Source organism: Panthera tigris, chromosome C1 (genome assembly GCF_018350195.1).
Source record: "Panthera tigris isolate Pti1 chromosome C1, P.tigris_Pti1_mat1.1, whole genome shotgun sequence".
NCBI lineage: Eukaryota > Metazoa > Chordata > Mammalia > Carnivora > Felidae > Panthera > Panthera tigris.
The window spans coordinates 76,400,378-76,676,711 of record NC_056667.1 but is presented as its reverse complement, the minus strand read 5'-3'; the positions used below and the strand labels follow the sequence as shown (position 1 = coordinate 76,676,711).

The 276,334-nt window shown below is 38.3% G+C and overlaps 1 protein-coding gene and 1 long non-coding RNA gene across 28 annotated transcripts; one reads left to right on the top strand and one right to left on the bottom strand.

The window, feature by feature from the left end:
• Window positions 1–42,910: 42,910 nt before the first annotated feature.
• LOC122241515 lies at window positions 42,911–79,037 on the bottom strand. 4 transcript variants are annotated; one of them, XR_006221692.1, is made up of 7 exons: window positions 78,898–79,037; window positions 78,486–78,611; window positions 73,358–73,498; window positions 72,752–72,894; window positions 55,576–55,691; window positions 45,395–45,858; window positions 42,911–43,049 (listed from the first exon to the last, which is right to left on the bottom strand). It is a non-coding gene; the product is annotated as an uncharacterized LOC122241515 (long non-coding RNA). The 4 variants fall into 4 exon arrangements; XR_006221695.1 differs by having other exon boundaries at window positions 45,690–45,858; XR_006221693.1 differs by lacking the exon at window positions 55,576–55,691.
• Window positions 79,038–135,167: 56,130 nt separating this feature from the next.
• On the top strand, window positions 135,168–263,876 carry ZNF644 (zinc finger protein 644). 24 transcript variants are annotated; one of them, XR_006221691.1, is made up of 11 exons: window positions 135,168–135,466; window positions 136,266–139,575; window positions 157,753–158,360; window positions 165,228–165,288; window positions 215,662–218,699; window positions 218,882–219,487; window positions 221,394–221,516; window positions 237,010–237,112; window positions 238,184–238,275; window positions 262,560–262,608; window positions 262,709–263,876. XR_006221691.1 is itself a non-coding variant. In XM_042997837.1 (10 exons), exons 5-10 carry the CDS (start codon window positions 165,245–165,247, stop codon window positions 238,108–238,110), a joined length of 4,107 nt encoding a protein of 1,368 aa, XP_042853771.1. In that variant the 5' UTR covers window positions 135,169–135,466; window positions 136,266–139,575; window positions 157,753–157,930; window positions 158,176–158,360; window positions 165,228–165,244; the 3' UTR covers window positions 238,111–239,616. The 24 variants fall into 24 exon arrangements, 19 of the variants coding, with proteins under 19 accessions (XP_042853777.1, XP_042853771.1, XP_042853770.1 ...); XR_006221687.1 differs by having other exon boundaries at window positions 135,169–135,466; window positions 237,918–238,275; XR_006221689.1 differs by lacking the exons at window positions 262,560–262,608; window positions 262,709–263,876 and adding exons at window positions 247,745–247,835; window positions 248,266–248,799 and having other exon boundaries at window positions 135,169–135,466; window positions 237,918–238,275.
• The last annotated feature ends 12,458 nt before the right edge of the window (window positions 263,877–276,334 follow it).

Here is a 276,334-nt window from a genome sequence, read left to right as displayed (position 1 = left end):
AGGTAACAATGATCAAAATGCAACAAAAACATAGGCCTTTTAAAGTTATCAAGGTGTTTGTTTTTTTTTTAATGTTTGTTTATTTTGAAAAAGAGCAGGGGAGGAGCAGTGATAGAGAGAGAGGGAGAATCCCAAGCAGGCTCCACACTGTCACTGCAGACGCCCGACACGGGGCTCGATCCTATGAACTGCGAGATCATGACTTAAGATCAAAAGTCAGACGTTTAACCAAGTGAGCCACCCAGGTACTGCTAAAGTTATCAATGTTTTTAAAAAATTAATATCATCACCATCAAATTACATTACCAACATGTTTTTTTCTAGACTCTACAAAAGATTTATAGTGTCTGGACTTCTTATGGAGGTAACATGCAGACATAGTCAAATCTTTGAAAAGGAAGGCTACACATTCTTTTAGATAGTGGATTATAAAAAGTTAGAGAATGGAGTGACTTTGGAAAGGAGCAAGAGATCACAGTACAGATTGACAGATTCTGGAAGGAGAAGGGAATAAAGGGATTGAAGAAATGAGTCATGGGCATCTGACAGGTTGGAGTCAGGATCATTTACATGCATATATGGTATGTAATTAAAATGTACAATTTGGGTGAAAGGAAATTACAGTCGAGAACTTATCAGTGTATAAAGTAACCCATGTTTCTAATGAAAGAAAAATATTTTAGTTGGAAGACTTATTCATTATGGGAAGTTAAAGTATTTAAAATTTAAAATAGTTTTAGATGGGAATGATAAAACATATATCCTTCCCTACTTTAATGTATTTTTGAGATATTAACCAACGTTGTTGTTATTTTGTTTTGTTTTGTTTTTTTCCTGTTGTCTCCTTCATTGAGGCAGCTAAACTATAAACTAGATGTTCCTCAAGGAAGGGTTATCAAATCCTTGAATTTTAAAATTTCAAATCTAAGATCCAGACTTGAGATAAAATAATTTGAAAAATACCTGATGGGCCAAAACCTATTTTTCCTGCCCCCCAAGACTGAAGATTCTCTAGACTTGGAGAAAAGGAGAGAAGTCAGTGGAAAAGAAAAGAGCTCAGATGCTGGGTACCTGAAAGAAGACCCGGGCTCAGCTTTCTCTTGGATTTATTCTAAAGTCACGTGTGGTAAGATTGGGGGAAAAATAGAATACTCCTCTCTGCTCAATTTTAGAAATTTAAGAGCAGAAGGAATGTCACTATTCCTGTGTACTTTGAGAAGGTGGCAAGACCCCAGAGTTCTCCCTCACTCCCGCATGCCGATGGCACAGAGCAATAGGGTAGAGATGGTGGTGTGGTAGGTTAATGTTAAAGGGGAGACTGAGGTAGCCTTGTAGAGTCCCTGTGGGCATGTAGAGCAGCAGAAGCATTTCCCATGAGCCAAAGGCTACTATAGGGATGAGATAGGGCCTGTTGGTGCCACATTCCTTTTCTCACTCTCCCAGAAGTCACAGAAACTAGTGTCCAACACAAGGAGTACACAGCTGTAAACTTTGTGGACTGCCAATCAGGACCAGGATGTGTGCCTCATCAAATAGTAGCACAGAGAGGATGACAACTAACAACAGGAGATGGTCCCCTGGATCATAAACACAATCCCAGCATAAGGGGAGGGGAGACCGCATTGATGGAGATTGATTTCCAACATCTAGTGGAATGGGGGTTTGCAACAGAGACTAAAAGTTGGCATTTCTTGCATACTTGAGTTTATGATCTTAAACTTGGACCCACTATATTATTAACAGTGATAGGTTTGTGAAAGAAGTCTCATTTTGTAATATCATTAGTAACAAGTAACATCTTCAGATTCAATATGATCTACCAAAAGCATTATGACATACTAATGTCAACTGGTGTAGAAACTCAGATCTGAACCTCAGTCATCAGGTAGAGATTTTGCTCAGGTGCTAAACATATCTTCTCTTTTTAAAAAAAGCAAAATAGAACAAAACAGTACTAGCTAACATTACTAAGTATATGTCCTGTACTTTGTCCTAAGCCCTATGGATGGCATATTTAATCCTTTCAATAGTCCTATGAGGTAAATACACTCATTATGCATGTATTTTATGCATGCAAAAGCTAAATGTATTGCCAAATGTTGCAAATCTTGAACTTTATGTGATTTGAGAACGCTTTGCATAATCATTTTGCTGTTCTGTCTAGAATGAAGTACTGAAATACTACATCTTTAAAGTTACATCCAATCATCAAAATCCATGTTTTTCTAATCTTCAGAGTTTTCCTGTTGGAGAATTTAAGGCAAATTCAAGGAGGCTCTTAGTCAAGACACATTCTACAGTCTCTGTCTCTGGTTTCCAGAGAAGCAAGATGACCATGACCTTCTCCATAGATGTACCGATCATTGAACCAAGACTTCCCCTTTACACGTCACCTATCGACACGAGTAGACATCTTTTCTTCCCATTTGGCTCTGAAACTTCAGGTCTCTATTTTGATTTTTAGTTTTTACACTTAAGCTACTGTATTTTAGTTTGTTTCTCTGACCTGCCTCTCCCAAGGCTATTTATCTTCCCTAGATCGATGACTTCATTCCGAAACCCAGTATTTTGAAAAGAGAGGGGAAAAAAGGAGGCCCTGTTTTTAACAAAATACTCTTAAAAAGGGAAACTTGGGTTTTTTGTGTGTGTTTTTGTGTGTGGTGTTTTGTTTTGTTTTGTTTTGTTTTGCCAGTGCTGTGTTATAAAGCTTCCCTGCTGCTAATCCATGAAAACTAGCCTAAATAAGAGAGGAGACACAGCTTTTTGTGACCTCTTCTGGGATTATAGTACTTCAGTCATATCTGCTTGGAATATAATTGCCATCTGGTTATTTTTCTCCATAATATATAGTTACATGTGATTTTTTTCACACCTCTCATTTAGGAATATATTGTTTTGAAGAAAAGTTTGAAAGTTAAACACAAACCTTTACTGAGAGTATTTGATTATCTATCTTATAAAAATATGACTGAATAAAGTTACACCTGAAGTTCTATTTTTATCCTTAAATTAAAGTTTAAAGAAAGGAAAGGGATTAGCAGTTATTATTAGATTTTTATGTTAAAAATTATGAACTTTCAATATATAAATTTCAGGTTTTTCCCAATAGGCTTTATTACTTCTTCTGATTGTCTTTTCATTTTCATGTGCTGTCCATCAACCAACTGTTTCCTATCCTTTTGGGATTTTCCTCAATTTCTGTTTGCATTACAATGTCGTATTTCTTTTATTTTAAATGACTTTAATCTCATTTTTAATATATAGTGAGAACACACTGTAATAAGTTCATTTCACTACTTTTCAGTTTCAAAATAACTTTGTCTTTTGAAATTTCTGCCTCCTAAATTAAGTCAAGCATTTCAGAGACTTCATAGAAAGAAACATTCTCTTTTCTCTTTAAAAGAATTCCATGTGTCTAAGCACTTTTATAAAGTAGAGGTGTTTAGTAACATAGAATCTCCAGTGTAATAAATATTTCTCCATTGGGATATTTCTATTGGCAAAATTATGTAAAGCAATTTATAGCTTCATGCTCTTATAAGAAAGATTGTTTTCTTTCTCTTCTTTCTTCACAATAAAAAGAGCTTTATTAGATTTTTTCTGATTATGAAAGCACATGCTTATTTACAATAACTATACTATAAAAATAATTCAGCAGTTACATGCAGTAGACTTGTACACCTAGCAACATAGATCTGAAACACATAGTACTAGGTGGAAAATGTAAGAAACAGGATGAGAAACCATCTAAGTAAATTTAAAATATCTGTACAAAAAAAATTTTTTTAGGACTATACAAACAAAACAAAAGATTTATATTAAATGCATTAGGATAGTTGTTAGTGGGGGTGGTTTGGGTGATCTAAGTAGGAAATGGGGTTCAAAGATAGTAAAAGAAGAAATTTCAGATAATTTAAAAGTACGAGGAATTTAAAATCACCCTCAATTCCACTCCTTGATAATATCACAGCACATAGTTTGGAATATAGCCATCCAGATAACACACACATACACATGCATACACATACACATGCATGCACACACACATTTTAAAGTGGGATTATAATCTGTTTTTAATCTTATTTTCATTAAACAGTATAATATAAATCTGTTGTTATAAATCATTTTTAATGTAGTACGTGCATGGATCTGTATAACCTATTCAATGACTACCCCATGGATGTATATTTAGGTTTTTTCCAGTTCTTTTTAATGACTAATGTTACAATTAACATTCTTATACATATATCTTTATCTACTTGCCTTTCACTAGAAATGCCCATTTAAATTATTGAAACAGGGGCACCTGAGTGGCTCAGTCGGCTAGTCGTCCGACTTAGCTCAGGTCATGATCTTGCAGTTCATGAGTTCAAGCCCCACATCGGGCTCTGTGCTGACGGCTCGAAACCTGGAACCTGCTTCAGATTCTGCGTCTCCCTCTCTCTCTGTTCCTCTCCCTCTCATCCTCTGTCTCTCTTTCAAAAATAAACATTAAGAAAAATTTTAATTATTGAAACAAGTTGTCAAACTGCCTTCCAGAAATACCATTTTCACATTCATAATATGAAACTTTCTGATTCTCACAAGGTGTTAAAGCTTAAAACACTTGTAAAACAAACAGCAACAAAATTATCTCCATATTCCAGGCCATCCAAATGTCCAGATCTCCTCAATAGACTTAATTTGCTCACTTAGTACCTTCTGTTCAGTGGGAGGTCAAAGACTACAAACCATGTTAATGTCATTACACAGCTGACTATTTAGCACTGCCTTGGTCTGACCTATACATCAGGGACTGAGTGAACTACCAGAGAAAAGCAGAAAGGATGCAGATTCACTTAAGTAGCACATCAACTTTTTTGCACTTGTACATGCATCGGAATCTTGAATGTCAAAAAAATTAAAGTCTTTAATTACTAATAGTGGGATCTATATTCTAAGTAGTTGTGAGTTGTCTGTTTTTCAACTTCATTCCTAAAGTGGCTTTTATTTTGTTTTGAAGGTTCTGACCTCATTGGCAACAGTCAAATTCATTTTCAAACACAGCCTCCCAATCAGACAACAATTCCAGCCTGGTGGGGTGGACAGAGCTGGGCTGTAGAGCTAGGCTGACCCTGGGCTGTGTGCAAAGTCATGTGGCCGCAGGACCTTAGGCTAGTTACTAAACTTGTCTATTTCCTCATGGTATTACACAGAGGTAAGAACCTCCATTGGGTTGTATCTCCAGTATCTAGAACAAATATATCAACAAATATTTGTTCGTTCATTCAAGGTAACAATTAGCAATAATGAATGTGAAACGTCTGGAATCTAGAAAATACTAAGTGGTAGCTATTGTCATATTAAGATAAAGTAAAGGGATGTTGTTGAAGGAGAGAAGCTGAAAGCAAAGAATTTCAGATAGTCTGGATTGCTGGTGAGAACCCAAGATCAGGTTCTAGGACCACTGTGAGTTTGGAAATGTGGAAATTAATATTGACAGCTTGGAAGAAGAAAAGGAGTTGCTCTGAATTAGGCTCAGCATTCAGGGTTACCAACAGCCCGTCAAAATGGAAAATATCTACGTGGCTTTTAACCAGGTGTGAATGTGAATAATCAACTCATCAAGGTAAAGTCTTTAAGCTTTTTCTACCTGGTATCATTGCTATACCTAAAGCCATATTGCAGGAAGAACTGCTAAATGCATGTTTTCTTAATGCCGCTATGTGGCAGGAATTTAAAGTTATAATCTCTTTTCAAGGCACATCTTTATTAACGGGGAATCATTCAAAGCCATCTGAGTGCAATTACTATATAAAGGCTAATTGACCTAATTAATCTAATGTGGGTCAATGGCTCTATACTACCCAAAGAACATTTTCAAATGAAAAGGGGGAAAAAAGCAACTCCAAAAGGGATTTCTTTAAGTGAACATCCTTAAATTTAGTGAGCCTGATTTATTCCTTGCACACAGATATTATATTGCTACATATTATATTGCTGGAGTGGCTGAGCTGGGATAAAAAGAGATAGACTAATTCTCTGAGGATCCTGAGGAATATTCTGTTTGTCACTCAGGGGAAGGCACTATATAAATTACATTATACCAATACTGCCTCTTTCTGATAAGGTAGCACTGAAAGAAGAATTCAACATGACAAGAAGTCAAATTTACTATCATACTGTTTTGATTCTCTTGGTGATGTGATAAAGTGCATGCTGATACCTGCTTTTTATTTGATTAACTTACAGCTCCTTTGAATGTCAGCTTGTTCCATTTGAAGTACTGGCTGCCAAATATAAACTGGGACTGATAATATCTGAGCCCTATGATTGAGGAAAGAATGTATAACACACGCCTGTGGTAGGCAAAATAAAGCCTCCCAACATGTTCACGTTTTAATCCCCCAAATTTGTAACTATGTCACATTACATGGCAAAAGGGACTTTGCACATGTGAAGTTAGGGATCTTGAGATGGAGAGAATATCCTGAATCATCCAGGTGGGTCCAATGTACTCACAAGAGTTCCTATAATGGAAAGAAGGAAGCTGGAGAGTCAGAGAAAGAGATATAAGGATGGAAGCAAAGGCCAGAGAGAAAGAGAGAGAGAAGGAGAAAGGGAGATAGGTTTGAAGATGCTGTGCCTCTAGCTTTGGTGATGGAGAAAAAGTCTGTAAGTCAGGGAAGGCAGGCAGCTTCTGGAAAAGTCAAGGGAATGGATTCTCCCCTAGAGCCTCCAGAAGAAATGAAGCCCTGGACTTTAAAATCAAGCAACCTTGATTTTAGCCCAGTGACATTAATTTTTGGACTTCTGACCTCTAGAATTGTGAGTAATAAATTTGTATTGTTTTAAGCCACAGAGTTGGTGGTAATTTGTTATAGCAGCAAGAGAAACTACGTGCCACTTTTGGGGCTCATGGCATAGAGCTACACTAGTGTCATTTTAGTTGGATTGAAATGACTTTCCCAAACTGGACCTATAATCCAAGACAAAGCTAGGGCAAACCAGGGAAGCACACAGCAGAAGCTCTTGCTTGGCCTTTTATTCATCACAAGCTCACTTTGTTCCCATTTATTCTGAGGCCTTTTAGAGAAATGGAGTATTAGTGAAGGTTCCTAAGTGTGGGAAGAAATCAGTCCTCTTATGAGTTAATTCCCCTTTCCTCAGGTTTTAAACTCCAAAGACATTTTCTAAAATGATTTTCAACTATAAACAATGTCTTGTAATCAACCTGGCCTCTGCCCTGGCCAAAACCTTTAGAAAGTGGTTAAGCATCTTCCCTGGGAGTCACTGGCCCTGGACATGGCCTTGAGCTAATAAGGTAGAAAGGGTAGGAGTTTTGGGCAGCTGATCAAAATCTTACATGGGGTCAAGGAGTTTTAAAAGATAAATGGGGCACATGGGTGGCTCAGTCGGTTAAATGTCCATCTCGAATTAGCTCAGGTCTTGATCTCAGGGTTGTGAGGTTCAAGCCCCATGTTGGGCTCCACTCTGGGTGTGGAGCCTACTTTTAAAAAATGATAATATATACAGCCACTGTGCTAAGGAGCACTTACATCCATTAAGTAACATGTGCACTATCCTATTATCCCATGCTTATTATCCCTACTTTCAACTGAGGAAAGTAAAGCTGAAGAAATGGCACCGTGCCCACTGTCACCTATAGCAGGCTTACTCCAGGGCTGGGCTGTTAACCACTACTCCATGTCCCCTCTCCACATCAGAACTTCCCTGGAAAATTCTTGGAACTCTTGGAAAGTGTTCTATAGACAGAATCATGGCAGATTTGTTGTTTTCTTGATGTTCTGAGTGTGCCACCCCAGCAAATTCTTGAGAACGCAGGCAGAGTTTGCAAGAGGAAATGTATATATCACTACAACACCAAGCAAAGTCCTCTTGTCAAATGCAGTCAAAGAATGGGTAGGTTGTGCAGTGCAAGCTTGGCTTTCTCTGAGGCACACTAGTTCTTATGGGCCTGATGGAAAGGCCTGTTAACTGATGGCATGATCATGACTCCATTAGAAGAAAGACAAACAATGAAAATGAATAAGTGCACAGTTTGATTCTGACCATTGCAATGGACCCAATGAGGAAGAAAAGCTGGAGGAATCCAGTGAGACCATTTAGGTTGGATAGCAAGCTTTCTGATGAACATGGGTGAAAGTGAACAGGATGACACATACCCAAGGTCCTGGAATAACTCAAGTCTTAGAAGAAGGTTAATGGTCAGAAACAGGTAAAAATGCTAAAGAAAATAAAAAATTTAGAGCAGGAGGAATTCTGGGAAGGGAAAAGCCCCAGCTTCAAAATAATGACGCTAAGTTAGTATATAATAACAATGAGGAAAAGAACTTCTCCACTCCTATTTTACCATCTTTTTTTTTTTCTTGGTAAGAAGATTGGAAGATTGACTGGAAAGTGTGGACAAGTGTTAGCAAAAGGAAGTGGCACCCCAACTTGTCCAAGAATCCACATCTGAACCATTGCATCCCAAGGGAAGGTAATATAATAGATTGGGAAAATAGGCTTTGGGGTCTGATACACCTAGCATCTACTTTATTCTCCTGGCAAGTTACTCAGCAGTTCCAAATTTCAGTTTTTTCCCCTGTAAAATTGGGATAATAGGTTGCCTCATAGGGGAGGGAAACAATGCAGCATAGAGCACTTTAGCCAGCACCTGTCACATAATAAATACTTGATGCACAGTGGCTACTCATTGTATCATTATTATTTTTATAGACTAAATAGTTTACATGACATCAGAAATCTTTAATTGTGAAGAATAAATATTGTGAATGAATAGTTAATAAACCTAGAACTAATTATATTAAAGATAGTTTCACCTGTTTCCAAGGTAAACAGTGATCTCCAGGAATAGTGTAGGTTCAGTAAGGTCATGCCAACCTAAATGCATTTTCCTTTCTCTAAAGGGATATATACTGGAAATCAGAGGAATTTTTATAGACCAAGATTATTGGTATTACAGCCTGACCAAGAATCTTGTGATACCCTTATGAAAGAACTGCACTGGTTGTTACAGGTAGGAAAACGTTTAACTTGTTGAATAATCCTAACGTTGCTACTTAAGAAATATAACTCCACTGGAAGATTTCTGGGAGGAATAACTTAGAGATTGGCCCCTCGGTCCTAAATTGTTTGACGTTTTCACTAATGACTTTTATGTTAGCATTTATAGCTTGCTGATTAGTGAAAGAATGCTAAATTGTAAAATTAGGATTCAAAAGATTCTCATATGGCCAAAACAACAGACTAAATATAACAACATGGAATTTGCCCACGAAATTCTAGTCTTTGACTTTAGTGTAACACCAAACCCTATAAGTAGAGTATGGGGTACATGTCTAAGCAACTTGTATTATTTTTTCAAAAGTTTTATTTGAGGGGAACTTGGCTGGCTCAGTTGGTAGAGTGTGTTTTGATTTTGGGGTTGTGTGTTCAAACCCTGCATTTGGTGTAGAGATTAATTAAAAATAAAATCTTTAAAGAAATGAAGTTTTTATTCAAAAACAAGCTGAGTATAAGACAACCATAATGTTTTGTTTCCATCCCTGGTAATGTTGAAACACAGAGAAGACAACTACTTGACAGAACTTTATTGAAGGGATTCCACTAAATTTGATGGGATAGGTTTGGATGCGATATATATATATATATATATATATATATATATATATATATATATATAAAGCTTCTTAGGTATCACTATATGTGTATGAGTTATGTAATTAAGCATACAAATAATTTGGGAGGGGACAAATTTCTATTAAAAATACATAATACAGGTGTCAGAGAAGCTCCTAAATCACTCTCTATTGTAGTTGTAAATATACTTGGCAAATTAGTATTTAATCTCTCGTTAAATAAGTCATTCAAAATGTGAAAAATTTCATGATGATGTCATAAACAATTATTCTTGTACATCATTGTATTAAAAAGTAAATCAATGTGTGCCACCCTACCCCTATGAGGATGATTACTATAGAAAAAAAAACAAAATAAGTGGTGATGAGAATGTGGAGAAATTAGAATCCTTCATACTGTTGGTAGAAATGTTAAATGGTGTAGCTACTATGGAAAACAGTATGAAGATACCTCAAAAAATAAATAAAATTACCATATGATCCAGCAATTCTACTTCTTGGTATACAATCGAAAGAATTTAAAGCAGAATTTCAAAGAGCTATTTGTTTTTTCATGTCACAGCAGTATTACTCACAATAGCCAAGAAATAAAAGCAACCCAGGTATCTATCACTGGATGGATGGATTAAAAGTGTGATATATACATACAATGGAATATTATTCAGCCTGAAAAAGGAAGGAAATTCTGACACATGTTACAACAAGGATGAACCTTGAGGACATTACATCAGTCACAAAAGGACAAGCACTTGTGTGACTCCTCACCTGAGTCATCTAGAGTAGTCAGATTCATAGATACAAAAAGTAGGATGATTATTTCCAGAGTCTGGAGGGGTAGAGGGGAATGAGGAGTTATTATCTAATCAGTGCAAAGTTTCAGACTTGCAAGATTAAGAGTTCTGGAAATGGATGTTGTGATAGTTGCACAGCAATATAAATATACCTAACAATGAAGAGTGCTCTTAAAAATGGTTAAGATGGTAAGTTTTATGTTAAATGTATTTTATCACATTTTTCAAAAGTATACCAACGTAAAATCTTAAATATATCAAGAGCAAGCTATCTCCCCCTTCTGACTCCTCCCCTGCTACATGTCGCTCCTATTGGCAGGATTTTGAGGGTGTGTATATGATTTCAGTTATCTGCATTAATATCATGCTAGGATGTTGTTGCAGTTATAAACCTCTCTGCTAGGCCGATGTGGTAGCGATGTTTGTCTCTTTGCCAAGCTGGTGACAATTTAATGATAGTATTGTCAACCAGTGTCTTTGATGGTTATACACATTTATCAGACCGTATAATCATCTCTACTACACCAGTTGCTCACACACCAGAAATGAAGCTCCAGTAACAGTCTATTACTCTGACAAGGATAATAGGTCATTATTACCAAATCAGCAACACAGTGCTTTAAAATAAATGACCCTGCTTCCCATCATTATTTATTTTTCATAAGTGCCTCAGATTTGTCTTAGCATCTAACAGCAGGAGAAATTATCCCATAATCATCATCTTCTTCTTCTTCTTCTTCTTCTTCTTCTTCTTCTTCTTCTTCATCGTCGTCTTCTTCATCGTCTTCGTCATCTTCTTCTTCTTCATCTTCGTCTTCGTCTTCAGCCTGTCTTAAATGGTTTTAAGTGGTAAATTAAATGTTTCTGTTGACCCTAAAGTAGAAACCTGCGTGGTTTTATAGGAGCATTAATAAAAAAAATGGGTGGAATTCATTCCAAATGCATACAATCCTCCTTTTTCATCCAGTTCTGTTGAACAAGAATGGCCAGCTAGGAAGATGGTAGTGAGAGGAGAAAAGAGAGCTACTGTGTGCTTATCACATGAATGAAGGCATTTTTAATGTGGTCTTAACACTGTTTGGGCCAGCAGAGTGTACACACAGTCCCCAAATGTTGCCCCTGCTCTATGTAGAGTGTTTTCAAAGGGAAACTCGTAACTCCAAAAAGGAAAAATTCCTCTCTGCTGGCCCAGAAGTTCTCCACCGCCACCTCCCCTCAGACAGGACAGCTCGAGGGAGCCTGAGAGGGTCTTCCCCAGCTGGACACCTGCTCTGACCGCCTGGCAAGAGGCTCTGCTGACAGGGCCACCCTTCTTGCACTGAAGTCTGGATTAAATCACAGTCCCTGCTGGAGATTGGACGTTGTCTACAGCTTCAATGGCAGAAGGCCCCAGGAAGGACAAGAGATTTGTATTCTGAGGGAAGGAGGAGAACTGGCTGGGTGAAGATCGTGTTTCTTTGGCAACTGAGAACCATCCTTTTTAGGGGTGGCCACTAGCTTTCAAAACAAAAAGAAGCTGGTAACTGTAAAAGGCTACGATGGGTTTCCTGCTCCCCCACCCTTTTAGAGGAAAAACCTATTTATAAGGCTTTATTAAGTGCAAATAAGTCCCTCGGCTTCAACGGAGAAGCAGCAGCTGCTGAAGATGTGGTCATTTGCATATAAATGACATGATTTCAGCTCAGAGAAGAATATTGAAAAATATACATGTCGACAATGGAATCCTGATAGATTCACACATATTAAGGTCAGATATTGTAATTTTTAAGGCTGCTGCATGCTGGTGACTGCATCATATAACACATTCAATTCTGTTTGGGTTATATGAGTTTTATCTTCTATGAAATGGAGGATTTTTATTGTGAATTAATTAAACTACTTTTTTTTTTCCTAAACATGAGAACGTTTAGGTCAATAAGCTAAATGCTCTACAAATGCAAAGACTGCGTGACAGCCAAAGTTACCAACTGCAAACTTGGGTTTTCTGTACAGCTAACAAAGAAGCATGTGTGCCCAGGAGTCTCCCATGGAAGAGACTGTGTGGTGCTTTCTCTAATTTTAGTCTGTCCGCTGCAGGGACAGCCTGTTTTTTGAAGGGCTAAAGGAGGCTCCAGTTTTTATATTCTAAGAAGTTTTCGAACAGCCTGACTATAAGATGAGTGGGGAAATTACTGTAGCCCAGAAATGACCACAAATTTGCCAAGTGCCCACTGTTGTTTCGTTGCCCCATGACCTGTGGCTTGGAGTTCACAGCTAGCAAGAGACACATCCTGGAATCATCCGCACTGCTCCCAGGCAAGCATCCTCCAGGCTGCCTGGAGGAAGTAGATGGGTTTCTCTCAAATATGCCCCAAATTTTGGCACTGCACCAGTCAGGCTGCTTGTTGACTCCTTTCCCATCTGCAAAACAAATTTGTTTAGAAACTGCTTGTGGTACCTTGGCTGCTGAGAAGGCCATAGGAATACACAATACTACCTTCACCTTGTAATCCAGCCCACGGCTCCCTCAGGGAGAACATTTTCCTCTAAATGATGATCACTTAAGTGTTAACTTTAGATTTGCTCATAAAAAATAGTAACTTTAAGTAACAGACTTGATTCCTATTGACTCAGTATTTGATCACTGAATTACTTATTAAATAAATCAGGTAGCTAATTGTCAACATATTTTTAAGCCCTACATGTGAACATTTACTAGATGAATAAAGTCCTTGGTCTATACACACTTTCTAAAAGAGATGATTAAAGATGACTAATAAATAATGAAATAGCTATCAAGGAACAAGGGAAATTTAGAAACTCACCATAAATGTATGTTTTTCATAGAGAACCTTAGAGACTTTATAGAACTCGATTATGCTAACTTGAAAAACAATCCCAATGTCAATTTGCTGATGTATTCAATATATTCTCTTAAAATAATTTGTGGAGATACATATGATGTTTTAGCTTTAAGGAAGATTTTAAAACTCAAAATTTTTAAAAGTTTAGTTCTGGTCATTGATCAAATTACACACATAGAAGGTGATTATATTATCTAAAGTTAGGCATCTGATTAACAGAGAAGGGTGATTAAACCACCCAGGGGTGGAGCCAGTAATTGTGGGGCCTGAAGCTTATACAATTTGGAGGGCTCTCTTTAAAAGAATACAAAATTACTGATACAAAATTGGGTAAATATGAATATTAATTAGGTTGAGAAAAAAAATCACAACAAAACTACAAACTAAAATCACAACAATTTACAAACCTCACAAAAGCCACAAAACTAACCTGCCGTGATCGATTAGCTGGCTACACACCTCAACACTTTTCCCTATAATTGACTACCTCTAATATGACTGATTAAAAAAGGGTTTTTTATTAATGCTAGTTTTTTAAAGTTTATATCATTTCTGCAACTTGCTACAGGAAATGTCTTGTAAGGTTTTAGGATTGTTGTCAAATTGGGGAAAACTTCTATTTCTTTCACACATGAGCTGTAAAATTCCAGGGAATTGCAAGTCTCCTTGTGGAATGACTGATCCTAAACACTTCCATGTTTTCAGAGTACCTACAGCCATAGGCCACACTGGTTTCCATGGTGATGTGCTCTCAAGCCCTTTGGTGTCCCTAGAAATAGTATTTATGGAAGCTGTCCTTATCAGGACAATTGGTAATATCTTTACAATATATGGAATTGACTGTAACATATATAATTAAATGAATTCCCAACTCAACTTTGGCATGGAAAACGAATCTTATTAGAATGAGCCCTGCTGAAAGATTCCTGGCCCCCTCTCCCCTTGGAGAGTCTCATGGTTCCTATGTACCTGGTCATTGCTGATTTTCATTGCCCAGAGTCTGTGGTGAGAGAGGAGGAACAGAGAAAGCAAGCAGAAGACAGTTGAACAGTTTCTCTTAGCAGTACAAGCCCCTTCGAGGGAAAGAAAAAAGTTGTTTTCCAAATTCATGAAAACACTGCCCTCCAAACTCCCTCCTATCAACATTCTTTGTTCACCAGTTCAGTTTGGCCAGACTAGACTTAAAACCACAAGAAATGTCACAAGAAATAGAAAGATAAGAGCCCCAAGTGGACGTGAGTCTCCCTGGGGTGTGATTGACTGAACACAACCAATTCTCTAGTGGATCCATGGTCCGCATCTTCTGGAAGAGCTTTGCTAAAAGCAGCGCATCCTGGATGAAATGGACACTCTGTTCCATCCTAGGAAGAAGATGAAGCTGGCAGTTTAGATTGCTGAAAAACAGTTTGAGATAAGCTTGTGGTTCCATAGAAATTAATCCATGCCTCTAGATAGCATGTAAGCCTATTGGAAAGCTTCTTCAATTCAAGCAGTTAATAATATATCAAGTCTTGTAGCTTAAGGGATACAATTTTCAAAATTATTGTACTGAGGGAATCATAAATTCCACCAAGAGGAAGGTTGTAGTCCAGATATTTTATTTTAGATTTCCATCTAGGGTGCATTATGACACGCCACATGAAAGTCAAATCGTCCATGTAAAATGGTTTCCAGGTGATAAGTTTACCCCAAGGGGTCCAGTAAAGTAATACATTCAGAGTTATATCTGACTTTCACAATCTATAAAGACTAGTTATCAATTTTTTGAAAGATTTGATAAGCAGGAACAAAAAAATAGCTTATGGATGCTGACATTTGTCTCATTAATGGGAACAGCATAAGAAGTACAAGCTCCTTCTGGATTTGGCTGTAAATACACCACTGACATACATTTTGGAAGGTTGCTATTTTGTGCTGGTGGGAATGTATTTGTCTAACCTTGCACTGACTATAATAGACATAAGGAAGCAGTGATATTACTGTCAGCCACATTCAGCTTTTTAAAACAGGGGTACCCACTCTGCCAATATCTGTCAGATTCCAGGCCACTGCATATTAAAAATTATGTTCCATCAACACTGTCTGGCCTAGTGGAAGTTTTATTAGGAAATAATTCTCCTGTTGTGTTATGGGAAGGAAAGGAAAAAAACCCACTTCACCCAATAGGATTCAAAGGAATAATTAATCTTTCTTCCATCCTCAGAATAGGAATGCTTTAGCTTCTCTAGTGTTTCACATGAATACCTCTACCCCTTCTTGCAAGGACAGAGCCCGTATGCATGTGAGGAACAGGCAGGAGGCCCAAGTACTAATTAATCGCCTGTTTGAGTGTTGTCTGTGTATGGTAAGGCATTATTTTCATAAGTTATTCCCCTGTTACCAGGGAAAGAGAATTACATTCTTTTTTTCAAGAAGATTGGTAAGTTTGCCGAAGATGCTTATTAAAACAATCATGGTAATAACAAAGTGCTTACACCTGCTTGGCTATGGTTACACTTTCAAGGTTCAGGTGCATTCCCAGGAGGTTGGTGCCTACCCAAACCACAGGAGAAGTGCTTTGGCTGCCTGCATTGTTGCTGGGGCTCATCAGTTGAGACACCAGGAATGGCTACGCTCTTCACCTGTCTAGAATTCAGAACTAAACCCATCCTTCAAAAAACCCATCATGCATTTGAACAAAAGTATATTGCAGTAATCATCTATCTAGCTGGCACCATCAGTAAAATGGGTTGTTTTCTGGGAGGGTAAAAATCTTCCAAAATAACTAAATGATATTTTTATTGTAATCCACTCAGTGTAACCACATTGCATTTCAAATTTTATTTTTTTTAAGCTTATTTATTTTTGAGAGAGAGAGAGAGACAGACAGAACGTGAGTGGGGGAGGGGCAGAGACAGAGGGAGACACAGAATCCGAAGCAGGTTCCAGGCTCTGAGCTGTCAGCACAGAGTCCAACATGGTGCTCGAATTCACACACTGTGAGATCATGACCCGAGCCAAAATCGGACGTTTAACCCACTGAGCCACCCAGGTGCCCTGCATTTCAAACTGTCTAACGTAACTGCTTGCCTCCCTAGCTTTTGGATTTGGGTTAGCATATATACCAACCTTTTCTTTGTGTAAACGAATTCTTGCCACTAGGTACCTCCCAGTGGCTGCCTGGGCTGCTGAGCTGCACATGGCTGTTCGGCTGTGGCTTTCAGGCTTCTCCCTGGCCTTAGCATTTCCTTCTCCCATAAGCTTACCTATAAATCCCATTCATCACTTCTGTGTAGAGAAGGCAGAGTTTTGCAGGTGAAGCCAGGTGTTTTAGAGTCCAACATTCTGGAGTAAATTCCAGCTTCACTACTTACTACCTGTGTGAACTTGAACAATTAATTTCCTCTGTTTCCTTGTTTATAAAATGGAAAAGAAATACCCACTGTAGGGTTGTTGTAACATGAAGGGCGCTTAGTACAGAATCCAGCACAGACTTCTGGGAGCTGAGGCACAGTTGTCAGGCTTCCATCGGGTACATGGGAAAGTAAGTCAGTACCAAGAGGACCTGAGGGCTTTGCAACAGCTCAGTGGACTTCAGGGGCCTTCTTTTCTCCCTTGTGTGTCGGCTCCTGGCTACTGGAGGGCTGATCTTGCCAGCATCTCACCCCTGAAGACATGGATAGCCACACCATTGTTGTGCCTCGTGATTTAAAGTGGCACCATCCAGGCTCAGTAGGTTAAGCGTCTGACTTCAGCTCAGATCATGATCTCATGGTTCATGGGTTCGAGCCCAACATCAGGCTCTGTGCTGACAGTGCAGAGCCTAGAGCCTGCTTCAAATTCTGTCTCCCCCTCTCTCTGCCCCTCCCCCACTCATGCTCTGTCTCTCTCTCTCTCTCAAAAATAAATAAAACATTTTAAAAAATTTTAAGTGGCACCATCCAGCCTCCTCTCTGGGCCTTTTTTGTTCATCTATCTGTATAAATAAAATTAAGTTGCTTTTTACTGTTTTCCCATTACATGGAAATGCTTGAGCAGATCTCACCAGATTTGGAGGCCTGACTTTGCATATAAGCTACACAGAATGCCCAGCATTAACTTCAAGAAGACCTGGGGGCAGGGGTCCTCGGGTCAGAGGTTCTCAGACTTGAGCGTCTATCAGTACCGCATGAAGGTCCTGTTAAAACACATTCCTGAGCCCCACACCAGAGTTTCTGATTCAGTGGGTCTGGGGTGGGACTTGAGAATTTACATCTGATGGGTTCCCAGGAAAAGCTGATGCTGATGTTGCTTGTCTGGGGACCACACTCTGAGAATCCAAGGTAAAATAGGTGTTGTTGATTTGCAATCAGCCAGGAGCACTCGGCACTCCTGTGCTCATGATCCTCCAGAGGCCGGCTGAGGGCTCGCATTCTGCTGAAATAAAGCCTGCTCTCAGGGGTAAGTGGTGATTTGCAACTTGATTCCTAAAGAGTATGATGGAAGTGAGGTGTAAGGCAGATTTTCTTGTAGCCTTAATTCCTTCCCACACTCCATTGCCTACAAAATGCACAGAGCCAGAGCACCTCCTCTGGTGCCTGTCTTTCTCTTATTTCCTCCCCTAAATCCACAGTGGCTGATTGACAAGGGGTGTGAGTGGGGCTTGTGGTCTGAATTATTAGTTCTTGGGGAAGGTGGGACCTGTTTAAATTGTTCTTAATTTCCCACCACACACAGGGGTGAGAAAGAAACAGTTTTCTAACTACTTGCAAGCTGGAAATCGTGTTCATAAAACATTTAATTGAGATAACTCCAAACCATGTTCCTAAAATTCAAATCACACGTACTTAACTGAAATGGAAAACGGCTTCCTAAGACCTAGTCTCAATGTCCCTGACATTGCAGATGAAGGTGTTCCAGGGAACTCTGTGCCAGACCCAATGAGGAAAGGTATAGCTATGGGCCAGGTTCACCCCGCCTGCGTCTGTGTGGCCTGAGGAGAAAAGCGGGGCAGTGAGAAATCATGGGATGGAGGGAGCCGAAGAACTTTTAGGTTTTAGGAAGAAGGATAACTAATTTTCAAATTAATTGTTTGATGTGTTATATTGATGCCTAATCTGAGGATGAGCCTACTGTATACACTACTCTGTATTATCGGGGTTTATAGGGTTGTGGACTCCACAGGATGAGGGAGGAGTACAGCCCAAGTCGGATCCTGACACATGTCAGACACAGGTTGGCAGGCCCAGGAGGTCTGTGAGGGAGGTGACTCAGAGTATGTGGGCCACAGGGATTTACTGTGACCCTTGGGGAAGTTACTAGGCTTCCCATAGCATTTGGCCCATAAAACTTGAGGTGTTTGCATTTAATTAGTAAAGGAAAGGTGCCCTAGCAAGAGGACATCCAGGTGAAAGGCTCTGGGTAACCTGGCATCATAGGATTCTGAAATCAACAACTCTGATTGGTTTTGGCTCGATCCTTTTTCAGATTTCTCCAGTCTGAAGAAAAGGTGTCCATTATTAGTTCAGTAATATTTCCAAGTGGCTGCAGGGGGCCTGGCTGCGTGCCAGATGCTGAGGCCATCACGCCGGCTTCAAACAGCTTGTTTTACCGGCTATTCTCCCACGTCTTCCTCCAAAGCCAGGTTCCATGACATCTGCATGCCACTTCCACCTTGCCCTTCTGTGCTCCCCCAAGGAGCCACCCGCAGAGCCTGCGGTATTCACTTACTTATGAAACACCTGTGCACCAGGCACAGGTTTGGGGCAATGGTGACTCAGGAGTGAATAGAAGTAGGAGGAGACAGACAATAAACAGGATAAAATAAAACAGAGATGCAATATATAAAAGATCGGTATGTTAGGCAGTGAGAGAAAAAGATAACACAGGGAAGAAGAGTAGGAGTCTGGCATGGGGCTGAGATGGGCCAGCCAGGGCGGCCCCTTTGACAAGATTTGAACACAGGAAGGAAAGGCAAAGTACAAACGGGAGGTAGCAGCTCACCACCCCAGGCACCCAGAGGAAGATCCTGGCGGGGCTGGGGGGAGCTCTGGACAGGAAGCAGGAGAAGAGGTCTAGTGGGGCAGGCTGGAAAGCAGATCAGGCAGGTCTGGTGGGCTTTTGTAAAGACTTGGTTTTGTTCTGCATGCAGAGGAAGTCACTGGAGGGTTCTGAGGTGAGGGGTGACGTGGCAGGTTGTAGTTTTAGCAAGGTCACCCTGGCAGCTGTGTGGGGAATGGCCTAATAGGAGAGCAAGGGAGAAGTAGGTGGCTATTGCAGAATCCAGGTGAGACACAGTGAGGGCCTGGACCAGCGTGTGATGGTGGCGATGGTGGGAAGTGGTCAAATCCAGGATACATTTTAAGGTTAAGGCAACAGAGTTTATTTACTGATTATGAGATATGAGAAAAAGAGAGGGCCTGAAGAACCTGATACACCTCTTTCCAAAGGTCTGGTGGGCCAGTTGACTGTGGTCTCCCCAGGCCTCTGTCCTGCGTTGGGGCTTTTTAAGAAAAATTCCTTTTTCATCTATTAAGATGGGTGGCCTTCTGTGATAAAAGGATTCCCTTGTCCTCTTACAGCCCTGGGAAGCATTTATTTTCTAACAGAATTTTTCTGGGAACTCTCTCCTCTCTGGGGACGGTGGTCTGCTCACAGCCAGTCTCCAGGCCAGGGTTTCTACCCACTTGTCCACACTATCTGGGCTCCTCTTCTTGAGCTGACTCAGCACTGGCTCTGCAGGACCCCCTCCATCACTGAGCAATATCAATGCAGAGAAGTCACCAGGCAGAAGAGAGGAACGGGAAGATAACATTCGATTTACTACATACACAAGAACGAGCACAAACGGAAAAGGCTCATTACACGGGGCACTGTCAGATCAAAAATACAAGAGCAATTAGGACACAGAGAAGAAACTTCTGTATGAATGTATGAATTTTTAATTGGAGTGTGGTTGATATGCAATATTATATTAGTTCTAGGTGTACAACACAGTGATTCAACATTTATATACATTAGGAAATGCTGGCCGTGGTAAGTGTAGTGGTGATTGCTGTCACCGAACACATTGTGAAAATATTACTGACTGTATTCTCTATGCTGTGCTTTTCATCCCCATGACTTATTTGTCTTATAACTGGATATTTGTACTTCTTCGTCCCCTTACCCACCTGCCCTCTGGCAACCACTAGTTTATTCTCTGTGTTTATGAGTCTGTTTCTGTTTTGTTTTTTCATTTTTTTTTAAATTCCACATATTAGTGAAATCATATGGCATTTGTCTGTCTCAGTCTGACTTCTTTCATGTAGCATAATACCCTCTAGGTCCATCCATATTGTTGCAGATGGCAAGATTTCATTCTTTTTTATGGCTGAGTAGTATTCCTCTGTGTGTGTGTGTGTGTGTGTGTGTGTGTGTGTGTGTGTACCATATCTTCTTTATCCATTTCTCTATCAATGGACACTTGAGCTACTTCTGTATCTTGGTTATTGTAAATGATACCACAGTTGGCATAGGGGCGCAGATATCTTTTCAGATTCACACTTTTTCCTTTGAGTAAATATACCTAGTAGTAGAATTACTAGATCATATGGTATTTGTATTTTTAATTTTTTGAGGAAACTCCATACTGTTTTCCAAAGTGACTGCACCAATTTACATTCCTACCTACAGTACATGAGGGTTTCTTTTTCTCCACATTCTCACCAACATTTGTTACTTCTTATCTTTTTTATTCTAGCCATTCTGACAGGTGTGAGGTGACACTGTGGTTTTGATTTGCATTTCCCTGATGGTTAATGATGTTGAGCATCTTTGCACATGTCTGTGGGCCATCTGAATGCCTTCTTTGGAAAAAATGGCTTATTCAGGTCCTCTGCCCATTTTAAAATCACATTCTTTGGTTTTTTGTTTTTTTTTTTTTTGGTGTTGAGCTGTATGATATATATACACACACACACACACACACACACACACACACATATGTATACATATTAACCCATTATTGGATATATTATTTGCAAACGTCTTCCTCCCTTAAGTAAGTTGTGTTTTTGTCTGCTGATGATTTCCTTCACTGTGCAAAAGCTTTGTAGTTTGAAACAATCCCAATAGTTTATTTTTGCTTTTGTTGCATTTGCCTGAGGACACAGATCAAAAAAAACATTGCTGAGACTGACATCAAAGAGACTACATTTTTTTTATTTGTGTTTTTTAAGGGGTTTTATGGTTTCAGGTCTAATATCTGAATATCAAATATCTAATATTTGATCCATTTTGAGTTTACTTTTGTGTATGGTGCAAGAAACTGGGTCTAGTTTCAACCTTTTACATGTAGTTGTCCAGTTTTCCCAGTACCATTTATTGAAGAAACTGTCTTTTCCCTATTGTATATTCTTGCCTCCTTTGTTGTAGATTAATTGACCATATAAATATGGGTTTATTTCTGGGCTCTCTATTCCATTCTATTGATGTTAGTGTCTATTTTTGTGCCAGTACCATACTATTTTGATTACTACAGCTTTGTAGTATAACTTGAAATCAGGGAGTGTGATGCCTCCAACTTTGTTCTTTTTCAAGATTTCTTTGGCTTTTGAGGGTCTTTTGTGGTCCCATACAAACTTTAGGATTATTTATCCTAATTCTGTGAAGATGCTATTGGTATTTTGATAGGGACTGCGTTGAGTCTGTAGATTGCTTTGGATGATATGAACATTTTAACAATATTAACTCTTCTGGTTAATGAGCATAATATATCTTTGCATTTATTTGTGTCATCTTCAGTTTCTTTCATCAGTCTCAGAATTTTCAGAGTACAAGATTTAACTTCCTTGGTTAAATTTATTCCTAGAGGGGCACCTGGGTGGCTTAGTCAGTTGAGTGTCCAATTCTTGATTTCGGCTCAGGTCATGATTCCAGGGTCGTGGGATCAAGCCCCACATCGGGCTCTGTGCTGAGTGTGGAGCTGACTTAAGATCCTCTCCCTTTCCCTCTCTCTCTGTACCTCTCTCTCCCTCTCTCTGCCCCTCTCCCCCACTTGCACATGCTCGCTCACTCTCTAAAATAAAAGATATTTTTAAAAATTTACTCCTAGAAATCTTTTTGTTGAATGCAAATTGATTGCATGTAATGGAATTGTTTTCTTAATTTCTCTTTCTCCTAGTTTGTTATTAGTGTATAAAAGCACAACCAATTTCCGTATATTCATTTTGTGTCCTACAACTTTTCAGAATTAACTTATTCTAATAATTTTTTGGTGGCATCTTTAGGGTTTTCTCTATATTGTATCATGTCATCTGCAAAGAGTGACTGTTTTACTTGTTCCTAACCAATTTAAATGGCATTTATTTCTTTTTCTTCTCTGGTTGCTGTAGCTTGGAGAGGGGAAAAAAACCTTTCTGTGGCCAAGTATTCTTTTTAAAGATGTGGTCTTTTTTAGTTACTGTTTGTAGCTCTGCCAATAGTACTCCTGTGAGATATTCCAGGGCAGAATGAAACTAATCACCATTATATGTTCATTACCAGCTACCACATATTTGGATCAGAGCAAGTGATTGCTGAGTTTTGGTTTTTACATTTTCTTCCAACACAGGTGCACAGAATTTGGTCATCCTGACCAGCAGGCAGCCCACCCTGCTTCTGCTGGGCTCTTTAGAACATATTTTTTAAAGGTCAGGGAAGAAGACATCTCCTATTATGCATTGTGCATTAACTGCTTGAGTGTGTTTTCTCACACTGGACATGTTTCCTTCTTAATGATGATGACAACTCAAAGCTTGAGGTACTTTAGAAAGTCATCTATCTGCCTCTGCTTCTGTGTGTGCATGTGCTGTCTATGTCTGTGTATGTGTGTATGTGTATGTGTGCTCTGTGTACATATGTATGTGTGTTCTCCCGGGGTGGGGGGGGGGAACCCTATCCTTTTGTTGTTTAAAGTATTTTGTCATGTGGGGCCCCTGAGTGGCTCAGTCAGTTGAGTGTCCAACTTCTGATTTCAGCTCAGGTCTTGATCTCACAGTTGTGAAATGGAGCCCTGCATCAGGCTCCACAAGCATGGAGCCTCCTTAAGATTCTCTCTCCCTCTGCCCCTCCTCCACTCACGTGTGTGTGTATGTGTGTGTGCGTGTGTGCGTTTTCTCTCTCTCTCTCTCTCTCTCTCTCTCTCTCTCTCCCTCTCTTAAAAAAGTATATTGTCATGCTACTCCTTTAAGAAAATAATCTGGGGCAATAGGCATGGAAGCAGTTATATTTAGGAGTTTAAAATTATATGAAATGATAAATGGATATAAAGCAACAGAACAGACTAAACCAAATTTTAAATTGTTTTAACTTTTATTGAGTGTCTGCTAGCTATTACAGGCATTATATATATAAGAACTTGCTTAACATTTGTAATAATCCTGGTTAGGTAGGCATTATTTATTATTTTTGTATTTTAAGTAGGCTTCACACCCAACATGGGACTTAAACTCAGGACCCTGAGATTAAGAGTCACGTGCTCTACTGACTGAGCCAGTCGGGTGCCCCCTAGGTAGACATCATTAACCTTATTTTATATATGAGGCAGAATAACTTGCTGAAGAATATGCAGTTAACAAGAGACAAAACAGGTTTGAATCCAACTTTGTCTTACTTTAAAGTCCATGTTTATTCCCTAGGGGCTCCTGGGTGGCTCAGTCAGTTGAGTGTCTGACTTCGCCTCAGGTCATGATCTCACAGTTCGTGGGTTCGAGCCCCGCATCAGGCTGTGTGCTGACCGCTTGCTCAGAGTCTGGAGCCTGCTTCAGATTCTGTGTCTCCTCTCTCTGCCCCTCCCCCGCTCACACTTTGTCTCACTCTGTTTCTCAAAAATAAATAAATGTAAAAAAAAAAATTTTTTTAAGTCCATGTTTATTCCCCTATGTGATGTTGGCTTGTCTATCTATAAGGTGAAAATGTCCTTTGCCTTGCAAATGACCCACAAGAGTTTGTGTAATACTGACGAGGGGAAGGAAGGGGTAGCACTCCACACATTCAAATAGGACAGACATTAATTCTCTGGAGTTATAGCTGAGTAACGGTCAGTAGGTGGCACATCTCTCACTGTGCCAAACTTACTTCTTAGGAAGCACAAGATGAAACTGCTGGTGTTGTTTGTCTGAAGGAGGCAGAAAGGAACTAGGCATGTCTACACAGGGAAAGAGCAGGCATGGGTCATGGATCAGCTCTGTTTAGGGGGCTCGGCTCCGAGGGCAGCCCTAGTTGAACTGTATTCTTGCTGGAACCACGCACATCTCCTCTTCACACTTTACCTGCCCGTCACAGATGCAAATCAGGAGCTGTCAACAAAGACTTGCAAGGGTCTCCCTGTGGGCACCCTACCCAGTGTCTGAGATTAGACTTATAAGTCACAGCAAGTTGTTCCTGTCTTCTCTCTGACAGTTTAAAAGAGCTACTGCCACATCTGGTTAAAGTAACTTTGTTTTTCCCAGAGGGAATCTTTGTTAGAATATTTTGCTTTCTTGCAGAATCTACTAAATTTAAAATAGCTACAGAATGAAACTATATATCTATATATGGAGATATAGCTGTAGATCAATATATAGATAATGTATGTGATATAATTATTGCTAATAATTCAAAATTATTAACTACTATCTATGATATATTATATGGATATAGTTATCTGTTATATATAGCCATAATGTATAATATATATACATTATATATATATATATATACTCTATGTATCTATATAACTATAGATATATAGAAAAGAATACATGGATATAAGGACAGATATAACTATATCTGTATATTCTTACTCCGTTAGTGTTTTTTTTTATTTAAAAAAAAATTTATGTTTTTATTTATTTTTGAGACAGAGAGAAAGCATGAGCAGGGGAGGGGGCAGAGAGAGGGGGAGGCACAGAATCTGAAGCAGGCTCCAGGCTCTGAGCTGTCAGCACAGAGCCCGACGCGGGGCTTGAACTCATGGAGTGTGAGATCATGACCTGAGCTGAAGTTGGACGCTCAACCGACTGAGCCACCCAGGCACCCTTAGTGGTGTTTTTTTAATGTTTATTTTTAAAAAAAAAAATTTTTTTTAACGTTTATTTATTTTTGAGACAGAGAGAGACAAAGCATGAACGGGGGAGGGTCAGAGAGAGGGAGACACAGAATCTGAAACAGGCTCCAGGCTCTGAGCTGTCAGCACAGAGCCCGACGCGGGGCTCGAGCTCACGGACCGTGAGATCATGACCTGAGCCGAAGTCGGCCGCTTAACCGACTGAGCCACCCAGGCGCCCCTTAATGTTTATTTTTGAGAGAGAGAGAGAGAGAGAAAGAGAGAGACAGAGCATGAGCAGGTGAGGAGCAGAGAGAGAGAGCGACCCAGGATCTGAAGCAGGCTTCAGGCTCTGAGCTGTCAGCACAGAGCCTTATGTGGGGCTCCAACCTACAAACCACAAGATCATGAACTGAGCCAAAGTTGGATGCATAACTGACCAAGCCACCCAGGCGCCCCTAGTGTTTCCAATAATATAATTTAATGTAGAAACATTTCTGACTTATAATACTGTATCTATATATATAACTGTCTCTATATCTATCCATGTATCTATACCTGTCTATATCTATATCTATCTTTTTTTTAATTTTTTATAAAATTTTTTTAATGTTTATTTATTTTTGAGACAGAGAGAGACAGAGCATGAATGGGGGAGGGTCAGAGAGAGAGGGAGACACAGAATCTGAAGCAGGCTCCAGGCTCTGAGCTGTCAGCACAGAGCCTGACGCGGGGTTTGAACTCACGAACGTGAGATCATGACCTGAGCTGAAGTCGGATGTTTGATCGACTGAGCCACCCAGGCGCCCCTGTATCTATATCTATCTACCTTCCTGTTTTAGGAGGCACTAGCCTCCTCTCCTGCTGGGTCTTGCTGACAAACACTCTACCTTCATGTATTAGCTACATAAGGATTCCACCTAGACCCCATTGTTCCCAGCCCAAACAAGACTGTGGGGAACCAGGGCTATTTGGTTATTCTGGGTACTTTGCAAAGGCCACTGCTACTAAACAACTTTGGGCAGTTGCCCAAGACTTTCCGTTATCCACACAGGAAGCCAAAACAAGGAGGTAACTCAGAGGCAGGGAAAACATGCCAAGATCCTGGAATTTGTTCTCTATTGGCCATCTTTCCTTGAAAGAGCCACCAGAGCAATTAAAAATCAAACAAAAGAGAGACCCTGCACACACACTCCTGTACCTCAACGTTCCGGAAGAGACCCCAAGGGGAAAATAAAATTTAGGAGGTTTGTTGAACCCACTGTAGAGCTGATCCAGAATTTAAATTGATTCCATAATTTATTGCATTTTAATTAGCAATCACAAGAGACCAAGTATTGTTTACTCTCTTGTTAGGAGCTCTAGCTGGAAACAAATACCAGGGAGCCTTAATAAGGATGAGTTATATTTACTGTTTTCCATTTTACAGTCTTGTTATAATCATCACAAGAAGAGATTCATTTAGTGTTCATCTGTTCTTGGTATGACATTTGTTGACCACTAGGGTGACATAAAATCAGAACATACCCCATAAGCCAAGAAAGAGCCTCCCTACTCCCACCCCACCCCATGCTTACCCCTTCATTGTTTTCAATAATATAATTTAATGTGGAAATACTTCTGGCTCAGGTTAGATGACATGAGTTCCCATGTGCCATCGTCACCCAAAATGCATCTAAATGACTGCTGTTGGTTATTTATTTAGAGCAGAATAATGTTACAGACAGCAGACAGCTGCATTTGTATGCGCTACTCCAACATGGAAACATTAGCCACATCAGACAGCTGAGAAACTGTTTGCTTGGTGTAAACCCGTTGGCTTATTAGATTACCCATCCAATGGCTTATCAGACTTTTTGTTTGTTTCATTCTATGTTTTTGTCTTTTTAATGACATTTCCTCAGGGCCAGAGCTTTTGGGGTTTCCAAACAGCTCTTGCTAATCTAACTCAAGCAGAAAGAACCCTGAACTTTTCTACCTGTGGGATGGGAGTCTCTGGGACAATGCATTTCTTTGGGAGCACTCTGGGTCCCTGTTCCTCCCTAGGAACATTCTAAAATACTTTTTAAATACCACTGTGTGTTATTGTAGTGATTCCCATCAGTCATCCCAGCTCTGCTTCTTGGATTGGGCTCCCAGCATGTAATCCAGCTCATTATCTCAACCCTAAAGGATGTTTCATTAAGCGAAGGAAAAGGACTTGATTCCAAAAGGCCACCCTCAAAACAGGGATGTTTTGTGTAATCTGAATACAGATACCCTTTTGAGGCTTTTCATTCAAAATGGACTTTCCTTCAAAAGTAGGTAAAGTAGGTGTCATTGTTTATTTATTCTTTTTTTTTTTAACCCAGTTTTTCACCCAGCCACAGAGGCACCAATCTGATGCTTGGGCTTTAATTAAAACTTGCTCCCTGTTAAAAAGCTCCTATTGTTCTTTACATTTAAATAGGATTCTTCTTAGATCTTTAACAAGACCACAGAGGAGTAATAAATCTAAGTAATTGTCCTTATTAAGAAGAGATTATTCTCACAAGACTATAACAGTCACCAAAGTAACTAAAGCCATTTCCAGGTAGCACTTAGAGTGTCCTCCTCCCACCCAAATACAGAAATGCCTCGTTAGTCACTTTCTTTGCAGCTCAAATTAAATTAGATGGCATTCTGTTTATTTTTCACACCTTTTGCTAACAGAAGAGGATTTTCCCTTTGATGATATTAATCAGGAAACCTCGAGTCCAATTGTGCTGAGTTCATGGGATGGAGATGACCTCTTCTTCTTCCTTCTTTCCTTTCTTCCTTCCTTTTCTCCTTCCACAACTGATGCCTGAGTTCTTGCTGTGCCAGACACTCTGCCAGGCATTAGTGAGTGGTTCAAAGATGAAAGACATAGTCCCTTGGATTGTATATTATCCATTCATCTAATATTAACTAAACATCTTCGAGGTACAAGACACTGTAGTAGGGGCTGAGTTTTTAGAGGGGAAAAAAGCCAGACACAGTTCCTGCCTTGTTGGAACTTGAAATGTTACAAAAATGTAGACGTCAACCCAATGATTTCATAATTGGTTAATTGCATCCGTGGCAAAAGTTATGAAAGAGGGGACAGGGTGCTGTGTGATCATGCGCATGTTCCAGGGAGTTACAGAATTAGCCTATCAGAATTAGCCACTTAGTTTTTCTGTGACCTCTGCTCTCCTATCATACAAAACCGCCAGGGAAGATTTCTCATTTCCCAAGTTCTAGGTAAGCAGTGGCTCCTGATGTTTTCAGCTTTTATTTAAAATCCATGTTTTAAACTAGCCTCCCTTGGTTAGAGAAAGCTTACTTAACATGTCTAGAATAGAGTCATCAAAGAAAAAAAGGCAACAGACCAAAACACCCATCACAACTGTATTTCATAGACATGTGCTCAGGTGTGCGTGCCTGTATACAGGTGAACTTGCCAAGAAACAGATCCCCTAAGGAGCTAGGGGAGGGGGCTTTACACCAAAAAAGGCAAAGTATTGTTTGCCAACCTATTGGCCCCAGTCTTTGTTTTCAGATCTGGAAGGCACAGCATACATCAGTTCAGCTCTTATTCACACTTCGTGTTGAGTATACTGTGACTTCTTGTTTGTGAATTGCTAATATGAACTGAGAAGTCTGTTTCCTCCAAAACTGCCAGCAACACACAAATTGTGGGTATTACTTGCAAAATTCATTCTCAGTATACAAAAGAGAAACACCCTAGAGCTGCACAGAGATGAAAGCTGAAAGCTTGCCGTCCAAAATAGAAAATATTCATCGTATGACCAAATCAGGGGCTCTCTTTCATCCACCCATCAAGTCCAAAAGTTTTCTTGAGAAACAAGATCAGTAGTTCCATCTGCCGGGAAGTCTTGCTTTGTGCCCATCACTACCTTTGGGGATTGCCCAGGGGCTGATCTGGACTTCAGTGTTGCAGACTCAGTACTTTAACAACCCACCAAGAACAGATCCTTTTTCTTGGGGGTAGAGATTCATTAGCCAAGTAGAGAGACTGAAGAATAAAGGCAATTTGCTGGGTCACTAGTCAGCAATGAGAAATAACCTCCATCAGGACCCCTGTGCTCAAAAGTCCCCATGACTAATATGTTCTTTTCCTGAAGGTAGACTCAGAGTCATGAGCAGAATTGCCAGGCCAGGGGGGCAGAGGGGTGGGGTGGGTAGAGGAAGGGTAATGGGATCAGAAAAAGAAGGGATAAATGACTTGACTATGAAATCAAATGAATATAGACTGATGCTTCCATCTGGCAAATGGATCTAGAACTAATTGGGGCTTGAAGACTAGAATTCAACTGGTCTCAACTCTCTGTGTTCATCTTCACATCACAGATGCCTTTGTAAATGAGACCCAGTGACTCAGTTTATTCAGTTAGACCCCCTTTGACCTGGATGAATCTTTCCCAAATAGCACTTTGCCATGCACATTAAAGTAACTGAGAGAGTAGCCTCACAAGAGCCTTGTTGAGGCCGTAAATATAAGGCTGTTTCCTCTTTACCAAAGAATAGTGTTTCAGGAAAAAAACCCATCTCGTCTTGTATTTGAACATATATGATATGTATAATAAAGTTAAGAATCAGTAATTGAATAATTCCAGAACCATGACCTCAATGGGGTAAGAATCCTTTCCATGACTTCCTATTGCCTCCGAAAATACTGGTTTTTGGAAGAAATGGGTATAATATTGGCTGTCTGGAGGAAATGAGGGAGAGAGGTTTCTAAAAATAGTTGAATTATGTAAACAAGGGGGGAATAGAAAGGCATTGAAGACAAACATACCTACTTCATCACTTTGGGATCCAGTCTCAATCCCCTGCACTGGCATTCAAGGCCCTTTGCTTATGCCATCAGCACATGCCCTTGATTCTCTCCTTTTTCCAGTCTTCCAGCGCTGACGAGCTGCTCTTCTAATGGATGTAGTCTTCCCTTGTGTATGTTACACTTCCCCTGCATTGCTGGTGGGGTTTTACATTGCTAGTAGGGTCTCTCCTTCATGTGACTTTGCTTCTCTCTGATGTTGATCTTATTGTTTGGTACTCGAAGGGCAGCCTTATTTCCTGGTTCTTGGGGGTGTGGGGTGAGGTTGCAGGGAGTACATACTGAAGCCCCAACTATACAAATAAAGGCTCTATCATCCTAATATATTTCTAACTACTGACATGAACAAGGTTTGGATTTGGGCAGGCACCAGAATGCACATGTATGAAAATACATGTACTGTCATCTCTACTTTGAGATCCTCTAATGGGAAAATCCTTTTGAATGAAGATGTGATGACCTAAAGTGACAAAGGAGGACACTTGCATTTTCTCTAAGCTTAATAGAATTTATGATTGTAACTTTGTGTAGGATGAGTTTGGACAACAGATGTTCAGTGAAGAATATTTGCAGATAATGATCAGAAAACTATCAAGTGCTATATAGATCTAACCATATATTTCCAGTCAGGAAGAGAATAATGCTTTTAAAGCCTAAGACAGACCTGTAATTCAGGATATGCCACATATTCTGGGCTTATTTATGGGTCGCTGAAATAATAGGGTGGATTTGTCTTTCGTACCAGTTCCCTTTACAGAATTCTTGCTGCATATGTCATTACATTGCTTGTATTATTAGATCCATTTCTTGACAAGCAAAGAAGCTGTCCCCACCGTGTGCTCCTTCTTCTAACACATACGGCTGTCACGTGACTCAGAGTAGGAGAGGGGAAATTTAGAACACTTGCCTCAAAGGGTCTCTGGCTTAATGACTGACTAGCGACATATAAGAAAAAAAAAAAAGCCTGCTGGATGAGATAGAAAAATCCTAGAAAGAATGGAAAATGACTTTTTAGTTTTAAAATTGTCTGCAATGGAAATGGCTCCCCTCTCATGTGTGGCAGAAGCTGTCGGTGCTCATTCAGATCCCGGGTGTGTATGCCAGGCATTTGGGGCCTGGCTCCTAAAATGCCCAGCAAGGTCTTCCCTGGTCCCTCACCTTTGCCATCTCTGTGCCTAGAACAAAGGACTCCACTATGTCAGAGCCACACACGATGTTAGGAGCTGGAACCCTGACCTCATGACTTCAAGTCACACAACCAGCAACATGCACGTTGGACTTTGTGTGAATGAAGAATAGCTTTCATTGTTTGTTGTGTTAAACCCCTGAGATTGTGTAGCTGTCAGTTATCACACTCACCTAGCCCAACCTATCAGAAGCAGGCAAACCCAGTGAGTAATATGTTACCAAGGTACTCCATGGATTTCATCATCAGGCACATGTATCCTCCTTGTTCTGATGTATGAATGCAGATGCACCTACAACCCAGGTCACTTTTTCCCTGGGAATCCAGCCAGCTCCCTACTTTGCAGCACATTTGTAAGTGATTTTCTTATGAAATAAATATTCCAGATGGAAAGCCCCATCAGACCTAATATTGCACTCAAACTTAACCTGGGGCCTATTCAAAATAGGCTCTGCTTTAAGGCTGGGTCTGAGTCTGAGCTGATATCCTTGAGGAGTAGCCAGATCAAAGTTTGGACCCAAGTGTAAGCCAGTGCCTGGCACGTATTGGAATCTCCACAAACATTGGTTGAACAGCGAGATCGTGAGGTACAATCAAGAAACAATGTCAAGGGTTAGAGGCTGGTAGAAAGTACAGTGGATGCCTGGGTGGCTCAGTCAGTTAAGCGTCTGACTTTGGCTCAGGTCATGATCTCACATTTCATGAGTTTAGCCCTGCATTGGGCTCCGGCTGTCAGTGCAGAGCCCACTCTGGATCCTCTGTCTCTCTGTCTTTCTGTCTGTCTCTCTCTCTCTGCCCCTCCCCCCTGCCTCTTTCTCTCTCTCTCTCAAAAAAAAAAAAAATTAAAAAGTACAGTGGAGGGGCACCTGGGTGGCTCAGTTGGTTAAACGTCTGACTTTGGCTCAGGTCATGATCTCACAGCTCGTGAGTTCAAGCCCCACATCAGGCTGTGTGCTGACAGCTTGGAGCCTGGAGCCTGCTTCCAATTCTGTGTCCCTCTCTCGCTCTGCCCCTCCCCTGCTCATGCTCTGTGTGTGTGTGTCTCTCTCTCAAGAATAAATAAACATTAAAAAAATTTTTTTAAAGTACAGTGGAGCAGGAGGCAGCAGTCTGAGAATGGAGTGCTACCTTGGCAAGAAGGCTTGCATGGTGTACTGAGCTGCCTAGAGGTACATGTTTTCTTTAAGCCCAAGTTGAGGTTCACAGCAAAATTAGACAGAAAGTACAGATAGTTCTGATATGCCTCCTGCCCCCCACATGCTAGTCTCCCCCACTATCAACATCCCCCAGCAGAGTGGTACATTTGTTATAACTGATGAGACTACATTATACGCCATCATCACTCAAAATCCATAGCTTATATTATAGTTCACCCTTGGTGTTGTACATTCTATAGGTTTTGGCAAATGTATAATAGTTTCACTGCCCTGAAGATCAGAGGTACATCTTTACAGTGGACACAGGTAAGCGGCTTTGTCCACGGCTTTCTCTTCTGAGGCATTTTCCCAGCACACAGCCAAAAGACCCCCACGAATTCTTCAGAGATCCATGTGGGAAAAGAAAGCCCACCTAGGATCCTGGCAGATGTGCATAGAGAATGTGGCTCCATTCCCAGCATTCTCTGGAGTTTAGCTTGAGACAATAATAAGAATCCTATAGGATCAATGATCTCACTCGTTTGGACTACAGTAAATCTCTCCTATATTACTGCTCAGCCTCTGAGAATATTATATTGGGTCTCATTTTATTAAAGAATGTCGTGCATACCCAGAAGTCGCTATTTAATTTTTAGCTGCAAGATACAATTTTGAAAAACCATTATCTAGAAAGTGCAATAATCAAACAATACAATCATGAATGTTAAACCTCCTTGGAATATTATTTTAAATGCTTGCCTGCTGGAAGCAAGAGTTGACAAGGAAGTGTGTGACTTGGTCGGCTTTCTAATTTGTCAAAGCATCTACATTTTCCAACAAGATATACTTGTTAAGATATGTTTTTTTTTTCCCTCTGGATGATTGTTTTGAAACTATCAAAAATGCAAAATCCTTAAATAAGGAAGATAGATTTGCATTTTCTATTCATTCCTGCCTTAGATGTAGGATTAAATCACTTTAAGAGACACAACTGAATCTTTTCTCAGAGGAGCCAGACGGTCCACATACATCACCAATTGCCTCTGAGTTTTCTGGCTGCTCTGTGAGATCAGACTCGTAAATTTTGTGACATATGGAAAATATCAGAAAACCACAGCATGCATTTTAAAAGGGTCCAGAAAGCAGGACTCATGCTATAGTGATACATCCCTGGTAATTCACCATTGTTCCCATCACCCGTCCCTGACTCTCTGTGGAGAGGACCCAGTGGGTATTTGGCCAGGGACTGGGAAACGCAGGGGTAATCCAGTTGTTTGGGGGGGTTGTTCCCCCCTCCCCACCACATACTCCCCCCCCCCACCTCTCTCTCAGCACATGTTTCTTTGTACCATAACCCACATGTCTGTCTTTGCTATTGGTGTTTAACTGACAGAGGCCAAGGCCTAGACCTTATTTTCCTTATATGCCCTGAACTTAGAGGTACTCAAATCAATGAATGTGTCCACCTGCTTGGGGAGCCTGGGGATGGAGCAGGGATTGACCGTAACTCCTACCTTCTTTTATGCACACTAGCTTCACGGCCTTAGGCAAGGTACTTCACCTTTCTACACCTCAGTTTCCTTGTCTGTAAGATGGGAATGATGATGATGTCCACCTCCTCGGAGGCTGTGACTGTTGGAGGATTTATACATGTATTATACTTAAAATGGTATCTTGCAATCAATAAATCTTAGCAAACAAAATGAGCTCTCAAAAAATGTGAGCTGTCCTTATCAGTCATGATAAATGTCATTCCAAATGGCCAGACCCCCCTTGACCTTCCCACATTGGCCCAGGGTTCTCTTCCAAGTGTGCAAGTGAAGGCGATTGGATTCATTTGGAGGAGTGATTCACTGGGGCCGTCAGGGATGTTGCTGAACAGAGATGGGGGTGTTTTCCCTGGAGTGGCCTACCTTGGCTGTTTGAATGACCCAATATTAGGAATTCGTCAACATCTGCTCGAAAAAAGAAGACCCTAAACACAACCTTCACACTTTTCCCAGACCCCGTCCCTAAGGGGTCCTTGGATGACACTGGAAAGGGTGGCAGAGTCCAGACCTGACCTTGGCCGGCACTTCAGGCTCTAATGTGCCTGAAAGTCACAGGCCCAAGAAGGACTCTGAAGGGAAGTGGGGGGTGATGATCCATGAAAGCAATAAGTTCCACCCTGCAGGGAGCATGGGAAAAAGTCCTGGCCACCGGCTGAGGTTAGTTGGTACCTCAGAGGCAGAAACTATGAAACCTCAAACGTGTAGGCAAAAGGAAAAGACGATGTTTGGAGGAGAGGGAGAGGCAGTGGGTGGGGAGTGGATAGAGCTGGAAGGCTGTCCTAGACACGGAGGCGGTTCTCCATCCTCAGACCTGCCTGGCCCTCTAAGCAGGGGGCTGTGAACTGAGGAAGCAACATATCTGGGTGTGATCTGGCGGCTTTAGGGAATGGAGAATAAGAACGAGCCTCCCCAGAGCCATTTTCACTGGAGACTCTCCCACAATGGAGAGGCCCTCATCCATAAGGGAAGAGGTTTTGTGATGTCGGCCCTGGGTCCACAGATGGGTGATTCAGAAGCAGGTCCCAACTCTCTGTCTACCTGTTTGGGGCCTTTGGGTGGTCACTTTGCCAAGCTGAGACTCGCCCCTCCTGTGAAATGGAGTTAATATGCCTCCTTCACAGAGCCATTGTCCATCTCTAACGAAATAAGGCTTGGGGCACCTGGGTGGCTCAGTCAGTTGAGCCACCGACTTTGGCTCAGGTCATAATCTCACGGTTTGTTAGTTCGAGCCCCGTATCAGGCTCAATGCCTTCAGTGCAGAGCCAGCTTCTGATCCTCTGTCTCCCTCTCTCTCTCTCTCTCTCTCTCTCTCTGCCCTTCCCCCACTCATGCTTGTGATGTGTTCTAAGAGCTATAACATGATAGATTAATAACAGGCATTTCACTTATAATAATCAGTATTTATGATGGTTTAAAGAATCCTGGGTGGTAGAACTGAGCCAGGTTTGGTCTTTAGAACCAGCAGCCATGGCAGCAATGAAGGGAGAGTCCCCCTGGCTCTGATGCCCTTTTCCAACCTGCCCTCACTCCCTCCTCTATCCTCCACAGCCTGGCTAAGACTGGCAATATAGGGTGGCAGTTGAAGGTATGGGGGACCAGACTGCCTGCATTTGAACCCTGTCTCTGTTACTGAGTAGCTTCATGTCCTTAGGCAACATATTTAACATTTCTATATCTCAGTTTTCTTGTCTATAAATGGGGACAATAGTGGCATCTACCTCATAGGATGGTTTCTTGTAAACACCAAATGGTTTATTACATGTATTATACTTAAAATGAGAGCTAACAAAATGAGTGTGGAAATAATGTGAGCTGTCCTTATCAGTCATGGTAATGTCATTCCAAATAGTCCAACTCCATTGACCTCCCTCATTCGAAGAACACTGGGACCTCTCCACTCTGGCAGGCCACTGGGAAGCTGGGAAGAAAAACATTAGGAATTTCTGCAAACGTGAAAATATCTAAGGAGAGAGAAGAGGGGCTGTTTGCAGATCATGCGTAGCTTATATGATTCACTCAGAACCAAAACTGGAGCTGTCGCCTAATGATCCAAGCTGACCCGCCACAGAGGGAAGCTATGATCCTCTACCATCTTGGATCAGTGGGACCAGTTCTCCTCTGTTCCTCCCATGCACCTCCGGTGAAGAATCATACACTTTAAGACTGGAAGGGAGGTGCCTGTGTGGCTCAGTCAGAGGGCTCTTGACATCAGCTCAGATCATGATCTTTCTGTTGGGAGATCAAGCCCTACATTGGACTCAGCCATGGTCATGGAGGCAGATGAGGCTGGAGTCAGTGGAGGCAGATGAGGCTGGAGACCAGAGGGTATGGGGCTTCGTGTGCCTTGTTAAGGATTTGAGCTCGGAAGATGGGAGCCACAGCAGTTTTGGGCAGAGGAACTATGCAATCAAATGTGTAATCTGGAGAAGCCATTCAGGGGCTGGTGGGGTGGAAAGTGAGTGGGGGTGGGCAGGCCTGGAGGATGTTGTCCAGTTAGCCACCTGGAGGGTTGGTCCTATGCCTTTTCCTGGTTCCCTGGTGAGCAGTAGGACTTTCCAGAGACCCAGGGCACCAGAGTCACACTGACATTCTACATGTTGCCAGCAAACATCCACCAGCATGCCCCCCCACAGTCCCTGCCACCATGTTAACTGTTCTCAATCATCCAGGTATTTCCCTCACCCAACACAGCCCATGTACTTCAGGTGGAAACTTGACTGCTCTCCTGGGGCATGAAGCTTAGGCTAAAGTGAATGATGCAACTCTATCCCCTGGTCACAGTGTTTGCTTTAAGAATGAGCAAGTGATTCAACTCAGGCCACTGAGACCCAAGGCAGTAATTTTGGGGGGCTCCAGAAGGTGAAATGTGCAGATCTGAGGACTGCAACTGCTATGACTGTTTTCTAACATAAGGGAAGGAAGCCCTAGGATGAAGCTGGCCAGGAATAGCAGAAAATATCAGAGAAACAGACCCAAGGCCTTGATGAGGGGGTGAAGCCAGATCAAACCAGACCTGAAGCACATCTCTCTCACCTCAGAACAAACCTCTGGACTTTTCAATTACATGAGCCAATACATTCCCTTTGTTTTACATACTTTTTTCCCTTACTTACAAAGCCCAGGGGCAATAATCTAGGGCACTGTGGCCAAAAGTGAGCAGCTTAAACATGTAAAAAAAAATCACTAGGAATTTTTCCTGACATCATTTTAGAAAACTTAAAGATTGCTTCAAATTAAAACCAGTTTGCAAAGCTCTCTGCTGCATGGGAGTTTCCTCTTAAATCCACTTTTCTGGGTACCCCCTAAAGCGGTGGTGCACTGCCACCTGCTGGTCACAAAACAGAACCTGCCCCAGGAAGCCTGAGAAGCTTTAATGCTGGAAAAGGTCTTAAAGATCAGGGTGGGAAATAGGGAAATGCTTTCTCTGCTAGTGTATATTTCTGAGCTGTCTGAGTTTTGATTCGTATGTGTTATTTTTATAGTCAGAAAAAATCTAGATATTTAAATTGGGAAATACAGTATTTCATTATCTTGTGATGTTTATCATATCTAGCTGCTTCATCGATCCCTGCTGTTTGCTTTAAAAGCAGCAGTTACAACAACCACACCACATCAAAAACCCTTCTCATTCTCTTTCTCTGCCCACCTGGAAACACACACACACGCACACACGCACTCGCTTTGCCTTTATTACTTCTGCCTGAAGCACCAGCCATTTCTTCACTCCTGCTTCCAGCCAGCCCATTGCTAGCCTGTTAGATCTTCTAGGCAAAAGGCAGACCCCAGTCCAATGTCTCTCTATTCAGGAAATGCTTATCATGCTCTCCAAGTATTCTTCTTAGAGTGTCCCTCTAGGCTTGACGCCAGGAGCAGCCACTAACCCTGGGAAGCACCGGATTTGACAGCAGCTCGCTCTAAATATTCTCTTTGCAAATCCTCCTGGTCTTTTCCTAGTGGTTAAGGAATTTAAGACTTGTTTTGCCCTGTTCTTGATACTACTTTGAGGTTTCTGCACAGTGAATCCTTTGGAATTTAACATCATGGAATTTAGTATTCATGCCTCAGCCAAAACTGAGATAATAAGAATCCCATCATAAATGCTGTTACAATACAAATTCCTCCTGGCCTCCATTTGAGGCGGACCTGACCAGCACCAGGAGACTAGCAGTAGCCTCAGGCTACCAGCAGGTGGCACCCCAATCAGCCTTAATTGGGGGGCTCCGCCTAGGACTACGCCAGGTGCCAGTAGCCTCCACCGTCATCCTTCTGGGCAAACCCTCCCTCCTCTACAGCCCCGCTTCAGCCTGCCAATCTATTCACCTAATTGTTACTCGAGCTTTGGCTTCTCTTCTCCAGTGCTCTGAAACTCCCACAGAGGCCTAGTTCCTTGCTGGCTCCCTCCCCTCCAGGATCTTTTCCTGTGTTGACCCAACCCCAACCCCTCCAGGGCTGGCTGGGTCTGATTTGGCTAAGCACTTTCCTCATGGACTTCCACAGTCATATTCTGCTTTGCATCAGAACATTATATGACCATGCCCTCTTGTATGAAGCTTGAATTTTCACTTTCCTAAGGACATGGCACCCTGGACTATAGCCTCATAGGAGTTTGCCCTATGGCCAAGCTAGTTTTCCCTGGCCCCTCTCCAGCTGGTCCAGGAGCCTCTTCCTCTTTGAACCAGTGGTGAGGCTGTTCCCCTCCCCCCCCTCCCCCCACATATCCCCAATACATGTGTATTTACAGCCCCAGGCCTGCAATGTCCCGTATGATTTGGCCTCACTCCAGTCACATCTCTTCCTTCCTCAGCCTTCCCCACAGACTGCACTGACATTCCTTCTTTCCTTAAAAAGATATGTTCAAAGCTGCAGAAAGCAAGCTCACACCTGCCTCAGGACCTTTGCACTACTGTTCCCTCTGCCTTCTGCACTCCCACTCATGCCCACCTCTATCTTCCCATTCAGGTGTCACCTCAAATAATGTGTCCTCAGAGAAGCCTTCCCTGACCATTCTATCTAGATTGTCAACTGCCATCACACCCTATGCTCCTCCCTTTCTTCTGAAATTGTCTCCTGTACTTTCTGTTTACGTGTGTATTGTCATCTAGTCAGATAACAAACCCTACCTAGAATGTAAGCTCCATGAGGATGAGTACCTTGTCTGTCCTGTTCACTGCTGTATCCCCAACATCTAAAACAGAGCTTGGCATTAGTGGGGACTCCATGTTTCTTAAGGAAGGAATGAAGTGTGTCCCAGAGCCACCCTCCTGTAGTGTCACATCCTCGGAACCTACAGTTGAGTTCATTTGCATGACACAGTGCCACAACATCTGCATCCATCTATGGTTCTTGGTGGCCACCCCCTGCTTGGTAGAACCTGGAGTGGCCCTTCGAAGCCAACTTTCCCACAATTTCAAGTTTTCGCCTTTAGCCCACAGGCTGCCAGGTGGTTTCTGACACTTTCCTCTGGTCCAGTTCCAGGTGGAGTGTCGGCTGCTGAGGTTGCTGGGGTCCACAAGCCCCATGAAGGTTCCCAGGCCCTGCCACAGCTGCCAGCCCCCTCACATGTCCTCCACGTTGTGCGATGTCATCTTTTGCTGTGTCACAGCTCTGGGTATTAAGGGCTCAATGACACGGACAAGCCCCTCTCCTCTGCCCTCGTGTTAGCCTTCTCTGTGTGACCAGAATGTCCTTCCATTTTGTCCGTCTCTCATCCTTTTGGAATCAGTATTAATGATTGCCATGGTCTGAATGTGTCCCCGCCCTTGAATTCCTATGCTGAAATCCATCACCAAGGTGATAGTGTTAGGAGGTGGGGCCTTGGGGAGGTGATTAGGTCATGAGGGTGGAACCCTCTTGAATGGGATTAACACTCTTATAAAATACTAGTGCTCTGTAGGATATAAGTTCTATCCCGCCGACCACGCCCCCTCCAGCCCCATCCACCATGTGAGGATACATGTCTGTGGCCTGGAAAAAGGCCCTCACTGACCATTCTGGCCCCCTGATCTCACACTCCCAGCCTTGAAAAATGTGAGCAGTAACATTCTGCTGTTATAAGCTCACCGGTCTGTGGTATTTTGCGACAGTAGCACTAACGGACCAAAAGAACAACCTGTGTGAAACTGGCCCTGCATCTGGGGCCGGAGAGGCTGGCACACTTCCCTGCCTGGGGCTGCAGCACCTTACCTTGATTCCGACCTCCTCTCTCCCAGCCTTCTCACTGCTCCTGCCTCCCAAGCCCCACGTTGACCTCTGCTGGCCGGTTACACCAGGGCTTGTGGCATCTCTATGCTAGGGGGTCTGGGGTAAAGCGTACCTGGGCTCAGAACATGATTTCTCCACTCGCTGTCGCTGTGGGACCTAGGGCAAGAGACTGAGCCTCTCTGAGCTTCTGTTGCCCCTTCTGTAAAATGAGGTCGATAGAAGCATCTGCCCCATAGGGCAGCGGTGAGGCTCAAAGGAGATAGACGGTGCCCGTGAAGCACTCACTAAAGAGCCTGGCACGGAGCTAGCATTCCATAAATAGCAGCTATTATTAACTGCGTGAACCTAGACTGCTCCCAATGTCACTGTCATTTCTCGGCAGAAGCTACATTTAAAGACAAGAACTAATTTTCCTTAATTTGTATTCCCAGCACTTCGGATGGTGTTTGATACACAGTGGGTGCTCAAGTGTTTGGTGAAGTTATTTGAGAACATTAAATTCTTCTCATGTAGATTTTATCTTTGTTAAGGATAAAAATTACACACACACACATATATATGCATGATTTTTTTATTGTGGTAACATATACATAAAATTTACCATTTTAACCGTTTTAAACTGTACAATCAGTAGCATTAAATACCTTCACATCGTTGTGCAACCATGTGTTTTGTTTTTTTTTTTTCAATCCCTCACAGCCTGCACTTGAACAGTAACAGAAGCTGAGTCTACATAGACTCACTCAGTGCATGTGAATAAAGAAGGCTTTGTTCAAACAGCGACTGTGCCTGCCCCACCCCCACCCCCCCAGCACAATTCCTTGACACAATAGGTGCTCAATAAATGTAAAATGAACCACCAGCCAAAGTTGCACTCTGGCAAGGAAACTGGACAGGGCCTTAAGACATGTTTAGGGCTCACAAAGTTGTTTTTGTTTTGTTTTGTTATATATTTTTTAAGTTTATTTATTTTGAGAGACAGAGAATTCGAGCAGAGGAGGCACAGAGAGAGGGAGACAGAGAATCCCAAGCAGGGATTCTCCTTGCTGACAGAGAGGAGCCCAGTGTGGGGCTCGATCCCACAAACTGCAAGATCATGACCTGAGATGAAATCAAGAGTCAGAGGCTTAACCGACTGAGCCACTCAGGTGCCCCAAGTTTTTTTTTGTGTTAGTTTTTAGCAGGGTGGTTCGAATAGGTTGGAACCTCATGCACAAAAGTCCATAATGTGGGGCAAAAACTAGACAGCTATGGCAAGTGTGGACCTGCGCTCTTGCTTGGCAGGGCCCAGCTTTTGCTGAGTAGCGGCTGCCCCTGTGGGCAGGGTGTGTGCTTCCCAGGTCATGCTGTCCCTTAGATTCCTTTCCTGGTCCCTTAGCCATTTGAGTTTCAGAGCCCTGCATTAGAGTCAGAGGAGCTGGGCTGGAGACCCACCCTCTTCAACTTACTAATGGGTCAGTCAGCCCTTTGAGTCTCCATACCCTCATCTGGAGAATGGAAAAGATGGCAGTGTCTTCACCAGGCTTCCGTGAAGGGCACTATGAGATGATGTATGTGACAGTATGTAAGGAAAGGCTATACACAAATACACTTTAAAAAGGAAAAGAGAGGGGTGCCTGGGTGGCTTGGTCGGTTAAGCGTCCAGCTTTGGCTCAGGCCATGATCTCACCATCCATGAGTTCGAGCCCCGCGTCGGGCTCTGTGCTGACAGCTCAGAGCCTGGAGCCTGTTTCAGATTCTGTGTCTCCCTCTCTCTCTCTCTCTCTCTCTCTCTGCTCCTCCCCTGTTCATGCTCTGTCTCTCTCTGTCTCAAAAATAAATAAACGTTAAAAAAATTAAAAAGAAAAAAAAAAAGAAAAGAGAAAACGTCAAGGCTATCACACAAACATTAGCCCCATATCATGGGCCCCTTGCACCCATCTTTTTTTTTTTTTTTAATGTTTATTTATTTTTGAGAGAGAGAGAAAGAGAGCGCGCCTGCGCATGAGCAGGGGAGGGGCAGGAGGGCGGACAGAGGATCCGAACCCGGTGCGTGGATAGCAGCGAGGGTGACGTGGGGCTCGAAGTCACCAACCATGAGATCCAAGCCAAAGTCAGAAGTTCAACTGACTGAGCCCCCCAGGCCCCCCACTGGCACCCCCACTCCTTTCGTGCTTGCACTGAGGATGTATGGAGGCATACTCACCTGGGAAGACACGGGCATCTGTAAAAGCTAGGGCACTACCTGGTCAGCACGCGGCAGCCGGCAGGTACCCCCAGATATCAGTCCGCCATCGGAGGGCTTGCACAAAGTCCCCGCCCGGGTGTGACACAGCTGAGAGCGAGTCACACAGGCATCTTCCGTCTGAGCGCCCTTCACGCACCACACAGCGGCCCCACAGGCATCTGACCACATTACACATCAGAGCAGAAATTCACTGTGCATTTGCCACATCTGAAAACCGGCTCCTAGGACGGGGGGTTGGCATCAGAGCACCGCTGATTTCCCTTCTCCTCCCTTCCCTTCCCTTCAGAGCTGGGGCTTAGTTTCTGTGGTGACCTTTCCACCCCACAAGCCAGAGGAAATGAGGTCTCTTCCCCTTTAAGCCCCTTTTACAAACTCTCTCACAATTCACCTCAAAACTCAGGTCAACTGTGTTTCATTAGAAGCACCCTGATAGTGAAAAAGAACTCAAGGCAGGCAATAAATAGAAAGGTAAGTCAGGTGATACGGTTTTGAAATAAAACAAGTTTATGTGGTAACCGGTTCCAGATTGCCTTACAGTCTTGCTTGGCAGGTAGAGATTTATTCCTGATAGCGAACCAGATGTCACACTTGCTCTTCTAAGACATTTGCTTTTATCTGCAGCAGTTCCTGATGGAAGAGACACAAAAGACTAGAGCCTTGTTTAAGTACGGAGTAGCGTGTTTGCATCCTGACACCAGAAAGGATCTGATCATCTGAGAGCTTCCAGTCTAGGTCTTAACAGCTTTCAAAAATCAAACACGTTCAAACAAAACAATACAAAGCAAAAGCCCTGAGAGGCAGTTGCACATTTTGCAATCACTTGTGTAAAGAGATAGCATGTCTGTGGTACAAGAACCACCTACAATAAGGGATATGTGGTTTGGCTCTTCTAGAGGAAAACAAGCCTTCCAGAAATTGGCGACCAGTTTTGCAGAAAACATGAAGTCATTTCACAACATGTCATGGTAACGAAGAACCAGAAACTTCTGTGAGACTCATTTTAGCCAGGAGCGGCAGCCTTCTCCACACCAGGGCTCTCGGCCGCATCCTGTCCTGGCCTTTGCTGCGCCTCCCTTCCCGCCTCCTCTCCATGGCACAGTTTTTGGATGAGCGAATGTAAGTGCTCAGGCTCTTTGGCAAGTCAAACCAACCGACTGCCACCCGGTTTAAGTGAAACGTCACAGCCTTCAGAACCTCAGCAACACTAATCCACGGACCTTCCCTCCAGATCCCTGCCATCAACAGGAATCAGATCCCGACTCCTGGCCTTGGGGACTCCTAGCTCAAAATCTAGACAGAGACGGTTCCCGCTTGGCTCACATGCCCGTACGCTCCAGGCAGCTCAGTCCAGGTAGGAGGGTCTCATGTGAGTGTTCAGAGGCTGGGGAATGTGCAGTGGGAGTGGGTCATGAGCTGGCCTGATACTCAGGGAGGAATCCCTCACTTTACAAGACTTGGCTTTTTTTTTTTTTTTAAGTTTAGTTTGGAGTGAGAGAGAGAGAGAGAGCTCCCATGTGCATGTGGGGGGAAGGGGCAGAGAGAGAGAGGAGAGAGAGAATCCCAAGCAGGCTCCGTGCTGTCAGTGCAGAGCCCAACGAGAACCATGAGATCATGACGTAAGCCGAAATGAAAAGTTGGATTCCTAACCGACTGAGCCACCCAGGTGCCCCTACATGACTTGACTTTTATGAGCGGCTGTGGTAGGGGTGGGGGGAGTTCTGTGGACTGAGTCCCAGGGAGAGTCATTATATAAGGGGGATGGGGCTGTGGTTGGGAGGAAATTGTTTTGGTTTTCTGTTGCTGCCATAACAAATCACCACAAACTTAATGGTTTAGAACAACACAAATGTGCTGTCATACGGTTCTGGAGGTAAGAATTCTAACAACTGGTCTCACTGCACTGAGATCAAGGTATTGGCAGGGCCAAATTCCTTTCTGGAGCCTCTAGAGGAGACTACTTCTTTGCCTTTTCTGGCTTTTTTTTTTTTTAATGTGAAATTTATTGTTAAATTGGTTTCCATACAACACCCAGTGCTCATCCCAACAGGTGCCCTCCTCGATGCCCATCACCCTGCCTTTTCTGGTTTCTGAGGCCACAAGCATTTCTTCCCTTGTAGCATCTTCCACTATCCTTAAAAGCCAGCAATGTTGCCTCTCTCTGACCTCTTTTCTGTTACCACAACTCTTTCTCACTGAGGACAGAAGGGAAAGTGTCTTCATGTTTAAGGACTATGTGATTAGATTGAATCCACCTGGATGATTCAGGATGCCCTCCCTCTTCTCAAAGTCCTTAACTTTAATCATATTCACAAAGTCTCTTGTTATGGGTTGAATTGTGTCCAAATTCATATTTTGAAGTTGTAAACCCAAGAATGTGAACTTACTTGAAGATAGGGTCACAGCAAATGTAATCAGTTAAGATTAGATCATTCAGGTGGTTCTTAATTCAACAGGACGGGTGTGTGTATCAGAAGGGGGTGGGGGCACCTGGGTCGCTCAGTCGGTTGAGCCTCTGACTTCAGTTTAGGGCGTGATCTCGAAGTTCATGAGTTCAAGCCCTGCATCGGGCTCTCTGCTATCAGCACAGAGTCCACTTCAGATCCTCTGTTTTCCTCTCTCTCTAAACAAACAAACGTTTAGAAACCAGTGGGGGTGGAATTTGGACACAGACACCCACAGAAGGAGAAACACAGGGAGGAGACAGCCACCTATACAAGCCAAGGAGAAAGGCCTGGAATAGATCTCTCCCTCACAGCCTTTAAAAGAAACCAACCTGCTGATGTCTTGATTTTGATCTTCTAGACTTCAGAACTGCGAAAGAATACATTTCCGTTCAAGCCACCCAGTTTGTAGTACATGGTTATGGTGACCTTACCAAACAAATGTATCTCTTTTGCCATGTAAGGTATCATATTCACTGGTTCTGGGGATTAGGACATGGACATCTTCCGGAGGGCCATTATTCCACTTACCACACGTTTGAACAGTGGATCGTAGCCAAATGGTATTAACTTCACTTTGTCTTGGGACTAAGCTCAGTAGTTCCTGTACCATGAATGAAATAATGGATTGGACCACAGGCTTGTTGCTCACAAACGCTCTGCACGCATGAGAGCAGACTCAAAACAATAGGTCTTTGCATGGAAACATTGTCCAACTTCAGGCACTCTGGTTTTTGTAAACCACAATGCAAGGTGCTGGCATTTATTGCCATTTTTGAAGGGCAGACATTGTGTTAGCAGAATCCAGTGAACTGGACATTGGTACCTTTTTTTCTTAGAACAAATAAAAACATGTGGGAATGACATCAGCAAAATGGTGGAATAAGAGTCGTCTTCTGTGTTCTCCCCGCAAAACAGCAAGTTTGACAATCACCCACAGAGGAGAATGCGTTTGTGGCAGTCCAGGAGTCCAGCAGAGAAGTTCCAGCAAACCACTGGAGCAAAAAACAACCAGATTGGATGCAATGAAGAGGGTGACAGAAACAGTTTCGTTTTACCTATGCCACCCCTCCCCCAAGGCACAGATATAGATCAATGCCAAGGTAGACCTTTTAGATCTGTGGCTTCTTTCAATGGGGAAACTGAGAGTGTGTGAATGAGTACCTGGCTTCCCAGCCGTGTGTAATGCTACCAAAAAGGCCCATTTCTCTCTCACCCCATCCAGAGTACAGAGGCATGCTGCACAAGTCAGGGGCAGAGAGTGGCTGGGAGAACAGCAGACAGGGCTCTCAGAGGGCATCAGAAAGACACGGATCTTACCAACCACTCTGCGGAATTCATCAGGAAGCACGCCCACAAGCTCGGGGGGATGTTTCATTTGAGGATTCCCCCCAGATGGCCCCAGGGGTTCCTGAACACTCCGTTTACCTCCCTCACACACACCGCACCCTGTGGCTGGCTGGCTGTGTGTGTTCCAAGAGCGGGGAGTATGAGCCTTTGTAGACAGCTGGCGAGCAAGGGCAGAAAGGTGGCCCTGACTCTGCAAGCCTGGGAGAACAGAGGGGCGCCTGCAGGGCTCAGGCACTTAAGACTCTAGATTTTGGCTCAGGTCATGATCTCACGGTTTGTGAGTTTGTGCCACGCGTCAGGCTGAGCTGACAGTGCAGCGCCTGCTTTGGATTCTCTCTGTCTCTCTCTCTGCCCCTTCCCCCACTCAAAAAAAAGAAGAAAGAAAGAAAGAAAGAAAGAAAGAAAGAAAGAAAGAAAGAAAGAAAGAAAGAAAGAAGAAACTTAAAAAAAAAAAAAACATTGGGAGAAAACACACTAACGAGCATTTAGCACCATTCTAGGGAAAACAAGAGAAACATACACACGATCTTAAGAAATCCCCCTAAGAGGGAACAAGAAATGAGGAGCATGTATATCCATAGAAAAGGTCTAAGAAAGCCTCAGAATCCTTAGCAGAACTGGCAGCATGTATTTCTTTCCCAAAGCCATTCAATAAAGACTACAGAAGGTAATTGTTTCTTCAGATGTGAAGACAGCAATGCAAGGCTCCAAGGAATATGAAAAATCAAGGAAATGAAGAAAATCATCCCATTTACGATGCTATCAAAACAAAATACGAATGGGTGCCTGCATGGCTCAGTTGGTTAAGCATCTGACTCTTGATTTTGGCTCAGGTCATGATCTCATAGTTCATGAGTTCGAGCCCCACATCAGAGTCTGTGCTGACCGTCCAGAGCCTACTTGGGATTCTCTCTCTCTCTCTCTCTCTCTCTCTCTCTCTCTCTCTCTCCCCCTCCCTCTGCCCCTCCCTGGTTCACACACATTCTTTCTCTCTCTCTCTCTCTCTCTCTCTCTCTCTCAAAATAAATAAATAGGCATTAAAAAAACCAATAAAATACTTAGGAATAAGTTTAATAAGGAGGTGAAAGACCTGCACCCTGAAAACTATGACATTTAATGAAAGAAATAGAGGAAGACAGAGTAAATGGAAAGATATCCCATGCTCATGAATTGGAAGAATTAATATTGTTAAATGTCCACCCACACTCCTGAGAGTAATCTATAGGTTCAATGCAACCTTATCAAAATTCCATTGACATTTTCAAAGGTATAGAAAAAATAATACTAAATTTCATATTCATATCCACAAAAGACCCTGAATAGCCAAAGCAATCCTGAAAAAGAACAAAGCTGGAGGAATCACACTTCCTGATTTCAAACTACATTATGAAGATATAATAATTACAGCAGTATGGTACTGGTATAAAGATAGACACACAGATCAGTGGAGCAGAATAAAGAGCCCAGGCAGAAGTCCATGCATATACAGTCAACAAATCTTTGAGAAGGGCACCAGGAACACATAGTGGGGGAAAGAATAATCTCTTCTATTACTGGTGCTGGGAAAACTGGACAGCCACATGGGAAGGAATAAAACTGGACTCCTATCTTACACCATACACAAAAACCAACTCAAAATGGATTAAAGACTCGAACATAAGACCTGAAACCATAAAACTCCTAGAATATAGGAGAAAAGCTCCTTGATGTTGGTCTTGGCAATGACTTTTTTTTATTTGACACCAAAAGCACAGGCAACAAACCAAAAATAAACAAGTGGGACTACATCAAACTAAAAAGCTTCTGCACAATAAAGGAAACCATCACAATGAAAAGACAACTTACAGTAATGGGAAAAGATATTTGCAAACCATATATCTGATAATGGGCGAGTATCCAAACTAACAACTTGATAGCAAAAAAAAAAAAAAAAAAAAAAAAAGATTAAAAAAAAAAAAGAAAAACAAACAACAACCAAATAATCCAATTTAAAAATGGGCAAAGAATTTGACAATTTTCCCAAATTTGACATAAAAATGGCCAAAAGGTACATGAAACAATGCTCAAGATCACTAATCATCAGGAAAATGTAAGCTAAAACCACACTGAGATACACCTCATACCTGTTAGGATGGTTTTTATCAAAAAGACAACAGATAAAAGTGTTGGTAAGATTGTGGAGAAAAGGGAACCACTGTGTATTGTTGGTAGGAATGTAAATTGGTACACTGATTATGGCAAACCATATGCAGGTTCCTTAAAATTTACTACATGATCTACCGTAGTAGATTATAGTAATTCAAACTACTGCGAACTACTATATGATCCAGCAATGTCACTTCTGAGTATGTATCTGAAGAAAATGAAATCAGGATCTCAAAGAGAAATCTGCACTCCCATGCTCATTGCAACATCATTCACATTAGCTAAGATATGGAAACAATCCGAGTGTCCTTCAACAGATCAATGATTAAAAAGGTGTGGTATATACGTAGAATGGAATAATAGTCAGCCATGAGAAAGAAGGAAATCCTGCTGCTTGCAACAGCAGGGATAAAAATAGAAGACATTATGCTAAGTGAAATTAGCCAGACCAAAATAGACACTCTATGGTCTCACTCACCTGTGGAATCTTAAAAAAAAAAAAAAAAGTTGAACTCCTAAAAGAATAGAATGGTGGTTACCAGGGGCTGCTGGAGGTTGGAGAAGATAAGAGATACTGGTCAAAGGTTCTAAGCCTCCAGTTATAAGATGAATAAGCTCTGGGGATGTAGGGACAGCATGGTGACTATAGTTAATAATACTGTGCTGTGTACTTGAAAGTTGATAAGAGAAGAGACCTTAAGCATTCTCACCACACATACAAAAAAAGTAACTATGTAAGGGATGAAAGTGTTAATTAATTTGATTGTGGGAATCATTTCACAAAGTATATGTGTGTCAAATCATTGTGTTTGGACACTTTAAATATGTGTAATTTTATTTGTCAATTATGCGTCAATAAAGCTGAAAATATGTTGTCAAAACCTTGACTTGCCAAATCTGAGTAACTGGTTATAGGGATTCAGAACTGTCTTCTCTTTTTTTGTGTTTTTAAAACAAGAAGTTTTTAAGAGTAAATTAAAAGAAAAAAATCTTGATGTACTAAGTCACCCTCCAATGTGAGTTCACCATTAAGAGAAGTCACCTCCCCAAACCATGACAGACTCTTAAATACAGGGAACAAACTGATGGTTGGCCCGGGGGGGGGGGGGGGGAGGTTGGGGGGGGGATGGGGGATGGGCATTGAGGAGGGCACTCGATGGGACGAGCACTGGCTGTTGTATGTAAGAGATGAATCAGAGGAATCTACTCCCAAAGCCAAAAGCACACTATATACACTATATGTTAGCTAACTTAACAATAAATTATATTAAAAAAAAAAGAAGTCTCCTCCCCTCCACTATGCTGAGCAAATGTCCCTCACCAGCCCCCCTGCTCACACACGTGGACCAGGCAGAGCTCAGTGAGGACCTGCTCCCCAGCAGGTCACTGCTGCTGCTTGTTGGTTTAGGCTGGCCACCAGAGAGCAAAAAATAAAGTAAAATAATAATTAGACACGAGAAACAACATAGATTAACCAGAAAAGTAAATCGGTGACTAACAATAAACTAACAGGTTCATGCTCATTGCAGAAAGTGTTCACCGTGCCCCATTTCCCCTGCCACTACCTCAACACATTCTTGTCCTTTTGCACCTGGACAATGCCACACTCCTAGTGGTTACCTGTTTGCAGCCTCTTTCTTCCTGCCCTTCATCCTCCAGCTACTGCACTTGTAATCAGAAAAAGAAAAGAAACACATGCGCACACACACACAGAGTTGACGGTGTTATTCACCTGCTTAGGCTTAAAGGCATCCAGAGGCTCCCCATTACCCATAAAGTCCAAGTTTCTAACTGTGGAGTACGAAGCCCACACCAGGTGGGTCCAGTCGGCATTTCCAACCTCATCTTTCACTGCTCTACACATCAATGTTTCTCAAAGTATGGCCGCTGAGCACCAGAATTAGCATTCTGGGGTGCTTGTGAAAAATCCCAGTCCTATTGATTCAGAGTCTTTTGACAAGCATTCAAAGCAATTTTTATGCAAACATAGCTGGAGGCTGCTAATCTCAAGTCACTGTACTCTTTCCCTCTGTCTCATGTGCCCTTCTCCTCCTTGTCCACTTCTTCTTTTAGGGCACTCTTCCTATAGCATCTTCTCTCTCTAGTAAGCCAAATAAATTGCCCCCCTATCTCTATTCCCTTAGCGCTTCACACAGATCTCATAATACAGCTTTGTTTCACAGATGTTTGCTACAGATCTGTCTCTCCTGCTGGATTATAAATTCCTTGCCATTAGGAACCATGTCTTATTCATCTTTTCCCCCCTGAGTGACTATGCAATTTCTTTGTTTTTACAATGGGAAATGTGTAACTCACCACGTTTCCCTTTCCCCCTGGCCACCTAATGTACTTAGAGCCAAATTCACAGCTCAAGTATAACGATTGTACTTGGCCGTGTATCTGTGTCCTCTTTTCCCCCTAGACTTGACCTATTTTAATTTATATTTCCCTTGCTCTGAGTTTTAAAACCTGTATTTGGCCATTTTATTTTATATGTTTCTGCTACAAGCCACCTCAGATCCTTTCTGGAACAAGGTGAGAGAGAGATAAATTATTCATCTCACTATTCCTACCACCCAGGCCAGTGTCTGGCAGATAGAAAATACTCAATAACTGTTTGTTAAATTTAATCAAAGGAATAAAGTTATGTGGATTCTGTGACAGCTATTTTACTCATCACTTAGAACACTTTTTGCTTACTTCTGATTTTGATCACAGTGCTCAAGAGCTAAAGCTACTGGAAGAATGCCTGATGGACAAGTGCCTGTAACTGTTACAAAAGTCACTTGATTTCAGCAATCTGATTATCTTAATTTTCTACCTTGATCCACGGGCAACCCTTTTAGGAGCTCACGCTGCTCATCAACTCTATAATCTATGACTAATGTTAAAATATAGTGAACAGGGGCACCTGGGTGGCTCAGTTAGTTAGGTGTCCGACTTCAGCTCAGGTCATGATCTTGCGGTTCATGGGTTTGAGCCCCACATCAGGCTCCGTGCTGGTGGGGCAGAGCCTGCTTGAGATTCTCCCTCTCTCCCTCTCCCTCTCTGCCCCTTCCCCATTTACACTTTCTCTCTCTCAAAATAAGTAAATAAACTTTAAAGAAAAGAATAAAAGATAGTGAACCGGTAGAAATCCACCAGGAACTGAGAAGGGAAAGGACAGTGTGTCTCTGAGTGGGGAGAGTTGTCATAGGAGATGGCACAAGGATGGAGCCAAGAACAGGACACAGGACACTGAGGAGGGTGTCTTGGAGACAGGGAGGCACACAAGGAAATGGCGGTAGACCATGTGTGGAAAGCCCAAGGGGATATGCAAGACTTCTGCTTGCTGAAGACATGCAGTTGTCCTGTCCCTAGGAGCTGCTGCTGGAAAATGAGTGTCCTGAAGCACATTAAGACGATGTCAACATCAAAACACTGCATAATAAAACCAAGAAAGAAGCTAAAAAATTGGAGAAAGGAAAAAAAGTCACTTTTTCTACTTATGTTTCTTCCATTTACATCTCATGTTTCCTTCAGAAAAGTCATCTTTCCCATCTGTATGTGTCTTATCTGAAGAAATAATAGCAGCACCCAAGTCTCTCTAAATTGGAGATCTTATTTTCCCTGGGAAACACATGAACATGTGTAGTCTTGACTTTCAGTTGTCACCTCAACTTTCTACACAAGTCCCTCACGCTGCCAGTTAACTATTTGCAAACCCCATTCTACCGGATCTTGTTTTTCTCTTGAAGAAAAATAAAGGGATGCTAACCTATTGGTGGTTACACATAACCAACCACATGTAAAACCACGTCTGATTTAAATTTGCTCCCAACATCTTTGTTTCAGTTAGAAACATCAGTTTAGTGTGTTTTCTCCATGAAAACCTGGAGGCACTGAGATAATTCTTTGAATAACATAAAGAAAGGTATTATTATTAAACAGATTAAAACGGAAAGTTTGAAGGAATGGATTTGGTGACATTGTAACCATGTGACATGGGATGTGACAAAAATCCTCGTCCATTATAATAAAATATGGCTCTTTCCTCAAAAAAAGTGAAACTAACAGAGAAACTTGGCCCATGCTCTAGCTGAGCTGATGGGCTCGGAAACCTTGGGTAAGTCATTCGTCTTGGTAACCTCTGATTCTTCATATGTGAGAAAATAACCAAACCTACACGACAGAACTTTTACAAGAAATATAAATCAGGTCATGTTGCGGTTTCTCAAGCTTTTGAAAATGTGTCTTCCCCCAAAGATTTGGATTTAAAAGTAAAACCAAAACAAAACAAAAAAAGTGGGACCCAGGATTCTGTACTAAAAAGATCTTCAGGTAATTCTGATATACACTTGAAATAATCTACACACTAATAAAATGTAGGTTAAATTCTTTTAAATTGTTAAACTGCTATAGAAATATAAAATATCATTACTAATAAGTAATGAGGAAATCTAAAAATCTCATTCAATTCATATTCAAAGACTAGTCTTCCAGTAGCACACCCTCTTGGGCCCTGGCCACTAGGATGTATCAGACACCTGAAGGGCCAGTTTGAGCACAGCAGCCCCATGTGATCTGTCTAAGGGCCATGTCAGGGTCAAGCAACAGAAACAGGAAGAAAACCATAGCAAAACACATCATAATCACATTACGGAATACCAACGATAAAAAGAAAATGTGAAAAGCAGCCAGGGATGTAGAGTGGGAGGAGGAGTAGAGAAACAAACTAGATACAGAGGAACAAAAATAAGAATTATGGCAGACTTCTCATCAGAAGCGGTATATGCCCAAAGACAACAGAGCAACAACTTAAAAGTGCTGAAACGAAGGGGCAGCTGGCTGACTCAGCAGGTGGAGCACGTCACTCTTAATCTCAGGCTGTGAGTTCAAGCCCCACGTGGGGCCTAGAGCTTCCTTAAAAAAATAAAAATAGAAAACTAATAATAATTCAAGAAATAAATTACTGAAACAAGAAACCATCAGCCTAGTATTGTATCCCAGTAGGAATTTTTTTCAAAACTGAGAGAAAAAAAAAAAAGACTTTATTCAGAAAAATAAAGCCTGGGAGAATACATTACCAGCAGATTAGCATCACAAACTTAAGCCAGTTCATACCACTTCACACAAACTGATTGCTAAATATTTAGGAATTTTGCACATTGATTGTTAAAATGTTAGTAGCTTAAAATTGGTAATGATGGGAGAATTTACACCATGGAAATCAGCAAACACTACAAATCAGGGCTCTTTTTTATCTTGCAGAGAGCAACTTTACCAGCCCATCACTGGGGACAAGAGTATAAAGGTAATCCTTCAAACAAAAGAAACATGGTACCAGATAGAAATTTGGATCTGTACAAAGGAATTAAGGGCAACAACTATGTGAGTAAACATAAAACATTTTTCTTAATTTTAAAATCTCTTTAAAAGATAGTCAACTATTTAAGTAGTGAAAATGACTAATATTTGTAGAGGTAAAATCGATGACAAAAGTGGTATAAAGGATGGGAAGAATAAAAGGAAAATTTGCTTTTGTAAGAATCTTGAGCCACATGTAAATGGTATGGTAGTTGAAGGCAGACAGTATTTAGTTGAAAATGAATATGTATTATAAACTGTACATAAGTTGAAAGTGTGATATTGTGTAAGTTGAAAATGGATATTGTAAATTGTATAGTTATCACACATAGACACACGAACTCAAAGAGGTGTAGCTAACTAAGTCAATGGTGCAAATGGAGATAAAATTATTAAAAATGCTTGATTAGTTCTAATGAAGACAGAAAAGAAGACAACGGGAAGATAGAAGGAATGGGGTGATGAAAATTTTCTATCTCATGACTGTAGTCATTACATGACTATATATGTTTGTGAGAAGTTACAAATCACACTACCTGGTGAGTTTTGTTATATATAAACTATACATCAATAAATCTGATAGAAGAGGGAGGCAGAGGAGGAGAAGGAGGCAGAGGAGGAGGACTACCACCACCAAGTAGGAGAGTTACACTACCTGAGGGCAAGACACACTATAAAGCTATGGTAACCAAGATGGTGTATTGAGGTACTTGGGTTGCTCAGTTAGCTAAGTGTCTGACTTCAGCTCAGGTCATGATCTTATGGCTCTGAATTCAAGTCTCCCAACGGACTCTGCACATGTGCAAAAGACAGGGTGGTATTGGTGAAAAGGTAGGCCTAGAGATTGTCTGGCTATAAGGAACTCATCCCCACTAGGCCTACGCAGCGTGGTGGTACATGCTATGGACCATGGATTAATATATGTTCACGACTTCTGTTTTTTAAAGGAAGAATGGGAGGTCTAACTATCACACCATTCTTTGTCCAACAGAAATAAAGGTCAACAGTTTTGACTAGAAAGATCCACAGATGACAGTGATTATCTAGTCTACCCTGCAGGGGTGCTGGACATCTAGAGCTACAAGGGTATATAGGTTTATAATGTAGAGAGCCTTCCTGAGAATGAGGTGAATTTACAGGGATGCAGAGCTAGAAACAGAGGGAGGGACAGAGCCTTTTGTGTCATATTGGACTCCTAGATCTAGCTATACCTGAAGCCGGAATCTCTTTGGACTACCTGATTATTTAAACTAATAAATTACCTCTTCTGTCTAAGCAAATTTGAGTTGTAACAAAAGGAGTCCCGAATAATGTATGTGTGTGCTCTGCGGTGATAGTAAAGAAACATTAGCTTATGCACATACTAACTGGGAGCCCTCTTTTAAAAGCTCTGGGCCCAGATTTCTCATTTCATAGTAGAAATAGTTAGATTAGGGCAGTAGTTTCTCAGAAGAGTTATACAGAGGTGAGACACCACAGTGACCTCATTGGGAAATGAGGGAGAGGCACAGAAGGGACCCTAGCATCTCTTTCAACTAAACCAGGAATAAAGGAATTATACATAGAGTTAGATTTGAAAAAATTTTCCTTTGCTTAAAAAAAAGCTATGTGATCTCTAGTTCCCCAAATTCCAAAGTTCTTCGTGGCTTTCTGAGAGGCCATGCAACCTAAGGCATTGCGTTACAGCACATCAGACTGCCTGGAGTCTGAATCCAGCTCTACCCCTTACTAATGGTGGGGCCTTGAACAAGTTTCTCTGTTGCTTGGTTTCTTCCTCAGTAAAGCAGGAGTAATAGTAGTACCTACTTCCAAGAGTTGTTATGAGGGGGAATTGACAATATTTGTTAAACCCTTCCAACAATGCCTGGTACCTCGTACGTGCTCAATAACTGTTCGCATTGATGATGATAATGGTGATGATGATGGTGGTGATGGTGATAAGCCTGGAAGATCTCAGTGAATCTTGGGAATTCCCCCAAGGAGTGAGCTGAAAAAAGAGCAGAGACCCAAATCAGGTCACCTGCTTATTCCCTGTAATGATGTCAATAGGTTAAGGGACTGAAAGCTCTGGTGTCTATTCTTTGTTTTCTAACTATAATCATGCTGTCTGGTCACAGCTAGCCCAAATGATAATTTTGTATGTGCGTAAGTAAAATCTTTCCTGATTATATTAATAATGTATATGCAGTCATGAAAATTTGAAAAATTAATAGAAAGAGAAAATATTAAAGCATTTGTAATTCTACTACTGAAAGGTAAACTCTATTAACATTTTAATCATTGCATATTTCAATTTGGAGTATTTTCTTCCAGGTTATCTTTTAGAGCATTTACAAAGAACATATAAATACATACAAGAAACTTTATATACGTGTGTGTGTACATGTGTGTATAGTTTTATGTCCTTCTTTTCTCAGATAAGGTTATGAGTAATTTTCCATGTCATTAAATATTCTTTGAAAACAACATATGACTTCTTAATAATTTACCATATGGCTTCACCATAATTTACTTAATAACTTACTTATAATTGGACCTTTCAAAAGTTTTTAGTTTGGGTCTAGTATAAATAATGCTGTGATAAACATCCTTGGGTATTTGTCTTGAGACATATTTGATTAAGATGTTATTCCTAAAGGTGGAATTTCTGAGTCTAAGCCTATATTTATAAGGCTTCTGACACATACTGTCAAATAGTCTTCCAGGAAGCTCACATCAATTTATTATTGTTTTGATTACAATATATTACATGGGTCTTTCATGCCATGTTTTGTGAAGGACCAACATCCCATCACTTAAATAGTGTGGTCAAAGGGATTCTCATTATCACACTAATTCTGACTTCACTCTAGTCCTTGAACAATTAATGCTTTCTTTTTGAGATCAGTAGCCTGTGGTTCATTAAACATGAACATTTGAATTTAAGTGTGAAGGACAATATGAAAATATTTCTTACGCGTCTTTCATTCAAGCCGTGGAAACTTCAAGTAGGAGAATGTTCCAAGGGGACAATTCTGTGGCTGGAATATTGAGTTGTGAAAAAGCAAAATGGCATCATCTAGAATTCAAAATAATCTTTTTAAAGGCCTCAATTTCCCTAGAGCTATGCCTGTCCTGACTGACATTCCACTTCTCCATGAAACCAGAAAGTGTAGCTGATGTGATGGTTTCTTGGCCTCCTTTTTCTCAGTGTCTCTTCACCAGTATTGACTGCATTTGTAACCTCAAGGAAACAAACAGAGGAGTGAATCTGATCATGTCCCCATTCTCCACCCTGCTTAAGGATCTTGTGTAAACCTCAGCATAACAAGCAGACTGCTGACAATCTGGACCCTACTGTTCCAACCCCAAAGACTGCCATCCTCTCCCATCCTTCTCTCAAATCATATCCATCTTCCCACCTTTTTTCAGCACCCACCTTGACCTTCCATGCCTCTATACCTGGGTGAGCTGTGTCCCCCTAGAAAAGTCTCCCCCCACAGAGCCTAGTAAATTTTAGTCATCCAATCAGATCCTTCCCCTGACTCCACAGCTCCAGTTCACAAGTACTAAGACCAAGATTCATACTTTGTTAGGTTCTTTTGGTTGTAAAGAATATAAATCTAAGGTACCTCCAGTAATGGGGGGGGGGGGTGGAGGGGGGTTGTTCTTGGCATATCTATTACATGGAGGTACTAGGTAAAGAAGCTCATGGAAACCAAGGAGTAGCACCTGCTCAAGATGCAAGACAGGCCTGAGATCCAAGTGTTTTTGTCTTTTCTTCAGTTATAAGAGCCAAGTGTCTCCATTCTTCTCTATTGTTATGGTGACTCCTAATCTTGCTGGCCCTGTACATCTTGCAGCCATGTGTCTGCTCCTTTCTCCTTTCTCCTCCCTGCCTCTCTGCATTAAAACTGGTTCTCTCTCTGCCTCCCCATTCAGAGTTACCTGAAATGGTTTCCTGAGGCATAGCAGAGCTTCTCAGACAAGACCATTTCACAGATATGTATCCATCCCCTGGATTGGCTGCCTTTGGTGGCCGCCCTGCCTTGGTCCAGTCCAGGGGCCATGCCATGTTTCAACCCCAGCCTAAGGCCCTGATTCCTGCAACCCCAGCCTAAGGCCCGGATTCCTGCAGCAGGGGAGTATGGGAGGGCAGTTACCCTTATAAAGGGATAAAGGGAAAGAAGGGCATGTCGCAGTACCGCGTTGCTAATTTTGGCCCTAAGAGTATTACTTTTGTGGATAGAAGATAGGGCCATAGTTCTAAATTGCTTCATATGTTCTAAAGGAGATGATTTTATAATCATCCTCCAAACAATGTCTGATCATCCATACAATACAATGTCCTGGAACAATGTCAGAGACTTTTGGAACTTTGTTTTATCTGTTCCTAGAACAATAAGCTGCTGCCCAGTGTACACTCAATCCCCAGCCTTTAAATGAGGCTTATCCATTTACACAGGAAATGCTGTACCTAGAAAACAGCCTTGACCACAGCTCCAATAGCAGCTCTCCGCCCACCCCTACCTTTCATGTGCCTTCTGGAATGCCTTGGGTTAATTCTCCAGATCCCACCACTGTCCCCAAGCCATCCTCCTCCTTCCCATGACCCACGCTGCTGTGGCTCACACTTGCTGCTTGGCATAAGAGGTACCTCTCTCCTAGCCATGATACGCCAGCACCCCATCTCTACCCACCCTCTACCCCAGCCCTTCCCCTCGACCCTGAAGGGAGGAGATTCAAAATTTAGGGCAAAGCAGAGCAGTGATTTTAGTGAGCTTTTGGGTTGGACTGTGGCTGAGAAACCAACATATTCTGCTGACCTCAGAGATTTGTTTTGAGGACTAAATAAGATAACGTATGTAAACTGCTTTGAGTTGCACCTGCACTTAATTATTACATCTTAGCATCTGGAATCCTCTTGGCAGGCTCCTGAGTTATTCTTCCTTTCAGAATGGGATCTGCTCTGTGGTGTAGTCCAGTTTATGCAGAGCAATTATATTACCAAGTGAGGAGGGTAAAGCATTTAATTTAGAAAAAATCACCGACTATTGCTACTAATATTTAGTATTTGTTGAAAGCTTATTAATATCAGACTCTACATTTAGTGCTTTGCAATTTTTATGTAATTTATTCCTCATGAGGTAATTACTATCCTCACCCCACTTTACTAATGAGGAAATTAAGGCACAGAAAGATTAAAGAATTTACCCAGGCCCTCAGTCAGTATCAGAGTCAGTAGTCAAGCCAGACAGTCTCTTCTAGAGTCTGAATCTTCTGCTACTAAACCACGTTGTCTCCAATTAGAATAGCAAACATTTAAGCAGGAAATGGTCTTAGAAATCACCTTGCTTCTATCCCCTCATTCTACAGAAGGGAAACAGAGCCTGAGGCAAATGAAAGAGATTTTCCTAAAACAGCAAATCTTGTTAGAGGCACAAGATGAACTAAAACCCAGGACCCTGCTTTCATTTCATTGTGTTTCTCTCACTACTCCACTTTATAAGTTAATATTTTTTAGGCTAATTTTATTAGCATCTGCAGAAATGCTATCTTCAGATTCACTTTGCTTTGAGGGAGTTGTTTCTGTATCCTACTTATCAAAGTAAGCTTCCATATTTGGATATATTCTTGGGGCACCTGAATGTCTCAGGTCATGATCCCAGGGTCATGAGATAGAGCCCTGCATGTCGGACTCTGCACTGAGTGTGGAGCCTGCTTAAGATTCTCTCTCTCTCTCTCTCTCTCTCTCTCTCTCTCTCTCTCCCCCTCCCTCCCTCCCTCCCTCCCTCCCCCCTCTCCCCTGCTTGTGAATGCTCTCTCTCTCTCTCTCTCTCTCTCAAAAAAATGGATGTATTCTCAAAACTTGGGAGAATTACATAACTGCTTTTTAGGAGCCAGTTTCTTAATATATTATGAATGATGGTTAAGTTTGATGACTGGTTTCTAGACTGAGTTTCAGGAAACAAAATTTTTAAAAACAGGGACCAACACAGAATTGCCATTTCATTTTTGCAGGTAAGGTTTTTCTAAAACCCACAGACAAAAGAGGAAAAACAAAGACACACTGCCATCTAAAATACTATCATTGTTCTGAAAGAGAAAGACTATTACAACCAAAAAACTAGGAAGACTATATAATCTTAAAATAAAGGATAAGTCATTTAAAATAAATAGCCTTTCTTGTATGGAAAGACAATAAATTGTCCTGATTGTTTTCATTTCATCACAGACTAGCAACAATTTCATCATGGATCAGCATTTAACAATCTAAGTTGGATGACACTTTGAAGTTCTCTCTAGCTTTTAAACTCTGTGATTTTGAGCATCCTTTTTTCCATTTACAATTATTTTAGAGGTTTCTAGCTGTTGAGTCTTTGTAAATTAATCCTTCTTAAGCCTGTCCTTAAAGGCTTTGTTACATTGTGTGTGGAATGACTATTGGAGATTTTACATTCAGAACAGTAATGCACAAACATATAATTATCTGTTCCCCATCTTAACACTGCACAGCTTCTGGCTTCCCTCACCCTGTTCCAGAGCAACAAAGTAATGATTCTGAACTCTGACCTCTCCCTTCTTCCCAGCCTCCTTCAGGGCAAAGGAGTCAGGCTTAAGCTGCTGTTAAAGATCTGGTTTTTCTACTGACCACAAGCCCTCTGAGATTTGACTCCTTCTGCCCAGGGTCCCACCAGGGAGTTTTGCCACAGAGGGAAAAATTCCTTAAGGAAAGAACACCTGACTCCATGTAACAACCTGGGGGCGAACCAAAGTCTGGCCCAGGTACCTCCTTGAATTTATCCCCTGGAAAATGTATTTGTTTTCTACTTCATATTGTCATGTCCTACCTATGTGCATGTTAGTGGTGAGGAGGAGGGGAGGGGGAGGCTAGAGGGTGCAGGACTAGACCATAAATGCACTGAGGGCAGAGATTTGTCCTTCCTTTTGCCTTTGCATCCTTAGCGATTTGCCTGGCCATAGCAAGTACTCTGCAAAGGGGTGCGGAATGCATCACGTTTAAGGATGCTAATTCATTAGCAATAACTTTTTATTGTGTGACTACTAGTGCCAGACACTGTGACCCATGCTTTCTAAAAAATGATTTCTTTTTTTTTCCTTTTTAAAGATTTTTTTTATTTGTAAGTAATCTCTACACCCATCGTGGGGCTCAAAGCCACCACCCCGAGATCAAGAGTATCACACTCCACTGACTGAGCCAGCCAGGCACCCCTAAAAATGATTTCTAATTCTCAGCAGAACTCTCTTTTGTAGGTGAATCATTATTCCCATTATATGGATGAGGAAACTGAGGCACAAAGTGGCTAAGGGACTTGGCCAAAGGCATTGAAGTAATTTAAGTGAATGCACCAGATAATCTTTGCAGTGTGAGGAGCCGCAGAGCTTGCACATGGGACAGGCTACGGGAAAAGGAGAGGAAAGGCAGCTGGCATCTTCTTCCAAGCACAGCTGCTTTCCCAGCCAAGTCTCTGCAGAGGCAGAGAGGCAGCCGTGTCATCATCACACAGGAAGCACTTGTTGACCTTCTTAGACTCTCAGATCTCTGAGACCATTTAGGTCCATCAGGAAGTGAGGGATAGAGCCCAGACCAGGACCAGCTCTCCTGACTGCCTATCTGGTGCTTTACCCACCCTGCAGACATGAGCAAAAAAATAGAAAAGCTCATTGTACTCATCAGGATAGGCCACCTGCTATAAACACTGCCACAAGTATCAGTAGCTTGATACAATGCGAATTTGTTTCTTGTTTCTGTCACAATCCAATGTAAGTAGCGGGTGGGCCTTCCCCCTTCCCTCTGGGTGAGCCCTCTCTTAGGCTCTTGGTGTTCTTGGTGTCCTGTTCATTCAGCCAGCAAATGAAAATGAAAAAAACAGAGCAAGGATGGTACCTGGGAAGGTTTAGCAGGCCAGGCCTGGAAGTGGCCCATCTCACTTCCATTGTCTGGAATTCAGTCAGGGGGCCACATGTAACTGCAAGGGACTCTGGGAAATGTAGTCTGTGCTCTGGAAGAAGAGCACTCTCATGGACACTCATGAGTTCTAGAAGTACCTCTTGAGAGGAGCAGGATCAAAGGGCCTGTCTTCACTTTGTAATTTTGTCCTGAATTTACTATGGGCACTTGAACTTTAGGTCCCTATAATATATTTATTTAAATATGGTTTCCTTTGAGGTCACTATAGTTAACACACTTGTAAACAGGGGTGAAAGGAGGAGGCAGTGGCAGTTTTAAGCAGCTAAAAATTTCATATAGCTTTTCAGGGTTGCTTGTCCTATTTTTTTTTTTTTTTTTTTTTTTTTTTAAGAAAGAGATTGAAAGTGAGCAGGGGAGAGGGGCAGAGTGAGAGAGAGAGAGAGAGAGAGAGAGCAAGTGAGAGAGAGAATCCCAAGCAGGTTCCATATTCAATGCAGAGCCCAACATGGGGCTCAATCCCATGACCCTGGGATTGTGACCTGAGCCAAAATCAAGAGTCCGATGCTCAACTGACTGAGCTACCCAGGTGCCCCATATTGTCCTATTTTTGTTGTTATTTGGTTGACTGAATTTCGTTTTGTTATGCTTTGTTTTTTGTTTTGTGAACATTCATTATATAGTTACTATATGCTAAGGGCTACAACTAAGCACTTAACATGTGTTATCTCTGTTAATCCTCGTAACAATGCTGGGAGGTGAGTGGTATCATCATCCTCACTTTACAGATATGAACATGGAAGCTTAAAGAGGCTATAAACAGACTAAAGTCACAAAGCCTGTAGGTATGAAAGCTGAGATTTTAACCTGGGCCTCCCCGCATTCCAGACCCTATGCCATATACTCCGTCGGCCTGTGGCTGGCAAGCTTCTGGCCAGAGCTAGAGCCCAGTCCAGTTGAGACAGGCCTCTGAAGTCCAAGCATCTCTGCCATGTGAATTCCATTTGTTGACACTGGGGTCACCATGTACCTCTCTCCTGTGGAAGCTGCCAGGGCATCCAGGCTCCTATAAACATTCTCACCACGTGAAGGGATGTCAGAGTTGCAGCAACTCTTCCTTGAATATAAAACAAGTTATTTCATATTTACACATTTTTTGGTCTACATTTTGGAGACGAATTTCGCCCAAAATGAATTAATTTATGCTCAGCCCTGTATCTCTCCTCAGTAATGTTGAATTCAATGAGATATTTCAAAAGGAATCTGCAGCAGTTCTCTTAAACCTCTATGGTTCCAGGCTAGTCAGATCTTTCATTACATGCTTTTAAATACTTAGAACACCCTGGGAGTGAAGCACTGGATCAATTAGGGCAAACTGACTAAAGGTTAATTTAACAGAGCCCCCAGCAGATGCTCTGCCTGTCCTTGTGGCTCAAGGGTCTAACAAGCTGAGCTACTTTGTGTAAACACCATTAAAAGCATAACTGGACCCGGGCTGTGTATCTACCCCACCAATAGAGAGTAGCTTAAAGAACCTTATTAGAAGAAAACCATTGGGTGTAAGGGTGGGGAGCAGAAGGGAGAGAAGGGGGTTGTTGAGCTATTGAACTCTAATTGAACAATAAACAAGGGCTTATTATAAGCTCTGCTCCCAGTACTCAGCCTGTGACTCCCTTTGGGAGTTTCATTGCAAGCAGAATTTAATCACACATCTGTCTTTCCAGGGCATCATACCACTCCACTTGCCTCTAGTTCAAGTACCTGAAAAGTGTGAACAATGGATTTTGAGATCATGATGCCTTAGAGGTTGACTATGCAGGGAGAACTCAAGCAGCACAAGGCTGAAACTACTCAAAGGTGGTCCTATGGCTCAGGAATCAGGCGTGGAAATGGCTCCAATCCTGTGCACTCTTCTCTAGCAGTGACAACCATCATGGCAACTGGAAGCCATGATAACTTCTCAGGGACTTATTATCTGGTTTTCAGGTTATTCCCATGGAGGTAGGGGGAGCACCTGAGTCCCCTTCTCCTCAACTAGCCCAGTGGTTCTGTATCCTGGCTGAGTATCAGAATTACCTGGGGAGCTCTTTAAAATACTGATGCCTAGGGGTCTTATCAAAAGGATGGCATTTTTTACAAGCTCCCTGGGAGGACCTAATGAGCAGCCCGAGCTGAGAAGCATGGGAGTGGCCTCGACCCTTCTCCAGCTTGGTTGAGTACTTTGGTCCTGGACATCTTGGATATAAAAAAATAGAAATGAGGTGGGCCTCAGAGCTGCTACTCATGGCTGACAGCAGCCACTGGGTGGGCCAGCTGTACCTAAGCCTCTATTGCACAAGGAAGATGGTAGGACTGTATGATCCTCGTGGGCAGCCCCCAACTCAAGTTTCTTGCCTTTCTTCCCATCACATGGTCTTATTGCCACATGACAATTTAATGAACATTTATGGAATATTTTCATATGCCAGGTGCTGGGCTGGGCAATTTAGAGAAGAAAAAGACATGGTCCTTATCCTCAAAGAGTTTAACAACAACCTTCACCAGGGAAGCAAATACAATAGTATGGAAATCAGTTTCCTACATATTAACAGCTCTTATTAAAGGTTGAGATGAGACATAAAAGTAGGATTACATAACATTTTCAGAGATTATTGGTGCTTTTCCCCATTATAGAGTTAATTAACGACTTTAAAGTCTCTTCTCCCAGATCCATTCTCTCTCTCTCTCTCTCTCTCTCTCTCTCTCTCTCTCTCTCTCCAGTGCATGTACATGTGCACACAGACACACACCTTCTTCAGAAACAGGAAAGGGCTAAACATAGATATTTTAGATACCAGCCACAGGCCTGCTATCTTTTTTTGTGGGGAACCTGTTTGTAGGAAAGCCTGAGTGAACTAAAGTTTAATCAAGGCTGCAGAGTCCTTCTAAGGAACAGGAGCCCCCATCTAAGCTCAATGTGCCTTTGCACATGGCTGCTTCAGACCCCCGCGTTCATTCAGTCAACTAAGATTTGAGCCCTGTTATGCAGATACCATGCTAGACACTAAAAAATGTTATAGTGAACCCCTGACACCATCCCCCCTACCCTACTGGTGCTTAAAATCTAGTGAGGAAGGCAAATGTGAGTGTAAAATTACTACTGTTGTAAGTGAAGGTACATTGAGGGATGTAATATTGTTAAAATGGGAACAGACCCAGGACATCGAGGAAGGACCTCCCCCCAGAACTTGGTCATGAACCTGAGCATCACATCTACAATGTGATGGGCTGGTGACGAGGTGGTGGTGGCATTTCATTCCAGTCAGAAGGAAAAGTATAAATGAATTAGTGAGGATGGGCTAGAATTAGCGAGGATGGGCTAGTGGTTCTCAGAGTGTGGTCTTCAGACTGCTGTGGGTACCAGAGGTCCTTTCAGAGGTTCTATGAGGTCAAAATTATTCTCAAAATTATACCAGGATGTCATTGCTCCTTTTCACTGGGTTGACATCTGCACCAATGACATAAAAGCACTGGTGGCAAAACTTTGGGGTGTCAGCAAGGCAGTGGCACTAAACTGTACTTGTAACCACTGTATTCCTTTTCCACGTACTTGTAGCTGGGAGAAAAGCCAGTTTCACTTAGAAATGCCTTTGATTAAGCAATAAAAGTTATTCTTTAATTAAATCACCACCCTTGAGTACACATCTTTTTAATATTCTGGGTGACAAATGGGAAGTACGCATAAAGCACTTCTGCATACAAAGTGCAATGGCTGCCTTGAGAAAAAGCACTTGTTTGATTTTTTGAGCTGTAAATGGAACTAGCTGCTTTTATCATGAAATACAGTTTTCGCTGGGGGAAAAAAAAAAAGAAACCAAAACCAAAAACTACTGACCATAAACCATAAACCATAGTTTGTGGTTATTCAAACTTAGGTTCTTGGCAGACCTTTGTTGTTGTTGTTGTTCTTGTTCTTGTTTTATAATGAATAAAGCCCATCTGTCACTTCAAGGAAAATAACTGAAAGTGTTTGTTACCAAAGATAAAACTCAAGCTTTCAAACAAAAATTAGAACTTTAAAACTTGTACGTACTACCATGAGCTTAATAGCTTCCTAATACTTAAAGACTGCAATGAGGTTGATGGTGATACCAATTAATGTGATTTTGTATATATTATATAATGAAATATGTAAACATTTGGAAGATGTGTTTAACTCAATGAACCTGTCTTTTCCAAATAACCAATGCAAGAGGTTACAAAATCATGCCATGAGTAAAGGATCCATTCAAAGTGCAAGATAGCCCTAATGGGCTTAATGTAACAGAGTATGAAAATTTCATCGGTATAGTTTCAGACTCCATACTGTAACTAACTTTTAAATTAAAATTTTTTTTTTATAATTTGAGAGAGAGAGAAAGAGTGAGAGTGGAGAGAGGGATTCAGAGAGGGAGAGAGAGACAGAATCTTAAGCAGGCTGCACGCTCAGCATGGAGTCCGATGAGGGTCTCGATGTGGGGCTCCATCCCATGACCGCAAGATCATGACATATCTGAAACCAAGAATCAGATGCTTAATTCACTGAGCCACCCAGGTGCCTCCATATTTTAACTAACTTTTAAGAAACTACCACTTGCCAAGTTTTGATGTATTATTCAAAAAGAATATCCACCATCATCAGAAAAGGCTATTAAAATACACCCCTTTTAACTACATGATCTGTTTGAGGCCAGATTTTCTTCGCATACCTCAACAACAGTAACAAAACAGATTGCAACTGATTAAATGCAGGAGCAGAGATGAGAATCCAGCTGTCTTCAATTAATCCAGAAACTTGCAAAAATGTGAAATACTGTCATTCTCACTAGTTTGTTTTGGAAGCTAGCTGGTTTTCATAAAAATGTTATTTATATTAACATGCAATGGTTATATTGTTATTTTAAAATGAATTAATATATGCACATTTTTTAAATGTCTCAGTTTTAATGTCTAATCTGGAAATATTGCCAGATATAATCCACATAAACAAAAGCTCTTTGGGATCATCAATAATTTTTAAGAGTTTAAAGGGGTCCTGAGACCCAAATAGTTGAGAACTGCTGGACTAGATTATTTTGCAGTAACAAAATTGTCTTGAATCTCTGGCCACACAGAACAAATGTTTATGTCTGTCTCATGCACAATCGGGCAACTCTCCAAAGACAGCTGTCTTCCATGTGCTGACTCAGCACCCAGGTTACTCCATCTTGTGGTTCTGCTGTCTCAACATATGGCCTCCACCATTGCTGTTCTGGAAAAGAAAGCTGGAAAATGGCACATCAGCTCCTAACTCTTCTGTTCTGTGTCACGTCCACTCACAGAACTGGTCGCAGGGCCCCACCCAACTGCAAGAGGGCTGGAAGATGTGCGAAAGTTTGTGAATATTTGGTGAGCAGCAAATGGCTCCAGGTACCACAGACAAAGAATGTGTGGTGAGAAACTGAAGCTCCTTTGGGAGAAATGATAGGGCGCAAGTAGAGAGATGAAGTACAATGCAAGAAAGGGCAGGGGAGACCTGTAGGGCCCAGACAGTGTAGGCTGGCTTCATAAGCCATGGTGAAGGCTGTGGTCTTTCTTAGAGCAATGGAAGACATTGGATGGTGACAACAATCTCAGCTGTAGCTGTTGAAGGCCCACTGTAGCTATGGAAGGAGGTCAATGAAGGGGCACAGGAATGGAAGCCACTAGGCTGTGCTGACAGATGGCATCTTTGGGGAAAAACAAAAGCCTGGATTTGTGGCACTTGTTGATTTATGGTGTGTAAATACTCCTGCCATGGCCAACTTCAAACTCACCAATTTGATGCTACTGAATGCAGACTCAGGCAGAGACATGCATGATCAACTCCAGAAAAAAAGATGATGGTAGTCTAAACTTTCGTGTCCTTTGAACACACAGCTGGAGCTAACCCAGTGTTCTGTGTATGCCAGTGGCTGAAACTCCCTGCCCCACCACAAACATCACCACCACCACCAAATATCACCAAGATTTTCCAAACATTGCTATGACATATGAGGGTGAGGCTATCTCCCTATCTTCCTAGCATTCATGCACAGTCTTACCTCCAGGACAAAAGTATGGGCCTACATCCTTTAAGAGTGAGCAAAGAGGGGCACCTGTGTTACTTAGTCAGTTAAGCATGTGACGCTTGATTTCAGCTCAGGTCATGATTTCACCGCTTTAAGATTGGGCCCCAGGTCAGGCTTGGTGCTGAGTGGGGAGCCTGCCTGGGATTTTCTCTCTGTCTAAATAAATAAATAAACATTAAAAAAAAAAAAACCTAAAAACAAAAAGAGAATCAACAAAGAAATATCTCCTCCCCCTTTAGCTCATCTTCCCAGACCCATGTTTGCAAACACCCTCAGATATTCTGGTAACACGTCTCCCCAACTGTTCCAAGGAGGAGGCAGCCAGAAAGCTTCCAGAAAGGCCATACTTGGGTTTTCAACCTCTCCTGATTTACATGAAAAGATCCACAAGAGTGAAAATAATTACAGTCTACAGCTATAGGTTGCAAATAAAAGTATAAAAAAAAAACTTGCAAGTTTGTGAATGAGATGAAAATCTTGGTTTTTGCTGGCTGGTTTAGAATGGAGCCAGGTAACTATCTAACAAGGACAAGGGGTAGAGTGAGGGTCCCTACCCCAGGGTTCTCTTACTGAGTTACAGTTACCTGAGGCTTAAAGTAGCAGCCAGATATGCCCTTCATCTAACCCAACCTTGGGTTTAGTTAGTTCACCCAGGCTCTTTTTCCTTCTCCCTTCCCCATGCCTGTTTTCAGAGCGAAATAACAGCTTGTGTGAACTTGAAGTGGTGCCTGGGGTGCTGCTATTTAAATAGCTCTGTCTCTAAACACAACAGGTGTCCCTCACAATCTAGATCCCATAGTTTAACTGTTTGTTTTGTTTTGTTTTCTCCAGAGGGCCATATGGATTTTTTATTTGAAGAGCTTGCCTGGCTCAAATAATAATCTCCACCTCTCACCCTCTTCTGGCCTTCCTTTCTCCCTCCCTTCCTTCCTTCCTCCCTCCCTCCCTCTCTCCCTCCTTCTCACTCTTTTTCCTCTTTTCTTTTCTCTTCATATAAAGCCACAGACTGAAGTCTTCCTCAGCAGCCTCATCCACCCCTTCTGATGGTGCTAGAAGTTACTGGCCCTTAAGCAGAGTGACACTACTGTCCTGGCTCTGAGCTCCCCTCTTCCTATTTCTACCTGCTGGACAAACCTCCCAACCTGAGCTAGAAACTTCAACAGATTCAGTCATAATATCTGCACCCTCATTAAAGGTCTTATATAATCTAAGTCACTAGACACTGGAGGATTCAAAGGAGGGCTACGAAGTACGAAGGTTGATGTGGTAGGCAGATGGGGAAGAAAATGTCACCAAAACCTGGATACCACCAAATGCTAACATTCTCTCTTGAGACAAATGACAGGTATGAAAGAATGAAGCATGGACATACAATTTTGTTTTAGAAATTTCCATTTTTATTCCTAAATTAACTGAAACCACTAACTAAATAGAAGACCTGAATGCAAAAGAGGGCACACCTTTTTATTTCACTGGAGTTGTTTAATCAAAATACTTCTGCCTATGTAGGTACAAGTCCCAAGTAACTAGATTAAGAGACTGACTTCTTAGATAGCTAAGTAAAAACATTTTTTAAGTTTATTTATTTTGAGATAGAGAGAGAGAGAGAGAGAGAGAGAGAGAATATGAGTGGGGGAGGGGCAGAGACAGGAGAAAGAGAATCACAAGCAGGCTCCACACTGTCAGTGCAGAGCCCAACGGCAGGACTCGAACCCATGTACTCATCACGTGAGCCGAAACCAAGAGTTGGACAGTTAACTGACTGAACCACCCAGGCACCCCAGTAAAAACATTTTTTAAAAAATGATCTCTCATCACCATCATTTGACGAAATAAAGGACATTTTAACATTCCATATTTCAATGAATTGAACATGATGGAAACCCTCTACATTGTCCTTTTTCACCCAACAAAGGACTGGTGAAAAATGACAGCCCACGTAATAACATTTGAGAAGCCAAATCTCAGTGCATCCCACACCATCCAAGAGAAAGAGACTATATTTGGTAGTGATTCCCTTCAGACTTACAGAGAAGTGAAATCTCAGAGGGGTTAAACAACTTGTCCAAAGTCACACAGCTAACAATGTCAGAACTAAAATTCAATCCCAAGATGCAACTCTTTGTATTAAGCCAAGGATAACATTTTCCAGCCCCAATATTGAATAAAGTTTACTAGATATATTCTTCCTGCTATATCATTCTCTGGCTATCCTATTATGTTTTTGATTTCACAAGCAAGCCTACTACCAGGTAAAGAGATTCTGGAATAGAATAAGTCCCCCTTGTAAATTATTAGCTTCCTTGATTACAAATCAACCTCAGCAGAGTTTAGTTATCATAAGTCTATTTCCTGAGGCCTCTGAGGCACTATTGGGGAAATGAAGAATAGGTTGTGGGGTTTTTAGACTTGAAAAACCTGATTTTCCAGCCCTAGAACTCAGAGACAATGAACATGCAGACAAGCACTAACAGGGCTGTGGGGAACTGCTCTGGCCAGGCTGGGACCAAGTGGGATGGATCCTCCACCTGCCAGCCAGATGGGTCTCCAGCCAGGTGACACGTGTACTGACCGTGTGACCTTGGGCATGTCACTGGGCCACAGCTTTTCCTCTATGAGTGGCAGAGATCTAGATAAAATCATCTTGAGGGCTTCTTCCAGGCTGACTAAAACAGCAGTAACCAATGTCATTCACAGGACATTTTCTGCTGCCAACCATAGAGGTCAGGCATTTCTCCCCTTTAAGCTACATACAATCTGGGCATTGAGCAAGACTTCTTTCTTCATTGTTTTTCCAGTATCCTCTACTTTCACCAGCCTCCAGGGAGACGAATACTGGGCCAGCCCAAGCTGTTTCCCTCTGAGGAGTTCTCATGCAGGGCTGAGCTGTAACTCATGTAGCCCAGTAGCACATTTAGGTTTAGGTTTAGGTTTATGTGTATTGCTTGATTGCCTCCATTCATTTAAAAGTGTGACCTCAGTCCACACCCCCAAAATGTCCCCAGAGGGGACATGTCTCACACCCAAGTGGTCAGCTACTATTACCAGGCTGCCTCAGCCTTCTTCCTCCTCTTGTGTCCCACAGAGGTGACTCCCAGCCAATCAGAAAAGTGCCAATGGGAGTGGACTCTGGATGTTCCCAAAGCTCCCAGTGCCAGTGACAGATTGGGTGGACTTTACTGCAGTGAGGAGGAGGAAGGGACCCCCGCCCCCACCCCCGACGCAGTGGGGCTGGGCTCCAGGGTCTCACTCAGTGTCTCTCCCCTCTCCCGTAGTTACATCACCTTGGTCTCTAACTTCCTGTCTCCAGAGGGAGCCAGGAGGGGCAGATGCCATTCATTCCATGGCCTCCATCCTCTTCTTCCTCTCTGTCCCTTCCCCTGTGGAGACTCCCCCACCTCGTGTGTGTGTGTGTGTGTGTGTGTGTGTGTGTGTGTGTGTGTTGGGGGGTGGGACAGGCCGAGGTTATCCCTCACACATATACCCCTAGTGTTGGAGAGTGAGTAGTTCTTGGGAAGGGAACTGTCCCAAGCAAGTGAAATGGTTTGGAAATAGCAAATGGCCATCTGAATGCAGGGCATTATTGTCACTATGGCAGCTGCTGCTGACGGTGGGAAGGAGCCCAGAGTTTCTTGAGGCTTTAGTGTGGGTTTGTATGACTGGAACTAAATGAAGTTACATCCCATCCATCACTCAATAGTGACAGAGTAGCCCCTAACTGCCAGGTGCTGGGACGCAGCCCTGAACAAGACAGACAAGGCTCTCCAGCCAGAAAGAAGTGGAGCTTTAAGTAATTGCTCAGGGCATGCTGACAGAGCAGAAGGCCTGGGCCAGTGCTGCCCAAACTTGCTCAGAGTGGGCTTGGATATGGTCTTCCTGTGTCTATGACTGTGCTCCCCTATTTGTTCACAAAGTTGGTCAGAAAGGCAGCATGATGGCAATAGGGACACGGGGAGTCAGGAAATATGGAGTCCAGTCACAGTATTTGAGGACACATTGCACTTCTTTCTATGCCAGACTTCTCAGTCGTTAAAGAAAGGATTTTGAAAAAAGCAGAAAGGATGGCTAAGGACAATCTGGTTCCAACAAAAGCTGCGATTCAGGAGTCAGGGAACAGACAGTGGCACCACTCTGAGAGTGCTTACCCAGCTCTTGCACACACATGCATGCACACACACACACACACACACACACACCATTGCCCCCAAAGTGAGGACGTTGAGATCACTTGCTTCCAGTCATAGCTTCCCTCCCAGGACTGGATGCCAGCTAGGGCTCTCCTTTGCCCTCAAAATCCAGGTGAAATTGTACAGTGTCTCCCTTATACACGTCCCCAATTCCCATGACCTGTGGAAGTCAAAAGCCCTCTTGAATATTTCTGAGAACTCAGGGGAGCAGTGGGGTGATGTTCCATTTGCCAGCGCTCTGGCTCCTGAACTCCAAGGTACTGAGTAGGGGACTTTCCCCATTTTCCACATTTGTCTTTATCAGTGCAGACACCACATCCTAACACACGTGCCTCTGAGTGACTCCCTCACCTGCACCCCAGCGTAAGGGATTGTTCATATTCATTTTCCTGCTCTTAGCACCAGCCTACACCTGGAATCTAGTAAGTGTTCAACATTATTTGATGAATAAATAAAAGGGAGGAAGGAATGGTGTGAGAGGTGTCACTGATGTTACTTTGAATGGCAGGTCAAGGCCAACCCTGGAGAAAACTGTGTTAAAGTCAATAAAAGTTGCTTCTCATCCAGAGTCATTCCTGTCCTGCCTGCTTCTGATGCCCTTCTGGGTCCTGGTCCAATTCCAGTCTAACCACAAGCTGCTGAGATGCTAACTGACAATGAAAGTTCATAAAAGTTCAACACATTTGCTCCCTGACCCAGCCTGTTTGCATTGAGTGGCTTCCTCTGTCTCTGCCCTACCCTCCAACTGGGTCAAATAATACCACTGTAGAGTCATCCCCGCTCGGACTAACCCATACCTAGCCAGACGCAGAACAGAACTGACTTCACAGTTCTGTACCCTTACCCTTTATGCAGAACTTGCTTCCAGAAATGATCAGTCTGCAGCACTTTTGTTTGTTTCTCCAGCTCAGCCTCTAGATCGTGAGCATTTTTGTGATTCCTTCCCCAATTCCACAGCCTCGCTCAATGCTGGAAACATAGGAAGACCTAGTAAATGTTTGCAAAACGAACAAAGAAAGAAAAATAAAAAGAGTAAGGGGGCAGCCATTTTGAGAGTCAATGAAGAAAAATAGCAGAACTGCTTATAGCAAACAAAAGGTGGGGGGAGTAAAAAATTTGACAGAGAGAAAGATGGAAAGTTCATTCAGCATTATTGGACAGATAAGTCATTTGGCAGAGCATGCTGAGGGAGGCCTGGGTTTTCTAAACCCCAGCTCAATGTTGTTTTCATACTGGCTTTGTCATCTCTGTCACATTATTTTTGTTTGTGTTTTGCAGCCTTTTGGGGATTACAACATCAATTCGCTGTCTGCTGGGTTTCACAATTCCCCCTTCCCATCAAGCACATACCATGAGGCACATACAATAATTGCTTTTTATATATCCAAGAATTTAAATTATATTTTGCTTTGCAAACTTCATGATACCCCTTTGAGATAACTGGAAATACCTGGTGATGTTGTGAAACCAGGCCTAAGAATGGCCATTTCCCAATGTGCTCAGCAGGGCTCCCATGGTTAAGAAAGAGCACACAGTTTCAAGCTCACAGCCTTCTTCTTTACTTAGAATTCATGTTCAGCTCAGTTTAAACCTAGGGACAAGTGGCAGGATAATCCAGATTATTGATGAGTCAAAAATGTATGCAGAAGTGAGTACTTTCCTTCAAAATAGTCTATTAATTTAGTCAAAGAGTTTTGACTTGAATTAGCAAACTAACTGTTTCTATTCTACACTTGGCTGTGTGGCACCACAAACTGTAACTACTATAACCACTAGTCAATTCTGGCTACTGAGCCTTTGAAGTATGTCTAGGCTGAATTTTGAAGGCTTAGTTACAAAACAAAAAAAACAAAAAAACCCTCAATAATTTTAACATTGATCACATATTAAAATAGTAACATTTTAGGAGTGCTTGGGTGGCTCAGTTGGTTAAGTGTCCGACTTCGGCTCAGGATCTCACTGTTTGTGAGCTTAAGCTCTGCATCAGGCTTTGTGCTGACAGCTCAGAGCCTGCTTCAGATTCTGTGTCTCCCTCTCTCTCTGCCCTTCCCCTGCTTACACTCTGTCTCTCTCTCAAAAATAAACATTCAAAAATTTTTAAATAATAACATTTTAATATGTTGGTTTAATATATTACTAAAATTAATGTTAACTGTTCCTTTTTACTTTTTTTAAACATGGTTAATGGAAAATTTTATATTACATACGTGATCTGTATTATATTTCTATTGGACAGCACTGGTAGAGACAATGTCTAGATGCACTCAGTAAATATTGTAGCAAAAAAAACCCATGAAGATTGGATCACCAACAGAGTGAAGGGAGAATTCCTTACAGGGGAAAATAGTTCATTTTAGACAAAACCAAAACTTTGCTTGAATTATTTGTTCCATCATAATTTCCATTTCACAGTGCAATCCATTAATGAGCTAATGCCCAGAGGTTATAATGAATGGAAATTCTTTCTTTTATTTTTTTAAAAGATTTTATTTTTAAGTAATCTCTTCACCCAACATGGGACTTGAACTCACAACCCTGAGATTAAGAGTTGCCCACTCCACGGAGCCAGCCAGGCGCCCCAAAACTATTTCTGTATTACAGAATTAATGGGCCCAGTAAATACATCAAGTTGCCATTTCCTCCTTAATGAAACCCTGCGCCTAAATCTTTACATTGTCATGATTACTTTATGTGTTTTCCTACATCATCTCTGGACAGTGAGCTCTTTGAGGACAGAGACCCTATGTAGGTCATCTGTTAGAACGACCAACCATCCTGGTTTGCCCAGGACTGAAGGTTTTTCTGGGGCTTAGGACTTTCAGTTATAAAACCAAGACAGTCCCAAAAAACTTGGATTGGGTTGGCCACTCTACATGGAAAATACCCCCAAGCCCTTCAATATTCCTTGTGCTTGATATAAAATAAGTGCTCAATAAATGCTTTTAGTTGAACTTGTACTAAAAACTGTGAACTTGTACTAATGTTTTCTCAGTTGTGTATAGACACCCCTGATAGAACTGAAGTACCTTCTAAACCAAAGAAAGACTAGTATGAGATGTTTTTTTTAAACATGGTTGACCAGAGGTTTCATAATCAGGGTGTCTTCCCAGGCATTAGCACTGCAAGAACAATCTTTTGTCCCTGTCAGGGGAACTTAGGGGGCCATCACCATTGCCAAAGACCCTACTCAGGTAGGGGAGACAGCTAGTTTCTTGAGCTCAACGAGTTCCAATGTACATTGTCTGTTAAACAAATGCAGCACAGTTGTGTGTTTGGGACAGGGAGGAACAAGGAGGATACAGGAAAGGCTGAGGACTTAAGGGAAGAAAGAACAATTCCCTGATCTGTTACTGGCTTCATCCAGGAAAAGTATTAGTATATGGTACCAGGATTCTGGGACCCCAGCTCAGAAACTTTTCCACAACAGACACAATCTCACAGTATGATTAAGAGCCTGGGTTACAGAATCAGAGTCCTAGGTTAAAACCTGGCTCTGTATTTGCTAATTTTCTCTGGGCTTCAGTTCCTTATCTGTAAGTGGTAACAAGAATACTTAACTCATAGGCTTATTGTAAAGAGTAAATGAGCTGATGGATATAAAGTGCTTTGTGCAGTTCCTGGCACATAGGAAGTACTGGATGTGACTGCCAGCCATAATTATCCTGTCACTCAAGGTCAACGGAGAAAGTTGGTACAAAGAAAGAGCATGGACTTTGGAGCCAGACGTAGAAATATTTCAGTTCAGATCCATACAAATGTGGTCTCTTTGTGCTTCACTTTATATATTTGTAAAGTAGAATTCCACCTTGTAGGATTGTTATGAAATGGGACGTAATAAGTAAGGTACCCAGCTCATGGTGATCAATGAAGATAATTGGTAAGATTCTTTCTCTCTCTCTTTTTTAATGTTTTATTTATTTTTGAGAGAGAGAGAGAGAGAATGTGAGTAGGGGAGGGGCAGAGAGAGAGGGGGACAGAAGATCTGAAGCAGGCTCTGCATGACAGCAGAGAGCCTGATGCAGGGTTCAAACTCCTGAACTGTGAGATCATGACCTGAGCTGAAGTCAGATGCTTAACCAACTGAGCCACCCAGGTGCCCCTTTGGTAAGATCCTTTCTGTATTCAACTCATCTTCTCCAATCTGAGTCTGAGAGACCCATTGGATTTTCTGTCTTCCATTGTACCCCACACGCCCAACTCCCATGTCTAGGCTTTTCTATCTTGGTTCTAGAAACTGATCCTAAAATGCTAAAAGCCTGCCTAGCACTCAAGATCCAGCTAGAACCCACCTTCTCAAATGTCTTTTCCTCTCACCAAGCAGAGAAGGTAGCCTCAGCCAACTGTCCCCACATTTAATCTATTCCAATGAGTCAAGCTGTATTGCCCTTAAAGTCAGCATTCCACAGTTCTTAGAAAGTGGCAACGTCGAGAAAAGTAATGGCAATACAGTGAGTTTATACATTTTACAATGTACAAACGAAAGAAGGGAGGTAAAGGAGATGAAGAAGGAGAGATGTTAAGAGGGACTGGTCAGAATCTACAGTCTCCATGTGGCCACTTTCTGCTGAATAGGGGCCCCAATGGTCCTGGCTAGCTGCTATCTAGGCACCCACATGAAACAAGCTACAGTTAAGTATATGTTCATTTGTTAGAATCAATGAGTGATCATCTGTATCTACCTCTAAGTTGTGACAGGTAAGATTGGCTCCAGTTTTTTTTTTTTATTTCTTTTGTTTCTATAATAATAATAAAAAAAAAAACTTGGTGGGGGGGCACCTGGGTGGCTTAGTCAGTTAAGCATCTGACTTAGGCTCAGGTCTTGATCTCACAGTTCATGAGTTCGAACCCCACACCTGGCTCCTCACTGACAGTGAGGAGCCTGCTTGGGATTCTCTCTCTCCCTCTCTTTCTGCCCCTCCCCTGCATGCTCCTCTCACTCTCTCTCTCTCTCAAAAATAAATAAACTTTAAAAAAAATTTTAAGTAATCTCTACACCCAACATGGGTCTCAAACTCACCACCCTGAGAGCCAGTCAGGCACTCCTCCAATGGTTTTTAAAGCAATGATTTTCAAACTGCAGTATGCATCAGAAAGGCCCGAAAAGCTAGGGAAACTCTGGAGTGCTGGGCCCACCCCCAAGGACTCTGGGTCAGTCCATCTGGGGCATGTGCATTTTAAACCAGCCTTCTGGGAATCACTGGTGCTGATGGTCCTTTGGCTGGTGGCCAGCCAGATACTGACCATTCTGTTCTCTCTTATCCAAAGGCTCACATACCCCAAGCCTCTTTCCCAGCCTCTCTCCTGATATTGCATTTGCTTTCACATATAAGCAACTCTCAGGCGTCCATAACACCTTTTCTCTTGGAACCTTAGAATAATGAAAAGTCTCTCTCTAATGGTCCTAGATGGGTAAGTTCCCCCGAATCAAAGTGAGGTCAGGTCGGGCAACCTGTTTAAAATTCACAAGTCTTGTGAGTGTCTCTAGGTCCTGACAAAACAGCAGTCCCTCTACCCCCTCCCCAATCACTGCCTCTAATCCACCTGCAGTGAAAGCAAAAGCTTTTCCTCTGTCCCACGGATGCTGTGCGAGAAGCATGTTCTGTTTCTTACAGCAGGTGCTTACTGGTTTGTTCATGATCTGCTGTCTGAATTCAGTACCCCAGGTCTCCAGATGTCACAGGAAAGAAAATGTGACTAGGAGAAGCAACCTCTGGTCGATTTAGAAAAAGCAGAGAGAAAAGCAACTGTGGAGACTGGCTCTTTGGTTTTATCAAAATCACTAATTTCACGGACTTCACCTTCAGCCTCTGCATGTAACATTTATCCATTTTCTTGTTTTAGTCACCACTTAGTGTTGCTGTCAGTGTTATGGTCATCTTTTTGCAAAACTTCTTACCAATATTCATGGAAAAGAAAGGTAAAATGAAGTTTCCTGAGCCCCCCTCAGGCAGCCTGCATCCAGATGTTTATCCAGAATCATAGACTTTTGAAAGGACTTTACAAGTGTAAAAAGCTCTCAAACAGACTGATTGACAAAATACCAACTTCCGTCTAACCTCACTCCTCAAAAACTTGTGTTTCTGGAGGAGTGATTTTAGAGGCCTAGGAACAAAGCCTAGATTTGGTAAGTTTAGGAAGGATAAGTGAAGCAAAGAATTTCTTTGCTTTACACACAGAATAACTGAAAAAGGAGGCAAGTGAGTGAGTGAGGAGTGTGGGGGAAGGGTGTTCATTCCTGTGTTGAAAGAACAGAAAGGGAGCATATTTTGCTTTTTAATTTTTTTTTTTTTTTTTTTTTTTTTTTTTTGGTGCAAGGCAGATGGGCTGTGGATTGACACTAAATAAATCCTTGAATAAATGAATCTCTCAGCTCTGGGGAGGGAGTGGTGTGGAGGGAGTGGGGGATGGTAGGAAGTGGCATGTACATATGGAGCAGATAACTTTTTTAAGGAAAGAAGGATTAAAGCAAGAACCTCAGGGCATTTCAAAACTGTGGCATTTTATTCTTGCTTTATGTGGATTATTGGAGATTATCTGCTAAAAGCAAGAGCCCAGTCTAGTGTTACTGTTTGACTCACCCTTCGTTTCCTCTCATTTAAAATCTTCTGTCTCCTCTGTGATTTTCATTTGGTCAGAGACAGACGACTCTGGAGTGTAAAAGAAGTTTTCCTGATACACGAAAGGCTCCACACAACCAATCTTTTCTAAAGAACAGAAATCAGTTTTCCTGTCAAATGCAACCTTATAAAATCAAAAAGCCCAATTAGAAGCATTAAAAAGCAGATCCATACAAGACTTGGGCAGCCAACTGCAGGGGCCTATAAAGCTCAGAGCCACTGAAGCTGGGTAGAGCCGGCTGGTGGCAGAAGCCGCGCCTCTATGGGCATGCGCCAGCTTTTCACTGCACCACGTGATCTCTGCAGGTTCTCGGGGACTTGTGCTTATGAACCAGGCAAACGCTCGTGCTTTGCCTCGAATGTTTCAAATCACCTGAGAGAGAAGCTGTACTTCAAAGGGAAAAGTCTTTCCTTGGGCTTTGTGGAGCCAGAAAGCAAGGATGTTCTAAAGTGAAGCCCAGCGGAGGCGGGGTTCAGCCTCCTTAAAGTTCAGCTGGGGGATTCTAGACACAAGGGATCATCTGGGAAGGCTAAAAAGTAGTCATCTAGTAGTCTCAGGAATTATGACCTCATAGAGCAATGGGCTTTGGGGCCAATTCCAAAGTGTGGATTCTAGTCCTGGTTCTGTTTCCTATTGATAGTCTGACCTGAGACAAAATAGTTAAATTCTTTAAGTCCCAGTATCTTTATTTGTGTGACAAGAATAACAACATTGTCCTCACAGGCTTGTTGTGAGTACTTATGACTTAGTACGCCGAGATCTCCTTCCTTCGATATTTAAATGCTCCAAACAAATGTTCAGTAAATATTACTTTCATTTTCCTGCTGCGGCTGCCCTCCTCCCACCTGCCCCCAAACTCCTTCCTTCAATCAAAACTGCTGCCGTGCCTACCTGCCTCGGAGATTTATTTCATAATGTCAGAAGGGGATGATTGGATGAAACCTGAAAACATTGATGAATTCCCGTAACAGACGCATGCATGGGTAAGGCCTATTGAGGGCAGCTATTCAGGGGTGACCATAATTTGCACCTGATATGAAGTATTTCACCACCAGAGAAACTGCCTCACAATTCTGGTCCAGGTCCAGCTGGAAACAAGAGAAGGTGGGTCCCCAGCAAGTCTGCAGGCAAAGGGTAGAGAACCAGCCCATCAAGAGAGAGCAGCAGATGAGGCAATGGGGAGGGAGTGGGCCCAGAGGAGACAGGGAAGTTGAATCAGGGAGAAATCGAGGCCGAGGGGTGAGCCAAGGGGGAGGACACGTTGACTTTACAAGCAGAGTGAAGTCAGGGGAGGGGAGAGACTCTAAAGGCCTCTCCAGGAATTCTGGTGCAGGGACTCGAGGGCAGTAATCCTGACAGAATGGTGATTTGAAGCTATGTCTACATAGCACTCTGTAGTGACAAAGCCAATTCATGTATTGAAACCCACAAAATGGAGGCCACCCCACAGTGCCCTGTCCCAGGTCGCAGATCTAAAACCTAAGTCAGCCTGCATTTACAGGAAACACCTCACTGCCAAGGAAACCTAACATACACCAATCAGAGCACCAACTCTGATTTGGCTAGCTCACCTTACCCTACAAAACAAGACCTGCTAGCCTTATAAGGAAATTCTCATCTTCTAGCCAATCATGCTGTTTCTTGTTGCCTCTTCCACTGGCTCTTGCCCAAATATCCCTCTGCAAGAGGGCTCCACTGCTCGTGTGAGTGCTGTACTCCCCCAACCCATGGATTGTTTTCCCTTAAATGAAGGACGTCCTATTCATTACTAAATTGTTTTTGTTTTGCCATTTGACAGAATAAAAATAGGGGGTGGTGGATTAGACCTAACAGACCAGTAGGAGGGAGGTAGGGCTGGGGATGGGGCCTTGAGCACACAGAGAAACTTGGCCTAAGAATCTGTATTTTTTTTTAAGCTTCCGCCAAGGATTCAATTTGGGAGCTCCTCCATTAGTGGTGTCATGTTTTGCATGACAGTGAGCCAGCACAACCATCTGCTAGATCGCAGTTCCTTCTCTCATTGTTATGTAAAGCTCATGTCTCAGCTCACAGAGGTTTCTTCCCGCAGGGACGTGAACAAGGCATTATAGGCACAATTCCTAAGGACCTATAAAAAAGGTTTCAGACTTAGGAAAAAAAACTGGCGGTAAACTGTACAGCATCAAAATTAATAAATGTTTACATGCCTGCAAAATGTAACTTTTTCAAGTACCCAAATATAACGCCGTTTCTATTTTGTTATACATAAACGATAGTCAAGTATTCAAACTCTGTTCCTCAGTTTCTTCTATGTAATGGGTATATAATAATAGTACCTTTCTCAGAGGTATTTTTTAAGTCCTCAGTTGACATTGGGGGAATAAATGTGATGTGGAACATGAAGCCCTACGGGCGGGGCCCTGGTGCATGGTGTGCCAGCATGACTTCAGCAATGGTGTTGTTAATGGTAAGGAAGATGATGGTGAGACGGTGAGAGCACACTTTTTCCACACAATACGTTTAAGAAATCTTGGTATACTAAGCATTGGTGGCGTCGATATTCCTCTCAAATACAGTGGTGCAGCAGGCCAAAGCCAAACCGTAGTTCTCTATAAATAGCCCCCCACCTGCGTCTTCTGGTCCGGCTGATGAGGATTCGAGGATGTGGCGTGGTGCTTTCAAGTCACAAAGTGTGCCAAGCGCTTTCACATCCTTAATCTTCTTTCCTCCACGTAGTGCCCTGGAGGAATCAGGGGTGATCTCTGTGACTTTGAACAAGCCCTTTAACCTTTTCAGGCTCAGTGTGCTCACGGTGAATTGGGAGAGAGAATTCCTGCTTTGAGCAACCCACAGTCTTGCAGGAATCAAAAGGGAGACTGTATGTTAAAGTGCTAAACCCCATGCCCACATATAAATCTCCGATCTGCCCTTATTTTGGGAGATAGGAGACTAACGTTGACAGAAATGACCTGACGGGTGCACAATCTCTCAGCTTACAAGAGGGAAAGGCGGGACGGGAAATTGGGTCAGTGTGCCTTCCTTCACACAGCACAGCTTCCTGAACGGCTAATATTCCCTGCAGGCCCGTCACGCAGAGGCCAAGTAAGGAAAGGCTCAGGTCACACAGACCCCTGCGGGCAGGGTTTTGTAAAGCAGACTTGGCCAATAGATCACCGCACCCCGGCCCCATAGGTCAGGCCACCACCTCTCTGTGGGAAGCGTGGTTTCCCGTGTCAGCCTCGGCGCCAGGCCAAAGCCCTTTGGGGGATATTTAACTCTTTGCTACATCCCAATGTATATAGGGTTGTGAGGTGCAGTGGGGCCTAAGGTTCCTGCTGATGTGGTTATGAGTTGGCTAATGAATGTATTTCTGCCTGAATTCAAGATAACAATAGCTCCCATTTCTTGAGTGTTTCATATCGGTACTTTACCCACATTATTTCCTTTGGTTCTTACTATAGCCCTCTGAGGACATAAGCACTCTTATGATCTCCATCCATCAGGTGAGAAGACTGAGGCCCTTACAGGTTAAGTTACACTTCCAGCGTAATGCAATCACGTCTGTCAAAAGATAGGCAAGAAAGGGGACAGTCTGATCTTCAGTACCAAATGCATCTTTGGCAACATTGTGGACAACAAAAGCCAAGTCCCTTTTCCCTTGTAATTTGTTGAATAACCTGCACAGCTTCTCTTTAGTAGATCTGAGTGGGACAAGGTTGTTCCTGTTGATTGACGGGGATTTTAGTATGAATATTTAATGCGCAGGGCAGCCGGTACACTTGGCTAATGTAATATTTCAAGCTCTGTTTTCATACTGAAGGGATTTGCCCTCCCTTAATGCATGTCTACATCCTGTCCCAATCCTTCCAACAGCATTTTCCACACAGATAATGCCAGTTCAGGGAGCCTCTTTTTCCCAGCTCTCAGTTTAAGATAGCACTTACTCTTATCTTGAGATAAGGATTTTTGTGATGACAGAATGCCACTGGGCATTGTCTTGATTTTTATCATTTCCTGTCCAGGCCCTCCTTGCCTTCTTGGTTACAACCCATTGACAGAATCAACTTGGCTGATGTCATTCACATGAATCGTTCATGCCTTTACCATTCTATCTCTATATCCATCTCTATCCCTGTCTCTGTCCCATTCTCTTTCTCTTCTTTCAGCCAAGCCAATTAGATTAGCAAGGACTATCATCAGGATGTACACTCTTGTTTTCTGTGTTTCTGAAAACTCTTGAGGAGCAATTGCATACAACTAACATTATATTTATAGTGAAAGATGAAATACTTTCTCTCTAAGATCAGGAGCAAGGCAAGGATGTTTCCTCCTACCCTTTCTGTGAGGCAAATAAATGTATGCATTTAGATTGGAAAGAAATAGGTAAAACTGTCTTCATTCATGCATGACACAACATTGTATGTACAGGGGGTTCCTGGGGAGCTCAGTAGGTTAAGCATCCGACTCTGTTTCAGCTCAGGTCATGTTCTCACAGTTTGTGAGTTCGAGCCCAGCATCGCGCTCTGCGCTGGCAGCCTGCTTGGGATTCTCTCTCTCTGCCCCTCCCCTGCTCATGTTCTCCCTCTTTCAAAACAAATAAATAAACTTAAAAAAAATATTTAAAAAAGCATTGTACGTAGAGAATCCCAAAGAATCTAGGACAAAATACTAGAACAAACGAACAGGTTGAGTTAGGTCCCAAGACACAAGAGCTAGACACAAAAACCAGTTATACTCCTGTATATGCACACCCAACAATCCAAAAATAAGATTAAGAAAACAATTGCATTCGCAATAACATCAAAAAATATATGTAGCAATAAATTTAATTTAACGGTGGAAGACATACACTAAAAAGGACAATACGTGGATGGGACACATTAGAGAAGATCTAAATAGAGGAAAAGACATCCCAGGTCCATGAATTAGAAGAATCAATCAATATTTTTAGGGTGACATTTCTCCCCAAATTGATTCATAAATTCAACACATCCCTATCAAAATCCCAGCCTTTTCGTATATGTTGACAACATGATCTTAAAGTTTACATGGAAATACAAAGGAACTGGAATAGCCCAAAACAATTGTTAAAAAGAAAAAAGAGGACTTCTACTACTCACTCACAGAGTTTACTATAGAGACACAGGAATCACAGTAGTGAAGACAGTGTAGCATTGGTACAAGGACAGGCATGTAGGTCAATAGAACAGAATTGAGAGTCCAGAAATAAATCTCACAGTTGTGGTGAGTTGATTTTCAACAGAGGTACAAACACAATTCAATGGGCCAACTGTAACCTTTCCAATAAAATGCTGGGACTGGATGTCCATATGCAGGAATCCCTACAATCCGATATGCATATACAAAAAAGTGCACTTACCTCACGAAATACACAAAGATGATCTTAAAGACCTCAGTGTCAGATCATGGACCTAAGTGTAATAGTTAAATATAAAACTTCTACAAGAAAACATGGAAGGCAACCTTTGTGACTTTGGATGAGGCAAAGTTTTCTTAGATACAATGCCCAAAGCAAACTCACGAAAATGAAAATCTTTGCCACTTCAAAAAACACCATTAATCTGATAAGGCACTCATAGCTAGAATATGAGAGAGCTTTTATAACCCAACAATAAAAAAATAATGAAATTAGAAAATGAGCAAGGCTTTTGAGTGGATATTTCTTCAGACATACACAAATGGTAAATACACACATGAAGAGCTGCTCAGCATCCGTAGTCACTAGGAAAATGCAGATTAACACCTGCAATAAGATACCAATTTACATCTGCTGGAATGACTATGATAAAAAAAAAAAAAGATTGGGGTGCCTGGGTGGCTCAGTCGGTAAGCGTCCGACTTCAGCTCAGGTCATGATCTCACCGTTTCTGAGTTCAAGCCCCACATCAGGCTCTGTGCTGACAGCTCAGAGCCTGGAGCCTGCTTTGGATTCTGTGTCTCCCTCTCTCTCTGCTCCTCCCCCACTCACACTCTGTCTCTCTCAAAAATAAACATTAAAAAAATTTTTAAAAAAAGATAATAGCAAGTATTGGTGAGGAAGTGGGAAAATTAGAACTGTCATACACTGCTGGGGGGAATGTGAAAAGACGCAGCCACTTTGGAAAACAGTTTGGCAGGTCATCAAAATGTCAAACACAGAGGTGTCATCTGACCCAGCAAGTCCAGTCTTAGATATCTACCCACAATAACTGAAAACATATGTCTACGCTAAAACTTGCACATGAATGAGCATTATTCATAACAGCCAAAAAGTAGAAACAACCCAAATGTCCATCAACTAGGTTAGTGGCTAAACAAAATGTGGTATATCCATGCAATGCCACATTATCATTGATTTAAAGGAAAAAAAAGGAAGTATTAATATATGTGACAGTATGGATGAACAAAAACATCATGCTAAGTAAATGCAGCCAGTCACAAAAGACTACATATTGTATAATCCCTTTTATATGAAATGTCCAGAATAGGCAAGTTTTCAGACACAGAAAGATTCATTATTGTCAGAGGCTACATGGGAGGGGAGAATGGAGAATGACTGCTAATGGGTTCAAAGTTTCTTTTGAAGATGATGAAAATATTCTAAAATAAGAATATGGTGATACTGCACAACTCTGTAAGTATACTAAAAGCCATAGAGTTGTATGTACATTTTGAACAGGTGGGCTTTATGGTATGTAAATTATATCTCAATAAAACTTAAAAAAACCAATAACAACAACAAAAGACACCATTAAGAAAATGAAAGAACAAGACACAGACTGGGAAAAAATATTTGCAGATCACATATGTGGAAGAGAACTTGTATCCAGAAGGGAGGAAGAACACTTATAACTCAATAATAAGACAAATGATCTAATTATGAAATGAGAAAAAGGTTTAAGTAGACCTTTCACTAAGAAAACTACACAAATGGCTAATAAGCATGTGAAAAGATGCTCAACAGCATTAGTCATTAGGGAAATGCAAATTAGAACTACAAATTAGAACACTTCATATCCTGTAGAATGGCTACTCTCAAAAAGATAGCTAATGCTCAGTGTTGGAAAAGATGTTTAGATACCGGAACCGTCATACTTTGCTAATGGGAATGTACAATGATACAGCCAATTTGGAAAACAGTTTGGCAGTTTCTTTTTTCTTAATGTTTTTAAAATGTTTTTATTTATTTTTGAGACAGAGCATGAACAGGGGAGGGGCAGAGAATGGGGGAGACACAGAATCTGAAGCAGGCCTCAGGCTCCAAGCTGTAAGCACTGAGTCCGACACGGGGCTTGAACCCACAGTGTGAGAGCATGACCTGAGCTGAAGTCGGACGCTCAACCAACTGAGCCACCCAGGTGCCCCACGGTTTGGCAGTTTCTTTAAAAATTTAACATTAAGTTACCATATGATCCAGCAATCCCACTCCTAAGAATCTAGAGAAATGAAATTTCTCGTTCAGACAAAGGCATGCTTGTGAATCATAGCCCCAAACTGGAAATAATCCAAATATCTAACAACCGAGGAAGACATCAACAAAATGTGGCATACTCTACCAAAAAAAAAACTTTCTTTCTTTCTACATATAAGATTTTTTTTCTATGGAATATTATTTTGCAAAGAAAGAAAGAAAGAAAGAAACTACTGAAATATTGTTTGGAGAAAATTCTCCATGGTCTAGGGCACTGATTGTCTTCATTCCAGACCATTTTTTCCCAACGATGGTTGTTTAGCAAACAGATGGGGAAGATTGAGATAGTGCCTCCCTGTGGAGCAGAGGGAAGATTTGTTTAATGTCCAGTATAATAAAGATAATGTCTCTCTCCGGGGCAAACGTCAAATGGGTTTGCTTGCAGCTCATTACAAAAAAATTGGGATTTCCTAAGCTTAGAATTCCTCAGCTTTGACATAAGCCCACTGGATGTGCATTCATGTGGCCCCACTTGCAGCATACCTGTGGGACTTGAGGGGCAGAGGGATCAGCACAAAAGTGAGCTCATGCTGCCTGCTGGGCCATGAGTAATGAAGTCCTTTCTCCCTGACCCGGGAGCCTCCTGTCTTCAGTCATGAAATTGTGGCAGGCTAAGTTGCTAGTTTGCAATCAGGGTAAAATTTCAGACCTTCCATGGTTCTTGACATACAAACTACAATATGGATGAATCTCAAAAATATTATAAGCAAAAGAAGCCAGATGCAAAACACTACCCATTGTAGGATCCCATTTACCTAAAATAGCCAGAACAGGTGAATTTACAGAGACAGAAAGTAGATGGGTGGATTCCCTTGGGCTGGGAATGGAAGCAGAGACCAATTGCAAGTGAATGTGAGGAAACTTTTTTGGGGAAAATAGAAATATTCTAAAACTGGCTTGTGGTCATATTTACACAAGTCTCTAAATGTACTAAAAATCATTGAACTGTGTAGGGGGCACCTGGGTGGCTCAGTCGGGTAAGCATCTGACTTTGGCTCAGGTCATGATCTTGCAGTCTATGAGTTCGAGCCTGTGTCAGGCTCTGAGCTGGCTCTGTGCTGGCAGCTCAGAGCCTGGAGCCTGCTTTGGATTCTGTCTCTCTCTCTCTCTCTCTCTCTCTGCCCTTTCCTCACTCACTCTGTCTCTCTCTCTCAAAAATAAACATTAGGGAAAATTTTTTTAAAAAAGTCATTGAACAGTGTGTGTACTTATAAGGGGTGAATTCTTATGATGTGGTATATTGGTAATACCAATAGGTATTTAATACACACAGTTAGATGCTATTTCACACTCACAGATTCACAAAACCAAAAAGACTGGCTACCGTGTGGATTGACAAAGTTGGGAAGCAGCACTCCTGCATTGCTGGTCGGAGCATAAAATGGGGCGACCACTTCCAAAAACCATTTAGGAGTTCAACACACATCAACCCTATGAGCCAGTAATTCTGCTTCCTAGGTATTTACCCACAAGAAATGAAAACATCTGTCAATAAAAGGGGACAAGAGCAGGCCTCCCCTGCTCACTTTGGCATGAAGATTATTTTGAGTTAAAAAGCCATCAAAACCCAACAGATTTGGGAAAAGCCCTTTACCTCCCCTACGGTTGCCTAAAAAGAATTTAGATAGAGGACCTGCTCCACGAAGAGAGCTATCACCATAGAAAACAACATTATACTGTGAAGTAGGTAATTGTAGATAGGGAGGAACAGCAAGGCCTGTTTGATCAAATGCTCCAGATCCCATTATTTCTGAGTGGCCCCATAAACCTTTGTTTACCAAACACTTACTCTTTTTCATCTTCCTGTGAATTGCATTCCTTCCCTTTGAAGTCGCCTCGACCCCTACCCCTTTCTCTCGACCCCTACCCCCTTTCTCCTTAGTTCAGGATATATGTGTATATATATATATATATATATATATATATATATATATATACTCACTTTGCCTACCTTTGGAATTTCCATGTCTATGCACATTCCCCATAGGTACGCTATTAAATTTGATTTTCTCCTGTTAATCTGTCTCATGTCAGTTTGATTCCTAGTCCAGCTAGAAGGACCTTGAAGGAAACAAGAAATTCTTGCCCCCCGACAACATATACTGGATGTTTATGGCAGCTTCATTTACAATTACTCTAAATTGGAAACCTAACTACATGTTCATAAACTGATAAAGGAATAAACAAATTATGGTTTGTTCATACAATGAGATACCGTTTACACCATCCCTCACCTCCGCAAATTACTGATATATGCAACACCACGGATGAGACGCATAGCCATTATACTAAGCAAAAGAAACTAGATACAGACAATATAAGGAGGGGTATAATTCTGTTTAAATGAAGTTCTGGAACAGGTAAAATCAATCTTTAGAAATAGAAATCAAATTAGTGGCTGTGAGGCATGACAAGGGAAAGAAGGGACATCTGGGAACTTTTGGGTGACCTGTAAATGTTTTATCTCTTGATGTACATTTGTCAAAAGTCAACTTATGTGCTCAACGTGTGTAAATTTTATTGTATGTAAATTATACCTTAATAAAATAAAAAAAAAAAAGCTATTTTATTATTTTCCCTTGAAATTGTCTCTCTCTATCATGGACCAGAACATCCTCCAAGTTAACCAGGTTAAAAACTGTGAAGACTTTGTTGACTTTTCCTTCTTTGTCTTCCAAATCCAGTTAGCCAGAGGTCCAGTGGCTTTTCCCTTTGAAGTCTCTCCATTTGTTACTCCCTTCCGTACTTCCCCATGCTGTACATCTATTGTTTTCATCTGTCTTGCATAGACAAAAGCAGAAGCAGAGTGGGGAGAAGGAGAGAGTGAAACAAGAGGAGGAGGAGGAGGAGAACTAACAACGAATTCTTTGTTTGTTTGTGGGGGTTAGGATTTAAACTTAAGTTCTGTGTTGTGTTTCCGTTATTTGCAGCAAACGCTGAGGCAGAATGGTGTGGTGATTAATAACTTGAACTCTGGAGCCAGAGTGACTAGGCTCCAATGAATCCTGGCTTTACCACTTACTAACTAAGTGACTCTGGGCAAGCTGCTTATTCACTCTGAACCTCAGTTTCCCCATTATCACTATACAACGACTGATAGGAAAACAGACACACCTTTCTACTGGGCATTTTTATTGCCATAACATAATTAAATATTTAAAAAACAGACAGACAAGAAGAACAATGTGTTGGATGCTATAATAGGAGTAGTGACGGCGTGCTGTGGGAGGATTGAAGACGTACACCACACAGTTAGACAAGCTTCCAAATTTGAAGGCATAGTCCCCAAGACTGCCCTCATGAGCTCCATGTTCAGGGAGTCCCCAAATCATCTTCAGCTTCCATAATTCCCTGTAACGTCTCAGAACTCACAGAAAGCCGTCATAGTTGAATTACAGGGAAAGAATACAGATAAAAATCAAGTGAAAGAAGAAACGCATATGGCAGAGACTGAGAGGGCTTCAAATTTAAAGCTTCCATTGTACCCTTCTCATGGAGTTAGGATGTGTTATGCTCCCAACATCAGTGAATGACAATGCTCACAGGGGCACAGAAGCCTGAGCTTCAGTGTCCAGAGTTTTCTCTGGGGCTTCATTACGTAGGCGTGGCCACTTGATTGCTACACGAGTGAACTCAGGCTCCAGGTCCAATGACACTGCATGACCCAAAGCCCTGACCCCAAGTACATTGTTGGTCTTTCTTGTGTGGACAGTCCCTGCCCTAAACAAAGACACTCCTACCAGATATGACAGAGTGAATCCCAGAAGCTGAGAGCAAAGGTTAGACCTTCTCCTCAGATAAAGCCAATTCCTTAGTATACAGGACCTAACCCAGATTTGAAAGCCAGCTAAGGTTTATAATTAGCGTTGAGATAAATTGAAGTCTATGGAAGAATGTAGCAAAGGCTACACTGGATTGATTTGTTACTATTATTTTCATGTGTTTTTAAAAAGAATCATTTTCTTTCTTATATATTTAAAAATTAATGGCAATATTTCTTACCCCTAGACTTCTGTGTTATCCTGGCCACCTCTTTCTTCATTTTCCTGTTACTTCCTTATGAATATTTTATGTTTTCCTAAAATTAGAAAGTTTTTAAGGGTTGTAAGAAAAACGGAACTGAAGGTTAAGCATATATTTTACTTGGAAGAAAGTAACAGAATGGCCAAAATCATGTTCAGGAGTTTATCTGTTTTTAGTAATCTACGCTTTAGTCTATATTGCTGTAGATAATTGAAAGTTGTCTAAGATTGGTTTTTGTAAATGCTTTATTTTACTAGATTTTTTACAAGACAGTCGTTTAGCAAAAGAAGTTCCCAAATAATTCCTCATTTCAGCAGTGATAGGCAAGAAAAGAAGATCAAATCCGTGAACTATTTACCCAGATGAACAGAAATACCCTTTTTTGAAATAATGGATATGCAAGATTTAGCCATTAAAGGGTTGGGGTGAAATGAAAATCCCCTCAATAATAGTTGAAATCTGAGAAAATCTTTCAAGGAAATTAAACACTTGATCAAAAAGAGGAAAGGGTTATTGGTGCGAGCCGGAATTAACCAGCAGAGTTGTTTGAGAAGAGACCTCAATTATAAGAAGCAGGCAGTTAACAATATCCTCTCAGGGATCTGCGTTTCCTCAAGACATCTCTTTGGGTAAATGCAATAGCTTCATTTTCTTTTCATTAAGATAGGAAACAGTGCCTCACCTTTGAAAAATGAGAAGAAAACTTTACAATTTTGAAAAAATATCAGAATCAAGAACAAAGAATTTAAAAGTATGTTTCCAGTATAATCTAAGAGTAAGTACCACCCCAAATTGGGGTCTAAGACACTGCAAAAGCATACTTCCATTAAATCTTATTCTGTAAACTGAAATATTTTGTAAAAAGCAAAATAACAGTGATCCACACTTCATTCATGAAACTAACTAGGCACTTCTAGCATTTGAACCCTTTTTGGCTCATAATAAAATCTCTAAAATGAGTCGGTTATTTGAATCCTGTCTTTGTTAGCTACTCATCATGTGGCCTTGAAAAAAAAAAAAAAGACCACTTTCCCATGCAGTATTTGTCTATTGGAAAAAAAGAATGGGACTACTTTCTAGTTAAAATGTTACTGTTATTATCACTACCTCCCATCATCATCCTCACTACAAGTACCGCATATTAAATGCTATGTGCTTTCCGTAGTTCCTTTATTTAATCCCCATGAAAGCCCTGAAGGTTTAAGTATTATTATTCTCACTTTATAGATGAAAAACCTGGCGCTCAGAGAGTTCAGTGGGTAAGCAACAGAGTGAAATTAAAACCAAGTTCTGTGGGGCTCTAAATGTCCCCCACACTTTATCCCTGCCCCTGTGGCTCAATAGTGTAGGATTGCCTATGAGCAGTTGTGTCTGTACGGCTGCTAGTGTTCGGGACTGGCATTCGCATGCTTGTGCTCGTGGTCAGCTCAGTACCTGGAAGGACAAGGGCTCTGCCATTTCTGTGGGCAAAGGTTAACAGAAGATGGGCCCTCACAACTCAATGGGGAAATGGTCAAGGTGAAACAGTTCGTTAGGTTTTGTTTGTTTGTTTGTTTGTTTGTTTAATGTTTATTTATTTTTGAGAGAGAGAGAGCATGAGAGAAGCAGAGACAGAGGGGGACAGAGGATCTGAAGAGGGCCCTGTGCTGACAGCAGACAGCCCGATCTCACAAACTGGGAGATCAAGACCTGCGCCGAAGTCTGACACTCAGTGGATTGAGCCATCCAGGCGCCCAGGTTGTGAAGAGAATTCTGATGCATCTGGGTCAGAGCGGCAGACTGACCAATTCCTGAATTGAGCTAAATGAACTGTTTACCTCTCTCTCACACTCTCTCACACTCTCCCCCAACACCACGTGTTAACAATAGATGATTGATACTTCCTAATACTCAAAATTCTTTCTAATGTTATTTTAAAACTGGCATGCCTTTTATTACAGCATACTGCCTTTTAGGTAAGTGTACGCTCAAAAAATATTTCACTGATGTCTTTAGTTGCACAACACAACCCCCTAATTTGTGCCTAAGAAAATTGGTAAATCTATGGACTCACAGAGCCTGGGACGGGCAGGATGAAGCTGGCCTGAGGAAAGACTGGATTCAGAGACCCCAGCACCACCAGGATTGTCTCTCTATCTCTTCATGGGAGGCACTGGCGGCTCCAGGCTCACACACTCGGAGCACCACAACCAGAAAGGAGAAAGTATGTGTGAATCTCTGTAACTCCTCTTTGAAAAGTCCTGGGAAAACAGTTGCGATGTTCCAGCTTGGATCATATGGATCATAGTCCGATATCTGGAACTGATCACTGGGGCCAGGGAGGCATCCTACAAGAAGATGGCCACTTCCGTTTAGACCATCAGGTGAGAGTGCAGGAAGGAAGAGTTGTGCTCCCAAAGAAGGGGATGATACCAACATGGATGCCAGGAGAATTATTGGCAGCCTCCCCAGTCGTAGTTGACCAAAAGGTCATATCTGGAACATTGACTGGCTAGGTCCTAACATCAGCCTAAAACTAAAATATCACACATCTCAAAATGATCCTTGCAAAATCTCTAAAATGGGTATACAATGCTAATTCTTAGTCACGCTAAAGATTAAAAAAAACCCACGAAGCTTGATAGAACAAAGTAAATGTGCACTAGCTGATGTCTGGGCATTCAAATGAGCTTACTTTTAAGACCGTAATCCCATCTGTTTCCAAGAATGGGAGACACAGAGAAAATTCTAAAAGTGCCCCTCCTTATCCACAGGGTGTACTTGGTTCTTTTTAAATATGAAGCTTCTGCTACCTTCGTGCATATCAGTCAAATACTTCGTTATGACAGTGAAGAGATATATGAAAGTACATAGCACAGGATCTGGTCATAGAAGGTACTTGGTGAACATCTGCTGAATTTGGATCCAAATTTCCTTGAAAGTAAAGAGAAGTTTTTTGTGTTTTTGTTTTGTTTTGTTTTGTTGTTTGTTGGTTGGGTGGGTGGATGGGTGGGTGGGTGGTTTGGATTGACATCTCATGCTGTGGCCTCTCCAAGCAGCAACGATTTCCTGCTCATTTGGGCTTGGTCTTCTGTCAATGGAATCACATGCTATAGAAGTTTCTTACAGCATGGGTTTTGTGCCAGGAGAGGCGGCTTGATGGGTATAAAATGTTCTGGGATGCCTTGAGGAGCCTAAGCTCTCTGCTGAAATTAGCCATGAAACTAGGTAAATCCTCTCTGTTCCCTGGACCTCAGTTTCCTCACTGGCAAAACTGGGATTCTCATACCTCTCTACCAGTAAAGCTGCTGGAGGGAGATTAAATTAGATACCATACAGCAAATAAGCAAGCTCATATTAAGCACTGAAATAGTGAATTTATTTCCTTTCTGGGATGGGATTACGTTGTGCTGGACTTCAGGACACCAATACCCAAAGAGAGCCCGGAACGCCCGTGGTCACATCTGGCATGAAATGGTTAAAGCAGCAACTTCTGTCTCAAAAAGAGAAAGGTGGCATGCAGCACTTCAGTGCCCCCTCTTTTAGGCAGAGTTAGCTTCTCCCTGTTTCTATCAAGCTGCCAAATTATTATTTTCAAATATATTGAATTGTGCCTAGTGAGAAAACAATCATTTTTTATTTGGATTTGTATGTGTGCATGTGATGTGATGCTGTTGAAGGTACTCAGCTATTGAGCTAGGAAAGCATGTGTTTTTTAAAAATATTCTGGACACGCTGTTGACTGTTATATATACTAAATATATATACTCATATATAGGACTCACTTGTCCTAGAAATTTTTTTTTAATGTCTTACTGCTGGTGGTTGAATATCTCTTTCCTGACTATGGCATTAGCCTCTTTAACCTTTCCTAATCAATTGCTCCAAAATAGTTTACCATTGTTCATTATACTGTGGGTCATATAAACATGTTTAATTCATGTTATGATTATGAGGACCCCTCTTGGCCCAGAGAAACCCAGATGTGGCACAAATATTCATAACACATGGCTTCTGGAAAATACCTGGCTTGGAGATCTAAGCCAATGTGGAATTAATTTGATGTAATTCAATCTCTTAGAAACATTGTCTGATATAATTGCCTTAAAATTATATTACTGATTGGTTAATTTGGATAGAAGTGATTTTTTTCGATAAGTATAAATTAGAATCTTATGCTGATTTTGCAGAGGAGATTAGGTTATTCATTTCATTTTAATGGCCTTCCAGGACTCCAGTTCAATTGTTGGTGAAATACAGTTGCTGCCCCGTAAATTGACACCCAGGCTTAATGAGTATCTTGGGGTAATCATTCCAAGATGGCATAGACCTAAGCAGCAGTCCTCATATTTAAAAACATTAAATCATGTGATATTTATTTTCTTGGGCCATGAATTTCCTATCATTGTACCTCATCTCTGAAATACATATTGTCTAGAACAAATGGAACATTCCTGATCACTACATATGTTAAAAAAACCCACACACTAGAGAGAGGTACAGCATGGGTCCCCAAACCGTACCTAGAAGATGGCTTGGCACATACCCATCAGTTATCGTAGACCCACTGAGTCTGGGTACACCAGAAAGCAGGACAAGAGCCTGCAGACATGTTTAATACATAGAAGACGTGAAATTTGACAAGGCTGAGACCTGGCCATTCAGTATGCTAGACCCTACCACCTCCTTGCCTTGTTCATGTTTCCAAGCAGAGCAGCAGCAAGTGACTCCTAATTTATTTGTTTGCCAGGCTGAGAGTAAGCAAGTAGAGCGATCAAGGAAAAGAAATCAGCAGACATAGAGACCTAGAGACGAGACAGAGCATGGAATACTCACAGAAAAAAGTCGGGGAAAGTTAGGTGTGCAGATTGAGAAGAGTAAGGAGAGAGGCAGCATATGGAGAAGAGTCCAAGTCTGCAGGGGTTTCACCTCGTCCTAAGGGCAGTGGGAAGCCACTGAGGAGCATTAAGTAAAGAAGTCACATAATCTGGGGCTCCTGGGTGCCTCAGTGGGTTGAGCATCTGACTTTGGCTCAGGTCATGATCTCATGGTTCATGGGTTTGAGCCCAGCTTCAAGGCTCTGTGCTGACAGCTCAGAGCCTGAAGCCTACTTTGAATTCTGTCTCTCTCTCTCTCTCTCTCTGCTCCTCCCCTGCTCATGCTCTGTCTCTCCCTCATTCAAAAATTAATAAACATTAAAAAAAAAAAGAAATTACATAATCAGATTAACATGATTATACGTTTTTTTTTCCTAGCTGTAGGACAGCAAATAGATTGTAAGGGGGTCAGGAGTGTATCCAGGGAACCCTTTGAAGTGATCCAGGCAGGGAGCTAGGTTTCCATGAATGGGAGTGGGGAGAAGTAATGGAAGATTTGGCAATGGGTGATTGACTTGATGTGGGAATTGGGGCAGGGGGTGGGGGAGTTGGGGGAAGGAGGCCAGAAGGGCTCCCAGGTTTTTGACTTGAGCAACTGAATGCCAAGGGCCGTTTATGAAGCAGGGTGACACTGGAGGAGTGGCAGGAGTTTTGTTTGTTTTCTATTGGTTTTTTACTTTGCAAGGTAGGGAATATGAAGATGAGTTCAGTTTCAGGAACACTGAAGTGTCTGTGAGATGCCCAAGCAGAGATTGAGTGAAGAGTCATGGGGAGATGGGCTGGGGGTGGTGGGTGGGGTCAGAGAGAAGGGCTGGGCCAGCAGAAGTCCTGAGCAGAGAGCCATTGGTATAAAAATGGCAATGTGAAGCTTCAGGAATGAGCTGAAATCTTCCAAGGAGAGAGAATTTCAAAGAAAGAAAGGCTTTTCAGCATGTATCCTTAAGGAGAGGCTGACAAAAGAGACGGAGAAGGAAGAGTCAGAGAGGGGAGGAAACCAGGAGAAAGTGGTAAGTTGCAAACCTAGAAAAAAAAGATTTTGAGACTATTGTCCTGTTTCCCTGTCTGTGGCCTGGAAGGCCGGAAATTCCCCCGAATATAGCATGTCTGCATCAGACTTCTGGATCTGACCCTGCTTCTACTTTTCTCACAAAGCCCGAGATACAACCCTCTAACAACAAACATGTATTGCAATTAGTATTTTAAAGCTCTAATATGGCCTCTGTGGAGGACAGGAAGAGTAGAAGTAGATCGTGTGCTCAAGGAATCACTATCTTACAGAAGAGCCAAGAAACATTTTCATATAGAAATAATTCACTGGGCAGGGCCATGAGTATTAACTTCCATAAGGTTTATACACTGAATGTCGTAAGAGTTTAAAGAAAGCAGAAATTGCTGTGGCCAGAGAGAGTCAGAGGAAACGTGGCCTTGAGCTGGCAGGGACCAAGTCCTTACAGTCTGAGTAAGTTGGCATTTCAGGCAGATGGAAATTGCCTGAGCACAGAGGACAGAGATGGCAAATCAGACCCTGTGGTGGATCTGCAAGGGCTCCCTCCCTGATGCTGTCTTGGGACTCCCAGGGGCTTCTGTGCTGTGGTCTCTGTCAGGGGCCCAGACACACTCTCATTCCTGCTCTTCCTGCTTGTGGTTCTTGACATATATACGCTCACACACCACAAGCTGTTTCTAGCTTCCATGTCTTTGTTGGCGCTGTCCCCACTGCTTTGAACACCCACCTTCCTCCCCATCTGCCTCTGGGGCTGAGGCAGACCTAAGCTCTCGCTGGTGTGGGGGGCTCATCTGCATTCCACCTTGCTCCCCCCCCCCCACTCCTGCTCACTAGCAGCAGGAGCAACCACATCTCCATGAAGACCCCTAACAACACCCTTGTCCAAATGTCTAATTGCTCAAGTGGCTGTCACCCCTCCCCCACACTGAGTTTCTGGAAGGCAGGAACTGGATTTCTTGTTTTTGTATCTTAACACAACTCCAGCATCTAACCCAGACAATACATTTCTGTTGACAATGTTAATGAGATGAACTACAGATGCTCCGCGCTGCCTCTTCACCTTCGACTTAACTGACAGTTAACCTTATACTCATCCCATTATGCAAAAAAAATGCAATGAAACATTAGAGGTATAGAAGCACAAAGTAGCCAGGGGCAAGCTGGATCACCACCTGAATGGAAAGCGTTAGGTAAGCAACTGGTGCCACTAGGAGAGGGCCCTGGCTTCTGGATACTCGTCTGCTTAGTTCAGCAGCTCCAAGCAGTTCACGCTGATCAAATTTGGGAAGTGCCGAGTATTCATGGGAGTGCGACACCAATTTACAAGCATGAGAAATCCATTTTAAAACAAAAAAGGAAAATAGTGAAGTATAAAAAGCCATATGGCTAATTTTTAGTGGGGACTTACTACAGGGAACTTACTTTTGTTAGTTCCCAGACCAGAAAAATTGGTGTCAGAGGGGGAAGGGTGTATGTGTGTGTTTCTAAAGAGGGTGAGGTTACCAACATAAAGTCAGGTTCAAGACATTGGAAAGAAGTTATTACCAGTTTTTGTCATTATCATTTTAAATGGGAAGATATGAGGATGATAGAAGATAAGAGCAAACAATTACTGAATGTTAGACAATCTTCTAGCCATATTTTATATTTTATTTCATCAAATCATCATGACCATTTGGGATGTACCTGTATCCTTATCCTACTTTTGAAAAGAAGAAACCTGAGGTTTGGACTGGTTCAGCTACTTGTCCAAATCCCCTGGTTATAAGTGGCAGGGCTAGGATTTGAAACTGGGTCTCAGTTTTTTTGTTTTTGTTTGTTTGTTTGTTTTTGATATAACTGAATGTAACTGTCTAAGTCTAAGGTATACAGTATGTTGATTTGATACACCTATATATCCCAGTACGTTTACCACCACAGCATCAGCTAATACCTCTATCACAACGCATCACATAATTATCTTTTCTTTTTTGTGGCTGGAATAATTATGATCTAATAATCTCTTAGCAACTTTGAAGCTTATCATACAGTATTTTTTTGTTTTATAATTAAATACATTATAATTTCCCAACTGAATTATCCTGGTAATCATTTCTTTTTTTCCCTTAAAAAAATAATGCTTATGTATTTTGAGAGAGAGAGCACATGCAAGTGGGGGAGAGGCAGAGAGAGGGAGAGAGAGATCCCCAGCAGGCTCCATGCTGTCACTGCAAAGCCTGATGCGGGGCTTGAACCCACGACTGCAAGATCATGACCTGAGCTGAAATCAAGAGTCAGATACTTAACCATCTGAGCCACTCAGATGCTCCTATCCTCATAATCATTTCTATTTGAGGTCACAATAAGAAAATCATTGCATAAACATGAGGTACTCATTAATTAGAAAGTTAATACAGATTAAGACATAGATTTATTTTCGCTGGTAATGCTATCAAACATTTAAGAAACAACATAAATCTTATGCAAACTCAAAAAGTATAAGAGGAGAGAATACTACATTATGAACCCAGCATATCCTTGATACAAAAACTGGACAAAGCTATTATAAGGAAAGAAGTTACAGACCAAACATTTCTCTAGTATATAAACACAAATATTTTAAAACAGCTTTCACAATCCAACCAGTAATAGCAACTGAAACAGTATTGTTGACTATGGTCACTATGCTGTGCATTACATCTTCAGAACTTATCTGTTGGTTGATAGTTTGTACCCTTAAACAACATCTTCTCAATTTCCCCATATCCAGTCCCTGGTACCCACCATTCTACTCTCCAATTCTAAGAGTTTGGATTGTTTATTTATTTACTTATTACTTAATTTTAAAAAATGTTTATTTATTTTGAAAGAGAGAGAGCACAAGCAGGAGGGGGGCGGGTGGAGAGGGCAGGGCAGCAGCAGAGGAGAGAGAGAATCCCAAGCAGACTCCACACTCATCACTGACACAGGGCTCTATCTCACAACTGTGAGATCGTGACCTGAGCCGACATCAAGAGTCTGACAGTCAACTGACTGAGTCACCCAGGTGCCCTGATTTTGGCTTTTTTAGATTCCATATACAAGTGATATCATGCAGAATTTATCTATGTTGATCTGAGTTACCTCACTTAGCATAATACCCTCAAGGTCCATCCATGCTGTTGCAAACGACAGGATTTTCTTCTTTCTCGTGGCTGAATATTATCCCATTGTATATACTTACCGTTTCTTCTTTATCCATTCATCCACTGACAGACACTTAGGTTGTTTCCATATCTTGGGAATTGTGAATAATACTTCAATAAACATGAGAGTGCATACTACGTCAGTAAAAATATTCTGTTTTTATTTCCTTTGGATTTATACCTGGAAGTGGGATAGCTGGATCATATGGTAGTTGTATTTTTAATTTTTTGAGGACCCTCTGTACTATTTCCCATAGTGGCTGAACCAATTCATTCCCACCAACAGTACACAAGGAATCCCTTCTCTCTACATCCTCAGTAATACTTGTTATCTCTTGTCTTCTTGATGATAGCCATTCTAATGAGTGTGAGATGATATCTCCTTGTGGTTTTGATTTGCATTTCCCTGATGGTTAGTGATGTTGAGCATCTTTTCATGCCCATTGGACATTTGGATATCTTCTTTGGAAAAATGTCCATTTGGTTCCTCTGTCCACTTCTAAAATCTATTTGTTCGTTTTTTATTTTTGAGTTGTATGAATTCTTTATATATTTTGGATATTAATCCCTTATTCAATATGTGGTTTGGTTTGCAAATACCCTCTCCCATTTCAGGTTGTTTTTTTCTTTTGTTGATGGTTTCCTCCACCGCGCAGAAGCTTTTTAATTTGATGTAGTCCCACATGTTGATTTTTGCATTTGTTGCTTGTGCTTTTGATGTCATATCCAAAAATCATTGCTAAGACTAATATCAGGATCTTCTTCCTTATGTTTTCTTCTAGGAGTTTTATAGTCTCAGATCTTATGTTTGTCTTTAAATCAATTTCTGTCAATGTTCGTGAGTGATGTAAGATAGAGATCCAATTTCATTTTTCTGCATGTGGCTATCCAGTTTTTCAAACACCATTTGCTTAAGAGACTATCCTTTTTCCATTGAGTATTCTTGACTCTCTTGTCAAGTATTAGTTGACATATGTGCAGGAGTTTATTTCTGGGCTCTCTGTTCTGTTCCATTGGTCAGTGTTTCTATTTTTGGGATAGTATCAGACCACTTTAATTACTATAGCTTTGTAGCATAGTTTGCAATTAGGAAGCATATGCCTCCATCTTTCTCAAGATTGCTTTGGCTATTGGGGGTCTTTTGTGGCTCCATAGAAATTTTAGAATTGTTTTTCTATTTCTGTGAAAATGCCATGGAATTTCAATAGGGATTGTATTGAATTTATAAACAGCTTTGAATAAACTGGGAATTTAAACGATATTAACCCTTCTTATTTATGATCACGGGGTATCTTTCCATTTGTATCTTCTTCAGTTTCTTTCATCAAAGTCTTATAGTTTTCAGTGTACAGGTCTTTCACTTCCTTCGTTAAATTTATTGCGAAGTATTTTATTGTTTTTGATGCTCTTGTGAATGGGATTGTTTTCTTTATTTTTTTTTTTTCAGATGTTCCTTTGTTTAGGCCTGCCCCAGTTCTGAAAACCGTGTTTTCCCTATTATGCCAGACTTTACATAATCATAACTTTCCTCCCAATCACATCCTTCTTCTTCCTCTCAGAGCCATGGGAAATGCCCATAGTTCTTTTTACTTTTCAAAGAAAACTGGCTTTTTAAACTAGAAACATTACACTGCCTCTTTATTTCTTTTTCTTTTCTTTCTTTCCTTTCTCTTTGTAGCAGAATATTAAAGATTTATCAAAAAAGTAGAAGAAAGGAGCACCTGGGTGGCTCAGTTGGTTATGCGTCTGACTTCAGTTCAGGTCATGATCCCGTGGTTCATGGGTTCAAGCCCCGCATTGGCCTCTGTGCTGACAGCTCAGAGCCTGGAGCCTCCTTCAGATTCTGTGTCGCCCTCTCTCTCTGCCCTTACCCTGCTTGTGCTTGTGCTGTCTCAAAAATAAAAAATTTTTTTAGAAAAAGTAGAAGAGAGAATCACTAAATTCTTAAAAACCCTCAAATATCAGTGTCCTACAGTGGCTCATGGAGACGCTTTTCACTACTAAGCCCTAAACGAGAAAAATAAAAACAATGTGCTGAGTTTTCTATAAACTAAATGTAATCTCTTTATTCAAAGACTCTTTTCTTACTATTTATCTATATTAAAATATCTTTCTTTTAAGAAATGATAATGACAGCAACGGGTAGTTTCTTTTTAATGTCATGACTTGGCAACTTTGTGTTTGCCCTGCCTCCCGCTTCCTGCCTCTCTCCATAATTTTACTGCTCTGGGAACTGCTACCCTAACATATGCTTTTTTAAAAATAATGTTAATACATTTGCCTATTTTTCTCCTAGATCCTCCTGTTCTTGTTACTGCTTCTGAAATCTGATCAAATATAATAAAATCTCTAAATGTCTTTGTAATTGTGACTGTAGCCTGAACAGGCAGGATTTTTGCAAACAGGGAGATGTTGACAATACAGCTACTCTCTGAAATATTTTCTCTAAAAAGAGTGAAAATGCTGCCTGCTGAGGTATCTCACACCAAACATGGTTCTGAATTACACCCAGTCACGATTATAAAAGCCAGACTGATGTCATTAATGTGTTAGCTCTTTTGTGGAGAGTGACTTTCCAATACCAGAAAAGTGTACTGCACAGAAGTGAAGCGAATTTATTCTCGTACCTGTACCTTATGCAAAGAACTTCAAAGAATGACAACAAAAGGATTTTTGTCTAAGTTTATTTAGTAAGCTACTTGAAAGAAGACACTTAGGTACGGGCATTCATTCCTATAGTGTAATTTTAGAACCAAAAAGAGCTTCCAACCCCCCCCCCCCCCCATCTTCCTGCCAACCTATAACAAAGCACAGCTCAGGGAAACTGCCAACAGCAAGACTCCCAGCTGGTTTTGCCTTTGCAGAGGTGACTTTCTTCTGACATTATCCAGGGGGCCCAGGTTTCCTGCCCCTGGGCTCACAACCACTCTCTCTGCTCTTCGCCAGCAGCGCCCTTCCCCCACTCTGTGGCAATCTACTCCGTCGGATCTTTATGACTATTTACGGTACAGTAAGAGAAAATGGCCACAAAATAGATACAAACTTGGTAACTACTCCAATATGGAATTGTTTGACAATTGATTCATGTCCCACCTAACACCTCCTACCCCTTCCCCAGGGTCAAGCTTTTTTCCATCATTTCCCACCCCCTTTCCCAGGGAACTCAGACTTCCTCTGCCAGGCCCAGGGGAGAGTCCTTCTGCCCAAGAAAGCAATCTAGTCACTTACGTCTCAGCTCCCTCCCCGTGCCCAGCCCCGCCCAATCGCTTAGAGCAGACCATTTCTTTTTTTTTTTTTAATTTATTTTTTTTAATATGAAATTTATAGAGCAGGCCATTTCAACATGGGTTTTCTACAGCCAGTGGTATGCCTGCAGCCAGCTCAGGCTGATTGTAAAATTTCCAGGAGTTTCACAAGCCAGATGTTAAAATAGTTATTATTAAAAATTAAATGTGTAGGGGCACGTGAATGGTTCCCTCAGCTAAGGGTCTGACTTTTTTTTTCTTTTTTAATTGGGGGTGGGGGAGGAGTAGAGAGAGGGAAACACAGAATCCCAACCCAGGCTCGACCTGGGGCTCGAACCCACGAACCCAACTGTGAGATCTTGACCTGAGCTGAAGTGGGATGCTCAACCGACTGAGCCACCCAAGGCGCCCCACATAAGCATCTGACTCTTGGTTTCAGCTCAGGTCATGATCTCACAGTTCATGAGATTGGGCTCCACACTGACATTGAGAGCCTGCTTGGGATTCTCTCTCTCTGCCCCTCCCCAGCTCATGTGCATGCTTGCTCGCTCTCTCTCTCTCTCTCAAAATAAGTAAACAAACTTAAAAAAAAATAAGTTATATAAACTTACAAGTAAGAAAATTATATAAAACCAAAGGTAATAAATAATCAAAACTTTTTACTTCTTAATTATTTTACCACATTTTACTATTTTCTATGCGCTTATGGTTATTCATGTCTCTTGTATCTGTATGGTAGGAATACTATGCAGTAGTGTGCCACTGGGCATCTCTTTCCGAGTCTGAGTTCAGTGACATCCCATTGACAGCTCGAAGTCAGCCATAGTGGGATTGTTTACATCACTGCTACAGAATCAGGGTTCTTCCCATTGCAACCCCTAAAGCAGTTGCAAAGTATTTACCAGGACCTCACTGTGCAACACGACAGGAGAACCCAGGTATTCCCTCTACAAAGCCTGAAGAGAACCACAGAGCTGTATGTATCGGTGTTGGTATAATTCAGGGAAATCCATTTCAGATGGGCTCTCAGCTCTGCTCTGCAGTCTTGTGTTTCTCTGGTCAGTTTCCTCCTCCACACTGCAGATGGGCATTTTCCTCACCTTCTCCACTTCCTTCCAACATCTAACCCTCCCCCTCCTTCTCCAACCTCTAAGAAGACAATGTAAATTCCTACTTCACAGAAAAAACCCAGAAGTCATCCAAGGAGTGCTCCTTCAGCTTCCTGGCTCCAAATCTACGAGTGAACCTGTGTCTGCACCCTGCCTTTTCCTATTACAATTAAATAGGAGGCCTTCTTTCCCCTTGAGTCCTGGTCCCAGTCTCTTTTGGTTCTCCAGGAACTTTCCTCTCTCCATTATTCTGTCCTCCATATCTTGTACCTTCCCCTCTTTTCTGTCTCCTCTCCATCCAGCATTTTAACTTCCACACTTCTCTCTCCTATCTGAACAAACAAGCCTTCTCAATGCCATGTCCTTCTACAGCTACTGCCTTACCTCCTCCCTTTTCTTCATACTTAGACTTGAAAACATTTGTCCAAACTCTTCTACTTCCTTTTTTCCCCTCTCTTTCCTCAACGTGTTGCAAACTGGTTTCCCCACTCAGTTCCGTTGCAAACCTGTTAAAGCCACCAAGGGCCTCCAAGTTACTAAGTCAGATGGAAAGTTCAGTCTTTATTTAATCTCTACCACATTTTAATCACTCTCTTTTTGAAATTCCTTCTTCCCTTGGTCTCCAGGACATCATCCTTCACTGCTTTTCTTTGTACTTCTAGGGCCGCTACTGCTCAATCTTTTTGGCATTTCCTTTCTTCCTTGGGGGATAAAAGAAAAATCTAGAAAACCAAACTTCCTTGATTAAATCTGGCACTGATTTTTCTGTATTACTCTTCTCCTTACTGTGATTATCAATAGCAGCAAACCAGCCACCAGCCCTTCCAGATACAAACTTGATAGGATGAGGGGTCAAAGAATTCTCAAATGTGTCAGTATTATTAGAAAGTAGTTGGTGCACCTGGCAGCTCAGTCAGAAGACCATGCAACTCTTGCTCTCAGGATTGTGAGTTCAAGCCCCACATTGGGTGTAGAGATTACTAAAAATAAGTAAGTAAGTAAATAAATAAATAAATACACTTTAAAAAACACAAATTAAGAAAGAAGAAAGAAAGAAAGAAAGAAAGAAAGAGAAAGAAAGAAAGAAAGAAAGAAAGAAAGAAAGAAAGAAAGAAAGAAAGAAAGAAATTGGGGCACCTGGCTGGCTCAGTCAGAGCAACATGTGACTCTTAGTGATGTGACTTGGGTAATGAGTTCGAGCTCCACATTAGGTGTAGAGATTACTTTAAAAAATAAATAAATACAAAAATAAACTTAAAAAAAGTAGTGGAAGCAAGGAAGGAAACTGATATTTATTGATATTTATTATTAAACGCCATGCATTGTTAGATGTTATACATATTCATATGTAACTCTATTTAATCTTCATGATAATACTGCAAAACAAATATTGTCAACCCCATTTTACAGATGTTGAAACTGTTTAAACATCTCACAAGCTAGTAAGTAGCAGAGATGAAATTTAAACCTACTTCTTCTGACTCCTAGGACAGTGCTCTTTTTGGAAGAAAGCTCTTTCAGATCTGCTCTTGGTTTATAGGGATTCTGTGGAAAACAGTTGCATGCTTCTTTTAAGTGTACTAACTTTGGGAAGAAATGTCCAGTAGTTGTTTGGAAGCAATAGGTTGGTGGCTTGATTTGATGGCCTCCGAGCAAAACTTCCCAGTGTAGCAATAACTGACAAAGGACTTCACAGGCAGGCTATGGTTTTCAGCCCTGCAGGCTGAGAAACTCTGCTCTTGCCACTGTACCCTGAAACAGTGTCTAGGGGACAGCTGCATACCACTGAACTCAAGATTCTCTTTCTTGCTAGAGCAGTTGAACTTCGTCTCGCTAACAGGAAGGAGACTGGGGAAACAAATGTCAGGTACCCTTTACCCTGGTTTAGTCTGGAGACCCCTAGAAAGTTCCCACTCTACAAGCCTCCAGGCTGGCAATCCATCTGCCTTCTGCTTACATGATGTAATAGTTTTGTACAACTCAGATGATATAAATCTGGGCTCGAAAACAGAACAAATGCCAGCTTGTGGCTACAAGTTCTCACATAAGGGTCCTCTTCCTCCCCAACTCCTCAGAACAGGGCAATTTTCCTTGTTTACTCTAGCAATGAGGGTTGGGGAAGTTGCTTCTGGGTTATTCTACTCTAGAGTCTAGCACTTGTGAGTCTCAACTTTACTGGGGGGGGTGGGTTCTCCATTAGACTCCCTAGCTTGAGTGTCCCATAAGCCAAAACTACGAAAACTGCCCCTCACTTTCCCCCCTTTTCAGCAAACACTCTCAGAGTAAAAGTAGCTTTGCTTCTGAGCTACACTCAGGATTCCTACCTTCACCCAGATTTTGGCCTGATAATGTTAAGATACTTTTAAGAAGATATTTTAAAACATTTTTCATCCAGGATTTTTAGTTGTTTCTAGCAGGAGGGTTAGTTCAAATAACCTGTCCTCACATTCCTAATATTAGCATACAATAAGTGCTTAAAGAAGAGGTCACTAATATTGTGTCCAAATGGACTAGGGAGATCTACTAGGATCTGCTAGGTCAAGCCCAAGAGCCACAGAATTGAGACCTGCTTCACGGAGTCTCTGAAAGGGTGCCATTGTGCTAATCACATCCTTTGCCAGAAATGCAGATTCTGGAGCCCATCCTAGGCCTTCTGATTAGAATCTGGGGGATCAAACCAGATCTGCATTTTTATAAGCTCTGCAGGTAATTCTTGTGTGCACCGAAGTTCAGAACAATTGAACTAAGGCATGGTTCCAAATTAAATCTCATACATTCCCAGAAACGCCTCTTTTCTAAAGCTTTCCCGCCTGGAATATGCATTAGCCAAGCATTCATTTATAAGAGAGAGATTATTTCTCAGTACATCTTTTCATTTTCTTCATATTTATAATACATATTCATAACATATTCTTAGTAGCATACTTAAATTACCATAAGGAGTGTATAAAACTTTAAAAATCCTGAGAATGCTTGACAGCACAACCTTCATAAAAATCTAGGAACTGGAAATCCAATTATCAGTTGAATGGGGAAGTTAGACCACCAAATATAATTTAAATCACAAACCTAGTATTCCTAATCAGGATAAGGCCTTATGCAGTTGCAACAAAATATGTAAAAGACAAAAATAACACAAAACAAAGGCACTTTCTTGATAGATGAAAGCATATGGATTATAATTTTCCATAATAGCATTTTTCTTTGTTTTTTAATACCACAAATATGCCCTTAATTTCTTTATTTGAGGTCTTATCAAAAAATTATATTCATATAACCTCTGATTCCAATATAAATTCGAATTTGGAAAGAGCTACAAAACAGTGGTAATTTATTATGGACGAAAAATATCCTTATTAGCACATACTTTTTTTTTTTCTTAGCATTTAGAAATTCCTATGGATAGATATGTGATAAAATAGCATAGAAATATTAGTGGTGAGACCTGAGAAGCAGTATATGGGTATTCACTATAATATTCCTTCAACTTTTTTTGTGCCTGAAAGTTTTCATGACCCCATTTTTGTGATAAAAGAGATCAATAGCTACATATAGAGCTAATGCCACTCCATTGGTCGGTAGTAACTCTAAGACGTGCCTTGCACACTGCTCCCCCATCCTGGGGCATCCTTCTCCTCCCTCATTCACCTGACTAAAGTCTCTGCTTCCTTTAACACTCAATGCAAAGATGAGGACTTTTCTGATACCCCCACCGCAGCCCATGGTCTGGTCACGGCCTCTCTCTTGGGTACTGCAGCTTCTTTCTACATCCCACACTTGCAGCTCTTACCACATTGGACTGAGGTTGTTGTTTACATGGCCTAGATCCCTATGTCACCGTGAGTTTCCAGAGGGCGCAGGCTGTGTCGTTTCATCCCTGTGTTCTCAGGGCCCAGGCGGGGTCTCAACTCAACTCTTTTCTCTACTTTTATTCTTCTTTTATCTTCTGACACCATAGCGTTCACTCTGAACGAATTATCTACAGGTTACACTGTTAAAGCAATCTATTTGTCTACAGCTAAGTGGGTTTTTGTTTTCCTTTGCTTAAAAAAATTAGTTTAGATTTGGAACAATCTGAATTTTGATGCTTTCTCTTTATCTAGAGATTGTTTCAAAGTTTAGCTGTCGGTGGAAAAGCTTTGTCTAAACTTTATCTCTTATTCTCAACCAGAGTTTCATGAAAGATAACTTTTTGTGTTTGTTGTTGTTCTTGTTTTGAAGGATGACTTTTTAAATTATTTATTTCTTTTCTTCTTTGAACACTAATTAGGCACGAAAGATATCTGAGTGATCCCCTCAAACATTAGCCTTTATACTTAGAATTTAGTATGAAAAAAGTGACTTGTCCTGTCTGGAAAATAAAGAGGGGTCTCAGGTTTGTCCCATAAAGTTTAATGGTATATTTAAAAAAAAGGGTGAAAAGCCCTTGAGATTTAAATTTTTCTTTACTTTTGCTCTTTCCCTGAAGCCTTGTTTAAGGCAGAAACTTTCCTGTATATTTGGTTGAACAATATAAAACTCTGATTGTCTACTATTTTTGACTTACAGAAATGGCAATTTCATATTGTTCAACCTAAAAGTTTCCTCATTTAATCACATATAATCTTGGTTTCTTTGAGAAATAGTTTCCATTGTTTTGTTTGTTTTATCTGTCTTTTCTTGGACACTTTCTATTTGGTAAAGTTTTCATGGCTATCAAATGTATTTTTTGTTCTTAGTGGTAAAATGAACAAGTTATTTCTGTTTCTCCTTTACGTTTATAAACCGATTTTTTTTTAATGTAAGCCATATGCGCTTGTGTAGATTAAATTCTAAGAGATTACTTTTGTTTTAAAACCTTTCTTTCCTAAACAGTTCTCTTATTTTTGCTTCCTTCTCTATGCTTGAATGAGGGACATCTGTTTCTGTTTTCAGTCTTCTTTTGTTACACGACAAAGTGGAATATCAAAGTTCTCCTCCTTCAACAAGAAAAGAATGCTTTAGTTTTGCTTTATATTTCCTTTTATTTATTTTCACTGGTTTAAAAGTTATAAATGTTATATAAAAAGGATGAACTGCTCCCTGAAAAAAATCTAAACAATAGGAAGTACAAAGTGAAAGCACCTCTCTCATCTGCTCTATTCCTACTTCCTAGGAGTAACCATCGATAACGGCTGGTGTGGATTCTTCTAGACTTTTTCCTATGCACATACATATGTGTGCATATATGAACATATATATGAGTATATCTATATCATAGAAATGGTATCATACTAAACAGATTGTTTTGCAACTTGATTTTTAACCCACTAGTAAATCATGAATACATTTCCAGGTTATTACACACAGATCCACTTTTTTTTTTTCAATATATGAAGTTTATTGTCAAATTGGTTTCCATACAACACCCAGTGCTCATCCCAAAAGGTGCCCTCCTCAATACCCATCACCCACCCTCCCCTCCCTCCCACCCCCCATCAACCCTCAGTTTGTTCTCAGTTACACAGATCCACTTTTATTGACTACCATTGATTATATGAATATGTCATAATTTATTCAGTCACTTGCCCCATTAATGGATATTTATATAATTTCCAATATTTTGCTACATCAAATGCTGCAATGTACATTGAGATACATGTCTCTATACTTTCTGTGGCATAGATTCCAAGAGATAGATTTAAACAAGTTGACAGTCTATGTGTTTAAACCTTTCAAAGGTGCTGCCAAAGTATTTTCCAAAAAGGATATTGTACCAGTTCACACTGTTTCCAACACTGTATAAGAGAACTCTTTTCCTCTGCTTTTTCTAATCACTTGTGAGATTAAGCATTTTTAAAGTATATTTGTTAATCATTGGTATATTTTCCTTTATAAATTGCCTGTTCATATCCTAAGAGAGTAATCTATTGATGTATAACAAATTAGCACAGATTTAATGGCTTAAAACGCACGCATTTATCATCTCCCTATTTCTGTGGATCTGGGCATGGTTTAGCTGAATCGTCTCCATTAGGGTTTCTCTGGGGTGAATTACTTCCCATTTTTTGTCTAACTATACTGCTGATGGAAAGTGAAATGAGTGTTCAGCACTGTGCTTGGTCCATACTCACTGCTCAATAAATAGAAAAGTGTTTAATAGTGCTACATGCTCTATTGCTTCTACTTGATTTCTCCCTTCCCTGTGCACTTATGGATTTGAGGAATATCCAATACATATGTTCCAACAATTGCCTATTGTTTCACATAATGACAAAATGCCAAGTTTAAATATTAAACTTTAACCAAGTCAGGAAGTTAGAATAAGTTAGACACCAAGAATCTTAACTTTAGGGGTGCATGGGTGGCTCAGTCAGTTAAGCATCCTACTCTTGATCTCAGCTCAGGTCTTGATCTCAGGGTTGTGAGTTCAAGCCCTGTGTCAGGCTCCATGCTGGGTGTGGAGCCTACTTAAAAAAAAATCTTGACCCTAAATGAGGTTCTTTTTAATAATTACTCAAACCCAAACCTGTGTGGAGATAGTTAACTTAATTATCAGCCAAGAGGGTCTACCACTTTGCACAATTCTGGGAAGCACAGCATTCACATCCTCTTCTATGCAGAGGAGTACATTTGGAGTTGTCCATCACAGTGGCCCTTTAGAGCACAGGTCTGAGATAGAGTTCCATTTGTGAGAATTGTAAAGTTGCAATAATGTTTTCATAATTTTGTTCTAACACAGTATGTTGTGCTTTGAACAGTATTGAACAATACCGCATTCCTGGAGAATATGGTTACAAGTTGGAGCCCCAGGAGCCAGGGTGCTAGGTTTAGATCCCTCCTCTATCACTTATTATCTATGTGATCTTGGGCAAGTTACTTGCCTCCCTGTTCCCCAGTATCCTTTTCTATAAATTCAAGAAAATCAGGATGCTGATAATATTTGCTCTATGAGGTTCTTTGTGAGGATTAAATGAGCATATATATATATATATATATATATACACACACATATATATACACACATATATATACACATATATATATACACACATATATATACATATATATGTGTATATATATATGTGTATATATATATATTCTATCACTTGAGGGAACTATCATATAACAAAGGAGAATACAGACATAACACAATTCCTTGCCTAAAAGGGTTACAATGAGAAGACATTCATGCAAAGACACTTAACAAGATGGTGTGATAGTTGTTGAAAGAGAGATCTCTACACAGTTCGGTTAGAGCATGGAAAAGAGTGCCTGAGTCTATATACCATCTGCAAACCAATGACTTCAAGTTTTACATTTCTAACCTTGACCTCTCTCTTGCTTCCAGGCATATACAAAAACTATTTGATATTTCCTCTTTGATGCCTAAGAGGCATAAATTTAACACAATATAAACAGAACTATTGATTTTTTATCCCAAACCTGTTCCTCTCCCTGGTTTCCTTGTCTTAGTAAATGGCACCACCAACCATCCAGAACAAAAACTTGGACCGAGCTCTGGGAAAGGAATCAAAAAATCAGGAAACCAAGAATAAGGGCTGGAACTAAGGAATATTTAACAGATTTTTATCTTCAGGCTCATCTAACAACAAATGCCCTTGATCTCACTTCCAGGGTATCTTTCCAGTCTGTCTGCTTTGCTTATTCTCCATGGGTACCACTCTCAGCCAGACCTTCTCTTTCCCCCACTCAACCACTAGCATGGCTCTTCCTACTCCTATGTTTATATTTCTACAGTCTGCTCTTCACAGAGGAGCCTCATCTTGGTCTATAATTCCTCTCAGCGCAGCTCTCCCCCTACATTGGTAGCTTTTCTTTCCTTGGAACAGGCTATGTTCCAGGACCTTTTCACTCGAGGTTCCTCTGACTGGACTGCCCTTCCATAGCTCATCTATATGGTCAGCTTATCACGTCCTACAGATCTGCCTTCAAATCCTTTTGGGGCCTCCGTACCTAAAGTTACTGTTTCTGCATCAAAACACTATCATGTCAACCTATTCATTTCCTTCATAACATTTATCAAGATGTGAACTTAATTATGTGTTTGCTTGCATGTTTATTTTACATTCTCTCTCTCCTTCTTTCAACTGGAGTGGCAGCTCCACGAAAACTAAGACTTTTTTTTTTAAGATTTCATTTTTTAATATAATCTCTACACCCAACATGGGGTTTGAATTTACAACCCTTGAGATCAAGAATCACATGCTTGGGGTGCCTGGGTGGCTCAGTCAGTTAACCATCAGACTTCAGCTCAGGTCATGAATTCGTGGTTCATGAGTTCAAACCCCACATCGGGCTCTGTGCTGACAGCTCAGAGCCTGGAGCCTGCTTCAGATTCTGTGTCTCCCTCTCTCTCTGTCCTTCCCCCACTCATGCTCTGTCTTTCTCTGTCTCTCAAAAATAAACATTAAAAAAAGAAAAGTCACATGCTCTACTGATTGAGCCAGCCAGGCACCCCTAGGCTTTTAATTAATCTCTGGTTCACAGCACCTAGAACAGTGCCTGGCATAGTAGGTGTTAAATAAATATTTATTAAGTGAATAAAAGAGAAACTTCCCAGGAGTGTCACTGAGATCTTCACCGAGAAGGGAACTTCTGGTCAGGACATGAATAAGCTAAAGTCTGCCAGGTTGACACGTTCAGAATGTGAATAAACAACATGTGTTCAGAGAATTGGGGTATAAGAAGAACAAGAATGGGGAGAGAGGTAATGTTGGGAGAGCATGCGAGGTGGGTAAGCTGGAAACAGAGAATGCTGACACTTTTACATTATGCTAAGGGGCTTATATTTTATCCTTTGTATGACTGGAACCACTCGTTAACTTTGAACAGTGAACTCTTGTGTATTAGCTCTCTATTGATACTGTAGCAAAATGACCACAATTTAAAATGACACCTGAGGGGTGCCTGGGTGGCTCACTCGGGTAACCATCTGACTCTTGGTTTTGGCTCAGGTTATGATCTTGCAGTTTTGTGAGTTCAAGCCCCGCATCAGGCTTTCTGCTGGCAGCATGGAACCTGCTTGGGATTCTCTCTCTCCCTCCCTCTCTGCCCCTTCCCTACTGACGCTGTCTCTGTCTCTCCCAAATAAATAAATAAATACAACTTAGGAAAAAAAAACACTTTAAAATGACACCTGAAAGTTAGAACTCCAACATAGGTCTCATCAAGCTAAAATAAAGGTGCCAGTTGAGCTGTGTTTCTTATTAGAGATTCCTGGGAAGAATCTGTTCTTAAGCTCATTCATGGTTTTGACCAAAATTTAGCCCTTTATGGTTACAGGGACCAAGGTATCCAGTTCCTTGCTGCTGTTACCTGGGGGCTATTCTTAGCCCCTAGAGGCCTCTCATAGGCGCCTACTCTCAGAGCCAGTAACTAACAACATGTCAAATCCTTCTCTCCCTTGATATCTCTCTGACTTCCCCTTTGGCCATATCTCTCTTCTTCCTCTCCCACTCTACATTTCTCTGACTCTGGCTGGAGAAAGTTCTCTACTTTTAAGGACTAATGTGACAAGATTGGGCCCACACAGATACTCCAGGACAAAGTCCCTATAATGAGGCTTAGAGCCTTAATTACTCTGCCATGTAGTATGACATTCAAAGGTTCCAGGGATCAGGGCACTTTTCGGAGTGGTGAGGGAGAGAACTCTACTTCCATGTTTTGTGATCACATTTTTTTGCTAGACTACTCAGCAGGCTGTATGTGGTAATCTAACTAGAATAGAAGGGGCTAAGACCAGTTAGTAATCAAATGGCTTTGGTAACTGATTACATGTGGATGTTGTGGCCAGGCAGACTCAGAAATGGCCCTCTAGTAGTGACATTTGGTGGAATAGGGTAGAAGAGCAGGCTTAAGGGGAAGATGATAGATTTCCTGAGGCATTGAAGATACCCTTGCATTTTTCTGCTGAGTCATTAAATGAGCAAATTAACTCAAATAACTATGTGGGTAATTTTCAACATAGTATCCTTTGTGGGGATTCTTAGCATATTAAAAAGAGATTATTTTAAAGCACAATTAACAGTATTTATTCACTCCTTTCCAAACTTTAACATTTGATGTGCTAACAGCCCCGATTTTTTTTTTGGTGTAGTCTGTAAGAAATTTTTTCTAGATATTTGTAAATGGCGTTGTATAATGTTTTATTTCTATCCTCTATTTAAGAGGACAAATAATTACAATAGCACACAAATGACTGAAGGGTACCATAGGTGCAAAGGAAAAGGCACAATCCTTCCTAGCCTTGATCTTTGTCCTGGTCTTTGAAGGTCATAACAGGTTTGCATTACACAATAGCTGATTTACCAGAACATACTTAAAGCTGGTCACTGTATTTCAAGGAAAAGCAAGACCAATCCAGGAAAAGATTGCAAGCTTGATGTGGAAGTGATGTCTATCCAGAAAGGACCTGTAGGTTCTAGCACAGGTATGTGTGTTTGTTTTTAAGCATAGCTATATTTTACTGGACATTTATTCTTAACAAACATCTCCCTTAATCTTTATAATAAACCAGAGAAGTAGGGATTTTATAAATCCCATGTTCCAGAAGAGGAAACTAAGTCTGAGGTAAGTTATGTAAGTTGTTCTAAATCCCGTAGCTAGTAAGTAGTAGAGAGACTTCAAACCCCAGACTTTCTGATTCCAAACTTTCTGCTCTTTACTTGGAGCTCCAGGACCTCACTCTGAAACTCGTGGAGAAAAGGCACCTTCCAAACTACTATTTCATATGACTTCACCTTGGGGACTCTTCCTTGATGTACCTGATGACATCATCTTCTATTTCGGCAGAGCCCCACACGTACCTCTTGGGGCACTTTCCACAGTTGTAATTGATTTGTTTAATTAATGTCTGTCTCCTCCACTATACAGTAAGTTAGGTCAAGTACTTTGTGGGCTGTGGTTTACCCTTGAATTCCCAGTTTTTAGCTCAGGACTTGGCACATAGTAGGTGCTCAAAAATTATTTGTTCAGTAACTGTATGTGGGCATGAATGAATGAGCACCAGTCACTTTACTTTTCTGGACCACCAATCTGTCAAATGCAAAATGAAGAAATCAGGACAGATTAATTCATTCATCCATTCAGAAACTTTATTAAGGGCCTACAAAATGATCCTCCAGAAAGATAAAATACAGTGAAAAAACATACCTAAGTAGAAGTGTCACAAAAATTTATATCAGTTGCCTATCTCCTTTCTATGTACAACATTTCTTTTTGACCTATATATTTAGTTACCACTGGGCCATTAATAAAGCCATTTAGTATTAATAAATTATTAAATATGTAGAAATATTTGAATCCTAATATTTTCTACTCTAAGTAGCATTATCATAGTTGATTGTTTAGAAGTGTGTCTTTTTATATTTGAGGAAAATTTACAGATTTAAGAATGCAGTTGGATTAGCTTTGTATCTTTCTCCTTTTTTTTTTTTACTGCAGTCTTTTTATGATTGAAGCTGATAATATGAAGCATTGAATATGAAAGATACAAAGTGTTTATATTTGTTGCATCTCATTTATTTCTGTCTTATTCTACAGTTCTGTAATTGGAGCTACCAAGTGTTACATTTTATTTTCTGCAGGCTACTGCTTGCTCTTTTTTTAGTTTATTCTATCTTAGTGCAAATGTATTTTGCTTCCTCAAATAGGAAAATTGTAAAGAAAAAAATTGTTCTCACTCTGTATAAAGGAAGGTTTGCTGTTGTTTCCTTTTCATTTATTAAAGTTACTTTATACATACATCTAGTATTTTTAATATATTCACAGGTAATAGCATTTTAAAAAAATCTTCCGGTAGGTTTACCGCATTTACAATTTACTTACATTGGGATTGATATTTGAGTGACATTCCTTAAATTGTCTGGTTTGGATAAGAATATGCATTTCAAGGTAATTTACTTTATCAACAAAATGCAGCAAGAAAAGTCTTAAATAATGATCTCTAAAAAACAGCAATGTATTCACCTGTTATTCTTCTTGTGTTGAAAATACTATCATGAGCAATTCTTCCAGAATTTTCTAAGGATTTTTCAATAACTAAAAATTATTGGGTACTTATTTTCTATAAGATTACATATTTAGTCTTCATGAAAATGGGCAAATTAAATGACTCTTTCTTAAAAGTATTGTAAACGAGTGGAAAAGAAGGAAAGCAGAGAATGATTTTGACCGATTGACCTCTGCAGCCCACTCACCACACTTTCACTGCATCTCTTTCTTCTGTAGCAAATTACCAGTGTCAGCGACATTCTGAATAGCTTAGAGTACTTCCCTGAGAGCAGCCTCCCCACCTGCCTGTGACACTTACCTTCACCTGTAACTAGTAGCTATAGGAGAAATCCATTCTCTTTTAAGAATATATGGTACCAACAACAACAACAAAAAGCTATTGGAGGAAAGGGGGAGAAGTGTTGTTGATTTTTTTTTCTGATAATAAAAATAATGCACATAGATATCTAAATAGTTGGAGAGCTAGACCATGTTCAAGAATTAGAACACTAAATATTGTTAAATGGCAATTCTTCCTAGATTGATCTATAGGATCGATGCAATACTTAATAAGTTAGCGGGTGTTTTTATTTTTTGTTTTGTTTTGTTGTGTGTGTGTGTATGTGTGTTTGTGCATTTTGTTGTTTGCAGGTATTGAAACTGATTCTAAAACTTATGTTGAAAACACAAAGAGCCTAGAGTAACCACAACAATTTTGAAAAAGAAGAAACAGGTTGGAGGACTTTTACACCTGATTTCAGAACATACCTTAAAGCTATAGTAACCAAAACAATATGGTTTGGGTGTAAGGATAGACATATAGATTAAGGAAATAAAATAGAAAATTCAGACATACATTTGAGGCTAATTGATTTTTTTGGCAAGGTGCCAAGATAAATCAGTGGAAGGAATTTTTTTTCAAATATTGGTGCTAGTATAATTGGACATCTTTATAGAAACAAAACAAAACTGTGGCTCTTACCTCACTTATACACATAACTTGAGTCAAAATAGAATGGTTTGTAATATATAATACACCAAAATATAAGAGCCAAAACTCTGGAACTTTTAGAAAACATGAGAAAAATCTTTGTGATCTTGGGTAAGCAAAGATTTCTTAGACGTGACACAAAAAGCACAAAGAGTAATTTTTTTTTTTTTTTTAAGTAGACTTCTTGTCCAGCACAGAGCCAAACGCAGGGCTTGAACTTATGACCCTGAGGTCAAGATCTAGCTGAGATCAAGAGTCAGGAGCTTAACTGCTGAACTACTCAGGTGCCCCAAACAATAAAATGTTTAAATTGATAAATTTAAATTTACTAAAGTTAAATAGGCTTATTCTTGTAAGAGTACCATTTAAAAAACTAAAAGATAAGCCACAGACTGAGAGGAAATATTTGCAAGACACGTATTTCAGAAAAGAGTTGTATCCAGAAAATATTTTTAAAAACTCCTACAACCCAATAAAAGACATGGGCAAAAGGTTTGTTTAGTTACTTCCTTGAAAACATACACAGATGACAATAAGGACATGAAAAGATGCCCAGAATCATTAGTGATTAGGTAAGTGCAAATTAAAAGCACAATGAGATTTCATTACACACTGAAAGAGTGGCTAAAATCTCAGACTGACAATACTAAGAGATGACAAGGATTTGAAGAAACTGAAACCCTCTCACATTGTTACAGCTACTTAGGAACAATTTAGCAGTTTCCTTAAAGTTTATTTAGTTATTTTGAGAAAGAGAAAGACAGAAAGAGGGGGAGAGAGAATCTGAGGCAGCCTCAGCGCTGTCAGCACAGAGCCTGATGCAGGGCTTGATCTCGCAAACCCTGAGCTGAAATCAAGAGTCTGACCCATAACCGACTGAGCCACCCAGGCACCCCCTTCCAGTCTTGTTTTAATGCATATTTTGACACAGTTGCAATTATGATTTTTTGAGTAAGATATATTTGGGGGGGCCTGAAGATTTATTTCAAATTATTTGATGAGGGGATCCATGCATTCAAATAATTATAACACCAAAGGAGAATAGTTCTGGCTAATACTAATGGGTAAGAACGTACATTTAGTCAGTATGGAATGCACTAAGTAACAAACATGTATTTCTTCTCACCAGCCCCTTTCTCTTTATGCCTGTAATTAGTGCTTACCCTAAGAAATGCTAGTAGGGTTTCTCTTTCTCAGATCTTATCAGTAAATAAAGGGGTAGGAATATCAAAGGATATTGAGTTACTACTTTATTTTAGGAATTGTGCTGTTGGATATGGCTGAGGATTTATCAGCGACCAAGAAATGAGAGTCTTTCAAAGTCTTTATCTGGAGGGGAAGCCATGCATTATACAAATAATGATAAATAATTACATTATTATAAGCTCTGAGACTAAATCTGAGCCCTGTGTTCACTGCCCAAAATATAAACCCACCTTTGGTCTTCTATCTCTATGCATTGTCATCTTCATAAGGCTCTGTGTTTTCTTGCCCCTTGTTCAGTCCTTCCCCATTGCTCATCTTCTAAATCCTTCCTCTCTGAGGTCTGGAACTGCTCCAATATCAACAAACTGGCCTATATTCCCAGACTTGCCTACCTCAAGCTGGATATTTAATATTCTAGTTCACTGACGCTCAGGCCTAACTTCCTTCTCTTCTCTATAATCTCTCCCTGGGTGAGTTCATCCATGCCCATGATTGACCTATGTGCTGACAGCACCCAAATTTCTATCTCTGGTCTAGGCTGTGTCCTTAAGCCCCAGACCTGTATATACAGTTGCCTACTTGACATTTCCATATCACATTTTAAAGTTATCTCAAGTTCAACATGTCCCCCAATTTGAATTTGTGAGTTCTGACTGTCCCATTTGAAAAAAAGAAAAGGAGGAGGGAAGGAAAGAAGGAAAGAAAGAAGGTAGGAAGGAAGGAAGGAAAGAAGGGAGGAAGGAAGGAAGGAAAGAAGGGAGGAAGGAAGGAAGGAAAGAAGGGAGGAAGGAAGGAAGGAAGGAAGAAGGAAAAAGAATGGCACCATAAATCATGCAGCTGTATTAAGCTAGAAATTGAGGAGACATTGTTCATTGTCTACTCCCTCCCCCAAATCCCATCTGAGATCTGAATAAATTAAGAAGTAGATTAAGACTCAGAAAGACAGAGATCAGCTTTAGTACTGATAAAGACCAGGTTGAAGAATGCGACTTAGGTACATGGCAAAAATGAGTTTCACAACTCTGAATCCCAGCTTTAGGGGGATTTACCTATCCGGTCCCAGGGAGCACCACACCACTGCAGCCCTCCCCTCAGAAGGACAATCTCTTTCTTATAGGACAACCTATTTCCTACCTGTTCTCCACACATTATCCATAGTGATCATTTTCACAATGCAAATCTGATCATAATTTTTCTTCTCATCCTTTCTACTTTCCCCCTTATTCTTAGCTCTTAGTGTTAAAAACTCAAATCCCTTGCATAGCCCTGACAGTCTTGCAAAGTCTGGCCCCATCCTCTGCTTTGGGACATTTGATGGGTGTCCTCTTGCTCTTTGCTCTCCAATTATTCTGGCCTTCTTTCTGTTTTTAAATGCATCTAAATCCCTCCTCCCTCAGGGATATGCTGTCTTCAGGAAGGCAACTCACTTCCTCCATCCAGCTCACTGTTAGCTCCTCTTCAACCTTCACATCTGGATCAATCATCATTGCCTTGGGGATGCTTTCCTGTCCTGCCAAGTCCTCTCAAAGTATCATGTACCTCTATTTCGTAGCCCTTTTCATTGTTACAGTTTTACATTTACATGTATGATTGTTTGGTAATTTCTGTCTCTCCCATAAGGCTCTGAGCTATGTAAGGAAGGTACTATGTCTCTTTTCCCTTGCTAACATGTACCTTGGGTTCCAGTTCCAGTATCTGGCCCATAGAAGGTTCTTGATAAGTATCCACGATATTGAAACACCAGAGTCAGAGGGGAGTTAGACCCTAGAATGAGGGTTGTGAGGTTTCAGGGAGGAAAGTGACCTTTAGGTGAGACATGGAGGATGACTAAGCAGTCAGGTGAAGAGAAGGAGAGCAAAGCATTCCAGGCAGAGGGCACAACAAGTGAGGAAACCTATGAGGCAAGCAATACCCTGGATAGTGTGTCCCAGAAAATGAAAGTCGCAGAATGACTGGATCTTGGTAAAGAGTTTGGAATTTATCCTAAGGGCAATGAGGAGACTTTGAAGTGTTTAAGCAAGGTAGTGGCCTATATATTTGCACTTCTTGTCTGCTGTTAGAGACTGGATTGGGTGGGGATGTAGGAGGCTAAATGTGGGGAGATGACCTGAAGGTCTAGGTAGACTATGGTGGTTGCAATGAACTTGGCAAGGTAGACTTGAGGCCCATATTGAAGATGGTAGAAGGAATAGACTTGATGACTGATTAAATGTGATGAAGGAGAGGGTGGAGTCAGGAATGACTGCCAAGTTTTTAACTTGGACAGTACTTGAGTGGATAATGGTGCACATACTGAGATAGAGAACACTGGGAAGGGCTTTGGAAGAGAGATAAGTTAGGGGCGCCTGGTTGGCTCAGTTGGTTAAGTGTCCAACTTTAGCTCAGGTCATGATTTCATGGCTCGTGAGTTGGAGCCCCATGTCAGGCCCTGTGCTGACAGCCTGCTTTGGATTCTGTGTCTCCCTCTCTCCCTCTGCCCCTCCCCCACTCCTGCTCGCTCTCTCTCTCTCTCTCATTCTCCGTCTCTCTCTCTCTCAAAAAAAAATAAAAACATCAAAGAAAAAAAGAGATAAGTTAGTTCTGGTTATTCTAATTTTGTGCATATTCTAATTTTTAAGACAACCAAGTGAAGATATTCACTAAATAACTGGAAATATGAGTCAGAAATAGGAGAAGTTTATAAGAGAGATCTGACATGGATACACAAATTTGAGAGTTATCATTTGGGTGGTAATTAAAATCCTTAGGATATTATCGGTAATGGATGAGATGCCTAAGGGGAGGAGTATACAGAGTGAGAAAATCATCTCAGACAATCTTAAGGAACTCCAACATATAATGGTAAAGGAGAAAGACACCACAAAGGAGACTGAGACAGACCTACCAGAGAGACTACAGAAAAACCAGGAGAGTAAGGTGTCACCGAAGCCAGTGTTTTTAGGAGCAAGTATCCTCTTATACTGATAGTCCAATTTCTAACATGTACATCTGTTTCTAGGAAGAAATGATCTAAAACATTTTTCATTTACTGAGCCTTTTATGTCCCATCTCCCTGGAATGTCCTCTCTCTCCTCTCTGCTTTGGGAAAGAGAAAAAAAAGTTTCAATGTATTACTGTCTCCTAGGACACTTTTCACATTTTACTGTAGTCTGTTGCTTCCATGAGTATCTTTCCTGGTATATCATGACCAGCACAAAACCTGGCACATCGTGGGAGTTCAATAAATGTTCGTTGAATGAATGAGTAAATTAATCAATAGAAATATTATTAAGAATATCTATCATTTATTGAATATTTTTCTGTGTCTGGGCGCTGTGTTGGTACTTGATTTATAATAACTCTTTTAAGCCTTATAAAAACCCTACGATGGGGCATGACTGTTCCCATCTTATAGATGAAAAAACTGAGGCTAAGAGAGAAAAGTAAGTTCTCCAAAATTACATAGTCAGTAAATTACACAGCTGCAATTCACAAATAAATCTGCTTGATTCCAAAGTCCATGCTTTTAACCACCACTTCTCCCAAGAGAAGTAAACATTCACATTTTCCAGACATCTGTGGAAGAGACGTTTTTGAACTGGCAGCATTCCCAATTCATCTCAAATCATAGCACATAAGCAACAATATGCTCTCACTCCAAGAATGCTTTATTCTGGGTCCGATTGAGCCCCCACTGAGTTGCCCACCCAACCTGCCAAACAATAGGTTTTTTTCTTTATTCCCTCCCCTAAGCCTGCCTGCCTGAGCAAACCTTGGCTTCCCAAGCAGGAGGTCTGTCTTGGGTTCAATACTCTTAATTTCATTTTTTTTTCTTTTCCAAACAGTTCTTATCCCACTTTACTCATAGGATTACCTCTGAAGTCTTTGCTTGAAGGGCCAGAGTGATTTCTTACACATCAACCCCTCGTGTTGAGTTATAGTCAACATACTAGAGTGAAAGCTTCATGAAGACGGGACCTTGTTGATCTTGTTTGCAGAATTATGCCCAGTGTCAGGAACAGTGTGATTCCCAGCATCCAGTAGCACTTGATAGGTAATAGTTGACTGAATTCATTTGATGGTGATGTAGCCCCAAACTTGGCTGACAATCACAGCAACACAGATATTTGTACTCTGGCACTTGACAGAGAAGAAAATCATAAATTCACGGATGTCAAGTACCCATCGGAAGCTCAGCTGAGTAAGACCATTTTCATGAAGGTTGCCTAAAGGCCCTGCAGGCCAGTCCTTCTGGACACAAACCAATGAATGAGTGAGGAGAGACACAGCAAGTTGTCTATGGGAGAAAGGGAAATTCTTCACAAGTCATCATAAAGAATTCACAAAGTAATCGTCTTAAGAACGTTTTAGAATTGGGGCGCCTGGGTGGTTCAGTTGGTTAAGCGCCTGACTTCGGCTCAGATCTTGATCTCACCATTCATGAGTTCGAGCCCCATGTCAGGCCCTGTGCTGACAGCTCAGAGCCTGGGGCCTGCTTCAGATTCTGTGTCTCCCTCTCTCTGTGGCCCTCCCTGCTCACACTGTGTCTCTCTCTCCTTCAAAAATAAAAATAAACATTAAAAAACATATTAAAAAAAGAATGTTTCAGAATTATTTATATAAGTATTCTCTGATTATTTATCTAAACAAAAATACTAAGAACATACTTATAATAATAAACTTCTCAGAATTCCCTATCTCAATAGTTAAGGTTTCAAAAAGCTGGGGGAAATGATGAATCCCAGCACCAATCTTCTTCATTTGGTGGGGCAGGTGGATGCTGATCAAATTACAGTTAATTCATGGATCATCTCTTGTTTTCTGTTACCATTTCAGAAATTTCTTCTGCCACATAGATTTGCATAGATTGCAAAATATTAATAGTTGGCTAGATATGACCTTTACACCCATTTATGAATGGTGATCATCCTGGAATCTACGCAAGATTCCTTACCACAGATGGCTACGTGGAGAATTTGTGCATTGACCTGATTTAGGAAAATATCTGGTACACGATTACTTTTCCTATAAAAAAATTCATTATTGGGGCGCCTGGGTGACTCAGTCAGTTAAGCATCTGACTCTTGATTGTGGTTCAGGTCATGATCTCACAGTTGTGAGTTTGAGCCCTGTGTCAGCCCCAGCACTGACAGCATGGAGCGTGCTTGGGATTCTCTCTCCTCTCTCTCTCTCTCTTTCTCTCTCAAAATAAATAAAAATAAACTTAAAAAACTTTATTGGGGCGCCTGGGTGGCTCAGTCGGCTGAGCGTCTGACTTTGAATCAGGTCATGATCTCACGGTTCGTGAGTTCAAGCCCCGCATCAGGCTCTGTGCTGACAGCTCAGAGCCTGGAGCCTGCTTCGGATTCTGTGTCTCCCTCTCTCTCTGCCCCTCCCTTGCTCACCCTCTGTCTCTCCCTGTCTTTCAAAAATAAATAAACATAAAAAAAAGTTTTAAACTTAAAAACTTTATTATTACCCATAAGGATAAAGAGATTAATACTTGATCTCTTTAGGGATATTGCAGAAGAGTCCCCTTTTTCCATTTTGTTCCTTTGGAAAATTTTCATTGTCACAAGAAAGCTTCCCTCAGGGGCAATTACAAGACCATTTTGTCTTCCTGTGCAATTAAAAAAAAAGTTGCTTTTTTGGTCCTAGTGCTTCTTTGCAACATTTTTTTCTTATTAGTCAGGTTGGCTATCACTGCTCTTTTCCAAAACCTACTGCCAAACTCATCAATTTGTATCTTCAACCCTTGGGGATTCATTTTTCCCCTTTTCACTAAAAGAAACATCCCTTATGCATCTGTGTATATTTTTAATTTTATTTTTTTGGATCACAACAGTAGAGGAAATAGCATGCATATATCTTTTTATATCTTGTTTTTTCTTTTATTACTGTTAACTGTCTCTTCTTAGTGCTCTTACAGACAGAATATTGACAGTCAGCTAGGTGACCACTGTGCCCTGGATTCTGGCCCCAAAACATGAGCTCATGTAAGATTTCGTACTCTACTGAAAACAGATTTACAAAAGTAGGAAGAAACTCGCTTTTCTGTCTTCCTTCAAAGCGGTGTGAAGGGATTCCTAACCCAATGTTCAATATGTCTAAATACACACTTGTATGCATTTGACTATTATACATCTGATATCTCTCTTTTCAGAAGGCAAAGAAACTAATTTAATGTGTCACTTTCATTTTATGCAGTAGAGCCACATTATTTAATATGTAAAGATTTCTCAATAATCTGTTATCCAAACTGAGTGAGATACCAGGTTAGCATTCATCTTTAGTGGAAGGTCATTGTGAAAGTTTATTGAATTTCAAGGGAAGAAAATACCTGGAGCTGTTGCTGACAGTGTACTAGATGGCTGTATATACTTCCTTTCACCGTTGGGTCTCTAGCTATAGATCCTAGGAATTCAATATTGGCCATATACTTCTCCCAGCTCACAATACTCACCCTAGAAAGAAGGAACATAATTGAGTCCAGTTTGAAAATGGGGTCATGTGATGGAGTCACCTTGATCATGGATGGTCAAGTGATCTGTAACTGGTGTGAGTCCCATGGTGACCTATATACTTAGGTAGCGTGTGGTCTCCTGAAGTCTGCAAGGGATCACAGTAGAGCCTGGGGGAGCACATTGCTTATTTAGGCATGGAAGCCTGAAAGCAGGGACCATATTTAGACTATTGTATCTTCACTGCCATTAGACGCCTCATACCTGAGTCAAAAGACTCAATATATATTTTCTGGGTGAACGGATGAATGAACAAAAAATGTCTTGATATGCCTCACAAAATGGTGGAACAGATGCCATAGAAATCTGAGTGCTCAAAAGATTTCAGAAGTTTCTGAAAGATGTGTTCAGAGAAGTGAGAGAACTGTTCCTTCACTTGTACTGCTGACTTGTGCTAGAGAAAATTACATAATTATACAGAAGTAGACATTCTTGTTCTCTAATATCAACGGAAACCCTGATGATGTCCAAATGTTAATGTCTGGGCTCACTCACTCTCTGCAGCAGCTGTTTCGGACTTGCTCCACTATCCTCCAGCCTTCTGCCTGCCTCCTTCAGGTCACTTAGTATGGAAAGGCTTGCTGCCAACTTTACAGAGAAATTGGAGGATAACATCTAGCAAAAGAAATAATCTCATCTGCCTGACACCTCATGTAGAAATGTGTCAAATGGGGGTGTTATCTCTCCCTGTCCAAGTCTAATCTTAATACCCTTCTATTCCATTCCTTCAAGGAACTCACTCCTTCCATTATCTCTTAGAAAATTTTTAGTTTTTCATGGAATCTCTTTATTGAAACTCTTTTATTGAAGCAATAAACTGTACATCTTTAAAGTATATAATTTGGTAAGCCTCCGAAGCCATCGTTACAATCAAGATAATGAAATGAACATATCCATCACCTCCAAATATATCCTTGTGTCCCTCTATAACCCCTTACCTCCACCCTTGTCTCTTTTTCCTCTTCCATGGCAGGCAAACACTGATCCACTTTCTGTCACTATAGATTAGTTTGCATTTTCTAGAGTTGTGCCTAAAGAAAATCATACATTAAATATTCTTTTGGGTGGCTGGGTTTATGCACTCAACTACTGATGGACTTTTGGGGCTATTACAGATAAAGCTAGCACGAACATTCTTGTATAAGCCTTTGTGTGGATGTATGTTTCTTCTATCTTGGGTAAATACTCAGGGGTGAAAGGGATGAACCATATTAACTACATGGTGTGTATGTTTAATTTCTGAAAGAAACCACCAAGCTTTTTTCCAAGGTTGTTGTATGATTTTACGTTTCCACGAGCAGCGTAGTAGAATTCTAGTTGCTATATATCCTGGGCCACACTTGGCATGGTCAGTCTTGTCAATTTTAGCCATCTTCCAGGTATATTGTGGTATCTCTTTTGTGGTTTTACTTTGTATTTCACTAATGACTAATGAACATTTTTTCTGGGCTTATTTGGTGTCAGTGTATCTTTTGTTGGCAAAGTAACTGTTAACTCTTTTGTCTACTTTTTATCAGGTTGTTTGTTTACTTATTGAGTTTTGAGAATTCTTTATATGTTATGAATGTAAGTCCTTTAACAATTAGGAAGTTTGCAAAAAATTTCTGCCCATCTGTGGGTTGTCTTTTCATTCTCTTAACAGTCTCTCAAAGAACAAAAATTCTTAATTTTGATGAAGTTCATTTTATCATTTTTTTTCTTTTATGAGTAGTGTGTTTGGTGTCATTATTTCAGAAATCTTTGCCTAACTTGAGTTCACAAAGGTTTTTTTTTTTTTCCCTAGGAGTTTTCCAATTTAGGTTTTACATGAGGTCTATGATTTGTTTTGAGTTAATTTTTATATATGGATTCAAAGTTTGCATATGGATATTCATTTTTTCCAGTATCATTTGTTGAAAACATGATTCTTAACTGAATTGACTTTTCTCCTTTGCTGAAAATTAATTGACCATGTATTTGTGGGTCTATATCTGGGCCCTCTATTCTCTTCCATTTATCTATTTGTCTATCACAATGCCACACTGCCACACTATCGCGATTTGTATTTTCCATGCTGGTTACATCATAGACCACTTGCCAGCCTATGAATTGGCCAGTCACTGCAGCCAAGTGTTAGAGGGAGCAGGCTCACAAAGTACAAAGGAGAGTTGCTGAGAACTGTCCATGTGGGCTGAGGGCAGGACAGTTTCCTTTAACATGTGCTATGGTTATATGGGCACCACGTTCTATCCTGAAAATATTCCACTCTTTCTCTGCCTGAAGTTTTACTCCCTTCAATAAATTTTTTAAGGGGGTGCCTGCCTGGCTCAGTTGGTAAAGTATGCAACTCTTGATCTCAGGATTGTGAGATCAAGTCCCATGTTGGGCATGGAGCCGACTTAATAAAAAATACAAAAAAAGTTTAAAACAATAATAAAATAATTTTTTTTTTTTTACATAGTAGACCTTTCTAATCTTATAATTTCCTTTGAAAACTTCATCAGTCATTTCCTAATTGCCTTTAGGGTAAAGTCCAAGATTCTTGACCTTTGAGATCCAACGTCTGCTTTCCCTTTCAGTTTCAATTCTTAGCATTCCCCACTTTCTAGTTGTGCGCATATTCTAGCCATGTGAATTGCGTGCCATTCCCCAAACATACCACCCTCTCTTGCTCTTAGGTATTTTTCATATGCTCCTTCTACATAGAAAATTTCCCTCCAGCTCTTTTCCCCAAGCTAGCTTTTAGAAGTCTTGTAAATCTTAGCTTAGCTATAACATCAGCTCAGTTCAGCAAATGTTTGTTAAACAACTACTATGAGTTAAAAACTGCACTATGAGTAAGAGATACAATATGGATATCTAACATCCTCATGTAGCATAGAGTCTACAGGAGGAAAAGGACATAAACAAGTATTTATGTTGTGAGTCTTAGTAAGTAAAATCCATATCTACAATGATGTAGAAAATAACATCTAATAAAATCATGTTCCCCGATAATGCAAAACCAGTGTAATACATCTGGCCATTAATCCTGTCCTCTGCCCAGTTTCCATTTTCAAATAAGTTAGATTAACATTCTTAAATTGGGGTGGAGAGAGGCAAGGTGAAGTGGAAGAAGTGGGATTCTGTATTCCCAATATTCTCTCGACCCAATCTTCCTGGATTAAGTAAGTGAAATGGGTGCCAAGTAACTGAAAGTAACTGAAAGATTCCTAGAATCAGTGCTGTGATTTTGGAATTCCTGGCTAGTTACAGGACCTAGAATCACTCCTACTATATTTAAGCTGGAGAGGTTAAGTACCAGCAGATTGCTCCAAACTCTAGCTGAGACGAGGATGAATTTTAGTCACACAGCCAGACCTCTGGAACTCTAGCCAGCAAATTATACAGGCTCACTCCAGTTGTTTCATTAATCTCATAATAATATGAACTTGTAATTGATGAAATCGAATTTGGGAGCTCTATTTGTTCAGTCGTGGTGGGGGTTACTGTACGTAGAAGACAAGTATAACAAAGGGAAAACAAAGAGGTATGTGGGTGTGAAGTAAGGGAGTGGGGCAAAGCCTCTCTGAGACAGGGATATTCAACTGCAGCTTGAAGGGTGAATAGGAGTTAGACCAGGTGAAGGAGTAGAAAGATGGTTCCAGGCAAGGAGAGCCTTCTCTGATCCCCCAGACTAGCTTAGGTCCTCCTCCTTGGTGTTTCCAAGGCCCTACTGTGTGCTTACTTCTGTCTTACATTTATCACACACACCCCAATGGTCTTTTACTTCGTTCATCTCCCTCCATTAGACTGTAAGCTCCTTGAGGGCAGAGACTGAGTATTTAGGACCAAGTAGCCTATCAATTCCCTTTGTGTGAAGTGGAAACACCAAGAAAGACTCTCTGGCAGAGAGATTAAAAAGGTGATGCTCTAGGGGTGCCTGGGTGGCTCAGTCAGTTAAGCATCTGATTCTTGATATTGGCTCAGGTAATGATCTCATGGTTTACGATTCAAACCCTGGGTCTGGCTCTACACTGACAGCATGGAGTTTACTTGGAATTCTCTCTCTCTCTCTCTCTCTCTCTCTCTCTCTCTGTCTCTCTGTCTCTCTCTCTCTGTCTCTCTCCCCCTCCCTCCCTCTCTCTTTGCCCTTCCCCCATTTTCACTTTCTCTCTCTCTCTCTCTCTCTCTCTCTCTCTCTCTCTCTCTCTGTCAATAAATAAATAAATAAATAAATACTTAAAAAAATTGGGGGTGCTTTGTGCAGAAGAATTATAAATGTGTAGTGCAGACCCACAGGTGTGAGGATTGCTCCACAAGGAAAGGCACTTTTGTAGGAGGAAAACAGCATCCTTTCCTGAAGAAAAATTCAGCCCTGCACTATGGGCACGATTTGGTGAGTGGAAAACAGGTTGGATTTTAGCCTCCACTTCCTGCTTGGCTGAGTATCTTTGTGTAGTGCACAAACTCCACAGCTGTACGTAGTGAGCATGTGGATTTTTCACTATAGTCTCTGCAGTGACTAGTAAAGGGCCTGACATGTGGTAGGTATTTAAAAAAAAATAGTCCATGGAAATGGAAGCTTAGACTAGGGGTCCCAGCGCTGCCTTAGCACCATGTGTATTCCAGATTGACAGCTAGGCTGTGGAGGTGCCTGGCAAAAAAAATGGTGGTGCTGTGTGGAAGGCAGTCATTTCCAGCAGAAGGTTCACTATAGCCACTGAAGATAGCTCGTCATATCAGGGGAGTGATGGGTAGTTGGTAGGACCTGTTCTTAAGTATCCCTTAAGGAACTTTGGGGCAGTTTTATCTGTCCTGCAGCGGGAAGTGGTAACAAAACCCATGAAGGTTACTTCTGGGTTACTTTAGTAGCAAAGAAAGTGCTTGTGTATGAACTATCCTTCAATATTCTGTATCTTTTGGGAACATAGCCCAATTATAACTGATCAAACGAATTGAGAAGACAAAAGCTTGACATAGGTTTTAAACTTAGTAAGTAATGATATACTAGGGCAACTGAATTTATGAAAGTCACCTTAGCAAAACAGAATTTGAGGAGTTTCTAAAAATGTCAGTTATTCTAAGGCCTTGCCAATTGAAAGGTATGCCATTATTTTATGAACCCCTAAAAAAGAAAAAAATGCCACTTACAATCTAAGATTTGTAAAACATTTTGATTTCAGAGCTGTTACAATATTTAAAAGAAAGTGCTATAGAACTGATGGAATATGGATTACAAAACACTTCATCTTTTAAAAAATTTTTTATTTTTTATTAAAAATTTTTTTTGATGTTATATTTTTTTTGAGAGAGAGAGAGAGTGTGTGTGTCTGTGTGTGCATGTGAGCAACGGAGGGTCAGAGAGAGGGAGACACAGAATCTGAAGCGGGCTCCAGACTCTGAGCTGTCAGCACAGAGCCCGAATTGGGGCTTGGACTCATGAACCGTGAGATTGTGACCTGAGCCGAAGTCGGACGCTCAACTGACTGAGCCACCCAGATGCCCCGCCATCTTTTTTTTTTTTTTTTTTTTTAAGATTTTATTTTTAAGTAGTCTCTATATCCAACATGGGCCTCAAACTTACAACCCCAAGATCAAAAGTTGTATGCTCCACTGACTGAACCAGCCAGGTGCCCCTCCATCTTTGTTTTGTTTTGTTTTAATATATTGTTATATATCTTTAAGGAAAATAAGAGTGATTTTCTCGGTGAGAACAGACTAACAGTTCAAGTTCCCTTGACAGGTACATCTTCATGGCAGAGTGCAGTTTGCTATCAAAGTTTCATGACACCATCTGTTAAGATCATTTTCATATCATTCCATGCTCACTGAGCAAGTAATTCGGTGTTCCTGGCACCCTTCTCTACAGGGGAGGGAATGTGTTGATCAATCTGTCTGAGAATTCTATTATGGTTGGCAGTCAAAACTTTTACTGTAAATTAATATATTAACATGTGATTTATGCACTTGTCTCATATATTTCATGGACCTGAGCTTGATCAATTATGGTCTAATTGATTCCCAACCTGCAAAGCTAAGAGCCAAACCCTAGAGGAAAATGACTCCATGGCATTATCGTTATCACATGAGGCACTAGTTGAACAATAAGCTGACCTCTTTCTTTGTCAACTTTAAAATGCAAGCAGCACTTTGAGCATGTGACTTTTGATCTGTTTGCCATAAGGCATTTTTGAGAGTCGAGAGTGTTCTGTTTACTGTCATATCTTCCAAGGAGCCCAGTACATACCTGGAACATTGTAGGCACCATGTGAATATTAGAGAAGAGAATGGCTCTATATTTTCAATACACCATTCAGGTCCTAGTAGAAAATGATTAAATTCATTAGCTACCTGGAGACCAAAACCATTCTTCTATGTTGAAGTGAGGTATGTCAATCAGGAATGCATCTGACAGAGTTTGTAAGAAAAAATTTAATGTTCTGGAATAAAAAGAGAAATGGATAAGAAAAATGAAGATGACATTATTGTGTCATATTTTTAACCTGTATTTTAATTTCAGACTAAATTTTTCCTAAATCTATTTTTTAAAGATAGATTAAAGATATTTTAAAGATAGATAGGTACTGGAGGCACCTGGGGTGGCTCAGTCAGTTAAGCGTCCAACTTCAGTTCGTGAGTTTGAGCCCTGCGTCAGGCTCTGTGCTGACAGCTCAGAGCCTGGAGCCTGCTTCCAATTCTGTGTTTCCCTCTCTCGCTGCCCCTCCCCCACTCGCACTCTGTCTCTCTTTCAAAAATAAGTAAAACATTAAAAAAATTTTTTAAAGGTTGTAACTACTGGGGTGCCTGGGTGGCCCAGTTAGTTAAGCGTCTGACTTTAGCTCAGGTCATGATCTCACGGTTCCTGAGTTTGAGCCTTGCATCAGGCTCTCTGCTCAGAGCCTGCTTCCGCTCCTCTGTCTGCCTCTCTCTCTGCTCCTTCCCCCCAACCTGTCAAAAATAAATAATATTTTAAAAATTAAATAAAGGTTGTAATTTTCCTTCTTCAATATACTTATAAAATTTAAGTAATATATGATAGAGATTTTAAGGTTTATTTTGAAGATATTTAATTTCATTTACAAATTGAGCTAGAGATATCAGAGTCAAAGTTCTAATTATTAGAATATAGTAAAAAGGAACAGATTTATACAGTTATATCTCCTAATTATTGATTACTAAAGAAATCAACACGTATAATGCAATATATTGGCTTACTATTTTATGTTCATTTTCTATAGTAAAGCACATGGGATGGCTGAAATTGCAGATGCCCTTTTTCCTTGGATGGATCTCAACCAAATATCCCAGAACATCTGGAATCTTTCACTGTGGAAAAAATAAACAATAAAGGCAGTTCTCAAATTTAATGTGTGTGGAAATTTGATGAAGTCCTACTGAGGGCTTTCTTCTAACCAGGAGAAAGCTGGCTGGTTTGTTGCCAAGAATCCTTGAACAGTGGCATTTACCTATAGCCTCAAATTAGTCTGTCAGCCTTATGAGTCCAGTGGCTCAGTTGCCATTTCCCCTTCTTTCCTTTTCGTTTGTTACTGAACCCACTGCCGTGGCTGAGTCATTCCACTGACCTTGCTCTTACCAAGGTCACCAATGATCTTGTATACCCAGTGGACACCACTTATCTTTCATAACCTCTTTGCTACATCTTTGCAGGATGTGCAGAGCCTCTGCTTTGTGTTCGCCAGTCCCATTTCCTTTTCCTCCAGGGCACACTGCCTAACTACATTTCCTAGGCTCCGCCTGCAGTTAAGTGGGACCATGTGATTAAATTGCTGACTAGTGGAAAGTGAGAAGTGATTTGTGCCACTTCTGGGCTTGGCCACTTCAACTTACTGCACTCATGATTCTCCATGTGTACTCTCTGTCTCTTTGCAGAGGATCTAGTAGGAGACTCTAAGACCTTCGCGGATGGCAAAGCCAAATGGTGGAAGGAACTTAGGTGCCAGAATAACTGCTTTGAGGCCTCCCCTCTCCTTCCCACTCACTGCAGTGGAGTGTGACCTGAATAATAATGAAACTTTACTGTGTGAAGCCATTGAGGTTATTTGTAATGGTGGTAAGCCGTTACCAATATTTCCTTGGCTTTGGTGATGTTACACTTGTGCCTGAATCTCCTTTTATGCCCCTGTCACTCCATTTCTTTTTTTTTTTTTTTTTTCCTTTGAGAGAGGTGGGGTAGGGGCAGAAAGAGAGGGAGAGAAAGAATCTCAAGCAGGCTCCGTGCTGTCTCCACAGAGCCCCACACAGGGCTCTATCTCATGAGCCATGAGATCATGACCTGAGCTGAAATCTAGAGTTGGACACTTAACCATCTGAGCCACCCAGGCACCCCTCTCCCTCCATTTCTTGTTTCTTGGACTTCTCTACTTATTCCTTAAATATTTTTTATTTAAGTTTCCATGGTCCACTGTTTTCTTTCTCTACATGTGTTCTGTGAACAAGCTTATGTACTTTCATGGTCTACTTCTAATATGTTGATGAGATAGAGTAGTAAATGTGTTTCTCAATATTAGATGTAATTTTTACTAAATATTAAAAAATACATGTATACTATCTATCTGTCTATTGTACCATGTTTTACAAGGTTTTGTTATAACTATGATTTTGAAATCTTTGTTATCTATTTCCTCAACTTCCCCCTCCCTGGTAAGTTGAGAGTTGGTTATATTTTTTGTCTAGTTCTTTTATTGGACCGTAAAAACTCCTCCTGCATTCAACTACTGTTTATTAAATATCTACGACAAATGGTCTTCTTTTTGCTGCAGTGCCCGTACGGCGCTTTTCATGGAGTAAGCAATTGGTGAATGTTGTTTGAGCACAATTATTTATTTCATGCTTGCTCTGTATAAGGCTCTGTGCTGATGTTAATGTGAGACAAAATTAAATATAAGACTTGATTTCTATTGACTTCATCTTTCTCTATGCCAAACATCCTTCTACTTCCACCCCAATTGGCAAACATTCTAATATTTGCAGTTCTACAAATAAGACTGCCTTATAGTCTCGGTACTCAGAGGGGAGTCCAGAACTAGTGAGGCCCTAAGATAAATCCAAAACTTGACTTTATTACTACGATAGTAGATTAATCAAGGTTTTTACTTTTTCTTTTTGCCTGGAATTTGGAAGTACTAGAATGTGGAGAACTACCTGCTTTTATCCAACATCAAACTGTATTTTCTTCTCACCTGTATCATTTGAGACTACAGCTTACTTTGGATCTTTTCTTGGGTAATTCCATTCACTGGAATAACTTTCCTCTTTCTCTCTTTCTTTTAAAAGATTCTTAGTCAGATGCACTTATCAGAGCATTATTTTATTACAGTGAGTAGAGGTGCTTTGTGAATTTTCTCCCAGGGTCAAACTGTTTACAACATCTTGATGTTTATTCTCAACTGCCATTTCCTTTCAATGTCTTTAACTATTTTGGCACTGTACTACATATCTTGTCCTTGGATTTTTCCAGTTGCTTACATATTTGTGTTCTTTTTGCATTACCTTATTCAAGCTTTCCACCCTTATCAAGCTTTTTGACATCTATTTTGTAAATAATTTCATCAACTATTACTACTTTTACTATTATAATTACCACTATTACTTGTACTACCATATCTATAGCATTACAATTTAGTTGCTGGATTCTAGTATCAACAAACAGCATCATTAGTGAGACAAGTTCCTGATCATGGTTGACTTCTAAGTGGTTCTATTTGCTTGTGGCAAGATCTGCCTGCCCATCAGTTAATTGGTAGTGTACGTTCAGAATGGAAGCAACAGAGTTTGTTGGCTTTTTTTGTTTTTGTTTTTGTTTTTTTGTTTTTATGGTAACTGCTTCTGTACGGATACAATGTCATGAAAATTTTCATAGTACATAGGATTTTTATTAATTGTAAGTCTAATAGTAAATGGAGAATGTCTGATTTTAATGATTCCACAGATGAAATGACCCAGAGGGCACCCCTCTCAATTGGCTGAAAAAAAATTTTCATTTACATAGTATTATTTACCCATTTGTGTAAATACAGAAGGAAAATTCACATTTTAAAGAGTCTAAAGAGCTTCGTGACTTTGAGAAAATTACCTAGCCTCCCTTTGCCTCATTAGGTTGTAATGAAATTAAATGAGTTGGAGCAATGTTTGGTACCTAGTAAGCACTCAAAAGTGTTAGCCATTTTTATTATTAATTAATGCAGCAAGTGTAAATATCTGTTCTTGGGGATCTATGTCTGCTGCTGCTGTCACGATCATACAGGAAAGAGAATGTCCCTCATTCTTGTCAAATAAGCACAAATATGGTGTATTTCTCTGAATGCCAATAACATCTTGAGGGTTTGGAGAAGCACAGTTTATGATGGTTGCTAAGCTAATGAAAGGGGTTTTTTGTTGTTGTTGTTGTTGTTTTTTAAAGAAGAAAACAGATTCAGAAAAGATGAAACATTTATTAAGACAGGACTAGTAGATTCCTTGGGAACTTTTGGTTCATGTCAAACATGTTAGCAACTTCTTGTTTGCTCAGTTCGAAAGCAAGAGAATAGCCCCAAGTCAGTGTTTCTCAAAGTGTAGTGTGTGTAACTCTGTCCTCAGACTCTTGAGGTGGATGCTTGTTAAAAAGGATGATTTCCAGAACTCTTTTGGGACCTACTGATTCTTTGAAGGGTTAACCAGTATCTCAAGTGCTTCTTATATAACCTTAATTTGGAGACTTCTGGCATAATGAGTAACACAGGGACAAAGTATCCTCCCTGCACTTGAGATTTGAAAGAATCAAATTGGGCCAAACCCAGGGCACCTTTTAGGGCAGCCTGCTCCGCTAATTGAGTTGCCACATTTGATGCTTCGCCTGGCCATCAAGCATCTCCCAACAATTGGCTCCCTTAAGATCCAAACCTTCCTCTGCCATTACAGTTGTGACTGGCAATCTTGAGTTCCTTTGCTCTTTTCATCAACAGTAGGACAAGAAAAGGAATTTTGGCACTCTAGTGATTATGGAAATCAAATACGGGCCTGTTCCACCTTAAAGGGCCTAGGCTTGCCTAAGTGCTTGGGTCTTGCAGAGTTTGGGCACCACCATATTTGGAGCGTGCCTACTTTGGGGCGGGAACCTCCTTGAGAGTGATTAGGTCAGCGCTGGGGGAGGTGACCTTGTTTGGTTTCTGGCACCCGAGAACAGTGGTGCACTGTTTCTGCTGCCCCCGTTTGCCTAATTGGCCCAGGCGCTCCACCAGAGCAAAGCCGCCCTAGAACTCCTCGCTGGCCGCCCCCGCGGCTCGCAGCTCGGTAGAGGCGGGAAAGCAGCGCGCCTGCGCCGTGGGAACCGGGGCCGGAGGCGAAAAGCGGGGAGCGGAGGGGGGCCGTTGGAGCCGAGTAGCGTACAGAGCGGCGTGTGACGCGGGGACGCCGCGCGCTCCCAACGTCGCCCCGGTTTGACGCACACGGCACCAAACTGTGAGTTTCAGGGGTTATTTGGTCGGATTCTCCGGGACTCGAGTGGGTTTCGGGCCTCTGGGCTGTGGCGGCGGCGGGATTGAGGGTGGCGGAAGAACTTGGGGGACCCGACCTTCGGCGCTCGGGCCCGGGGAGCTACGCCCTAGGCTGGGTCCCAGCCATCCAAAAGGACGCGTTTTGCCGCACAGGCTAAGATGGCGGCGGCGGCCGAGGAGGCGGAGTTGGTGCTACACAAGGAGCCCGGGCCCCGGGTTCGGGGAGGCGGCGGCCGCGGCGGCCGCGGGGGGCGGCGGAGCCTGAGGTGAGCGGCGGCCGCCGCCGCGGGGCGGGACTCGGCGGAGAGTGGGTGGGTAAGGGGGGGGGGAACCTTTCCGCGGCGGCGTCGGAGGATCCGGTAGCGGACACAAAGGGGCTGAGCTGGGCACTAGACTTGGGGGTTTTGTTTAGTCACATGAAGCCGAGCAGCCAGTGAGCAGTAGGGGGAAGGGGCCGAGATCCGGCGGCTTGGGGAGCCTGGCGGTCGCCATTGCAACGCACTGAGTAACGGGGCGGTCCGAGAGCAGTCACCAACCCCTCTCCGGGGCTGCTCGGTTTGGGCCAGAAGCGCCAGCTCTGGCATTAACTGCACACACCCCTCCCCTTACGTGGGACCGGGACCGCATAGACCTCCCCTCCCCCTGTTCTGCAAGATCTTATGCCGCTAGGTGCCTGGGAAGTAACAGCAAGAGGTAAATCGCCCAAAGTGTTTGGGTTGCCAGGGGCTTGGTGGGTGTCCAGCTAAAGCTTTTTGCTTCTCCAGGTCTGATTCCCTGGCCTTTGTGTCCCTGGGAGCTTAATCTCTGCCAGAGGAAAGCAGGTGTGCTCCACTTCTCCCGTGAACCTGAAGATGAGTTGTCCCAGACCCTTCTCAGTGATTGGAAACTTAGGTGGTGGAGCTAAAGGTTTCTTGTTACGAGACTTCCACAGACGACTCTCGTGTTGGGATCCATCCATGGTTTAGCAGCATTAGTGGAAAACTTTCCTTGAACTGCCTAAGTAACATTGACATAAATTTAGTTGTTATAAAACTTTCATGTCTAGACTTCAAATTTTGTGTGGTCATTGAGAAGTACTCAACAAGGGGGTAAACACAATGGGGGCCTAAATGATGGTCCTGTTTTGTATACAAGTCAATAATTACAACAGGAATACCAAAACACCATCATCTCTTCTGGCTAGTTCTGACTAATGCCAGGCTTGTTGCATCTGGATGATAGATTAGATTTGCCTTAATAGTATATTGCCTCTCTGCAGTAGTTTAGTTACATTTCTTTGGTCCAAGAAGAAGGAAAGCATTTCAAAAAATAGACAACTCAAGTTACTCAAAGGAAACCTGCTGTTTGCCTTCAGTGTCATGTGTAAGTATCCAGGGAAGTTGATGGCAGTAATACTGCTTTGGTAGCTTTGGTGAGAAAAAATTAGTTTTTATGAGGAAGTTAGAATTTTGACATTTTAATAGGTGAAACATGAAGGCTTGACCACTGTTGATGCAGTGATATGTATATCCCTGTTAAAACCTCTGTAGTGTGGATTTTAGAATTGTAAAGTGACACTGCACTTACGGCTACCTCATACTTTGTATATTGGTATTAACTAATGTTTGAAGTACAGAATTTGGAAACAACTAATGTTTTGGCCAGGTCACGTTAACAAGAGTAAGTTATGTGATTGCAGGGTTAAAGCACATTTGGATTGTTAACTTTAGATCTCTGTTCAAATTAAAATTTGAATTTTTTAATATGACTTAAAACTTTCATTTTCCTTGCTTCTTTCAGATACAGATTTTCCCCTTTTAACTTTTCATCTTTTAATAGAGAACACTCTTACTGTATTAACGAATAGGAGATACATCGACATTGGCAAAATGTATTACTGAATCATGTGGTTTTGGAGTGGAAGGAATCTCAGGGAACACCTAGTTTTACCCACTGTTTTATAATATATTAAGGACCAAGTATGATTAAGTTAGTGAATAATGGAAAATTGTCTTTTCAACTTCTACCTCATTGCTCTTTTCGTTGATCACGTTGGTGGGATGAAAAGGTGACTGTCTGCAGCTAATGGTTAAAATAAAACATTTAAATAAGTGTGCTTGAAAACACTTATTAGATACTATTATATTAATGAGAACTTCTGTGACAATAAGTTAAAAAGTTTCAATTAACATGGTGATACAGTTGTGAAAGTGACTTTCAGTGAAATAATTTCAGATACAAAATACAGACATTTCAGATAATTTGGGGCCAATGTTGCTTTTGAATTGTGAGGTTTTCAAAAAGCAGTCTTGACCCAGAAATTAAAAAAAACAAAAACAAAAAAACAGCTTGATGAACTTCTTGGAAGATTTGAAGTAATTGCCATTACTACAAATTATTACATAAGAAATGCGATGCTGAAAACAGTAATGCGAGTGCCTTCATTTTGTAATGGTAGCTTTTTTATTGGGTGAATGGACATGACAGATTAGCCCTTGTTAAAAGCAACTTTTTAAGATTTACTACTACTGAATAGTAGTAGATCTGTAAGATCTGTTAGGAAATTCAAAAGTAGCAAAATCACTTATGGTGGGATCCCTCAGTTCTTTAACTTCTTTGGATATCAAATATAACAAAAACTTTTAAATCATATTGAGGTTTTAAAGCTTTTATTGGTCATTTAGGGTACATTTAAATTATTGGTTTTTCTAAGAACTGCTTCTTAATTTTCAACACTTGAGTAGATTTAATTACATTTTAGTCATGTGATAAATCGATTATTCTCAGATTATTAGTAATTACAAAGTGAGTGTTATCTGCAAACCTTAAATATTTTGCAGTTTTAATTTGTTATTCAAGTTATATGAGGAAGAGTTTTGGTGTGGTTGAATTGAGACTGTATTGGGTAGCATGAGAAGAGGAGAGACTCAAGGACAGTCACTAGAAGTGGTGAGGATACCTAAAATTTAGACAGATTGGTTGTCAGAAAAGATCGGGTTTATCCCAGACATACTGTTAGTGTTAGGGTTACCTATTTAGACTCTTCTCAGGGTGTGGGACCAAAGGAAAAGAGTGGATCTTATTTTTGTAGGAATGCTTTTCTCATGATTGCTTTTCAGGCAGTCTTAAAGGCAGCAGTTTGCCCTGAATTCAGAAATAGGTATGCTGAATTATCCAGTCCTAATTTTATACCAGTCCTTTTAAAAAGGTGTTTTTAATTTAATTGATAGCTGTATACAATAAAACATGAGCATAAAGAATAGCAATTATGATATTTTGGGTAGGTATTCAAATGAGCTCTAGTTTTTTACACTTATTATCATTAATCCCAATAAAGACTGTTTTGTAGATGGAATCTGTAAATGTTTACAAAGTTATGAGATACAGCAACGATTAAGGCAGTTCTAGATGTATTGTCTGTTAATAGAGAGAAATAGTTGCTTTTAATATTACAGACCATTTACATCTTTGAATTTTCAGAAAATTGACAGTAATCAATCTGATTCTAGCACTAGCTCACCCTGCTGGTTGGCTGAAGTATTTCTGTTCTTCTCTTAAAAACAAGTGTAAAGATCACTTGAGACCTAGAAGGTAGAATAGCAAATTAAATTCATGGTCTTTCTTCAGGAAGGTGGGGGTCTCCATGAAAAGGGTGTTTCTCATCTCTAGGGTCGTAGTTGCTCTACTGTTAATTTTTTTCTAAGATCTGCCAAATTTGAACTATGGAGTTACTATCTTTGAATTTAGGAGGAACTCTTAATTATGGGGAGATACTATGTTTTTGTCCTTTTCAAGGACAAGATTCAAGATAGGACATCCTTTGACAATTGAGAAATGTTAGCAAGAAAAACAAAAAGTCCTGTGACATAACTTTCCAGGAGGAGAAAAGCAGAGGATCTCAGGGGGAAGAAAAGAAGCATGCCAGGACAGAAGCAGCAGTGCACACTTCTGGATGGAGGAAAGTGAGGCTGGATTGAGATTAGTGTTTCTAAGATATTTCCTTTATACTCTCCCTCTACTAATCTTTGCTTTACCTCTTCTGTTTGCAAGCTGTAGCCTTCCCATTTCATTTGGGATTCTTGGAACTGTGATCTTGTAAGTAACTTTGCGAAAAGTATAGATAAGTGGTTTTTTCCTTGTAATTTAATTCTATTAGTCTAGATTGTGGTACAGTTGAAGTTGGTTGGAGTGATAAATATGATTTTAGGTATTAAGCCTTTAGTATGTATGTCTTTCATTGAAGTTGAAAATACAGCTTTTAAAAGCTTTTAAAAGACTTTTTGTACAAAGTCCAGAAACTTAAATAAGTCAGGAGTGAAATGAGTAATTTAAAATAAAAAAAATGTAACGAAGTGTTAGGATGAAAGTACTTTACAGTTTACAAAGCATGTTTATCTGTATTCTATCAATTATCTATCTTTTATAAAAGATTAACACTTTTATCCTTTCTTCTGTGGTGTTTATCCTTTTATTTGAAAGCTGAATGCATATTTTTTTCATCAGTTTCTTGAGGAAGATGATAATATAACTAGTATTTTCAAAACACCATTTATTGGAAAGAGAATGATGGCCATTTGTTTGTTGAATGGTTTGTGAAGGTGGATAAAAGCCTTGCCCGTTGCTTACTGTTGATTTGCTGAGTATTACACACATACACACACAGACAAATGTGTATATATACACACACAGGAAATCATAGTTGCATTTATAATTGTATATGAATAAAGAGATAAGATGAGCTAAGGTTTAAAAGTGTAAGCTTTGAAGTAAAACTGATGGGGTTAAAATCTAGCTGTGGTGGGGGTACCTGGCTGGCTCAGTCAGTAGAGCATGTGCATGTGACTCTTGAGACTCGCTCTCAGGGTTGTGAGTTCAGGCCCACGCTGGGCATAGAGATTGCTTTAAAAAATCTAGCTCTGTGAGCATTAGGCAAGAGGATTTAACAATAATAATCTTCATAGAGGCTTAAAGTTTACATTACATAATTCATGTAAAGTCCTTAGCTTTCTGGTACACAATGGGTGCTGAGCAAATGTTAGCTTTTATAATAATAGTAATAGTTACTACTATTGTTTAATTTTTTTATAATAACTTGAAATTTTCACCTGCGAGTGATTTGGAATTACATACTTTTGCTAGCGTTCCTTTTTTAGACCCATGTCTACAAAGGGAGGGTTGTTGATAAAGGAAGTTAGATGTAGGCATCAAAGTGTGCCTTCTCCAGTTCTAGCAGCAGAAGCTATTAACCAGGTTCAGTATTTCAGGAGCACATTCCCTTTTAGTACTGTCAGCTGATGAATAAATGCACTTGGGAATGAGTGCATTTTAATGTGAAGTTGTTTCCCAGCCAATGTGTTGATTTATCTTGGTTAAAACATTCTGAATTTCTTTACTGTCCTTTAAATTTTTGACCATTAGTGGCGGGAAGAGGGTGAGTGGCTGTATGTATTTGTATATAATATACTTTTAAACCCCAGCTAAGAGAGAATAGCTTCAACAGCAGCTAGATTGAGGAGAGGTATGTTATCATTTTGTTGCTTTGTCTGAGTCAGGGGAATTTCCTCAAACAGCATTTCCTTTTGCTGTTTTCCTCTCCATACTTTGTTTTGTATTTGGGCTGGTATGGTCTTGAACTTACTTGTATCTTTAATTTTTCTTCTACCACCTATGTCCCCCACCACCAACATAGATTTTAAGCTTTTTATTTAAAAGCTAGTAAAAGTAATTTTAAGTTCATGTGGCAGAGAGGTGTGAGCATGAAAAGTTAGAAGTTTCAGATATGCTTAATATTTTCAGCAGTTTGGAAAATGAAGGAGAGAAAAGTCACCCATTTCTTATCACCATTATATAATCATTAGTATTAAAGGAAAGGGAGATGAGGGGCGCCGGGGTGGTGCAGTCAGTTAAGCATCTGACTTCGGCTCAGGTCATGATCTTGTGGTTTGTGGGTTTGAGCCCTACATCGGGCTCTCTGCTGGGCTCTCTGCTGTCAGCTTGGAGCCTGGAGCCTGCTTTGGATTCTGTGTCTCCTGTTTTCTCTGCTCCTCGCCTGCTCATGCGCGCGCTCTCTCTCTCTCTCTCTCTCTCTCTCAAAAATAAATATTAAAAAAATTTTTTTTTAAAGTTAAGGGCGATGAGCCCAACATTAAGCATCTACTCTGTATTCCTTATAATAATGTTTGGTGTATATATTCCCGTTTTATATGCAAGGAAACAAACTCAAACTCAGGTCATGTAGATAGTAATTAGTACAGCAGCCAAGTTTGAATCTTAGGTATATCTTGATTCTATAGATGAAATCTTTCTACTGTGCTTTCCCCTCCTTTCTATCTGTACTTTAACCTAATTATACAATTTGTAAGTTTTATTTCCTACTTATAAAACATTATAAAAGCATTTTTCTGCCTACTCTTATTTTAAGCGGTGTCATATTGCCCACATTGTTTATTCATACCACCATATAAAGGCTCTTTGTCTTGGCTGCTGGATATTGGTACAATGATATTGGTCAAAGTGGAGACTGCCTTTTTTCTTTACTGAGTGACCAAGGAGAAAAATAATGAAGGTTAATCAGAACTAATACTCTTTGGGATTAGAAATGCTACAGGTTTAATAATATCTACCTGGTGAGACATTTAACTCAAAATTGGATATATGTAAAATGTGATGACATTTTCAGTTTAGGCATGTGAAAACAACTTTTCCTATATTTTTATACTTTGAAATGCTGTAAGTTTCCCTGTTAGAAATATTTAAAAAGTGATATTAAAATTAAATAGGCACTTAATTTTGTTTGGTTACTATTTGTAATTCCTAATGTAATAACCTTTATAAAAGGGAAAATACTGAATTCTTATACTTTAATTGGGTGGATGACATATATTTAAATATAATTTGTGGGGCTTTTATAAATAAATTGTACAGGGCAGCACTGACCAGTAGGAATATGTTGTTGTGCTACAAATGTGATTTAAATTTTTCTGTAGCTATATTAAAAAATGAAAAGAGGGGTGCGTGGGTGGCTCAGTCAGTTAAGTGTCAGACTTGGGCTCAGGCCATGATCCTATGGTTCTTGAGTTCGGGCCCCACGTCGGACTCTGCTGACAGCTCAGAGCCTGGAGCCTGCTTCAGATTCTGTGTGTCCCTCTCTGTCCCTCCTCCACTCACACTCTGTGTCTCTCTTTCTTTCAAAAATAAATAAACATTAAAAAAATTTTTTTAATGAAAAGAAATAGGTAAAATTAAATTTATTAATGTATTTTATTTAACCCAGTATATTCAAAACATTATTCCAATAATTGAGCTATTCTGCATTCATTTTTTTCACGTCAGGTCTCAGAATCAGAAGTGTGTGTTCTGTAATTAAAGCACATCTCAATTCAGACTAGCCGGACTACAAGTGCTTAGTAGCGATGTGGCTTTTGTATTGGACAGTGCAGATATAGTTAGTTCTGTACACATATGGAGAAAGGATAAAGTAGGAATTGAAATGAGCCTTAAAGGGTAGCTAAGAAAAGAGTCTGCTGGAGAACAAATCTGTAAAGTGATGGGAATTAAAATAGGAGACATAATTTGAAATCAGATAATAGAGTGACTTGAATCTAGTTTAAGGAATTTGTTTAGTATGGGGGATGTGTGTGTATGAGATATTGTATGTTGGAGGGTGCCTAATCATGTCTTGTACATGAGCAGTTAATATCAAATTAATGTTTAAGTGAGTTAATATGAGGCAGAACAAGGGGCACTTGGGTGGCTCAGTTGGTTGAGCTTCTGACTTGATTTTCGCTCAGGTGATGACCCTAAGGTCATGGGATCAAGCCTCGTGGTGGATTCCATGCTGTGTGTGGAGCCTGCTTGGGATTCCCACCCCCCTCCCCCTGCCCTTCTCAACCCTGCTTACGTTCTCTCTCTCTCTCTCTCTCTCTCTCTCTCTCTCTCTCTCTCTCTCTCTCTCTCTCTCACAAATATGCGCGTGCACACACACACACACATGAGGCAGAACAGGAAAAATGCAGAAGAGTACTCACAAAGTCTTGTAGGTCTTCTAAGGGGAAAAAAGTGTGCTTAGGGAATATTGGTATTCTCTGATTAGCCGTATGATGGAGAATGATCAAAAAGGAATTGAATTGAGAAAAGGTTTTTAGATTTGACCATTTTTTGTAAGTTATTTTTATATGTTTTATTTAGGTATAACTTACATACAGTGAAGTGCACACATCTTATGACTACACCTCAGTGAAATTTTTCATAGAAGCATACACACACGACTTCTCAGATAAAGACAGTAAACATTTTCTATATGGAAAAAATTTCCAATTCCCCCTCCAAAAGTGACTACTGTTTTGGTCTCTATCACCATAAATAAGTTTAGCTTATATTTGAACTTGATTGTGGCATATTTGTCCTCCTTTCCAAGGGTAGTGAGAGTTGATGGCTTGAATCTCTGTCTTTTCTGTCCTTGTTTGGCATTATGTGAATTTGGAGGTAATCAGATGATAGATGGTTGGTACCATAGCTCTACTTTTTTTTTTTTTCCAGTGTGGTTTATATCAAGATCAGAGAGGTGTTTCTTAGTTTTCATTAATATTGATTCTTCAGAAGGTAGTTTTATGACTAGAAATTTGTTTAGAATGCAGAGATTTGAATTGCTTCTGCAGATAACATAGTTATCTGGCTTGCTTTCATTACAGTATTCTCTAGGCATATAGCCAAGAAGTAGGTAGAGGAGGTCTTGGATTGCCTCCTAATATAGAGGTCTTTTGGAACCTTTTTAATAGTAGCTTCTAGGCATTATGTAAGTTAGCTTTCAGGCATTGCAGGTTACTTAATAAGGTATTTGAGTGTTTCTGATTGTGATTGTAGGGATAAGAGTAAATTGGTGTACTTCTGTTTACAGCTAAGTATGCATTCTTAACCTGAAAGATTTTGACATTTATTTATGTGTAAAGAACCTAGAATGTTACCTTAAGGACAGTTACACAAACATTTGAATGGTTAAAATCCATGAGAGACACTTTACAAAATGAAAACTGAAGTGGAATTATTCATCATGATTTTGACTTCTAATGCTTGAATCAGTTCTGTTTTTCAAACGGAATTAATGGTTACAACATTGTTTTTTATAAATACTGAGCAGCAGAAGCCTTGTTTACTACTGCAACAATTGGTGCTTTTGGGAGAAATATTTTTATTTCTCAAATATGTATTTTATAAAGTTGAAACGTATGTATCTTTACATCCTAGTATGCCTAGTTTTGAAGAACAGATACGTTTCGTAAATTTGTACAGAAGTGGACATGAAAATACTTTCTCATTAACATTTGGATTATGAATGCTTTTGAACTTATGGAATGAGAATATATAAAGTTTTGTTTTTTTTAAATATGTAGTAAGTTTGCTTAATATACTGTAGCCCTAAGAATTTTATAGTTGTCTTGAAATAAAACCTTATATATCAACTTCTCTTATGTAGGTTTTGCATTTATGAAGTACAGAAGGCTAAAGCAAATTGGTTAGATTAGACATTGAAAAAGTGTGGTTATTATCTACAAAATATTAAGACTTTATATAATATCTTTTGGGCCAGATTTAGAAAACCACAAACAAAAACAACTAGAATGTTATTAATTAACAGCCTTAAGAGCTTTAAGAGCTGACTTCTCCAGATAGAAAAAAATATTTTTAAGGGTATGTTCTATGTTTTTGTGTTGTTTTGATGAAAATGAATGTTATATTTGTATTTAGTTTTGGGAGATTGGATTTTTTTTTTGTATGCAGAAAAACCTTATTTTTGTGGTTGTATGTTCTTCAACCTTTGCTTGTTTTCACTGGGGTAGTTATTATACAGAATTCACTTAGTATCTTACTAGGGTAAGAATGCTAATGTATGGAGTAAAGGATATGGTTCCTGTTCTGAAGAACTTATGATTTAAGACACAACTTGAAGAGCACTTAATAATGAAGCATTTGAATTACTGAGTTGACAGAAAATAAAATGAATGGTATCTAGTAAGACTGGACTAATTAATTAAGCTCCTTGGCAAAAATATTTTTCTAATCTAGGTTTTGAAGAAGTGGTATGAAGATTGGTGGAGAGGGAAGGAATATTGGTGGAGAGGTAGGGCAATAGTTATGTTAAAAAAGCACAGAGATGGAAATTGTGGAATGTAAGCGTTTCCCTTACTCAAAATAGAGTCTATTTTAAATGAATGTAATGAAGAATAAATTTGATAAGATGTGGCCCGAGCTGGGGGAATCTAAAGAAGTTTGGATTAGAAATTAGAGATAAGGGATACTCCTTAAGGCCACTGAACAGAAATAAATGAATAAAAATAAAGAAAGATTAGCAGCCAGATAGAACATGATTGGAGAAGAGATTGAAGTCAGGAAGGCCAGTTGGAGGTTATTATCTTGGTGGGTGAGAGGGAAGAGTAAGGATGGGTAGTTTTAAAATCAAGCAAGTGGTGAACTATGTGGCTCCTGTTTGTCATGCAAAGTTAAAATAAGAATGGAACACTTTTATTGTCTCATTGAAAATAAATTTACTTGGACACACAATTTGCAAATAAATTATTAACACTAACTGGGATACATTCACCTTGTTCTATTAAAAAACTGATGAGCTTTTAAGTTTGGTTTGAAAACGAAGTAACACCCAAGGAAGTTATGCTGTAGTGGTATTTTCTGAATTGCTAGTACTTTGAACTAAAAAAAAAATTACTTGAATATTAAGAAGAGCTTGTAATTGTAATGTTGTATTCTGAGTTATAATAGTATATTTTAGACATGGTTTAAGAGACAGTCTGATTGGTATAGGAGTTGGTGGGAAAATAGATAATAAAATTAATAATCTGGAATACCAGTGTTTAAATTTGTTTTAAAATAAATACTTATTTCAAAATTTAGGAATAGTTGAGAAGAACACAGTGTGTTGGTAGGGGAAAAAATAATCCTTATAGTTCCCTCTGAGCAGTAGCATTTTTTGATATTTAAGATGTAAGATGTTTGTCTTTATTGGGGTTTTTAAGGGTGTTTAAATGGAATGGATACTGTGTCTTATAGTAAGATTCTTGTTTTTTTATTTAAAAAGATTTTTTAATGTTTATTTATTTTTGAATGAGAGAGAGACAGAGTGTGAGGTGGGGGTGGGGGGTGCAGAGAGAGAGAGGGAGACACAGACTCTGAAGCAGGCTCCAGGCTCTGAGCTGTCAGCACAGAGCCCGACACAGGGCTCTAACCCACAAACCGCGAGATCGTGACCTGAGCCGAAGTCGGACACTCAACCGACTGAGCCACCCAGGTGCCCCAAAATTATTCTTAAAAGAAAAGAATTAGAAAAATATGAAAAAGTTTAGAAGTAAAATAATTAAAATTTTTTATTTCCCTTTTTTAGAGTTATTAAATGGAACAGAATTTGGGAGTTTATAGAGCCTAGGAACTTAAGGTAGTATGTTAGTCTTAGTTTAACAAATTTACATTTTAACTGTTCTCACAGTTAATAAAGACTTAATTTCAGTAAAGAAGTTAGTGAGATTTCTGGCAACATGATAAAATAGGCAAGTACATTTGACTGTGTCCAGGTTACCTGTTGAGACATCAACTAAAGTAAAAGAGAATAGGCTGTCACCTATTGTCACTGGAAGTAGAGATCCATCCATCATTTCTGAAATTGGTATTTTGGTATAAAGAGTATGGGTGAGATGGGATGACAGTAGAACTATTCACTCTTCTCTGATTATCCTGAACTATTGATATGAGAACAGGAAGCTTGCAGGAAAGCCCTCCTCTGAACCTCTTAAATATTTCCCTGTCTCTACCCATTTGTGCCTGGAAACTTCTTAGAAATAGACATATTTCCACCTTTGTGCACTGCTTGGGTCTACGTAAGCTGAGAAGCAATGAAAAATCATCACATGCTTGAGGAGAGGCTGCAGTTTGAAAGGCCAGATTGACTATTCTGTATACATTGAACCTACTGAAAAGCTCATACAGAAAAGAGGTGGAGGAGATAGAGATAATTTGTGGCTATGATGGGATCAAAAATCTTGTGCTATGGCATTGAATGCCTTAATGGTGACTCTGCCATTAAGAGTGGTAGAAATGGCATCCTAAGAAGATGTCCTTTAGTGTGATATTGCTTGTCCACCTTCCTCCTGGTTCATCTTATTTTCCAAGACTTACCAACTCCCTGTCAAGTTTGATTAACTGATAGCCTTCCAGCAGCTTTTTCTTAATTTAACAGGAATTGGTCCTCCTCACTCCGTGCCTTTGCAGATTGGATTAAAAATTTTTGGTGTGTAGTTTTATGAGTTGTATCTAAGACATAGTAGGAAATCTAAATCATTAAAAATAAAGGAATGGCAGGGTGCCTGGGTAGCTCAGTCTGTTAAGCGTTTGACTCTGCATTTTGGCTCAAATCATGGTGTCACAGTTCACAAGTTAGAGCCCCATATCAGACTCTGCACTACCAGTGCAGAGCCTGCTTGGAATTCTCTCTCCCTCTCTCATCTGCCCCTCCCCAACTTGCGTGCTGTAGTGTGCACATGCTCTCTCTCTGAAAACAAATAAATAAAGTTAAAAAAAAAAAAAAACAAAGGAATGGCAAAAATACTAAAACAAGTTCATCAATATCAAGCAAAGGATAAAACCTTTTCTAGAGTAAAATGAGTGAAAAAAGAAATTGTTTAATTAATAAAAAGTTAGAACTAAACTCTATCAGCTTGGAATTGTGTGTGATAAACAGCATTGAAACATGAAGTAATGTTTCTTTAGAGAAATTAGTAACACTAGTCTTTTTAAGAGAGTTTAATTTACCTCTCAGAAATTAATAGATCAAATAAACAAATTAAGGATATGAAGATTTGAATAGCAATAGATTTTATTTAAAAGACGTATGTCAACCTTTGTTCCAAACAGAGAATACGACATTCTTTTCAAATTCCTGTGAATTTTTTAAAAAATCGTGTTTTGAGTTTCAAAGAGAATTTGGGGTTCTAAATAAGAGGAATGGCGTAGGCCAGTATTTTTTTTTTTTTTGATTAAACAATAAAACTAGATATTAAAGCCAAAATGATGTTAACTACTTGCTTGGATGATGAAAACTGTGTCCTGTTGGGATTTAAGCTTCAATTTCGTACTATTTAGAAATGAACAACAATGAGTATATGACATGAAAAAACAGATGAGATTAATATTCATTTAAAATTGATGGGTTAAAAAACTTTCATTTACTTTGCTATCCCTACTAGAATTGGAATAGTGGTTTTCGTTTGTTTTTTTAAAGGCATAGGGTGTCAGGGACAAAGAAAACTGAAAAGTTGATCACAGAAAACTCTGGAGGCTGAAAAGCAACACGTAGTAACTAATTTTGTAGATCTGAGAAAACTGAATTTTCTGCTTATTTTGGGGGAAGGCCTAGAACTGGTGCCGTAGATCCTGGGGTTCTTCAGAAATTGGTAGCTTCAGGTACTTTTGAAAGAATTGTCCAAAAGTCTATAATAAAAAATAAGCAACACTCATGGTACCAGGAGAGGGTTTCTTACCCTCAAGTTTCTTCTCTGTACTGGAGAACTCTACACACAGCTTGGGTTAAGGGTGTCGTACTAAATAGTATTGACTAGAAATCTACATCCAGGAATCCTCCCCAGCCTCTTTTTCTCTACTGGTCCTGAGAATACTGGGTGTCAGGCTTATAACTCCAGATGTGAGGTTGGAAGATTAATCCTGTTATAGCAAACTAATGATCAGGGAAAAAGGCCAACAGATAATAACAGATGTGGATTCACCCAGAGAAATGGCCCAGACTGGTCCACATCCTACAATGACACCTACCCATTAACGCATTTTATAGACAGCCTTTAAATGTTTCATTTTCAAATATGACATTAAGGATCATTTGAAGATAACCTCAGTATGAAAGAGAAAGAAATAGAAACAGTTCAAGAAGAAAAAAAGTTACTGGAATATGTTTGGAAGTAAGATAAATTCTATCTTTGAAGCAAGAAAGGATGCTTGCTTTAAAAAGAATCCTCAGAAAACAAAGAAAAGCTCTTAGACATTTAGAATATGAAATAATAGAAGGATTGGAAGTACAGGATATGACATTAATAGAAAAGCTAGAAATTTAGAATGTTACATATTTAGTAGAAAGTTGGAAGATAAAGTTGAGGAAATCTTCCAGAAAGCAGGACAAAAAGAGATACAAAGTAGAAGGTAAGAATATGAGAGGATCATACTTGGTGAATTCAACATGTAAAAAATGAGAATTACAGAATGGGGGAAAAAATGTGTGGAGGAAATTAATAAGTGAACAAAAAACTTGGGTTTTCACACTGACAGGGTGCACGGAATGCTCCGCATAGTGACTAGGGGGGAAGAACCCACGTCAAAGTACATCATGGTGAAATTTCAGACATTAGAAATAAAAGGAAGTTCCTAAGAGCTTTCACGTTTGAAGCATATAAAAGGGATTAGGAATCAGTAACAATGGAAAGTAATTGTTAATGGAATAATGCCTTCAAAGCATTTGAAGGAAAGGTATTTCCAAACTAATTCTATACCTTGCCAAGCTGTCAAGTGTGGGAGTAGGCTAAAGTTATGAAACATATGAGGTTGTTGGAATATTTATTTCAATTGCACTGTATCTCAGGAAGTTACTAGAGGACGTGGACTTTATCAAAATGATGAGGTAAATCAAAAAGAGGGATTATCCAGGAAATAGGATCCAGTACAGGAGATAAGTAAAAAGAATGCATACCTAAAATAATGGTGAAGGGAGATCCAAGGAGTGTGGCTGTGCAGCAGGTCTGAGAGTTATTAATTTAGATTGGAACGAGAAGCAAAGAGGATCTAGATGGTATGTCTTTAGAAACGTGTGTGTGCATGCACACAAAATAGAGGGGATTTTTGTGATTTTATTCAAAACGGACGTTTATATGTAGTTTTCTTTTCCTGTGATGTCTTGGTTTTGGTATGAAGGTAATAATGGCTTCATAAAATGAATTAGGAAATGTTCCTTCCTCTTCTTTTTTGAGGAAGAGTTTGTGGAGGATTGGTGTCAATTCTTTAAACGTTTGGTTTAAAGGTAGATTGTACCAGAGAATCCATCTAATCCTGGTTTACTTTTGGTAAATTTTTTCCTTATTTAATCTCTTTAACTTATAATGCTATTTGGATTTTCTACCCCTTCTTGAATCAGTTTCAGTAGTTTTTCCCCCTAAAAATTTGTCCATTTTATCTAGGTTATTTAATGTGTTGCTATACAGTTGTTCCTAATGTTCCCATATAATCATTTTTATTATAACACCAGTAGTAATGATCCCTTTATCATTCTTGATTATAATAATTTGTCTTTTTTTTTTTTTTTCTTGGCAGCCTAGCTGAAGGCTTGTAAACTTCATTGATGTTTTCAAAGAACCAACTTTTGGTTTCATTGATTGTTCTGTATTATTTTTCTGTTCTCTGTTTCATTTATTTATGCTGTAATCTTTATTTTCTTCGTCTGCCTGTTTTGGGTTTAGTTTGTTCTTTTTCTGTTTTTTTTTAAGGTCAAAGTTTAGGTTTTTGAATTGAGATCTTTTTAAATGTAGGCATATATAGCTATAAATTTCCCTTTAAACACTGCTTTCACTTCATCATTTAAATTTTGGTGTGTTGTGCTTTTGTTTTAATCTTAACGTATTTTATAATTTTCCTGTGTGATTTCTTTGACTTCTTGTTTTTTAGGAGTTTGTTGCTTAATTTCCACATATTAATTTCCCAAATTTCCTTCTGTAACTGCTTTCTACTTTCATTCCCTGGTGTTTGGAGAACATACTTTGTATTATTTTATTCCTTTAAAGTTCTTGAGACTTGTATTATTGCCTTACATATAGCTTATACTGGAGAATGTTCATGTACACTTGAGAAGGAAGTGTTCTGCTGTTTTGAGTGGAGAATCCTGTACCTGTCAAGTCTAGTTAGTTTATAGTGTTAAAGTCTTCTGTTTCCTTGTGTTGTTTTGTTTGCTTTTTTTTTTTTTTTTTTTTTGGTCTGCCTCTATCCATTATTGGAAGTGAGGTCTCCCAACTATTTTTGTTTTTGTCTGTTGTCTATTTTTCCTTTCAGTTTTATGTTTCTGCTTCATATGTTTGAGTCTTTATTCTTAGGAGTATTTGTTTATAGCTGATCTATAATTTTTGATGAATTGACCCTTTTATCATTATAAAATGTCCTTCTTTGTCATCTCTAGTAACATTTTTTTTAATGTCTATTTTGTGTGATAAGAGTACAGCCATTCCTGGTGTGCCTGGGTAGCTCAATCAGTTGAGTGTCCAACTCTTGATTTTCGCTCAGTCATGATCCCAGTATCATGGGATTGAGCCCTGTCTCAGGTTCTGTGCTGAGTGTGGAGCTTGCTTAAGATTCTACCCCTTCCCCTCTGTCTCTCAAAAAAAAAAAAAAAAAAAAAAAAAAAGAGTATAGCCATTCCAGCATTCCAGCTCTTTTTCTTGGTTATAGATTGCTTAGTATATCTTTTTCCATCCTTTTACTTGCAGTTTATTTGAATCAAAAGTGTCTTTGAACCTACGGTGTATCATCTCTTTTAGATAATGTATAATTGGGTTGTCTTTTTTTACACATTCTGTCAGTCACTTCGTTTTGATTGGAACGTCAAGTTTATTTGCATTTAATATAGTTACTGATAAGGGAGGATTTATGTCCACTATTTTGTTACTTGTTTTGTGTTTGTCTTAAGGTTTTTTTTCTGTTGTTCTTTTTTCCTCTACTGTTACCTTCCTTTGTTCTAAATAGATTATTTTGTAGTACCATTTAAATCCCTTATTAGTTTTTTTTCACTATATATTTTTTCATTGTGGTTGTCCTGGGAATTGCAATTAATAACTTTATTTCAATCTAGTTCAGATTAATAGCAACTTAATTTCAATAATATACAAAAATTTTTCTCCTGTATAGCTCCATTTCTTCTCTGTCCTTTGTGCTATTATTCTCATGCAAATTATGTCTCTATATGTCTCTTAAATCAGAAGAAAAAAGTTACACAATTAAAAGTTATTTAATGTTCTAAATTTTATATATTTTATGTATATTTTATATTGTATCTTTAATACTTACTTACCTAGCTACCTTTACTGTGCTCATTATTCTTCAGGTGGATTCAAGTTATGGTCTAGCGTCCTTTCATTTCAGCCTTAAGGACACCTTTCAGTATTTCTTGTATATTAGGTCTCCTGGTAACCAGTTCTGTCAGTTTTTGTTTATCTGTGAATGTCTTAATTTTGCCTTCATTTTTTGAAAAGTAGTTAAAGAATTCTGGGTTGATAGTATTACTTTTTCAGTACTTTGAATATGTCTTCCCTTTGCCTTTCTGGCTTCCATGGTTTCTGATGAGAAATTATTAATTTTATGGAGGATCTCTATACATGACAAGTCACTTATCTCTTGGCTATTTCAGGATTCTTTGGTTTTTTAGTTTATTTATAGTAGTTCATTGGGTTTTTTGGATGTTAGGTTAATATTTAGGGAACTTTTCAGTCATTTATTTAGATATTGGTTTTTTTTTTTTTTTTAATGTTTATTGAGAGAGAGAGAGATAGCAAGTAGGGGAGGAGCAGAGAGAGAGGGAGAGAGAATTCTAAGCAGGCTCCACACTGTCAGTACTGAGCACGACATGGGCTCAAACCCATAAACCATGAGATCATGACCTGAGCCAAAATGAAAAGTCAGACGCTTAACTAACTGAGCCTTTCAGGCACCCCAGATATTTTTTCTGCCCTTTTCACTTCTCTCTCTCTCTCTCTCTCTCTCTCTCCCCCTCTTTCCCCCTCTCTCTGGGACTCCCATTATGTGTATGTTGACATGCTTAATGGTGTCCCCCAGGTATCTTAGACTCCTCTCTTTTTTTTTTTTAATCTTTGATTTGTTTTTCTTTCTGTTTTCAGAGAAGTTAATCACAATTGACTTATCTTCAGATTCACTGATTTCTTTTTCTGCCTGTTCAAATCTGGTGAAAATTTCTAGTGAAGTTTTAATTTTACTAAAATTTTTTACGTTTCAACTCCAGAATTTTTTTTATTCTTTATCATGATATATATCTATTTATATTTTCTATTTGTGGGACATCTATCTCATAACTTTCCTTTGGTTTGTTAGACATAGATTTCCTTTAGTTCTTTGAACATGTTTAAAATAAGCGATTTGTGAATGTGGTTGTTAAGTCTAATGTCTGTGTTTCCTTGAACACTTTATATTGACTGTCTTTGTTTTCCCATGTATATGAACGATTCTTTCTTTTAAGTCTTTTTTTTTTAAGTGTTACTGTTTTTTTGTTGAAAACTAAATTTTTAATAATGTGGAAGCTTTGATAATCAGATATTCTCCCCTCCCCAGTGTTTGTTGTTATTACTGTTTGTTTCTGTTTGTTTATTCTGAACTAATATAATAAACAAAAGTGAATTGAGTAAAATCTGCTTTCTTTAATATGGGTGACCACTGAAGTCTCTACTCAGTGAGCTTAGTGTTCAACTAATAATTCAACAGAGGTGTCCTTAAATACCTGGAATCAGTGAGTCTCCCAGTTTTTGTTTAGAAGGTCTGTGTGTGTTGGGGCCTTCAGCATTCAGAAGAGAATTTTGTAACTTTGCCTTACTCTTAACTTGCTGCTTGTGTAGAGCTTCTCGTTAGCCAGAGGTGAGTGCTTAGGGCCTTCTCAGTTTTTTCCTGAGCATGTGCACATACGTGTGCTTACATATGACCATCTAGATTCTCAGGAATATTTTGGAACTTTTCGAAGCACCCAGTTTTCTTTTTAAGCTCTTTTGGTTAGCTTATTGTTTGTCTCAAGTGTTATCCACTGCCTTGGTCAGCTGCAATATGAAACAATTGCCTCTGATAGTTTTTGACAAATACCCTTGGGGCAAAGTTTTGTTTTGTTTTGTTTTGTTTTGTTTTGTTTTGTTTTGTTTTGCATGGAGGGAGCTCTGAGGTCAAATTAAGATAGCTTTGGGAGTGTGGTCTTCCAGGAAACCACCAGACTGTCAAATAATGACAGTCCTCTGGGAATGTAGTAGTAGAGGCAGTCCACCTTCTTCTGCCCCCCTGATAGAGCTGCCAGGCTGTTAGTTTTCACCAGGTTTGTGGACTGTTGACTTTCAAAACTACTATAAAGCTGGAGTGGGAGGCTGGGAATAGGGCAAAATAAAAATGCCACAGTTTGCTGGTCTTACTAAAATATAGCTATCTTTCTTGAATAAATTCTCCCCAGATTGCTGCGAGCCTTTGGTTAATTTCTAGTTTGGAAAATGTTGACACTATTTTTGCCAGTGTTCTTCTTGGTTTAATGGAGATGATGCTTTTCAAATGTCCTTATTTTGATATTTTTGCTTATGTCTTACTGTTGAGTTTTGAGAGTTCTGTATTCTGTTTTAGATGGCAGTCTTTTGTTATTGTAGTTTACAAATACTTTCTCCAACTCTGTCACTTTTTAATCATCTTAACAGGATCTTTCGAAGGGTAAAAGATTTTTGTTTTGATGAAGTCCAGTTTATCAAGTTTTTTCTTTTGTGGATCATGCTTTTGGTGTTATTTCTAAGAACTCTTTTTCTAGGTCTAGATCCTGATGATTTTTCTGTCTTCTACAGGATTAATAGTTTTTCATTTTATGTTTAAATCTATAATCCATTTTGAGTTAATATTGGTATAGAGTGTAAGATTTAAGTTGGTATCCTCTTTTTTCTTCTGTCTGTATATTCAGTTGCTCTAGCACCAACTGTTGAAAAGACATTTTTTTCTCTGTTGAATTGCTTTTACACTTTTGTGAAAAATTCAGCTAGCCATCCTCAATAGGGCTTTGAGGAGGTTTTAGAAAATATAGAAGGAATACAGGGAGTTAATTCATTTTCTCATGTAAGGTTCGGTCAGATCCAAAGTGAAAAATCCACATACAAGTATAACTACATTGTTTAGAAATCAGGGGTAGGGGAGGGACGGTTAGAGAAGGGGTGGTGGGTAGTCTTGATTTTCATAACAAGCTTTAATTGAAATCTTAAAATAATGTATTTGTATAATTTTAATTAAAGTAGAAACAAAATACTCTAGTATAATGCCAATGCTTTACTCAGGGGAAAATTCAAAGCCTTAAATGTCTATATTTTTAATATTGTAATGTTTTTAATGTGGAAAAAAATACTCAGAATAACACATGGTAAAAATGTACAACTTTAGAATTCAGAAGTGCATACCTTCTTAACCCCTAGTCAAGAATTTAACACATTGCCACTCCTTCCACTCTGTTTCCTCCCAATCAGCCTCCCCTTTGTCTTTGGGAGGCTACCATCCCACCTTTTATGTAGTCACTTTTTTGTTTTATATTTTTATTACTTAAAAATACATTTTTAAGGTATTTATTTTTTCCTATTAATGAAATTTGCATAATTGGATCTTGGCTTTTTTCAGCATTATTTGTGAGTCATTTATATTTTCACATAAAATTGTAGTTCATTCAGTTTCATTGCTCTACAGGCATACCTCATTTTATCACACTTTGTTGAGCCTTGCAAGTGCTTTTTTTTATTTATTTATTTTACAAATTTCAGGTTTGTGGCAACCCTGTATCTGCAAGTCTGTCAGCACCAGTTTTCCAACAGCATTTGCTTTGCGTCATGTTTTTGTGTCACATTTTGGTAATTCTCACAACATTTCACACATTTTATTGCTATATTTCTTACGATGATCTGTGACCAGTTATTGTTGATGTCACTACTATAATTGCTTTGGGGTGCCAGAAACCACCATGGCATGGTAAACTTAATAAATGTTGGTTGTGTTCTGATTGCTCCACTGACTGGCTGCCTGTTCCCGTTTCTCTTCCTTTATTTGAGCCTTCCTATTCCCTGAGACACAATATTGAAAATAGGCCAATTAATAATCCTACAATGGCTTCTAAGTTTTTAAGTGAAAGGAAGAGTTGCACGTCTCTCACTTTAACTCAGAACCTGGAAATGATTAGGCTTAGTAAGGAAGGCATGTCAAAAGCTGAGATAGACTGAAAGCTAGGCCTCTTTGTCAGTTAATGTGTGAATGCACAGGAAAAGTTCTTGAAAGAAATTAAAAGTGCTACATCAGTGAACACATGAATAATGAGAAAATGAAACAGCCTTATTGCTGATATGGTTGAAAGTTTTAGTGGTTTGGATAGAAGATCAAATCAGCCACAACATTCCCTTAAGCCAAAGCCTTATCCAGAGCAAGGCCCTTCAGGGGAGATAGCTCAGGGATAGAGCATTTAATTACAGAGCAAATCCCTCTCTTCAATTCTGGAAAGGCTGAGAGGTGAAAGGCTGCAGAAAAACTGTTTGGAGCTAGCAGATTTTGGTTTGTGAGGTTTAAAGAAAGAAGCCTTCTTTAGAACATAAAAGTGCAAGGTGAAGCAGCAAGCGCCGATATAGAAGCTGCAGCAAGTTATTCAGAAGATATCTAGGTAAGGTAATTAACAAAGGTGGCTACACTAAACGACAGATTGTCATTATTGACAAAGCAGCCTTCTAGTGGAAGAAGATGCCATCTAGGGCTTGCATAGCTAGAGAGGAAAAGCCATTACCTGGCTTCAAAACGTCGAAGAACTGGCTGACTTGTTGGGGGCTAATGCAGCTGGTGAAACCAGTGCTCATTTATTATTCTAAAAATCGTAAGGCCCTTAAGAATTACATATATCTACTCTGCCTGTGCTCTATAAATGCAATAACAAAGCATGGTTGAGAGCACATCTTTTTATAACATGTTTCATTGACTATGTTAAGCCTACTGTTTGACCTACTCCTAGGAAAAAAGATTTCTTTGTAAATATTACTGACAATACACCTGGTCAAGAGCTCTGACAAAGATGTGTAATGAGGTGAATGTTGTTTTCATGTTTGTTAACACAACATCCATTGTGCAGCCCATGGATCAAGGAGTAATTTCAAGTCTTGTTTAAAAAGTACATTTTGTAAGACTGTAGATGCCATAGTGATTCCAAAGATAGATCTGAACAAAGTAAATTGAAAACCTAGATTCAGGGGCGCTGGGGTAGCTCAGTCAATTGAGCATACGACTCTTGATTTCAACACAGGTCATGATCCCAGGGTCATGGAATCGGGCCCTGCATTGGGCTCTGCACTGAGCCTGTAGCCTGCTTAAGATTCTGTCTTTCCCTCTGCACCTCTCCCCTGCTTGCGTGCGTACTCTCTCTTATCTGTCTCTAAAATAAAAAAATAAAACCTGGATTCACCATTTTAGATGCCATTAAGAACATTCATAATTCATGAGAAGCGGTCATAATAACAACATGGACAGCAATTTGGAAGAAGCTGAATTCAACCCTCATGGATGACTTGGAGAGAGGTTCATGACTTCAGTGGAGAAAGTAACTTCAGGTGTGGTGGAAATACAAGACAACTAGAAGTGGAGCCTGAAGGTGTGACTGAATGGCTGCAATCTCATGATAAAGCTTGAACAGGTGAAGAGTTGCTTCATAGGGATGAGCAAAGAAAGTGCTTTTTAAAGATGCACTCCAGTCCTGGTGAAGATGCTGTGCAGATTGTTGAAATGACAACAAAGGATTTACATATTATATAAACTTGATAAAGCAACAGCGGGGTTTGAGAGGACTGGCTCCAATTTTCAAAGAAATTTTACTGTGGCTAAATTGTTTTCAAACAGCATCACTTGCTACAGAGAAATAGTTCATGAAAGGAAGACTCATTTGATGTGGCAAACTTGTCTTATTTTAAGAAATTGCCGCAGCCACCCAACCTTCAGTAGCCACCACCCTAATCAGTCAGCATCTATCAACTCTGAGGCAAGACCAGCAAAAAGATTATGACTCATTGATAACTCAGAAAATGGTTAGTATTTTTTAGCAATAAAATATTAAAAATAATATAATATAAAATTAAGGTATGTACTTTTTTTAGACATAATGCTATTGCACACTTAATAGACTATAGTATAGTGTATACATAACTTTTATATGTACTGGGAAACCAAAAAATCATTTTACTCACTTTACTATTTTGCTTTATTGTGATGGTCTGGAACTGAACCCATGCTGCTTGTCAGGTATGCCTGTATAGTACAGTACATTATATGAATATCCTACAATTTATCCATTTTGTTATTTGTGGAAACTTGGATTGTTTCTACTTTTTAGGCTTTTTAGGCTTTTATGGATAATGCTGCTATGTATTTACTTGTGCATGTCTCCTCGTGTACTCATGCACACATTTATATTGAGTAAATATCCAGGAGTTTAATAGCTTGGTTTTAGGGTACATTTATGTTTAATGTCAGAAGATACTAACTTTTTTTCCAAAGTGTTTTGTAACAATTTACAATCTCATCAACACTTTTGCATTTCAATTTTACCAACACTTTATATTGTTAATCTTTAATTTTAGTCATTTTAGAGAGTGTGTAGTGGTTTTAGTTCCCATTTGCCAGTTTCCAAATGGATCAATTGACTCCCCTTTTTTTCCTGAGTATGGATCACAATCTCCTCTTTCTTTGTGTAGGATATAATTTTGCTTGAAAACTGGACATTATATTAACATGTTTTAGTGACTCCAGTTTCTGTTGGTGTTTTTCTGAGATTTGTTGGGTGAGGTTTATAGTCTGGTTTTGATGCTTGCCCTGTGGTTTTCTTCTAGGGATTCCACTAGTTTTCATCTGTTCTCCTGGGCTATGGTTCTGTCCTCTGGCACTTCAGCCTTGTAAGGCTTCACCTTCTTGTTGCCCAAATGGTGCACACTTGAGAAATGCGCTCTGTTGAAAAAGCATCAGTAGTACAGCTCTGTTTTTCAAGTGTAAAAATACTGGCCTCTGCCAGATTTTTTTCCCTTGACCCCTGCAGTTCTCTTTACATACTTCGTTCATCAGTCATCTGGTGATTTAGCAAAGTTTATGCTGATAATTTTTTCACTACTTCTCTGGTTCTCTCACTGCTAGTTCTCTCACTTAAATTTCTATTTCTATTTTCAGCTGCTTCTCCAGGCCTAAAATCTGATAATAATTCTGTATTATCTTTTTCCAGAGATAATTTTTGTTCGCTTGTGCCTCACCTGGGGTGACCAGCAATCTGGGATTACTTTATTTAAATTTTAGGGATTGAGTTTGTTTTGTTTGTTTGTTTGTTTTTGTTTTAATTTGCTCAACTAAAGTCTTTAGGTAGGGCTGCAGTACATGCAAGGACTTGTTTACTTCTGGCTCACTAGAGTTTAGTCCTTTGGAGTCTCAGTTTAATAGCAGGCAGTATTCAGTATGGCTCCCACCATTTCTGAACCTTGCATTCCTGTTTTGGTCCCCTTAGCTCTAAAACAACGTCAGAAATTATGATCAGTTTCTCAGCTGCCTCATCTGTATTGGTAAAAACCCCCAAGGCAAAGAAACATCCTTGGATGCTGCGTTTGTATCAGTAGGTTTCCATCCCATCTTGGATCTTGGCCAGGTCATTCTTTACTGTTGTGTTAACTTTTTGGTGCCTTCAGGTTGATAGTTTTTTAAATATTTTGTTCAGTTTCTCTAGTAGGTACTTCAGTAGGAGGATTGATAAGTTATTTACTATTCTGCTATTACTACAGTTATTTCGAGAATGTTTGGATTGATGGGTGCATATAGTGTCATTGTGGTAATGATTAAAGCTTTTGGCTTGGGTTTTTTCTATGGTGGCTTCATTACTAAGTATGTTGTGATGTGGCAGAGATGCTGCTGGCTGCTCTGACATACATAATTCTCATGGCTGTTATTTCCACTGAAGAGTGTATCTTTCCTAGTACTTGGAAACATCCTGGGGAGGATTCCCAATTTCCCACACTGGCCTGCCTCCTCATCTATGAACAAATTGCTGTGGCTGCCTGAGGAATTCTCATCAGCCTGGATGCCACTTGTTCATCCCTCAGTCCGGAGGCCTATGGTGCCACTTTAACAGTTGAGTGAAGAGTGTTTTATTAATGGGCAGTCAGGGTGCCATTAACATAAATCGGAAAAAGGATGTTAGGTAAGATAGCAGATTGCTCGTTAATAGTTTTCATAGATCATTTTGGAGGACCCTGAAAATTTTCATTATATGGTTATATCTAGTAAAGCTGTCTAGCAACAGAATTTCACAAAAAATAATAGTTGACTGGTAACATTACTTGTAAAAAGGATTTTGCTCAGTTTATATGTCTCTTGAAATTGACAAACTCACAAGATGTTTTGTAGAGTCACTGCTAATAAAAGAGTAAAAGAGACTTTTATGTCTCTTTTTTCCTTGCCTTCAAAAATTGAGGTCAATTGTTAATCTAAAATAACTCTTCTAGCGACTCCTGGGTGGCTCAGTTGGTTGAGTGTTCAACTTCGGTTCAAGTCATGATCTCACAGTTCGTGAGTTTAAGCCCCTGTTCAGATTCTGTGTCTTCCTCTCTCTCGGCCCCTCACCCACTCATGCTCTGTCTCTCTCAAAAAAAACATTAAAATTTTTTTTAAATGCTTAAGAAAAATAAAAACCCTTCTAGGGATAAGAATAATTTAATTTGGTTTCTTTAGGATTGAGTTGTATCAGTGTGCTGTTACTGTGTAATAGACTACAGTAAAACCTTGGTTTGTGAGCATAATTTGTTCTGGAAATGCTTATAATCCAAAGCACTTGTATAGCAAAGCAAATTCAAGAACCATTGGCTCAGTTGTGATCATGTGATATTCGGTGTCACCTACTACTCAAATTGCAAGACATCACTTGTTTTAAAATTTATTAGAAATGTTTGCTGGTGTTGCAGAACACTCACAGACCAAGTTACTTGCAATTCAGGGTTTTACTTGTACTCTAAAACTTGGTGGTTTAAGACAAACCTTTATTGTTAAAACAAGTCTGTAAGTCAGCTGGGCAGTATTTCTGGTCTTGCCTGGACTCATTTATGAGTCTGCATTCAGCAGCAGGTCAGGAAGGTGGCGTTGGTGCTCTTGACTGAGTTCCCTAGGGTGGCCTGTGGTGGGACATTTGGTCTGTCCTGTTATCCTCCAGCAGATTAGAGTAGGCTTGTTCTCATGATGGTAGCAGGATTCTAAGAAGAACCATGCAAGGTCTCCTGAGGTCTAGCTCAGAATTTGTGAACTGACGTCTGTTACATTCTATTGATCTTCCTCATAAGGAAGCCTAGATTTAAGGGTAGGGGAAAACACTCTACCTCTTGATGGGAGAAACTGCAAAGCCTCATTGTCAAATGCATGAATAATGGGGAAGTGTAGAATTGGAGCTGTTTTTGCAGACAGATTTTTGATTCATGATGTAAAATTAATATTCTATATTTGTTTAGTTCCAGGTTGACCTTTATTATATTTCAGGAGGAATTGTGTTTGGGTATAGAAGTTTAGGCAAGTATAAATTAAATATGTCAATCTGTTCAGAGGTCCAGATGATTCTAGTTACGTATGTTTCATTGAATATATCTAATGACATTCTGGAAGCATCGTTCATGCATTGAATTACCAAAATTGTAGTACCAGTTGTAGATGTTGAAAGAAGATTTATTTTCACCTCTACTCTTTTTTGGTTATAAATGACAATATTCTTTTTGTATTCATTATTATTACTCTAACTTCTTTAATTAGAGATTTCATTGTTTTCCCAAGTTTATTAATATTTGTATATTGTGATCTTATAATCCGTTTTATTGAAGTGTAATTGGTATGTAATAAATCATGTTTTATGTGTACAATTTGAATACATTTCGTATCTGTGTGTACCCATGAAATCATCACCACAATGAAGATTATAAACTTATCCTTTACCCTCAAACTTTACTTGTGCCCCTTTTAATCCTTTCATATTTATTGCTCCTCCCTTATGCAGTATATAATCTTTTTGTCTATATTTTTTTCAGTCAGCATAATTTTCAAATTCATATACATTGCATGTGTCATTAATTCACTCCTACTTATTCCATTGTAAAACTGTAAGGGTTCACATGTTGGTGGACAATTTTTCCTTCAATTTTTGGCTATTACAAATAAAGGTGAACGTTTGTAAGTTTTTATATGAGCATATGCTTTCATTTCTTTGGGTAGATACCTAGAAGTGGAATGACTGGATTATACGTGTAGTAGTTGTATATTTGACACTTTAATAAATGGTGAAACTTTCTACAAAGTTCTCTTTCAATTCTGGTGGCTACTGACATTCCTGACTGTGGCTGCAATCTTCAAAGCCAGTGTTTCAAATCTCTACTCTGTCTTCACCTTCTCTTTGTATAGTCACATTTCCCTGTCTCCTCTCTTTCAGGAATATATGTGACTGTACTTAGGGCCCACCCAGATAATCCAGGGTATTCTCTCCATCTCAAATTTTTAACTAATTACATCTGTAAAGACTTTTCTTTTGGGAGGAGCGGTCATACAAGGTAATATTCACAGGTTTTAGGATGTGCATTCTCTTTTGCAGGGCCATTGTTTTTCATCCTTTCACACTCAGCAACTCCTAGTGGACTTTTAGTCCTCTCACTTTGATTTATAGTTTAGTTTGCAATAGGTCACAGTATCCAGTTCTGGGTAGGTAAAGATTGGTGATAGTGGATGGCAGAGAGAATATTCTTGTCTCTTCTAGACATTATGTAGAAAACTCCAGGCCTGTGATTCTCAGTTGTGGCCCTGGAAATAGCAGCATGATCTTAGGAACTTACTAGAAATGCAAATTATTAGGCTCCAACTTAGAACTACTGAATCAGGAGCTCTGAGGGTGGGGGCTGGCAGTCTGTATAACATGCTCTCTAGGTGATTCTGATGTATGCTGAAGTTTGTGAACCACCTTTCTAGTTTATTGACATTATTAGTATTAAAACCATATTCACCTTCTTCTCCAACTCTTTTTTGCTTAAGTCCAATACTTTAATTAGTCCGGGAATTATAGTCCACAAACTTTGTTTTCAGTAGGGATGCAAACATTTAGAACCAAAATCTTGGTACTGATGATCAGTGAAATTAATTAATTTACTCTATAGAAGTTTGCATTGGTCTGATTTTTGTCAGTTGTATCTTACTTAGATGTAGTTATTACATAAAGTAATATTACTGTATTCCGAAGTGATATGAACTTTTTTTCTCTAGTCCTGGAAATGTGAATTAAACTCATTAGCCTGAATTTTACTTATTTCCCTATGTACATTTTGGGATACAACACAAAATTTCTTATCTTTCATTCAGCCTACATTGTTGTACTTTTACCACGTACCATCCAGTGAAAATGCTGAAATAAGCTGAATGACTTCTTGGCCTCAGTGTGTCCACACTGTAGTTCAGAAAAACACACAAGTAAACAATTGATACAGAGCTATCACCAGTTGTTAATAGCAATTGAGAAACACAACATCGCTGAAGAAATTAGAGAAGGATCTTTCGGGATAACTAATATTCAAACTAATATTTGAATATTGCAAAACTAGTAAAAAATATGTTAGCAAAGTTAGAGACAGTAAGTGTAGTTTGCCATGTTAAAAAGCATGAAAGTTGAGTGTGCGTGGGAGCTGTTCTGGGAGTTGAAGGGGTTTAGTATTAGAAACCTGGAGTGAATGGGAGAGTAAAGATTGGGGATAAATCGATAAGGATGAGATCATTGATGAGTAGTGTTGAAGGACTTGAAGCATAGATGTGACATCTTCAGGATAGCTGTTTGAAAATGAGGACTTATATGATTCTGAGAAGGATGAATTTGAGATGATAGTCTGGAAACAGAGTAGTTACAGTAATCTAGGTGGGAATGGCAGTAGGTATGGTGGTGCCATTTTTGGGGAATAAGAATTTAAAAGAGTAACAAGCTTGTTTCAGATAAGGAGAGGAGATGTGTAGAGTACAGAATAAGACATACTGAGTTTTCAGAATTTGTGAAATGTGAAAAATTAGAGGTAGGTAATTTTTCAAGTATAAGGGAATGTTGGGGTGGCGGTCACATTATGCTAGATTGTAGGTTAAATTGAGGAAGTAGGAGAGTATCAGTATATACTGCCTTCTAGAATAATGGCCCATGGCATTTAGCAAATAATCGTTGTTAGTCATTATTACAGTTATTATTAGTGTATACTTTTATGCCATCTCATACTGTATTTTTATCTTCAGCTTTTTGGTGTACTTTTTGGCATGTATGTAATAGTATTAGACAAACATCTAGATAAAGGTGTGTGTTTTAACAAATACTGATTTTAATTATTGCTATACTATTAAAATTAATCAAAATAAGTTATTGTAAATCTTTAAAAAATTTTATTTATGGTTTATTTATTTTTGAGAGAGAGAGAGAGACAGACAGAGTGTGAGCAGGGGAGGGGCAGAGAGAGAGAGAGGGTGACACAGAATCCAAAGCAGGCTCCAGGCTCTGAGCTGTCAGCCCAGAGCCCCATGCAGGGCTCGAACTCACAGATTGCAAGATCATCACATGAGTTGAAGTCGGATGCTTAACCAACTGAGCCACCCAGGTGCCCCATATTGTAAATCTTTTTTAAAGATAACTAGAAAGATTAAGTTTCTCATTTGAATATATCTCAGTTCATCAAAAAAGTAGTATTTAGCAAGTTTCCTAAAAGTTTAAAATGATCGTGTTTTAGTTGAATGACTTTTTCAGATAGATGTTATATAAAGAAAATAATTAGATTTGCAGTTTTTAATTTAAAACAATAAGTGTGTCATAGAAATGTACTTATTTCTATCTGAAGCAGAAAACTAAATGATGGTCTTTGCATGTATTTTTTCAGGTTTGAGTTAATTTCGAATGAGATTGTTTTTGCAACGAGATGTTAATAAGACAAAATCTAGGTAAGTAGAAGACTTTGTTAAGTGTTACGTATCAAAGTAGGAATAATACAAAAAAACTTATGTTTTAAAAATGTGTCTTTAAGTTCAGAATTAATGAGTTTTTCAATAAAATTTTGAAATATGAAGAACTGACTTTTTGATGTACTTGCTCCAGTTGATTTGGTGGAAGTAACAGTAGAGCTATGAAATTGTGGAACTAAATTCTTCATTTTCCTTCTTTTATGTTGAGTTTAATGCAGTTTCCAGTGACTATTAAACATAGAAAATTGAGTTGGCATTTGGTTTAGCTATTCAGAAACCAGTTCAGTAAGAGATTTGCTAGATTGCTTCAATGTTTTCTTAGTGGATGATAGTACTTGAGTAGTTTTTGCCTTTGTGAATTTTACTTTTTTGTTTCTATTAATGAAGCCCTTCTACAAATTGATTAAATTTGCCAAATTGTGTTTTTTTATGTTAGTATAATGTTCAGAACTGTAAATGATAATATTTTTCTTATGAATATTTGTACTGAATGACTTTATAATTTAGCATTGTGCTTTGCTTTAATTTTTTAAGACTGTTGATTTTCAGGAAATTGAATTGTGATCATGTACTTGTTTGGTTTGGTATATGGGTTTTCAATAATATAAGCTGTTGAGATGTTAAAAGGATACATTTGCTGTCTTTTGGTAAATGAACATGGTTTCAGGATATAAGCAGATTAAAAAGAATACTTTGATAAATTGTAGTTAATTTGGTCTTTCTCCAATCTAACCAGATGTTTCAGCTGTCAGAAACTTGCTGATTTCAAAGTTAAAAAAAGAAAAAAAAAGCCCAGAGTGAGAAGTGCTGTAGTTGAGTAATATGCAGTTAAACAGTGTATTCTCAGTAAGTGGTTTAGGCATAATTGGAAGGAGAGTTTCACTTTTATTGCTGTTACATAATAATTGTAATGACAGTGTGAAGAGTTCTTACTGTGCTCTATATTGTGTTAACTGTTTCTCATGCCTTATTAATCTTTATAGTACTTCTTGTAAGGTAGGTATTGCTGTATAGAAAATTTTCATTTTTTTTTGTTTATAGTGAGCTATTTCTTTTCTTTGGGAAACGTACACTGTTTTCACAGCATTTATTATAAAGAATACTTGCCTGTATATCTTCTTGTAGGGGAAAAGAAGCTAGACTTTTTTACATAACGTCTTATAGGGATTTTGTTTACTAATTGAATATACAGTGTCTGTTAGAACCTTTATTCTGATTTCTTAAAAGTCAGATATTGCTTAAGGGATGACACTGGTTTAATTTATTCTGGCCTTATTCTACCACAATTATGTATGCATTTTTTCTTTTTTTAGTAAAATATGTACATTTTTACATAGATTAAGTTGTAATTTATACGTGGTAAAATTTAAAGTATAGAGCTAAATGGGGTTTTTACATATATGTGCACACATGTGACTACCATAGAGGTCAAGATACAGAACATTTTCATTGCCCAGAAAATTCCTCATACTCTTGCCTTTCCAATCCAATGCCTTTCCCCCTGAGGTAAGCATCTTTCTGAATTTTATCAGCATAGCTTAATTTTGCTTGTTCTTGAATTTTATGTATATAGAATTCTGTAACATTATACTCTTTTGTATGGCTTTTTCCAATCAACATAGTATTTTTGAGTTTTCTCCATGTGGTTGTATCGGAAGTTCATTACTTTTTATTGCTGAGTAATATTCCATGCTACATATTTTTTTCTCTATAATTTTTTTTATTCTCCAAGTCTCTGACCTCACTTGCCAGCATTCTACATTGCTTTTTTCCCTCTAGTTGTCCCCTTCATTGTTCCCCTGTCACCTGCGCAAGAAAATGTAGGCTCTGTAATATGGCATACAATGGTCTCACTGCAGCTATTCCAGAATGCTAGAATTATCTGAGTAAAATAAGTATGATGTTTCATATATTTAGTTTTAGTCCTGATTAAATGTTGTCACTCTTCCCCAGCCCCTTGTCTCCCCAGCTGCCATTGTCCTTCCTCCTCGTTGTCAGGTTATCTCCTGAAATAGTCCATCTGAAGCATTATCTTGTCCTTTGAGCCAGACCTAACACTTCCGCAGTAGTATGTTTTCTTTACTGGACTTTGGTGAGCTCTTTGAAGGGAGATACCACCAGTGTCTTACTTATCTTAGTAGCACAGTGCCAGAGTACTGTGTGTACTTAATGAATGTTTGTAAAACATAGAACACTGAATAGAGTTCTGTCTCGGACAAGTAGGGATTGAGAATACTGGCTGGAATGGGGTGAGGACATTGGCACTTCGATTGCTATTGCGCTGTATGAAGGAGCCAATGAGGCAATACAGAAGCAGCATTATAGACATTTTGGAAGGAGAAATAAAACCTCCCTCGAGTCTTCTTTCAGTCCAGTTGAAAAAAATGGCTCGTAATGTTCTTAGTTGAGACCTTAAGGAAAACCGTGTTGGTTTTGATTATTCTTTTCAAATGAAGGTATTAATCCATGTTATGGCAATTGGAGTGTTTAGTACTAATGGTATTCTTTTTGTGAGTTTGTACTACTTATTTCTTTAAAGATTTTTAAAGATGTATTGGACTAATACAAGCAGAAGATTAGGAAGACTGGTCACATCTAATAAAGAAAACTTTTTCTCATTTTCCTGAGGGTAAAAAAAAATATTGGAGTAGAGAAGGAAATTGAATCATAGTCTGGAACTATGATAACATTTTTGATTTCTGTAGCTTAGGAAGCTTGCTGTTTGAAAAATATTTTTAAAAATTTTGTTTTACCTTTCTAGGTCTATAATATATATAAATAATACACTTTATTAAGAAATGAAGCTTTTAGAATATTTTAAAGCATTTTATACTAGTTTTTTTTCTTCCGTGTTTGAAATTTGGCTAGTTGGGTTGGCTGTTGTAGTCACCTGGGGGATTTTTATGCCTTCTAGCAAGTCCAAAGCAAGGAGAGGTTCTTCCCCACTGGGATCAATTTGTTGCTTTTCCTCTCTGCAGCCTCTGCCATAAAGGTTGAACACAGAGTTGGACATTGACCCCATCTCTTGCTGTTTCTTCTGATCCCTACAAGGATTTTCATAGACATAGATCTTATCAAATGTAGAACTTCAGTTATTTGTTTTATTTTATCATGGATGTGAAGTGTGTTTAGTTTTCTTGTTGATAAAATTTGAGTATTCGGAGAAATTTAACCTTGAGGTTGTTTGACTTAACATGTATTTGAAAGATTTTAGACTAGTTTTTCTTCTCAGAAGCTGATAGGTATACCTCAGTTTCAGATTCTTCCCCTTCGTTTTGCCCTTCAATAGTTTATATGGTCAGCAGCTGCTTTTTTCATTTCGCAGAGTTCCGAAGTCCAAGGATTTGAATTTCTTTATGAATATTTATCTTATGTTAGCTAATTTCCTTAATTTTCAAATTAATCTCTCTATGCTTCACTTTAGTAGCAGTGTAGTTGTGCTGCCCTTTGTTGTAATGTGAAAAAGAAAACTTTTAAATTAACAAAAATATATGTTCTTCATTCTAGATGAGATTGCACAATGTGCATTTTACCTTTTTCAAATATATTGCCAAGTAACATTTAGGATTTTGGAAATGTTATTTTTTAAAGAAGTCACATAAGCTTATTTGCATAAGAGCAAATAATATAGAAATGTTTCCAATAAGTAAAACTTCCCTCTCTCACCCAGCTCTGTACTCCCCATAAATCATCAGAAAGAACAGGTATATATTCTGCATCTTTCTCTTTACACTTGTCAATTATATCTTGGACATTTTTCCATATATGTATTACATTTAATATAATTGTTTCCTTACTGATAGAGATACTTGGATAAATCTCAGGTTTTTTTCCTGTTTATATAATGCTGCAATCAATATTCTTTACTGTGTATATATTTCACTAAATTATTGGAATTGTGTGAGAATGTAGGATAATTTGTAGCAGTGGATTGCAGGTGAGTGTATATGTGCATTTTAATTTCTGATATATATTGCAAAATTGCAATAAGATTGCATCACTTAACATTTTTGTTAGCAGTGTTTGAGAATATCTCTTTCCCCACACCCCACTGAATATTAACTTGTGTTTTAATCCATGTCAGTGTAATCAGTGAAAAGTGTATTTATTGGTGCATTTTTTTTAATTAGAAGGATTTTAAATTTCTAGGTCTTTTGAGAAAGCAAAGTTAATGCGACACGAATTGGAACATCAAATTAATAAATTTAACAACAAGCCAAAGTAATTTTGCTACAAAACAAGCCCACTCATTATAGCGTAGCGGTGTTTCAAATGGTAGAGTTTCTACTGGTCATTGAGCTCCTTCATTCTTCTGATGGCAGACTTTTACTGTGGCAGTGGAGGTGGTGTTGCAGGTCCAGGCACTACCAACTACCATTTTCACGCAGGAATCCCGACGCCAGATCCCCACAGCTTGTCTTTTTATCTTGGTTTTGCCCCAGAAGGAGCAAGTGTACTTGATGTGCTGGCTTATTTCATTACTCTTCACCATTTTCCTGAGAGAGGCACCATAATGGGTCCTGTATTTATGACAATACCGACTTTCTTGGCGTGCTTAGCTATGTTGCCACAAACAAGGTCTGAGCCTAGAGAAGGCTGGTGTATTCCTTTAGTTGTGAGATTCCTCAAAGGTTTGCTATGTCCCCTTCATCATAACTTAATTCCATCAAAGAATATATAATTGGCAAAGATTTTTCTCCTTTATTGTTAAATCCACCAATTAACATACTATTGTGTTTTATGTGTTGCATTCAGTTATTTAATATTGAATAATCAGATTGTTTGTCTTGTTACCTTCATACTGTTTACTTAGAACACATATTTCCTTGTGATGGATTTCTTTGTAATTTGCTCCAAACTAATTCTAGTGTAGTCTGTAAATAAAATAAAAATAAAAACCATTACTAAGTATTAGGTTAATTAAATTTAGATTAATAACATGCTGCTCAAAAGCTGTTGTTTCTTGTAACTAAAGCTTTAGAAAACTGTGTGTGTGTATGTGTGTGTTTACCACCCTCAGCATGTGTGATAAGCTGTAAATGTCTCTTATCTAGCTTGTAGAAATTCCTAAATTTAAGATAAAAAAAAAAAAAGAGCTGAGAAAATCCATAACATTATGATGGCTTTCTCTGAATTGTTTTTATTGCCTTCTTTGGGGTGTATTTTTTTTTGTGTAGTATTTTCCAATGTGATGCCTTTTCTCCTGGATATGATTATATCTGTTTGCCTATACCTCTGAAAACTCATCCTTGGTTTCACTTTGTTGTTTAATTTGTCTAAAAGGTTAAGTAGGCTGCATTGATTTGTTTTGGAAACTATTTTCTCATTCTATTTTTCCAAAGAAAGTTTCATCTAGACCTGTACTTGTTATAAAAGTTTATCCTCAAATCTGAAGTGGTTTTCAACTTGACAGTTAAAGGCAAAGTGGCAAATGTCATTCCAGTGTGTGAACAGGGAACCATAAAACTGCCCTGTCAAACTAAAGAATTTTGATATTACTATAGTTTAACCTTCTGTGGTAGGTCTAAACTATAAATAGAGGTGCTAAATAAAAGAAGATATTCAGTAAGCCTTAACTGAAACATAATGTTCTAGGCACTTTGCTATATGTTAAGTGTGCATTGGTAATTTGAATTCTCAGTGCCATATAGCTAATTATAGCTCATGAACATAATACTGTCAGGTATATATAGGGGAGTATAGTTGCACTAACAAGGGAATTTTGAAGGGAAAGATCAGGAAGGGCTTTGTTAAAGGAAGGTGGTGTTTGAGTTGGGCCTTGAAGAAAAGAGTAGGATTTTGATTGTAGGATGGCCTTGGGAAAATGTGGGCAGAAGGGAGTATGAACTAAAAGTCTTATTTTAGTTGCTAGAAATTATTTTATAAAATGGTTTCATTTAACTGGATGTCCGTGTTATCAAAATTACTGGCATTTTCTTAAGTGTACTAAAGTTTATAATTTATTATAGTTTTGGAAGTCATTATTTAAATGGTTTCCTTGTTCTGTTTTTCAAACTTTATTTTTATTTTTTAATTTTTTTTAAGTTTATTTATTTATTTTGAGAGAGAGAGAGTGTGCGTGTACAAAGTAGAGCAGGGACAGAGAGATGGAGAGACAGAATCCCAAGCAGACTCTGCACCATCAGCACAGAACCCGATGTGGGGCTCAAACTCATGAACTGTGAGATCATGACCTGAGCCGATATCATGAGTCAGATGCTTAACCAGACTGAGCCACCCAGCTGCCCCCTAAACTTTTTTAACAAGTCTAATTTTGAACCAGTCAAGAAATAAATTATACTGTGAAAGACTCCATACTGATCATTCATTTACATATTACACTGTTGTACTTAAGAGTATGTGATTTGTAAATAATAAAAGACTAGTGTGAAGTCAGATAGAGAATTGCAAAGATAGAAGAATTACAATGTAAGTCTTTTGACCTCTAATCTACTGTTCTTTTGAGATGACTGACCATTAAAGAGATATTTGAAACATTTTAGGGTCTTCTATCAAGGCTGGGAACTATGGGTATATCTGTCATATGATCAGTTATCAGTATACTTAAGATTTTATTGATTTATTCATTGTTTTCTGAGTTGGTTATTACAGCTACATTGGTTTCGGCTCGTAACTGATACTAGTTATTAGTATGAAGAGGAAAGATGACGAAACATGTAATTACAATAAAATGTGATTAGTGTTGTTAGAGTTTGTGTTCCTGGATGGCAAGGACCACGTCTGTTTTATTTACTAATATGTAAGCACGGAGTATAGCACTTGACTCTCAATAAGCATTTAGTAAAGATTTATTGAATGATTGAATGGAAATATGCCAAGAAGTGACATTTAAACTAAAACCTGGAAGAACTGTTAATGATTTATCTAGATAAAAATTTGGGGAGGAACTGTTGTTAGCAAAAGAAATAACATGTGGAAAAGATGAGAGAAAAGAGAAGGAAAGATTGGAGCAACTGAAAAAAAATGTGTATCTTTTTTAAAAAAAATTGTTTATGTTTATTTTGATAGAGAAGGAGCGCATGTGGGGGAGGGGCAAAGAGAGAGGGAGAGAGAATCCCACAAACTATGAGATCATGACCCCAGCTGAAATCAAGTCAGAGGCTTAACTGACTGAGCCACCCAGGCACCCCAAAAATGTGGCATATCTTGAGTGTAGAGTTCTACATGGAGTGGGGCGGGGGGAGCTGGTAGTGTCAAGAGATAAAAGGGAGAGTAAGTCTTAAGATATTTTATTGAGGGCTTTATAAACCATTTTAAGAAGTTTGGATTGGGTTGCCTGGGTGGCTCAGTCGGTTAAGCATCCAACTTTGGCTCAGGTCATGATCTCACAGTTGGTGAATTCAAGCCCCACATCAAGCTCTGTGCTGACAGCTTAGAGCCTGGAGTCTCCTTCAGATTCTGTTTCCCTCTCTCTCTGCCCCTCCCCCGCTAATGATCTGTTGCTCTCTGTCAGTAGACATTCAGTAGACATTAAATAGACATTAAAGACAAAAATAGACATGCAAATAGACATTAAAAAAAATAAAGGAGTTGGATTAACTCTAATGAGACATCATTTTAAGGAATTAAAATGTGAAGAAGTGACGTGGTCAGATCTGTTTTTTAGAAAAAACGTCCCTAATTGGGGCACCTGGGTAGCTTAGCTGGTTGAGTATCCAACTCTTGGTTTTGGCTCAGGTCGTGATCCCAGGGTTATGGGATCAAACTCTGTGTTGAATCTCTCTCTCCCTCTGCCCCTCTTTCCCATATGTGCTCTCTTGCTCACTCTCTCTCGCTCTCTAACTCTGTCTCTCAAATTTAAAAAAAAACAACAGCAACAAAAGAAAAACATCCCTAATTAAAATGTGGAGAATAGGGGTACCTGGGTGGCTCAGTCGGTTGAGCATCTGACTTCACCTCAGGTCATGATCTCGTGGTTCATGAATTCAAGCCATGCGTGGGGCTCTGGGCTGACAGCTCAGAGCCTGGAGCCTGCTTCCGATTCTGTGTCACCCTCTGTCTCTGCCCCTCCACCTCTCATGCTCTGTCTCTCTCAAAAATAAATAAAGATTAAAAAAAAACATGTGGAGAACAGATTGGAGAAGCTAGATTGGATTCAGGACGACCAGTTAATAGGAGAATACTGGCCTGACTTCAGAGTGGTGGTAGGGGGAATAAAAAGACTTAAAGATTATTGAAAAATGGTTTGCTCCTTATAGATTTATGCGATGCTGTTTTTATTAGAGTTTCTGGCCTCTCCTTATTAATTAAACAAGATTTAATACTATTAATGAATAAATAATCATACTATTGATGGCAGGAATCTTACCAAAGATACTTGAGTTGCTAAGAGTATGTTAAATGTGTTAAGTCTTGGATTTCCATTAACATTGTCTAATACATAGTAGCTAAATATGAATTCTGATAATACTTGGTGATGGAGACATTTTTCAGTCTGAGTAGCAAAGTTTAGGTTAAAACGATCCTGAAGACTTAAGGTTAATCATGATTCAGAAAATCATTTGGAGGGGGATGTAGGTGAGGGGGGCAGGTAGAGAAAATCATTTGGAGAAAAGTTATATGAGTAGGACCTTGCCTGCTTTGTTCACCATTGTATACTCACCATCTAGAGTAGTTCTTACAGAGATACTCAATAAATATTTGTTGAATAATGTCACTACTTACATATATTTAATATCTAATCAAATTTTATTTTTAGTTAGATGGCAGAGTGGCAGACAAGTTAGTTTTTCTAGCTTATAAAAGATTATACTTTAAGTAATATTCTCCCCCTTAAATTTCCCTATAACCATACGTATTTATACTTCATTCCTTCTATGTTCTTCCCTTCCAACAGTGCCTAATGATGCCATTTCATAACTTACTTGCTTCCTCTCTCCCCATTCCCTAGTCCCTTGTAAGCAATAATGTTTGCAATTTCTGTAATTTTTTTTCATTTCAGGAATGTTATATAAATGGAATCATATGTATATACAAATGTACAACATTTTGGTGTTGTTTTTTTCTATCAGGACAATTCCTTCAAGGTTCATCCAAGTTGTATATATACATTGATTAGTTCATTGTTTTTATTGCTAAGTAGTATTCCATGGTGTCAGTGTTTCACAGTTTAACTCTTCACCTATGGAAAAACAAAAGTCTAGATTATTTCCATTTTGGGGCTATTATGAACAAAGCTCATATGAACATTTGTGTACAGGTTTGTGTATAAACATCAGTTACGGTTTCTCTAGAATAAATGCCCCAGAGTGCAGTTGCTGAGTACAAATGCTAGCTACATGTTTAGTTTTATCACAACTGGCCAAATTGTTTTTCAATAGGAAATAAGTGATCCAGTTTCTCCATATTCTTGCAAGCATTAGGTGCTAGAAGTAATTTTGAATTTTTTTCTACTGTAGCCATTCTGAAAAGTGTGTAGTGATAGCTCATTGTGTTTTTAATTTGGATTTCCCTAATGGCTTATGATGCTCAACATCTTTTCAAGTGATTTTTTTGCATTTTTTATCTCCTCTTAAATGAAATGTCTGTTCATGTCTTTTGCTCAATTTCTAATTGGATTGCTTATTTATTTATTTTACTGTTGTTTTGAGAGTTATATATTAGAGCTACTGGTCCTTTGTCAGATAAGGGGTTTCTAAGTACTTTCTCCCAGTCTGTAAGTTGTGTTTTTATGCTCTTAACAAGGTCTTTAAAATTTCAAATTTTGATGATATTCGGTTTATCTTTTTTTTTTTTTTTTCAATTGTGCTCTTGTTGTCAGGGTCTAGGAATTCTTTGCTCTAAATCCTGAAGAGATTTCCTTATCTTTTTTTTTTCTAAAAAATTTGTAGATTTGCTTTTTACATTCAAGTCTGTGGTGATCCGTTCTGAGTTAGTTTTTTTATGAGTTGTAAGATTCAGTTTGTGGTTCTTTTTTGTCCTATGGACATTTAATTTCTCTAGCACCATTTTGTTGCAAAGGCTATCTTTCCTCTATGAACTGCTTTTGGAGCTTTGTCAAAAATTAGTCGGGCATATTTGTGTGGGTCTGTTTCTGGGTTCCTTTTCTGTTCCTTTGGTCTATATGTCTATCCAGTACCATGCTGTCTTGATGATTATAGGTGTACACTGTGTTGTAATTTAAGTGTATAGTATGTTGTAGTATACTGTGATACAGTATGCTGTAATGATTTTCCCACTTTATTCTTTTCAAGTTTATTTTAGCTAATCTAAGCCTGTACCTTTTCATATAAAGTTTAAAATAAGCTTGTTTATGTCTATCAAAATCATTCCCAGGGTTTGATAGGATTTGTAATAAACCTATAGATCAGTTTGGGAAGAATAAGTCTATACTATATTGATTGATCTTCCAATCTGTCTCTCCATTGTTTAGGTCTTTATTTCTTTCATTAGCGTTTGTAATTTCAGCACACAGGTATTTTATGTTTCATTAAGGAGATAGTATTGTGATTTTAACTTCAGGTTTTGTATGTTCATTGTTAGTATATGGAAATGCAATTGATTTTTTTTTCTTGAAGGTACGATTAACCTAAAATATATTATTAATTTTAAAGTATAAAATTCAGTGACCTTTTAGATTTACAATATTGTGCAGTTACACCTGTAACCAGTTTCATTATGTTTCATCACACGCAAGGAAACCCTGTACCCATTAAGCAGTCAGTCCTCATTCTTCCCTCTTCCCCCCAGCCCTTGGCAACCACTAATCTGCTTATTATCTCTATGACTTTACTTATCCTGGATATTTCATATGAAATGCTTTGTATAGTATGTAACCTTTTGTGTCTGGCTTCTTTCACTTAGCATAATGTTTTTGAGGCTGATCCATGTTGTGCCATATGAGTACTTCATTTCTTTTTATGCCTGAATAAGAATAACATTCTGTTGTATGGCTGTGCTATAGTTTCTGTATCCATTCACCTGTGGATGGACATTTGGGTTGCTTAAAACTTTAGGCTCTTGTGAATAGTGCTGCTATGCACATCTTAATCATTTTCAAGTTTATGGTTCAATAGTATTAAATATATTCACAGTATACTTATGAAGTATATTTTGTGAAACAGATATCCAGAACTCTTTCATTTTGTAAATCTGAAACTCGATACTGATTAAACAGCAGCTTCCCATTTTGCCCTTCCTCCCAGCCCCTGGTGACCACATTCAACTTTGTGTTCTCATGAATTTGACTATTTTAGATACCTCATATAAGTGGAATCATATAATATTTGCCTTTTTGTGACTGAGTTATTTCACTTAGCATAATGTTCTTAAGCTTCATCATTTGGTAGCATGTGACAGGATTTTCTTCCTGTTTAAGGCTGTATAGTATTTCATTGTATTTATATACCACATTTCCTTTATTGATTTATCCATCAGTAGATGTTTGGGTTGCTTCCACCTCTTGGCTATTGTGAATAGTGCTGTTATAAACATGAGTATGCAAATATCCTTCAAGAGTCTTCCTTAAATTTTTTTGAATATATACCTCAAAGTGTTGTTATGGCTGGATCATACGATAGTTTTATTTCTAAGTTTTCTAGGAGCCTCCATCCTGTTTTTGCACCACTTTACAGTCCCCTAAATAGTTCACAGGGTTCTAGGTTGTCCACACCTTCACCAACATTTGTCATTTTCTGTCATTTCTTTGAGGGAACTATCCTAATGGATGGCAGTGATACTTCATTATGGTTTTGATTTGCCTTTCTCTGATGATTAATGATGATGAGCATTTTTTTCATATGCTTGTTGGCATTTGTAGATTATATTTAGAGAAACATCTTTTCAAGTCCTTTGCCCATTTTTTAATTGAGTTATTTGTTTTTTTGTTCTGCAAGAATTTTTAAAATATATTTTAGACATTAACTAGTTACCATATCTACATTTGGTAATATTTTCTCCCATTCTGTAGATTACCTGCCTGTTCACTCTGCTGATTGTGCCCTTTGATGCCCTTTGATGCATGGAAGTTTTTAAGTTTGATGTACTTCCATTTGTCTATTTTTGCTTTTGTTGTCTGTGTTTTTGGTATCATATTCAAGAAATTATTGTCAAGTTAAATGTCACGAAGACTTTTCCTCTATGTTTTCTCCTAAGAGTTTTATAGTTTTAGATCTTACATTTAGGTCTGTGGCTCATTTTGAGTTAATTTTTGTTTATGGTATAAAATAAGGATCCAGCTTCACCCTTTTGTATGTGTTTATCCCATTTTCCCAGCATCATTTGTTGAAGAGAGTATCCAGTTTTTGTTGAAAGGTTTTGGCATCCTTGGCAGAGATCATTTCACTGTTTTGTGAGTGTATTTCCAGACTGTCTTTTCGGTTCCTTTGGTCTGTTTGTCTTTATGCCAGTACCAGAATGTTTTGATTACTATAGCTTTGCAAATTTATTTTGAAATTAAGAAATGTAAGACATGCAATTTTGTTATTCCTTTTCAAAATTGCTTTGACTTTTGAGATCCCTTGAGATTTCATATGAAATTTAGGGTAAATTTATCTACTTTTCCCCCAAAAAATGCCATTGGGAATTTGATAGTCATTATGTTGAATCTGTTGATTGCTTTGGATAATATGGACTTATTAACATTAAGTCTCCCAGTCCTTGAATACCGGTTATTTTTCCGTTTGTGTTTTCCTTAATTTTCTTCGGCAATGTATTATGATTTTCAGTGCACAAGTCTTTCATCTCCTTGGTTAAGTTTATTCCTGTTTTTTTATTCTTATTGATGCTTTTGTAAATGAGATTGTTAATTTGTTTCAAGGTTGTTTATTGTTAATGTATAGACACAACTGATTTTTTTTAAGCGTTTATTTTTAAGAGAGAGAGAGAAAGACAGAGCATGAGTGGGGGAGGGACAGAAAAAGAGGGAGACACAAAATCTGAAGCAGGCTCCAGGCTCTGAGCTGTCAGCACAGAGCCTGATGTGGGGCTTGAACCCACGAACCATGAGATCATGACCTGAGCTGAAGTTGGACACTTAGCCGACTGAACCACCCAGGCGCCCCAACACAACTGATTTTTGTGTGTTGATTTTATATCCTACAACATTGGTGAATTTGTTTATTTAGTTATAATAGTTTTGGGGTTTGTTTGTTTTTTTTTTTTTTTTGGTGTCTTTTGGGTTTTCTGCATAAGGTTGTCTATGAAGAGAGATAGTTTTATTTTTTCCTTTCCAATTTGAATGGCTTCATTTTTTTCTTGCCTAACTGCTCTTGTGAGGACTTCCAGTACTATGTTTGATGGGAGTAGCAAGAGCATACAACCTTGTCTTATTCCTGATGTTAGAGGAAAAGCTTTCTTTTCCATTGAGTGTGATTTTTACTTGTGTGCTTTTCATAAATGGGCCTTATTATATTGAGGTAGTTTTCTTCTATTCCTAGTTTTTTACCATGTTTTTATATCATGAAATGGTGTTGCATTTTGTTAAATGTTTTTTCTGCATCAATTGAGTGGTTATGTAGTATTTGTTCATTGTGTTAATGTGGTATATTACACTCATTGATTTCATGTGTTCAATCATCTTTGCCTTCTGGGAATAAATCCCACTTGGTCATGGTGTAATAATCCTTTCAGTGTGCTATTGAAATCAGTTTGCATTTATTATGTTCAGGATTTTTTGTATCCGTATTCATCAGAGATACTGGTCTGTAGTTTTCTTGTGTCTTTGTCTAGCTTTGGTACCAGAATAAGTAATGCTGGCCTCATTGAATGAGATTGGAAATGTTTCCTCCTCTTCAATTTTTTGGAAGAGTTTTAAGAGAATTCATGTTAATTCGAGTCTTCTGTTTTTCCTTAATTAGCTCGCTGAGGACTTGTCAATTTTGTTGATCTTTTCATAAAGCCGACCTTTTGTTTCATTGTTTTTACTATTGTTTTTGTGTTCTCTATCCACTTATCTCTGCTGTAATGTATATTATTTCCTTCTTTCTTCTAACTTTGTGTTAATGTTTTCCATTTATAATTTCTAGAGTTGTAAAGTGAGGTTGTTGATTTAAGATCTTTTTTCTTTTTTTTAACTTATTTACAACTATACATTTCCTCTGTTAGCATTGCTTTCATTGTGTTCCACAAGTTTTGTTATGTTGTGTTTTCATTTTTCTTTGTCTCAAGGTATTTTCTAATTTCCCTTTTTCTCTTTGTTTTGACCCTTTGGTTGTTTAAGAGTGTGTTGTTAAATTTTCACAGATTTGTGGATTTCCAGTTTTCTTTGTGCTATTGATTTCTAGTTTCATTCCATTTTGGTCATAAAAGGTATTTGTATCATTTCATTCTTGAATATTTATGACTTGTTTTGTGGCCTAACACGTGGTCGGTCTGTCCTGAAGAATGTTCCATATGTACTTGAAAAGAATGTATATTCTGCTGTTGTTGGGTAGATTATTCTGTATATGTCTGGTATATCCAGTTCGTCTTATTGATAATCTTTGTAGTTCTATCCATTATTGCCTTTTTTGTGTTAATTGGTCTTTGTGTTGTGCATCATTTTCATTTCCTCTCATTTCCTTTTATGTGTATTTTTTAGTTGTTCTCTTGTGTTTACTTTGGCAATTTCAATTAATATCTTAAGATTATAACATTCTAGTTTGAATTAATACCAGCTCTGTATCAGTAGTGTAAAAACTGTTCTTATACAGCTCCATCTTTCTTCTGTTTTGTTGTTACTGTCCTAAGTTACTTTATACAGTAGTACTGGCTTTTATGTTTACACATGTAGTTGCCTTTATCATTGTTATTTTTTTTATAGCTTTGAGTTATGATATAATGTCCTTTCATTGTAGCTGAATGATTCCCTTTAACATTTCTTGTGGGGCAGGTCTACTAGTGGTCAACTATCTTCAGCTTTTATTTATCTGAGACTGTTGTAATCCTCCTTTTTTTTTTTTTAGGATAATTTTGCTGGGTATAGAATTTTTGGTCAATTTTTTTTTTAGCACTTTTTTTTAAGTTTATTTATTTTGAGAGAGAGTGGGAAAGTGTGAGCAGGGGAGAGGCAGAGAGGGAGGGAGGAAGAGAGTGAATCCTAAGCAGACTCCACTCTGTCACTGCAGAGCCCAGCAAGAGGCTCCATCTCACAAACCATGAGATTATGACCTGAGCCAAAATCGAGAGGCCACCCAGGTGCCCCTCTTTCTCTACTTTATTATGTCAGTGCTTTGTGGCCTCCATGGTATAGGATGAGAAATTAGCTTTTTTTTTTTTTTTTTTTTTTTTTTTTTTTTTTAAGAGAGAGAGGAGGAGAGCATGTTCAAGCAGGGGAGTGGCAAGGGGGGGGGAGAGAGAGAGAATATCTTTTTTTTTTATAATATGACTGTTTATTTTATTTTATTTTAATTTATTTTAATGTTTTTATTTATTTTTGAGACAGAGAGAGACAGAGCATGAGCACGGGAGGGGCAGAGAGAGAGGGAGACACAGCATCTGAAGCAGGCTCCAGGCTCTGAGCTGTCAGCACAGAGCCCGACGTGGGGCTCGAACTCACAGACTGTGAGATCATGACCTGAGCTGAAGTTGGACGCTTAACCGACTGAGCCACCCAGGCGCCCCTGAGAGAGAGAATATCTTAAGCAGGCTCCGTGCCCAGTGTGGAGCCCTACATAGGGTTTGATCTAATGAGGTCTAATGAGATCATGACCTGAGGCGAAATCAAGAGTCCAATACTTAACTGACTGAGCCACCCAGGTACCCTGAGAAATTAGCTTGTAATCTTACTTACAGCCCAATGTATATGACTTCTCTCCTGTTTCTTTAATTATTCATTCATTGTGTTTGTGTTTTGACCATTTTATGTTAACGTGACTTAGTCTGGATCTATTTGGAGTTTATCTTTCTTGGAGTTTGTTGAATTTGTTGGCTGTTCAGTTTCATGTCTTTATCAGATTTTGGATATATATGTCCATTATTTGTTGAAATATTCTTTCTACCTCTTTCTCTCTTTCTTCATCTCTCATTATAAATAGATTGGCACATTTGATGGTGTCCACAGGTCTCTTAGCCTCATTTTGCTTCATTCTTTAGTCTTTCTACTTCTCAGACTATATAATTTCAATTGATCTACTTTCACGTTCACTGATAGTCTCTTCTCCTTGCTCAGATCTCCTTTGGAAATACACTAATGAATTTTTCATTTTAATTGTTGCTCAGCACCAGAATATTTATTTGGTTCTGTTTTATAAAGTTTTGTCTGATTCCTTTTGTATCTGTTTAGTGAGGTTCTCTATATTGAGTCATTATTCTGGTTTTTAAGTGGCTCTTCTAACACTGTCATACCTGCCACAAGTAAATAGGAACATTTAATTTGCAGGTTGGAAATTACTTTAAATGTCAATGGTATAAATATATCAATCAAAAAAAAGAAAATGACAGAGTAGATAAAAGACACAACTCTGTTATATGTAGCTTACAAGAAATTTACTTCAAATTCAGTGACATAAGTAGGCTGGAAATAAAAAGATGAAAAAGGATATACCATACAAATATTAACTTAAAAAAGAGGCAAGAATGGTTACATTAATTTCTGTTAAGTTGACTTCAGAATAGAAAAAATTACTAGAGACCAAGAGGTACATTAAATAATGATAAAAGCATCAATCTACCAGGAAGACATAATGATCCTAAATGTGTATATACCAAATGATATAGTCCTAATCTACACTAAAAAAATAAAATAAAAAAGAAGATAAAGTTGAAAAAGGAAGAGATAAATCCACAGTTATAATTGAACACTTTACCATTCTCCTCTCAGCACCTGCTAAAACTATTAGACCTAAAACCAGCAAGAATATAAAAAATCTGAATACGATAAACCAACAGGATCTAAATGACACATATAGAACATTCTACCTAACCACATAGGAATACACATTTTAATCGAGTGCCCATGAAACACTCATGAAGATAGACAACCCCTTTCAGCAATGAAACAAGCCTGAAGAAATGTATAAGAATCTAAATCATATAGAGTGTTCTCTGACCATAATGGAATCAAATTACAGGTCAGTAATAGGAGAATATCTGTCTATTGAAAATTAAACCTGCTTCTAAATAATCCATGGCTTAAAAATTCTCAGAAAAAGAAATTTAATGGAAATGAAAATACGACATAACAAAATACAAGGAATGCAGCTGAAGCAATGTTGAGAAATTTATAGTGTTAAAATGTTACATTCGAAAAGGGAAAGATTTCATATAATAGAGAATGAAAAGCAAACTAAGCCCAAAGTAAACAGAAAATGAAAATAATAAATTTAAGAGTAGAAATAAATGAAATTAAAGAGAGAAAAATCACTGAAATGGAAAGCTACTTGTATGAAAAATCAATAAACTCGATAAACTAGCAGGGCTGATAAAGATAGAAAGTAGATAAAAATTACCTATTTAATAATGTAATGGTGGATATCACTGTAGACCCTATAGATATTACAGGGATGATAAGAGCTTACTATGAACAATTTTACAGACATAAATTTAACAATTAGTATGAAATGGCCCAATATCTTAAAAACACAACCAACTGCAACTTACTCAATACACAATTAATGTTTAATAGACCAATAACTAGTAAGGACATTGAATTTAGAATTGTGAAACTTCCAGAAAAGAAATCTTTAGGCCAAGATGGAAGTTTAACTGGAAAATTCCAAACTGGAGAATTATTTTAAACAAATTTAAGAAGAATTAACACCAATTATATCTAATCTTTTCCAGAAAATGGAAGAGGGAACACTTTCCGTTTCATTTTATGAAGCTAGTATTACACTGATGCCAAAACTAGGCAGAGAAAGTACAAAAACAAGAAAACTGTAGACTTAACATCTCTAACCTTAGACGCAAAAAATTCTCAAGAAAATATTAGCAAATTGAACCAAATAATGTGTAAAAACAATTATATAGTACAAGCAGGTGGTATTTATTCCAGGTATATGATATTGATTGAACATTTGAAAGTAAGAGTCCAAGAGTTCATTCTTTTTCATGTTAATTCAGATTTCTCAGCATTATTTTTTGAGAAGACTGTCTATCCCTTTGGAATGTTCTTGACATCCTTGTCAAAAAATCGTATGATCTTATATGTGGGAGTGTAGTCTGTACCACTACCACACTGTTTTGATTACTGTAGCTTTGTGTAAGTTTTAAAATCAGTAAGTGTGACTTGTAACTTTGTTCTTCTTTTTCAAGATTGTTTTTGCTATTTAAGGTCCCTTGAAATTCCATGTAAGTTTTAGAATGAAATTTTTTGTCTGCAAAAATGCCATTGGGATATTGATAAGGATTGGATTAAATCTACCTCGAGTAGTATTAATATTTTAATGTTATTAAGTCTCCTAATCCATGAACACTGGATGTCTTTTATTTTTATCATCTTCAATTTCTTTTGGCAATGTAGTTTTTTCAGTAGTAAGTCTTTAGCCTCTTTGATTAGGTTTATTCCTAAATACTGTATTCTTTTTGATGCTTTTTTAAATGGTATCATTTTAAGTGTTTTTTTTTCAGATTGGTCATTGTTTATTTTGAGAAATGCAGTCAACCTTTGGATGTTGTTTTTTCCCCCCTCTATTGTTATTTTCAATTTTTTCTTAGTTTTATTGAGATATAATTTGCATGCATCACTATATAAACTTAAGGTGTGCAGCATAATGGTTTTACTTACATATCCAGTTGATCCTTGAATAACGTGGGAGTGAGGGGTGCTGACCCTGTCCACAGTAGAAATCCATGTATATACCTTTTGACTCCCCAGCAACTTAATTCTAATAGCCAACTGTTGATCGGAAGACTTACCGGTAACATGGAGAGTTGATTAACACACATTTTGTGTGACACGTGTTAGGTACCATTCTTACGATAAAATAAGCTAGAGAAAAGAGAATGTTATTAGGAAAATCATGAGGAAGAGAAAATACATTTACAATATTGTCCTGTGAAAAATCTGCTTATAACTGGGCCCACACAGTTCAAACCTGTGTTGTTCAAGGGTCAGCTGCATTGTTAAATGATTACTGCCATTAGTTTAGTTAGCATCCATCATCATATAGATAAAATAGAAAAAGCAAAAAATGAGAAAGAATTTTTTCCCTTGTGATGAGAACTCTTAGGGTTTACTCTCTTAACACCATTCCTGTATGTCTTAAGGTGGTGTTAACTATAGTCGTCATGTTGTACCTTCTGTCTGTAGTACTTATCTTGTAATTGGAAGTTGTATTTTTTAGCCACCTTTCTCCAGTACCCTCCTCCCACCACCACCTCACCTGTGGTAACCATAAATTTGGTCTCTTCATGAATTTGTGGGGTTTCTTCTCCTTTTAGATTCCACATGTAGATGAGGTCATACATTTCTCTGACTTACTTCACGTAGTATAATGCCTTCAGGGTCCACCCGTGTTGTAAATGGCAGGATTTCCTCATTTTTTACAGCTGAATAATATTCTGTTGTATATATTTACCACTTCTTCATCTGTTCATCTCTCATTGGACACTTAGGTTGTTTCTATGTCTTAGTTATTGTAAATAATCTGCTATGAACATAGGTAGCAGATATCTTTTCAAGTTAGTGTTTTTGTTTTTTTTGGGTAAATGCCCAGGAATTGCTGGATCCTAGGGTAGGTCTATTTTTTGAGGAACAAAATGCTGTTTTCCGTAGTGGCTAGGCCAGTTACATTTCCACCACCAGTATACAGGGGTTCCTTTTCTCTATGTCTTTATCAGCATTTGTTACTTGTCTTTTTGACCATGACCATCCTAACAGGACTGAGGTGATACCTCATGTGGTTTTTAAAATTTTTGTTTAATGTTCATTTATTTTTGAGAGAGAGCACATGCGTGTGCATGGGGTAGGGGCAGAGAGAGGGGGAGACAGAGGATTCAAAGTGGGCTTCGTGCTGACAGAAGAGAGCCCGACATGGGGCTCGAACCCTCTAACCAGGAGATCATGACCTGAGCTGAAGTCAGATACGTAACTGACTGAACCATCCAGGCACCCCTCTCTCATTGTGGTTTTGATTTGCATACCTCTACTCACTAGTGGTATTGAGCATCTTTTCATGTACCTGTTGGCCATTCATATATCTTTTAAGAAAAATGTCTATTCAGATCCTTTGCACCATTTCTAATTGTATTATTTGTTTTCCAGCTATTCAGTTGTACGTTTATACGTTTGAGGTGTTAATCCCTTTTTATATTTATGGTTTGGAAATATTTTTTTCCCATTCTATAGGGTGTCTTTTTACTTTTTGATTGTTTCTTTTGCTTTACAGAAGCCTTTTAATTTGATGTAATCCCTCTTTCTATTTTGTTGCTTGTTAAGGTGTCATATTCAAAAAGCCCTTGGGGCGCCTGGGTGGCTCAGTCGGTTGAGCGTCTGACTTTGGCTCAGGTCATGATCTCGCAGTCTGTGGGTTCGAGCCCCGCGTTGGGCTCTGTGCTGACAGCCCGGAGCCTGGAGCCTGCTTCAGATTCTGTGTCTCCCTCTCTCTGCCCCTCCCCTACTAGTGCCCTGTCTCTCTCTCTCTCTCTCTCTGTCAAATATAAATAAACATTAAAAAAAATTAAAAAAAAAAAAGCCTTTGCCAATACCCATGTCAATACCGTGTTTATTTCTAGGAGTTTCATGTTTTCAGGTCTTACTTACATTCAAGTCTTAAATCCATTTTGAGTTAATTGTTGTTAAGTGGTGTAAGGTAGGGGGTATGTTGATTTTTGAATGCTGCAACTTTGCTGAATTCATTTATTTCTGACAGGTTTTTTGTGGCATCTTTAGAATTTTCTGCCTATAAGATCATGTCATCTGCAAACAAAGATAACTTCCTTTCTTTCTAAATTGAATGCCTTTTATTTCTGTGTCTTGCCTAGTTGCTCTGGATAGGAATTTCAGTACTCTGTAAATAGATACAACAAAAATGGGCATCCTTGTCTTGTTTCTGATCTTCGAGGAAAGGTTTCTGTCTTTTGCCCTTTAGTGCAATGTAAATTCTGGGCTTTCCATATATTGCCTTTATTATGTTGAGGTCATTTCATTCTATTCCTAGTTCATTGAATGTTTTTATCATGAAATAATGTTGAATTTTTTCAAATGTTTTTTTCTGCATCAACTGAGATGATCATGTTGTTTTCATCCTTATTTTTTGTTAATGTATATTACACTGATTGATTGTCTTATGTTAAACTATCCTTGCATTCCAGAAATAAACCATCCCCTGCCACTGCCCCGTGGTCACGGTGTGTATACTTTTTAATGTATTGTTGAATTCTGTTTGCTGTGTTTTGTTGATGTTCTCATTTCCTTTTCTACTTAGATAATTGAAGGCACACAGTTGCCTTTCATAATGAAGACGTGCTACAGTATATAGTATTATTTACTCTGTCTTTACTACTAAGGAAAATATGTTCAGTGGAATGTGATAATATATCTTTCAATAATCATTCATACATACCAATATTCAGTTGCACATGCCTCACATTAATCACAACATATAGTCATATGCTACCTGGATTCCACACTATGTTTTTCAATCATGGTTGCACCTTTAGCTCCCTAGGAGTTTCTTTAATATATATGTGTATTCTTTTAATAATTCTTTAAATATATATATTTAAAACTAACAGTGCCAGAGCCACATTCCTAAATTCTTCAGAAGGAGACTAAGTGTCAGTAGTTTTTAAAAGGTCTCCAGGTGCAGACATGGTTGAGAAACCTGTTTTAGATGATTCTGACTACATATTAGAGCTACTATGGAAAATGGAAAACTATAGCAAAGTTGAATCAGAAACTCTAGGGAAGAAATTCTGGCAGTCTGTTTTTGAAAAGTCTCAATTTTTCCAAAGCACATTTACAGTTTTGACCACTAGTTCACAATTTTCTCAGCCACAGAAAAGGACAGTTAGCAAACTGTTTTAATTAAGGTCATTTACAGGGACTTCTTATGTAAAGCTTTTTATATTATGGACTCAAAAGAGATCCATATGTTTAATATATCAGGTAATAATAGCTGAGTTGTTTTCTTCTGACCATTGAGGAAATTGCTGTCAATATCTAGGTAGAAATATATCTCTGCTGCGTGGGGTGCAATAATAAGACTAGGCAGGACCAAATTTTTTCTTAGGCAAGGGTGCTCATATGCCCAAACAGATACTCCTTTTTTTAAGCCCCAACATTTAGTGTAAAGCACGGCGGAGGTAACCTCAGTTTGGTGTATTCATAGGGCAAAAATAACTAGTTATTCACATATATTACAATGGATCCTTCAAATACAGTATAAGATAAGTGTATTCGTCTACTAGGGCTGCCATAAGAACATATCATGGACTGGGTGGCTTAAACAACAGAAATTTATTTTCTTACAGTTTTGAGGGCTGGAAGTCCAAGGGAGGTTTGGTTTCTCCCGAGGCCTCTCTCCTTGGCTTTAGATGGCCATTTTCTTGCTGTGTACTTACATGGCATTTTCTCTCTGCATACATCCTTGTTGTCTCTCTGTATGTCCTAATCCCTCCTTTTAAAGACACCAGTCAACTTGGATTAAGACTTACCCTAACTGCCTCATTTTAGTTACCTGTTTAAAGGCCTTGTCTCTAAGTATAGTCACAATCTGAATACTTGGGGTTAGGGCTTCAGTATATGATGGGAGTGAGGGCACAATTCAGTCTGTAACATTAAGTGGGTTCAAAATGTTCTGTGTAACTGAATGAATTAGTGAGTTGAATGCAATTATTTGGAATTGTTTTTTGCAATCTACATTTTACCATATCCTTAGAGTGCAATACCAACCAAGTCCAATAAACAACTTTTGGTTTACTGTGGCAGGTAGGTGTGCACCTTTGCCATCTGAAGGTATTTTAAAGTATTTAGAAAAAATGTCATAAATCTGGGAGGATATTGTAGCCTTACTTTATATCATTTATGATATGAATTTGTTTGAAAAATTCATTATGACCCATTTTAATTACTGTGATATTAATAATTAACAGTATAGAAACAGTAAAAGTGTGTTCTTTTGTTGTTTAAAGCACCTGAAAGCTAATGATATAACGATAAATGTTGCAAAGATTTATATTACTCTTACTTTCCAATTAGTGGAAATATTAAATAAGTTTTTATCTTTTGTGTACACACTGATGGCTAGGGAGAGGCAGTTACCCAGAAATAAGGAGTGTGTCTGGATAAAACAGTTACCGTTAATAAAAAAGAAAGTTTGCTTTGTTGAATTCCCATAATTGACTGATTGCAGGCTTTATTATTCACTTATAGTTAGCCTGCTTTGTCTGTGTCCCTTCATTTAGGTATTCAAGCACCTTCTAGTTGCTTACAACACAGTATATACAGCAAAAACATGGTTCCTATTTCATTGGGAGAAATACATTCTTCAAAAATTAAATCAAATATTTGAAAGACATTAGAACTCTGAAAGAAACAAAAGCATATGACAGAGGAACTTGACACAGAGTTTTCAAGGAGGGCTTCCCAGAGTAAGTGACATTTAGAGCTGTGATCTGAAGGAAGCTTAGGAGTTAAGGTTAGCTAATTTATGTGATGGAGGGGAACAGAGGATTCCAGACCAAAAGAACTGCATGTGCAGAGTCCCTGTGATGAGAAGGAACACAATGGGGAATTTGAGAGAGGGCCAGAGTAGTTGAATTCCCTGAGAACTGTGAGGAGTAAAGAGATGGAAAGGTAGGCATGGCCCAGCAAAAAGCCTTTTCACGGGCGCCTGGGTGGCTCAGTCGGTTGAGCGTCCGACTTCGGCTCAGGTCATGATCTCATGGTTCGTGAGTTCGAGCCCCACGTCGGGCTCTGTACTGGCAGCTCAGAGCCTGGAGCCTGCTTCAAATTCTATGGCTCCCTCTCTCTCTGCTCCTCCCTAGCTCATACTCTGTCTCTCTCTCCTTCAAAAATAAATAAAAACATTTAAAAAAAAAAAAAAAAGCCTTTTCAGCTGTGATAAAGATTTGGGACTTTGTCCTGAAATAGAGGAAAATGTTGTGTTACATAGAGGAGTGGTAAGCTTGAAAAGGTCACTCTGCCTCTAGGCATGAAGAAGTGATTAGAAAGAAACCAACAGATCCAATGAGAAAGCAGATGGATTAATTTTTAAAAATTATTTCTGCTTATGATCATACACAAAAAAGTAGTCACACTGGTACTGTATTAGGCGCTAGAGGTGCATCAGTGAACGAAACGTTAGTCTCTGCTCTCAAGCTTACTTTGTGGTAGGGGAGAGGAAACAGATAATCATATAACTATATAATCTGTCAGCTATTAACAAGTAATGTGAAGAAAAATAAGACCAGAGAGGGGGATGAAGAGTGACTAAGGGTGCTGTTTTATTTAGGAACTGAGAAGATCACTGGAACTGAAGAATCTGTGGAGGAAGAACTCCAGGCAGAAAACATTACATACAGAGTATGTGGGGCCTGGTCAAGAAATAGCAGGGAGGCCAGCATGGCTGGGGTACAGTGATAAGAAGAGTGTTAGGAGATGAGGCCTAGGACTGTGTATATTATAATTGGGTTGTACATTAATCAAATGACACTTACTACTAATATCAAAGAGTGTGTGTGTGTGTGTGTGTGTGTGCGCGCGTGTGTGTATAGCTTTCTACTAAAATTTAGTCATTTATTTTGCTGGTAATAGTTTACAAAAGTAAAATAGTATTATTAGGTTCTGGACCCATTTCCAGTATATGGAGGGTTGATTTCTATGCACACCACCATGCAGTTCTCCAGATATCAGCTTCGTGTCCTACAATTCAGCTCATTCTGGGGCACCTCGGTGGTTCAGTTGGTTAAGCATTAGATAGACTTGATTTCAGCTCAGATCATGACCTCATGGTTTGTGAGATAGGGCCCTGTGTCAGGCTCTGCACTGACAGCATGGAGCATGCTTGGCAATTCTTTCTCTCCTTCTGCCCCTCCCCTGCCTGCTCACGTGTGCTCTCTCTCTCTTTCTCTTTTTCTCCCACCTTCTCTCTCTCTCTCTAAAAAATAATAAACATTAAAAAAACAATTCAGCTCAATTCTGATACTATTTCACAGGTTAATGTTACAGCCCTCTAAGACTCCCCCCACCCCTAAACTTCAGATGCCGCTTGCAAGCCCAGGTTGTGGTCTGTTTCTGATCAACTGGTTACCAGTTAGAGGTTCCCATGGCCCTCTCCTTGAATTTAGGATGCAAGTTACAAGTCTGGGTTGTCACCTTGTTACTTGTACTTCAAACCTACTGGCTCTAAATCACAAGTTCCCATGATCCCCTCTTTGGGTTTGATTAATTTGCTAGAGCAGCTCACAGAACTCAGGAAACCAGTTTACTTACTAGATTTCCGGTTTATTATAAAAGGATATATCTCAGGAAGAAGTGTGCAGTTTCCATTGTCCTCTCCAGGCACACCACCCTTGCAGCACATCCCTGTGTTCACGAACCCACAAACTCTCTGAGCCCCATTCTTTTGAGGTTTTATGACAGCTTCATTATATTTACAGGATTGATTAAATCATCAGCAATTGATCTAACCTCTAACCCTTCTCCCCTCCAGAGGTCAGGTAGGTGGGACACATGGTTAGCATGGCAACCTCTGGCAAGCAGTCCCCAGTCTTAGGTGATCTCCAAAAGTCACCTCATTAACATAACAAGAGGATTTTTTAATAACTCTTTACACTTAGGAAATTCCTAAGGGTTTTAGAAGTGCCAGAAACTGGGAGGAAGACCAAATGTTTCTCATATATCACAATATCACAAGTATTCATCATTTAATAATTTCTAAGAGCTATTTTTCTTCTTTTTAAATAAGAAAAATAGTCATCAAAAATACTCAAATACAAAGGATTAGTGTTACTGCTCTCCCAACCCCCAGTTCACTGTTGAAGTCCTAATCCCCATCACCGCAGAGTAGGACCTGAGGTAGGTATCTCGGAATACCTCAGAGTAAACCTTATTTGGTGATAGGGTATTTACAGGGGGAATCAAGTTAAAGGTAGGTCACTAAGGAGGATGGCGCAAATCCACTTATAACTGATGTCCTTATTATAAAAGGGATATTTGGACGCAGACATGCATATAGAGGAAGACAGTTTGAAGAGACCTAGGAAGATGATCCACAAGCCAAGGAGAGGCCTGAAACAGATCATTTACTACCCTCCTTACTGTCTCCCTGTCTTTAATGAGGGTAATACTGTTGTAAAACCTTCAGGTGCCTCCCCTGCATGTGTTTCACTAATTTCTAAAGCAATGTAAGTCTTTTTAAGAAAATCTGGAACTAAAAAACAAGCAACAAAAAGTAAACAATGTGGCATTATATTCATTGTTTGCTTTCTAAAAAAAACTTAACTTTGAAACTGTAGGTTTCTTCAGGGTAATACATATAGCTGTTTTCCAAAAAGATTGACCTTTTTGGTTTGTTTTCAGACTTTGTACCAAAATATTTCACAAACTTATTTACTTAAAATTTATTCTCAGATTGATTTTTTTTTTTCTATTCTAATAATGTATTTCAGTGTAACTTTCTGTTGCTTCAGAGTGGTGTTTTATGAAAAAAAATTGCCACCACTTGGTGGCACTACTTGGCTTAAAAATGAATCAGATGGTCTGCTTCTGCTATTAACTGCTGTTCTGAATAAATCATTAAATTCAGAGGGGAGCAGCTTGATATTAAGCAACTTAATGTTATAAATATTTGATTCTTATTTTGTAAACAAAATAATAATAGGTGTTGTAAAATTGAATTGTATTAAAATGTCATATGGAATATAAAAATATAAACCAAGGCTTTGTTTGGTAGAGAGGGAAGCCTACGAATTTTTGATAGGATTGTCTTTTAGTTCAGGCATCATCTTTATTTTTTGCCTTAATCATCTTTGTGTCTAAATGTCTGAAAAATATTTTTAATATTAGAAACAAACATCTTCAACTTTTCTTTAATGTTAGCATTTTCTAAGATGTGTATTTTATTTTGTCTTATATAAAGCTATGAAATTGGATTTTTTTCAGGTGATCAAGGTAAATTAAATGTATAGGAAAACAAAATATAAAGGTGTTTCATTATGTCTTTCTGCAGCCAATATGCAGAGGATCTGAAAATGTAAGATGTGGAAAGTTATTACACCCCAGACATGACTTTTCTCCTAGGCAGTTGATACCTAATATCATAGTAGCTAAAATATTTGTGTAATTATTGTGTTCTAAGTTGCATATACAGCATATAAAAGATGGTGATCCACGTCTTTAAAATTCAAATATGATACATCAAGAAAGTGCACAAAGTGTAAGTATACAGCTCAGTGAATCACCACAAAGTAAACACCCCACAGCCACCAGAGATCAAGAAATAGAATACTGCCAGCAACCCAGCAGCCCCTGTGTTTCCTTTCCCGATCACTCTTACTTGGAGTAACCACTGGCTTGACTTCAAAGAATATGTCTGTGTTTTTGTTTTTTTAACCCCGCCTTTGTGCTTTTATATAAATAGAATTATATAATAGTATTATTTTGTTTTTGCTTATTTTGCTTAACATTACATTTGGGAGGTTCATGGATTTTTTCATTTTCAGATGTAGTTATAGCTCACTTGTATTTCATCAGTATCTTTTTTACTTTTGGACATTTGGATTGAATAATACTGTCATAACATTCTTGTATGTGTTTCTTGGGGCACATGTACATTTATGTTGAGTACATACCAGGAGTAGATTAGCTGGGTGATTGGTGTATATGTGTTTAAATTTAGAGGATAACATGAGAACTGTTTTCAACATAGTTGTACCTGTCCTGTTAGTAGGATATGAGTGTTCATGTTGCTCTGAATTTTCACCAGCATCTGGTATCAATAGCTTCTTTAATTTTAGCCCTTCTGGTGGGTGTATTTCCCTGATTTCAAATAAGATTGAGTACTTTTTCACAAATTTTTTGGCTGTTCGTATATCCTTTGCTGTGAGGCTTCTTCTTTCCCCCAACTTTTTATTATTATTATAATTATTATTATTATATTCCTAATATATTCCTAATTTATACGAGTTACATAGTTTATGGGTATGAGCCCTTTTTTTTTTCCTTTTGGAGTTTCTGTCCTTTTTAAGAGTTTTTTTTAATTTAAAAATTTTGTTAATGTTTATTTTTGAGAGAGAGAGAGAGCAAGCACAAGTGGAGGAGGGACAGAGAGAGAGGGAGACACAGAATTTGAAGCAGGCTCTAGGCTCTGAGCTGTCAGCACAGAGCGTGACGTGGGGCCTGAACTCACAAACTGTGAGATCATGACCTGAGCCAAAGTCAGACACATAACCAACTGAGCCACCTAGGCACACCCCTGTTTTCATATGTGGTAGATATAAGACCTTCATTTAGTTAGGTTTGTTAGAAAAATATATACCCACTTTGGCTTGATCTTTACCCTACTGTTAATATCTTTTGATGAAAGGAAGGTCTAAATTTTAATGTAGTTCAGTTTATCATTGTTTTCCTTTATAGTCAACGTTTCTTGCGTTCTGTTTAAGAAATCTTTCCCTGCTGCAAGGAGGTGAAGACATCTCTTACGTTACCTTCTAGAACAGTGGTTCTTAACTAAGGCAATTCTCCCTTCCCTCACCCCACACCTTCCCTACCTGTGCAGGAAATTTGGTAACGTTCACATTTTTAGTTTTCACAGCTAGGTGACTGGGGTATTCCTGGTGTCTAGTGGGTTGGCTAGGGTTGCTTGCTAAACATCTTACAGTGCACAGAATGCTAAACGTCCAGCAATGCACAAAACAGTTACCTAGCCCAGAGTGTCACTAGTGCTGAGGTTGTTAAGACACTGTCCTAGAGACCTTATTACCTAAAACTGATTCTATATACACTTGACCCTTGAACAACATGGGAGTTTGGGGTGCTGACCCCTGCATTGTCGAAAATTGCTATATAACTTTTGACTCCCAAAAAACTTAGCTACTAATAGCCTACTGTTGATTGGAAGCCTTAATAAAATAAGATAGTCAATTAACACACATTTTATATATGTATTATATACTGCATTCTTATATTAAAAGTTAGCTAGAGAAAAGAAAATGTTAATAAGAAAATCATAAGAAAAATACATTCATAGTACTGTAGTATATTTACTGAAAAAAATCCATGTAATGAGTGGACTTCTTTGCCATTCAAACCCATGTTGTTCAGGGGCCAACTAAATGTAAAGTATAGAGGTCACCTTTTTTTTTTCTTAGGGGTACGCATTTTATGAGGCACCATTTATTGAAAAGATTGTCTCACCTCTGCTCTACAGGATCACCTTTGTCATAAATCAGGTGACCATATATACATGGGTCTGCTTTGGGGCTCTGTTTTATTTTGTTGGTTTACTGTATCTACCCTTACACCAAAATCATGCTGCTTTAATTTATGTGGCATTATAGCAAGTCTTTGTATTTAGTAAGACAGATCTTTCCACCTTGTTCTTCTTGACTCTTTGCGCTTCCATATAAATTTTTGTAGTCACGTGGTCAGTTTTACAAAAATTGAATTTATTCATTAATTTGAGATAGAGTTGACATCTTTATGGTAATGTCTTCCAGTCCATGAATGTCATATTATCCTTTCATTTATTTAGGTCAGGAGTCTCAAATTCTGCATTCTCAAGACCCATTTAAACTCTAAAGAACTTTATTTGGTTATATCAGTGTATCTCAGCCTTAGCACAGTTGACACTTTGGGTCAGATAATTTATTGTTTGGAGGAAGAGTTTCCCATTAAATGTCATTATAAATAACATAATTTTGTGAAGAGCATACTTTCCAAAACAAAACTTAGTGGGAAGAGTAGCATTGTTTTTACATTTTTGCACATTTCTTTAATATCTCACTTAATAGAAAACAGCTGGATTCTTACACGTGCTTCTGCTTTAATCTGTTGGAATAGCACGAGTCCTGTAGACTCTGGACAACTCCATTTTACAATTTTGAGAGAATGGGAGTGAAAAAGGCAGATAAGGTCTTTGTGTTATTATGAAAATAATTGTGATTTTAAAGATCCCCTAATAAGGTCCCAGGGATCCCTAGAGGCCTGTAGATTGCACTTTTGGGAACAGCTGCCCTAGAGTTTGCAACATGCACTGTTGACCTGTAAGTCTAATTAAGTTATTTTATATTTTTTAGACAATACAAGGAAACTAAAACACTAAAGATTCCATTAACTTCCTCCCCTTCTTAGTTTATTTCCTAGAGTACGTATTTTTGATTGCATATTTGTTTTAAGCCCCATAAAAAATCATCGTTTTATGTCATTATTTTAGATTTACCCACATAGTAACCATTTTTGTTGCTTTTTATTCTTTCCTGCATCTTCAGTTCTCCCATCTATAATCACTTCCTTTTTTTGAAGAACACTTGTACTGAGAAATTGTCAGTTTTTGTTGTCTTGTCATGTTCTGTATTTCACCTTCACTTTTGAATGATAGTTTTTTTACTAGTTAGAATTCAGGGTAGGCAGTTATTTTCTTCTAACTACAATGTTATCCCTTTGTGTTTGGGCTTCTTTTATTTCTGTTGAGAAATTGGTTGTTACTCCTGTCAATGCCTTCCAGCCAAAAAGACCAGTAAGAACACAGTTTTTTATACTTGTTGCAGTGAAGGATTCTACATGTATTTATAGGAAACCTTTGGGTGTTTTTTTAAGAGGGTATTAGAAAGAACCTATTATAGGATTTGGACTTTGGTTGGGTAATTTTAGAGAGAGTCTAAGGAAGTAGAAGTTTGCTGTGAATTTATTGTTGTCAGAACATGGAAACATTTTAATATTGCTATCTTTTTTTAAATTCAGGTGAAATTTATGTAGCACACAATCATTTTAAATGCACAGTTCAGTGGTAGTTAGTATATTCATAATATTACACAGCTCTCTTGTTTCAGAACTGTTTCAGTATCCTGTAGCTATTATGTAATATTTCCTATTTTCTCCTTCCACTATCACCTGATACTCTTTACTTACTATCTGCATCAGTTTGCCTATTCTGGATATTTCATATGAAAGGAATCCTGCAATACATGACCTTCATGTCTGACTTCTTTTACTGAGCATAATGTTTTCAAGGTTCATCCAAGTTGTAGCATGTACTTTGTTTCTTTTTTGCTATTATGAATAATGATGCTGTAAACACTCATGTACCAGTTTCTGTGTATACATAAGTTTTCATTTTTCCTGTGTATATATCTAGGAGTTGAGTAGCTGGGTCGATTGGTAATTCTCTGTTACCTATTTTTAGGAAACACCAAACTGGTTTTCCATAGTGGATGCACCATTTTACAGTCTTACCACAATTGATAAGGGTCCCTATTTTTCCATATTCTCATCAACACTTGTTATTTTTCATGTTTTTCTTTTTTTAATTAAAAATATCTTAATGGGGGTGCCTGGTGACTCAGTCAGTTAACCATCCGACTCTTAATCTCGTCTCAATTCTTAATCTCAGGGTCATGAGTTCAAGCCATGTTGGGCTCCATACTGGGTATGAAGCCTACTTTAAAAAAAAAAAAAATCCTAATGGGTGTGAAGTGGTATCTATTCGTGGTTTGCATTTGTATTTTCTTAATGACCAAGATGTTGAACATCTTCTCACAGATTTGTTGGCCATTTGTATATCTTTTGACAACTGTCTGTTCACATCGTTTGTCCATTTTCTTATGCTTCTTACTTTTCTTACTCTTGCTTATATTCTTTCCTTTCCACTCAAAGAGTCCCCTTTAACATTTTTTGTAAGGCTGGTGTAGTGGTGATAAATTGCTTTAACTTTTACATGTCAGGGAACTTTTGCATAACTCCTTCTGTTGTGAATGATGGATTGCTGGATAGAGTATTCTTGGTTGCAGAGTTTTTTTCTTTCAGCATTTTGAATAGATCCTGCCTCTCCCTTCTGGTCTACAAAATATGTGCTGAAAAATCCGCTGATAGCTTTTTGGGGTTTCCCTTGTATGTAACTGTTTTCTTTTCTCTTGCTTCTTTTAAAATTCTCTCTTTATCACTCTTTGCCATTTTAATTACTATGCTTTTTCTTGGTACGGACCTCCTTGGGTTGATTTTGTTGGGGACTCTCTGTGCTTCCTGGATCTGTATTTCTGTATCCTTCCCTAGATTCATGAAGCTTTATTATTTCTTCATATAAATTTTCTGCCTCCTTTTCTCTCTGTCCTTCTGGGATCCCTATAATATGAATGTTATTACACTGGGTGTTGTGGAGTTCCCTTAATCTCGTCACATTTTTCCACTTGATTGCTTTCCCTTACTCTCTTCTCCAGATTGCTGATCTATTCTTCTGCTTTTTTTAGTCTATTTATTCCCTCTAGGGTATTTTGAATTTCAGCTAATAGAGTTAGTCATCTCTGATTGTTCTTTATGTTTTCTGTTTGTTGAGGCTTTCACTGAGGCCTTCCACTCTTTTCTCAAGTCCAGTGATTGTCTTTATGACCATTACTTTAAATTCTCTATCAAGCATATTATCTCTCTTTTGTTTATCTCTCTTGCTGGGATTTTGTCCTGTTTTTTCATTTGGGTCATAGTCCTCTGTCTCCTCATTTTGACTAACTTCTGTATCTGTTTCTGTGTGTTAGGAAAGTGATCTATATCTTCTGCTCCTAAAAGTAGTGGCATTATGAAGAAGAGGTCTTGTGTCCTGCAGTGCAGTGTCCCCAGTTCACCAGAAGCTGACACTTCAGGAATGTCTCCTGTGTGTGTTGCTTGCATCCTACTGTGGCTGAGCCACGTTTGCCTTCAGTCCAGTCATCTGCAATATTGCTCTTTGCCTGTTTTGGGCAGGGTTTGGTCCCTGTGGTGTTAGTGGGCCAGTCTCAGCCACCTTGCACTTGAGTTGAGTCTGACCAGGTGTTTGCCAGAGCTGTGGTAGCACCAGTCTGCAGGGTTTCCCTGTGTTGCCCCTGAGGAGCTTTCATTGGTGGGAGGAGCCTACAGTCAGACCAGATGTCTGCTGGCAGCCCATGCTGGGGCCACAGACAGATTGGTGTGTGTGGTTTATCTTCCCCTCTCCCTGAGGCATGAGTCATTTTAGAGTGGTGCTTGTCCCTGGCAAGGCTGCTTGCACACTGCCACCCTTGTGGTATTGCTTTGGATGGACTCCTTCAGGTCTGCAGGAGAGCGTGGGGACAGGGGTGCCAGCCAGGTCCATGCCAGTCTACTGCAGGAGAGAACTTACAGCTGCCAAGGAAAACTCTTGTCCAGGCTGGGATGGAGGGGCCGAGTCTAGAGAAGAATGCAGGGGTGGGGCACCCTGTTATGTTAGCAAGCTTAGGTAGAGAGTATTTGTGCTACACTGGTTCCCACAGGTTTACTTTCCAGGCTGGGAGTCGGGGGAGGGAAGAGGGAAATGGTGCCTGCCAGCTCTTTTGTTGCTGGAGAAGCCTCCCAAAGATCCCTGCTCCTCCAACACATTCTTTGAGATTAGTAAACAAATCTCTTTCCTGTATGCCCTAGGCATTTTTCAAACTGCTGGTTCTATGTTGTATCTCATCAGGACTGTTTGTTGTGCTGTCTCTTTTAGGGAAGGGACTCAGTTTCCTTTTGTCCTCCAGCTCTCTCAGCACCAAGCCTGCTGAGTTTTAAAGTTTCAGTCCTTTTGGTTTTCAAAGCCAAATGTTACAGGGATTCATCTTTCCAGTACAAGTCCCCCAATGTCTGGAGTGCTTGGCATAGGGTCTCTTCCTCATGCCTGCAGCATCCCTCCCATGGATCCCTCAGATTGGTCAATTTGGCTCCCAATTGTGTCTCCACACTACCTACCCTCTTCTCTACATTTAGCTGTGGAGAGTCTGTTCTGCTAGTCTTCAGATAAGTTTTTTGGGTTATCTATGTTGATGTGGGTGTTATCTAGTTGTATGCATTGGACACAGTGACCCTAGGATTCTCCTCCTTTGCCATCTTAACACATTAGTTCTTGGCTGAGCCTTTGTCCATTTTTAAAACTGGGTTGTCTTTTTGTTGTCCAGTTGTTTATATATTCTGGATTCTAAACCCTTACTAAATATATCTCAATAATGTCCTTTGATGGACAAAACTTTTTTATTTTAATGAGTCCAGATTATCTATTTTTTCTTTTGTTCATCATGCTTTTGGTGTGAAATCTAAGAATTTATTGCCAAATCCAACATCATGAAGATCCATCCCGAGGCCTTCTTCAAAGAGCTTTATTGTTTTCAGCTGTTATATATATAGTGTTGATCCATTTTGATTTAGTTTTTGTATGTGATATGAGGCAGGGATCCAACTTCATTATTTTGCATGTGATTGTCCATTTGTCCCAGCACCATTTGTTGAAAAGACTGTTCTTTCGCCATTGAATGGTGTTGGCACCTTTGTTGAAAATCGGTTGGCCACAGCTGTTTGGGTTTATTTCTGGATTCTCAAATCTATTCCATTGGTCTCTGTGTCTACCCTAATGCCAGTACCACACTGGTTACTATAGCTTTGTAATAAGTTTTTAAATCAGAGGGAGTACCCCTACTTTATTTCTTTTCAATATTGCCTTTGCTTTTCAGAAACCTTTCCAGTTCCATATGAATTTGAGTATCAGCTTATCCATTTCTGAAAGAAAAAAAAAGGCCATTAGAATTTTCATAGTGATTGTACTGAATCTGTAGATCACTTTGGAAAGTTTTGTCATTTTAACAATATTTCATCTTCAAATCCATGAACATGGGATGTCTTTTCATTTATTTATATCTCCTTTAATTTCTTTCACCATTGTTTTGTCGTTTTAAGTATGTAAGCCTTTTACCTCCATAGTTACATTTATTCTTAGGTATTTTATCTTGGATGCTTTTGTAGATGGGATTTTAGTTTCTTTTGAGATCATTCATCAGATCATTCATTGATGGCTTAGAGAAACACAACGGATTTTTGTGTGTTGATCTTACAACTGCAAATTTGCTTGATTTTGTTATATTATCTCTGGTAGGGGTTTTTTTTTTGTGTATATGTGGAGTCTCTGGTATTTTCCAAATATATAAAATCATGTCATCTGAAAATAGAGATAGTTTTATTTCTCCCTTTCCAATTTGGATGCTTTTTATTTATTTTTCGTGTATAATTGCTATGGCTGGGACTTACAGTACAGTGTTAAATAGCAGTGGTAAAAACAGGCAGTCTTTTACTTGGAGTGAAAGCTTGGTTTTCACCTTTGATGACTATGATGTTAACTCTGGGTTTTTCATGGATGCCTTTTATTATTTAGGGAAACTCCTTTCTTTTCCTAGTTTGCTGAGTGATTTTGTCATGAAACAGTGTTGGATTTTAGTAAGTGGTCTGTGTCTGTTGAAATATTCATGTATTTTCTTTTCCTTTGGTCTGTTAATATGATGTATTACATTGGTTGCTTTTCTTATATTGAACTGTCTTTGCATTCCTGGGATAAATCCCACTTGGTTATAATATATAATCCCTTTAATGTGCCATTGGATTCAGTTTGGTAGCATTTTGTTGAAATTTTTACATCTGTATTCATAAGGGGGTGTAATTTTTTTTTCAGTATCTTTGTCTGGTTTTGATTTTAGGGTAATGCTGACTTATAAAATGTGTTAAAAAGTGTTTCCTTGGGGCACCTGGGTGGCTCAGTCGGTTGAGCGGCTGACTTCGGCTCAGGTCATGATCTCGCAGTCTGTGAGTTCAAGCCCCACGTCGGGCTCTGTGCTGACAGCTCGGAGCCTGGAGCCTGCTTTGGATTCTGTGTCTCCCTCTCTCTCTCTGCCCCTCTCCCGTTCATGCTCTGTCTCTCTGTCAAAAATAAAAAATAAACATTAAAAAAAAAAAAAGTGTTTCCTCTTCCACGGGGCACCTAGGTGGCTCAGTCAGTTGAGTGACTTTAGCTCAGGTCACGATCTCATGGTTCCATGAGTTCGAGCCCCACACTGAACTGTCTGCTGTCAATGCAGAGCCCACTTCAGATTCTTTGTCTCCCACTAGGCCCCTCCCAGCTCACATTCTGTCTGTCTCAAAAAATAAATAAACATTAAAGAAAAAAAAAAGAAGTGTCTCCTCTTCCACATTTGGAAGTTTGTGAAGGATTTGTGTTAATTCTCCACATGGTAGAATTTATTAGTGAAACCATCTGATCCTGGACTTTTCTTTTTTGAGAGGTTTTGATTACCGATTCAGTTTCTTTACCTGTTACAGATATATTCAGATTTTCTATTTATTTTTGAGTCAGGTTTGTGTTTCTAGGAATTTGTCCATTTCATCTAGATTATCTGATTTGTTGATATCTAGTTGTTCATGGTATTCTCTTAAAATCCTTTTAATTTCTCTAACGTCTGTATTAATGTCCTTACCTTTGTTTCTGATTTTAATTATTTGCATCGTCTCTTTTTCTCTTCTTAGTCAACTTGTTAATTTTGTTGATCTTTTAAAAGAATCAACTTTTTATTTGTTTTATTCTATTTTTATATTTGCTTATCTGTGCTCTAATACTTATTCCTTCTTTCTGCTGGCTTTGGGTTTAGTTTGCTCTTCATTTTTCTAGTTCCTTAAGGTGTAAAATTAGGTTATTGATTTGCTGTCCTTTTTAATGTAAGCATTTATAGCTATAAATTTCCTTCTCAGTATGCTTTTGCTGCATTCCATGTTTTTTTTATGTTGTGTTTGGTTTTCATTCATCTCAGGATTGCCATCTTAATAAATTAATTATTAACTAATTAATAGGGAAGGCACATTGAAGCTGGGATAAACTTACAATTGGTAAAGAATTGATAATAGCAGTCAATTCATTTAGTGGCAGAAGGTCATATTTGATTACTTTGTGTTACACAGTAACCTTGTCTGAAGTGATTATTCTGTGAGATATTTTTATGTTCAACAAGAGAACAGTATGATTTAGCTGAAAGCATCAGAGTAGTTCTTGGACTTCAGGAGCTAGCTGCTTTCCCCTCCCCCCCCCCCCCCCCAGTCTAATTATTGTCTTTTTGTATCCTTTTTGCTGCTGCAACTTTTAAGATTTTCTCATTGTTTTGCATTGTCATCACTTTTACTGTGATGTATCTAAGTGTATTTTTCTTTTTATTATATCCATCTTAAGAGTTCCTGGTGCTTCCAGAAACTGTGGTTCGATGTTTTTTTGTCAGTTTTAGAAAATTATCAGCCATTGTCTCTTCTAGTATTGCTTCTGTCCTGTTTTCTCTCTCCTTTACTTCTGGGATTCCCATTAAATATATGCTAGATCTTTTTCCTAGGTCCTCTTTTGGCTCTGTTCTTTCCTCCATTTTCTATCCTTTTGTATCTCCTTTCTTCATTCTTACTTTGTTCTGACCCTTTCCTAGTTCACTCTTCGTTTTGTTTTTGTAGATACTGTTTTTCTCCCAGTTTTACTGAGATAATAATTGACATTTTAACTCTTTAATTGTATCTAATTTTTAGTTTTATTGCATGGTGACCAGAGAATATGGTCTGCATGATTTCTGTCTCTGTTGGAAATTTCTCCATGGTCATTATAATATATAGTCAGACTTTATATAATGTTCCACTTACGTTATAAAATAAGAATGTCTATTTCTTGTTGTATAGGGCTATTTGATCATTGTCTTTATAGACATTTATCTTTTGTATCTCCTAAGAGAATTTTGGAAAACTGGCATTTTTAAGTTGGCATTTGGATTTTTTGTTATGAGTGAAAATAATTATCAGCATTTATACGTGTGTACATGCTGTAAATCTAATTTCTTCAAAATCTTTGTACTGTTGATTTAATTCATTAGCTTACAGAAAATGTTGGCCATATAACAATTTAACAAAGCCAAGTCTTCATAGCTAAATCAAAGTGTCAGTAACAAGGCGGCTTTACTTTTTTAGATTTAACTATCAGACCTGCCACTGTTGACAACCTTTTCATTTCTGAATTTTAATTCTAAAACTGAGAAATGGAATGAGAGGGGTATGAGAGAAAGGAAAGTAGGTATAGAGAGGTTGAAGGCATAGTGAGAGAGACAAGACACTGGGATCTTTCCTTGAGTTGTTTTTCAATGAACTAAGACTATGTAGCCTTTCTATATTGTTTGCTTTGCTGCCATATTAAGAAAATTTGTATTTCCCAAACTTCCTTCTATTTGGTTCCCAGAGGCTTTTACACAGAGCATTACCAGAGCAGTGTACAATACCAAGGTTCTGGATGATGGCATTCTTCTAGACCTTTGAGAGATTCAGTTAATAAATACAATGATCTATGCCCTTGTGACTTAGTTCTACAGGAGGGATACACAAACAATAACCATAATAAATAAATATATTATACAGTATGTTAGAAGGTGATAAGTGTTTTGGAGTAAAAAGGGGTGAACCAGTGTAAGTTTACTTGAGAGTGCCAGCAGAATAGAGAAAGTGAGGGAGTTTGGGATGTAATCTTAATCAAAGTGGTCCAGGTAGGCATTATTCAAAAGAAAATGGTTGATCAAAGGCTTGAATTAGGGAATTTGTCATGAGTATCTGGGAGACAGAGTATTCTAGCTGGGGAATGGTTAATAATACTAAGACCTTAGCATGGGAGAGAATGTGTTCAGGAAATAGTAAGGAAGCCAACGTGACTAGAACTGAGTGAATTGGGGAGGGGAGTAAGAAATGAGGTCAAAATGTTGCTGAAAAGGATCTTCGTAGGGCATTACAGGCTATTATAATGACACTGGTTTTTTCTCTAAGAGGGAAAGACAGGGAGCCATTGAAGGATTTTGAGGAGCATTATCTGTCTTAAGTTTTAAAACGATCCCTCTGGTTGTGGTGTTGAGAATAGACAGTAGCTGGGCAAGGGTAGATGCCCTAAGACCAGATTAGGAGGCTGTTGAATGAGTATAGGGGAGGGATAATAGTGGACCTGGATGTAGCAGTAGTGAGAAGTGATTGGATTCTGGATGTAATATAAAGATGGTGGCAATAAGATTTCTTGATGGTTTTGAAATGAAGTATGAATAAATGAATAAGGAAGATTGACCCAAGGTTATTGAGCTGAACAAGTGATGGAAGTGGGGAAGGTTGCAGATTTGTATTTGGTAACCTTTCTTTTGTAAAGCAAGAGAAGGGTGATCTTGAAAGAGGAGATGGGCAAAGAAAACTGGAATATTCTCGGTGTGTTGACTTTTGGGGAGAAGTGTTTCAAGCCTCCCTCTGTGACGGTCAGTTTCTCTTAATACTTGTAGATGTTCACAATTTACATATTTTGTAGCCATTTTGTTGTGTGCAAAGGGGTTTGTGAATATTATATCTTCTTGGTGACTTGTATGCTTTATTATATACAATATTCATATTTAGCAGGTGTAGTGCTTTTTTGCCTTAAATTCCATTTGATTTTTCTGATAGTGAAGACATCTTATTATTAACATTTGCTTAGTTTATCTTTTCATCATATTTTTAACCTTAACATTTCCTTTATGAACAACATATAGCATACTTTAAAACAAAACAAATACAAATACCTTTTTATTAACTTACAAACTTTATTTTTAAACAAAGTATTTAAGAATTTTTTTTAATGTTTATTTTTGAGAGAGAGACAGAGTGCAAGCGGGGGAGGAGCAGAAAGAGAGGGACAGGCTCTGAAGCAGGTTCCAGGCTCCCAAGCTGTCAGCACAGAGCCCAGCGCGGGTCTCGAACTCATGGACTGCAAGATCATGACCTGAGCCAAAGTCGGACACTTAACTGACTGAGCCACCCAGGTGCCCCATAAACTTTTTATATTTATTAAGAGGACTGATGTGTTTGGACTTCATTCTGCTTTCTTGTTACTTTCTCTTTGCTATGTTTTATTGTTACTTTTTAATTTAATCAGTCAAATTTTCTTTACAATTCCAGATTTGAAATTATATATCTTATTTCACCATTTTACTTGGTTACCCTTAACATTTTAATACATTTAAAAAAAAATTTTCTTTGAGGGGCACCTGGGTAGCTCAGTCAATTAAGCATCTGACTTCAGCTTAGGTCATGATCTCATGGTTTGTGAGTTCGAGCCCCACACTGAACTGTCTGCTGTCAGCACAGAGTCCACTTCGGATCCTCTGTTCCCCTCTCTCTCTCTGCCCCTCCCCTGCTTGCACTCTCTCTCTCTCTCTCTCAAAAGTAAATAAACATTAAAAAAAAAAAAAAGGTTTTCTTTGAATCAGTATCTACCAGTTTGAACTCTTTTAGGCCTCTTTGTTCCCATATTATTAAATACCATATAACCCTCTTTTCTTAGGAATCCTTTTTGAACAATTATCAACAGTTAAGACATTTAGTTGCCATTTTCAGTGGTTTGGTTGCTCATTAATGCTTATTGATTCTCAGCTCTTTCTTTTTATATGTTCTTGTGTCTCTATGCCTGAGAATTACTCTATGAGTAATCTGTGCATGGTAAACTTTTGGAATCCTTGTTTGTCCAAAATGTCTTTTTTGTTGTTGTTATGCTTGAGTGGTAGCTATAGAATTCTGGGTTGAAAAGTATTTTCACATCTTTCACCATGATGCTGGCAAAAATGTTAAGACTGTAAGGAAATAGGCATTCTTACAGACTAGAAGTAGATATGCATATTGATAGAAATTTGGGGAAATGATCTAGAAATGTGTATTAAGCCCAAATACACATGCAGCTTTGAAAAATCTATACTATTGAGATAAAAACAGTACTATAAGGCTGTCTATACAAGGTTATTTACTGTAACATGTATATTGTATGATCCCATTTCTATAAAGATAATCACAAAACAAATACATATATGTGTATGCTTGTATGAATAAGAAAAAGGAGTGGAAGGATATACCAGACTCTTACATTGGTAACTGAAGTGGGAGAGAGTGGGAAACGTAGAGGAGGCAATATTTTCAGACAGATTTGATTTTAAAATACCATTTTTCCTCAAAAATCTGATGACATTGATGAGGAATTGTGTATTCTTGTTTTTGTAGATAGTCTAGTTTTTGTTTTTGTCTTGTTTTCTGAAAATAAGCAGAGTTCTACCTCTTATTCCTAGAGATCTGAAATTTCCCCAGGACTTGTCAAGAAGCATGTCTTTTTCTTCATCCGCTGAGCACCGATTGAGCCCTGTTAATCTGAAGATTACTGCATTTCTTGAGCTCTGGCATTTTTTTTTCTATTGTGTCCTCTTCTTCATTCCCCTGGGGTGCTTTGCTATAGTTCCTACATGATATAATTTATGGATGTAGATTTCATATTTATTTTCTCTTCTTGCTCTCTTTTTAAGAAGTCTTTGTTCTTTAAGAATACCTCTCATTTCATCAGCCATATTCACTCTGCTCTTCAACTCCTCTATTGAGAGTTGTTTTGTTGTTAATAGTTGTTGTTGCTTAGTATTTTTTTTTATTTCAGAGTTCTTTGTCACCCTTTCACTTAGAGTATATTGTACTTCTATACTTCAGACACAATAGTTTAGGGGCACCTGGCTGGCTCAGTTTGGTGGAGCGCACAACTCTTGATGTTGGGGTTGTGAGTTTGAGCCCCACGTTGGATGTAGAGATAACTTAAAATCATAAAAAGAAGCCTCAATAGTTTATAGAAATTGAAGATATTATGAATATTTACTTCTTTTTATTCTAGTGATTAACCTTATAATACAAACATTTAAATTTATATATTTCAATCACTTGTATAAAATAATAAAAAACACACTTAACACACCAATTTTAGCCATTTTTAGGATACACCTCCCCTCCACATTCAGCCTTTGGAAGAACTTTTCTGAGTGGTGAGTAAGTGGTAAACTTATGGATTGTATGCCTTTACTCTTGAATACTATGTTATCTGTCTCTGTATAATATTCTACAGTCAAAATAACCTTAACCCCAAACTTTGAAGTTATACCACCTTTGACTGAACATTTAAGTCTTGACACTAAAAAGTCTGTTGCTTTTCTGATTCATATTTTTTGGCATAAAACCTATTTTTAGTCTTTGGTGTTTTTTTTTTCTTTTTTTTTTTGATGTTGTTGTTTGTTTATTTGGGATTGTCCTCTCCATTCTTTCCAGCAGTCCTCACCTATTACCGTTCTCATTTATGGTTTTATCCACCTTGGTATGCCTCTCTGTTCTTGTTCATCTCTTTTCATTTCATTGGCATTTTATGAGAGGAAAAGTAAATGCATGTCCCTGATAGACCCTAAGGAATCAGAAACTCTTAAATCCTGAGTGGCCACTTCATGTCCTTTTTCCGTGGCGCACTGGGTCAAGCACTGTGATTCCCCTCTTTATTGCTCATTTAATATTGTTTTACTGAAACCCTGCTTTATCCCTGCAAGAGTGTTATTCTTAAAGCCCCAGCAACTCTTAAGACATACTGCTTCTTTCTGACTCTTTAGCTTCTGCCTGTTTATCCTGTTTATACCTTAGGAGTGGTAGTAAGGTACCAGGTACCAGAATAAATTTCTGCTTGTAAGGATCTCCTGCTTCATTCAGTAGGAGCAGTATACAAACTCAGCATCATCATTCCATAAATGAAACAAGTTAATGGCAAGCATCATAAAGAATTAACACTTCATGAGTAATTACTAAATGCTAGGCCCTGTGCTATATGTTTTATGTTGTCTTATTTAATCCACACAATCCTCTTAGTAGGTTTCATACATATTTTATTGATGAAGCAACTGAAATTTAAGGAAAGTTGGAATAACTTTGCCCCCAGGTGGAAGGTGTGGAACCATTTTTCAAACCCAGGCATGTGTGCGACCAAAAAGTGATTATCTTGGCATAGTGCACTATAAAATTTAGCTAAAACCCTCGCTTTTCTGAGGCTTTTCTTATCCATGGTATTTTACAGGACCTTCTACTTCCTCTGAACTATAGAATGTATAATCCATATTACTCACTTGGGACATAATGTATTGCTTTTTATTGATAGCAGTTTTTTATACATATGTGTCCTGTATTTTAGGTAGAAATACAATTAAAAAAAAAAAAACTACTAGCAATACCATTTTATTAATCTTAAGAATAATTAAAATTTTCCCTGAAATGATCTCAGTTTTAAATAGCTTTAGTCTCCTTTTATAAAACAATAGTATACTATTCATAACAATTTGGTTTTACAGATATTGGGTAAATTGTAAAGCATGTGTTCTATAAGTCTCTTATGGTTCAAAAGTGCTACTTTTAAATGACACTTGTTTGAATAGAGCTGTGTACATTTGATTATTAATAAGTATTTGCATTTTCTAAATATTACATAGTGTTTAACATTTTGGTGAAATTTTGTAATTATTTAAATTCACAACAGATAAATATCTTTGGTTTTATAAATGAAACTCCAGAATTGAATATTTAATAAGGAAAACTTGTTAAATCAGAAAAAAGTAGTGGCTGGTTTGTGATTTGCCATCACAAAAATATGTTCCTTTTTGTTGTTGTTGTTGTTTTTAAGACATTGGTGCAAGAGAGATGCATATTCCTGTGTAATTTGCTTCAAGGAGAGCAGATTTCTTGTATTTGAATTTTTATCTTCCTGAATGAAGATAATTGTAGAATAGTGATTACTTTGGAATATTTGTCTTAGGAGATAATTGTATTTGGGGGGCTGATTTTAGAGAAAGAAAAAAAGGTAAGTTGAGTAAATGATAGCTGTAAGAGAGTTCACATATAATGAAAATATTTTACAGAAAATATAACTGGTTTTGTTTCAGTTTTCTAGTTCTCAGTGAGTATCAAACTTATCCATCTAAATATATACAAGTTTAAATTTATATACTAAAGTTTAAATGTACATAATACAGGTAAATGGTTAAGTACTTGTTACAGATTATTGTAGAATTACAGAATTTTTCTTTCTACAATATGAGCCGCTTTCAATAAAATAATGAAATAATTTTCAGTGAAATAATTTGTTCTCTTGATGTCATAATGTTCAAGTTTATTTCTCATTAGACTATAGACAATTTCGTATTTTCAAAATATGACTAATAATATGACTACCAAATGAATTAATGGAATCTTTATAACAAGAGTTTTACTTTAACTATAAAATCCACCAAAGTTTTTTTTAATGTACATAGTTTTAGGGCGCCTGAGTGGCTTAGTTGGTTAAACGACCGACTTTGGCTCAGGTCATGATCTCACTGTTTGTGAGTTCTAGCCCTATGTCGGGCTTTGTGCTGACAGCTCGGAGCCTGGAGCCTGCTTCAGATTCTGTGTCTCCTTCTCTCTCTGCCTCTCCCCTGCTCACATTCTGTCTGTCTGTCTCTCTCTCAAAAATAAACATTTTTAAAAATTAAAATAAACATACATACAATTCAGTATGTACAGTTTTGAATTTGAAAGAGCAAAATTGTGTGAGTATTAGAAGGAAACATTTATTATGTTTCACGCAGTCTTTTAAGGCCAGATTATCTCTTCAACTCTTGTAAGGAATTCCTTCAAAGCCCAGTTGTTTGCATTTGCTGTCCTGTCACTTACTTTGATGTGCGTATTCTACTGGACCTTGGTCCTGTGGAATCGTCATGTGTTTGGGGCAGAAGTTTTATCCACAGCACTTTGAACATTCTTATCTTTTAAGTGCTTGAACAAATTCCTAGCCTTTTCTGAAAACCATTAGGCAAGTAGACATTGATGCTGATTTTGTACTTAAAAACTTCCTTTGTCACATTTCTTTTTATCTCTTGCTGATTATTGTTAAATGTGTAAGCACAGTAATTTCTTAATGGCAAAATTTCTTTGCTCTTCAGAATTATTTCAGCTCTCAACCAGTTCATTCCATATGCACATATAATATTTATATTACCACTTTAGGTGTTTTATTATCTATCTTCACTTCTAATACAATTGTGTTTTGTCTTCCTAGGACTTTTAACACTTGCACTTCTTTTGCATTTATTGGGCACGATGGGTTAATGTTTATAAAATAACTCAAAACTAAGCACAAAGAGTAAATTCATCATAGACTGAAGAACACTAGAAAAGCCAAAGTAAAATAACGATTAATGGCAGTTAATTGGTTGAGAGCAGAGTTGACACACTACCTTTGGAGTGTGGAGCTGACACATTTATGTTCATGTTAATTATTCAATTGTGGTAAAAAATTTGGTCTGTTTGAAAAAATATATAAAGAGGTTATCACTCATTTTAATTTTTTTTTAAAAAAAACGTGAATTGTTCTTGTTGGAGCTATGTGCATATGCACATCATATATCCTTTCAAAGCTGTGATGGTCACTCTTACCTTGTTCTCACTATATGAACATGTAAACAATGCAACAAGCAGTCATTCCGTAGCTGAGTAGGATTTAGCATTCTCGTTTGGTTGCAACTGTAATTTATTGCGTTGCCTCTTCTGTTACAAACTCTTCATTAGGAAATTAGCCTTTGATTAGTGAATATCCATTTGTTTTTCTGCTGTTGGTTTTCATTATTTTATAATTTTGCTATGTTGTTAAAGTTAGGCCTTTATAACTTCCCCACCACCTTTTGTCCTTCTTGTAGTTACCTGCCTCTTGAGGTAGGTTAGATTATGTTTACTATTTAGTATATCCGGCAGTAAGAATCACTTTGTGTTATTAGGTGTTTATGATCTTACTATTTGTAACATCTTCCTATTAAATAATGAGGATCATATATGGCATCAGGAATAAAACTACTGGACAAGTTCAATATAATTTTATGGTAGGTGGTAAAATCACATATAGATCTTGGTTTGTAATGACAGTAATGACAGGGCCACATGCTGCTGGAAGAAAGCATTATGTGCCGAATGTATTTTATTCTTGTTTTATTTTTCTGCTCATTATTTATGTATTTTCTGTTGGTTTGAACTCATTGAAAATTTTTGAGGGGGATATTACCCATACAAAAAACCTTTGTATGTAGTTTTCATGATGCAGATAGCTCTGTGGCCTGTGTGTTAGTCATTTAGTGCCATATTTTCATTGTTCAGGAATCAGCTTATCAACATATTACAAGTTAAGTAAAGGATTATTTCTTTTCTTTTTTAATTTTTTTAAATGTTTGTTTGTGTTTGAGAGGGATCAAGAGTGCACGCAAGGGAAGAGTAGAGAGAGAGGGAGGCAGAATCCAAAATAGGCTCCAGGCTCTGGAGTTGTCAGCACAGAGCCTGACGAGGGGCTCAGACTCAGGAGCTGTGAGAACATGACCTGAGCCAAAGTCAGATGCTTAACCAACTGAGCCACCCAGGAGCCCCAACCAAAGGATTATTTGAAGTAATTTTTGATTTAGAGTATCTTTTTTAAATTAAAGTCCCAGTAGTATAATTTTCACTCCCATTTTTAGCTCATTATTTCAAATAACATTAAATGTTAATAATATAATAACCAAGCATTTAACATATAGAGTAGATGTCAGAGAGGATGTTAGAAAACATCTTATCCAATCTCCAGTGCCATAGTTCCTTCTACTGTGTTATTGACAATAGTCCAACCTGCTGAGCCATTCAGTTCACTGTTGTGTGAGACAACCCTTTGCATTGTTGAGTGGTTCCTGTTTTTAGTTTTTTCTTAATCTTGAGTTGAAATCCATATCTTTATAATTCAAACATACCTTCTTTTATATGGCATGCCTTCAAACATTAGAAGACTATTAATTGTATTGACTAATTATTAGACTAAGCATACCAAATTTTCTCTTTATTTCATTACATGGTGTGCTGGATACCCTTATGAATTTCTGTATTTTTTTAGTGTTTCCTCTCAGTGACATCCAGAGTAGGATACTACTGGGGTGGTATGGTTATACAGTATACTCTGTCTTCACTTGCATTGTATACTAGGTGAGGCTTGGGTATATATATATATATATATGTTTGAACATTGTGTACGGTATATATAGACTTAACTATCACAGTAATTGTAGATGTAGTATTTCAGTTAATTAAGATTTGTTTTTGCAATTAGAATGACAGTTGTGAATGTTTTTTTCTTCTTGACCCAATCTCCTATATGACTAACTGAAGTTGTCATGTATTCTCAAGGATAATTTAAATGAACATGGGGTTTGTGAAAATCTGACAGATCTTAACTATAACTCAGCTAGTGGGCAACATTATAATTTATTTATAGCTGTGTAATATAGCTATTAATGAGCTAATGTAGAATGAGGGCAAATTGTATTATATCTTTGTATGAAATTATACTACATGACAAAGGTTGGTATTATGTAATAAGTACCCACAAAGTATTAACCTATTTGCAATAAATACAATTAATAATGTACATAAAAGAATGAAATTAAGCTAATTTTATCAAAAATTATTCATGAACAGAAAGTGGACAGCATAGATTTGATGACAGGAAGGTTGTATCTAATCTGAATTACTGAGTGACCTAGGAAGCTTGCTTAGAGGGATTACAGAATAATTATGTTAATATGCAATTATCACCTCATTTCTTCTGTAGTAACCTCAAGATGTAGTGTAGTGAGGGTGTTATAGCAAGTGCTGATAGTTTGCAAAAATACTGATGTTTGAAATTTCTAAGACAATAAGTCTAGCTTGAGGCATAAAAGTGATGATCTGTCATCTTGAAGACAGATCTGACCTTTGTACTGTTTTTTTTTTAATGCTCACAGTGTATAACTACAGGCAGTTATAGCTGTAGAACTCATTATGATTTTCTAGAAACCGAAATATGTTTTATGTAGATTTAAAGTTCCATTTGCAGCTTTTTATAAGTGTGTGAATTTTTTTCAAGAACATTTTAAAAGTCATTTAAAAGAAAAATTCTGTGGTTATATGATGACATGGAGGAGGACATACTAATAGAGTCTAAGCATTTTATTAAAATATCCTATTTGATAATAGCAAATTCACTGAAATTTGAGGAGTCCAAACAATATAACATTAGTTTGATTATTTTAATTTATTAGCTTCCCTTTTTTGAACTTTATGAATGATGTCTACCTTCAAATGTGTCCCCTACTTAGTTACATTAACATAAACTGGTGCTGATGGCTCTGTTACATATATTTGACTATATAAAGATAGTTGGAAGAACTTTGAAACAGTGTGAAATTAGGTTATCGGTCAAATGCTTTCTTGCCTAGATGCCACATAACCATCCGTGAATGTAGGGAAATAAATTTTGGTGTCAAAATTCTAGATCCATTATTCACTGTAACAGATTTTGATGATTCAGTGTTCTGCATTATATCTCAATGCAACAGCTATGATTTTAGAATACTGTTAAGAAAAAATGTACTTGGAACATGTTTTGGTTAAGATATATTCTAAAATTAAACCAGGAAAATTTTTTTATTATTGCTAAAATACTAGCTTACTGAAACAGTTTCTTATAGCGTATTTTTAAACTGATGGAGTAGATTTTTTAATATCAATGTGCTAAAAAGAAATTTTCTGAAAAATGAACAACCTCTGTTTTTGAGTAGAGAGATCATTAATTTGGGGACAAGTTAGGCATATTTCTTTAGGTGTGAAGGAAAACTTTGTTAAAGACTTCATTTTATATTTTAACAATATCTAATCTGATCTTTTGTTTTTTTCCTTCTGCTAGATGTGTTTAGAGATAGAGGATATATCACATACATATATTCTTCCTGTGTTTTTGTGGCAAAACAGTTTGGTATCTTTAGAATGTGAACTTATGGAAGGCTCATATTAAGGCCATTCTGGTAATGAGAATGCAGTCTCCAAGCAGACATGATATTCTCATAGTTTGTCACCCTGCTGTTCAGGGGGTACCAATGAAGTTGCTTTAAATGGGAAGCGTCTGTTCCATCTCTGAACCTCTAACACCAGAACAGATGGGTGGAACATGGAACATAGAAGGTTGTACCTCTGAGGTGGTAACAGTGAAGCCACTCATTAACACTGAATTTACCACTTCGTTAGCAACATTGCTTCCTGTTGAGAAAAGCTAATACAGGCTTTCAGATTGACTGAGCATATATTTGTCTACCCCTGTGATTATAATAAGTAGGAACACTAAGTGTCTTTCAGGCTACTTTTTTAAAAATTCTGTTGTCCATTTCAGATTTATGAGACCGTTCCTATTTGGACATTTTACCTTTTTATGTAGTTTAATGAGAAATGTCAGGAATGGGTAATAGTATAGCATCAAGATTTGCTTTTCTTTTCATTGACATTTACACACTCTTCCCTAACACATGTTTATGTGCTGCCCATTTTTAACTTCTGTGTATGTGATGTAGAGACTCCTGCTGGGTGCTGCATTAGCACCATTTTGGGGTGATAGCATTGAATATGATCTTATTGGAAGTCTATTTTTATTGCTGTGGATGTCTGCCAATCTCAGAACAGAATTCTGAGACCTATGAGGGGCAGAAAAATTGTTGGTATACATAATAATGCCAAAGAAAAGATATTTGCAGTATTATTTATAATATTTGTTGTATTAAAGAACACATCTTGTGGAAAGAATAAGCTCGTTATAAGCGCTTGTTCTCAGTTGTGAAATACGAAAGTAATTAGAAATAATTCTTTTATTCTTTAACTAGACTTAATGTTTTACAGCACATGTAGTTGGTACCATAAGAGATTAGAAATAATGAACTGTATTGAAAATGTTTTAATTTCTAAATATCAGATTAAATTCATGCTGTCTTAAAATAGTATTATTACTTGTTATTCAAGTAATATACAAGTACAAATTTAAGTACTATGAAGGAGAAGAAGAGAGCAGAAACCTAGCATGTCTTGTTTGCGGTTTTCCGAATAATAGAGCAGTTCCTGGCACATGGTAAGGGCTCAATAAATATTTGGAGAATGAATAAACTGTACTTACTACCATGTGCAAAAGGAAAAGAAATAATGGAATTTTATGCCAGTACTTCAGATAGTTCATACCTAGGGTTGCCAAATTTCAGATTCTTTAAATTGTACTTGACGATTATTGGATATTTTGAAGGCCTTGCTATAATTGCTGAGTCAAGAAGTCAGAACCATGATGGAATTTGCATTAGTTGAATGGGGTATCTAAGTTTCATGGGAAGAAAATTGTCTCCTCTTACACACTTTTGCTTTGATTTTACAGCTATGTTTTTATTCACTCAACATGTTAGTCCTTTATTCACCAAATACTGCCTGAGCACCTTTGCCAAGCACTGTGCTAGGTTCTAAAGATATGAAGGTGACTAGGTATAGTCCCTGCCCTCAAAGAGTTTACATTCTTCCAGGGAGACAGGTAGTTCCAGTATAATGTGCCCATTTCTAATATTGCTGTTCTCTAGATGTTTTGTATATATTCAATATTGGTTGTTGTTGCTTAGCACAAAGAAAAAAAATAACCTAACCTTTTTTAAAGTTTTTCTTCATTCTTGGAAAATTATTAGGACCTCCACATAAAAAGAATGGAATTATGCTAATAAAAATGTGTACTTTGAACTCTCCATACATTCTACTAGAATTTTTTTCATGCAAATCTAAATTTTTTTTCTTCCATTTTCTAGACTAAATGTGTTAAATGGGCTTGCCAACAATATGGATGATTTGAAGATAAACACCGATATTACTGGTGCTAAAGAAGAACTCCTAGATAACAACAGTTTTATCTCAGACAAAGAGAGTGGAGTTCATAAACCAAAAGATTGTCAGACATCATTTCAGAAAAATAATACACTCACTCTGCCTGAAGAACTGTCAAAGGACAAATCTGAAAAAGCCTTAAGTGGAGGCCAGTCTACTCTATTTATACATGCTGGTGCTCCTACTGTTTCTAGTGAAAACTTTATCTTGCCTAAAGGAGCTGCTGTTAATGGACCAGTTTCACACTCCTCCTTAGCTAAGACTTCCAGTATGAATAAAGGCAGTGTTTCATTAACCACTGGACAACCTGTGGATCAGCCAACAACAGAATCTTGTTCAGCTTTGAAGGTGGCACCTGATCTTCAGCTATCTACACCACAGAAAGCAAATCAACACCAAGTTTTATTTTTGTTATCAGATGTAGCACATGCTAAGAATCCAACCCATTCCATTAAAAAACTACCTACCTCTGCTTCCGTTGGTTGTGACATTCAGAATTCAGTAGGGAGTAGTATAAAGTCAGATAGCACTTTAATAAACCAAGTAGAGGTGGGTGAGGATAGTGATGATTTATTGGTAAAAGATGATTGTGTCGATACATTAACAGGAATCTCCTCAGGTACAGATGAATTTAGGTCAGAAAATGAGACAAACTGGGATCCCCAAAAAGAGTTCATTCAGTTTCTTATGACTAATGAAGACACAGCGGATAAAGCTCCAGTTCACTCCAAAGTAGGTCTAGAAAAAAAGAGAAAGCGGAAAATGGATGTAAGCAAGATAACTCGTTACACGGAAGATTGCTTTAGTGATTCAAATTGTGTACCCAATAAGTCAAAAATGCTAGAAGTAGACTTTCTAGAACAGAATGAAGAACTACAAGCAATAGACTCACAGAAATATGCATTATCAAAAGTGAAGCCTGAATCAACTGATGAAGACTTGGAATCTGTGGATGCTTTTCAGCATCTAATTTATAACCCAGATAAGTGTGGCGAAGACAGTTCACCCGTTCATACTAGCACTTTTCTTTCTAATACCTTAAAAAAGAAATGTGAAGAAAGTGATTCCGAGTCACCTGCTACTTTCAGCACCGAAGAGCCATCATTTTACCCCTGTACAAAGTGCAATGTGAATTTTAGGGAGAAGAAGCACCTCCACAGGCATATGATGTATCATTTAGATGGGAATAGCCACTTTCGTCATCTTAACGTCCCAAGGCCATATGCTTGTAGAGAATGTGGACGGACATTTCGAGATCGTAACTCACTTCTAAAGCATATGATTATTCACCAAGAAAGAAGACAGAAGCTGATGGAGGAAATTCGCGAATTGAAAGAACTTCAGGATGAAGGAAGAAGTGCACGATTACAGTGCCCTCAGTGTGTGTTTGGTACCAATTGCCCTAAAACATTTGTGCAGCATGCTAAAACCCATGAAAAAGATAAAAGGTACTACTGCTGTGAAGAGTGTAACTTCATGGCAGTGACAGAAAATGAATTAGAATGCCATCGAGGCATTGCCCATGGAGCGGTGGTAAAATGCCCTATTGTCAGTTCTGATATAGCCCAGAGAAAAACGCAAAAAAAGACTTTCATGAAAGACTCTGTTATAGGATCATCCAAAAAATCAGCTACCTACATATGTAAGATGTGTCCTTTTACGACTTCAGCCAGAAGTATTTTAAAAAAACACATGGAGTACTTGCATTCATCATCATGTGTTGATTCATATGGTAGTCCACTTGGACTTGATAAAAGAAAAAGTGACATTCTTGAAGAACCTATAGATATTGATAGCACTAAACCATTAATTAAACAACAGTCAACCACATTTCCAAAGAACTCTGCTTTAAAACAAGATGTAAAGCGAACATTTGGATCATCCTCACAATCAAGTAATTTTTCCAAATTCCATAAGCGTCCACACAGAGTACAAAAAGCTCGGAAAAGCATTGCCCAGTCAGGTGTAAATGTGTGCAATCAAAACAATTCTCACAAGACTGTTATGATTAAAAGCAGCACTGACCAAAAACCTAAGTATTTCCATCAAGCAGCAAAAGAAAAATCTAATGCCAAGGCGAATAGCAACTATTTATATAGACACAAATATGAAAACTACAGAATGATCAAAAAATCAGGTGAATCATATCCTCTACATTTCAAAAAAGAAGAAGCCAGTTCACTAAACTCTTTACATCTGTTCTCATCATCAAGTAATTCTCACAACAATAGTTTTATTTCAGACCCTCAAAACTCTGACACGAAAAGGCCAGAAAGCTTCAGAGAACACAGGCGTGTAGCTGTAAAGAGAGTAGTTAAGGAATCCAAGAAGGAAAGTTCTGTTGGAGGAGAAGACTTGGATAGCTATCCAGATTTCTTGCATAAAATGACTGTTGTTGTTTTGCAAAAACTTAATTCTGCTGAAAAGAAAGATAGCTATGAAACAGAAGATGAAAGTTCCTGGGATAATGTTGAGCTAGGTGACTACACTACACAGGCCATAGAAGATGAAACCTATAATGATATTAATCAAGAACATGTAAACTTATTCCCGCTTTTTAAAAGCAAGGTAGAAGGTCAAGAGCCTGGAGAAAATGCTACCCTTAGTTATGACCAAAATGATGGCTTTTATTTTGAATACTATGAAGATGCTGGAACTAATAACTTTTTGCATGAGATACATGATCCTCAGCATTTAGAAAACGCAGAAACTTCATTGTCAAAGCATAGTTCTGTTTTTCACTGGACTGATCTGTCTCTTGAGAAGAAATCATGTCCTTACTGCCCAGCAACATTTGAAACAGGTGTTGGGTTATCAAATCATGTTCGAGGACATCTTCACAGAGCTGGATTAAGCTATGAAGCCCGTCATGTTGTATCACCGGAACAAATAGCCACAAGCGACAAAATGCAACATTTCAAAAGAACTGGCACAGGGACACCTGTTAAGCGAGTTAGAAAAGGTAAGTTTCCACGTGGATAATTTGGGTTACTGTGTCTATTCAGATTGAAAGAATTTGAAGGTTTTGTTCAAATTTGGTCTTTATTAGAATAAAGAAAAAATTTTATTTTTCAGAGTTAATTGGCTTTAAGATGATCACTTTACAAAAAATTCTGATGTTACTCTTAAAAAATTTTTTTTTAGCTATAGAGAAGTCTGAAACCACTTCTGAACACACTTGTCAGCTCTGTGGTGGTTGGTTTGATACTAAAATTGGATTATCGAATCATGTTAGAGGCCATCTGAAAAGACTTGGAAAGACCAAATGGGATGCTCATAAATCTCCAATCTGTGTTTTGAATGAAATGATGCAAAATGAAGAAAAATATGAAAAAATCTTAAAAGCATTGAACAGTCGTCGTATTATTCCCAGACCATTTGTAGCTCAAAAACTTGCATCAAGTGATGACTTTCTATCTCAAAATGTTATACCTCTTGAAGCATACCGTAATGGCCTAAAGACTGAAGCTTTATCAGTGTCTGCGTCAGAAGAGGAAGGGCTGAGTTTCTTAAATGAATATGATGAAACAAAACCAGAACTGCCCAGTGGAAAAAAGAATCAGTCTCTTACACTGATAGAACTGCTTAAAAATAAAAGGATGGGAGAAGAAAGGAATTCTGCTATTTCTCCTCAAAAAATTCATAATCAAACTGCAAGAAAGAGATTTGTTCAGAAGTGTGTTCTTCCATTAAGTGAAGACAGCCCGTTGATGTATCAGCCACAAAGAATGGACTTGACTATGCACTCAGGTAAGAGGATGTTTATGACTATTGTGTATAATTTAAACAGTTTAATTATGCTTACTTTTATGGAATATTTGTAGGAAATACTTCTTAGAATGTTTTTACTTAAGCTGCTTTTTTTGCAGAGCAGAGATTGGTTATACTGTCATTTCTATATAAATCATCAGTTGATGCTCATCAGCACTGAATTCTCTGTGCCTCATTTCTTGGTCAGAATGTAAGGTGAGAACAAAAAACAAAAAAAAAAACCAAAAAGCTGATCTGTAAAAATAAAATCTGCTATGGCTGGGGAATGGTCCTGTGGATGGGAGGTTGACGTTGTTCAGAAGCATAGCATTACTGGAATGGCAAACCTGTTCTCTATTTGCCAGTGCTCCAAGATGATAATGGTCTCAAGATTTAGCTATTGGTTTTCCTTCTGCTTAGGTCAAACAAACAAACAAAAATAGGCTCTTTAAACTGAATGGATTGGTGTCTGTTGTGTGTTGTGATTAACCCAAAGAAACTTCTCCTTCTCCAGTTCCTCGTTGTATTGTGGGATAGTTCGGTTTTGGAGAACTGTTGTGAGTATAAAATATTTGTTTGGGGTTTTGCAGCGGTGGTCTAATGGAAGAGAACAGATGTTGAGGTTAGTGCTTGTGCACCAATAGTTTTTCCTTTTCAAAAGAACGGTTTGTATTGGCAAATGATGTAGCAGATGAAATAGCCTAACTATATTTGTTATTGCTAAGTCTGGTTTATACTTTTAGATTAGAAAAATTTTAAGTGTCTTTGTCAGTTTCTTTTGGAGGTTAAGAATGTCGATGATTGATTAACTTTGTGGTCCAGCCCTGAGTTGAATGTGTCTGAGGTAAAAGTAACTGGTCAGTGGGTTAATAATGAATACAATTACTATAATGTTGATTTGTTTACTTGGGACAGCCCAGATATTTGTTTGCAGTTTTGATTTAAGGAAAGATTACCTTGTGTTGTAAGTGGTCTGAAAAATGGTTGTATGAATTTCTGGTTAATACGGTTCTTTTGTACGAAGAGAGTCTTTCAAAGTCAAATTTTGAACATTTTTCAGAAGAAGAAAATGTAAGAAAGGTGTGTCAGCTGTGTTGACTGAGGTGTAGTACACTTGAGAGATGGAAACCGTATTTGTGGCTATCATAGCTCGTGTTGAAGAAACCAACTGAAACGAGTTGGGGGAGTGAGAATTGTCTTAGAAGTTAGGAGTTTCTTATTGTTTTCAACATGTTTTCTTTCCTGTGATGATTAAGATGTTAGCTTGTTGATCATTTATTTAGCACAAAGATTTTAGCAAAAAACTTCAAATCATTAACTTTCATTATTGATTGCGCATTCAGAGTAATGAACATAAAATGCCCTGAATAAAATGTTGTGTCTAACAGCTGCTCAGTGGTGTGTTTTACCACCTTTTCTCCCAGCCTTCATCAGAAAGCCTAATTTAGTATTGAGCCTTTTACGGTTTTGTGGGTAAAACACTTTAATTACCACTTTGTCAACTAGACTTTTTAATTCTTTGTATTGGTAAGTTGCAAGCTTTGAAACTTCTCAACTGAACAGTGCTCTTCAAATCACAGGATTGTATTTTAGGTTTAGGAAATGATCTGCGTAACACAGAAATCTGCAAGAAAGTGATAATAGGTGTTAAATCCAGAGGAGCTTAGAGGTTCAAGGCACTCCTCTTCCACCTTTCCAAAGAGCATGGGTTGGCTCTAAATACTAACTACAAACTAATAACATTTAACTTAACCCCCCCCCCCCCCCGCTCCTTATTTTAAGTTAAGCTAATTCAATGAACGTTTTTTAAACCATCTTTATTGTGGTACTTTTCTTCACGCTTTTAGCTAAGAAAATTTCACTTTTTGAAGTGAGAACTGGATTATAGTTTTCTTTTGAATGATAGGTATGCCTGTGAAGCTTAGAACATGTGTGCATTGCAATACGACGTTTACAAGTGCTGTTAGCCTGTCCAACCACTTACGCGCTTATGCACGAAAGAAGAGTGCTGGACTTTTGACTGGTACAGGTATGTTTGAACAGATAACACAGCAAGTCTGCTTGATTCAGTACACTTTTTTTCCCACCAGACTGGTGCTAATTCAGATGATATTTATAGCTTTCTTTGGTAAGCACAGTTGAGTCTGAATATACATTAAATTTCAGCAACTTGTAAACTGTTAGATATCATTTTAAGCAAGTTCTTCTTTTTCATTTGGCTTCTATTGACTTGATTTGGGAAAAATAAATAAATAACCCAATAGAAGTGTGGGACTTTTGAGTCTGCCTAATTCCCATTGATTTTTAAATTACACTATTTTTTGATTTTTAAATTTATTTTTGTGAGTAGATTCCAGTAAGGCAACCTCTCTTTAGTAAAAAGGATTGTAGTTCTAGCCTAACGAAATGCTTTATTAGGAAAGAAAATTATTGTGAAATTTCAAATATGTACCTTAAAACTAAGCAAAACTAAGGAGTTTTCATTAGTCTGTAGATGACATCTTTAAAGGGATAAGCCTTAAAAATGGCCCATGTTGACAACTGAATAGATTTTTCTTTTAATACTCCTAAACTATGTTTAGGATTAATAAATACAGCCAACACATAAATCTCAACATGCACATTTCTGTGTTATTTTTGGTTGGTTAGCCCAGCCTTGCAGATACTCTTCATATTGCCAGCCTGTGAAAAATTGTATTAGCTTACTCATATGTAATACTGCTTCTTACCCTACAAAAAGCCTTGCTCTTTTCATTTGTAGCCTTTCAAGCTACCCTGCTTTAGCAAATCCCATTTCTCTCATGTCTTAAAATACACTCTTTTCTAAATATATCTACATAAATCCTTTTGCCTAAAACTCTCCTTCCAGTCTTTTTATTTCTCTTGCTCTTTTAGATCACTGCCTTCTGCTTCCTTCTAGTTGCTGTTTTCCCAACTTTTTTGTTCTTCCTCATGTCTTCCCTTGGCTTACATCCAATATGTTCTTGCTACCAAAGAAACACTTGTATTCATACTAATGTCTTTCTTCTGCTTCTTTGCTTTATCCTTTGACTTGATATACAAATGACCAGGGATGACTGTTGACTGCATTAAAAGAATAGAGTGAGTTTTACTTTACTGGATTAGTAACCTCCTACTGTGAGGTTTTAGGTTTTATAATATTACTCCTACCTTCATCAGGCTTGAAAGGGGATTGCAGACATTAGAGGCAGGGAGGCAGTGAAAATAAAAGACTGTAGAAACAGAACTTCACAGTTATTGCTACCACAGTCACTGACTTTCACTTTACACTTACTATGTGTCAGGCTCTGTGCTGTGCAGCCGAATTGCGTAACATTTAACCTTCACACCGCCATATGAGTTGTAGGTGCAATAATTCTCTCAGTTTTACAGAACACTAGGTCTTAGACAAGTCAAGACTTAAGGTTAAGTTACCCAGATTTATGTAGTTATTAATAGCAGAGTGGAAAAATCAAGGATTTCTTATCCTAGACTTTTGTTTTTAATCATGATGGTCTGCCACATACAGAACAAAAGCAGTTGAAAATCCTAAAAGAGGTTAGGTTTAAAGTGGGGAGCATTCTGGTGAAGACTGAATAAATGAGTCTTACAAAGAGCAAGGACCCAAGAAACAGGCCTGGATTAGATTTTCGAGGACTTTAAAAAATATTTCAGTCTGACAATTCAGACAGATAATTGCAAATATTCAGTGAGGCGCATCTCTCCAGTACAGGTTTTGTAGGCCATTAAAAAATGCTTTTATTCCGTCTGAAAATCTTTTAAAACATAGTATTAATTCTTTATAAATAACTGATTGTAGCCCTCCACTGACCAGGGGTGCATTCTAATGAACACTTTATTGTCTAAACAATTTCATTATTAAAGAAAAAGTTAATATAGGATGAATGGGGATAGATTTCTTTGGTCATCAAGAAAAAAAGAGAACATTATTTTTTAAATATCATTAAATACTAACCAAAATGTCAGAAGAGTTAGAAAATAAAAGGTGTGTGTTTGGCAGTCCTAAGGCAAAGAGAAGGGAAATTAAAAGCTGAAGAAAGTCTTAGGGTGGGTATTTTCCACAGCACATAACCACTTTTAACAAAAATAAAAAACTCATGCACCTTTTCTTAGAAATTCTGAAACATCCCCCCTCGTTTTTGAAAGCTTCTTGACCAGTAGAGCTACACAGAAGATGTCTTTGCTGCTTGCTCATGCCAACTACAAAGTTTTTTTTAATAAGCTTTCTTATTTTTTGTTTTCCAAATGAAACATTCTGTATTATATTTATAAAGTCCACATGCCTGTTTTCTTCCTCTGTATCAGTTGCAGTGGTGTAAGTCAGTGGTCCCAACCTGTAGTTTCCGGAGGGTTCCACCAGGTTATTGTAAGAGATTCATCAGTCCATATGAGTAACAAGCATTATTTCTCAAAAATAGGTAAATGTTGTTTTGATGAAAAAAGTACAGAATCATTTGAAAAAATCTTTACCTTAATCTAAGTATATCACAAGACTGAAGCAATGTAAAAGGAAAATAGGTAGGACTAAAGCCACCATAAGAATGTCTGGGACCCATGTTCTTAATTCAAGTAGTCTTCATTCATGTGGATTTTATTTATGTGACCTACTCTTGAAGAAAAAGCTTAGGTATCCCTACAGTATGCTAAAGGCCGGCTTGGTTGTGATAAACCCCAAATAAACCCCAAAGCTTCCTTAGAAGACACCGGCTCCTGGCCTCTTCTGTGGGAACTAGTGGTCTTTGGAGGGAGAGAAATATTCTAGCTAGCCTGAATAGACCCAAAAGAATGCTTCTCTACTTCCCCAAATAGCTGTCTTATGAAAGCTGTGGACCCCATCCCAGAAACATGCACTTATTTCATCCACAGATAAAAAGTTTTCTATATATTTCTGTATTTAGGTATATCCCCTAAAGGTTATCATCTGTGGACACTTCCTCTAGCAGAAAGCTGAGAAAGGGGAGATGACAAAATAAAAATGAAGCAGACAGAACTGGGAATCAGGAAATGTAAGAAATCTAAGCCCTAAGAGTTAGAAAATGCTTAATATGCCAGAACTGTGTAACACCAAAACTAATGTATTTGGTCACAAACATAAATTAAAATACAACATGCTTCCTAACTTTAGTAAAAGGAAATGATGAATAATAAAGTAGGAAAGCTTGGAATTAAAGACATAGAAGGGTACCCATACCTGGGACAGAGTTCAGTTGACAAAAAAGAATAAACTTCACAGATTAAAATTTTGCCCAGAACTGACCCAGTTTGTCATCCATTGGGCAGGTTCCAGTAATTGTTTAATAATTTCCATGTGCCTTCCATGGTAGATGCTCATTTATGAAACTTTTTTTTTTACCTTTTTTAAAATGAATTTTTGTCTAAAGAGGCTAGTGCCAAAGGGTTTACTTTATATTCTGTATTGTAAATTCAAGGCATACTTATTATTTTTTAAGGCATACCTATTAAGAATTTATTACAGTTAACATAGACTGCACTATTGGTAGACTTCTTTTTCAAGCTTTATTCTCTTTAGGTTAACTTTTTACGTGGTCATACAGACTTTTTCCTGGGTAATTCTTTATATAGTCTAATAATAAGAACATTGCATAATTTTCATTAAAAATCAGAAATTTCGTGTAGTTCGTATTAAATGCTTTTGGACTTCTAATTTTACTATTGACTTTTTTGTGTTTAATATTTAAATTAAGTGATGCCCTTTTTATACTGGCAGTATTAAAAACACAGTATCACTAAGTTATTAATAGAGCAACTGTACTGACTGGGTTAGCCCTTTTGTAGCGGCCGAGTAATAGAAAAGTGCCTCTTTCAGAGGTGTCCTGGATTGGACGATAAGTTACATGGTACCTTGGTTATTAAAATTTCTAAAATATTTAAAATTATTTAAGGCAGAATATATTCTATCAACTTAATCTGCAGTTAGGAACCAAAAAAGAAAAATATTTTGAGGTCAAAGCAAGTGAATTCCAACAGGTGAAGAAAGGGGAAACAATTAAAGTCTGAGTAGGTTGTTGTGAAAGGAAATGTATCAGTTAAGAGGAAAGCATGTTTGCACAATGGTGCACAGTGGTGCAGAGCCATGTTATCTCTTAAAAAGCAGAGAGAATAACAGTGGTGTTCAGCATTTTTATTGGAATTCCATTTTACATCTTGACCCTGTAATACAAATGCACATTAATACACATACTCACTTGGTCACTCATTACTCACCTGAAGTGATTGTGATGTACTCTAATAATTTCTATTTTATTCTTTTTCATTAAAAATAATGCTGGTCATGACCCAGTAAATTGATTTACTAACCAAGAAGTTACTACCCACAGATTGGAAACACTCCCCTCAAGTGACTCTTTTGCTTAGGGACTGGTATTGACCAGAATCAACAATAGTAACATGTTAGAAATCATAATACTACTTCTGTGGCAGCATGTAAAATTATTTTACTCATTGTATTCAGGTGTTTATCGGTAGATCATATTTTTTAAATAAAATGCTGACCTGTACTATTTAAAGTAAATTAGAGATTCCTAGTTATTTAAAAAAGTAATGCAGGGGCGCCTGGGTGGCTCAGTCGGTTAAGCGTCCGACTTCAGCTCAGGTCACGATCTTACGGTCCGTGAGTTCGAGCCCCGCATCAGGCTCTGGGCTGATGGCCCAGAACCTGGAGCCTGCTTCCGATTCTGTGTTTCCCTCTCTCTCTGCCCCTCCCCCGTTCATGCTGTGTCTCTCTCTGTCTCAAAAATAAAAACGTTAAAAAAAAAATTAAAAAATAAATAAATAAAAAATAAAAAGTAATGCAAGAAAAACATTTTTATATGCAAATATATTTGGGGAAGGGGTTTCATTTCATTATCTTCAGAACACTTCCGTGACAGCATTTTAGAAGTAAAGCATGATTATTACTATTCTACACCAACAGACTCACCACCATCATAATTAATGCATAACTTTTCCAGTGAGAAAAAGAGAACTTAAAAACTTGGCACCAGAGTCTTTCAGTCAATACTACCAGTGCAATAGGTCTACATTCTTTTTTTAGTAAAGTCAGTGTTTTATTTTTCATACCACCCACTTTTAAATAGAATAGTAGATTGCATGTTACTTAATAGGATCTTTTGCCTGTTTTCAGCTTTAATGATCTAATTGGCCACAGAGGCCTGCAACAACAAGTGCTAATGAATGTGTAACACAGTGCCAGGTGCTGAGCGGGTGTATAAGCCACCAGAAAAGTAATTCTTATATTGTGGAATGTGCTATAGGAACACTTTTCTCCTGCGGTGGAAAGAAAAAAATAGTATTGTGAAAGCTTCTTAAGATGCATTAAATTACTTGTCTTTTCATGAGTGTCTCTGCAGTGTCTTTTAAAACATTTTTGTAATGTTGAATCTTGAGGAAATTGCACGCTTTTATAGTGATTCATTCAGCCTGAAAGAGTACAAAGAGAACATTTTTATCTTCTTATTATGATTAAACTTCAAAGGAGCAAACTAGCTTCTAGTTAAAGCAAATACCTTGATAATTACTCCAGAGTAGGCTATCTGGAAGATACCTGGGAAGCATGAAACATGTCCCTGTCATCAAAGAACTTAGGAAAGCATTATTGCAACACATACAAAACTATCAAAGTTAGAGACCTATGCAAGATAGTATACAAGTAAATGGAAATAAAGTATTAAGTGCTGTAGGAGATAAAGGTGTTTATTTTAGTCTAGACCGTCTTTTGAGGGGAGCTGGGAATTAAGTTGGGTCCTTTTTTCCTGCTGTCATTATAATGTGTCTCGTTACTAAATAGAGCCTCAAAAAGAAGGAAAAAGGAAAAAGTGAGAATAGTTCATGCACATATGTTTCTTGTCATTATGTTTGAAGTGAAAGAAAGTAAAACCTAGTAGTCAAAGAAAATTTTCATTCATTCAACAAAATTTTTAGTTCTTTTATCATACCAGGACCGTGCTAGAGGCTGTAAAGACTGCGCTTCAGCTCCATAAACATACTTAGGATCCTGTGGGATAGGTACAAAGATACTATTATGGTGGAAAAACTTTATAAGGTTTCAGCTAGACCCTGAACTTGAAGGATGGGTAGTTTTAGGAAGAAGAGACAAAGTGGAACGTTCTCAGTAGAGAAAAGAATGTAGTTTAGGCACGAAGGGATGAAATTTCGAGTTCAAGAGGTACTGAAAGATTCAGTTGCGGGTGTTTGGGAAGATGGTAATGTCAGAAAGGTAAGGTTGATACTTTTGGATGCTTGCTAAAAAATTTAGGAAATCATTGAAGAATTTTTTTAAATAAGGGAATAATGTGGTCAGACAGATGGGTTTCTGTGTTTTCTTGGTTATAACTTATCTCTGTAGTACCATCCTTCATTAAAAGTCTATATCTGTACATATTTATGTGCACAGTAATGTATCATTATTTGGGATTAGCACAGTAATAAATTGTTCAAGTTGAGTAAATTTTCCAGGTAATTGAAGACTAGTATCAAACTTGATTTTACCCTAACCATTTTGATGGTTATGTTTCTAAAATGTTGTTCTTATTTCTGCCTTGTGAAACTGTAGACTGAGTATAATTTAACCATTTGAGTACATAAGTGTCATCCTTATGGATACTAAGTGTTTTATTATGCCAGCAAGAAATGGGCTATTTGCCCACAATACGAAAAATTGATTGGCCATTTGCCCACAATACGAAAAATTGATTGATTCAGTAATTCAACAAGCAGTTCTTTTAGCTCATGCTCTGGTTTATGCATTGTGATAAGTACTGCAGAGATAAATTGCATCTTAGAGTAGAACCACATAATATATAACTTTAATACAAGGCAAATCGTAAGTGCCATTGGTACTTTTGGCTAGACCAAGACTCAGCAAGGTTTTAGGAAGTCACATTTGATTTGGACCCTGAGGATAGCTAATTGAAATGGAAATGGGGTTAGGGGTAGGGAAGGAGCATACCTATAGGAGGGAGCAGCTTGGGACAGTGTGGAAGTTTATTGCAAATACTTAGGAAGTAGGAGATAACAGGAGTAGAGGTGAACAGGTAAAGGACATGGAATGCCAATCTTATGGTGATGGAATTAGCTTTGTAGTGAGGAACAAGGGAGGATTTTTTTGTTTTTGTTTTTGTTCTTTTTTTTTTTTTTTTTTTTAAGAATTTGAGAAACGTTAAAGGATTTGGTGGGGAGGTGGAGAAATTATAAGTGAGGTCATTTTAGGAGTCTTGAACCAGGACAATGACAATAGGAATGTAAAGGAAAGATAATAGATGCACAGATAATACTATGGAAGTAAAGTAAGCAGAACTTGGCAGATTAATTAGAAGTAGAAGAAGAGGACAGAGACAGAAATGGCTTAGGTTTTAAATCTTGTTACTAGGAGGATGGTTGTACTAAAACAGTTAATGAATCTGCTGCGGTGGGGTTTCCTAAAAGGTTAGGCTTCATTACTTATCCAGCAACACCTAATCATCCAGCTATCCACTGTAATAAAGCAAATAACCACACGTACTGAATCGGTTAAGTTTGTGGTTAGGAAAATGGAACCCCGAAAAATGTTGTACCCTTGTGGCACAAAATGTTTACATTTTATGATGCCCTCTTTTGATGTCATTAGTTATAAATTCTAGGGATTCTCTTTGATTGATACTCTTTTTTGACCAGCCACTTGTTTTTCATAAAAATCCTAACGAGTCCCCTACCATTCCTATTGGTGCTGTTACTAATTTTCTGAGTTTTGCTTTTTATATCTTGTTTGGATCTTTTTAACAATTGAACTAACCTGGACTGTTATGTTTTGGGATTTTTTAACATGTCTAATATCTTTATATCCTTTGTTATAATCTTTTGTGTTCGTTATGATTTCCATTCTAACATGAATTTTTTAATGCTGTTTATAATCTGGGTTAAGATATAGTTAGACCTTAGAGTAACAGGGCATGTTCTAGGCAGAGCTGAATGTAGGTAATCAGCATTAAGTAGCTTTATAGAAATAGTAAAACAATACACAGACTCTCTCTTTTGGAGGTTAAGGTGAGAGGATGACTTGTGGAGACTCTGCTGGTCCCTCATGTGTGTAAGAACTGGAAAAATAGGGCTCACTATTTCTTTGTTGTGTCTGGGATGTAAGGGATAAGGTTAATTCTTGCTCTGCAGTGTTTAGAGCGTCTGTTTAATTGTGGCCTTAGCTGGAAGTTAACTCAAAGTAGAGGATACCTGGTCAGCACCATGTTTGATTTTAGTTTGGATTTTGGCTGGAATGTGTAAACATGTGAAAATTATAAGAAAACTGAATCAGAGATCTGTTGGGGTTTGTGTGTTTGTGACCTTTAGATTTACCATTATAATTATTGTGCGCCCTATGTAAGTTGAACATGATTATGTTGAAAATAATTTAACTGCAATATTAAAGTAAGGTAGATTCCTTACCTAATTTACTTTATAGTCAGAAACAGTTAATTACTCCTACTAAATATGAAATGATATTTTGGAAATACTGAGACTTTCAGATGTCAGGGAGTGTGATTATATTCAAATAATTCTAAACAAAAGTGATTTATAGCAGATTAGTTATGTATTTTAATGTCTATTCCAATTTCAGGTGTGTCTTAGTCTTAGGAAAGTGGTCAGTATTGGTAAGTGCCTATTTTGCTTTAGTAAAACAGCATGCAAGTTCAACCCACGTTAAGGAGGAATTTTAAATGTTTTTTTCTTTACCTGTTGCCACAGAGAAATAATAAATTTGCTATCTTTAACTCCTAACTGACTAGTAAGCTACTCGTAGCCAGAGTATTGTTAGTGTGTAACTTTTGACAAGCTAGAAAAACTTGTATGCCTCCACTTTCTCTATTTATAGAAATCTGTGATAAAGTATCATACTTAGGTATAGCTTTTCCCTTTATGTTTTAGGGACATAGTACTCAAAATATTCTTTTACTAATATCCCCTCTACTTTGAAATAGCAGAGACTTCTACAAGTTGAATATACTTTTTTTCTTCCAAGTAGACCCAAGTTTAAATAAAGGCTATCTTCATTTGCTTGAACTCATTCTCTGGGCTAAACATAGATGCCTGGCTATTGCTGCCCTTAATATAACTCTTAATTTGTAGGGCAAACTCAAGGTACCTGCCTTTTCTAGACTAATACTTTAAGCAATAAACCTCATACTTAAAGCAAAGGAAATCTGCTTTTCAAGTATTTTTGCATTCCATCCTCTTCTAGGCAAAATGTTAAATCATGCAGGATCTGATTAACTTTGCTATGATTGTTCTGTGATTCTATGTTAGTTACTGTTTTTAGTCATTGAGAATGGAAACTCTAAAAATTGGTGAAAGTAACTTAAAGTACTGAAAAAATATCCAATTTTGGAGGGAAAATGTCAGGAGAAAATAATGGTGAAAATACACTTCAGAGGTTGCTAATTGTATATCTTATCTATAATGCTTAATTCTGATTAGAAGGGGAACATTGCTTTTCATAAAAATAAACCACTTAGGGGCGCCTGGGTGGCGCAGTCGGTTGAGCGTCCGACTTCAGCCAGGTCACGATCTCGCGGTCCGTGAGTTCGAGCCCCGCGTCAGGCTCTGGGCTGATGGCTCGGAGCCTGGAGCCTGCTTCCGATTCTGTGTCTCCCTCTCTCTCTGCCCCTCCCCCGTTCATGCTCTGCCTCTCTCTGTCCCAAAAATAAATTAAAAAAAAAAAAAAAAAAAAAAAAACGTTGAAAAAAAAAAAAAATAAACCACTTAAACTGCTTTATATGTATCTTGGGAATAATGATTGGTTTGATGATGGCAGTATACCTAAAAACAAAAAAATTGGTATTGGGAGTAGGGAAGTCCTTTTCCATTTTAATGGGTTGTAGAGAATAAGATTTAACAATTCTTCTCTTAATAGCTATTTTTTTTTTTTTTTTTTATGAGCCAAGAGATTAAGAAGTGGAGCTGAGGGCTGCCTTTCTCATTTAGAGTGGTAGATACTCAGGACCCAGAACTAGTTACACAATTTGTAGGGTCCCGTGCAAAATGCAGATGTAGCGCCTTGTGTTAAAAAATTAAGAATTTTAAGGGGCGCCTGGGTGGCTCAGTCGGTTGGGCGGCCGACTTCGGCCCAGGTCATGATCTCGCGGTCCGTGAGTTCGAGCCCCGCGTCGGGCTTTGTGCTGACAGCTCAGAGCCTGGAGCCTGTTTCGGATTCTGTGTCTCCCTCTCTCTGACCCTCCCCCATTCATGCTTTGTCTCTCTCTGTCTCAAAAATAAATAAAAACGCTAAAAAAAAAAAAAAATTAAGAATTTTAAGACTGTGTACAAGAGCGTTAAACTGAGTGTGGGTTGCTTTGTGTCTGCTCAAGTCATATACCCATGAAGGCTGTTTTGTAGGTACTTTACGCAAAGATAAGAGTGTACACTGAAGAAAGAAGAATTTGGCTCTCTCTATCCCCCATCCCTACTTTATCCAAGGTAACAGGATTCTTCCCCGATTCTTCCCCCCAAAAATGCCATGTTCCTTTTTCAGTTGGGACTGAGGGCAAGAAAATGTTCTTTGCACAGTCTGTTATGTGCTTGGGACTTACGAACTGTGAAAGATTAATGACGGCAACTAACATTGAGTTTATCAGCTCACACTTGTGTATCCCTTGGGACAGGCATATGCATTCTCCTCCCACCTCTCCACTGCCATTACCTATCTCCTCCACTACCAGTGTGTTAATGGTGGTAGAATGATGATTTAACCTATTTGTGTCTTTTTTTATCCCTCCTGTCTTCCTGAATGAGCTCATAGCTGCTATTGCCTACCCATCTTATACAGACCAACTAGATGGAGAAGAAATTTTTCTTCCCTCTACTAGGGCTATACCATACCTCTTATTTTGGATAGGTATAGCCTGGCCATTACATTAAGTTTCACTTTACCCCAGAGATACCAACAACCAGTTAGGAGCAAAACTGATGAAATGGGACTTTTAAATAAACGGGCAGGGGAGGATGATTGCAAATGAAAATATTTTGGAGGTGAATGTTAATTTAGCTTAGTTATAATGTGCTCCTTTACCACACTGAACTTTGGATGTTTCTAAGAAATAAATCCTCATTTTTTGAGATCATTTGTGTAGTGAACTAAAAAGAACATGAAATTCATTGAAACAGTTGTATTTAATGGGCAGTAAGATGGAAAGGGCAAAAGTACTTACTTAATAATGTTAGAGCCTTAATGTTAGAGCCTAAAGTAAATTCTTTTTCTTCTGGGTATAAAACTAAATAATGCTCAAAAAAAAACAAACTTGAATTTGTATCTCTTGTGTTATTTATTAATTTGTTTCTCACTGATCTGGTTTAGTGCTTTAGACACACTGTTGTTGTTGTTGTTGTTGTTGTTGCTGTTGTTGCTATTGTTGCTGTTGTTGTTATATTTTGTAGCATAGCAGTTTGGTGTTCTTTTTGAGGGTTCATAAGTCTATTGTATTTCTCTTTCATTCCTATTTGATCAAACAGCTGTTCTGTTATATACTGAAAGGTATATTCTAAAACTTTGTATGTGGCCTTACAGTATAATTCACTCTCTTTACAAGTAAGTTAAATACTCCCAGTAGCAAATTAGATCCTTTATAAATCAGATAACTACAAAGGTGTTTTTAACAGTTTTCTGGTTAAAATCAATCACTTAAACATTCTTTACCACCCTGAATAGGAACCTTAGGAAGGTTTGAATGACTGAATTTGTTCCTTTCTGAAGATGCAGTTATACTCAAGAGAAGAAAATTAAGAATTTCTAAAACCAATGTAGTATTTTGTGTAAATACATTTCAAGTACAGAAACAATGTTAGATTTAAAATACTTTGGAAGAGATAAAAGTGTTTGTGTTTTTATTTTTTGACACTAATAAATAAGTGCACACATAAAATCCTATTACAGGGGCGCCTGGGTGGCTCAGTCGGTTGAGAGTCTGACTTTGGCTCAGGTTATAATCTCATGGTTTGTGGGTTCGAGCCCCATGTCGGGCTCTGTGCAGACAGTTCAGAGCCTGGAGCCTGCTTCAGATTCTGTGTCTCCCCTCTCTCTGCCCCTCCCATGCTCATACTCTGTCTCTCTCTGTCTCTCAATAATAAATAAACATTAAAAAAATTTTAAATCCTATTACAAAGAAAAACTTTGTGTAAATTTATGTATTTGGCAGATTATTAATGTAAATAACTTTGTTAAACTTTTGACTATTTATCACAAATATTGATAAGCCCCATTATACTAAAACTGAATGTGTTAGTGTTGTGTTCTAATGTTCTAGTGACTCCTGGTACAGTCCAGAATAAAACTGCTTTTCCCTCTAGATATAATAAAAACTGTTGAATGAGAACATTTGTGTAATAGATATGTTTGTACATCATCTATTTCATGTAGTGGAACATTTTGTGTAAATCATCTTTTTCATGTAGAGAATACCATATGGGTGTCCCTTTTGTGTGCATATTAATATGTTAAATACTCATTTTTTTTTTTTTTTTTTTTGCAGATTTTTCTAAAATGTTTGGGCTGTAATGCAGGTGTGAAGTTTGGATGTTGGTATTAGAAAAAACTATTCCTGTAAAATGTATTCATGTTTTATCATCTAAGATAAATAAGTGACATTTCAAGGGATAAGAAATTTAAAAGTGATCATGGAGGGGCACCTGGGTGGCTCATTCGGTTAAGCGTCTGATTTTGGCTCAGGTCATGATCTCATGGTTTGTGAGTTCGAGCCTTGCGTCCAGCTCTGTGCTGACAACTCAGAGCCTGCTTTGGATTCTGTGTCTCCCTCTCTCTCTGCCCCTCTCCCACTCGTGCTGTCTCCCTCTCAAATATAAATTTTTTTAAAAACAAGAATTATGTAAAAGTGATCATGGAGATATTAAGACACCAAGGTATTTAGGTATAATTACCAAAGGCCCTAGGTTTTTTAATATACTTACTTTATGGAGAAGTTTTCCAAGGGATGCTCAGTGCATGTGTTCTCTGAACTTACTTGGAACACTGGGTAATGGAGATTCTGTCATATGCTGAGAGAGTTGTCCTTTCTGAAGTCATAATTCCTTTAAGTATTAATTACTATAAAAACTATGGCATTTTCATTTAAAATTTAGATCTGATCATTCATAAAATAGCCTGAACCTCAGTTTCTAGAGTCCGTATAACATCAAAAGTCAGAAAAATTCTTTTTCCTGTATTAAAGTCAAAATTCTTTCTACACCTCAAAGCAAACATGTCCAGTTCCATTTTTAAAGAACCACAGCATCTAAATATATAATAAAACATTGTATTGCATACTTGCCTATCACCCTCTGCCCTTATCCCTCAATTTGCTTTACACCCTTAACGTTAGCATTCTGTGAACAAATTTTTAAAGGATTGTTATAATGCATTCTGTTTGTATCCTACAGTAATTTATTTACATTTTAAAAGGAATTTGAATACAGTGTGGCAATTTTGACAACCAGCAAGCTCATCAAAGTAAGATTCTACCTATAATCTCATGATAAACCAAATGCTTACTCTGTTGCACATAACAAAGACAGGGATTGTGTGTGGTTTACCTTATAGATAGGGAAAGAAAAGCTGACATCTAGTAACACTTAGCCCTTTGAGTTCCCTAAACTCTTTACTTCTGTCTAGTGTATGAATTGCTTTAAAGTCCATTTAAATTCAGATTGTTCACCAATGCAACTAGGGGGAAAAAGGTGCTACTTGCAAAGCACTTGATACCTCACTCTTTCTGCTGGTTGTGAAGAACTTAGTTTCAACATATAAGCTAGACTGATCAATGAAGAATATGACTGCTAGCAACATATTCATTTAAACAAATGATGCCGAGGTGTGCTACAGGATGCTATCTGTATGGCATAGTAGAACAAATTTCCATTCATATGCTGTCTAAATGTCAAAGGTTCAATGATTGGGTTTTCCTTTGAGTATTTGTTGAGTTTCTACTATGTGCCAGGCTCTTGACTGAGAAAACTAATGAGATTTTTCTATTCCAGATTTTGGTTGTTTAGCTTTGAATTAGCCATTCTTTAATACTTAACTTGATTTCCTACAGTTCTTTACTTACTAGATTCTTCTTCTGAGCATAAGCAAAGGAAGACTCTGGGCCCAAGCAGGATTTTACTTTTTAAAAGGCAGGTGACAAGAAGCAGAAACCAGTGGCTTGAATGAGATTTGTCTAGGCTTCTCATGGATTTTAATTTTCTATATGACATTTCTGTTAGCATTGCTACTTGACTGTAAGGAACTGTGTTTACTGGTTTTGTAATAGTAGCATCTGTTCTTTTGGAATCTGGACTTTGAACAACTCATTTCACAGAGTCATTGGATAGCCAGTTCCTATTCTTTCTTACCTAGAATTTTTCCAGGGGATTTCACATGGCAGGTTGACAGAAGAAAAGCCATTTGTGTAACTCTTCTGTTACATTTGTTTCCCTTCCCCTTGGATCCCTAGAGATAACTCTTACCTTCTCTTCCTGCTAATTGACCAGCAGCACCCTGGAATACTGTCATCCCTTTGTCCAAAGGAATGGTGTAGTTGTATTCAAAGACCAATAAAATGTTACGTTCTGTCTATTCCCCCTATAAAAAATACCTTTTTTTCCCTTATTAAGTTAGATTTTATAGAATAAGTGATTGAAGGAGAAGTCAAGTAATTGAAAAAATTTTTAAGACAGCACTACAATTTTGATCGACTTTAATATAAAAATCTTTTTTCCCATTTTAGTCATGTTTTAAAAATATAGATAGGAGATAATGTAAATTGAAAAAAATGTGAAGAATAGTTAGCATTACATTTCTGGTCCATTTGTAAACTTTTGTGAGATAATCTGGATTTATATTTCTTAGTAAAATTAAACATGTATTATTGTACATACAATACAGGTTGAGTTAAAATTTGAGAGTTGAGCTTTTTTTGCCCTTTCATGTATAGGGCCAGCATATAATTTTAAGAGCTATTTGCTATTAATAGAATTCAAAGTGTATTTGCCCTAAAATTGATTTCTCATTGAGCCTTTTATTTGTTGGTGATGATCTTTTACTAGGTTTTCAAAGCATGTGAGACCTACTTAATGGAATAGTAATCAAATGGAAATTTAATATCATGATCTTAAGTAAAAGATTATAATTTTCCTGAAAATAAGGAAGATTAATGAGATATTAAAATAATGGACTTATGGCCATAAGAGGAAAGATTACTATTGTAATAATTGACCAATTCAGTAATTTTAAGTTTAGTTACATTTTCTCAGTTCTAGTTTGGTATGATAAAGCATTATTTGAAAAAGTAGTACAAGAAGAATGTATGCAGGTAATATCACTGTAATTAAAGACCCCACTGCAAGTTAGTGCATGCTTCAGGGTACACAAAAGAATGTAGACTTTTTCTAACTTGATTTAGATGGTCTTGACCTCTCTAGAAGTATGTATTTATGTTTTGGAATATATAAGAAACGTTAAGTCTTTCTCTTCCCTTTTTTAGCCTTAGATTGTAAGCAAAAGAAATCAAGGTCAAGATCTGGAAGTAAGAAGAAAATGCTAACGTTACCTCATGGTGCTGACGAGGTTTACATTCTCCGATGCAGGTATATGCCTATTTTGCCAAGTCTGCTCGGTTTCTTCAGACTTGCTTTGAGACATATTAGCTGACTTATTTGGGATTTTTAATTTGTGGCAGAAGGTGCATTCTCAACAATCAAGTTTTAAATGAACTTTTGGAGACAGGCTTAAATACACTGTATTTCTCATAATACACTGTATTTCAACAACTGATGAATAAATTTTTTATATTTATCTCAGAGTCTCTGATACTGTTGATTTATGAAAGTAGCTTTTTTTTGTTGTGGTATTTATTTGCTTTGTTGGGTTTAATTTGATTTGGTTTGATTTTTTTTTTTTTCCTTAATTGTCTTGAGTTTCTGCTTCTTGGGAATGCGTTTTCTCTCCACTCATACTTCTAACTAAGTATAGCTATACAAACTCATTCCCACCTCCTTCTATACTCATTCTCATGCAGTTTAAGGAGTTCTGAATTGGGGAAGGGTCTTTTGAAAACAGTGGTACATTTTGGAATTATAGTTGTTTTAAATGTATTGAGATGTATAGGCATTAAGACCTTTTAGTTAATTTAATTTAATAGTAATGTTCCCACCTCTACAAATATTCCTAGAGGTAATATAGCTGTTAAGCCTATGAATTGGCAGTTTTATATTGTATTAAATCATTTTGACTTTGTATGTATTTAAAAACTGTTGTCAAGTGCTCCCGTATATGGTAGCATCTCCAGGCTATGGTAAACTCTACCTCTTATGTGTATGGATTTTATGTGACTTGGTTTTAAATAAAGGGAATTGGTCATGTTAAGAGAACTGTTATCAACTTCTTCTATAGGTTTTGTGGCCTAGTCTTTCGTGGACCATTGTCTGTTCAGGAAGACTGGATTAAGCACTTACAACGACACATTGTAAACGCTAATCTTCCACGGACTGGAGCTGGCATGGTGGAAGTCACGTCACTACTTAAAAAGCCTGCCTCCATTACAGAAACTTCATTTTCTCTACTAATGGCAGAAGCAGCTTCATAGAACAAGGAAACCTTTTAAATAGCAAATTTAAATTGGATGTACATTTGAAATTCTTTGTCTTTTTTTTTTAAAGCCACGTTAAATTATCCGTTTATAAATACTAAAGCAGGAATATGGGGAAAAGTGAATTACAGTGACATCAGAGCAAACTGAGTACTTCAAACAGTAAGTAGTCTATATATTTTATATAGGACGGAAGCTGTGTTTTTAAGGTTTACTAAGTTTTGTCAGTTAATGGTGTTCACTCGATGAAAGATCAGTACATGTAAGCAGTCATTAATAAACTGTTGCACATGAATAACTTAAAGACAGACTTACTGGAAAATTACATTTTCTGCAGTGTTACCAGAATCAAAGTTCTGTTTATTCCCCACAAGACTTGCATTGAAAAATAAGATATTATATTTTGTTTGTATGTATTTAGTGTTTTGTATAATACCAGGAACCGCTAAACTAAATTTACTCAACTTAGGGCATTAAATATCATGTACTTCATAGTTTGAGACTGTTCACTCAAATAGGGCAGAGTACTATTCTATCTAGATGTGTAAGTGTTTTTTTAAAATCACATGGAACGGTTTTTTTTTATACTAAAAAGTGGAGGGAGATTTGTTTAAACAAGTATTTCTAAAAGAAATATGTACATAGTCCTGGAAATTATTTGTGGTAAGGAAATATTCTTTACTCCAGTTGCATTTCTCAGACAATAAAGTGGTGCATCCATGCTACCTCCTACTTTGTCAACAAAGATGCTATTTACCCTTTACATTTTTGTATCATAATAGATTTAAAAAATCTAATGTTCTTTATTGCAAGACATCCCTTTTGTTAACAGATTTGTTTCTTTTTAATGTTTTACTTAAATTTTGACATGCTTACAGGACAGGTTTGCCTCTTACTTTATTTAACATTGTAGAAATGTAATTAATGAACAATGCTCACTACACAATTTAGAATAGGCTTTCTCATTTATATTCCAAATTTGATCAGTTAGCAAAACTTAATACACCAATTGAAATATTTCTACATATGATGAGAATGTTTACAATTTAAATTTTAGAACTTGTTTTGGATGTGACTATATGTACGAAAATCGTGTAACACTATGCTCATGCTAAGAACCGACATAACGGAATTACTGAAATAAATGTGCTGTGAGGAATGGAAAATATGGTGCAGATGTCTTGGTCATGATAAATTGTGATTCTTTTAAACTCTTTCCAAAAACAAATTAGTTCTTTTAACCTGCAATCAGATTCCTTTACAAATAACAGTTTTTGTATGCAAGCACCATTTCATTTTATTTCATGTAGTATGGCTAATACTATAGTTGAAACAAGGATATGCATTGATAATTTTCTTCGTATGTAAATAAAGTTAAAAACAGTTAAAATAAGGAGTATTTTGGTAGAGTATATACATACCTCACTGCCAGTGAATTGCTTTCCTATGGTATATCTCCTTACCAGAAAAATCTCTAAATAAAAAAAGACTTAAAGAAAATTATAACGTCTATATTGTGAAGCATTTCTTACTTTTATCACTGGTGGAAATAGTCCACTTGAGGTTGTGTTTTATGTTGTTTAAATTGTTTATACTGAGCAGGCTACTTTATTCACATACCTTATATGTGAAATTAGGAAGTGGGATTAGGTGGAACATTTTCAACCAAGGGTCTCCTTATCTCTGAGGTACTAAAGTACTTTCAAGTTATTTTTGTTTTTTGAAATCCCTGATAGAAACTGTGTATTTCTCTGTAAAGATGAGGCTAGCTAAAATTTCAGATTCCTTTACTTCTGACTCAAAATATACCAAGTCTGTGTATACCAGTTCTCTCTTACTGCGAGACAGCTCTTACTGAGCATGTTTCATTGATAGTTATAAATGAGTATATTTTTTAAATTGGAAGACATATTACATAGCCTGCAGAATTCACAAATTTAAAAAAATGAGGATTCCTCAAGGGAAGACTAGCATCACTAGAGTTGAGTCCCTTTCAGCTCTCATTTTTATAGTTCTCTGATTTTATCTTATTAAGCAAACTGTCAAGATGTAAGAATACAAGTAGTTTGACCACAAATTTTATAAGCAAACCTGGATTATAATTTTTATGTTAAGCTATATTTAAAATAAATATTTCTTTTTCTTAATGTACATAGAATTCAATCTAAGTAGAGTAATTCAAATTAAAAACAGTAAACTATAGGGATTCCTAAAAAGTAAATTAAACAAAAAATATTTTTCATGGTAAAGATATTTGGGTTTCAAAATTTGAAAAATTCTTTAGGAAGCCAAGTTTATCCATTATTTGACAACTAGGAAATTAAGACATAATTTTCATTCGGCTTCTACTAGAAAAAAAATTCATATTGTCTCAAATTATGGTATCATAATATAGCCTGATTCAATATTGAGTATTGCCTATTTTCTTTTAACTCTTTTTGTTGTTGTTGTTGCCTAAAATATTTGAGCTTCTTTAGTATTAGAGCTTTACTTTCTTTTTTTAAAAATCTGGTTAAAAGTGTTTATTTATTTAACAGCATCAAGACAAAAAAGTTAACTTCTCTAAAAGTAGTACTTTCTACTATGCTTCTTTAGAATATATTAGAACCATGGTGTAGCTAATATCTCTATTTTGGATTTCACATATTTAATTATGGGTTAAGGAGATGATAGTTTTTCAGTAATAATTTACTTATTTATTAAATGTGTTATTTATTTTTGAGAGTACAAGTGGGGGAGGGGCAGAGAGAGAGGGACAGAGGATCTGAAGCCGGCTCTGCGCTGACAGCAGCGAGCCCAGTGTGGGGCTCAAACTCATAAACTGCGAGATCATGACCTTAGCCAAAGTCAGACACTCAACCAACTAAGCCGCCCAGATGCCCCATCAGTAGTGATTTAATAGATAGACTTTTCTTATGGACATACATATAACCTCCCAGGAACTATACAGTTAAAACATATTAGTCTAAACAATAGCTTTGATTTTTTTTTCCCTCACTAAGAAAGCGTAATATATGCTCATTTTAGAAATATTATGAAAATGCAACAGTAAAAAGGGGAAATAACCTTGGTATAATCACTCAAAGACATTTACTTTTACAGCTTGTTATATTTCTTTCTCTTACTGTTTCAGTGAGCTTGTGATTGTATTATATAACGTATACTGTTTTCCAAATTTTTTCAAATGTTTATTTCCTTATTTATTTACTTATTTTGCGAGAGATAGAATCCCGAGCAGACTCCTGCTGTCAGCACAGAGCCCCACGTGGGCCCAAAAGTGAAATCATGACCTGAGCCGAAATCAAGTCAGACCCTTAACTGAGTGAACCACACAGGCACCCCATGTTTTCTCAATTTTAAATTTGAGTGGTGCATTGTGTAGACTAACCTTTGAATATTAGATCTGGAGCATTTTCTAGTACCAACAACCAGTTCTCTGATTCTTGAGACATCAACTGGGTATCCAAGAATTTAATGCAATTCTAGCATTAACTACCTAGAGTTAGCATCAGACTCCTTAGGCTCAGTCCCACAACACCCACACTTCAGATGCCAGTCACAAGTATCAGCTCACTTGTACTTCTCACAATCTGGCTATAAATTGGGGTTCCTGCAACACCCTGTTCAAGTTCAGTGATTTGCTACAAGAGCCTTATAGAACTCAGGAAAATACTTGACTTTGCCAGTTCATTTTAAAGGACGTAACTCAGAAACAGACAAATGGAAAGGGATGCATAGGGCAAGGTATGCATGGAAGAGGGTGGCATGGAACTTCCATGTCCTCTCTGAGTGCACCAGCCTCCCAACATCTTGATGTGTTCACCAACCTGGAGGCTTTTTGAACTCCATTGCTTAGAAGTTATTATAGAAGTTTCATTACATAGGTATGGTTGTTTTAATCATTGGATGCTGATGATTAGCTCAATCTCCAGCTCTTTTCCCCATCCCTGGAAGAGTTGGTGGGACCAGGGTGGGGTCAGGGTCAGAAGGGGTGCTGAAAGTTCCAATCCTTTAATCATGCTTTGGGTTTTCTGGTGACCAGTACCCATCCTGAAGCTATTTAGGGGTCCCAAGCCACCGTTTCATCTCATTATTCTTGCAAGTTTAAGCTGTTGCTCCTTTTAAAATAAGCTGTTCTGTAGTTCTGGCTCCTTTTTAACATATTTAATTTTATCTCTAGTTTTCTAAAGTTTTACTATCATATTTCTAGATGGGAATTTCTTTTTTATTATTGTCAAGTTTGGGATCTCTGATGGGCTTTTGGAAATTTCCTAGCTGTTGTCTCCCAGCTGTTGCTTCTGCCTCATTCTCTCTTTCCTTTGTAACTCCCAACCAAATGTATTTTAAATCCTTCTCACTGTGTCCTCTAGGTTTTTTAACATTTCTTCTCAGTTTTCTCTGTTGGTGTTTGCTACATTTCAAATAATTTCTTTTGACCCATCTTCCAGTTTACTAATTTTCTAAGCTACAGTATACTAAATCCCATTTACTGAAGTCTTAATTTTGGTTGTAATATTTTTCAGATCTAGAATTTACATTGGTTCTTTTTTTGGATATACTTTTTATTGTTTCTAGTAGCCTATGTGGCTGTTATTTCTTTGAATATGGTCTGTATAGTTATTTATATATTCTTCTGATAATTCCAAATAATTACGTGTCTGAGCTTACTGATGTTTTCCCTGCATCTTGTTCATGGTACCTTGTTTTCTTACATGCCTAGATGTCTAACAATATGCTAGATATTATATTTGGAAGCTGTTAATAGAACTATTTTGAAGCCTAGGATAGTATCATAGTATCTTTCTCTGCCAGAGAGTAGGGTATCATAGTATCATAGTATTTACTTCTGCCAGATGAGTAGGGGTTCTACCAGTTTAGAACACTGTAATTCCAAATTCAAGATTTATATTTTCCTGGTCTACCAGATGACCCAAATCAGGCTATAAAAGCTACATCATGGGAAGGTTCATACACCCCTAGTTCATATTTTACCCTGTGAATGTAATTTTTTTTGTACAAGTTCCCTGAGACCATTGAAATTGCAACTTAGTTTCATAGCTATTTCTTCCAGATATGCTGTGTCCTCTGCAAAAGTAAAAGGTTTTATTACAGGGCGACCCCATAAGGTTTCTTGTCTTCTCTTAAGAGTTTCACCAGATAATTCTTTACTATCTTGTTATTTCTTTGCTGCTTATATGATGTTTTTGTTTTTATTAACCCAACCTTTTTAGTTGACCACAGTGAGAGAAATTATTGAGATTATGTAGTCCACCATTATCAGAATCCAAAGTCCTTACGTAAGTTTTCGAGAGAGGGGATTTTATATGTTTTTCAGTTCTATTTTCCTATAAGAGTTCTGTTATATAGTATGCATCTAGTCAATATTCACTGAATGATTAAGTGAATAAGCTATTATTTTAGAGCTTATTTAAATACCTTATGGGATATGTTCCCCTTGTTTTTCTTCTTAAAAATAAATTGTGGTTATTCTTTTTTTTTTAGTTTTTATTTAAATTCTAGTTAGTTAACATACAGTGTAATATTAGGTTCAGATGTACAGTAGAGTGATTCAACACTTCCATATAGCACTCAGAGTGCTTCCTTAATCCCCACCACCTACTTAACCCATCCTCCCCCGCCCCCCACCTTCTCTCTGGTAACCATCAGTTTGTTCTCTATAGTTAAAAGTCTGTTTCTTGGTTTGCCTCTCTCTATTTTTCCCTTTCCTCATTTGTTTTGTTTCTTAAATTCCACATAGGAGAGAAATCATATGGTATTCTTGTGTTTTGCTCTTCCTGATATATTTTAGGATTACTTTGTCAAAATCTCTTTGAACTCAGATCTTGCTTTTAGAACTGCACTGAATTTATAAATTGTGGAAAATGGGAAATATGAGTCTTCTCTTTTAGGGATATGGTATGTTTTTCCATTTATCTTCATGTCTTACAGGAAAGTCTTACAGTTTTCTTTATGAAGAATTGCACATTTAAAATTTATTTCTCTGTATTTTAGTTTTGTTGCTGTTGTGAACAGATTTTTCCCAAAATTTTTAGTTGAACGTTACTGATATAAAGGGAAATTACGGATTCTCTGCGTAGCAGTCATTTATATCCTGTCACATTGCTGAACTCTCTTATTTTAATACTTTTTTTGGTTAATTTTTTGAAATTTATGTAGCCAGTCATATCCTCTGCAAATTGTGATATTTGTCTCTTGCCTTCCAATACTTATTCCTAGTCTTTTTCTTGTGTTCTTATATTATCAAGAATCTCCAGTACAGTATTGAATATTAATGGTGATAGCTTGCATTCCTCTCCTGCTCCTGATCATATAATGGAAACTTTTGTTTCATCATTAAATATAATTTGCTGGGAGTTACTTGTAGACACAGTTTATTGAATTAAAAAGAGTTTGTTTCTTATTGGATAAGCGTTTTTCATTTTCTTTAAAAATTTTTTTCAACGTTTTTTTTTTTTTGAGAGAGAGAGAGAGAGAGAGAGAGAGCGAGCATGAGCGGGGGAGGGGCAGAGAAAGAGGGAGACACAGAATCCAAAGCAAGCTCCAGGCTCTGAGCTGTCAGCACAGAGTTCCACGCTGGGCTCAAATTCATGAACTGTGAAATCATGACCTGAGCCGAAGTTGGACACTTTGCCAACTGAGCCACTCAGGTGCCCCTTTATTTTCTTTTAAATAAAAAATAGACTCTCAATATTAGCACATTTCTCCAGCCTCTGTTGAGATTTGAATGTGCTTTTTCTCATTTAATCTGTTGATGTTAATAAAAAACATTAATAGACTTTTAAACATTGAACCATCCTTAAATTTTTCCTTAGTCTTGATGGATTCTTCATACTATGAACTTAATTTGCTTTTATTTCATTAAAGAATTTTTTCATGTATGCCTATTAGTGATCATGGACTTTTCTTCTATATCTCTCTGGATTTGGTATCCAAATTATGTTAACCTCATAAAATGATTTGAGAAGTTTAAATTTACCTATGCTCTGAAAGAGTTTTCTAACATGGATGGACAATTTTGCTTTCTTAAAGATTTGGTAGTCCTCATATCCATAAACTCAGGAGCCTGTTGCCTTGGAGAGACACATCTTTTGACTACTTTCACTATTTATTTTATAATCGTAGGTTGTTAGATTTTTTTCCCCCTCTCAACCAATTTTAGTTTATTCTCTTACAAGAGTACGTGTTTCTCCTAGATTTTCTAAAATTTTGGAAAAATTTGTACATACTATTCCCTTCAAGTTATTGTTTCATCACATTACTAATGTTTACTTCAAGCTTGTATTAGCTTTTTTCCTTAAACTTACTGAAGGTTTTATGTTTTTGTTAGTCTTTTCAGGAACTTGCACTTGGTATTTTTTTCATCAACTCTATTTTTCTACCTTCCACAACTTAAGGCTTATTTTCAGCCTTTTGGTTTTCTAATAACTACATGTAAGACTACACGTTTTTACATTTATATCAGATTTGACCATTTCCCATGGATTTAGATATATAGAGCTATCGTTGTTTGTTTATTACCTTACATTTCAACTTTGATTTCCTTTTTAGCCAATTTCTACCTTTTGGGAATTTGTTGAAATTTTGTGTGGCCTGAGATACATGGTTACTTGTTGGCAATGTCTCAAGTGTGAAAAAACAATGTGTAATCCGAGTTTTGGGGTACAGAATTTTATAGATATATTTGTGATATAAATCATATATTAAACATGCTATGTACATAAATTACATATATAAATATATATTCAGGATTTAAATGATGCTATTTAAGTTATATCTTACTCATATGTACTTCACCTTTCATATTCTCTGAAAGATATGTTAGCATCCCAGTATGGTTGCCACAGTGCCTGTTTCTCTTCACCCTCAGTTTTTGCTTTCTGTGTTTCCAGTCATTGTTCTTAAGTATATGAAGGTTCACGATGACTACTGAATCTACTTGGATTCAATAAAAGCACGAAAAAAGCCCTATTTTTAATTTCTGTTATTTACCTGATAGGCATTTTCCCCCTCCTTTCTAATGTCATTTTATTTTAGATTTTCCTCTCGTCAATGATATATAGCTGGATTTTCTTATCTAATACACCTAGTTTGAGATGAATAGGTGAATATAACCGTTCATATTTTTGTGCTTATGTATATATTTATACTTATTCTTGCCATATTATCTTACGCTTTCTATGTATTGTGCTTTCTTGATGTTTCTTTTCCTTTCCTATCTTTTATTGAATTGAGTTTTCTTTGTTGATTTAAGTTTACTTATTTATTTTGAGAGAAAGAGAACACATAAGCCCAGAAGGGGCAGAGAGAGAGGAAGAGAGAGAATCCCAAACATGTTCTGTGCTGCCAGCTCAAAGCCCAACTTGGGGCTCATTCTCACCACTGTGAGATGACCTGAACCAAAATCAAGAGGAGGAGGCTTACCTGCCCAAGCTACCCAGGCGCCCCACTTTGTTCATTTTTTTTATACATATATATTTGTATTGAGGTCATATAGGACAAAGAAAAATCTCACTTTCCTTTAATACAGGTAGTTTTCTAGATTTTCTTGGAATATATATTTTTTTCAAATTAAGTCTTTGCTATGGTCTCTATTTTGTGTACCCCACCTCTCCCCTGCCACCAAATTCTTACTTTGAAATCCTAACGTCCGATGGCGATGGTATGAGTAGGTGAGACCTTTGGGGCTGATTAGGTCATGAGGATGGAGCCCTCGTGAACAGGATTAGTGCTTTTGCAAAAAGATCTCTAGCCGCTTCCACAGCGTGAAATATCTGTGACGTGTGAGAGGGCCCCCCACTCCAATCTGACCATGTTGGTTGGCATCCTGATCTTGGACTTCTAGCCTCCAGACCCATGAACAATAAATGTTAGTTTATAAGCTACCCAGTCTGCGGTATTTTTTTGTGGAATGGACTAAGACTTTAATTAAATCTTTAATCCACTTGAAATTTGTTTTTGCTTATGTTATAGTGTAGGAGTCTGTGTCTCTCTTCTTCCAGAGTTGGTAGCCAGTTATACCAACACCAATTTATTATTCTATACTTTGTCCAACAGAACTGAACACTACTTTTGTCATATATCAAATTTCAGGTATTCTGCGATCTGCATCTGGAATCTCTGTTCTGTTTAACTTTTTGTCGGAGGGCGGGGGGCGGTGGGGAGGGTGTCTTTTTTAAGGCTAGGTTCTGGTAACTGGCAGAGGAAAATTCCCTGTCCCTCTTTAGAATAAACTGTACTTAGCTTTCTTTACTGTAAGATCTTTAGAGTGATTTTACTACCTTTCTCTTCTGTTTCAGAAAATTCTCTATTTTCACAACACTGAGGACTCTGTCCTCATCCATTTATATTTAATTTCACATGGCTAACCAGTGTTTCTGTTTCTCTTATTCCATCTTGAGGTCTCTTTTCTAGTTTGTTTTTTTACTTTTGCTCTGAAAGGTGAATAATAAGTTTACTGAGCAAAGGATCCTCGAAGACAGTCCTCTCCTTTCAGGGTGGTAGGTGCTATTTGTCTCAGGGTGCATAGACCAGCTATTTCATTGCCAGTCTGAGTTTTTTCCTTTTAAGTAACTTGATCTTTCTGTTTATAAGATTGTCTCTTTATCCTTAGAGTTCAGGAACTTGCCAAGTATACCCAAATTTGTGTTTTTCTCATTGGTACAACCTGGAACATAGCAGAATTCAGGCTTTCTATAACTCAGGTAAAAATTTTTTACTATTCTCTGTTGAATAGTTTTATCTTTTCCATTTTTTTTCCCTCCTTTCAGAATTCCTGTTATCTGCATTTTGTATTTCCTTGACCTATTTTTCAAATCTTCTCCCTCATGATTTCCATTTATGTGTTTGCTTTGTACTTTGAAATATTTCTTGCACTTACAGTGACCAACCTCCTCTTCAATTCATTGAAAACTATATTTCAATAATAAAATAAAATTTTGTTTCAAAAATGTTACTAAGCTTTCAGAAATGTGTGTGTGTGCACTGCAGTTGAATCTCAAATGATATGATTTATTTTCATTCATGTTTTCATCTTCTCTAGTATTTCTGTTTTACTGAGTTTGTATTTAATTATTTTGCTGATTTCCTCTCTAGTTGCTGAAATGCCTTAAAGGAGTTATTTTTCTTTTTCAGCTCGTTGGATTCAGATCTGTTTGTTGAGATATCGGGATATCCTACATGTTAATAGTCTTCCAAGTAGTGAAAAGTGAAGTGACAGTCCCTTGCTGAGGTACCTGAAGGACATCCCTGATATTTCTCAGGCCTCTGTAATCTCTCAGTGTGTAGGGCAGGGAGGATTCAGTCTACCCATTTCGTTCCTTTGGGGCTTAAAAAAGATGTAATATGCTTACGTTGGGGCCAGATATCTCTGATTGTCAAGTTCCTTCTAGGATCCACCACCCTCTCGTCCTCACCCCTGAGCTTCACCACCTGGAAAAGAAAGTTCCATATCAGTTCCCTTTTCTCTCAGGACCCTAAGAGAGCCCCATGCCTCACTTATATTTACACCAGTTACCTCTAAGTCTCAGCAGTCATTTGGCTTATAAAAAGCTAAAAGCTTAGTCGTATTGAAAGTAGAGGAAAGGAATTTGTTAAAGTCACACCTGTTCCTTGGGGCACCTAGGTGGCTCAGTTGGTTAAGCGTCCAAGTCTTGGTTTCAGCTCAGATCATGATCTCACAGTTCGTGGGTTCCAGCCCCACATGAGGCTCTGTGCTGACAAGGAGTCTGCTTGGGATTCTCTCCTACTCTCTCTGCTCCCCACCCCCCCAATAAACACATACATACATACATACATACATACATGCATAACTTTTAAAAAATCACACCTATTCCCATAATTTCCTCACCCTGAAAACTTGTAACAATTATTAACTTAATTTTTAATTAACATCTACTATCATCAGTATCTGCGTCTCTTCCCTCCAATACCACAAGAACCTTGGCATGTTTTATTTCCCATTCAGCAGCCTATTTTTTTCGATCCCCTGAAATTTGGCTCCCATATTTATTAAATTTGATTAATTATATTAAATCTCTATTCTTCAGTACACATCTTTTTATAGTCTGTGTGAAGAATACATAAAGCACGGTGTACCAAAGTAAAACACTTATATGTAATTGTTTCACTTCCAAAGTAGACTTGTTACTTTTTTCATGGAAAATTTTTAATTGAGGTAAAATTAACGATTTTGTTCTATTTTTTTAATGTTTATTTTTGAGAGAGTGAGAGAGGGAGCACAAGTGGAAGAGAGGCAGAGGGAAAGAGAAAGAGAGAAAATCCCAAGCAGGCTCTGCACCGTCAGCACAGAGCCCCATGCAGGGCCCAAACCCACGAACTGTGAGATCATGACCTGAGCCAAAATCAAGTCAGATACTTAACCGACTCAGCCACCCAGGTGCCTCTAAAAACAACTATTTTGAAGTAAACAGTTTAGTGTATTCACGGTGTTGTATAACAATCATCTCTCCTTAGTTCCAAAATATTTTCATTACCCCAAAAGGAAACCCTGTACACAGTAAACAGTTGCTTGCTCCCCAGTGCCCCCATCTGTAATCCTGGTCAACCTCCAATCTGCATTTTACCTCCATGGATTTACCAGTTCTACCTTAGTATCCTTTTTTAATCAGTACTTTTAATTTTAACCCTTGAATATGTATTAGTTTCTTTGTCACCTGTGGTTTTATATATGCATGTCTTCCTCTTGGAATTATTTATCTTTTGCTGGAATATATCCTCAAGGAACTCTTTTCAGAAAGGGCTTACAGGTGGTAAGTTCTCCAAGTCTACATATCCGAAGATATATTTATTTCCAGTTTGATTAGGGATAGAATTTTCATAGACTTTTTGAGAAGCCTGGCTAGAGGTTTGTCAATTTTGTTTATTTTTTCAAAAAACCAACTCTTGGTTTTGTTGATCTGCTCTACAGTTTTCATAGACTTTTGAAAATACTATTCCATTGCCCTCTTACATCCAGTATCATGGATAGTCTGGTCCCAGTCTGATCTAATCCCTGTTTCAATCTTTTTTTTCCCCCTGTATTTGGAAATTTTACTATTTATCCTTTTATACTTATTTACCAAGATATGTCTTTATTTTTGATTCATCCTGCATAGCACTTTATGGACCCTCTCATTTGAGGATTTATGTCAATTTTCTGTCCTGGGACATTTATTTTTATTTTTATTATTTCTTTGCTTATTTGTTTTAATTCTTTTTGCTGTATCCTTGTGGAACTTAGAACTCCTAAATCTGTCTTCCATGTGTCTTATTTTTTTCCTTTTACACTTTTTATCTCTTTTGTCTTCTGTATTTTCAGTTCACTCTTCCAATACACTAACTGACTCTAAAACTATGTTCATTCTGCTAATCAGCCTACCTGATGAGTTGTTTCAGGGGTTGGTATTTTGGTTTAAGTCTTCTTTTTGCTCTATTAATTGTTTTGTCAGGGATTAGTTTTTATTTGTTGAGCTTGATGCCTTTCTTTCATGGTGTTAGTTTCCCTCAAATATTTGGTGATTCTTGCTTGTTCATCTTAAATTTCAAATTCCTTGTTAGCCTTCTGCAGTGTTCTATGAATTCAGCCTATTTCTGGTTATCACAGGGAAAGAGTACAACCAACATCAAGGCTTCTAGATGTGTAGACTTAGTTTCTTTTTTGGTATTGTAGAACAGTACCATGCCTCTGCCCTGGCTAAACTGAAAACACCTTAACTCTTGGCCCTTTCCACCATTAGTAGCCATCTATCTTCCCATGCATAGTTTGGGTTAAGGTTTCCCCTTTCAGTCAGATTCCATTTATCATCTGTGTTTTCGGGGATTACTCATAATTTCTGATTAATCAAAATATACTCTCTTCTTTCCCAACACTATTAAAGACTTTTACATTTTTTTTATCATTTTCCTAAAAACTGGAGGATCCTGAAATATATGTTCAATCGACATCTTGATCAAAACTTCAGAAGCTAATCCATATATTATTGTGAATATGTAACCCAAATCACTTCTCCAATGATTTCTTAGTCACTGGGAACTTCAGTATGTTGCACAGTCTATAAGACATATTTACATGAAAGCCCTTTTTTGATTAATAGGAGAAAAGTTCATGTAATTGGAGTGGTATGTTATTTCCTTAAGCCCTTCTGAAATCATGTTATAGGACGTTGTAGTTATGTTCAAAACAGTGTTCTTTTTAGCTGCCCCAAATCCTCAAATTTTTTTTCTGAATATAACTTATAAATCAGTCCTTTTAGAATATCAGAACAATGCTTTCTACTCACTGCTGTCACTAGATATATATTTTATGGAGATGCATTAGGAATAGATAAGAAATGAAAGTATTTTATTTTTTTTAGAAATTAATCTGAAACATGGATTTTTTTTTTTTAAGTAATCTGTACACCCAATGTGAGGCATGGACCCACAACCCCGAGATCAAGAGTCATCCAGGGGCCCCAATATATGATTAAAATGAGTAAATTTTTTACCCTATGATTTAAATTTTATATTCTGCTTTTAATTTTTTATTTGTTTTTAGAAGGTGACATTTATTGTTGCTCATTTGTCTTTCCTGAAAGTGATGAAGCTGCTGATTTGAAATGTGTATTCTGGTGCCATTTCAGAACCAAAATGTTACTTACCAAAGGTGAAAAATATTATGTGAATGTGGTTTCCCGAGATACCTGCTCTCCTTTTATATAGTATATTCAAGCCCTTTGAGAGGTCTAAATATTATAGATCATAGCTCATGAGACCTCTTCTCACCCAGAAGGGCAATATAATAAGGACTTAAGGCCATTCACTAAAAAGATGGAAGAAACTTATGTTCTCTTATATATAACTGTAAAAGTCCATTTTCTCTGTTAGACATCTGCTACTGCTGTATTTTCTGCTATATTTCAGGAGGCAAATGTCCTTAAGACTAACGCTAACGTGGCTGTTTGAACTGATGATCAGGAACTCCACAAGGGTATGCAGTCCGCTATGTGGTTTTGGGCCCACACAGTTTTTAAAAGGAAGTCAATTCCTCACATAATTGCAGCTAAAATCAAAGGGTTCTAAATAGTAATACCGGCACAGCAGTAAATGTTATTTTATTCTCATGACCCATTTTCTTGATGATCCTCTGAATTGCCTAAAAACACATGCCAAATGCAGCTTGTGCAGTTAGCAGTAAATAGATGCAGTTAGGGCTCACTTTATGTAAGATCTACCAGTATCTTTAATAAATTACATACGTTTTTATTTAACTTCTCAGAGAAAAGAAAGGTCTGATCTCATTTGTTCTTCATTGCTACTTCTGGATTCCTCCCTCTCTCCTCTCTAAAATCCTCTGCTTTGAAGCTCAGACTGTCCAACATTTCACTCCGCATCCTTGTTGCAGTTAACTGACAGTTCCCCAGGATGCCACAGCCTTGAAGGTTTTTAGCTCCTCGTCTGTCTTTGCAACACTACCCATGTTCTAAATCTTGAAGATTTCAGTGTCCATGAGAAAATGACATTAGAAAAAATTGCCCAAGAAGGTGAGGGAGCTAGTTATATAATTATCTTAGGGAAAGTGTAATGGGCTGAGGGAACAAGTGCAAAGACTGAAGCAGAGCATGCTTGGTGTGCTGAAGAACCGCAAAAAGGCCATTATGGCTGGAGAAAAGCCAGGGACAAAGGAGGAGATAAAGTCTGAAAACAGAGCTGGGTCATATAGGGCCTCTATGCCATTGGAAGGCATACCAGATCATAAGATTTTTCTAGCAGATTTATCCTTCACTGTATTTCAGGCTCTCTGATGATCATGTCCTAAACCTTGTCTGTATCCATAATTATAGGCCTATCTTTTTTTTCTCGGTTTTAGTATTCATATTCTCTGAATTACCATTTATGGTCATTCCAATTTTACTCTCCCTGATTTCAGTGATTCTTCAACCCCACCAGGGCCTACAATCCATTGATCTTTTATCATTTTTTATTGACTCCGCCTCCCACCACTCCCTGTTCTTCCTTACTCCCTTATCAAAATTATATTCATCAGCCCTTCATCAGGATCACCCTGTTGTAGTCACTCATCCTTTGTCTCTCTCTCTCTCATTTTGTGTACTCTCTTGACAAAAGTCTCAACCCCAGCTAAACCAGCTCTCCACACTTAAACGTTTTTTTCTCCCATATTAAACAAATTGTTTAAAATAAAAACTTTTGGCCTCCATTAGAAATGGTGGAGGCTGGGGCGCCTAGGTGGCTCAGTCAGTTGAGCGTCCAGCTTCAGCTCAGGTCATGATCTCACAGTTCGTGGGTTCGAGCTCTGCGTCAGGCTCTGTGCTGACAACTCAGAACCTGGAGCCTGCTTCGGATTCTGTGTCTCCCTCTCTCTCTGCCCCTCCCCTGCTTGCACTCTGTCTCTCTCACAAAAATAAATAAACATTAAAAAAAAAAATTTTTTTTTTTTTTTTTGAAAGAAATGGTGGTGGCTGGAGAGCTGGCTCCAGCTACCACCCATTTCCTTTTTTCCTTTTTAAAGCAAAATTCCTGTCAGAGCCATATATTATAACAATGATAACAATAAATAACATTTATTACGCACTTGCTGTGTGCCAGGCATTGTTCCAGATATTTTACATATATTAATCTTGTTTTATTCTCATAGCAGTCCAATGAGGTAAAAAAAAAAAAAAAAAAAATACCACTTTTTACAATGAGAAAAAGGCATGAAGAACTTAGTTTCCCAACTACTTGCTGACAAATAGTGATCCTGGAATTAAAATCCAGGCAGTCTGTCATCAGAGCCTGTGCTCTCAACTAGACCAAAGCAAAGCAAATTATGTTCTAAATCTCAGTTCTCAGACACATTAGCAGCACACTCCAGTTTCCAAGAATGAGTGTATCCTACCCCAATCCTCATTCCTCCTGAGCAGTATTGTAGTAAGTTCTGGCTGCAAAGCCACGATATAATAATGTGGAGTTTTCATGTAACCAGAAGGTTCAAAGTGATTACTTTTAGGCAAAGGACTCTCTCTTGCAACATTTTGACTTTAGCCTTTTTTGGTTTCCTTGTGCTTTGCATTTCTCTCTTGCCTCTCCTGTAAATTCATCGGTAAGAGGCTTAAGGCTGCCTCTCTGGTAGAAGCTCATGCTCATAGTATGCCAAACAGGAACCAGATGGGGAAAAGGAGTTAAAGGAGAGACTTTTCTGATCCTGATCTCTAGTTCAGGGGGGGGAAAAAAAAAAGAATACCTGAGCTGCATCAGATTAGTAATAAACAAGATTTCTTTGTCTGAATTGCCCCCTTTTCAGTTGCTGCTTTGGAATATGTGGTGGCAGATTTTAATCCAAAAAAAAAAAAATTAGGGACTTTGCACTATTTGTCAAAGAGGAGGGGAAAAAAACCTAATGACATGATTTTAAATTCGTCAATTGGAGTTGTTTTCTCTAGACCCTAATCTAATATTCCCAGAGAACTTCTTACTCAAAGAACTTCCTATGATACATTATTAATTTGTCAATTCTTTCTTAAATCGTCTTTGGGGAGAGAGCAATTCAGTTAAACATTTAGTATATTTTTTTAAATAACTACTGACTTAGAAAATTTTAGAAAGTAAATCATCAAAATCAGTTTTAAGAAGAGGGAAACATCAGAATCACTCTAGAATGCCTTTCTCATTGGCAGAGGTCACATGCCCCTTCCTAAACAATTGCTGGCAAGGAGAAAGGGTTTCTATGATTGGCTTTTCCTTTTCTGGAAGGAAGGTTGTGGAGTCAGCCACCATCCCAAAGAGGATTTGTTTCTTATTTGATTTTCGTTTGGTTGGTTTTTTGGTTCCTTTTTGAAAGTTATCCTCATGTTAGAAATAGTTTAAAATTCCCACTCTAAAGAACAGGCAAGCTTTTCCCAGCCATGTTGTTGCCCATCCCAACCGTCCCCATACCCATTATATATAGTATGTATAGTGTATATAATTCTGCCTCTCTGTAACCATGTTTTAATTATATTCAATTTGCAAAAATGTTAAAATTTTATTCACAGTGAAAGGTCTAATCTGTTGAAGGGAACTGATGTTGATGTGAAATCACTAGAAGAGAATAAAAAAAGAATCGACCTACAAACGACCGTGGCAAAATGAAGTTCTAAACATTTCCCAAGTGATTACTTTTTACTGTGGAAGTTTTATTTCCCAGAAAGCATAAAGCTGAATAGTCTTGCCAAACCAGCTGAAGCTTAATGAACAAACTCTATTGGCCCTTTAATAATAATATCTGAACCGTTTATCTCTTCAGTTCTAAAAATGCATATAAGTTGGCAGAGATTTGACTTAAGAGTTTTAAGTCCTATATATAGCTTTTGGGTGACATGATCTCTTTTTCTAGACATCTATCTGCCTCAGGGCTTTGGTCTAATTACTTTCAGTAAATAAACTATTTTCATATAAATGGTTTAAAGAAGAGCAATATTACTAGGATTATGAAGACCAAGAGTATAATGTTACAGTCTAAAAACCCAAGGTTTTACTCTGATACTAAATGTTTAACTGAATTGCTGTCTCCCCAATTGTACCTGTGTTGGATGTTGCCACTTTTCTATTGCTGGAAAGGGCCTTTTACAAAAGCATGTTCAACGTGAATACTAATCCTTATAGCAAGTCCTTCAGGTTAATGCCAATAGTGTGCATGAGGACAAAATCGTATTTATACCATGTAATACTCCAGAGGGATTAGGTACTGAGCAGCAGCTGTAGAGAAAAAGATGATAGGTCTGGCAAGGCAGAACAGGCTAGAGAGTCTGATTTCTGAAAGTGGAGATCAGAGAGTAGAACTAGCACTAGGAAGTATTAGGAGATTTCAGCTTAGAGCAGTTTCAGTCCAAACCCAGTGGGTATGCTTAAAGAGCCAACCAGGAAAAAAACCGAAAACAAAACCAAAAAATCTTTGCTTCCTTATATGGACTTACAGAGGTATTCTGGGAAAAAAGCATGTTGAAACTCCTTCAGGAAGGAAGAGGACTTCTGATTCAAGAGTCATTCTGTTTCTGTGCCTTTGCCACCAGTTTTCACACAACTGCTTTCTCTGATACTACACTGTCAGAGACACCCAACTGATAGTTGGCTTTTTCTTTTACTGAATAAATACAACTTTTTCCCCGACCATAAGAAAGAAGAAAACTATGAGATAGAAGATCTGTTTCCATGGCTTTAAAAAAAAAAAAAAAAGGGTAGTATTTCCCACTGTGTTCAATTGATGATGGTGAAAGGAGGAGAAGGAGGATGACAATGAGAAAGGCATTTTGAAGTTTAGTGGCTGTTAGGGGAAGGAAGTTGAGAATAGTGGAAAGAATACTAAACCAAGTATCGTAACTTGATTTTTAGGTCTGGGTTGTTCCCTACTTTAGCCAAACATAAGACTCTGAATTCATATTAGTTTTAGTTTCTCTATCAATAGGAAGTAGACTATATGATCTCTTGCCCTTCTACCTCTAAAATTCTGTAATTATGACAGCAAGTATCTACACTAATGCCTGAGCAGTATCGAGAATATGAAAAACAGTATATAGAGCGAGGTGTCCTTTTATAATTAAGTTTATGCCTAGTTATAATTGGTTTATGGAACAAAATTTTTTCCCAGACCCACTGTACCTCAGAAAGGATTGAACAGTTCATTCTGGCAAAGAAAAGGCAAAACTGTTAGCACATCATACTGCCACATGAAGGCTAACAATTAGACATAAAGCCAGACAAAATCGCAAGGAGAGCCATAAATAAAAGAGAGTCTTAATGTGATTTAAATACCGTGACTGAGTTGCATTCAGTGTTAGCCTGGTCACCAAGTCCAATGCGACATTATCCTCTATAGAGATGTATTCTAGCAAAAGACTTCTGCATCCGCCATCTGGCCCTTGACTCAGGGAGCACATCTCACTGAATGACACATAACCCAGTGGGATGCACCAAATTTGCTTAAACATGAGCACATCCTCTTCTCATAACAAAGGCTGGATATGACCCTAATTTTATATTCTATAAACTATGTTGAGGAAATTATTAAAACAACAGTCTTCTGGGGAGGCCTGTAACCATCTACTGATCATGTTTTCTTTGTCACAGCCACAGTTTCAAGAAATACTGTAAATTTCAGCTTAAATTGAGAAGCAAATTAGATGTGCTTTAAATTTAAAAATTCATTATGAATTTAGAAGTAAAAAAGTGAACTGTTTGTGACTAGATGATCTGACCTTACAAACACAAGAATTTGAGCAGAGTTCCAAAAGTTAGAGTTTGTGTTCTCTGTGAACAGCCTTCAGGGAATTGTGCCAGAGGAGCTCTACTTAAGAGAAATTTCTCTGAGGTTCTGATTTTTTTTTTAGTTTATACCTTAAACTGTGATTTCAGACGTGTTCCAGAATAAAGGCAATCACATCCAGTATTTCCTGTCTCTAAGATAGAGTCTACTGCACTGCTTGTATTTTATATTACTTGAGAATTATTTTCCTTTAGAAGGAACAGTATGATTTGCCTAAATGGACAGTATTTTTTTTTCTTTTTAAGTATATCTTTGGCATTCCTCAGAGTGTTAAATATTTTATTGGCTATTGGGAGGAAAGGATTCTCTATTATGTAAATGGCACCCCAAACCTACAGATCCCAAGTTAATACTGAAGACTTTTTGTTAGTCTCTGGTGCCCTTTCTGGTAAAGATAAATGCTAAAGAAGGGGCAGTATGTGGAAATAGGAATAAAACTAAAATGACCATTTTTCTTCCAAGTTATATAACACTATAATGCTTTGTTGCAATAATATGAGGAAACCTTATGCAAGAACTGAGCTGTGATTAATAGAAGCAAAAAGAAGTAGAAACATCATTCCCTAAACACAGCAAACTCAAATAGGAAGGAAAATAGTCTTTTAAATGAGAAGCAAAAAGTTGTATGGAAGTGTTGAATCATTATATTGTACACCTGAAACTAATATTACACTGTCTATTAACTAACTGGAACTTAAGTAAAAACTTTTTGAAAGTTCAAAGTGATATGAGAAGGAAATGTTAATGCTAATGCCAATATCATGTGAACTGTTAATTAGAAAGTAAAGTGGAAATGGAGCGTGTGACTAATAAAGTAAATACCATGAAATTCTGGGGAAAGCCTAGTTAAGCTGGACTTCTTCAGGGCTACAGCACTGAGGGGATTTTCTCATGTTTCACGAATTGACCCAAATTATTATGGAGTCAAATGATAGTGGAGTCCCTATCATGAAGGGTAGTGAAATGAATGAAGACTGAAATAGAGCATCATAATGCTGACGTTGTCAGATGTCCAGTCACGTGGACTTGCGAACCTGGCAAATTGCTGAAATTAGTATGGGGGAAGAAATCTTAAGTTATAAACTAATTTAAAAATGAGAGCAATAAGCTAGGCAATGGCAGTTTTAACATATTTTAAGAACTGAACCTATTCATCCAGTTTAGTACCAGGCCCTAAGCTTCTGCCTCGAGTGTATGGCCCACCTGAATATTAAGGGCCATTATATGGAAGATGATGACCAGCTGTTCTCTTTCTCCCCTGAGTTCCAAACAATAAGAAATGGGCATAAGCTTTGGTGTGAAGGATTTAGGCAAAGAATGAGGAAGAATATTGTAAATTGAAGTGCATTACTGAGTGAATTTCATTCTATGGAAGTCTTTTAAAAAGTCATTACTGTCACTCAAAACACTTACAGTCTGTCTGTGACATACATAGGTAGCCCTACAGTAAGAGATGTGAATAATTACACAACAATTAGAACGTCTTTGAGCTGGAGAGTAATCAGCCCAAACACCAAGTAATGCAAGAGAGAAGCATGAAAACACATAACCACAAAAACGAGAGAGAGAGAGAGAGAGAGACATGTATAGATCAACATAATGACAGCATTTAGCTAATTAAACTCTCTGGAAATGTTCTGACTGCTTTTGGAAAGCAAAGAAGTCTTCATTTTTAGCTTTGTCAGTTGACATAATTTTGAATTGAGTCTGATTCTCATTGGCATCTATGATCTATGTATACAGTTTCTGGAACAGCCTTTTCCTGGAGAAAATTTTCAAACAAACATTTGGCATCAGTGGAATATTTTTTATCACACCATCAGTATTTTTCATTGTACAGCCTTTGACTTCCAGAAGATTCAAGCTGTCTTAGAGTCTCTGAGAACCCTAGGGCATTAGATGAATGCCAGGTATGTTACACTGAGAGATTAGATCCCAGGGAACTGGAATTCTGAGAACTAGGATGCCTGACTGAGATTGAACTATCTATGTATCCTGGTATAGATACAGAAAGATATTAGTGGTATTTTAGATTAGAATTTTTAGACTTCATCCAAACAACCTGTTAAAAGCCACGTTCTCTTGTACCTGTGAAACCATAGATTCAGTGTAAGAATAATGCGTTCAAGAAGATTTAGTCCGATGCAGTGGTGTGCTAATGTTTAATTCCTGGTTTTCCGGGCAAGGAGTGTGTGGTTTTGGGGGGTGGAGGATTGGAAGCAGAGGTGGTAAGCAGGTATCTGATTTGTAGCATTGGCCAATTTCTGTGATACAAATGCCCCCACCACGGCCAACTGCAAGCTACTAAAATGACATCAGTGAAAACAGAGTTGGGAAGAGGTTGCCTCTCGTTATTCCTGCACATGAGTGGTCCTACATCAGGTATACGTAAAACACCAAAGTTCAAAAATCTCACTCTGTGTCATTCAGTGGCAATCAGCATTGTCATCATGAAGTACAACTTCTCGCTTCCACCTTCTGGCAAATGGTCTGAAAGCATACCTTACAAACACGTGGCTTCTCCATCTGAGAGCTGTGATTTTTTTTTTTTTTTAATTTTTTACTTTTGTGAGAAAGGGAGACACAGCATGAGCAGGGGAGGGGCAGAGAGAGAGGGAGACACAGAATCTGAAGCAGGCTCCAGGCTCTGAGCTGTCAGCACAGAGCCTGACATGGGGCTTAAACTCACAAACCATTAGATCACGACCTGAGCCGAAGTCAGATGCTTAACCGACTGAGCTGCCCAGGTGCCTCGAGAGCTGTGATTTTTAAATCCTACTAAAGACTTTATTATTTAACATAAGACTCCCCTATGATACTGCTCTTTTTAGCAGTTCTAATTGCTATAAACAGCAAATGAAATGTTTATAGGTCAACAGAACCAATTCTTAGGAGCAGTAAGCACAACCTTCAGAATAGAAAAATAGTTTGGGAGGCATGTTTTATTTTGGATTTTAGTATTTTTGGTGTTAAAAAGACTGATAACACACTGAGAAACAGTAATTATCATTCAACATGAGCCTGGCTGGAAACACATTGCATAGCAGTTCAAGAATTTATTTGCTTATTTTTGGAAACAGTAGAACTATTACATTAACCTATCAGTTTATGGTCATCTCCTCCTTTTTTCTTTTTTTTAAGTGTCTCAATTTTTTTTTTTTTTAATGTTTATTTTGAGAGAGTGAGAGAGCATAGGGGAGGGGTGGGGAGAGGAGAGTGAGAGAGAATCTCAAGCAGGGTCCATGGTGTCAGCGCAGAGCCCAGTGGAGGGCTTGAACTCAGGAATGGTGAGATCATGACCCAAGCCAAATTCAAGAATTGGAGGCTTCAACCAACTGTGCTACCCAGGTGCCCCCTCCTCCTTTCTTCATTCTCTGACCTACACATAGTTTTGTAAACCCAAGATACATGTGTCTCATCCCTTTTGTCTCTCTGTGAAAATAAGAATTGTAAAATTGTAATGGCATTGCCCTCCCCTGTGCCAGAATTCCCAGATGCCTCGTGTTCCTGACCGAGTAATTCATTTACTTATGAATTCCTGCTCTTTGTATTTAAAAGACAAAACCACTTGGCAAAAACCCTTCTGAACTTTCAGAGAGAAAGCAAATGGATTCTTAGGACACAGTCATTCCAATCATGCCATGGTTAATATTCATTCTAAACTGTTGATAACATTTAGGATAACACCTATATTGCTATTTACAGTGAACTTTCACATGTATGTCCTTCCCATTACATAATACTGAGTAACATTATTGGTAACATGAAATGTCACTGTCCAGTCTTAGAGCCTCTGCCAATAATTAATATGTATTTATTCAATAAGTAGGTGATAGGTGCTTTCTGTGGTGAGCCATTATGGAGTCTGTCAAGATGAATTAAGACCAGTCCATTAGTATTTGACTTAAACTGGGCAGGGGTTAGAAATGCTTGCACGTATTTAAACTATATGAAATTCTTATTTTCTGTCATCACTGGGAGAGAATTTAAGCTCAAATAGGTCATCACCATGGCCCTAATAAAATTTTTGTTGTTGCTAGGTTGGTTGGTTTGGTTGTATTTCTTTTTTTTTTTTTTTTTTTCGGTAATTGTTTAATATAAACAATAATTCAATCACAGTTGACAAACACATGAATAAGTCAGTGAACTGTATGTGCCTGCCACACATCTAAGGTCATTCCCAAGATATACTTCTTCAGTGAATTTTTCCCTGACAGTAACAGTTAATGACAGTGTGACCCCAATCATCTTAATTGCTGAGAGTTAGCACAGTTATTCTGCATTGCTATTGGCTAATGAATCAGATTCATTGGCTGGTTCTGACAGGGCTGACATAACATGTCACTGACTAAGTGACAGTTCTAGAAGAGGACAGGAAGAAGTATGAGGAGGGAAGCAAACGTTCGTCAGTACACTAAGACAAACTAGCACAACACCACAATCTGTGCTGAAGCAGGAAATGAAAAAACACACAGAGGGCCTCCTGATCATTTGCCTTAACATCACATTTTTATTCTCTCATATTCAGAAGGAAAAAAAATAGTGGTAGAATGATATTTCTGAATCTGTCATTTATAAATTGTAGTTTGGGAGAAATTGAAATAAGTTACATGGGGGTGAGGAAGAGACAAATGAGATCTTAATAATTATTAAGTTGGAGTGGACCAGGGGGAAGCATCAGAAGGTAAGTAGAAATACAGAAGTAAATTGGGTGTTTCCACCAAATACCAAGCCATATATCTAAGGAGAGACCATCACTTCTTATTCACGATGTAATTAAGTGGAACCATGTGAAACTGCTGATAGTCAACCATCTTTGACCTACAAAAATGGTCATGGGTGTGGTTTGACCTATAAACTATTGGAAACAAGGTATATTTGTAAAATATATTTTAAAAAGCACACTGAATTATCCCATGGCTTGTTACAGAGAACAAGAAAAACAATAATCCAAAAAAAAAAGTTTTTTAAAAACACTATAGTCAACTCCTTAACGTCAAATACCTATGGGTTTTTAATCCAAAATACTCTATATGCTTGGGGATGATGTTTGCAAGGGTTTTTTTGGAAAGAAAATAAGCTAGTTAAGAAGGCATTTTCTATTAGCTCTAAAGGAATGTAACACCAGGCAGTGTTTTTCATTTTTAAGGATCTGAAGGACGCTGACTATAGGAAAGATCAAGAACAGTCACGTGCTGGTGAGTACTAGCCAGTGTTTCTGCACTGACTGTGTAAAACGTTCTCAGCTGTGGAGTCTCCCACCCACGATGTAACTTTGACCTATGTTGCTGTCCACAGGTCCTCCACCACCCTATAGCAAGCAGTCCATGGATGTCTGCAAGCAAGCATTGGGGCCTGGCTGTGCCATCCTTACCCTGGCCCACCCCTGGGCACAAGTGGGATGTGGACTCTGAACAGAACCACCAGTGTATTATTTCTGCCACTTCTCATCCATCATTTCTGGGTCATTTGAAACCAGCTTTCTGTGTTTGCTAACAGATCTTTTTATATATATATACATATATATATATATATATATAGGAATATCATATATATATACACACATATATATCATCCAGCCTTATAAAGGAGACTCTGCCATTTGCAACGACACAGATGAACCCGAAGAGGACGTTATACCAAGTGAAATAAGCCAGACACAGAAAAATACTGCATGATCTTAGTTACATGTGGAGCCTAGAATAGTAGCCCCCCTGGTTACCACGTGGGGAAAATAGGGAGATGTTGGTTAAAGGATATAAAATTGCAGTCTACAGGATGAATGAGGAAAGCTAATGTACAACATTATGACTGTAGCTAGTAATACTGTATTGAAAACGAAATCTAAGAAAATAGATTTCACATGCTCTGACCACACACAACACACACACACAGGTAACTGTAGGAGGAGATGGATATGTTAATTTGCTTGACTCTAGTATCCTATCATTACATATATCAAAACACCAAGTTGTACATCTTAAATATATACAATTAAATGATAAAACAGGAACAATGTTTTTAGCCTTGAAACTGAAGTTTGAGCAGGGCTCAGTAGGGAAGCACTCTTCCTTCTCCCAGTTAGTGTTAACTAGGGCTGCTCAGTGTTGAATCTACAGAAGGCTCATTCACTCATGTGTCTGGTGGTTAATACTAGCTGTCAGCTTTAGCTGGGCTGTTGCCTTGAACATCATCATGTAGCCTCTCCATATGTTCTGGGCATTTTTCCAAAATGGTGGCTCTCACCATTTATCACTCACGCCAAGTTTAATTGTCTCAAGAAAGAGCTGGGTGGAAACCATCACCTTTTCTCCTTACTCTGCAGCTTAGCAAGTAGCCTTGAAAATAACGACCCACATTCTAGGTACCTCAGGGAGCAGAGTGGACTCCATTCACAAAGAATTGTCATTACTTGAACTGTCTGGTGGCTCTGTGGGAAAACAAATAGAAGCTTTACCTGTTCGTACCTCAGAATTCCTCCAGTGCTACAGCTGCTGCACAGGTGGGGTTTGTTGAAATATTTACAGGGAAATATTTTCGTTGCTGCTGCAAGGGGTGATAACAGGGCAAACAGTATATTGATGAAAAAGCTTGGAACAAAAGACTGAGAAATACAGTGTCCATAAAGGCTTTGAAAAGTTCTTGACATGGACATTTAGAAGGCCACACACATGCACAGGGCTGTGTGCATGCTTAGGAAGGCCCGAGAAGGCCCTAAGCTATCCCCTCTGGCTGACCTTGAGGCTCTATAAAAGCAGAAAGTGAAACCTAAGGCACAGTTGTAAACTGCCTGATTGAGTACTGAAGGTATGCTTCAACCCACACATCAAGCCCCTTGGCAAAAGCCAGTATTTTGTGGGTTCCAGGCATTTAAGGAAATCTCTGTGCGATTAACTGATCACTAAGCCAACTAAGAAATTGCAGTGGTTTCACATAGGAAGGGATACAGCTTTACAGGATTAGTTCGGAAAAGCCACTAAATAACAGACCCTAAGATGAGAGAAAGAAACCCAGATTTGCCACATAATAATATATCCATTTCTCTAAAAACAGTGCATGCTATGAAACAAAGTAGGACTCCTCAAAAAAAAAAAAAAAAAATAGCCAATAGGAAGTGTCCAGGAAAAGCCCAGGTATTGGACTTTGTAGACAAAAGTCTCAAATCAGCTATTTTTTTTTAAATGTTTATTCATTTTTGAGAGGGAGAGCACAAGCAGGGGAGGGGCAGAGAGGGAGAGAGACACAGAATCTGAAGCAGGCCCCAGGCTCCGAGCTGTCAGCACAGAGCCTGGTGTAGGGCTCGAACCCACGAGCCATGAAATCATGACTTGAGCTGACTGCTAAGATGCTCAACTGACTGGGCCACCCGGGCACCCCATTTTTTTTAATGTTTATTTAAAATTTTTGAGAGTGCCCAAGTGGGGTATGGACAGAGAGAATCCCAAGAAGGCTCCATGCTGTCAGTGCAGAGCCCAACGCGGGACTCCATCTCATGAACTGTGAAATGATGACCTGAGCCAGTATCAAGAGTAGGACACTTAATCAACTGAGCCACCCAGACACCCCTCAAGTCAGCAATATTAAAAATGTTCAAAGGAAGTCCCATTTAAAGAACTAAAGTATCAGAATGATGTCTCACAAATAGAGACTATTAATACATAGAAATTATAAGTAAATGGAAATTTTAAAGTTGGAGAGCATAATAAAAACACTTGAATGGCTCAACAGATTTAAGCTAGAAGAATGAATCAGAAAGATTCAATAGAAATCAGTAATAGAAGGAAAGTTGGGAAATTCACAAATATGTGGAAATAAACACATTTCTAAACCAATTTACACAAAACTGTAAAGGAAATTATAAAATACTTTGAGATCTACAGAAATGAACACAATATAAAAAGTATGGGATGCAACCAAAGTGGTAAGTAGTAAAAGGTAAGTGTGTAGGCACACCTGGCTGGCTCAGTCGGTAGAACATGTGACTCTTGATCTTGGGGTCATGGGTTCAGGCCCCACATTGGGCATAAAGTTTTTGCCTTTTATTTTTTATTTTTTTTAATATTTTATTTCTGAGACAGAGACAGAGCATGAGTGGGAGAGGGGCAGAGAGGGAGGGAGACACAGAATCAGAAGCAGTCTCCAGGCTCTGAACGGTCAGCTCAGAGCCCAGCACAGGGCTCAAACTCACAAACTGTGAGATCGTGACCTGAGGCGAAGTCAGTCGCTCAACCGAACCACCCACACACCCCAAGTTTTTGCCTTTTAAAAAGAGGCAAATGGATAGCTGTACATGCCTACATTTAAAAAGAAGAAAGATCTCAAATCAATACCTATCCTAAACTAGAAAAAGGAAAACCAAACCCAAAACAGGCATAATAATGAAGATAATAAAATAGATGACAAATACAATAGAGAAAATGAACATAACTAAAAGATCTTTCAAAAAATCAACAAACGACAAAACTCTAAATAGATTAAGAAAAAAAGGCTGAAACTACTAAAATCAGAAATGAGAGGACATTACTACTGACCTTACATAAGTAAAAATGATGATCGGGAGATACTATGGACAATTACATGTCAACAAATTAGATAATTGGATGAAATAGATTAATTCCTAGAAGTACTTAACAGCCAAAACTGATTTAAGAAGAAATAGAACACTTGAATAAACCTGAATACAAGAAAAGAGGTTGAATTAGTAATCAAAAACCACCTAATACAGAAAAGCCCAGGACTAGAATTCACTGGTGAATTCTTCCAAACATTTATAAATGAAAAAAAATGTTTTTAATTTTATTTATTTTGAGAGAGTGCTAGCAGGGGAGGGGTGGAGAGAGGGAGAGAGAGACTCTCAAGCAGGTTCTGCACTGTCAGCACAGAGCAGAGCCCAATGCAGGGTTCAATCCCACAACCCTGAGGTCATGACCTGAGCCTAAATCAAGAGTCAGACACTTAATTGACTGAGCCACCCATGTACCTGAGAATTCTTCCAAACATTTAAAGAAGAACTAGCACCAATCCTCAAAACTTCCAAAAAACAGGAGAGAAAATGTCATAATTCATTCTATGAGTCCAGTGTTACCCTGAAACCAAGGCCAAAGACATCATAAAGGAAAGCTATAGACCAAATCTGTTATGATGTTAAAAATATGCAACAAACTACTTGCCCAATTGGAATTTATCCCAGGAATGGAAAGTTGATTCAAAATATGAAAACTATGTATTACACCATATTAATAAACTAAAGGGGAAAAACATCTCAGTTGATGCAGAAAGAGCATTTGGCAAAATCCAAAATCGTTCCATATAATATAAATAGATGTAAATTATGACACTAAGACCATGTAGTTGGGGGGGGAGGGGAGGAGAGGTAGAAGTGTAGAGTTTTTATATGCAAATGAAGGGAACAGCTTAAAATAGACTATTATAAATATGTTTTATGTAAGCCCCATGGTAACAATAAAGATACCCCTAGGAGTTACACAAAAGGAAAAGAAAGTCTATCAATCCAGAAAAAGAAGGGGGGGGGGGGAAAAAAGGACAGCAAGGGAGAAAAAGAAGGATAAAAGAACTACAAGACAAAACAGTTAAAATGGCAAAAGTAAGTCCTCTATCAGTAATTACTTTAAATGTGAATGGATTAAATTTCCCAACCAAAAAACAGTGGCTGAATGGATTAAAAACAAACAAAAACCTAGATCCAACTATATGTTGTTTACAAGAAACAACATTAGGACACTCATAAGCTGAAAGTGAAGGGATGGAAAAAGATTAACCCTCAGTTAGACTAAGAAAAAGAGGAAACTCAAGTAAAACCAGAAATGAAATCACAGTGGATTTCACAGTAAAAAGAGACTATTACATACAATTATATGTCCATAAGTTGGATATCCTAGAAGAAATGGATAAATTCTTAGAAACATACAACCTAACAAGCCTGGATCAAGAAAAAAACAGCCTGAATAGACCAATAGCAAACATGGAGACTGAAACAGTAATCAAAAACCTACAATAAAAGAAAACCAAGATGGCTTCAAGGGGAATTCTAACAAACATTCAACAAATACCAATTCTTCTTAAACTCTTACAAAAAGAAGAGGGAACACTTCCAAACTCATTTTATTAAGGCAGCATCACAGTGATACCAAAGTCAGACAAAAACACTGCAAGAAAAGAAAACTTTAGGTCAATATCTCTAATGAATATAGATGCAAAAATACCCAACAAAATAGCAAACTGAATTCAATAGCACATCAAAAGATCATTCACCATGATCAAGTGAGATTTATCTTTGGGATATGAGGATGGCTCAACTTAACAAATAAGAAAATATGATACAAAACATAAACAGAATGAAAGACAAAACCCACATCATCTCACTGGATACCGAAAAAGCAAGAATTACAAAGCTGGAGCTATCATACCCCCTGATTTCAATATATATTACAAAGCAATGGTAATCAAAACAGTTTGGTATTGGCATAAAAACAGACATATAGACCACTGGAAGAGAATAGAGAGCTCAGAAATAAATCCACATATTTATGGTCAACTAGTCTTCAACAAGGGTGCCAAGTAAGCACTATGTTCCCAGGAAAGGAAGGTGCTTCTTGCATTTTACCTATGTTATCTTCCAGTAGTTTTATAGTTTCAGGCCTTACATTTAAGTCTTTAATCCATTTTGAGTTGATTTTTGTATGTGGTGTGAGATGTCCGATTCCATTCTTCTACATATGGATATTGTTTTTCCAACACCATTTATTGAAGAGACCTTCCCACTTACGTATTTTTGCTTTTGTTGCCAGTGTTTTTGGTGTTTTGTAGCCAAGTGGGATTGCATCTAACTAAAATGCTACAGAGCAAAGGAAACAATCAACAGAGTGAAAACGCAGCCTATAGAATGGGAAAAAATATTTGCAAATCATTTATCTGATAAAGGTTTAGTAAGGGTTCAATAAGGAACTCCTACAACTCCATGGGAAACAAAAAACAAAACAAAATTATTTTTAAAAATGGGCAAAGGACCAGAATAGGCATCTCTCAAACGAAAACATACAAACATAAATGGCCCAAAGGTACTTGAAAAGGTGCTCAACATCCCTAATCAGCTGGAAATTCAAATCAAAACCACTAATCTCTAGTGAGATTAGAATGGCTATTATCAAAAAGACGAGATAACAAATGTTGGCAAGGATGTAGAGAAAAGGGAATCCTTGTATCCTGTTGGTGCGAATGTAAATTAGTATAGCCATTATGAAAAACAGTATGAAGGTTCCTTTAAAAATTAAAAATAGATCTACCATATGATATGGCAACCCCTATTCTGGGTATATATCCAAAGAAAATGAAATCGGTATCTCAAAGATCTCTGCAATTCCATGTTTATTGCAGCATCATTCACAATAGCCAAGATATGGAAATGTGTCTCTCAACTAACTGGATAGTCACACACACACACACACACACACGCACACACACACTGGAATATTATTCAGTCTTAAAAAGGGGCGGGTGGGTGCCTAGAGGGCTCAGTCGGTTAAGGGTGCAACTCTTGATTTTGGCTCAGGTTATGATCTTATAGTCTGTGAGTTCAAACCCTGCATCAGGCTCCACATTGCCCTATTCTCTCCCTCCCTCCCCACCCCCCGTCTGCCCCTCCCCAACTCGTGCATTCTCTCTCTCTCAAAATAAACTTTAAAAAAGAACAAAGTCTGAGGGGCGCCTGGGTGGCTCAGTCGGTTGGGCATCCGACTTCGGCTCAGGTCATGATCTCGCGGTCCGTGAGTTCGAGCCCCGCGTCGGGCTCTGTGCTGACAGCTCAGAGCCTGGAGCCTGTTTCAGATTCTATGTCTCCCTCTTCCTATGACCCTCCCCTGTTCATGCTCTCTCTCTCTGTCTGTCTCAAAAATAAATAAATGTTAAAAAAAAAAAAAAAGAACAAAGTCTTAAAAAAAGAAAAAAGAAAGAAAGAAACCCTGCCATTTGCAAAAACATAGATGAAACTGGAGGACATTATGCCAAGTGAAATAAGCCAGACACAGAAAGACAAATACAGCATGGTCTCACTCTTCTATGTGAAATATAAAACTGTTGGGCTCATAGAAGCAGAGAATAGAAGCATGGTTGCCAGAGGGTAGAATGGTGGGAGGAGTGGGGGGAAATGGGGAGATGTTGGTACAAAGTTTCAGTTATGTAAGATGAATAAATTCTAATGTGGGGGCGCCTGGGTGGCTCGTCGGTTAAGCGTCCGACTTCGGCTCAGGTCATGATCTCACGGTCCGTGAGTTCGAGCCCCGCGTCAGGCTCTGTGCTGACAGCTCAGAGCCTGGAGCCTGTTTCAGATTCTGTGTCTCCCTTTCTCTCTGCTCCTCCCCTGTTCATGCTCTGTCTCTCTCTGTCTCAAAAATAAATAAACGTTAAAAAAAAAAAATTCTAATGTACAATATGGTGACTGCAGTCAACAACGCTGTACTGTGTATCTGAAATTGGTTAATAGAGTAAATCTTAAATGTTCTCACCACACACACACACACACACACAAATGGCAACTAGATAGGATGATAATTTGCTAATTGTTTTGATTGTGATTATTTTACAGTGTGTATCTACCTCAAGACATCAAGTTGTATACTTTGAATACATACAATTTTTATGTGATGATTATACCTCAGTGAAGCTGAAAAAAATACATCCTTTAATGATAAAAACACTCAACAAACAAGTAATATAAGAGAACTTCCTCAACCTAATAAAAGACATCTATAAAATATCTACAGCTAACATCATACTTAATAGTGAAAGACTGATAGTTTTGCCCTTAAGATCAGAAACAAAGATATTTGCTTGTTCTCAAAACTTCTATTCAACATTATACTGGAGATTTTAGCCAGAGCAATTAGTGAAGAAAAAAAAATTAAAGGCATTCATATTGGGGAATAAAAGAAGTAAAATGATCTCTATTTGCAGATGGCATGATCTTATACATTTCGAAAACCTTACACCCTTGACATGCATGCCAAGACCATTCAATGGGATAAGAATAGCTTTTTCAACAAATGGTGGTGGAACAATTATCTATCCTTATGTAAAAGAATGAATTTGGACCACTGCTTCACCTCATATACAAAAATTAATTCAAAATGGGTCAACAACCTAAATTTTATCAGAGCTAAAACTTAAAAAATCTTAGAAAAGGGTGCCTGGGTGGCTCAGTTGGTTGACCATCGGACTCCTGCTCAGGTCATGATCTCAGTTTGTGGTTTCAGCTGTGCTGACAGCTCAGAGCCGCATTCGGATTCTTGGTCTCTGTCCCTTTCCTGCTCTTGCACGTGCTCACTCTGTCTCTGTGTCTCTGTCTCTCTCAAAAATAAGTAAACATTAAAAAAAATCTTGGAAACATAGGTGTAAATCTTTGTGAACTTGGATTAGGTGACACATAAGCAATGAAAGAAAAAAACATAAATTAGACTTCAATCAATTAAAAGCTTTTGCATCAAAGGACACTATCAAGAAAGTGAAAAGACAACCTACAGAATGGGAGAAAATAGTTGCAAGTCATATATATCAGAGGATCTAGTATCTAGGATGTATAAAGATCCCTTACACTTCAATAATAAAGAGCCCAATTTAGAAACAGGCAAAGAATTTGAATAGACATTTCCCCAAAGAAGATTTACAAATGGCCAATTAGTACATGAAAAGATGCTCAACATCATCAGTCTGGAAATGCATACCAAAACCACAATGAGATACCACTTTACACCCACTAAGATAGCTGTAATAAAAGACTATAAAATGTGTTGGTAAAGATATAGAGAAACTGGAACATTTGTATATGTCTGGTGGGATTATAAAATGGTACAGCCACTTTGGAAAACAGTTGGGCAGTCCCTCAAAAATGTGGAAGTGAAAACATGTTCACACGAAAATGTGCACATTAATTTTCATAGGAGCTTTATTCATAAAAACCAAAAAGAAGCAACCCAAATATCCATCAATTGATGAATGGAAAAACAAAAGGTGGTGTATCTGTACAATGAAATGATACCCATAAGAACAAACGAAATACTAACACATGCTGAAATGTGGACGTATCTTGAAAACATTATGCTAAGTGAAAGAAACCAGACACAAAAGGCCAAATATTGTATGATGCCAGGGAATTGAGGGGTGGGGTGTGCAGAAGGAAGAAGGGGAAATGGGAGTGACTGCTAATAGGTATGGAGGTTCTTTATGATATGATAGAAATGTTCTGGAATTACTATGAATATACTAAGATCCACTAAATTGTGTACTTCAAAATGGTGAATTTTATGTATATGAACTATATTTCAATAAATAAATTACAAAATAAGACATGGAAAGGGAGTCACTAAATCCAGCCCTCATTCAAGGAGACGGGAATAAGACTCCACCTTCTGATGGGAGGAGTGTCAAAGAATTTGTCGGGCAAATGTTTCCAAACCACGCCTCCTACATATCCATCAGAATGACTAAAATTAAAGACTGGCAATAAATGTTGGCCAAGATATGGAGCAACCAAAACTCTCACACATTGTTGGTGAGAATGTAAAATGATACAATCACTCTGGAAAATATTTTGGCCGTTTCTTATAAAACTGGATATATGCTTACCATGACCCATGACATACTTATAATGACAGTCACATCCCTGGGTATTCATTCAAGAGAAATAAAAACATCCACACAAAGGCTTGTATGTAAGTATGTATAGCAGCTTTATGCATTATAAACTACAGCTGAAAATAACACAAATGGCTATTAACAGTATTGAATAAACTGGTTTATTCAAACAATGGGATACTAATCAGCAATAAAAAAGAATGGACTAGTGATACATGCATAAACACAAGTAAACTTCAAAAACAAGCTGAGTGAAAAAAAAAAGCCAGACACAAAAAAGGAAATAAGGTATAGTTCTAATGCATAGGAAGCTATGGAAAAGACATATCTAATGTATAGTGAAAGAAGGCAGATTGGTGGTTGCCTGAGGTCAGGTGGCACATTTTGATTTCAAAGGGTCACTAGGGAACTTTTTTTGGATGATGAAATTTCTGTATCATTTGTGGTAGTTACACAAATTGGTCAAAATATATAGAAATGCACACCTGCATGGATATATTTCATTGTATATAAAATCCCTCTCAAAAAAAGGAAAAAAATTCATCCAGAATCTAGCCCTTTAACTATTTCTATCCTGATCAAAACCACCATTATTTTTCACCTAGCTTATTGGAATGGGCTTCTAACTTTTCCCTATTCTTGCCCTCTTTCTGCCTATTCTCAACATAGCATTCAGATAATGCTATTAAAACACAAGTCATACCACACTATTTTTCTGCTTAAAATCCTCCAGTGGCTTCCAATCTTACTTTAAGCAAATGCCAGGGGAAACTAATTTACAATAACCCTTTATGTGATCTGCCTCTATCTTCCATCCCCAACATCTGTCTGTATCCTTTTCCACTCCAGCCATTCTGGCCACTACATTGGTTTTTGAACACATCTGTCACATTCCTATTTCAGGCCTGTACACTGCTGTTCCTTTTGTTCTGAATGCTTCCAGCATCCCCACATGGCTCTCTTTCTCACTTCAAGTGTTTACTCAAATGTCACCTTTTCTGCAAGGCCTTCCTTGACCACTTTATTTAAAATTCCAAGGCTTCTCTCTGGGTTTAAAAACATTTTGGCAATTATTTGGGGAGGTATTTCACAAAGCAAATAGTAAATAATGTGAAAATAATGATTTTTTTTTCCTTCATGAAGGAAATGTTTATTAGGTTTGCCCAACATCTGCATGGGGCTCAAGTTCATGCTAATTCAATTTGCTGACCTGTGAATGCAGGCATGCCTCTAACACACTCTTATGAACCTCAAACAATTTTACCACCTTGAAAAGCTGCAAGGAAAGAATAGGTGTTTAACAGTGATGTGGGAATCTTGGTGAAAGTTGCCAAATGAACATAATGGCTCATTGATGAGAGACAAAGGACTCCTGTGCCACATAGAGTTGGGCTGGTACTTTCAAACAGAAAGGTCATAAATTGACCAGAAACTGCTTTTTGTAAACAAAGATGTTTGCAACTTATGCATAACTTAAAGAAACTGTTTGCAATGGAGTGACTTCCTTCTGTCTCTCAGCCCCTCACCCCTCAAAGTTTTGGTCAACAGCCCAGGCTTTTTGTTTTGAACTTATTTTTAAAAAATTTTTAAATAAATATGGAAAAAATAATAAAAATAAAATTAGTTAAAATACACATTTAACATTTTTGGTAAATGGCGATTTGCATGTTTTCGTTGAAAAATTGTTCATTTCCTTTGACCATTTATCTTTTTTTCTATTAAGTTTTTATTCATTTTTTTTGTTTTTAAATAAGAGAGATGCCTGTTATAAAAATTTAAACAAAATAGAATTCTGAACAATCAAAATACAAAAATTACCTTCTAAAAATTTTTTTATATATTTTTTTACTTTTATGTAATCTCTGCACCCAACATGGGGCTCAAACCCACAACCCTGAGATCAAGAGTCACATGCTCCACCAACTGAGCCAACCGCGCATGCCCCATTAGCCAATACTCTTAAAAAACAAAACAAAAGAAACCTTCAAGGACTGTGGGTCTCAGAAACCTGTATGTTGGAAATATTAGAGAAATCTTTGCCTTTTATTGTAACAAATAAAAAAACTGTGAAGGCCAGACTTTCCATGGAGACTGAGAATAAGGTTAGGCTTAAGGACTGCTGAGAAAAAAATCTATGCTGTTAAGGGCATATTTAATCTGAATGACTTCTGAAGTGTTCGTAATTTTTCAGTTTTTTCACCCCTGAATTGTATAGAGTGCTGACTGGTGTTCTCAAAGATAGAAGTTATTCTCAGGAAACAGTATCTCCTTTTTAGGGGAAAGAAGGGCCCAGTATTGCTACAGCAGGAGTTCTCTACTTACTTTGGAGTGAGGTATTCAGTGGAGGTGGTGGGGCCTTCACATAAAGTGACCTGAAAAGGGGAGAGAAGGGGCACAAGGAGAAGACAAAGGGGAGGACGATCTCTGATTCATCAGATACCAGCTGGGGGTCCTATAATTTAACTCACTTCTGACACTACTTACTCTCTGCCCCTACTTCAGATTGTCAAGTACAGGTTATCATCTGTGCATCTGACTGACCAGCTATGAATTGGGACTTCCCTCAACCCTCTCCTCGGGTTTGATCATTCACTAGAATGGCTCACATAGCTCAGGAAAAGTTCCCTCACTAGATTAGCAGTTTATTATAAAAGGAGCAGCTCAGGAATATAGATGGAAGAGATGCATAAGGAAAGGTATGGAGGAAGAGGTGTAACGCTTCCATGCTCTCTCTGGGTGCACCACCCTCTTAGCATCTCCATGTGTTTACCAACCTGGTGAATTCTGTATGGGTGTCCAGTCCTCCTACATACACACACACACACACACACACACACCCCTATTCCAACTCCCTCTGCCCATCCCCCATACTTCAGAATTTTTGTAAAGACTTCATTATGTAGGCATGGTTGATTGAATCATTGGCCATTGGTGAATGATTTAATCTCCAGACCCTCTTCCCTCCCTGGAGGTGGGGGGGCAGTAGGGGAGGTGTAGGGGACTGAAAGTTCCAGCCCTCTAATCACATGGTTTCCTGGCAACCAGCCCTCATCCTGTGGTTATGTAAGGACCTTTCAAAAATCACCTCGTTAACATAAACTCAGATGTGGTTGAAAGTAGCTTGTTACAAGTAACAAAATATACTCATTTTACCTTTATGCTTTGGAGCTATTTCAAGAACGTGGTCAGAAACTATAACAAAAGATGCCCTTGTAGCTCTTATCATTTAGGAAACTACAAGTGTTGCACAGGTTCTGTGCCAAGAACCATAGGTAAAAACAAAAACATTTATTTTTTGTATCACAATATCATAGTTGCTTAGTTTGCAGAAAATTTTTAGTAAGAATGTGGGTTAAATTTCATCAAATGCTTTTTCTGTATATATCCAAATGTTTAAATTTTCTCATTTATTTTGTTAATGTGCTGAATTACATTGATTTTCAAGTGACAGGCTAACTTCAAATTCCTGGGATAAATTTTGCTTGGTGAGGGTATGCATCCTTTGTATATATTCCTGGATTTAATTTGTTAATGTTTTGTTAATGAGTTTTGCATCTATGCTCATAAGGGGTATGTATCTAGTTTGCAATTTTATCTCTAATGTCTTTTAAGGTTTTGGCATCAGTTATATTGGTCTCATAAAAGGAATTTGGAAATGTTTTCTCCTCTATTTTAAGATTACTTATTACTTTTGAGATGTGATGGAATTCATCAGTGACACCAACAGACCTGGAGTTTTGTTATTGTTTTTGTTGTGGTAATAATGAGTTCAACTTCTTGAATAGATACAGGTTTATTCAAATTTTCTATTTTATTACACATCAAATTTGGTAAGTTTTTTTAAGGAAATTTGTCCATTTCACTTATGTTGTTGAATATAAAGTCTTAATGGTTATTCATAATATTCCCTTACTATCCTTTTGATAGTTATAGGATCTGTGGTAATATCCCCTCTTTCATTCCTGATATCTTAAATTTGTGTTTTCTTTTTTTCTTGATCAGCTTAACTAGAGTTTTATCAATTTTATTAATTTTCTCAAAGAGCCAAATGTTGACTTTGTTAATTTTCTCTATTTTATTTTCCTTTATGGATTTCTGCTTTTGTCCTTATTATTTTCTTTAGTATTTCCTAAATAAAACTACTTACCCTGGGTTTATTTTGCTCATCTGTTCCCAGTTTCTTTTATTTATGTATTTATTTTTTTTTTGAGAGAGAGAGAGAGAGAGAGAGAGAGAGGGAGAGAGAATCTTAAGCAGGCTTCAAGCTCAGTGTGGAGC

Excerpts from the sequence above, each read along its gene's own strand:
- ZNF644 (XM_007073756.3), top strand. The coding sequence starts at position 165,245 with ATGAGATTGTTTTTGCAACGAGATGTTAATAAGACAAAATCTAG. Across the intron at positions 218,700-218,881 it reads TGTTAAGCGAGTTAGAAAAG|CTATAGAGAAGTCTGAAACC; the intron begins GTAAGTTTCCAC and ends ATTTTTTTTTAG. Across the intron at positions 219,488-221,393 it reads GGACTTGACTATGCACTCAG|GTATGCCTGTGAAGCTTAGA; the intron begins GTAAGAGGATGT and ends TTTGAATGATAG.